Source organism: Cynocephalus volans, chromosome 10 (genome assembly GCF_027409185.1).
Source record: "Cynocephalus volans isolate mCynVol1 chromosome 10, mCynVol1.pri, whole genome shotgun sequence".
Classification (NCBI taxonomy): domain Eukaryota; kingdom Metazoa; phylum Chordata; class Mammalia; order Dermoptera; family Cynocephalidae; genus Cynocephalus; species Cynocephalus volans.
This window is the reverse complement of record NC_084469.1, coordinates 35,613,359-35,856,008: the sequence shown is the minus strand read 5'-3', so window position 1 is coordinate 35,856,008 and position 242,650 is coordinate 35,613,359. Positions and strand designations below refer to the sequence as shown.

The 242,650-nt window shown below is 40.7% G+C and overlaps 2 protein-coding genes, 1 long non-coding RNA gene and 1 other non-coding gene across 17 annotated transcripts in view; 2 read left to right on the top strand and 2 right to left on the bottom strand.

Annotated features, from left to right (window-relative positions):
• LOC134388630 (uncharacterized) overlaps window positions 1-7,043 on the top strand; it is a 26,608-nt gene extending 19,565 nt beyond the window's left edge. The window contains exon 3 of the long non-coding RNA XR_010024640.1: window positions 3,778-7,043. This is a non-coding gene — a long non-coding RNA (uncharacterized LOC134388630). The remainder of the gene's footprint in view (window positions 1-3,777) is intronic.
• A 17,474-nt stretch (window positions 7,044-24,517) lies between these two features.
• On the top strand, window positions 24,518-170,419 carry MYH10 (myosin heavy chain 10). Of its 9 annotated transcripts, none has more exons than XM_063111206.1 (44): window positions 24,518-24,905; window positions 31,138-31,227; window positions 31,387-31,762; window positions 47,382-47,538; window positions 57,507-57,534; window positions 67,784-67,886; window positions 68,515-68,544; window positions 74,464-74,556; window positions 89,851-89,914; window positions 91,736-91,834; window positions 93,622-93,765; window positions 94,014-94,109; window positions 95,350-95,468; window positions 96,321-96,473; window positions 99,718-99,891; window positions 113,370-113,543; window positions 113,788-113,902; window positions 118,357-118,419; window positions 127,739-127,932; window positions 128,025-128,146; window positions 129,753-129,822; window positions 129,912-130,072; window positions 133,406-133,514; window positions 133,620-133,751; window positions 135,292-135,498; window positions 138,615-138,752; window positions 139,235-139,358; window positions 140,764-140,935; window positions 142,222-142,434; window positions 145,587-145,731; window positions 147,341-147,547; window positions 150,008-150,112; window positions 151,258-151,410; window positions 151,953-152,201; window positions 152,502-152,714; window positions 154,485-154,697; window positions 156,368-156,529; window positions 160,246-160,374; window positions 163,161-163,249; window positions 164,054-164,177; window positions 164,260-164,468; window positions 166,297-166,405; window positions 167,680-167,852; window positions 168,754-170,419. In XM_063111206.1, the coding sequence occupies exons 3-44, from the start codon at window positions 31,418-31,420 to the stop codon at window positions 168,896-168,898; spliced, it is 6,024 nt and encodes a 2,007-aa protein (XP_062967276.1). In that variant the 5' UTR covers window positions 24,518-24,905; window positions 31,138-31,227; window positions 31,387-31,417; the 3' UTR covers window positions 168,899-170,419. The 9 variants fall into 9 exon arrangements, with proteins under 9 accessions (XP_062967276.1, XP_062967271.1, XP_062967279.1 ...); XM_063111205.1 differs by lacking the exon at window positions 24,518-24,905 and adding an exon at window positions 25,042-25,172; XM_063111207.1 differs by lacking the exon at window positions 24,518-24,905 and adding an exon at window positions 25,863-25,879.
• Window positions 36,898-37,003, bottom strand: LOC134389787 (U6 spliceosomal RNA). Its single transcript, XR_010024761.1, has one exon. It is a non-coding gene; the product is annotated as a U6 spliceosomal RNA (small nuclear RNA).
• A 6,152-nt stretch (window positions 170,420-176,571) lies between the features above and the next one.
• Window positions 176,572-210,290, bottom strand: NDEL1 (nudE neurodevelopment protein 1 like 1). Of its 6 annotated transcripts, none has more exons than XM_063111790.1 (11): window positions 210,139-210,290; window positions 199,211-199,308; window positions 197,577-197,730; window positions 196,276-196,424; window positions 194,123-194,259; window positions 191,235-191,408; window positions 188,742-188,833; window positions 184,452-184,603; window positions 181,421-181,455; window positions 178,970-179,063; window positions 176,572-177,815 (listed from the first exon to the last, which is right to left on the bottom strand). In XM_063111790.1, the coding sequence occupies exons 2-11, from the start codon at window positions 199,294-199,296 to the stop codon at window positions 177,722-177,724; spliced, it is 1,167 nt and encodes a 388-aa protein (XP_062967860.1). In that variant the 5' UTR covers window positions 199,297-199,308; window positions 210,139-210,290; the 3' UTR covers window positions 176,572-177,721. The 6 variants fall into 6 exon arrangements, with proteins under 6 accessions (XP_062967860.1, XP_062967861.1, XP_062967862.1 ...); XM_063111791.1 differs by having other exon boundaries at window positions 178,970-179,051; XM_063111792.1 differs by having other exon boundaries at window positions 178,970-179,024.
• Window positions 210,291-242,650: the final 32,360 nt, after the last annotated feature.

The window sequence follows — 242,650 nt, the reverse complement described above, 5'->3', positions numbered from 1 at the left end:
TGGGGACAATAATGCAAGGGTTATTTGCATTATTTGAAATAATGCAAAAAGTTCATGGAGAAATAGAATTGAAAGATAATACAAATCTTTCCATGAACTTTTCGAAGTGCCTTCGTATTGTCTACTGCAGTACCTACCTATGTAAATTGCCTCAAACAGCACCTAGTAAGGCCATATAAGTACAACATAAGGGCTATCATTAATGCTTCTTTTTTCCTCTTGAATTTATTTGGTGGTTTTCCTAAGAAGGCTAGTTGCTCTCAGACCCTATTTTAGAAACAGTCCCTCCATCAGGAATTGCCCGATTTGGCAAGAACCACCAAAACACCAGGGAGGAACCCAGACTAAGAAATGGTTGGAACCTGGGCCTCAAAGCCTGATTTGGGGTCTCTTTGAAGCATTCTAATGAAGAGGAATAAATACTGCCAGGTTTTCCTAGGCCAGTTTCTGGAAGCCTCTCCCTGAAAGACAGGCATCAAAGTAATGGGTGATCATGTCTCAGCTGTTTCAGGATGACTAGTCCTGTAAAGCTCAGCCTCTGCAAAGTTATTCTTAACTCGCTTGTCTCGAAGCAGACGGCAATAGCTCCATTTCTGTTTGATGCTCAGCCCACGGAGGGAGCGAACCCAGGCTCGGGGCCAGCTGGCATGGTTCCTGGCCAACAACTTTTCCACGAAGGAAGCTTGATGGGGACCCAGACTGCCCCATCAGGGGGTCTGACAAAGTGTGTGTTTGGTTTTTGATTTTCAATGAGACAGTCAGAGGCTGGAGCTAAGGCTGTCACCTGATCAGAGGGAGAGGAGATCTTTCACCATCCCTGAGCCTCAAGGCCAGAGTGGCCACTGGCAGGGCCATTCTTGGGTCTCTAAGACTCTTCTCAGCCCCTCAGAGCATTTTAAAGCTCTCTTCTCCAGAGGATGCAAGAAACCAAAATTGTGACCATTGCAAGTGGGGAACTGGGGAGGGTGACCTGCAGAAGAAGGATGGAGAAACCTGTGATCGTATTTCAGGTCTTTTTAGGACAACTTTAATTTCATTCTCTTTCTTCTAATGGCTTGAAAACCATTCCAAAATGCACCATACAGCTACTGTCTCGCTCACCTTATCTCTTTTTTCCTTATCAGTTCAATTCAAAATGACAAACATTTATAGACTATTTTCTAATGAGCAGAATAGGTACTGACCCAGGGCACTGGACCAGACAGACAAGACTTGAATTCCAGTCCTGTCATTCAAAAGCTCTAAGTCAGTAAGTTCACAAGTGTCTCTACTGCAAAGCCAAAGGTGATAAGATTGCAGCAGAGCTTGGAAGCACTAGACATTCGTGCTGTAGGTAGGTGATGGAGGCTTCCTGCAGGAGGTGGCACTTGAGCTGGGCCTTGAAAGACGATGTTATGAGTTAAATGGTGTCCCCCCAGAGGGATTTGTTCAAGTCCTAACCTCCAATACCTGTGAATATGACCTTATTTGGAAATAGGGTCTTTGCAGATGCAGTCAGGTTAAAATGAGGGTCATACTGGATTAGGGTGGGCCCTAAGCCGGTGACTGGTTGCCCTTTTACCTAGAGGGAAATTTGGACATGGACACACACAGATGCAGGTAGACTGCCACATGACAACAGAGGCAGAGATTGGAGTGATATGTCTACAAGCCTAGGAATGCCGTAGATTGCTGGCAGCCACCAGAAACTAGGAAGACGCACGGAAGCCTCCTCCCCTGAGCCTTCACAGAGTGCATGACCTTTCCGACACCTGATTTCAAACTTCCAGCCTCCAGAACTGACAGAGAATGAATTTCTGTTGGTTTAAGTCCCCTGGTTTCTGGTAATTTGTTATGGCAGCCCTAGGAAGCTAATACAGATGGCTATTACTTTGAGATGGAGGAGGCAGGTCTATGCAGACAGCTATTGGGAGCAAACGTAACAACTTTTAAAAGCATATGGTGTCTTTGGGGAGTAATTAGTAATTTGATGTGACTGGAGCAAAAGAGGTGGAATGGAAGACGGAGCCAAGTATACTGGGCAACAATGATGGATATGTAGGCTAAGACCTTCAGTGCCAGGCTAAGGAGTTTGGTCTTTATCCTGTACGAGGTGGGAAGCCACAAATGTTTTCACCGGGGGTCTGAACGGTGCCTGGGATGACTTTGAGTTTCTTTTTTGTCCCTCTCACAGGTTTTGGTCCCAGTAACATTGGATGGTGCTGGGCTTAGTACCACGGGATGGGTGACTCACAGGTAGGACAGGGCCTGCTCTGTCCTTGCGTCCCCCGTACATAGCACAATGTAGCTATCATGTTGTATTATTCAGTACCTTACCTGTGAGTGAAAGAAACATCATTTTGCTTAAGCAACCAGGAAATTCATTGGCTTACAAAACATGGGGGAGAATAAGAGGGTGCACTCATTTCCTAACGCAAAATGACTACAAGCCCGTGTGGCTTAAAACAACAGAAACTCATTTTCTCACAGTTCTGGAGGGTTGAGGTCTGAAATCAAGGTGTCAGCAGGGTTGGTTCCTTCTGGAGGCTTTCGGGGAGATCCCATTCCATGCCTTTCTCTCAGCTTTGGTGTTGCCAGCAATCCTGGGCATTCTTTGGCTTTTAAACGTATCACTGCCGTCTCTGCCTCACATGACGTTCTCCCTGTGTGCCTGTCTCCATGTCTTTTTTTCTCTTCTTTTAAAGACACCCATCATATTGGATTAGGACCCACTGTAATCAAGTACAACTTCATCTTAGCTTGATTTCATCTGCAAAGACCCTATGTCCAAATACAGTCATATTCACAGGTAACAGGACTTCAATATATCTTTTGAGGGGACACAATTCAACACACAACAGAAGGATAGAGTGGCTTCAGGTATGCCTGGCTTCGGGGGCTCAAGCAATGTCATCAGAGCTTTATCTCTTTAATGTTCAGACAGACCGTCTGCCTGATGGCTGCTAGCAGCCCAAGGATGAAAGTATATGGTGATGGTGCATGTGGGGTCGGGCACGGAAGTGGCAGTCAATAGCTCTTTTGTTTCATGCTCGTGGGGACCAAGAGAGAAAGTGAATCAGGAAAGATGAGAGCAAGACATGACTGGTGAGGAAGGGCAAAACAGAGACAGTCTGGACAAGGAGCAGAGACGGGGTGGGGGCAGTGCTGGTGGAGTGGAGCTCTCGTGGGCCCTGGACACCTTGTGTCCTTGTTGGGACAGTTCTCATTAAAGGGTCCAGTAAAGAGCAGGTACCCTACACCAGGCTTAAGGAAAAGTGTATGTAGAGCTTGGTATCTCCTGCCAGGACATGCAGGGCAGGACCTGTTGTTTTCCCTATCCAACTTCCATTCCTCACTCCTTTGGTGACAGCCCCATCCTCTTCCTTTAGGATTATCCCACCACCACCAGCTCCAGCTCCCAGGGTCTCTGGCTGCAGGAGAGTCTATCCTCTTGGCCAAGTGATTGGCTCAGGGAAAGGCCTCCTGTGTGTCTAGTGAGTCCTATTTCCTAGACTTTTTCTGGAACTATTGGGAAAGAGAAGCACTTTTTCCACGGGGAGGTTGCTTAACTGGGAGGATGTAAGTGAGAGGCTGCGAGGGACCATCTGTGCTATCACATGGGAGAGACTGCCTCTGAAGGAAATCAAGACAGAAGAGAGAAGACTGAAAAACTGACAGAGAAAACCCGAGGTCCAGGGACATGGTTCTAGCAAATGTGTCCGGCCAGGCCTGAAACAGTGTCTTTCCAGGCAGTTTCCAGAACCCACATGGACTGATGGATTCTCTTTTCTGTTTCAGCTGGTGTGAGAAGGATTTCCCTCACCTACAGCAAGAGTCCAGATTCCACAGGGCTGCTGCTCAAAGGCACCTCAGCCTTCCATTGGGATGGAGCCCAGGCAGCAAAAGGTGGCCCTGGAGCCAAGCACCTCCAAGGAGTCAGAGTAGGAAGCTGTGGGGTTCTGTTTTCTCCTCTTCCCTCAAGTGTTTTGTTAAGAAAGAAGCAATGGCTGGATCAGTGGTCCCTTGAGTTGCTCTGGTCCTACCCAGCATACCTGGTATTCCCCCAAGTTGTGGCAGTGAGGACCATCCTGAACCTTCTCTGAATTTCTTGGCCTGCTATGGCTAATACTGAATTGTAAGTAGTCATATCAGCCACCTTTGCTAAAAATAGGCTTTATTTAATTCCATGTGGATACCTTGCATTTAGTGCTTCTTACTGTCACATCTCATTTGATCTTCTCAACAACCCTGTAAGAGAGGCTGATATCATAATTATTGTTATTTCCACCAACATACACATGAGAAAACTAAACCAGTGGCTTATAAGGGTATGTGAGTGTAGTGTGATTGCTGCTGAGCCATGATCACAAAGATTGATCCATTTATCTACCTATTTGTCCAATAAATATTTATTAAGGATCTACAAGAACCAGGATCTTTGCTAGTTTCAATAATGGGTTTTAAATAAGTAGATAAGATGTGAATCCTGCCTTCAAGGATTCCCTGAACTATGAGGAATGTTAAAGACATGTTTCCAAATTATAATGTCAACAAGGCAGGAAAGTGTAAGTTTTATGAGAGGGACAGATAAAATGCTTTGGAAATTCAGGAGAGAGAAATTATTTCTACCAGGGAGATTGACATTTGTGGACATCGTTGGAAAGCAAGTAGGATGTAGACATACAATGGATGATGTGAGGGGCAATCCAGGAGGAGGGAAAGCAGAACACAATCAAAATCATGGGGTCAAGGTGATCAGCCAAAAGCCAAGTTTGGGTGGAACATAAGACATGTGAGGGAAGGATAGGAGAACTTAGAAAGCTGGGTTCAGAGACAGATCTTGGAAGGCCTGTGGAGCTAAGCTAAAGAGGTTGAGCTGTATTCTGTTGATGAAGATGATTTTTTTAAGCAGGAGCCCCACATGGTTTCTTCATGAAAACTAATCTGAGCAGTGTAGAGGGTAGGGATCAGTTTTCTAGGTAACAAGTTATAAGGTCCTGAGTAGGGTAATATTCTGGTAATTTATTGCTGTATTAACATGTCACCTAAAATTTAATGGCTCAAAATAATGATTTTATTATATTCATATCTCACAATTTTGCTCATTAGGAATTTGGGTAGGGCTCAGCTGGGTGGTTCTTCTGTTCCATATAGCATTACCTGGAGTCATCCAGAGGTATTCAGCTGGTAGGCTGGGGAGATCTGGAGGGTCTGAGACAGCTTTCTTCACATCCTGGCTTCTTGAAAGAAATGACTGGAAGGCTAAGCTCAGTTGAGCCCTTCTCTCTTTCTCCATACAGTTTCATGGCCTCTTCAGCAATCCAAGGCTCTAAGATCAAGGGTTCTAAGAGAGGAAGTGGAAATTGCCAATCTCTTAAGTCCTGGGGCTGGAGACTGGCACAGCGTCACTTCCATCATATTTATTGGTTCAAGTCGTCACAGAGCCCCACCCAGATTTAAAGATTGAGACATACATTCACTTTTCAATGGGAGCAATGTCAAAAATTTGTGACCGTCTTTCATTCACCACAAGTAATAAAATGGGAATGGACAGAGAATGACAGGTAGAAGATAATTTATAAAGGGAGAAGTTACAGGACTTGGCCCCTGCGTGGAGTCATTCATTCATGAAATATTTATTGAGCATTTATTATGTGTTAAGCAATGCTGTAGACATTAAGGACACAGCGGTGAACAAAACAGATTAAAACCCCTACCCTGTGGAGCTCATATGCTAATGGATTTGAGAGTGAAAGATGGTGCTGAGGTTTCCAGGGTCTGTACATGGTATCATGGTGGTCCATTATCAGATATAGGGGGGTCAGGAGGCTAATTTGTATTCAGGTTTGATAGCATGATCAAGAAACTAAGTGCTCAATTCTCCTGGCACTTGGGCTGAAATCATAACCACAGTAACAGCCCTCTGACTCCAAGCTATTGAGGAAATCCAGGATTTTGCTTACAACCACAGACAGTGCCTGCAAGATTACAAAGAGAAAGACAGACACTTTAACGACCTCATAGATTTCCTGCTTTCCTCTGGCAGGAAAAGCATCTGGAATCATGCTAATCCACAGTTCACTGTCAATAACACTCCACTGACAAGAAGGGCTCTAATGTCGTTATTCACACTTGACACAGCTTAATTCCTGTGTGCATTTTTACTAGAGAACCTCTCCAATGGCCCCTATTTTAATGAAATGGAAGCTTCTGCCTTTAGGAAATGGTTTCTGGGCCTTTGGAAACTTAGAATAGTTTCATTTCAAAGTAGACTCAAATGCCCACAATACATTATTGAGCTTAAAATTAAAAAAGCAAGTTGCAGAGTAGTATGTATAACATAACATTTTTGGAAAAAGTAATTGTATGTATACATTCAATTGTATACATGTATGTATACATTCATACATTGTATATATACAATTGTATGTATATATAGCAAAAGATATAGAAGGATACTGTGTCAGTCAGGATGGGTAAGGTATGTCCCAGTAATAGACCTCAAAAATCCTGGTGTATGCCACGATAAAGGCTTACTTGTCATATACACTGATGCCCATCGTGTGCTGAGGGTACTCTGTTGTCTGCACTCTGGGATCCAACTTTCTGGAACATCTCATGACAGAAAAGAGAACACAGCAAATGAGAACTGTGTGCTGACCCTTAAAGAGTCTACTCAGAAGTGACTCCTAACAGTTTGTAGCAGATTGAATTATGTTCCCCCAAAACTCACTGAAGCTTGAATTGTATCCCCCAAGTTTTATGTATTAGAAACTAGGCCCCCACCATAACTGTTAAGAGGGTGGGAAATCCTATTACGGTAATTGAAAGATGGAGCCTCAAAGAGGTGATTAGATTGTGCGACCATGCCGTAGTGAATGGATTAAAACTGGTGGTCATGGGCATGGTTCTGAGGGCTTTAAAAGAAGAGAGGAGAGTCTCTCTCTCAACTCTCTCTGCTCTGCCATTTTACAAGGTGATACTCTGCCATCACTGAAGTCAACACCAAAGAAAGCTTTCACCAGATGTGTTCTCTGGACTTTGGACTTCCCAGCCTCTGAAAATATAAGCAATAAATTTTGTTTTCTTTATAAATCACCCAGTTTCAGGTATTTTGTTATAAGCAACAGAAATGGACTAATACACAGTTCATGGGTCAAGCAAGTCACAGGGCTAAGCCTGAAGTCGGTGGGGTGGAGAAGCAGATTCCCTCCACAGAGTAGCAGAGTGACTATGTGTGAGCTATAATATAAAATATTACCACAGATGTCTACTGAACAAACCATTTATAGTGATAACTTTTGTGGTGGGGTGGGGGAGTGAAGGAGATTTTACCTTTAACGTCACACACTTCTATATTATTTCAATGCCTTTCAAAAAGCATCTATTATTTTCGGGCCACCCCGTGGCTCACTTGGGAGACTGTGGTGCTGATAACACCAAGGCCACGGGTTCGGATCCCTATATTGGGATGGCCGGTTCGCTCACTTGGGAGAGCATGGTGCTGACAACACCAAGTCAAGGGTTAAGATCCCCTTACCAGTCATCTTTAAAAAAAAAAAAAAAGCATGTATTATTTTTGTAATGAATAATACCTTTTAGATCTTAATTACTTTTAAACTTTTTATTATGGAAAGTTTATGCAAAAGAATAGTATGATGAGCCCCATGGCATCTCTGTTGCTCAGCTTCCAACAATTCCTAATTCATGAACAATCTCGTTTCAACAATAATTCCACCCACTCCCCCTTCCAGATTATTTTGAATAAATCCCAGACATCATATTATTTTGTCTTAAATATTTCACTACGTATCTCTAGATAGGGACTTAAAAAGTAACCACAATAATTATATCACAACTAAAACTGGACGATTATTATTAATTAGCAATTAATAATTTCTTAAAATCATCTATTCAATCAGTGTTCAAATATTCCGAATTGTTTTTTATATATATGGTTTGTTTGAATCAAGTTGCATAAATGATCCATACACTATGTTTGCTGATAAGTGTTTTGTCCCTTGATTTTGATCTATAGGTCTCTCTTTCTCCTTTCCTTTTAAAGAGAAGCTTCCCCCTCATCAACTATTTGGTTATTTTGAGATGTAATCATACAGGAAAGGCAAAATAAACAGTTGATTTTTCTTTTGCCTCTATTTACCCCTTTCCAAAATCATGAAATTGTTTCCTCACCCTCTTCAAAGTTAACCAATGAATTCGCTTTTTTGTTTTTATCATTATGAACACATACATTTAAACATATTTAATATGTTTCAAGGGGCCGGCCCGTGGCTCACTCCGGAGAGTGCAGTGCTGATAACACCAAGGCCATGGGTTCAGATCCCATATAGGGATGGCCGGTTTGCTCACTGGGTGAGCGTGGTGCTGACAACACCAAGTCAAGAGTTAAGATCCCCTTACCGGTCATCTTTTAAAAAGAAAAAAAATAAATAAATAATAATAATATGTTTCAATTCATTGCTGTTATTATCATTATGATGCTCAAATTGTGCCTCCCACCTTTGGCCAGTGGGAGCCTCTTCAAGTTATCTCCAGAGTCCTTTAGTCACAACTTAGTAGTTTTTGATATTTTGTTTCCTTGCTTTCTCTTATGACAAAATGTTCCAAGCTCATTTTGTATATTTCCTGCCTCAGCCCTGGACTCAATCATTTCTCCAAGGGGCCAGTGATTTCCTTAGCAGGAAATAGCAATTGTAGACTGCAACTTGGAGACACTAGGGGTGCTCATTGCCCTGGGGTGCTCATTGTTTCTAGGCCATTTTAGTGGGCAGAGCTAGGGAATACTTTTTTTTTTTTAATGACCAAATGTTATCATTAATTTATACTAAAAGTTACAGTTCAAATTTAGTACTACGAAGTTTTTACTTAACCTCATCTATCTTGCATATATACCTCATATATCTCACACACTGAAAACTCTGGTTCTTGACAACATAACAGAATTACTCATGTGCTTTAACCTACAGTATACACATAGTGGTCTCAGAATAACACTACCACCAACAATATGATTACTGCAAATGGGTCAGGATTTCTTTCTTTTTTTCATCCCTTTTTTTCCCCGTGTTCTTAGATATATCCCACAAGAAATGTACGTTCAAGTTTCTATGCTTTAAAGTCACTTGGAATCGTTTTTCTTTGCGTGGTTATGCTTCAAATTGGATAAAAAGTTAGGTTCATTTTTTTCATTTGCTTTAGACTTTTAGTGATGACTGTTTTTTAACTTTAATTTTGTTAACAGCTATTTTCTTTCTTTCTTCTTCTTTTTTTTTTTTTGATGGCTGGCCTGTACGAGGATTCAAACCCTTGGTGTTATAATACCATGCTTTAACCAACTAAGCTAATCAGACAGCCCCCTTTTTTTGTTTGTTTTGTTTGTTGTTGTTATTGGCGGCTGACTGATAAGGAGATCTGACCTTGGTTTTTTTTTTTAAAAGATGACCCGTAAGGGGATCTTAACCCTTGACTTGGTGTTGTCAGCACCATGCTCACCAAAATGAGCTAACTGGCCATCCCTATATAGGATCCGAACCCGTGGCCTTGGTGTTATCAGCACCGCACTCTCCCAAGTGAGCCATGGGCTGGCCCTGACCTTGGTTTTGTTAGAACTGTGCTCTAACCAAGAGAGCTAACCAGCCAACCCTGAATTTTGTTACAGTTATTGAAAATATTTACATGGAACCATATTTATATGATTCCAAAACAAGGTATATGTAGTGGATTGAATTATGTCCCCCCCAAAATTCATTGAAGCTTGAATTGTGTCTCCCAAGTTTTATATATTAGAAACTTGGCCCCCACTGTGACTGTTAAAAGGGTGGGAAATCCTAGAATGGTAATTGAAAGGTGGAGCCTTGAAGAGGTGATTGGATTATAGGACCATGCAGTAATGAATGGATTAAAAATGGTGGTCAGGTGCATGGTTCTGAGGGCTTTAAAAAAAGAGGAGAGTCTCTCTCTCTCTCTCTCTCTCTCTCTGCTCTCTCTGCTTCCACTATCTTGCAATGTGAGACCCCTGGGTCACTGTCGCCAGCACCAGATGGACTTTGGACCTCCCAGCCTCAGAAACTGTAAGCAATAAATTTCATTTTCACTATAAATCACCTGGTTTCAAGTCTGTTGTTATAAGAAACAAAAACAGACTAATACAGTATATTCAGAGAAGTCCAGTTTCCATTCTTATCTCTACCCAATTCCCTCTTTTTCCCTATAATAACATTTTTAAAAAAAATTATGGCTTATCTTTTGTAAAAAAAAAAGAAAGACAAAAAACAAAAAATAGAGAGTACTTTAAAAAGTTAGTGGAAAAACAGTTAAAAGATAATACAAATCACTCCATGAACTTTTTGAAGTACCCTCATATACATACACACACACACACAAATCTCCTTTCTTAAATTCTGTACATACTTTTCTCCGCCTTGCTTTTTTTCATTGGCAATGGCTCCAGAATAGAACTTCCTTTGGAGTTTGGTCCCTGCTCTGTACCCCATGCTTTAGAAGGCCCAGCATGTCACTAACACAAACAACACACTTATTAAAAAGCCCACAGGTGCCTGGGACACTAGGCCACCAGCACTCAGCAGAGCCACGGTGAGACCATCCAGGCCCCAGGAAAACATTCCTCATCTCTTGCCCTATGGCCTTGAAATGACAGTCACTATGTCTAATGCCGTGAATGGGTGTGGCTGTGCTGCTGCCAGCATTGGAGATGGACACAGCTTTGAGGTGTGGGGAAGAATTGAGCAAAGAAAGTTCTCAAGGAAGAGAAAAGACAAAGAAACCACCTTGTCAAAGCCTTCCTCCCAGTACAGATGCAGTAGATTCTTGCGTAACAAAATACAGTTCCCCAGTAATGCAGTATATGCCTGTTTCTCTCCCACCTTGCCAAGAGAATGTAAAATTTATAGGTTTTGACCAATCTGATAGGTTAGAAATAGTATCTGTGTAGTTTTAATTTTTTATTCTTATTATGAGTAAGGTTGAGCATTCTCGTGTTTGTGAGCAGGACGATTTGCATTTGTTTTTTAATCATCTATTCATGTTTCTAGCCCATTTTTCTGTGGCGTTACTGGTTTTTTTCTTCCCTATTTTTAGAAGCTCCTCATGTACAGGGATATGGACCTTTTGTCTGTGAACACCTGGATTGTTCTCAGTTATAGACTCTGGATTAGGAAATTTGGTGAATTCAACAAAATACAAGACATGCCCTCAAAGGAGCTTTAAAAATTAAACAACCACAAGAAATATAAGTAACTTCATGAAACAACAAGAAAAGAGAAATCTTAAAGGAGTACAGAGTTAGCTGCCAAATATAATACGCCAGAAGTTTGGAGAAAGGGAATGATCAGGCTAAGGTGCCCAGAAGGTGTTAGTAAGGTGGAGTTGGATCTAAGTTGTATCTTGAGGAATAAATGGGAAACATATGGGAGAAAGGTGGACGTGGGAATCCCACCCCTGGTGGGGAGGGAGGGCCTTGAGGTCTAGGTCGAGGAGTAGGGTCTTCTTAGGTAGGCCATGGGAGGAGGAGCGAGACGTGCTAAGATACCAAATGAGAGAACAGAGAAAATGGCCCTGGCAATCAGAGAACCTTACACCAATGACTCCAAGACTTCCCGTCTACCACAAGATAGATGGTCACACACCCTCCTACCCACGCCCCAACACCATCTGGAGGAGAGAAGCAGCAGGGGTGGTAGGGAGCGGCCATATGAGAGACTATTTCATAAGGAGAATGAGCATTATCTGAAAGGACTATTTACATGATCCGATGAGACAAAGTTCCAATTGTGAGTTAGCTCCTCCCCCCCATCCCATGTGAGCAGGCCGGGGTCAGGGCTGAGGAAGAAACTTACATTTCTCCACGCATCTTACTGTATTTTGAGCTAAAGTTTTTGACCCTGTTATGTAATAGCGCAGCATAGGACAGAATGTCTATGTCTCCCCACCCCAAATTCACATGTTGAAATCCTGACCCCCCCCAATGTGATGGTATTAGGAGGTGTGGTCTTTGGAAGGTGATTAGGCCATTAGGGTGGAGCCCTCATCAAGGGGATTAGTGCCCTTATAAAAGGGACCCCAGAGAGCTCTCTAGACCTCTCTCTGCCATGTGAGGATATAAGGAGAAGTCGGCAGTCTATAACCCGGAAGAGGGCCCTCACCAGAACCAGACCAAGCTGTCACCATGATCTTGAACCTTCAGAACTGTGAGAAATAAATGTCTGGTGTTTAAACCATCCAGTCTCTGGCATTCTGTTCTAGCAGCCTAAACTAAGACAAATATGTATCTCGTAGGTCTGTTGGGAGGATGATATGAGATAATGCGTATAAGATGCTGAGCACCGTGCCTGGCACATGACAAGAACTAAACAAGTATTAGCTATTCTTATTAGGTGATCAAAAAATAGTTGCTGAGGGAGGGAATGAACAATTAAATCCAAGGATAATGACTGACCGATTGGCACTCGTCCTTGGTAGGAACAGTAAAAGCTGTGAGGGTCGGACATGCCCAGCGCCCCTTGCTATCCTGCTGAGAGCACGACCAGCCTGCTTGGACCCACACTTGCCCCAGCAGGAGCCGGCGCTGGTCTGGCACACAGATTCCTTGGCTGTGTTTCTTTGACAATTTTAACTGAGGAATTCAGCTTATTTGGGGTGAAATCCCTGGAAGTCCAAGTTCAGATCTTAGTCTGGGCAATGCAGCCACATTTTCCAATGAGTAATTCCCTCTGATATAGCTCCTGGCCAACGATCCTATCGGTTGCTGAGAGAATGTACCGTCATGCGTGGTAAATAGCAAGACCACTGCGTGGGGCCTGACTCATCTGTCAGAGAAGCGGTATTTTGAAACCTTGACCTCATTTGCAAACATGTGTTTGCACATACCTTTTGTTGGATGCAACTTTTCCGTTCCCAATTTAGCTCTTCCAAATTTTCCCTGAAATGAAAGATGTGACTATGAAGACAGATAAAGAAACTTTTAATAGATCTTGACTCCAGGTATGTTCTGGGGGAGCTCATCTGTCTCTGAGCCAACTTCCTATTGACGCAGGAGCCAGGACAAGGGAAACAGAGGAGGAAAGCACCAGAATTATAACAGCTGCCATTTACTGAGGGGTTACCTGTGTGCCAGGCACTGTGCTAACCACTTTATGTACAGTGCTTCCTTCTCCTGCATTGTGAACCTGACACAGAGGAAATGGAGACCCAGAGAGGTTAAGTGACTTGCTGAAGGTCATGAGCCGGGATGTGAACTCAGGCTGCCTGTTTCCAAAGCGTCTCTGTTTAACTACTGTGCTAGACACTATCTGGATATTACCTGTTTTATTGCATCAGCCAAGAGCCTCTGGCCCTCTGGGTGGGGACCTGGAGAAAGTTTTAGGCATTTTTACAGGCTGTCAGGCATTGCGGGGAAGGAAAGGTAACTGAAGGTCACTTTGGGGTAAGAGTGGGCAGCCCTCTATTTCAATCTCCCCCAGGTTTCTAGATCTAACTCCCCATCATCACAATGCCCTGTGCACACCCCCCCACACACGCTCTGTCTGAAGTGACCACAAGCCCCATGTGCCTGAGTTCCTTCCCATAACTCCCCAGCTCCCCACCAAAACACACCAGTATTTTCTGAGTTCTAGCGACCTTTGCTGAGACGCTCTATGATTTTTCCAGTGTGTTAACACAGTGCTCCACACGTAGTAGGTGCACCATGAAATTGCTGCAGCTGACAACCATGACACACAGAGAGCATGAAGGCAGAATGGGCATGTGACTTATGACTAAGTCCTTACTCTGCCCTGATTTGCAGTGTGATTTGGGGCCAGTCTCCAGCTAGGTGGCTTTGAGGGCCTCTTCCATCTGTAGAGGTCTAGATTCTCTGTCTCCCTCATGCCCATCTCAAGGGCAGCCTTGGGCTCCGGAGCCCCTTTATCAAAGCTGGGCTCCTGGGAAGGGCCCCTGTGTCTCCCGCCTACCAGTCGGCTTTCATATACCAAGTATGGGAAATGTTGTTATTATTAGTGGGCTCCCAACCATCAGGGTTTTCAATAGAAGGAAACTGGGAAATGTCCTTTCATGAGCACATTGAAGGGCAGAGCAGGAACCACTATTTCCTAACGTGCTGAAAACTGCACAACTGCAAAATTTTAAGCATGAAACTTGGGGGAATGATGTTCTTTGCCTGAGCCCCCCAGTGGTGTTTCCCTCACTGAGAACTTCACCTAGGCCAGAAGCAAAGGCGAGGCTCCCTGACACACTGCACCCAGCAGTTCCTCAGGATGGCTTCTCAGTCACCTGCAGCCAGACTTCTTCTAAGATAATTAGCTAACTCAACTAGAATATTTACGCTCTTATGCAGGTAGGATCCCAGAGAAAATCATCCTTTCAATCCCAGGTGACATGTATATCTATTTTATGGTGGCACTCCATCATTATGGTCCAAGACAGAAGAGTCATTCAAATGGTGGAAAGTTCAGGGTAGATATATGGGTAGTGCCCATGGGGAAGGGTTTCTGGGCCAATGGGGCCTTGCAATGCCTCCTGAGACCAATGATGGAAGTGGCCACGTCTTCTGCCAAGACACCAGAACCGTCCTCATGTAGACTGTTGTTCAGAGAGCCCAGCCATCATCCCAGAGTGCCTATAAGATGTCATTTGATCTGGAAGGGCTAATGTTTGCTGCACCATGGGGTCAAGAATCATGGAGGGATGTAGGGTATCAAGGACTTAGCCCAGTCCAATAACAAGTTCAATCTGGTGTTCCAGCATCTACCACAGATGCCTCAAAAATACCCTAAGATTTTTGGCAGCTGCACAGATCTGAAGACCACTTCTTGATTCTGTTCTGTGGTAGAAAAAAGTAAAGAAACAAATTGGCAAAGCTAATATGAGCCAGGAACAGGTTTTAGAAAGTAGGTGCTTGATTAAATACGTGATTAGTAAGCATGAGTCTACAATAATGATTCAATCAGTCAAACTTGACGGTGTGAAACAAATATTTTTTGAGAACCTGCAATGGATACAACTCCATACTAGGTGCCATGGGCATCCAAAGTCAAGTAAGGCACACTCTTCCCTTTAAGATGCTTGTGGTATAGAAGAAACATGCCTCTTTTACAAAGAACACGGACACCAGAGACGATATGATCCATTTTCTAAAAAAGGGACCAGGGCAGGAATTTAACCTGGGTCCATGAGCCTTCCCCACAAAGTCAACTATAACATTGTGTATGTGCACATGCATACGTGCATATGGGAAGGGAAAAGAGGGTCTGGAGTTTTCATGACATTCTCAAAGTGGTCAATGATTATGTTAAGTGAAATAAGCCAGGCGCAGAAAGACAAATACCACATGATCTCACTCATTTGTGAAATCTAGAATAGCTGATCTCATAAAATACAGAGTAGAACAGTGATAACCAGAGGCTGAGGAGGCTAAGGAAGAGGGGTTGATGGGGAGAGATTGATCAACAGGTACGTATTTACAGTTAGAGGGAAGGTAAAAGTTCTGGTGTTCTGTAGCACCATAGGGTAACTATAGTAAACGATATTATGGTATATATTTCAAAATAACTAGAAGAGGGAATTCTGAATGTTCTCACCAAAAAGAAATAATACATGTTTGAGTTGATGGATATGCTAAATATCATGACTTGATCGTTACACAATGTATACCTGTATCAAAACATCACACTGTACCCCATAAATATGTCCAATTATTATGTCAATTAAAAACAAAACAAAATAGTCAGTGGTTTTACCACCAACACTAAAACACTAAATTAAATTTTTGTTTTAGAAATTAAAAGAAGGAAAGGATCACATTTGGTTGGGCTGCCAAGTAGGATGGGGAGTAGAGGTGAAGAAAGACTTTCTGGTGGAAGAGGACTTTTTGGAAGATAAGCCTCCAAGAATGGGTAGAATTTTAAGAGGTGGAAACGTGGGGAAGACCCTGGCAAAGAAAGTACTGTGACCAAAATCTGAGTGATGGAAAAGCATGGGACATGTTTAAGGAACTAGGGTTAATCCAGTTTGCTGAATCATCCAGGAGAGGAGCGAGATGAGACTGCAGAGGCAGTCGGGGCACATTAAGGACCACAAGCTGAACCGGTATTTGCTATCGGTCAAATATTTGTTACAGACCTGCTCTGTGTCCCGCAGAAGTGTTTAGTTTAAGGCGAAAACATAAATAGGCAGGAAACAAACTAATTTTATGTACAACAGAAATTGAAAGAAATTTTGGCTAAAGAAGCTTCAGGGAGGAGGTGAACTTTGAGTTCAGTATTGATGGGTTGAAAGGACTCGGCCAGGTGAATTTGTGGAGAAAGGGCCTTCTAACGGGAAATAGTACAAGCAAAGGGGAGAAGATGGCCAGAAAGAAACAAAGAAGATGAGAAGACTGAGGAGAAATGATTACTGGGAGACACAGCTGAGTTGAAGGGCAGGAAAAATGAATTTGAGGAGGTAGGTTGACACCAGATTGTGAAGGACTGTGAAAATTAAGCTGAAGAATTTCTTAGTTTCTCCAGGGTCTCATTTTCTTTCCCTAGAATTCAACCCTCCCAGTAGAAGTCACATCCACAAAAGTAATTTTTCAACTTTATGTTATACAGAATGTCCAACATATGCAAAAGTAGAGAGACATGGCTATACTTATCACCCAACTTCAACAATTCATGGCCAAACTCCTTTTTGTACTATTTCTTGTACTATTTGAAGCAAATCCCAGACACCATATTCTTCCATCTATAAATATTTCACTGTATGTCTCTAAAAGAAAAGGACTCTTTATTTTTATATAACCACAATATCATCACCATACATTTAAAAATTAACAATAATGCTCTAACATCATCCAATATCTAGCTGGCATTCAACTTTCTTTTTGTTTCTTAAACAGTTTGTTGGATTGTTTGAACCAGGATCCAGAAACAGGTTCACACATGGCAATTGGTTGGTATTTTCTTTAAGTCTTTTTTAATTTACAGCGTGGCCCCGTTTCTTTGTTGTTTTCTTTCCTTGCAATCTATTTGTTGAAGAAACCAGGTTGTTTGTCCTGTGGTTTTCACATTGTGGGTTTTGCTGATTACATTCCTCTGCTGTGGTTTATCATGATCTTCTGTCTTCTGTATGTTCTGTAAATTGGTAATTATATTCAGAGTCTTTGATCAGATTCACATTTGGGCTCTTAAGAATAGCTAGATATTATCAAGAAGACTTTCTACGAACACAAGGCCAGGCCAGCCCTTTGCTTTCGCTGTCTTATTTAATCCTTAAAACCATCTCTTTGAGTCCATGCTATCATCATTGCTATTTTACAGATGAAAAAACTGAGGCCTTGAGAGGTCATGTTACTTGTTCAGGGCCACATAGTTGTAAGTGGTAGAGCCAATTTGATTGATTGCTGAGTCCAGACGTTTATCCATTGTACCATACATATTGCCTACTGTGGAAGGCCTGCGCGTAATCAAGGTAAATCATGAATATTGGGATTATCCCTCATTCCAATTCCTCTTGCTTAGATATGCACAGTAAAGGTTCCTAGGTGCATAGAGGTATCTGGACATCTGTCAGAGTGGACCTTCCTATGTAAGGGCTGTTTGTATGGTCTATTTGTGTATACAGCTTCTAATTAGCATTGTTCTTATATTTTTTCTTTGCTTCTTATAAGAACTTTGATAGCCTTAGATTGTTTCTTCTGTAGTTATGTATTCTTCATGTAGCATTTAAAACTCCAAGCCAGGAACAACACTTATTAATACATCTACAAAAAATAATTAATTTTTATATATTATATTAATATATCTATAGAAAATAATTCAAGATCACTATAAACTTGCTCTGAAAGGCTGTGTGTGTAAATATACATATATGCACATATATTATAATATAAACACATATATAGTAGTAATAAAGAGGAACACTTACAGATTGCTAATTTGTGCTAAGACCTTTACAAGAATTATCTCATTGTATTTAATCCTTATACCAACCCTATGGCAGTAGGTACAGTATTGTTATCCCTATTTTGCAGACAAGTAAACTGAGGTCAACAGGTTAAGGAACTTGCCCGGGATATTTTTAAAAAGAAAAGCCTTTGATAAAAATATCTTTTGAGAATATGAGTGATTTGGATTTTCAAACCAACCTCCAATGAGATGCCCACACACTTTTTTCCCCAAAGAATCACATCTATTTTCAGCACATCCAGGGCAATTTCTTGATTTTCTCTAACACCTGGTGTGTAGGACTGACAAGCCCTGGCTCCTTAGAGAAGAGGTGACAACAGTGCTGCGTCGTGTGACCACAGTCAGGCTCGATTTCAAACTCACGTCCTCTGCGCCAGCAAATGGCTGTCCACGTTCCCTCCAGACCTGATCTACCAGGGAACAGCAGAAACTCTGAGACCAACAACGCTGGTTTCATTTCTAACCATTGATCCATTGACTAGACTCCAGACTTCTTAGGCTATTTGACTCCAGTGACCTGTCTCTCTTTCCAGTAGTCATTACCACCAAGAGGATGACAAGCTGGATCCTCTGATACACTTTCCTATCGGTTGTTATTTGCCAACATCAGAACCAATTGTTAACCAAGCAACTGTTACCACTTTGCTAACTTTTTTTTGTTATTCTTTTCTCTTTTGTGTTACTGCTTCCTCTCAACTTCTCTTTTCACCTATTTCTCAAATATTGACTGAAGGAAACTACACGGGAAGCTTGGGAGCTCCCTGATGTATATAGCATTGGTGTTAGCATTTAGGACCCTTTAGGATCACTTCCCATCTTGTTTCGTGCAGCGTGTACTCCACGCTTTGTCCAAATTCTATTACTTCCCACCATTTCCTGGTATCACTTCTCCTTGCTTGTGCCCGAGTTTTGGTTCCTTGCATCCTTGGCCTTAAAGCCCACCATCTTCCACGGTTCCCATCCTGCTCACCTCTCAGGCTCAGCTGAAATGACACCTCTTCACCAAAGCTGGAAAGAATCTCCTCATCCATCTATAGATCCTTCCATCCACCCTTCCTTCCTTTCTTCTTTCCATACTTCCTTCCATCCCACCTGCCATCCATCCATCCATCCTGCCATCTTTCTATCCAATAAACATTTCTTGAGCATCTACTATGTATCGAGCACTGAGCTAATTCCTGGGGATACAAGCTGGCTCTGCCTGCCAGGAGTTTACAGTCTAGCACTGTGCTGTTCCCTATGGTCGCCCCCAGCCACATGTAGTTGTTGAGCACTTAAAATGTGGCTAGTCTAAATCACATGTGCTGTTAAGTCTAAAACACACATCAGATTTTCAACACTTAGCATGAAAAAAAGAATGTAAAACATCTATTAATGATTTTTAATTGATTACATGTTGGAATGTAATATTCTGTATATATTTGGTTAAATATAATTAAAACTAATATGAATGATTACTTTTTAATGTGGCTTCCATTGGTGGCTTGCATTCTATTTCTATTGGACAATACTGGTCTTAAAGGAGGATACAGGGATGATTCTTCTGGAAAAGTGTAAGGACTTTTTATAGGTGTTTTTATGAATGTACATACAGGGTACAGGGAGGGATTGTTTTTAGTCCAGGAAGCCATGAGGAAGAGGAAAGGAATCGATTTATAATGTGTCAAGCATTGTGTTAGGCTCTATAAATATCCTTATGCACTATGGTAGGCATTTTAATATCTTCATGCATTGGCTCGGCTCTTCAAATATCTCACTTAATCCTTGCAATGGAAATCACCACAATCTGACCACATCTTTCCAACTTGCCGGCCCCTCTTTAGCCCCAAGTCCCCATCATCCTCAGCTGTACTATTTGCTGTGGCAGTCTGTTGACTGGTTTCCCTCAACCCCCTTGAACCCATCCTCCACTTGAGGATGACCAGAATGATTGTCCTAAAACACAAATCTGGTCATGTCACTTCCCAAATTAAACTCTCCCACATCTCCCCATTGTCCTCTGGATAAAATCTAAATTCCACCTCATGACTTACTTGTATGATCTGGCCCCTGCCTACCTCCTCAGTTCCATATATCACCACGCCTCCACGCTGCTTGTCTTCACTCCAGCTACTCTGAACTTCTTTCTGGGCATGGAAAGCCCTATACTCTCTCTTCTGTGTGTTGCTTTCTATGAAAGAATTTTCTTCCCCTCTTTGTCTCGTTAAGGTCTTATTCTTCAGATTATATTTCTGGAACTTCTCCCTACCCCACCCCCCACCACGCTGGGTCAAGTATCCCTCTTGTCCTTGGACCTGGCTGGGCTTCCCATAATGTAGCACTTGTTATATTATATTGCATTCTCTTAACTTTTTTGGATCAGGCCTCTGTTCAGAGAACACGCTAAAAGCTGTAGATCTTTTCCCCAGGGGAAAAAAAAAACAAACCAGCACACAATAAATTTTGCGTACAATTTCAGAGGTTTTTTTTTTTTCCTGGCTGGCTGGTACAGGAATCAGACCCTGGACCTTGCCGTCATCTGTGCCACACTATAGCAAACTGTGCTAACCACCCAGCCCCAATTTCAGAGTTTTAGTAGAGCCCCCCAAACCCTTTAGGTTTCTATGGACTCCAGCTTTAAAATCCCTGCTTTATTACAATTTTCTGCCTATTTGTTGTTTATATTTCTGGTTATACTGTATGCTCCTTGAGGGTAGGGACTATGTCCATGTTATTATAGACATTTCCTCAGCACCTGGCACAATCCCTAGACACAAAAGACACTCAATAAGCATTTGTCACAGGTATGGCTTGCTCTTAGACATTAGGGGGCAAGGATCATCATGCCTTCATTTTTCTAAAACTGAATCTGACTTAGCCAGATCCTATTGATGGGAAATGTCAAATCAGAAATTTTTAGGAACTTCTTTCCATGGTTTTTTTCAGAACTCCAAAGCTTAATGGCCCAAGAAAATTCTGGAAGGGTTTTTCTTTCTCAGCTCATTGGAGTCTGTTTTTATCATTACTTCTTCTGTTTCAAGATACCACAGTCGAGCACTGATCTTTCACAATGGTCAGGTATTATTGCCCTGCGTGGCCTGTGAGTTGGCCATCACAGCAATCCATGCCCCAAGATCCTACCACGGCCAGGTATCATGTTCAAAGGGGGTCCCTCTCACAGACCCCCTAAACCTCCACTGCTTTGCTACTATAAGGGAAACAGTTCAATTCAAAATACCACTCTTCTTATTGCTCTGGAATGATCTGACATGAAACCCTCCAACAGCTATGACAGGGACTGAAAACTCAAATAAATGCCTAAAAAGACCAGGCAAATAACATCAATGAGTAATCAGGTCAGCTTTAAGAGACAACAGGGAGTGGTGGTGACTGAGGCATCCTGGAGAGCACACGCCTTGTCTAAAAATGAGCAGCAACTAATTATTGCTGAATTTCCAGATCTTCCAATTTTTCAAGGGAAGCGGGGAATCTGGATTTTCATATGATAGCTCTTTTTCCTTTATTTTTTATAAACAACTTTTTGCGATATATTTTGCATATTCATATAATTCACAGTGTGCAATTCAATGATTTTTTAGTAAATTTACCAAGTTGTGCAATCATCACCAAAAATCAGTTTAAGAACATTTTCACCAACCTAATTCAATTCCTCTTGTACATTTACTGTTAATTCCTGTGCTGTCCACATCCCAGGCAACTACCATTCTACTTTCTGTTTCCATAGCTTTGCCTTTCGTGGATATTTCATGTAAATAAGGTGATACAATATGTGGTCTTGTGTCTGGCTTCTTTCACTGGTCATAATGCTTTCAAAGTTCATTCATGTTGTTGCAGGTATCATAGTTTGTTCCTTTTTATTGCTGAATGGTATTCTATTGTAGGAATATTCCCCTTTTGATTATCCATTCACTAGCTGATGGACATTTAGGTTATTTCCATCTTTTGGCTGTTATGAATCATGCTGCTATGAACATTTGTGTGCAAGTGTTTGTGTCCACATATGTTTTTCTTTTTTTTTTTAGTAGATACCTAAGGGTAGAATTGTGGGATCATATGGTAAATTTATGGTTAGCTTTTTTTTTTACTGTGGTCGAAGACGCATGCTTAACTTTTTAAGAAACTACCAAACTATTTTCCAGAGTGGCTGCACCACTTTACATTCCTGCCACTAATGACCAAGGATTCCTGTTTCTCTCCATCCTAGCCAACTTTTGTTATTGTCCATCTTTTTGATTATAGTCATTCTGTGGGTGTGAAGTGAGATCTCCCTGTGGTTTTGATTTACATTTCCCTAATGGCTAATGATGTTGGATAGCTCTTTATTTTTAAATGTTGGAATTCATTCAAATAAGAAAATGCTGCATATCAGTCCTGTACAGACAGAACAAAACAATTTCACTGGCTGAAAACTGCCCTGAGGAAATGCGATTGGACTTCTGACCTAGAGTCTGTGAAACAATGGTCTGTGAACTTTCTCTTTTGGCCGTCAAAGCAGCCTAGACTGCCAGCAAAAATTACTATAGAGAGAGGGGGGGGGAAGGATTTCTCACTCTTTTGTAATAAACTTGTATACTAAAAAAAGAGATTATTTTAGATCTATTTATTCATAATGCCACATAATTTCAGTAAATCATCAAGTTACATATTCATTGAATGAGTCCTTTAGGTTACGTATTTGTATTGCCTTTTTAGTGATGAGGTTAGGTAATTTGTCAAAGGTTAAACACCTAGTAAGTAGCAGAATTGGATTCAAAGCCCCGTTCTAAATCCTGTGTTTTCCTTATCAAAATGGCAGTAAATTCCAGGATGGAGCTACATGGGGAGAGACTGGAGTCAGCAGAGCCTGCCTGCCTACGAGTGATAGAGACAAAGGGGGACTAGGTGTAGGGAGCAAGGGAGAAGGACCAAATAAGCTTCAAGACTGGATTTATTAACAAAGGGAAGTTGGGAAGCAAGAGACAGTTTGAGTGGTGGGATGAAGTGGAGATAGGAAGAAAATAGGTTTGGGACCCACTGCTTTTTCAGTTTCCCTCCCATCCAGGTAGAGGTATCTAGCAGACACTTGAAAATGGAGACCCTAAGTGCTGGAGAGATGCCAGAGCTAGAGATACATTTGGGGACATTCTCTTTATTATTGATTTCTCATCAAGACGAATGTCTTTGTGATGTTTAATTCTGATGAACTTCCTGCCCTGCGCTTTTGATGGTCCACTGAGTTTGTTTTAAAATTACGAGGAAGCTTTAAAAAGATGAGAAACTATGGACATGGTGGCTTCTGGGACTATTTGTGTGTGGATGATCTAAGCATGGAATACTGCATTCAGAAATGACTTCAGTGGCTGACAAAGCTGAGAATCAGGCCTTAGAGATGGAGTCTCTGGTCTTCTCTAAACACATTTAAAAATTCAAAAGAGGAATATCACTAACATTATTTTGTATAGTTAACTTATACTCCATGTGCAGACTGCATTAAGAACAGACCTCTTCATAGAGCCAAGTCACAGGACACCTGGACAAGGGGCAGCTACCCCAGTTGGCAAGTGGGGGTGAGGGACCAGACGCACCAGGACAAAGGACAGTACATAGCACAACATGAACTTCCCCAGGAAGGACTCTGCACTCAGCTGCCTTGAAGTCTTTGAATTCCTCAGACCTTTCCTTATCACTTCCTGCCTTGTTTTGTTTGTTCTATCCACTTTTTACCAGACTAGAAATTTCCAAGGCTTAGGCACTTACATCATATCACACGTGTTAAAATGCACCCATACCCAGTATTAAATAACTACATCTTGCTATACATTTTAAAAAAGGATTCTGATGATTTTCAGTTTTTGCAAGAATAAACATTTTGTTCTTGTAATTTAAACTTTATTATATTTATATATAATTATGTAAGAGTTCTGTTGCAGTTGACTAGGTTCTGCAGACATTTCACTCAACATTTATTAACTTTGATTTTTCCAGTTTCTTTTCCTTATTTTGGAGCCATTTCTTTTCAGGTCTCAAACATTTTCTAAGGTCATTGAAAAGCTCATAGGCCCTAGGGGATATGACAGCACTGCAGGAATCCAGTTTTATCGTCCTAAAACCCCCTCCCAGCCCCTCTCAAGTAGGGAGCTATTTGACGAGTGAATGAATGAGTGAGCGAACGAGGCGAATGAAGTCTTTTTCCCAAGTCTTTTTTCCATAGGCCGGCTCGATTATTCTCATTTTTCTGGAATCTCAGCCCTGGCTGGAGGCTGGGCAGGGAGGCCCCTCCCCTCGCTAACACCAAAACTGCGGCAGCAGAGGACGGTGTCCGGCGCCCCGCCGGCCCGGGCAGGATCAGCCCTGGGCCCTGGGTCGGGACAATGGCCTGAGCGCGGACCGCAGCCGGGGCCCCGCAGAGCCCCGGCGCTAGGGCGGAGCTGCGCCCCTCCCCCCGCAGCCCCTCCCCCACTGCAGGTGAGCTGCAGAGCCGTGGCCCCCACCCCCCACAACCCCGGGGTGACGTCAGGCCTGTGGACCGCGCTCCGGCCCCGCCCCTGCAGGCGGTGCCGGGGGCCCGCGACTCCGCGGTGGAAACCTGTCCCGCTGCGGGACACGCCGGCTGCGGCAAGCGGAGGAGGCAGCCAGACGCTCGAGTGGGCTGCAGCTGCGGCAGGACGCTAGGGGGAGGCGCGTGCAGTCGGAGCTCCGGGCTCCGGCCGCGGCACACCTGACCCACTGTCCGCAGGGGCAGGGCCAGCGTAGCGCGCCGGCCGCTGCAGGGTCCGCACCCGCTGCCTCGCGGGATCGCCGGGTGCCTCTCCAGCCTTAGCTGTCCATCTCCGCCCGAGCCAGCCAATCAGCCGTCACCGTTCTTGCCGCACCTCCCGGAATCTATGACGGGCGTGAGAGCCAGCCTATGAGATTGGGGCCTTGGCGGCCTGGGCTGGCAGCGGGAGCCAATGAGAGTCATTCCAGGTGGGTGGAGGGAGCCGGACTCGGGAAGGTAGCTTCGTTCGGGTTGCTAACGTCTTCCCTTGGAGATGGGCGCGCAAACGGACCAGTGGGTCTGGGGGCGGCGGTGATGGGCGTGGAGCTGGCCCAATGAGGGTGGGAGTGGGTGGGGCAAGCCGGAGCAGCAGTGCTAAAGGAGCCCGACGGAGGCAGCGGTGGGTTTGGGACTAAGGCGCCGTATCTGTGGTCGCGGCTGGGGACGTGCGCCGGCGCCACCATCTTCGGCTGAAGGTGAGAGGTGCGGCTGCCCGGGTCCGAGTGCGGCGGGGCGGGGGGGGGGGGAGGGGGGAGGAACGGCTTGTGGGGAGAGGGAAGCATCCCGGGCTCGGGGGACCGGGTATCTGTGGAGGGCAGGAATGGAGCCGAAGCGGGAACTGGGGGAGACAGAGGGGACTCCGGGCGGGAGGGTTTGTGCCGCGGGAATCTTAGATTCGTGCGAGCAGGTACCCAGGGTAGGGGGTGACAAGACCCCAGTGGGTGGAAATGGAGAGACCCTTGGAGGGGCTGGGAAGTGAGGTCCTTGAGAGTGAGACCCCTGCAGGGATCAGGACCTGGGTGTGCGAGAGGGCGACCCCTGGGGGGCTGGTGTTGGAGATCTGGGGGTGGGGATGTGCAGACCAGGTCCTTGGTGTGTGGGATCCCTGGGGTAGCGGGGTTTGGGGTCTAGTGCTCCGGTGAGGGTCCCAGGGTGTCCCGCGAGTCTGTCTGCCTCCCAGGAGGAGAGGGGATCCTGGGGTAAGCTGGAAAGCGAGTTCCTGGGAGGTGGGCTGGACAAGAAGGGCCCTGGGTGGGTTGCTGGGTGCGTTAGGCCTGGCCGGGCCCCCCGGACGCGCTAGAGGGGTTCGCCAGGGCTCGGGAGGCGGGCGGCGCGCGGCGGACCTGTGGGGTGGAAGGACGGGAGGGCAGAGGCTCTTCGCGGCCGGGGAAGCATGCGGCGGGTGAGGGGCCCGGGAGCCGGCGGCGGAGGGTCGGCCTCTGCTGGCACTGGGGAAGTAGGGCCGGTGGGGGTGGTCATACAGCGTGCTCTGTGGACCGCCAGGGCCGGGAGGGGGGACGCCCGGCGAGGCCCGGGCGGTTTGTGGGGGCGAGGCGGGAAACGCGGCGGGGGCGCGCTGCAGCAGGGCGGCCGGGGGAAGGGCGAGCCCTCGCCTCGGGCTCCCTTTATTGTGTAAGTGATCTGGGAATGGCTCGCCGCAGAGTCTCTTCCTTCCCTTCAGCAGTTGGGGTCACAGCCTGATCCCATAAAATCGGAATGGAATTGGGTCGGAGGGAAGTTGAAGCTGCGGAGTCCTGGTATTTGCGGGGGCTTTGTGGGCCTGTGGTGGGCGGATGCGGCCCGGGGACGCGGAGGCCCCCAGCCAGGCCTGCCTGGGAACTAGGGCCTTAGGAAGGAGGTTGGCGGCTCGGCGGGTCTGACCCGGGCTGGTGAGGTTTGGGTAACGTGGCCTCTGCCTACGACCGTTATCTCCGTTTCTTAGGGCCTCTGCAGCTCCCTTCAAGATCACTGCGGAGGATGGAGGGGGTGGGGTGGGCTGGGGTGGGGTAGGCGAAAGCAGGCGGGGTAGATCCAGACTGCAGATGAAACAAAGACTGCTGTTTTCACCGAATAATAAAATGTTAAATATAATAATTTGGCTTTACTGAGATTTTGTTTTTTAACATTGAAACTGAGGATTTTTTGAGTTTAGGTTTGGTAATTGTTGATAGTATCTCACTCTAGAAAACTTTATAATCTATTTATTGTTTCATCTCTTTCATCAGTCTGCCTTTATTAGTTATTCTTTTAGTCCCATGCTTTTGATGTTTAAGTATGCCCTGTCTGTCTCGGGTTCTGGAAAAGTGGCCATTTTATGCATCTCAAATTCAGTTCTTGCCGTCCTTATCTGGAGAAAGCATATGGTGTAATTGTGAGATATAGCACAAGCTTTTGCAGCAAAGGGATGTGACCTGTGAGAGCCTGGCTTTTTATTTGGGCTCCTTAGGGAAATCATTACAATGAAGACAGACTGGATAGAAGGTGCGATGGAGGAAATTTTGAAGTGCATGTTGTAGGGTGGAAGACTGTGCTTGAGCAGTTTATGTACTTTGTTATCACATATGAGGAATTAAAATAACTGGTGTTGGACACAACTTTTGGAAATATTTAGTATAATGTAAAGATAATTGGGAGATGGTCTGGCCATAACAACAATAGTGACCTTTTGCGTTTGGGTTTGTGTTTGTGGTTATATGGTTAAGCAGAATTTTGGTTAAGTTAATAGACTTGCACAGCCCTGTAATGTAAGTGACCTGAACGGTAGCGTTACACAAATTAGGACAGTTCTATTTTAGTTTATCTGTTTTAGAGGGATGCTTTATCATGGACAATTTATCCATCCTTTTTATGTGCCTTTCTATATGCAAGCTATTCATAAAATTGAATTGTTTACTTCTATCCACACATACAGTAGGTGCTGGGAGGCAGCTGAGAAGTTTGCTGGGTAGCATTTCATTGGAAGTAAAAAATGACCTGGTGGGGGATGGAGCCCCAGGTGTGTGTGTGTCTTAAACAAATGAGGGGGATGAGAACTTTGGCTCTGTAGGGGGCTAATTCATACACATATACATGATTTAATTTTAATTAGGCAGTTTTTTCAAATGACACTAAGAACCTTCAGATTATCTTTATGTCTGCTGCAAAGAGGTTCCTGTTTATTCCTTTTTTCCCTAGGTATAGGTATTATATAAAATATAAAGCCTTTGCCAGATTGTGCTAGTATGTTCATTGGCTAAGCCTATACCTGCTCTTTAAGTCATAATTGATAGGGTTTTATTTAGTAGAGAGGTAGTACATAGTGTACTACATGCCCTTCAAAATTTCCTCTCTCTCCTTCCATCATTCTAGCATGCCCTCTGAAGTTGAACTTTAGGTTTAATTCCAGCTCTGCTACTTGTTAGCTGTGTGACCTTGGGCTGGTTACTGGCTTTCTCTACCTCGGATTCCTTATCTGTAAAATGGAGATATTAATGATACCTACCTCATAGCGCTGTTGTGAGGATTGAGTTGATGTATGTAAACTGCTTAGAATAGTGCCTGGCTGTAATTAGTGATATATAGCAACAGTATTTGCTGATTTTAAAAATTGTATTATCTTTTCTTCAAGGCAAAGCATTTGGGAGTGGCACCCTGTTAAATACCAGTATTATCCAGATTGGGTACCAGGTGTACAGTGGAGTGAAAAATATATGACATATTTGGCCATCACAAGTGAAGAATTAGACCGAATAATACATCTCCACTGGCCTCATGGGCTCTATCAATTAAACAACAATAGGAGCACCTACTACCTGCTAAGCCCTCTGTTACAATGCAAGGTAGGGCAAAAAGAATGCCAGAAGAACAGTGCAAAATGTTAGGAGACGGAGAAGGGTTATTGCCAGATTGACCTGAAAAGAACTTATGAAAGGGTGGCATTTGGGTGAGGAGTTGAAGGAATAGTAGATTTTTGGTTGTGGAGAAGTTGAAGCTCACTATAAGAGTAGGTACCATTCACGTAATATTGATCAATAGGTATATATCCCCTATTATGTACGAGAGACTAGGCTAAGTGCTCAAGATGTAGCAAGGAACAGGCACCCATCCTCACAGTATCTAGTTGTAGAAAAACCTGAAAAAGTAAAAGTAATTTGTAATCCAACTACCCACTAAAGATTCAGTGAATATTTGTTCCATTTTTAAAAAATACATGTGTATGTAATTCTCTTTCACAAAATCAAAAGTGTACTGTAATTACACTTTTGTGATATACTATTTTTTCCTTGTATTAAATTACAAGCATTTCCCTACCCAGAAAATGTACCGATAAATTTAAAATGACCCGTTTTGATAAAATAATTTTAAAATATATAATCAACTTTTTCTAGACCTGCTCTAGAAATGACCTGTTAAGTTATTCTAATTTATAATCACTTACTAAATTTAAGCATCTAATTACTTGCCCAATGTAAAGTTAAAGAAATGTGTATGTGCCTACTGGCAGCAAGACAGTTTACTAAGTGCTCTATTGGATAACAATTTATACCTAGTAAGAATAATAAGAGTCGCTTATTATCATATATTGTTATGGTTGGATATTTTCTCTTTTAGTAGACTCTGTCCTTCTGAGAGGTGGAATGGGTGTCCTATTTCCTGTCCTCAAATTCACCTAGGATGATCTCCCTTCCTTCTTCTTACCAGAGCCCTGTTTAAGTTGGGAAGACAGAGGACTTGTTAATAGTCTTATTTGACCAGTTGCTAGAGGTAATGGGCTTTTGAAACTATTCTTCAGAATGTACGTGTGCCCATGAGTATTTTCTGTATTGCCCTCACCACACAGATGCGTAAGGTGGCAAGTGAAAGTTTAGTTATAAAACATGTCAGTAGTTTTGTTTGTAGAAGTTTTAATACCATTAATCACGTTTTGTGATTTTTTTAATCCAAGTCCATAACATTTAAAACATAAGCATATTCTATAAATCATGTTATGAATTAGTCTAGAACATTGGTTTTTAACCTCTTTTTCTATCCCAACATACCTGCTAGTAACAGTGGCTTACCATGGCAACCAGAGAACTGTGGAGCAGTCAGGTTGTCAAGTGTCTCCCAGGACCAGCATCATCAGCATCATCTGGTAACTTGTTAGAAATGCAAGTTCTCAGGCTCCACCCCAGACCTACTGAGTCAGAAACTCCAGGGATGGGACCCAGCAGTTTGTGTTTTAATGAACCTTTTAGGTGCTGGTGATGCATGCCAAAATTTGAGAACGCTACTCTAGAACATGGGTGTTATAATGCATTACATTGTAACAAATAATTTCTGAAGAATATTAGCTCTTTGATTCTGGTAAATTATTATTATTATTTTTAGAGGTTAAGGGGCTAGTATCTGTACCCACCATCAAAATGGATTTTTTAGGACACAGACTAAAGAAAGTTATGGGTGTTCTCCTTAGAATAACACACACATGCACACACTAAGTATACAGTGTTTTAATACCATATCAGTGATTTCATGGAGCTTGAAATTCAGCTGTGGACTCAAGAACCTCTAAACAACTTAGGACTAGTTCATGATTTCCCTTGCAGGCTGCAAAGGATGCCCTCCTTCTATCTATCCTCTTGCCTACAAAGAAACCAGGGTAGGGAGGGGGAGAAGTTGGGGGGAATTTGATAGAGCAAGAGTAGTTATTCAGTTGGCTTCTTGTGTTGATTTGGATGAAGTCATGGAAATCATGCCTATGAATTTTGAAATAACCGGAATTTGGAGAAATAGCAAAAATGTTTAAGATGATATTGGATTCCAAAAAGATACTATCAGGCAGGAATGATAAGTCACATCAGAAAAGTAAATGATGAATGTAAAATCCTTTCATTTGATCCAAAAAGCCAATTGCACAAGTATCGGAGGAGATGTAGCTTGGCAGCCACGTGTACAGAGCTTTTGCTGGTAGCTTCTTATGCTCCAATAGTAAATGAGTTCTAAATAAACCAGTTAGGACTTTAGATACATTAACTATAAAACTCACAGAATGAGTACTTTCCTCAATGTGGCCAAGGCTGTTAACAGTTTTTTTTTCTTCTGCACTGGTCAGACCATATCTGGAATATTATGTTTGCTTCTGGGACAAACTCTAAAGGGAAGACATAATCACATTCAAGTCTGTTCAGAGGCAAGAGGACAGGGTAGTAGAATGAATAAAGTGCTGATGAGGAGACAGGGGGAGTAGGAGCAGCTGCAGGATGGGAGTGGAGATCTGAATAGCTACCATCACATACTGGACACGCTGTAGGGTGAAGCCAAGTTACGCTTGTCTTATGCGGCCCCATTTAATCACATTAAGATCACTCAGAGCCATAGAGAAGCTGTGGGGGGACTGATTCGGGGTATTTGTAAGGAAGCATTTCGAGTCTGTTGTCTGAAAGTAGAATGGCAGGCATGTTTTATACCTGATTCTTTTACTCTTCTGGCAGTCCTCATGTGTGTTTGTAGCTGTATCCTGTGCGCACACTAATTCCAGTCTCACTCCATGGACCTTTCATTATGCATCTTTTCTTTTCTTTTTTTTCTTTCTCATTTCCCTTCTTAACTCCCTGTTTAATTTGTGGCGGTGGGTGAAAGAGATGAAGAGAAAAAAAGGTCAACCTGGAACTTTGCTTTTTTCTTCCACCTGTTTTTCAGCCCTGTGTAACTGAGGGCAGATCTTGAGTGGTCATCAGACAACCAGAGTCATAATTTGTGGTCATCCCTGAAATTTACCTTGGAAACTTGGTTAGTATGGCTGTGAAGAGGAATATGCTAACTCCTTAACTCAAAGTTTATGCTGTATGTTTACCAAAGGTTTTGTTTGAACTTTCTTAGAAAAGTAAAACTTGTAAATTATTTTGTATTTCTCAAACATCTGACTCTGCCCTCCTCTTCTTCTCTTAGAAGCGATTGTTCTTGGATCCTTCTGTTCACAATGGCGCAGAGAACTGGACTTGAGGATCCAGAGAGGTATCTCTTTGTGGACAGGGCTGTCATCTACAACCCTGCCACTCAAGCTGATTGGACGGCTAAAAAGCTAGTGTGGATTCCATCAGAACGCCATGGTTTTGAAGCAGCTAGTATCAAAGAAGAACGGGGAGATGAAGTTATGGTGGAGCTGGCAGAGAATGGAAAGAAAGCAATGGTCAACAAAGATGATATTCAGAAGATGAACCCACCTAAGTTTTCCAAGGTGGAGGATATGGCAGAATTGACATGCTTGAATGAAGCTTCTGTTTTACATAATCTGAAGGATCGCTACTATTCAGGACTTATCTATGTAAGTATTTCTTCTAAATAATCATGTGAAGTCTTAACTGGGAATTAATGTAAATCACACATCTCATTCTAATCAAATGAGAATGTAGAATATCCACATTATCCTTTTAACATTACTGTTTCTATTAAAGATAAAAAGAGTGTCTCTTACTTACTCAAGTCTTGTTTTACTTTAAATCTTAACATGCTAAGTTTAAATAATCCAATCTGCATTTAAATATAATAAATGGTATTTGAAGACTTACAGAGTGGCATTCTAGAGCATGATAAGGTGGGAGGGAGCATGTGGCAGAAAGACCAGGGAGTGTAATAGGAGTTGCATTAATAGGAGGATACAGATGACAAAATGGTAGAAATCAGGTGCATATCCAAGAATAAAAAGCGGAGGGGGCCACAAGCTTGGAAGTTTCAGTGAAGACCAAGAACAGCTTCACTGGGGAATGAAGGTGAAAGCTGAGGTTTTTAGGAGGAAGCAGTTCAGGGTGAGATTGAGGCTGGGGTTATCCTGTGGTTAGCAGCTGGCACATATGTTGCAGTTAGTGACTAAGAAGTTGTTATTGAAAATAACGACGGATAAGGTAGAGAGGAAAAATGCAAGCCAGATACTGAAAAAAATCTAGAATGACAGTAGGTTTGGGGGATAGTAGACAGAGGTGGAAATGATTTGAAGGAGTCGGCATAGATAGGACTTAGACTGAGAATGAAGAGAAGTGGAGAGAGAAGTTAGCCAAGTAATAGTCTGAGATTGGAAAAGGATGGTTGAGTTTTATGCAAGGAGTGTGCTACTGAAGCTCATAAATAATTCAAAACTTCAGTAAATCAGGACTTTTCCTCTTAGGAATTCATTTATTTAAGGACTATTTACTGAGCACTTACTGTGTTCTAGGTGCTGGGGATAGTGTGTTGAACAGGACAGGCCGAGTCCCTGCCTTCATGATAAGTCCTATAAGGAAATGAAACAGGGCTATGGGATGGAGTAAGTAGGAGAATGGCTTTCCACAGCGGGCCAGTGAAGAGCCCTTTGAGAAGGAGGCGTTTGAACTGGAATCTGGCTGATGGGAGGAGCTAGCCATGGGAAAAGCTGAGAAACGAACAGTTCATTAATGACCTTTGCCAGAGTAGTTTCAATCACGTGTGATGGTCTCCCTTATTTTTTTCCCCTATGAAGTAGGATACAAACTAATAGAGTAAGAGGAAGGAAGGTTGGGAAGGTGGTTTGAGGAGAATGGAAAAGGCTTGGAAAAAAGGAGAAGCCAGGTACCAGAAGACAACTGGAAAGCAGCATTGAGCATCCAGCTGAGAAGGAATGACCATGTGTAAGGCAACCTCACTTTTGTCTGGCTGTGTGATTTTGCCAGACTAGATTGCTCCAGGTCTGTGAGGGCAAGAGAATGTTGTCCCTCCATTGCTAGCCCAGCAAGAAGTAATTCAGTGGTTGTATCTGGAGTCCAGGCTCATAGAAATGGAAGTCTGAGCAAGAGGGGACTGATGGATCAAGGGCTGGAGGTTTTGATGGTGTTGAAGAACAGGGTTAATGGGAGTGAGGGAGTGAGAAAACTGGAAAATTAAGAGATTGTGGTCAGATTGAAATGTCAACACCTAAGATTTGAGAGATTGGATCAGTTTTGGGTGAGGCCCAGTGCAGCGAATTGTGAAGGACCAGAAGTGTAGCGGCACAACCAAACAGTTGTGCAGACCTGGAACGTGGGAAAGAGTGAGCTGTTTCTCAGCCAGAGTCTTCAGCTTCATTCCCTACATTGGACATTGTAGATAGCAGCAAGCAGGAGAGAGAAGGAGATAAATAGAAAAGAGACTGTGATTGTAAAAGAGAAGGAGTGAAAGAAAGGACTGTTTATTTTATTTGCAGCCATTCCCCATGATAATTCTGAGATTTTGCAGGTAACTTTTACTGAGTTTGTTTGATTTTTTCCAACTGAGCTCAGGTACAACCTGAGTGAATTTCTGAGTTCATTTTCAAAGCACATCATCCATGGTATTTACAGGAGAATCTGAGTTTTTCTCAGAGTATTAAGGTCACTACAGAGGTTGGAGTTTGGAAAGATCATATCTTCAATCAGTCAGGTGGAGAAAGGGTTCCTACCTAAGATTCTAGTCAGAGAGCACTTGACTCTGAAGAAGTCTTGTTAAGTAACAGAATAGGGCTGGGGAGAGCCACAGTTGCTAGCATTGTGATCGGTATGTACTGGGCTTTGGAGTTGGATAAGATGTAACATCGGTTTGTTGAAACAAGTTAGGTTGCTAACAGGTTATGTTATGTTCTTTCCTTATATTTTCCTTAGATTTATTCTGTCTGACCTCTAAACACTAAGTAAATTAAATGACCTGAGAGTCATTAGTTTTCATCTTCTTTCCTAATAAAACCATTCATAACTGTAAACATCTCCCTAATACTGTTTGCTTACCTCACGGGTTCCCATAAGTAGTATTTCTATTATTCAGTTCTAAATATTTTGTAATATCTATTATGATTTCTTCTTTAACCCATGAACCATGTGAAAGTGTACTTTTAAAATTTCCAAATGTTGGTTATTAAAAGTTGTCTTTTTATTATTGATTTTTAAGGTAATTACATCGCAAAGAATATTGTCCATGTAATATTGTTCCTTGTTTTTGTTGAAACTTGCTTTGTGTAGTATATTGTCAGTTTTTATGAGTGTTCTATGTGGATTTTCAAAGAATGGTTATACTGTTATTGTTGGGTGTAGGCTTCTATATATATGGCTGTGAGATTTAAGCTTTTTAACTATGTTCTTTAAATCTTCTAAGCCTTACTAATTTTTATCTGCTTGATCTATCAGTTACTGAGAGAAGTGTGTTAGAATCTTCCAGTGTGTTTTATCAACTAAGTATGCCTTGCTAAACAATATAGTTTAGTTTTGCCTGTTTTTGAATTTTTATATGAATGAATCTTATAGTATATAACCTTTTGGGTGTGTGTTTTCTTTCTCTCTCAGCATTATATTTTTAAGATAATTCAGTAGTTCTCAATGTGTGAGCTATGGACACTCCCTAGGGTTTCCCTAAGACCGTTTCAGGGGTTCTATGAGGTCAAAACTGTTTTCGTAATAATAGGAAAATGTTACTTGCCCTTTTCACTGTTGACGTTTGTACTCATTGTACAAAAGCAATGATGAATAAAATTCCTGACACCTTATCATGAATAAAGGCAGGGGCCCCAAACTGTACTAGTAATCACTTTATTCTTCACTGTCATTTATTGGCAGTTAAAAAACCCACTTTCACTCAAGAATGTCCTTGATAAAGCAGGAAAAAAGACTAATTTTGTTAAATCTCAACCTTGAGGACACATCTTTCTAATATTCTGCGTGATGAAATAGTATGTATGCGTAAGTCACTTCTGCATATCAACATATGATGGCTGCCTTGAGGAAAAGCATGTGTGTGGGGTTATTTGAGTTGGAAGCTAAACTTCTACTTTTTAATAGAATACCATTTTTATTTGATAGAATGACTGATAGCTATACCATGGTTACTGACAGAAGTATTTGTCAGACATTTTCTTGAAAATGAACAAAGTAAGCCTGTCACTTCATAGAAAACAACTGGCCATAATTGTTGCCAATGATGAAAATTGAGTTTTTACATGCAAATTAGAATTTTAGGAAACTTGTATCTACTACTTTGAATTTAACAACTTGTCAATACTTACAAACCTTTCCGATGTGATAGATGGTGATAAAAACGAAAGTGGTTTTTTTTGATGTTGTATAGTGAAATGTTATCATTTGGAGGACTTGCATAATTCAATGAGCTGATGTTTTTCAAAGGATGCATACGTGATGTTACAAAATCATGCATGGGTGATAGATTCATTCAGCATGCAGGATAAGCCAATGGATTTTGATGTAACAGACTATGAGAAGTTCACTGATAGGGTTTCAGACGCCACATTGCATCTAATCCTTAACAAATTATTACTTGTTAAGTTTTGGTAGTATCAAAGAAGAATATCACGATTATGTGAAAAGGCTGTAAAACTATTCCTCTCTTTTCCAGCTGAGTACCTGTGTAAAACTGATTTTTTTCACATGCTTTAACTAAAAACATATCACAATAGATTGAATGCAGAAACAGATGAAAAATGAGCCTTTTCTATTAAGCCGGACAATAAAAGTTTTGCACGCATATAAAACAGTATCACTCCTTTCACTTTTGTTTTGGAAAATAGAAAGTTATTTTTTGTAAGAAATGTTATTTATGTTAGCATGTAATATGTTTATTGTTTTAAAATGAATAAATACACATTTTAAAAGCTGTATGTGTATTATCTATCTATCTGTAGATATAGATATAAAACAAAAGGTCTTTGGAGTCCTTAATAATTTCTAAGAATATAGAAGGGCCCTGAAATAAAGAAGTTTGAGTCATTCATTCATTTTTGTTGGATTGTAGTATTCCATTGTAAGATTTTTGACCCAATATATTTATCCACCCAACTGTTTTTGTATGTTTGTTTTTTTTCCATTCTGGTACTATCATGAACATTGCCTCAGTGCATGGCCTTGTACATTTCCTGATGCACATAAGAATGCCTTTCTGTGAGGTGTATAACTGGGAGTGGAATTCCTGGGTGATAAAATAGGCATTTCTGTAACTCATATCTTCACCTTTTCTAGACAATGCCTGATTTAGTCTGAGTCCCAGCAGGAAACAGAAGGACCTCAAACTAGGTATTTGAGAGTTTAATAAAGGGAAGATTTACAAACATGTAGGTAGAGTTTATAAAACAAATGCAGTATCTCAGCATTAATGATGATTGAGAGCCCTCAATGCATCTTTTTGTTTTGTTTTGTTTTTTAGCAAGGATATGCATATTTATTTGTTCAAATAACAAATACATACACTGAATAACAGGTGAATAACAAAATCCTCTGTAGAAAGCAGGGCTTCAAATTTTCACAAACTGGAGATGTAAAACTTATTAAAATTTACTTATTTCATTTTATAATATGTACAATTATTTGAAATAGCTCTCTAAATTTAGTCTTTCAAAAGCATGCACATATCAAATTAATTTCAACAGAGGAAGATGAATAAACTTTTCAAAGGCAAATTAATTTCTAAGCAAATCAACAAGTCCATTTAATAAAAAGAAAAAATATGGAACACTTCACAAATTTGCCTGTCATAGTTGCGCAGGGGACATGCTAATCTTCTCTCTATCATTCCAATTTTAGTATATGTGCTGCCAAAGTGAGACCCTTAATACATCTTGATCTTTAAAGGAACAATAGGAAAGAGCTATTACCTTGACTCATAGAGGATGGCTGTATGGACAGGGCTACCTGATAGGAACTGTAGTCTTCTTTAGAGGGATGTCTGCAGCTTATGGCAATTGCAGAGCCTGGGGAATAAAAATCCTGATTTTCTTCTCCTGTCACCCTCAATTTTCTGTGATGTCTCCCTTTGGCCAAACTCATTTTGAAGCCAGAGGAGAAAGGAATTTGATGATACAGAGGCTCCTTCACTTATGAAGGGGTTTTGTCCCAATAAACCCATCATAAGTTTACAATATCTTGTCAAAAATTCATTTAATACACCTAACCTACCAAACATAGCTTAGCCTAACCTGCGTTAAAAATGCTAAGACTCTTATTTTAGCCTACAGTCGGGCAACATCCTCTAACACAAAGCCTATTTTATAATAAAGTGTTGAATATCTCATGTAATTTGTTGAATACTGTACTGAAAGTGGAAAAGCAGAATGGTTGTATGAGTACATGAAGTACACTTTCTACTGAACGCATATGGCTTTCATACCATCATAAAGTAAAAAAAAAATCATTGTCAAACCATCATAAGTCAGGGACTGTATGTACTTTTCTTAGGGTCAGCCTCAGTTCCATCTGGAATTTAATTTTGTTTGTGGTGTGAGGTAGGGACAAGATTTATTTATGTTTTCCAAATGGCTGTCTGGTTGACCCAGTGCCATCTACTGAAAGATAGTCCTTTCTCCACTGTTCTGAAGTGCCACCTTTCCATAAATCAGGTGTTAATATGTTCTTGATTCCCTATTCTGTTTCATGAGTCTATGTGTGTTTCTTTGGGCTAATATCACATTGTCTTAAGTATTACAGCTTTATAATATGTTTCGGTGTCCAGCATGGTTAAGTCCTCTCATTTTTGTTCTTTAGGACTCTTTTGTCTGTTAGGTCCTTTGTATTTGAATATAATTTTAGAATCTGCTTGTCAGGTTTTTTTCATGCACACACACACACACACACACACACACACACACACACACACAAAACCCTGTTGGAATTTTGATTGGGATTTTATTGCTTCTGTAGATCAATTTGGGGTAAAAATTGGATCCTTATAATATTTAATCTTTAATTCCTAGGTATATGATTTATTTAGTTCTTAATTTTTCTCAATATTGTTTTATAGTTTTCTTTGTAGAGGTCATGTACATCTTTTGTTAGATTTATTTCTTAGTATTTGATTTTTTTTGGATACTGTTTAAGTGGTGTTTTAAATTTTATCCTTGTAATACATATGGTATGTACATAGTATACACCTAATCATTACTATTATGTAGGAATACTATGTTTTTTACCATAAATTTTTGTATATTGACTTTATGTTCAGTGACCTTACTAAGTCTACTTAGTGGTTGTAATAGTTTAGCTGAAGATTCTTTTGGATTTTCTATGAACACACTCATGTTGTCTCCAAATAATGAGTTTTATTTTTTCCTTTCCAACTCTTGTGCATTTTAAAAATTTGCTTTATTGTACTGTCTAGGTCTTCACTACAGTGTTTCTTCAGTAGAAGTAGTAATTGGCGGCATCCTTATATCATTTTTGTTCTCAGAGGGAAAGCTTTCAACATTTCGCCATTATGATCATATTTGCTGTTTTTGTTTTTTTTAATATTCTTTATCAGATAAGGGAAGTTCCCTTCTATACCTAGTTCTTATCCTAAATAGATGATTTTTTAAAAAAAATTCTGACTGGCTGTTAATTTATCAAATGTTTTTCCATTATCTATTGAGATGATAGTGTGATTTTTCTTGTTATTTTGTAACTGTGAAGAATTATATATATTTTGAGTATTAAACTAACCTTGCAAGAACTAAGTATTACATGAGGGAACTTTTAAAAGCTCATGGAAAAATACAATTAAAAGATAATATGAATCTTTCCATGAACTTTTGAAGTACCCTTGTGTATATATTCCTAGAATCTGCTTGCTAATATTTTTTTTAGAATTTTTGCATCGACACTCATGAGTGAAATTAACTTACAGTTTTTCTTTCTTATAATATCCTTATCATATTTTGCTATCAAGGTTATGCTTGTTTTATAAAATGAATCAGGGAATGTTTATCTTTGTTCTCTGGAAGAGTTTGGATAGGATTAATGTTACGTCTTTTTAAAATAATGATAGTTTTCTTTGCAGGGAAGTTTTTCTGTAATAGATATAGAACTTTTCCACTTTTTAATGTCTTGTGTCAGTTTTGATAATTATATTTTTCTAGGAATTTGTCTGTTTTATATAAATTCCAAATTTATTGCCATAAGTTGTTCATACATAGTGCTCTCATATTTTCTGTAGGATTTGTAATGATGTTCTCTTTTATTCCTGGTGCTGATAATTTGTTCTATCCTTTTTTTTTAATGTCTCACCAGAGGTTTATTAATTTTATTAGTCTTTCCAAATAACAGACTGACTTCAGTTGTACTTTTGACTTTGTTGGTTCTCTCTATTCATTTTTTCCTTCCTACCTACCTATTTTTCACACACTTTTTTTCTACTTTACATTGGTTTACTTTGTTGTTCATTCCCTAACTTCTTGAGATGAATACTTAGATCACTGATTTTTTTCCAGCCAGTCACTTTCTAGTATGTGCTTTAAAAGCTATACATTTCATTCTAAGTACTGCTTTATCTGTATACTTCAAGTTTTAACATGTTGTACCTTTATTATCATTCAGTTCAAAATAATGAGTATGTTTCCTTTGGCTACATGGGTTATTTAGAAGTGAGTTGCTTAATTTCCAAACATAGGAAATTTTCAAGTTTATTTTGTTATTTCTAATATAATCCTCCCTTGGTCAGAGAACATACCCTGAATGATTTCAATCCTTTAGTATTTGTTAGACTTGCTTTATAGTTCATCATATGACCAATTTGGGTAAAAGGTCATTGTGCCCTTGAAGAACATGTGTATTCTGCAGTTACTGGATGCAGTGTTGTATATGTGCAGTGTTGTTCAATCTTATATGTCCTTACCTGTTTTTTTAAATCATCTTATTCTGTTAGTTACTGTGAAAATCTGTTTCTCTTTTTAGTTCCGTCAATTATTGCTGTATATGTGGTGAAGCTATGTTGTCATGAGTATACAGATGTAGAAATTTTTAATCTTTCTGGTTTATCATCATGAGATGGTCTTCATTTTTATTATTGTTTCTTACAAAGTTGATTTAGTCTATTTGTATTAGGGTTTGTTTTTTTTTTTGGATTTGTGTTTGCGTGGTTCATTGTTTTCCAAACTTAGTTTCAGCTTGTCTGTGCCTATAACGATACATCTCTTATAGACTGCTATAGTTCTTTTTGTTCTGAATCTGACAATATTTTTTAACTAGAATATTTATACATGTGTAGTATAATGACTGATACATTTCAGTTTAAATCTACCATCTGATTCATTGCTTTCTATTTGTCATACCTGTTCTGTTTTTTTGTGGGTTTTTTTATTTCTTTTTTTGGATTAGATAATTTTTGTAATTCTATCTTTTCACCCCTTGTTATACATTTTTGCTGTTCTGTTAGCTGTTCTTTTGGTGGCTACCTATTCTAACATGCATCCTTGACCTATTAAAGACTGATATGAAGTAGAACTCTTACCACTGTACGTAATGAGAGGGCCTGAGAACACTTGAACTCCATTTACTCTTCCCTCCCAATTTATGTACTATTGTTATTTATTCTAATTTTCTCTATATTTTAAAGCTAACAATACACATTGCTTTTTAATACAGTCAATATTTATCTAGTTTTATTCACTTACCCTTTCTATTGCTTCTCTCTATTTTTTGGCAGCTGGTTGGTTCAGGAATCTGAACGCTTGATCTTGATGTTACATCACCATGCTCTAACCAACTCCATCATTCTTTTAGAAAGAGTATCTTATTTGTCTGAAAGTGTCTATTTCTTATTTAGTTTTGAAGTTTTTGTGGTTTTGTTGGATTTGGAATTCAGAGCTGGCAGTTTTCTTTTAGCACTATGTAGGTACCATTGCATTGTTTTCTGCCTTCTGTCCTTTTCTGTTGATAATTCAGTTTATAGTTTTATTGTTGCTGCTTTGAAGGTAATCTATGCTGTGCTAGGTTGGCAAGACAAAGGGATTTAAGGACTCAGAGCCAAATCCTTACCACATTAGGGAGTTTATTTTCCAGTGAATCTGGAGGGGAGACCGAAAGATTAGTTCCTGCCCTCGTACAGACTAGTAGAGGTTTTATAGGGTTTGAATTAGGGGAAGGGGTTTGGTAGTTTTTCTGAGCACTTTGTAAAGCTCTGTGGTTTTCCTGGTCTTCACAAGGTTCTTTTTTATATAAGATCCAGGTTTTCTCAGAGAACACTTGCTTAAGAGAAAGGGAGGGGGTAGGGGGCAGGGTGAGGAAGCAGTTAACATGGTTGTGCTTATGCTAAACTGATTGTGAGGCCTAATATGCTGCCCCTCCCCCCTCCAGCTGTTTCTGAAATTTTCTTTTTTTCTTTGGTTTTCAGTATTTTACTATGATGTGCTTAGGTAAAGTTTTTTTGTTTTTGTTTTTGTTTTATATATATATATATATTCAGCTTGGAGTTGGTAGTTGTTTTGAATCTGTGGCTTGATGCCTTTTGTCAATTTTGGAAAATTCTTAGCTGTAACCTCTTCAGGTACGCTTCTGCTTCATTCTGTCTTTTCTCCCTCTTGGACTCAAATACCTCATATGTCAGATCTTTTCACTATGTCCCATATGGCTCTCACATTCCTCTACATTTTCATCCTTGTTTTCCCCCATGCTGCATTCTGGCTGTTTGCTTAGGATTATATGTCAGGTAGTGAATTCTTTCTTCAGCTGTGTCTAATTTGCCGATAAACGTATCTATTGAATTCTGAATTTAAATTATTGTTTTTTTCAGTTTTAGAATTTTTGTTTAGGTTTTCTTTTAATAGTTTCCAATTCTTTGCTAGAATTCTCAATCTTATCTTTTAATTACTTGGACATATTATCATCCAAGATAATAATACTCAAACAACTAAATGAAAATAGGCTCACAGGGATCCAGATATTATCTTGGAGTTTAGTCACAAGTTGTTGCCTTATATGCCTGGTTTTGTACACAAGAAGTTGTGAAGATAATTTGAGGCTGTAGATGGCATTAAGCTTATTCTAGAGTTTGCTTTGAGGAGGCAGTTAGGCTAAGGAGGGTTTGGTAGGAGGGTATGTAGTTCAATTAGGCATTGACATCCTTCCCAACTGTGTTTCAGGCGATGTGAGGGCTGGTCTATTTCTGATGTAGTCTTAACTCTTAGGTGTAGCCCTGAGGTTCCCAACTGAAAGCATGGGGTGTTTACCATCTTCTCCCCCGCTCCTGGTGGACCAGAACTCTTTAATTTTTCTTCTCTTAGATTTGTATACTGTTGAAAGTTCTGCTTAGCTTCTTCTCAGCAACAGTTTTGGGATGTGTAACTAATATTTGTCTAATATTTCTCATAAATATCTCATAAATAGTTAGCCTGTCAATTCAGGATCCAAACAAGGTTGATATGTTGTAATTGGTTGTTATGTCTCCTCTAATCTGTGTTTCCCCTCTTTCTTTTTTTATTTGAAGAAATGGTGTCAGATATATTGTAGAATTTCCCATGTTCTGGATTTTGTTGATTATATTCCTGTGGTGCTTCCTATAAACTGGTAGTTGGATCCAGAGTCTTATACAGATTCAGGTTCAGGAAATACCTAATGCCAAGTTGTCTCTCACTTTATGATGTTGAGATTGATCAGTGAGTCAGTAGCGAGTTCAGGTTAGGTTTTGCCAGCCCAGTCTGTGCATTAGGAGTGTCCTCATCGGCCGGTCATCTAAGGATTTTAGCAGCCAGTGATGAACACTGTTCAGATCCATTATTTCATCAGGGGCTGCAAAATGGTGAGTCTAATGCCATCAATTCTTCTGCATTTGTTAGCCTGGTGAATTCTTTCTTAACTCAATATGTATTTCCTCCACATACAAAATTTTCTTCCAAGTTTATTTATATATATATATATATATATATATATATATATATTTTTTTTTTTTTTTTTTTTTTTTTTTTTTACAGAGTTTTGGCCTTTTTTTCCCCAAAGGAGCAATAACAATTGATATTTTAGTTATCCTTCCTCTGACCTCCATATTCATCTGCCCTCTATGTATTATTATTTTTTATTTGTTTTACCTTTGCAACTTCTTTTCCTTTTATTATTTTTCTTTAAGAAGGATGCTATCCCAGAATAAATGCATCTACTCTTATCACTTGATTTCCTGAAGTATCCATTCTGCTCTTTATTTTCTCCACTATAGATTTTAACTTTATTATTTCAGATGATTCCTTCCAGTCTTTTCTGTTGTGATATGTAGAGTCCATGTTATACTCCATTCTGTTGCAGATATAAATCTATTCCCTAAAATTTTCTGTTAGCTTATTTTGTAGACAGTTTCCACATAGAATAATTTCTTTCTCTGAAGTCTCTGGATGATTATCTGTTCCTTATTACATAGGGTTTTGTTTTCATTTTTAATAACATGTGAATTTTATCTAGGTGTAGTGCTTGCAGATGGTACAGGTGAATTATGCTTTCCTCCCTTCCTTTCCTTTTGGGTGGTGGTCTGATTGCTTCTGAGAGCTGCAGTAGGGGTGTAGGGTTATGTGATGTTCCCAGTTCAATCCCCTGTTCCTATAGGAGACTGTTGTATCTGTGCTCCATTGCATTGGCATCTGCACCTGCTTCCATTTCACAGTTCTGTAATCCTTTGAACCCATGGAACAATGCATAGACACATCCCTGCTTTCTTAAACAGAGGCCTCGCACTTAAAGGACGAGTAAAATTCCCCAGTAGAAGACAGAAGAGGATGGGCATTCCAGGCAGAGTGGTAAACGTAGATAGAAGCCTAGGGGCATAAAGCAGCGTAACATGTTGGAAAAATTGAAAACTTTTTGTGTGTGCAAATATTTTTGTTTGTCTCTCTTAGGTAGAGTATACATAATGTTATTATGCAAACTATTCCTCAAGCCTTTGCAATTCTTCATTTTCCAATGGCTCTGGCAATCCAGTATTTCCAATTGCTTACTGGGCATAATCCTTCTTGGTTCACCTACCACACCACAATCTCAATATGTTAAGAGGAGATTCATTTTCTCCCAAATCAAATTATTTTTCCCTTCTGTCAATAACTGTTTCAGTCTCTAAAGCTTGAGAACCTTGCAGTCCACTTTGACTTAGGTCTTCAGTGGCTTTTCTGTATTGAGAGTTTCTGAGTACTAAGTCTCCATCCAGCTTTCTCCATGACTCATCCTTTCTCTGCTTCGTGTTGCCTCTTCTCTCATCTAAGCCCTGTTGTTGTGCCAGGACCATCGAGCAGTGTCTGCTTGTCTTCCTGCTTCTCACCTCTTGCCCCTTCAATCTATATTCCATTTGGCTGCCAGATTTATACGGTCTAAAATACATCTTTCCTCCAATCTCTCTTCTCGCCTGAGCCTCTAATACCTCATCACCTATACATGACAAAATCTAAACTGTTCGGTTTGGCTTTCTAGGTTCTTATCACTCACATTCCATGATACAAACTATTTTCAGCTAGACTGGACTTCTCACACTGCCTTGGATATATCCTGCCACCAGAAGAGTGTTTTGCACTTACTATTTTAGTAGGAATTCCTTTATCACTTCATTTGACCTGATAGTCTTTTAAAAGAACATCAAAGGCCATGTGATCTGGATTTTGTCCCTAGTTTTATAGTTTCTCACAAGATGGCATGATTTTCAGTGCCGAGGTTTCTTGTGTGTTCTGCCCGAGAGCTCTCTGTACTACTTATTACACCTGTTTGTCTTTCTCTTTTTAGTGCCTTTTATTGTGACTTGTTTGTTTAGTGTGTATCTATTGTCCTCCTACCTAGAGTGTATGTTTCTTGAAGGTGCTTAATGTCTTGTGTAGGTAGTCAAATACTTAACACAGTTTAATTTGAACTTTAAGGTCTGTAGCAAAATTATTTTAACCACATATTGCCTTCTTACTGTGTGCTTGGGCAAGACAAAAGTAGCAGGTATCAGTTCAGTGATCAGTTTATGCAGGAACCCAATATTTGAGCTAATTTTTTAGGTAGTTAGAAGTTAGCTCTTTAAGCACTTTAATAATATTTCCACTTAAGCATTTATTTTTGCTCCTCTTTAGCAAGCATGGGATACTGATGATTGTTCAACCTTTTGTTTTTTGATGACTTATTCATATTTGTGAGACTTACTCATCTTTGTAATCCTAGTCCTCAGAAAAGTGCCTAACACATGGTAGATACACATGTTGGAATTATTTCTGATTAAATATGTCATTGTTATGATCTGTTACTATGCTATACATGCTGTGGATATTAAGCAAATTTGCATATTTTAACTTTCTTGGAGTTTTTGTTGTTTTTCTTTTTTTGCCTTTTTAAAAATGAAGTGCAGAATTTGTGGCTTTGTGATAGACTATGACCTAATTTTTGAATGAAAAAAGTGAGGTGGTCTGTATAAAACTTCATTAGTATGTTGTTATGATTTGTTGTATATAAGTGAAACTCAATAAAAAAGTATGAGGTTGCTTCTTGGTTTTTTTCACCCTTAATCAAGTCTACTTTCATTGTCATTGCCTTTTTTTCATATGGGCTGCAGAGAGAGACTGGACTAGGTAGATGAGATACCTGATTGGGAAAAAGTGCAAGATGGTGGTCTGGGAAGCCAAGGTTGTCTGAAATTTGCACTGTGTGTACAAGAAAGCCAAGAGTTCAAAGGCCTGAGCAGTCCACAAGTAATTAATCTGGCTTCAGGCAAACGAGGGATAGATGTCCATCTAGTCTGCTCAGAAGTAAGGCATTAGCAAACAGCCCAAATCAGTGAACTTAGAGCAGGCGCTTTTTGTCTTTTGTCCCCTCCTAAACCTCTAATCTATGTAGGAAGCGCATTCCACCTCTGAGCCTGCAATTGTGAGTTGAGGAAAGATACAAGGAAAGCAGCTAGAGAGATGTTTCTGATCACTTGCATTTTTTTGGCAGTCTCTCGTTCTCTTTTTCTAGTGTTAGTAACTGCAGTGTTCAAAATAGAGTGGTCCCTAGCGGGCTTTCTGGTGGTAACTGCCAAGGGTGTCAGCCCTTATGAACACAGCTGTTAGTTTGAAGCCCCCTTAGTGTTCCCTTGGGAAGTTGGCCATGCAGCCAAACGCTTCCAATCCTCCAGCCTTTTTAGTGTTATCTTGCTTTTTAGACTTTTGTCTACCCAAATCACCTTAAATAAAAGGTCTGTTTCATAATGCAACTGAGCATCCTTTCCAGATGCCTTCAGTCCCTCACAGGGCTGGAGCATCTGGCAGCAGTCCTAACTGCTCTTGTTTTTCCACAGTTCCCAGAGTCAGTTCTGTAGAATTTTCTCAGAAATCATTCTATATAAATTTAAAAAGTCATAAGTGTTCATAGTGTGAATTCTGAATAATGACGAGTGTATTGATCAGGATAGGTTTGTATCTTCTAGACTAGTAGCTCTTAAAATGTTGAGGATCCCAAGGACCTTCTGTTTATGTGAGTTATATTTATTGATATTTACTGTATTAGAAATGAAAACAAAAATTTTGTGTTTATTAATTCATTTAAAAAAATAATAGTAAGCCCATAACAAGTTAACATATTTTTTTATGAAAAAAACGATATTTTCCAAAACAAAAAAAATTATAAGAATGGAAACTTTCACATTTTTGCAAATCTCTTAACATATCTTAACAAAAGATAGCTGGATTCTCATATCTGCTTCTGCATTTAATTTGGTGAAATATGTTGTTTTGGTTGAAGTACATGAAGGAAATCCAGCTTACACAGATATTTAGTTGGAAAAAGGAGTGTTTTCATAGCCTTTTCAGATAACTGTGGATATTCTTTTTTGATACTATACCCAAACTTGACAAATTGTATTTTCTTAATTAGTTGCAATGTGAAATCTGAAACTACATTAATGAGGTTTTCATACCTTGTACAAGTATACTTGTGAGAGAATGAATGTGAAAAGGCAAATGACATGTTTGAACCTTACAGTAGCCCTGTGAAGTCATGAAGCACACATTATTTTACAGATGAGGAAACTGAGTCCAGAGAGTGCCATTTACTGTGGGAGAACTACCTGTGGTTCACAGTAGGAAATTGCCTATTACAGGCTAGATTTAATTTTGGGGATAAAGTAATCATCCAAAGGATAAAGATCTGCTGTTTAAATGACTGTGGGTTCTGTCTCCTGATTGGACCCAGACAGATAAATGCAGGGTTTTTTTTTTCTATTTGTTTTTTTAACACTGTATTTTATTTTCATTTTAGACTTATTCTGGACTCTTCTGTGTAGTCATAAATCCTTACAAGAATCTTCCAATTTACTCTGAGAATATTATTGAAATGTACAGAGGGAAGAAACGTCATGAGATGCCTCCACACATCTATGCTATATCTGAGTCTGCTTACAGATGCATGCTTCAAGGTAATTGGAATATTCAGAATTTCTTAAATGTAATATAGTGTTTTTAAATGTCTCAATCTCATCTAAAAAAGGGTTTTAGTTTTCTTTTTTATAAAAAGATTTAAAATAAAAGTAAAAGGAAAAGTAATGTTATTTGTAGAAAAATTATGAGTTGTTAGGATTAGAGTAGACAATGTGGCCACTTACTGTAGGAAGCTCGTAAGTACAATACTTCATAATAATACTTCATATAAATTTTTATATTAAAAAGCATCTAATTTTTATGTTCATTTGATCCCCACCACAAGCCAGTACAACTAAAGCTCTATTACAATAGGTTTTAAAACCAACAGGAAGAATAATAGGAAAGATGGATGCTTCGTTGGGGAATAAAAGATTATAAAGTATTATTTGTGATTTAAGTGCATACTAAAGGAGACAACAAAAGTTTAAAAAGCATGTATTGAGGTGGTTGATTTTTATTGTGTTCTTTTGGATCAGAATGAAATATAAATTTGAAGAGTCATTCATTTGAACCATGGCTTTAGACATTTTTTGAAAGCCAGAATGTAGTGATCAAACCAGCTCCTTGATCTCTTATGTCCTTATTTTCCTTCTTTTCTTACTTATGCCACTAACTTCTATGGTGATGCTCTAGACTTTGTCATCTTTTAGAATTGCCTGATTTTTCATATAATTTTTCAGATATTATTACAGTATCCTTCCATAGTGGCAGTCCAATCAAAAACTCTCCTAAACGTGTTCTTTGCTTCCACGTGGATTCTCAGCCCACTAGTTGTTCTACTTCCCCTCTGTATATTAACAATACTCCTTCACTTTCTTCCTCAGTTTAAATTTCATGGTCTATTTTTTTCAACAGTCTTCTATCCACATCCTAAATCTCTTGTCCTATTTTTCTTTTGTTGTACCTCTTTGGCAAAATTCTCATGCTAAATTAATCAAAATATTTGTCTTTTTTAATACTCTTTCTTGGGTTGCTGATGCTTTCTGGAGTTGTATTCACACAACTGAACAGATCAATACTACTGTAATTTCATGACCATGAGCCCCGATTCTACTCTCAACATGACGTGCTAATCCTACCTTGTTTCTCTAGTGAGATGATCACCCCACTCTCCATAATGACTTCCAAATCTCTGCGTGGTTCAGGTCTCTGGGTTCCTATGTGTCTCTGTACTCCCCAGTTGATGGCTTGCTTCCCATTCTATAGAGAAATTGGAAGCCACCAGGGAGGAACTGCCCGGCTTCCTGAACCAGATTTACAAACCCTCCTTTCTTGTATCCACTCCTGTCAAAGGCCAGTCTTACCAATTCCTTCATCTCTGTTATCAATCACATCCTCTCAGCCTTGTCAGGAATCTCACAGTGTTGATTATTCTAGTTCTGACAGCATCTTCTACCTCTCTTTCTCCTAAGATAGCATTAAATATGTTAAAGTTTTCCCCATTACTTTAAAAAAGAAAGTTCTCTGTTCCATAGCCCTGCTCTTCGTAGCCAGATTTTTGAAACATTATCTCCAGGTAGGTGGGTAGAGAGGGTTAGTAGTGGGAGCTTGTAAAAACGCGTCTGTTTTCTCATGGGAATATGAGTAAGGATTCAGATGAGAATGAGGAAGGAGGAGAGATTAGAGATTTAAGATAGAAGTAGTATGATGTGGGCATCTAGGAGAGACATATATATATACGCATTGACACTGCGTATATATATATCAACTATTTAAAACAATAGAAATACAAGGAAAATGAACCATGGTAATAGAGAGAGCTTTAACATGCTTCTCTCAGAATTTGATGTACTAAGTAGGGATGAAAAGAATATAAGGAATGTGATTTAACACAATTTAGCAAGCTTATGTTGAAAAATGTATATATAATAGGACTGCCCATTACACAGAAAGCACATTTAGAAACTTGGTATAAATTAGATAGTAGGCCACCAATAAAAATCTTAGTTTTTGAAAGAACTAAGAAGTCATAGGCTATATTCTCTGACCACAGTGCAGTAAGACAAGATATGAACAATAAAAAGATTTCCAAGTGGATTAATTTTTGAGAGTGTGCTTAATGAGTTCTTACTATTTTTGCTATTAATCATTCATCTGTACAGTTTTTTTGTGAAAGAGGAAATCAAAACGTGTATCAGATTTTTCAGAAATTAACCACAATAAAATATCACATATAGAAAAATTTATGGTTGTTGCAAAAGCCACTTTATGAAATAATCATAGCTGTTAGTGCTTTTATTAGTAAATAAAAATTTTTAGATGAATTAAGGCTTCCACTCAGTAAGGTAGATAATAGACAACTTTATGATAATTTATTGAGCTGTGCATTGTCTTGTGAGCTTTTCTATGTTATTTCACAGTAAACTTCTTTAGAAGTACAACAATGAAATGAACCAAAACAAGAGGAAACATGTATACAGAGATTAATGGATTGGAACAAAGTACATTCTCTCATAGGACTGTTAAGTAAAACTAAGTGCTGGTTCCAGGAAAAGACAGTAAAATATATGTTTGGCAAGTGTGACCAAGAAAAGAGAACTACCAGAAATGATAAAAGTTATATAACACCATAAACAAAGACAGAATTGACTTGAAATAAGGTGGAAAATTTAATCAGAACGATGCCCATGGGAGAAATTAAAGAGATTGTCGAAGATCTATCTACCTTTATGTCTCAAAGACAAAAGGCCCAGACAATTTTAGAGGTAAAGTCTGACAAATCTTAAGGACCTAGGTAATTCCTTTGTTATCTAGTGGGTATAGACCATTAAACAATGTGAAATAATCTACGTACCATCAGGAATTTGTCAAAGAAACCTGAATGCTATTTTTTACTTTATATTAAAGTAATATATGAAGATACTTTTAAAACAAAAAAACAGTAAAGTAAGGCTCACATTATTGAAAAACAGGAAATACCTCTTCTGCCTAGCCTATTCTGGATTCTCTTTTTAGTGAAAGTCATGTTTTATCTGTTTCTTTTGTATATGTACATATTTATAAGTAACAAGCTTGTGCTATTCTTTCTCTCTCCCTCCCTCCCTTTCTCCCTACCTTTCTTTCTTTTTTCCCTTCTATTATTACCTATAGACTTCCTATTATGGAAAGAGTTTTTAACCTCAGTCTCTTCTCATCTTCCTGATAGAAATTAAATCAACACTTTTTTTTTTTTTTGCATTTTAGTATTCAATATTTAAATTATTTGTCCTGCAATCACATTTTATTTCTTATATAATTTTCTGTTTTCCCTGGGGCTACTAATTTTCCCATTTTGAGGACCAACGTAGTTTTGCAATTACCTACATTAATTTCACAGAACTTCAAGTCTTCTTTCTATACATAGAATGCGTCAGGGTCTTTGCCCTCTTGGAGACATACCTCTTGGAACCTGTTATCCTCCCCCAGTCTGTGCTTGCAGCTCTTTATTATTATTATTTTTTAATTGGATATTCATTTTATTTTAAATTCAAGACAACTATTTTAACTATAGAACGGAAAATGTTTTTGAGAGTCTAGAACACTTTCTTATTTAGAATATAGGAGAGTTAATATACTAAGTTGTTTTCCATTCTAGTTTATTTATTTATTTATTTATTATTGAAACATAATTGATTATACATATCTGTGAGGTACCACTTTGAATATCAATACCTGTGTGCAGTATGTGATGCTCAAATCGGGATAATTAGTATATTCAACATTATACAATGTAATCACTTTTTATGGCCCTTTACTAATTTCTCTCTAACCCTTCTCCCCTTCCTCCTTTCCCACCTCTGGTGGCCTCAGTTCTGTTCTCTCCTTTTGAAAGTTCAACAAATTATTGTGATTGTATTATCTTTCTTTCTTTTTTTATTTATTTGTTTATTTTTTTAGTTCCCACTTACGAGTGAGGACATATGGTATTTCCCTTTATGTACCTGGCTTATTTTACTCGACATGATTTTCTCTAAGTTCATCCATGTTGCCTTGCAGGTCTCCAGACTTGCCCTCATCCACACACTAGAAATTTTTTTTTTCTTTCCTTGGCTGTATTTCTTAATTAATGGATCTCATGCTGTTATTTTGGGTGGAGGATAAACTCTGGTAGCTTCCTTAGAAACACTAGAAACAACCAATTATTATATCAATAAGTAATGACTTAAAGAATGGCTCATCCATATAGCAAAATGCTAATCAGCCATGTTGAAGGATGTCTGACACCCTGAGTAATATTTTGAGTAAATAGGCATATATTCTATCCCTCCCTTTTGTTTTAAGAATTAGCATCTTAAGAATAGGATTGATATACATCAAGGTGTAACCCTCAAAAATGTAGATTGAAGGATTTTTTGGAAAAATTTTGAAACTAAGTCCAAGTTTCCTACATTAGGAGAAATAGAAGCAAGGAAAACAAGTCATCTCAAAAAGAAATGTCAAGGAAGACTTTAAAAAGTCAGAAAACATATAACACCAAATATGGCAATTATAACAATAAATGTAAATTCTTGTAACACCCTTGTATATAAGAGGGAGCCTAATACAATCATATTCCATTTATAAGAAAGACATCTCAAACAAAGTAGCAAAAAGTAAAAGTACAAGGATGGACAGATAGCCAATTGCATACAAAAAAGTAACGTCAGTCTAAAGTAGACTTCAAAGCAAAAAAGGGACAAAGAATATTTTATGTCAAGAAAAGGAATGTTTTATATGAATTTTAGTTGTCTTGTACATATGTATCGAATCTTCTAATTTGGAAATATAGACAGTAGGAAATATCACTCTCCATCCTGTGAAGCTGTAAGATGTAGTAAAACCCTCCTAATCACATTATTAGAGAACTGTTATCTCATTGGGGAAAAAAAAATAAAGATGGACGATATCACAATATAATGAGTGCTATGAAGAAAACTAAAAGGGTGAGGGCATACAGAGTGAAAGGATTAGGGAAGGGGTAAAACAGTGGTTTCATAGATTGACTAGCTTAAAAATGTACAAATATCAGTAGCTTTCTTATGTATTACCAATTATCCTTCACTATAGCCAAAAATAAATAAATGCTAGGAACAAACACTGTAATGTTGCCATTTCCAGAATGTCATATAATCCACAATTTAGTCTTTTGGGTGTGACTTCTTTCAACAGCCTAATGCATTTGAGATTCATTCAGTCCTTTTTAGTGCATGTTCCACAACCTGTTTGTTCATTCACCATTCGACGGCCTTTTAGATTGTTTTCAGTTTTTGACCATTAAGAGATTGTACACATTTGTATACAGGCTTTTGTATGAGTATAAGCTTTCATTTTACTGAGTCAATGCTAAGATTAGAATTGATGGGTCATATGGTAGATGTATGTTTGTTTATAAGAAATTACCAAACTGTTTTCCAAAGTGGCTGTGCCATTTTGCATATCTACCAGTAATGGATGAATTCCAGTTATTCCTAATCCTTGTTAGCATTTGGTATTGTCGGTTTTTATTAAATTGTCTCTCCAATAGGTGTGTAGCGGTATCTCATTATGGTTTTAAATTGCATTTCCCTAATGCATGTTTCAATGTGCTTATTTGGCACTTGTATGTTTTTGGCGAAGTGTCTAAATCTTTTGACCATTTTAAAAAAACTGAATAGTTCCTTTTCTTATTACTCAGTTTTGTGAGTCTTTGTCCTTTCTGGATGCAAGTTACAAGTCCTTCATTGGATATGTGATTTGCAATTTTTTTCTCTCAGCCTGTGTTCTAGTTTGAGTTAATTTTTATATGTGGTGCCAGGTATATATTGAGGTTTATCCTTTTGCATGTGCATATCCAATTGTTGCAGCACTGTTTGTTGAGAAGACTATTTCTCTATTGAATTGCTTTGGTACCTTTGTTAAAAGTCAACAAAGGTCTATTCCAGGACTCTCTTTCTTTGATCTATATGTCTGTCCTTTCACCAATATCACACTGACTTGATACAATAACTTTATAGTAAATCTTGAAATTAGGTAGTATGAGTCTTTTACCATTGTTCTTAAAAATTTGTTTTGTCTCTTTTAGTTCCTTTGTCTTTCCATATATATAAATTTTACAAATCAGCTTGTCAATTTTTATTAAAAAAAGTCCTGCTGACATTTTGATTGGATTACATTGAGTCTGTTGATCAGTTGTGACAGAGTTGACAACAATATTCAGTCTTCCAATTCATGAACATAATTTGTCTATTTATATAAGTCTTAGATTTCTTTCCTCAGTGTTTTGTAGTTTTCAGGATACAGATCTTGCACATACTTTATTAGATTTATACCTAAGTATGATCGTATACCTTAGTATAACTGAGCAATGCATGTGTTTTAGTTTTAAATGGAACTTATAAAATTTCAATTTTCCGTTTTTCACTATCAATATTTAGACATAGGATTTTAAAAATATATATTGACTTTTTTGCAACCTTGCTAAACTCACTTATTCTGGAAGTTGTTCGGTTTTTTTGTAGATTCTTTCTGTCTAGATAATTGTGTCCTCTACAAATAGAGATACTGCTATTTTCTCCTTCCCACTCTATGCTTTTTTCCCCCTTGCTTTGTGATGTTGGATAAGATTGGTGAGAACAGGCATCCTTGCCTTGTTCTTGATTTTAGAGGACTGCATTCAGTTTTTTACCATTAAAGCTCCCTTGTATTCCTAGTTTGCTGAGATTTTATTTTTTAATTATGAATGATGTTGAATTTTATCCAGTGCTTTTTCTTCATTTATTCAGATGATCATCGGGATTTTCTTCTTTAGTCTGTTGATATGGGGAATTAGATTGTTTACCTTTTGGATGCTGAGCCAGCTTATTCCCAGGATATGTACCACTTGCTCATTCTGTGTATCATCTTTTTTATATATTGCTGGATTTGATTTGCTAACATTTTGTCAAGAATTTTTGTACATTTGTTTAAGAGATATCTAAATATTGTTTTCTTTTATTGTAGTGTCTATTTTCCAGTTTTAATAGAGGGGTAAGTCTTGTCTCTTAGAATGGGTTGGGAAATATTTCTTCCTCTTCAATTTTCACTTGTGTGAAAATGGTGTTATTTCTTCCTTAAATATTTTGTAGAATTCACCAGTGAAGCTGTGTTTTCTTTGAGGGAAGGTTTTTAATTACAAATTCAATTTCTTTAATAGGTACAGGGTTATTCCAGTTACTGTTTCTTCTTGAGAGCTTTAGCAGTTGTGTCTTTTAAAGAAATTGTCCCTTTCATCTTAGATGTCAAATATTTCGGCATAAAGTGGTTCCTAATATTTTCTTATTATCCTTTTAATGTCTGTGGGATCTATAGTGATATTACCATTCTTATTCGAGATATTAGTAATTTGCGTCTTTTTCTCCTTTTTCTTGATGAGTTTGGCTAGAGGTTTTTATCAATATGATGGATCTGCTCAAGAAGCCAACATTTGGTTTCACTGATTTTTTTTCTTTCTTTTTTTTTTTGCTTTCCATTTCATTGATTTCTGTTGTTTATCTTTTCTTTCTACTTATTTTGGGTTTAATTTGCTCATTCCTAGTTTTTTTTTTTTTAAGGTAAGAGCTGAGATTATTGATTTTAAACTTTTCTCACTGTTGAAAAATATGATTTAATTCAACATAGATTTATTGAATGCCTCCTTATATGATTTTTGGAAGGTGCTTTGGAAAATACCAAGGTATCAAATGAGTCTTTGCTCTCTAGACAGCCAATTGCATTTTTAAAAGTAAAAAATGTTCCCCTTTAACATCACCATAAGGCTGTATCTGGTTACATTTACAGTTTTTTAGAGTACAAAGATCACTATAAACTGTTGTGCTCCAGTTGGAGGAGTGTTTAGCGAAACAGGAGCGGGGGGGAGTACTTATCACAGAGTTAGATAGACTCCTGGAGGTGGTCAAGCCCATTCCCCTTATCGTACTAATAAAGAAAGAGGTCCAAAGTTAGTACAAGATCAGACAGACAAATAACAAGAGTGGATGAGTCTGGCTAGAAGAGAGGGTTTTTTTTTGTTGTCGTTGACGGGTGGCGGTGACAAGAATTATGGGAGAATGAAGTATGGAGCAGGTTTGAAGGGTAGGTTGTTGTGTGTGGGTCTCCAATTCCAGATGATAATAGGATGTACAGATGCAGGAAGGAAGTCATCTGAATGAATTAGGAGGCGATTTAATTTGGTTTAATGTTTGTGTGTTTTTGTTTCTTAAATGTGTAAACCCGTTCAGAAAAGCCATAAAAAACTTGGTGTAGTGGAATTCTATAGAAATTGCTCAAACCAGGAGAGTTAGGGGTCTGAAGTTTCATATTGTAAGTGAATAATCAAAGACTTGGTAAAATCATGGTTTTATAGCAAGGAATAAATGCCTCATTTTTTAATATATAGTTTGTGGCAGAGCTGGAACTAGAACAAAAGGTTCCAGTCCCCACTATCTTGCCAGTGCCCAGCATGGTACCTAACATTAGATTTCTCTCAGCAGGTCTTCATTAGACTCTCAATGCTGGGAATAAAGAAATAAGACAGTCAGGTCTCAAGCAGTACATCCTAGTGGGTGGTCTATTGCCATATTGTTTGTCTAATTCCAAAATATGCCTAAAAGAAGGAAACATTGAGGAACCTGAGGGAGAGTGTCTGGGAAGTTTTCCCCAGAGGAGATAAAGCTGAACTGAGTACGAAAGATATAAGGAGGTATCCGAGTGACTGTGGATCTAGGGAAGAGCATGAGGGAAGAAAGGTTGTGGCGTGGCCTGAGACAGTAAATGAATAAAGGAGGCAGACATTGACCATGTACTGTGAATGTTGCCTGTGGCAGCCAGAAGGAAGGACAACACAGTGGCTATGAGCTACTCAGAAATAAATTAGACTTGAGGGAAGGGCAGTAATATGCTCTGTACAACTCAGTTTATACATAGAATGTGTGAATGGATTTATTTTAATAATATCATATAAATAGAGTATGATATAGTAGATGAACTATTTATTTCTCTTTCATGAAAGTTATTTATGTCTGAACCACTCTGAGATCCTCATTGGGCACCTGATGGTGTCCACCAGAGAAAAGCAAGTATGGCATAAGGGAAAACTAGTTTAGTGGTGAGCACACAGACAGGGCAGACGGGCCTGGGTTCTTGTCCCAGCATCTGTGCCCTTCATAGCTGTATGACTTGGGAGGAACATTTTCTCATCTGTAAAGTAGTGATAATAATGCTCTTATGTGACTAGAAATCATACATCCTACACTGGTAATTTTGTCCATGGGCTAGACGTAGGTTTGAATTTCACCTTTGCATTTGAAAAATTTAGCTGAATCCTTAAATTATTAATAACTTAAAAATCATATTAAATTTTATCATTGTACATTCTTTTGTTATATTTGGTATAGAGAACATTTTGACTTGAGACAGTGGTTAAACTTTATATAAATGTTTATCCTCCTTCAACCTTCTTGTCCACTCAGTGTTTGGTACTTGTTTTCTCCTTTAAGATCAAATTAATAATGATTCCTCTCTGGTTGTGAGCACTCTTGAAGCCATTCAGAAAGGCAGTGGTTTCAGAACCTAGCCAGGCATGAGAATCACCTGGGGAGCTTACTTAAAGATGGATTTCCAACCCCTACCTTCCTGAGAATGACTTAGCAAGGGTGGCACTCTGGGAAGTACATTTTTATAAAACTTCCCGGTTGAGTTTGATCTGCAGCAGGGTTTGAGAGTCAGGATTGATTAGGCACATAAAGTCATCTAGGCAAATGATGTGTGAAGTAAGCCTGGGTTATTGTTACTTGCCCCAGAGAATCTGTCATAATAATGGGAGATAATAAGTGAACTCGATTAGATTTAGTACTGTATAATAAGGTTGGAAAGGAATTAACTTGGCTTGAGAGGAGTAGAGTTACTAATATTTTATAGGCTATTACTGCAACTTTATTATATCAAATATTTTTAAACCAGGCAAATGGTCACTTTCTTTTTTTTTGTTTGTTTGTTTTGTTCTGTTTTATAGATCGTGAGGACCAGTCAATTCTTTGCACGTAAGTAAATTTTGAATGTTCAGACTTGGTTTTGATTCTTTTGGAAAATATAGCAATTACTTTTTGTATGGGGATGGGGAGGGAGTAGAGTAGTAATTTTTAAGAGTTTGATGTAAACCTTGCAGTTATTTTCAGACTAAGATTATATAAATTGCTTAAGTTTGGTGTTACTGTTTGGTTGTCAAATTGGGCTTTTCACACATTTTATAATGTTAATTAACTGTGAAACTTACATCTTTAGTTTGCATGTTCAAATGTAGGCCTACTGGACATTTCAGTAATTTATTCTTTTTACTAAATAAACATTTATTGATTATCATGTGCCTCGTGTACAATGTGCTAAGTACTAAAGATTTACAGCTGAATAAAACAATAGCCATGACAGGACATGTTTAGATTTGCACATTAAAAAGATCACTTTGATCACAGTGTGAAAAATGGACTGAATGAAACAGGAAGACCAGTAGGAGGCTGTTCAGTTATCTAGGCAAGAGATGGTGGTGACTTCTGGTAGAGAAGAGGGTAAGTTTAAATGGTGTTCAGTTTAGGAGACAGACTTACCAGGATTTCTTGATTTACATGCCCAAGAAAGACAATCTAAGAAAGGAGTTATTGATGAACTAAGGAAATCTGCTGACATGGAACATGGGAAGAGGAACAGATTTGGAGTGGAGGTTAATGAGTTTGTTTTAGAACACATTGCATTTGAGGTGCCTGTGGCTCCTCTAAGTGGAGCTGTGCGTTAGGCTCTTGGATGTGTGGATGTGGAGCTCAGGAGACAGAGATCCATGCTACAAATGCAGATCTGAGGAGTTGGCAGAGCACGCATGGTGACAGGAGCTATAGAAGAACGTGTTGAGAGAGAAGACAAAGTGTGGAATTCCAAGGAAAATCAACATTCAAAGGTCAGGCAGAGGAAGAAGAGCCACAAAGAAGGCTGAAGCAACCCACATAGAGACAAAAGGAGTCAGGAGGGTAGCCCAGGGCAGAGAGGTGGATCCTGGAAGAGGGAGTGGTCAGCCTACCAGGTCCATTGCGATTAGTGAGCCACACAAAAACAGGTGCATTGGGTTCAGCAAGAGAGAGCAGGAGGGTGGTGGGAGTGGGCCAAGTGGACTGGGGATGGGGAAGAGGTGATGGCCAGATGACAGCTGAGAAAGAAGGGGAGGGGAAAAGGTTTTTTAAAAAAAGTCAAAAAATGAAATGTAGATCTACTGCTTTCAAATAGTTTGAAAAAGTGAAAAGAGCAGTAGTTGAGTGGTGGTAAGAGATGGACAGAATTTTTGTTGTTATTGGTGGTGTTTTTCATGTGGGCAAGATTAAATGCTGATGTGATGACAGGGAGACAGTACTATGGGAGTGACTGGGGATGGGGACAGGAAGGAGAGAACTGAGATCCAGAGCACAGGTATTTGGGCGTCTGGGTACAGTGGGGTTGCAAGGCACGTGTGACTTTTCTACAGTGCCAGGTCCGAGAAGGCATATGAGTACCAGTGCGGGTAAGTAGGCGTGGGGAGCTGGGGATTGAGAAAGTTCTTATCTAATGATTTCTCTTTTCTAGGAATTAGAAATTTTGGTATCTAATAAGAAGGGGAAGGGGTGGCCAGATAGGAGGTTTTAGGAGAGTTAGTCTGCAGTGTTGTGTGGATTTTCTTCTAGCATTTAGCCCCAAGCAGTTATGTAAAGGAGTTATTTAGCATTTCCTAAGCAACAAACCAGCCTGTCTGTGGCTCAGAACAGCATGGTTCTGCAGGTTTCCCAGCAATTGGGTTGGACCCAGTTGGGCAGTTCTGCTGATCTGGGCCAGGCTCAGCAGCCTCATCTGGGGCTCAGTCCTGCATCTGTGGTCTGTTGTGGGTCAGCTAGCAACTGGCTGACTATTGGCGGGGGTGACTTGGTTTCTTCATATGTCCTCTCATTCTACAGCAGACTAGCCCTAGCTTTTAATGTGGTGGCAGGGTTCCAAGAGCAGCAAGCAGGCAGGCTCCAGTGTGTGAGCATTGTTCAGGCTTCTGCTTGTGTCACATTTGCTGTTGTCTCATTGCCAAGCAAGACCCAGACCAAGGCCAGAGTCAGTGTGGGAGACACTACAAAGTGAGGCATGAAGCAATTGGTGTCATACTGTAGTCCATCCACCATGAAGGTGTTGGAAATTCAGTCCAACAGAGGGTGGAGGACTCGTATATCTCCTCTTATATTGGGTGGTTTGGAAGCTTGGATGACCATTTTTGGTGAGGACTTTTGGGAATGTCTGAAAGCAAGAAACACTTAACGGAGGGGTGACTGCTATTTGATAGAATAAAATGTTAGTGGGTACTAATTTACTTTTGTTACCAAAAGGGACAATTATAGACACTAGCACTTGTAATTAGATGGTCAACAGCATTTTAGACTGAAGTTGGTCATCAATTAGTAGGCTTGGATCTATGAGGTAAGTCTTCTAGTAGCCAGGTTATCTCTTCTTGGGCATAAAATAGCAGTCATTGTTTTCTTCTGTTCTTTTATTAATTGTTAACGTCTTCCAGTGTTTTATTATGAATTTTTCAGATGTAAAGCAAAGTTGAAAGAATTTTGCAGGGAATGCCTACATATCCACCACCTAGATTCTACCATTAATCTTTTACTGTACTTACTTCATCATATCTATTGATCTGTTTATCCTTTTGTCCACTCATCAGTTCATCTTATTGTTTGTGTTGGGAGGAAAATTTTTCCTCTTCCGACTTGGTCCAGTGGTTGGGGGCCTGCAAATTAATTGACAATAGACAGGAGAAAAAAACATGGTTTATTTACACACACGTACTTAGTAACTTGCTAAGAAATAAAAGGTTTATATACTAACCTTAACAAAAGGGAGAGGGAGAGTGGTACAGTGGAGTTTAGGGCTTCAGTGGGAAAGTATGGAGGGTTCTTTTGGGCATTTTGATGCTGATGGACAGCTGGGTTCACACTACCCTGGTGCTAAGGGCCAATTTTTTCCCAGTCAGGGAAAATTACCTGGGAGGGGGCCAATGGCAGCTGTATATACAGGAAGCTCTGCTTAAGTTTAGATAAATGCTTCTTTCTGTGATTGCTTCAAATTTTTTTAAGTTTAATTTTCAAACCGCTGCAGTGGACTGTTAATCCCTTCATTTGATTTGATGCATTTCAAGTTAAATTGTAGACATTAGTACACACACCCCTAAATACAACATATATCATATATCAACATATATAGTATTGACTAAAGATCAGTATTTTCATCTTTCTTTTGAAGCAAAATTTACATATAATGAAATGCACAAATTTTAAACAAACACTTACTGAGCCATTTGTGTAACCTAAACCCCTATCAAGATTTGGAGAACAGGACCATCACCCCAGAAAGTTCCCTTCCCAACTTCCCAGCAAATACCTACCTCCACCTCTTTCAGCCTCACCATATTTTCTTAATTTTTAGATACTACTAATTGTGATTCTGTATTTAATAACAGCTTTTTATGTTCATACCTATTATAAAGTTACATTGTGACCTGAGAAATATGAAAATGTGAAACAATGTATCCTAGATTTTAGAAAGTATGTTATGTTCCATGGTGCCTTTGAGGATTCACCAAGTAAAGTATGCCAAGACTGTGCAACTCAGGTCTTCTTAAATTTAGTACACAGCCAAGCTAATTAAGTTTTCTGTATGAGAATAACTATTTGGTCAACTTTATATAGTAGTTATTTTATCTTAAGTACCTATGTTTCCACAGTATCACAAAGAGAAAGGACAATTAGAAGTAACATGGTTTGGTTTGGTTTTTTAAGTCAATTTGTAAGTGCTTTGAAGTGTCTCTTTAAGCTTTACTTTCTTAGTCACTCTCTAATTTACTTTTCCCCCAAGAGGATGAACCTCTAATTGACACTCTGGCCTCATCTGCCCGCAGTTCCCTAGCTAGCCTTTGTTTCTGCAGACTCAGCTGGGCAGTGTGAGCTCCCGCTCACAAGCCCCCTGCTTAGTCATTGTTCGTCATTGTTCATACGAGTATCGTAGTCTCCTCGCACTTGGTGAAGCCACTCAGGATGTGCTTTATCATGACAGAGCAGTCTTTCACACTTGCACTCCATGTAATTGGAAGTGAAATCTCATCGTAGTCTCCTCGCACTTGGTGAAGCCACTCAGGATGTGCTTTATCATGACAGAGCAGTCTTTCACACTTGCACTCCATGTAATTGGAAGTGAAATCTCGTTAAGAGTGTAATCTTCATGCTGACTTCTTAGAATTAAACACAAAACAGTCACCCTTGGTGAGAAAGGTACTCTGTTCTCTTAAGCCTCCTTTTTAAAGAATACTCTATTTACATTTTATGACTCTCTAACTGCTTTAAACAAGCTGGTTAACCCAAGTTTTTCTGCTTTTAAAGATATTTGAGTATAATGTAACAATTATAAAACAGTGGTTGCTTTACAGTGGCCTTCTTTCAAGATGTGACAGAAGATTTGGTTTTTTGTAAAGGAATTTTAGGTCATATGCAAAATACAGATGGTCCTGGGTTTATGGAGTATTAAATGCATTTTCAAATTATGAGGATTTACAGTGGGTTAATCTGGATGGAGCTCTAGCATAACCAATCTGGATTGAGAACAGTTGTTTCCTCCTAGGAGTAGCATACCTTAAAAGTGTTAAGGTAACAAGATCGATAGAATTGATTAAATAGCTAAGACAACAGTGTGGTATATTTGAAAAACCAGTGTGTGCTCATATAGAAGTCTGGTGTTTCTTGTCCCAGGGTCCGATAGCCTCACTAGAGCCCAGTTTGCTTTTCTATTGACTCTTTATTTTAGATGTCCTCAAGTTGTAAAACTTTGGGAATTATTAGATTGCTAGAACTGCATCTCACTCTTGGTGGTAACCGTCTTATGGGGAAAAAAAGAAGTATGCAAATCACTTGTGAATAGAAGTTTAAAATGTTCTAGGCAGACATGCAAGGAAAGGGAACTAACATCTTTGCACATGATATCTCCTATCTCCATGTTTCTTTACAGGACTCCTGTGATCCCCATTTACAAATCACATTATCCGAGACCTGATTCTAGCTAGTGTTAATGTAATAGAGGGAGACTTGAGCCCAAGCCTGTTTTGATCACAGCATCTCTGCTTTTCTAGGAAGCTGCTTTCTAAAGGAATAGAGTTTTGAAACTGTAGGGAATCGTCTACTGATGTTATATATACAGTCAGCCCCCCCACATCTGCGGGTTCTACAACCACAGATTGAACCAACTGCAGATGGAAAATATTTGAAAAGAAAAAAAACCCATAAAAAATAACCATACAACAATGATAGATAACACAGATAAAAAACACATTGTCAACTACTTACATAGCATTTTCATTGTATTAGGTATTATAAGTAACCTAGAGATGGTTTGAAGTATATGGGAGGATGTGCACAGGTTATACTTGTATGCAAATACTACGCCATTTTATATCAGGGACTTCAGCATCCACAGATTCTGGTATCCAAGGGGGTCTCAGAACCAATCCCCCACAGATACCAAGGGACAACTGTATGTATAGAAGGGGGTTAAAATGTATGTAGTATTTTTCAAATTGAGGTTATCTAAAGCAAGAACTTCAGGCAAAGGGTGTTTTTGAAGCTAGACTGAATTCAGTGTTACAAATAGAGAGAATAAAAACAAAACCAATAAAGACCTGGGAAAGGGATTTCTCATTGGGAACATTCCCCTGGTCCAGAAGGGATTCAGAGAAAGATCCCAGAATTGGTCCTGTATTAGTGATCTGCTTCACTGCTTCTTTACACTGTTTTTTGTTTTTGTTTGAGCTATAGACCTCTCTAGAAAATGCAGATACCTTCAGGATAGACACTCCTGATCCTTTATATCCGAATGTGCTTCAAAAGACACAGGGCACCCCCTGACCGGAAGGCTCCTTGTTTTGATCTTTTGTTAACTTTGTACTTCTCCCAATCTCTGTGAAGTGTTTCATCTCCAAGAGAGCAAGTGATGGGACCCCAGCCTTTCCCCATAACTGTGTGTCCTGTTGTGGACCAACAATAAGACAACCAGCCGCTTGAAGTGTAAAACTGCTTGATTGCTACATCTTTTTTTGTTGGTGGAAATGAGGTCAGATTCCCTTTGTCCTCCTCACGATTTGAAGTCTTGACCTATCGTTCACTTCTCTGAAGATTCTCCTAATTTATTTTTGAGAAGAGTCTGTGCTGAGCTTTCTTTTTGGTTCTCTTATCCCTTTACTTTTGTTCAAGCTACTTTTATTTCCTCTGCTTCCATCTGGAACAGATCTGTCATATCCTGTTGTGTTTTGTTTTTTCTTTTTTTCCAAGAATTATATTTCTTTGATCCTGCCACCTCCTCCATGTTAAAATCAGAGGGTTTTATACTACTGTTAATATGTTAGTCGTCATCATCATTGATCATTATCGATCATCATCACAGCTATTGCTACCACTGCTGCCACTTATTGAGAGCCTTTTGGCCAGGCACAATGCTAGCCTCTTTACATGCTAATCTCACCCTTATGAATTGACTTTATCTCATGCTAAATGAATATAAGCTCAGTCTCAGAGAGCTAAGTAACTTGCCCAAAGCCCCATAGTTAGGGAGGGGCAGAAGGATTTGAATCTAGGTAGGTCCTTTTGACTCCAGAGACCACATTCTTAACCACCATACTAATACTATAGATTCATAACAGAGTTTAGTAATTCAAAGTGTACTTGTATATAGTGGATGAACATTTGAGTGGACAATAATGGGTAATGGGTAACGTTTACTGAATATTAATTATGTGCTTTAGTTGGACTGTATTTTTTTCTTGAGCAATCCTGTGCATTAGGAGCTATTATTTCCATTTCATGATGGAGAATATAATACTCATAAGCTCCCCTCTTGGGAGCTCAGTGATAAGGTTTTGGAATACATCTATCTTTGGAGGCATATTTTCTATAGCAAAGTTACTTTAGACCTGAAATATGTAAAATGTACTAGAGTTCATAAGCAGTTGTGGGAGTACAGCTAAGTGTGACAGGCAGGGAAAAAATGCTTTCAGGACACACTGAAGCACTGAGAGGGGTTAGTGGGGAACTGCAGAGGCAAACTAAGCTGAGAAGTGCAGTCATGACTATTCAAAATAAGTTGTCAGCAGTCTAAATGAGAGGCTTGTTTCTTAGTATAAAACATTATCTGTTTGAAATCAGCAGCTGATAACATAAGCATTAAGTATTTCAAATAAAGTTAAGAATAAGCAGAGAAAACCACTCTCATAGCTATTAAGAAATTATACTTGAATAAGTCCAAATTCTTTACCGTGACCTCCAGGGTCCTCCTCATCCACCCCCTTCCCACTTCAGACTTACTCCCTGCCTTGGTCATTGTTTATATAGAGTCCCAGCAACTGGCTGGCAATTCCTGGAACATACCAAGCCCTTTTCTGCTTTGGGGCCTTTGCATTGTCTTTCCATCTGCCTGAACATTCCTTCCCCAGCTCTTCACTGGCTAGTTCTTGCTCATCTTTTAGGCTGCTTTTCCCTGACCATTGTATCCAAAGGGGGTTGTCCTTTCCGCTCTGCTGTTTCCTTTCAGTGCTTTTCTTACTGCTTTCAGGGCATTCCTCACATCCTATTAACATCTTATTTTTCTTGTTTATTTTATGTCTTTTCTCCTAAACTTGAGCTCCACAAGGACATGGACTTTATTCACAGCTATATCCCTAGCACTTAGAAGAATGCCCGACACACAGAAGTTGATTTGTAAATATTTGTTGAATGGATGAATGAATGAGTGAAAAATCATTACCTTATCTATATACCAGTGGCGGCCAGGTTGAAAATTCAGTGGTGATGAAAGGACAAATGACAGGAACAAAAATATAAAAATGAGCCTAGGAAGAAAAACTGTGAAGGACCTACATTTATTCATTTATTCAAAAGTAATTATCAAGCACCTACTGTGCTAAGTACTGATATCAAAGACGAATAAGGCAGACGTGGTCCTTGCTTGTTTTGAACTTAGAAAAATACAGAATTTACCTGAGAGACACAGGGATGAAGACATCATTTCTCCTAAAAATAGCATGTGTATTAATACTTTTTAACTCTAAATTCTGCCTGTTTTTTATTTGGGGACAGGGAGGTGGGGTAGGGATAGCTAAACAAAATAAACCTCAGAGACTATTTGATTTCTTTTTTTCTTTTCTTTTCTTTTTTTTTTTTTAAGAACAATGATGGATGTTCTGGATAGTCACATTTCAAAACTACTGCACTATGGTGCTGCTTTGGACTAAACCTTAAGTATGAGAAATAAGGAATGAGATAAAGATAACATTTCAAATTGCTGGTAAATAAATGGTCTTTGTTAAACATTTATTTTGGCACATGGGCCAACTGATTTGGGGGGAAAATTAAATTCTTATTACCTCAAAACATAAATTTTTTTCTCAGATTGATTAAAATTTAATTGTAAAAAGTGAAACCATTAAAGTTTTAGCAGAAAGTTCAGGTAGATTTAATAATATAGATAAGGGCCGACCTGTGGCTCACTTGGTGTGGTGTTGATAACACCAAAGCCACGGGTTCAGATCCCTATACAGGGATGGCCGGTTAGCTCACTTGGGAGAGCGTGGTGCTGACAACACCAAGTCAAGGGTTAAGATCCCCTTACCAGTCATCTTTAAAAAAAAAAAATACAGATGATATAAAAATGAGAATATTGATAGATATAATGTTGGTGCAGGGAAGGCCTTTTTAAGCATGAATAGCAGGCAGAAACCTTAAAATCAAAGTTTGGTAGATTTGAGTACCTAAGATTCAAAAACTTTTGGATGGCAAAACAAAGAAGGAAACTATTTTTAAAATAACACTAGAGGTGGTTAATAAGCTCAATATATAAAATATTTTTATAAACCAGTAAGTGGTATGTATCTAGAATCATTAAATCTCGGAACTAGAAAGGATCTAACCCAGTATCTACATTTTAAAGACTGAGGCCCAGAGAAAATAGTTTCTTTACTCAAGGCGGCATAACTGGTCAATAGGATTCCTTTGCCCACTGTCCCTGAGGTTGAGATTGTAGTTATCTGGTTGCAGAGAGTTAGGAAGATAATGAAACCAGTAATCCTGCTGAAAAATTTAAGTTGTGGACAGTTCAAATAGTACAATTCTAAGTACAATTGCAAGAAAGGGTCAGGGTTTGTTAGAAAAATTAAATTTTCAAGCCTTAGATGTAACAGACTTAATGGATTATTAGTTGGCAATGCATATAACATTTTTGAGTTTCTGGTATTTTTAAGAAGAATTAATCCAATTATATATTAAAATTATTATAGCCCAAATTGAGATTTTATTAATTGTAAAGGTACATTTGCTTTGATCATGTCTTAGGGAACCTTAAGTATTTGAGCAGAGAGGCCATAATTCAGACAGCACTGTGTGCCTAGCATCTTTTCTGAATTTCAAGCTTAGTACTGAGTAGAAATAAAGAGCAACTTTTGAAATTTGCCAGCTTTGTTTGTAAATATGAATCATAAAGTGATAACATTTGTCCCTGTTCACAACAGAATTCATAGTATTTATTCATTTTGACAACACATTATGTCCTGCCTATGTGTCAACACTATGCAAGGTTATGTGGATCAAAAAGAAGCAAACACATGTAAACACATGAGGCCATAGCCCTTGCCTTAAGGCAGCCCAGAATGCAAGGCCAGCAATCAGTGAGATGGTCTTTAGTCAGGTGCATGCAAGGAACAACCTTGGTGCAAAGAAGAGAATCATCCTTAGCTGGTTTGAAGGATGGTCTGAGAAGGCTTTCAGTGGCTTTGAAGATGAATCTCAGTAACCAGTGTGCATCCCAGAGTTGTTTCAGCTCTTTCAGATTAAACCTTCTTAATTTTTTTAGGAATTCTTTGTTCGCAGTGCTCAGTGTGTTTCTGTTGCTGAGGAGTTTCTTCATGAACATTTTCATAAATTTTATGTCTCTGGAGAAACCACCCCATGCCTACAGGGAAAAAGTGTTGTGAACATTTTTCTATGTCTTCTGACTGTCATTTACCAAGAAATATTTGGGTTTATTTAATACCGTTTTTCTGAAAATAACTTATTTCTAACTTTAGCTGCTAGTTTTTTTCCCTACTTATTTTCTTTTTATTTTTTACTACTTCTTGTTCCAATTCAATTTAGTTCCATCAATTGTAATTTTGGAATGTGTGTGCTATGCTTTCTTTAAAGCAGCCTATGCTAATCTTTCTTTCAGGGGTGAATCAGGTGCTGGGAAGACGGAAAATACTAAGAAAGTCATTCAGTACCTTGCCCATGTTGCTTCTTCACATAAAGGAAGAAAGGACCATAATATTCCTGTAAGTTTTTGCTTTGTTGTTGTTTTTTAAATCTAAGTTTTATTCTTTTATGATTTCAGAGTCAAAAATAAGGGAGCAAATCTGCTCAGTGCACTGCTCTAATTGGCAGCTTCCTTGTCTCCACCCCTCCCCGCCACTCTTTTTCATTCAAGAGGAGCAAAGATACAGGGAAATTGTTATTAAATAGGTATTCCAACAGAGAAAAACAGAATTATGTTTGTGGCTTGAAGCCTAATATCTTGCAAAGATTTGGTGAGAATTGTTAAAAATTCATGAACAGTGCTTGGTGAAGACTTTTTATTTTCCACCAAAAGAAGATCCTCTCATATTTTTAGTAGTTCTCCCTGAACTTGCAGCATAGCCTGTTGCTGTTGCCCACAGCAGCTTGATGGGAGGGTAGAGAAATATGGGAAGAATTGATGATAGAAAAGGAGTAAGAATATAAATGCCAGTTAACCTTAATTTTTATATCTGCAGAAGTGGTAGTTAACACAGCCTGAGAGAATGCCAACCAAACCAGCTTGCACGGTTCTAAACTGCACATTGGCTTGGCCCTCGGGATATGGCTTACTGCTAGGGAAAGACCCAAACTTGCTAACATTTGCATTTATCTGTTTGTAATGAACAGCAGGAATCGCCTAAACCAGTGAAACACCAGGCAAGTGCTTTTCTTTATGCTTCTTAGTCTTGAGTGTTTGCACTAATTTCTGTCTCTAGATTGAGTCTCTACTGGAAATAAATACCATTAGTTCTGAGTGAAATCTGTTATTAAAAAACATTTAATTTTGAAATTGTATTGCGTAGACCCTTGCTTTTTCATGAGAAGCAGCATGCTGTTTTGCTTTAAATTTGCTTTCTATATAAATTTTAATATTTATTTGCCCTTTTATCATGACATTGAATTGCATGTTTATGAAGCCCATACACTTATGGTTACATATGCCGACTACTAGGCAGAATTATTTTAATACTTCTTAAACATGTGGAAACTTAGCTTTGTGCTATACATTAAATTTTGGATTTGGGGCTGCAACTTTAAAAGTTGTGCCTTTGGGTTAACAAATTATTAGTTTTTATGGCATTGTATAGTTTATGCCTATAAGTTTTTAAACCTTAAGGCCTCATTGTATTTAATATATAAAACACAAGGATTTTCTTTATGCTGGGCAGGTAGTGGAGGAGTGTTATGCTTCCTCATTATCAGCTGCCTGCCTTTTAGCTCCACAGAGCACAGCAGAGAACAAACCATGCATCAGAGCATGACCTCCACTTCCTGCTGGCTGGGAGGAGAGGGAGGGCAGAACTGAATCAGATTCCTTGGACAGAGTGGGATGTCTGTACTTGGACTTAATCCTTTCCCTAGCATTGGACGGGTTTTGGTTTATCTGTCTTCTACAAGCATAGTGGTATAAAGCTAATATAAAGCAGGAAATAGTATTATCCAATTATAGAAATGATCTATTAATATAAAGAAACAATTACAAGTATCTAAAGGAATTGTCACAGATACTGAAATTGTTAAATATCTTTCTTAAAATTCGTAAGAAATCACCAGACACCAAAGCTGTGCTATACCTGTGAACGCCTGTGATGTTCTTTTGCTCCTTGAGCTGCAGACCAGGCCGGTGATACAAATTGGGAAGGTTAATGAAATAATCATTATCCTATAGGATATTTAAAGACTTCTTTGCCAGTTAAAGGAAGAAAATCTGGACCAGAAACCAGCTTTTCTTTGTGCTTTAGAGGTACATGCTAAATGTCCTTTTAATATGTCCTTGGGTCACTAGTAAAATAGCATTAAACAGCATACAGAATTAGGTTTTCTAAATCCTCTGTGGAATGCATAAATCATTATCGTTAACTTTTTGTTTCGATGTCATGTTAAACTACAGAGGGGATCCCTATTGTATGTGAGTAGCATGCCTACCCCTGGACGTTATTTTGGGTCAGACCAATCCCTGGGAAGCAAGTTTTCCAAAAGAAGACAGCAGCTTCTTTGGGTCTTGTTTCCCTGTCATTGCCAATTTGCATGTCTTGCCGCATGTATTCACTGTGCACAGAATCTTCAGTGCTGCTTTTCCCAATTTAACTTTAATGTAGTCAAGTCAAGTATTAGTTATGGTGATGTTTTTAGAACCATTAGAAGAATGCTAGTTCTCAGTTAATTGTTTTTCCCCAGCACACCTGAGGAACAGAAGATCTCAACAGCGTGGTAGGGATGGTTATACCTTGGAGAGGGACCTATCAAGAAATTTCTTCTCCCCTGTAGGGTTGCCCCTATCCATGACTTCAGCCCATTTTTGAGAATGACTGCTTTAAAGTTATAGTTGCAATGTGGGAAGTCTGTACTTTCCAAGGTCACTGTTTCTTTTGGCTGGTTTGATACCACTGGTTTGTGAATTTACATTAAACTTTAGAACATTTTCATCACCCCAAAAGAAGACCTGTAGCCATGAGCAGCCACCTCCCATTTTCCCCCAGTCCTTGGCAACCACTAATCTCCTTTCCATCTCTATGAATTTGCCTATTCTGGACATTTCATATGAAGGGAATCATATTGATTGTTCTTTCACTTGGCATAATGTTTTAAAGGTTCATCCACATTGTAGCATGTATAAGTACTCCATTCCTTGTTATGGCCAAATAATATTTCATTATACTAAATAAGTCACATTTTATTTATCCTTTCATCCATTGATGGACATTTGTGTTATTTCTTTTTCTTCTTTTTTTGGGGCAGCTAGCCAATATGGGGATCTGAACCCTTGACCTTGGTCTTACAATACTGTGCTCTAACCAACTTGGCTAACTGGCCAGCCAGCCCATTGCCACTTTTTTACCATTATAATTAATGCTGCTGTGAACATTCATGTATAAATTTTTGTGTGGCTATATGTTTTCATTTCTCTTGGTTGTATACCTACAAGTGGAATTGCTGGGTCACATGGTGACTCTATTTAACATTTTGAGGAGCTGCCAAACTGTTTTTTTTATAGAGGCTGCACCATCTTACATTCCCATCAGCAATATATGAGTTCTCTGTATCTGCGTCAGCACTTGGCATTGTCTCTCTTTTTATTATTGCTGTCCTGGTGGTGTGGTGTGGTTACTCTTTTATGCTTACCTTTAAAACTTAACCTTCATTTTGAAAATATGAGCAGAGATGAGAGAAGTCAGTTTTCACAACTGAAGTCACAATACTTAGAAAGTAAACTTTAAAAAAAAAAAAACTTTAAGTAAACATTTACCTACGAACTTTTGATGTGCTTTTATAACAAAAGTCTTATTTGGCTTTACCCCCTTACTATCCACCAGCCAACTGCAAGTACCATTTCAGTGATATCTTTCCTTATGATAGGTTGCTGTTAGAGACCCTTAAAATCTGGCACAGCGTTCGTTACCACTCCTAAGTGGTAATGAACTCAACCCAGTGCAGTTTCACAGAATATTTGAAAATGACTAATTTCTAAAACTTGACCATCCCCTAAGAATGATTCCTTGAAGTCAGCCCACCTTCCTCCCTGCCTTTCAAGTCATCTTCAGGATGACTTTGTATCCTTCATCAGCCTGGTCTAAACTGCCTTGAACCAGACAAAAAGGTGATCCATGGTGAGTAGTAAGTGCAGAAGTTAGAGCCTGCCAATAAGATTAGAGTCTGGTTTTCACTGTGTGATTGGTTGCGGCCTCCTGCTTTTAACCCACCCCTTGTGGTCAGTAAAACACCTGCAGCTCTGCCCTGCGAGGCTTGCAAGGTGCAGATGATCCCAGCCCGAGTCCCCTAGCTGGCTGAACTGGAGTTTTGACAGTTATATATCTTTTAAGCATTTCAAATTCATCCTATATTATGTAAAAAGTGTATGTTATACACTTTACAGTAAACACAAGGGTATAGTTTTCACCATGATTATTAAATCTTTAAAGTATTATCTATCTCTAAGTACTTAGAACTTTAAAAATAATTTCAATAGCTAATGCTGCCTTTTTTCCACATTCCCAAATAACACTTCTCATTGTCATATAAAATAGAAATAGAAGACATTGTCCATCCAATTCTAGTGGAAAGGTGAATAGTCACTGCCCGCTGATGGTTTATAAATGCCTTCATAATTTGAGAGATATTAGTACCATTTATCTTATGAAATTGTTCAACACAGAAATGAGTACATTTCATGGCTATTTCTCAATTTAAGACCATTTTTATATGTTTTATGATAGTAGCTTTGTGTCAAGATTTTGGGGATTCATTTATGAGTTTTTGAGATCTTTACTTGGTCTCGATGATGTCAGAAATCGATTAGGAGAAAAGTAATACCATGACTTCTAGTGTAGTAGAACCAACAGCGGGAACACAAAAGTGCCTGAGTCTACTTATACGGTGGTGACTACGAGGACCCTTAACCCAAATTTTATTGCTGCCTTTGGTTTCCCACCATCCCCTCCCCAAATACTGCTAGGGTGTTTTAGTACCTCCAGTTATACATTCATTCAGCAAACACTTATGGTGTATCATTTTGACCTAATAATGATTGAGCTAGGTGCGGGGGATACAGCCAGATTAGAAAGAAAAGACTCAGTAGATTGTGTACACACACACACATGGGAAAAGAAAAGAGGCAATAAAAACTTGACCTAAAGAATCCCTGTAGCCATGTCTAGGGAATATTAAAATGGGGTATGCCTAAGTAAGGCTTAACCTCCAAGTTAGGAAAACACTTTAAGAATAGATTATGAAAGTCTTTTTATTATGGTTTGGCAGAATGGTGTGTAACATTGAGGAATCCATATTCTAATGTCTTTGTCTAACAGCTGTTGAATATAAAGGCAATGCTTCACTTATCAGAACATCATTGTTTTCTGATGGTTTCTACATTCTGATCACACAGATTGAATTAGGTTAAAAAAAAAAAAAAAGGCCTGTAGAAGCCCAAACAATTGGTGCAAAACCCGAACACCAAGGGTTTTGCAAGATGCTAGTCGGAGATATACAGAGGGAAGTGACTGCTGACCTTGAAGGAAAAGGCAGTCTGTTCGATCACAGAATAACAACTAACTTTCTTGATGATGGCTCTCAGTCATCAGAATTGGTTCAGGATACCATGTTTAAGAAAGTTTGGAAGCATATAACATTTTAGAAAGATTACTTCAAAAATAGTCTAAAAAGTGTTTTGAAGTCAGTAAACTAGAAGATTTGCTATACAAGGAGAAAATTATCTAATGCCAAGAAAGTGAAGTGATACTGTGTAATGAAATTCACATAGCTTGGGATTCTTGACAGGATTGGTTCCTGACTGGTTTCAGTTGAACACAATTGTAGATTGTAATTAGGCCTGTGACAATCTGGACAATCCTTGTAAATGCTATAGAGTGGACGTATCCAGAGTATATCCCCTTCTTATGTAATGTGCCTCAGAAACACTTCCCCACCCCTTCAGCTGAGTGATGAAGTCCAAACCAGGGCCGGATGCCGAAACTGTATATTAACTGTATGGTGTATGTGAGGGCACTTCAGAAAGTTCATGGAAAGATTCATATTATCTTTCAATTCTATTTTTCCACCAGCTTTTTGAAGTACCCTCCTATTTGTTCCTGTTTTTGGATTTGATGGTGATACAATGCATCACATAACAAATGCCCACTAATTTAAAAGTCTTATGGAAGGTTCTTTGTATTTGTCTTTTTTGCTTAGAGAATCACATTTGCTAGCAGTTTTTGTTTATTTTCTTTAGGTCCAGAATTCTGTGGGTCTTTTTAAATATAGGGGTAAGATTTGTGCTTGGAAAAAGCAGATTTATTTAAGTATAAAATATAATTTTGAGATTACATTCCAGAAACACAACATCACTTTCTAGTGCTTTTCATGGCCAGAAATGGCATTATGCTTTGTCATACAGCTTCCTATTGTTTCGTGATTTAAAGCACATATTATTATTACTTAAATCTTTTGTTTGTAAAATATTTTATAGCCCAATTTATATAAAAAGACACTGACTGAAGCAAACATTATACTGAATACTCTGTACTCAGCCTTTTAAACCTGAGCAAGTCAGTAGCATCACCATCTTTACCATGCCCTGTAGGTTGAGGTTTGGACATTTCCCTCTCTATACCACTGAGATATTATGCAAAATTCCTTGAGAAAATGGAAAGTCTTATGCCAGTACAGTGATAATGATTAAATTAGCAGCCTTAAATCTTTCAAACAAGGCAGAATAAAAATGAACAAAAGTATAAATTTAATATGTTCTTAATTGAAGTGTCATGGCAAATTTCATTTCATGAAAAACCAGTTGGTTTGTCTTATTTTTGAAATTCTCTGCCTAATTTATGTGTCCTGTGCTTAAGTTTATCTTCTCTGTTTAGAATGTGTGACATTTTCTTCTCCTTGTGATCACTTTATAGATGCTAATTTTTTCCTTTAGCAGGGCCCATTTTCACAAGCAGGAATAGGAAGCCAATAAAGATTGCTGGGTGGTAGACAGGATGAAAGAACTGAGGATAAGAGGAGTGGAGTAAAGACATTGGATTAACATACATCTCCTTTTATTTATGTGTGTGTGTTATGTGTGATGTCTTTCAGGGAGAACTTGAACGGCAGCTTTTACAAGCAAATCCAATTCTGGAATCATTTGGAAATGCAAAGACTGTGAAAAATGATAACTCATCTCGTTTTGTAAGTTTAAAAGCACCAGAGATTTTTAATTCTACATTTCTAGTTAAATGATTAAACAAGTGAATTACTTTTCTTCCTAGATTTTAATGAGAGGCTAATGATGTAGTATAGAACAGACTTGTCCTATAGAAATATAATACAAGTCAGGTGTGATTTTATTTTATTTATTTATTTATTTTTATTGAATCATGATTGGCTATACATATTTTGGGGATTCAATGCTGGCATATGTTGATCAAGTCAATATTACTAGTATGTGTATTGTTACAAATTGTACTCATTCTTTATGCCTCTTGTCCAGTCTCTCCCTGTCCCCCATTTCCTCCCCCCTCCCACCACTGGTTACCCTAGATTTCTTCTCTCTTTCTGAAAAAGTAATGGTTACTCTGTTGATTTGTTGCCTAGATGATCTGTCCAATGCTGAGAGGTGTGTTCAGGTCCCCCAATATTATCATAGAGCAGATTCTTCTTCTGTCACTCTGGAATGGGCTTTGTAGAGAGAGACATCCTCTTTTTTTCTTTGGTTTCTGCTGGTGACTCTCCTTGTGTCAATGCACTCCAGTGGCTGATGGACCATCTGCGTGGTGATTGTGGCATCTAGCCACTTTCACAGCAGCTGTGGTTACTGTGGTGGCTGTGGTGGGCCACCAACGTGGAGGTGATGTTTTTGGCATGCTCCTTGTCACTGGTGGTATGCTTGGTTGTCAGGGGGATGGGGGGGATCCGGTCCCTGGCTGTATGCATCAGGACTCTGGGCAGGACCCAAGTGGCTGGCAGTGTGCCTGGTTGTGGGCGGTCGGGGGGTGGGGTGTCCGGTCCACAGATCCATGCCTCAGTTCCCCTGGTGGGCCCTGAGGCACACTGATGATATGCCTCGGCCAGAACTAATTTTTTGTCCTTTGCTTACTTCTAAAACTGGGGAACTTCCTGTGGGAACCAGTACTTGAGCTGTGTGGTTGAGCTGCTTTGCTGCTGTTTCCCAAGGGAAGGCTTTTTTGTGCAGCTCAGGGTTTAATGGTTAACCTCATGGGTACTTCTGGCTCTCCAGAGACCTGGTGCACCTGGGTTGTGTAGAAACTCTGATCTGGGCCAGAGATTTTTCATAAAACTGCACCCCATGCAATTCTGCATTCCCAACCAGTCTCCTCTCAGTGGCCCTGTGCTGATTGGGAGAAGGGATTGGCTGTCCTTGCTGTGCCCCAGTGTTCTCCCAGTGGGCCTGTCTCCCCCACTGCCCGTGCTCCAAACACTTCCCATGGGATGGCCATGCACTGGTCCCTTGCAATGACTCACCGGACTCTGAGTGGCTCCCTTTTTCAGTTGTTCTGGCTCCTTGCTCCTACGTGGGTCCACGAGAACGCTATTAGTGGTCTTGCTGTCCTGGGGGCCACCGAGGCCCTCTCCTCCCCTGCCACCTCCAAGCAACTCCATCCGAAGGGCACAGCTGCAGCTTCTGCCGGCTCCTACTCCAAGCACTCAACAGCTCCAGACTTAAAGCAGCCGCAGCCAGAAATGGTTGGCGCAGTTTTTTCTTTCTCTCATTGTGGCTTCTCCCACCTTCATGAACTCTGTAGGTCTCTCCTCCTCTTCCCCTGAGCTCCAGCGGCCCCACCTTGGCTGATGTTACATTTTTATAGTTGTAAATTGGTTGATTTGTGGGAGAGAGTGACACTGGAGACCGTCTATTCCGCCATCTTGACTGGAACCCCCAGCTGTGATTTTAAATTTTCTTGTAAAAAAGAAATAAAAGGATAATGTGAAAGTAATTTCAGTCACATTTTATGATATAGAAATGTATAACTATATATATTATTATATGTATACGTAATTATTGTATTAGTCTGTGTTGCTTACAACAAACTACACAGAACTGGTTGATTTATAAAGAAAACAAAATTTATGTGCTTTCATTTTCTGAGGCTGGGAAGTGCAAAGTCCATCTGGTGGTGGTGACAGCGACCCAGGGGTCTCACATTGCAAGATGGTGGGAGCAGAGAGAACAGAGAGAGAGAAAGAGAGGCTCTCCTCTATTAAAGCCCTCCGAACCTCTCCCCTGACCACCATTATTAATCCATTCACTACTGCACGGTCCTACAATCTAATCACCTTTTCGAGGCTCCACCTTTCAATGACCATTAATAGGATTTCCCACCCTCTTAACAGTCACAGTGGGGGCTAAGTTTCTAATACATAAAAGTTGAGGGACACAATTCAAGCTTCCGGGAGTTTTGAGGGGACATAATTCAATCTACTACAATTATGTAACCTCTGAGCATATTTCTTCATCCTTGATTTGAGGATATAATACCTATTGTGGGATTGGTGTGGAGATTAAATGATGTGCATGTTGAGTACTTAGCATAGCACTAGGCATAGTAAATACTCAACAAATGAAGTTGGTATTAGATGTAGTACATGGTCTTTTGCATGTGTTGCCATCTGTATGGGACATGGACTTCAGAATAATTTGTCACTACTGTCACTTCTCTTTAAAAATTATTCTTAGCTGTTCAACTGTTTTAATTCTTGAAAGCTTTACTTTCCCCCCAGTTTGACTAGCTATAACAGTTGCCTGAGTATATTAACCTCAGTAATAGCCAGACCAATATTTCTTCCAGGACACTGCCCCTCCCGACAGTGGCTGCTCACAGTCGACACCGTACTGGCAAATCCTCTCTAAACCTGTGTTCGACAAAATGGGCATTCCTTCAGTAAATCTTTTACCCTGGATTATAGTCATCAAATTTCAATAACCCTTTCCATAGTCAGATTAGCGAGGAACTTCAGCATTCAGTTATTTCTACTTAAGTTGTTGAAATTAATTCTACTATATTTTTCTTCTTCCTCTGAAGTATTGGTGAAAGTCAAGAAGGCTAGGATAAAAAAGGTTTCAATTCTAATGATTCCTTGATGGGTAATTTTGGGGACTCTAGTATCATTGTGGCATGCTTTTTAAACTGGGATTATAACGTCAGGGTCTGCGTGTTAATTTTCTGATGGCGTGGTTTCTGTGATGAATGAAGGGACTAGATTGAGGATCACAGGGGACACAGTAAACACAAAGGTAGCCAGAAAAGCCAGTTTTTTAGTTTGCTAGGGCTGCCAGAACAAAGTACCATAGGCTAGGTGGCTTAAACAACAGAAATTTATTTTCCAGCAATTCCGGAGGCTCACAGTCTGGGATCAAGGTGTTGGCAGGGTTGGTTTCTTCTGAGGCCCCTCTCCTCGGCTTGCGGATGATCGTCTTCTCCCTGCATCTTCACATGGTTGTCCCTCTGTGTGTCTGTGTCCTAATCTCTTTTTCTTCTAAGGACATCAGTTATATTGAAGTAGGGCTCACTCTAATGACATAATTTTAACTAACAATTATTTCTTTAAAGACCCTGTCCCCAAACATAGTCACATCCTGAGGTACTGGGGGTTACAACTTCAACATATGAATTTTGGGGGGGACACAGTTCAGCCCATAACAGCCTCAGAAGTAGTTTAAGTGGCTTTCCAAGTTATATAAGAAATAGGGATCTATTTGCTTGGAATATTATTTATTTATTGTAAGAAAAAATTTGAAGATTCAATCATCCCAAGTTCATTTAGTAATTATTTTAGCTTTTTATGTACAAAGTTTGGTAAAAAATATGCCTTTTTCAGTAGGAAGCATGCCTGTGACTTCTGGATTTATAAAAGATTTCAGGAAACTGAGCTTCTTTTAGAGTTTCTATCATTCCCCTGGAATATCCCCACTGAGCCTGAGCCACAATTAAATCCTCACTTCTTCCTACTGAAAAACCCTATGTTTAGTGGCTATATCATGGGACAGAAGAAACAGTTAGCTACCAGCTTTGGTATGTGAATCTCCATGAAGATTTTCAAGGACTTCTTCATGGAAAATCCTTTATTTTACCACGTAAATCAAGTTACCTTAAATCAAGAAATCTATTCTGATTTCCCCACCACCACACTCTCAATTCAGGTGAAACAGTTTTGTGCACAGTTGTATCATTTTTGCCTAGAAAAGATAAATCACCACTAAGCCATCATTTGTGTCCTTTGATAAAGAATGTAGTGATTCTTTTACTACATGGGAAGGATTTATCTACCTGCCAGGGTGTGTTTCCACTCATTACTTTTGTTTGGGACAGATATAAGTATAATTCTGTATTAGTTATCTATTGCTACATAACAAATGACCCTAAAACCTAGTGGCTTATTAACACATTTATCATCTCAGTTTCTGGGCGTCAGAAATTCAGAAGCAGTTTAGCTGGGGGGTTCTGGCTCAGGGTCTCTCCAAGGTTGTTGTTAGAGCTGCAGTCATCTGAAGGCCTGACGGAGACTGGAGGATCTTCCAAGATCACATAGGTAGCTTTTGGCAAGAGGCCTCGATTCCTCATCTCCTAGGCCTCTCTGTGCAGCTGCTTGAGTGTCCTCATGACATGGCAGCTGGCTTATCCCAGAGTGGGTGACCCAGGAGAGCAAGACAGAAGCTAAACAGGGTCTTTTTGACTCTGCCCTGGAAGTCACATATCATTCTTCTGTTGCATTCTATCGGCCAGGCAAACCAACCCTGACACTGTGTGGGAGGGGACTACAAAGGTGTGAACACCAGAGGTGGGATCATTGAGGCCATCTTGGAGGCTAGCTACCATGAATCCTTCGAGGGACTTCCGTAATGACATACGTATGGTTATAATCTGTAACTGGTATTACTCTAGATCAGTGGTTCTTGATTCCAGGGCTCCCCAGGGGCCTTTGGCAGTGTCTGGAGGCATTTTGATTGTTCAGCTGAGGGGATGGGTAGTGGTGTGCTCCTGGCATCTAGTGGGTGGAGGCCAGGGATGCTGCTAAACATCCTGCAATGCACAGGACAGCCCCAACAACGGAGATTTACCCAGCCGAAAATGTCAGTTATGTTGAGGTTAAGTAACCCTGCTTTAGATTGTTCCTTCAAATTATAGTCTGAACCAAGGTAATCACTTTCTGAAATTTATTTGCAAAGTAATACATGAGTCCCCTTAATGCTTGTTCTTTATACATCCTATTGCAAAAAGTTGATTTGAGTAATTCTGGTGGGAACCTGCTTTACATTCCACTGGTAGGATTTCTTAGATTGTTTTCTAGCCTCCTTGAAGCAGCTCATAGGAAAGGAGCAAAAATCAGACATCTTATCTAAATGCTCACCAAATCCTATTTCAGCTGAGGTATCACCTTCTAAAGTGCTTGTATTATATAATAACCTCGGTCTAATATATTAAGTACACTTGTTCTAATGTATTAAAAGCTGATCTTTTATAGGAAAAATATTTTTGATTAAGGCAGTGTTCTTAGAAATAGTTATTTGTTCAACCTAGAAACAAAGTTATCTTCAAATTGTTGACTTTGGGCTTTAATTCTTAGAAAACCAACCTTTATGATATGTATAACTTTTTTTATTAATAGTTTAATAGATGTCTACTATTATCATAAAGTGATAACTACACAATACTAAAACAAGTAGTTGATTTTAGTAGTTCCATAAAAAATAAGTAGTTCCATTGATTGAATAATGTTCAGTTAAATTATACCTTTAGTATTTCTCTATAGGTGTTGCCAACACTTTGGTTCTGGGTGGTTTTAAAGTAACCAGTGTTGACACATTTTTTGATTCAATTTTACGTAATTTTGATTTGTGATTTGCTTTGCAGTTCAATTAATTATTAAGCACCTGTTGTTTGCCAGACACTATGCTGCTTAATTGATATCTCTATTTAGATATCTAATAGATTTTTCAAATTTAGTGTATTCCAAATGGAAATTTTTCTTTTCCTTTAAACATTTATTCCTTTATGTCTTATGCCAAGAAATAGTACCGTCAAATTACCCATTTGCTTAAGCTTAAAACAAAATAAAAACAACAGCAAAAACCTAGGAAAACTAAATAACTAGGAATTGTTCTTAATTTGTCCATTTTCTCATGGCCATGTCCAGGCCAACAGTGAATCCAGTGGTTAAACTTTCAGAATGTGTTTCAAATCTGTCCACATTTCTCCTCCCTTTCCTAAATACCTAGTTTCAAACCCTATCTGAGTAGGTTTCCCATATTATTCTCTATCACCGTGTCTTTTTTATTTCCCTCATAGCACTTATCACAGTCTGCAGCTGATTACAGAGCTTATTTATGATCCCACCTATGAGCATGTAAGGTCTTTGACAGCAGTAGGGACTTTGCCTTGTTCTCCCCTGTGCCCTTAGTTCCTTTCATTGTGCCTCGCACATGTACATACATAGTAGGAGTGTTTATGGGATTCATTTAGTTAAAATGTGACTGCCTACTAAGTGCAAGATACTCTTCTAGACCCTGGGAATATATCAGTGGACCAAACTAAAGTCCCTACCCTTGCAGAGCTCACTTTCCCTTGGGTTTTAACTTTAACATCTTCAGTGATATGCCATGATGTACAGTTGAGCTCAGTGAAAGTATTGTACATGCTAGACCCTCTGAGATGTGCAAGCTCCACTTTTAGAAGTGTGGGTAGAAGATGTGGGGGAGCAGTGGCTGCGTGGACAGGACAGGCCTTAGGTGGGGATTGGTGTCAGACTGAAAGAGTAATGTGCTGTTACAAAACGAGTTGTGTGAAATTTCACGCAGTCATTATTGACAAGCCACATGCTTATGGTGAACATACTTGAAACTATAAACTCCATAAGCTTTAAGAATCCATTTGGTTCCACTTCTTTGATCTGATATAGACGGCTAATTTCCTGAAGAATATCTTTTCTCTCAAAGATACTAGCATATGGTTTGTATTAAAGGGGGATTCTTTAGAAGAACATTACCCTTATGAAAATAATCATTCACAGTTAGTCCAGTTCTCTGTTTATGGAGAAATAAAATGCATTCCAGATGGAGGAGATTTATGTAAAATGAATCTCTCATAATGAAACTTTAGAAACAGGGACTTCAATTTCAAAATGATTGTTTGAATCAGCAGATACATCTTCCCTCAGAAAGTTTTAGTAAGAATCACTTTCTCTATTTGGGCAAATCTCTTTTTCTTTTTTTTCTATTGCAAACGAATGTAAGCCAGTTTGGCAATTCCCAACTATTTTGAACCGTTGGCAGATAATAGTTCTCCAATAGTTAGAGCTGAGTAATGGCTCTAGGTATCCTCCCTACAATTGGCTACCAGATTACAGTGAAAGCAAGTCAGAATTCTGCACCCTTACATGTATTGATTAGCAAGCAGGCACTAAAAACAATTTTGTAAGTTGCATGCAGCTGGGCTCCGTCAGTCTAAGCACTCTGCCCAAACCTATCGCTGAAAGATTTACTGAGGCATATGTGACAATTTCAGAGGCAGAATATGGTCTATTCCAGACAAGCAGCATCTTCCAGATCAGTGGCTGTACACAACCACATTAGAGTCAAACCTTAGCGTTGCCAACAATGCAACCTCCTGGGCTTGTTAGAGTCTTGACACCTTGTTCACACCAGAGTGTGGAGGGTCTGTGTATTTCTAATCAGTCCATGTCTCTTACTGCTACTCATTTTACCCTAGTAATTTCTGGTATCTCTTATCCTAGCAAGGCCACTTAGTTCACATGAAAACTCATTCTACTAATAACAAAGCTTCTGGTAGTTTGGTGATTAAGATAGCTGAAGCATTTGAGGTAGCCATCTGGCCTTTGGATTAAATGCTAGCTAATTATTCTTAGAATGGGTTTTCTCATTTAGAGCAAGTAGCTGCTTCCAGAGTAGAGATTGAGACTAAACTAACACACATACATAGCACCCTATTTATGCTGAAGTATTTAAAAGTAATTTACAAACCATGTAACAACTTTAAATACCAAATTAGGAAGGAGAAAAGTGTTATCAAAGCATGAAACATTGACCCCATATTAATTTGCTAAATAATAATTAATCGTAGTTTAATTGCTACAGATAAGTAAATAAGTTAATTTTCTTATTTTCTTTATAGTATCAAAATTTCCAAGTTGTCCTGTTGCACCTTTTAAGTGAAATTATTCACATAGGAGAGAGAATTCTAGTTGCCTTTGCCGTTCAGAATTCCTGCAATGTGTAGTCTCAGTTTTCTGTGGATTGATACACGTGTATGGCATCAAAATGCATAACTCTGTAATTAATACATAATATACTTGTCATATTTTTGGCTTTTTCTTTCTTTTTCTTTTTATTGGTGATATTCTGGTTGAATACTCTAAGAACAATAATCTGACCTATGTGCCAATCAAATATGGAGTGAGCATTTTTAGCACAGATTTCTTCATATAATGTTTAAAATATAGAAGACTCACTTAAAACTCTCTACTTGTTTTCCACTTTAGTCTAGATTTGTGTTTCAATAGAAATGTTAGTTCTGAAAGAATATTTCTTACCTATGTGAGGAGAAAGCTTTTTAACTTAAAATTTTATTCCCTCCCCTTGCCTCACCCCCACAGAAGAAAGAAAAGTCGTCTTATCCGTCCAGGTAGTTGACTGGCTATCACTGAAATTGTGTCATATCGCATGGTCTGCTTCTTACCTAATTTGCCAGGATGTTCAACATTAAGGGGAGTGTTTAAATCCTAGATTACTTGGGGATATTTTTTATATTCAGTAAAGCATTTCTTTTTGATTACGAAATTTTACTTTATCATGTCAAATTGCCTGGCTGTATCTTGTAAAATATCAGAACGTGAATGTCATTTAGCTAAGAGAGTTGATAATTTTCAACTTTATAAGGTTTTTGTACTGTTAAAGTGTTTTCACAGTACAAGGGTACTTCAAAAAGTTCATGAAAAAATAGAATTAAAAGATAACATGAATCTTTTCATGAACTTTTTGAAGACCCTTGTAGAATCAGGTATAGAGCTTTCCCTTATAATCAGGAGTTATTACTTACTGTATATATTGTTTTGAGAGATACTGTTTTGGGAGGGTACGTAGAGAAGAAGCAGGAGACACCCAAATTCATCCTACACTGCATTCCTACACTTCAGGACTCTACAACCCCATCTCTTTCCTCATTGTATCTCCTTGCATTACTCTTTCCATGGCCCTTTTCATGTAGCGAAAAGGTATTTCCCTGGCACTCTGTAATGGCTAGAGCAACTGTGGGCCCCAGTTATGAAAAGGAAATTTGGCTAGGGAACTGATGACGAAATGAGACTATTGCTTGTTGGTGACTTTGCTTATTTATCCATGTGACCACATATCTAAATTATTTTGAAACCTTTCCATATAGGTTACCTGTTCAGGAGGCCCAAACCTTAATTTTCCTCTATTTTTCCTTTGAACCTTATGTCTTTTCCTATTTTATAATCTCCTATGAAGTAAGAGAAAAATAATATTATTAAATATAAAATGGATAATGTTTAAGTTTAGATTTCAAAGTTAGAGTTGAAAGTTGTCTGCATAATAACTTTTTTTCTTATTGCCCAAATAATTTCTTTTGTTTGATGAATTTTGAACTTCTAATTTATCTGTAAAGCAAAAGGAATAGGAAAGCGTATAAAGAGTTGAAAGCTTAAACATCATGATGACACATACTTAATAAAGAAGTTAAACAGACATGTTGATGAAAGCTAAAAATTTGTATTATTGGATATAATGAATTTTTTAAGTGAAGTATTTTCTTAAGAAAGAAATAAGTGCTACCATATGATTTTGATTAACCTTTCTGCAGTGTTAAAATTAGAAGTTTGAGAAAGTATTTGTTTGGGCAGTTATGTTGGCAATGTGTCCTTTGTAACTTTGGAACAATAACATTGTCTTTTCACTGCTGTCTCTTAAAATAGCAATTTTTTATTAAACCAATAAGGTATTATATAGATAACACAGCTGTTAAAAATTTATAAAGAATTTTAATGCCAGTATAACATCAGGACCCAATTTTAGTTTTCAGTTTTCTTTTTTGAACAGTTCTAACTAGTCGTAAGGACTGATAGTTTTTATTCTTCCTTAGGGGTCTTCCAAAAAACAAAGACAAAATTTACTTGTTTTTAAAGTAGAATAAAATGTATTATCTCTTGTAATTACCATATGGATTCACTGGACTATTTTATAAATCTAAGATACATTGTGGAATATTAGTGATCTTATTTTTCCTATATCTTGAAACATTTTGCTATTTTATCACCCTAGAAATTGGTTCATCATTATTCATCATTTATTCCTAACTATGCTAAATAAAGATTAAAATAATAAGAATAATAGAATTGCCTAGAAGGATGTTACAATAACTATTTGCTTATTTTATGTCCCAAAATATTGTATTATCTTTCCAGAAGGTACAAAGTAAGACTAAAGACATCATCTTTGTAGTCTACTTTTAGCTTTCTGTGAACACAGTTGAAAAATCAGAAGTTTTCATTTTCTACCCATAATGGCAAGGAAGTGAAAATTGACAAAGGAAAATATTGGACAAATCAGAAGATGAATGCAAAGAGGCAGATAACACTGTAGACTTTAAAGGTGGTGGTGAAATCAGCAAAATCTCTGATTGAATCTTCAGATGATAGCCTACAATTTTTTCAAATAATCATATATATTTCCAAAGACAGAAAGGAAACATAGCATCCAATTAGTTATTCACTAGGAAGGACTTCCTTATTCAATATCTTCCAACAAGAATTCTAGACCACCTATTTTGCTAAAAGAATGTGTGACAGTATTTTTTCATCTTATATGACATATACCAAAATGTATTACATGGTTCGTAAGTGGACAAATGCTGAAGGCAGGTGTGTATAATGAAAGTTATTAGAAGGAAATAGATGATGTAGAAATGAAAAAATTCATTGGATTGACCATTCTAATTGGTGCTTGTAAATCTAAAAATGAAAATGTTTTACAATGACAAACTCTCTTTAACAAAATAACAGCTGTCAAAGGTTTTTAAATATTCAAATATTGCATTCTGACAATGCAAGGCAACAGTATTTGAGAACCTATTGGCAGAAGAGAGAAAAGATGCCAATAGTTGCTACTTTGAATAACTGTTAGCCTAGAATGTTGTATGTTGTATCTCTTAAAAATATTGGACATAGTTTTCCTTACAACTTAGAAGGTGAAATCCGATTGCAGTGTTTCAAAGACTTTTACTACCACTACTCTTCGTAGTAGTTATACTTCAAGACAACTTAAAAATAAGCACAGAACCTCTCTTTAAATTACTATTGAGCTTGAAGTAACTGATATACTTGACCAACTGTAAGACTGCTCAGCTCAGATGGCACTATTTCTGTGAAGCCTTCTCTCCTTCCTCTGTGTTCTGTGGCACCTCTCAGCTCTGTGTGGAAGCACACATACCACATTATTCTCCAGGTGTTGAAAGAGTTCTGCTTAAGTTTGGGATGGGGAGGGGCGTTATTAGGTCAGCATCTCTCAAGGCCCTAATTATATTATTTGTGTAAAGTGGTTATTTGTTTAATGTAGTATTTATATGATGTCATATAAATAAATGTAGTATTTATATGGTGTAGTATTTCTATGAAGAGCCTGTCCCACAAAGAAGGAAAATTTTTCTCCCATTTAAGAAAAAATCCAAACAAAACTTTCTGTTCCACCCATAAAACAAAACTAACCAAACAAGCAAACAAATTGTCATTTTTATTATGTGACTTAATTAACAAGTGGTCTACAGAAGAAAAATACTAATTGCTCACTACTGATTGTCAAGCAGCCTTGGAATAATGGATTTATATAGTAGTCTCCAGTAGAATTTAAATCATTACCTCATTAAGTTTGGTGACATAAGACCAACATCTAGGCTGGAGGGCATTGCAGATGTTGGTGACTGATACTATCCTAACTGCCAGGGAAGTCCCAATTTCATGTACTCTGTTTTGTTGTCCACACACTCACTCACTCATATTCGTGAGACCCGTATCCAGAGTATTTGCAGTTTCACTGTTTGTTTTGATAGTGTATTATGTAGAGTGTGTGGCTTTTTGTACATGACTGCGTAAGAGTTGGTAAGAGTCTATTTGTCACAAAATGCCTTTGCTTCCTGCAGTAGTCATGCTTATAACTCCCACCGTTGAACACTTTGGGGTTTAGTGGCATTAGGAGTAGACCCTTAATGAAATGCACATTTGTTATATGATGGCATGGTACCTGGAGTGTATCAATCGTGCCATGCATTTCTTAGCACAGAGCAGGACTTTTAGATAACATGAAATAAAATATGTATATTCTGGTGGGGACAGAGGTAGAAGGACACTTGGAAATGATGAAGGAGAAGCAAGAGGACTGGTAAAGGAGTTCCTAAATATATACTTAAGACAGCACTTACTTGTGTAAACTGATGATGGTTTGTTCTTCCTCAAGAAGGAAATCAGTATTATTCACAGCGATTTCTCCCCCCAAGTTCTGCACATAAATTCTCTTTTCATCTTGTTTGCCTGGCTTGGTTTAGGTTTTTTTAAATGGGGAAATTGGATTAGTTCTCAATGAATGCTCACGATAGTTAGCAAAAATATAATGGATTATTGATTTTGAGAAATGATTTTTTTTTTCTTTTTCAAAAATCAATTATTGAAGTTTAATTTATATACAATAAAATGTAGTTCAAAAATTTCTGTGGTACCATCCCCAAACTGACTACTCATTTTTTCTACTTAAGGTAAATATTTACAAACTGAAAAAAATAATGTTTTGGAAAGGTGAGAGGGGCCCTAAGGTAGGAGGTAAAAGAATGGGCATACTGACACGTAAACAGAAGAATGTAAATCTAATAGTTTTCACTTTAATAAGGAAGGAACATATTTAATTTAGTATGTTTATAGTAAATATAAGGAATAGATGCTGAATTATATGTGTGTGTGTTTGTATGTATGTGTGTGTATGTATATATATATACTTTTTTTTTTTTTTTTTTTTTTTTGGTGGCTGGCCAGTATGGGGATCCAAACCTGTGATGTTATAAGGTTGCACTCTAATTGAATTATATTTTTTAAATTGGCATTTATCTTGGAGGCCCTACGATCTCTCCTGTGATTGTTTTTCAAATTTTTTGCACATGATGGAATTTACTGAAAAGTGTACATTCAAATGTATGTGGTGTAGCTAGCACCGTGATCTAGAGATAGAATACTTCCCTTACTCCAGAAAGCTTCTTTTTGCACTTATTTTACCCTGAAACCACTGATTTTTTTCTGTCCCTATAGTTTTGTTTTCACTGCAGTGTCAAGTAAATGGAATCATATGATATAGTAGTGTTTTACATCTAGCTTTTTTCACACAGCATAATGCTTTTTAGGTCCATCCGTGTTGTTGGGTGTATCACTGGTTCCTTTTCATTACTCAGTAGTATTCCACGGTATATATAGTATTCCATTGTATAAATATAACACAGTTTCTTTATCCATTCACCAGTTGGTAGACATTTAGGTTGTTTCCAGTTTGGGGCTAGTAAGAATAAAGTGGCTATGAACGTTCATGTGCAAGTCTTTGTAGACATGTGCTTTTATTTCTCTTGGGTAGCTACATAGGAGTGGGGTTGCTAGATCGTACAAGGTAACTCTGTGTTCAACTTTATAAGAAACTGGCTTACTGTTTTCTGGAGTGGCTATACCGTTTTGCATTCTCACGAGGATTGTATGACACTTCTACTTATTCTGTATCCTTGCTGGTCTTTCTTAAGTAGCTATTCTACTGGGTATGTTAGTGGTAGATCATTGTGGCTGTTTTAATTTGGATTTTCCTAATAACTAATGATATTGAGCATCTTTTCATGTGCTTATTGACCATTCATTTATCTTCTTTGATCAAATGTCTGTCTTACTGTTGAGTTGTAAGAGTTCTTTATGTATTCTGAGAAGAAGTCCTTTCTCATATGTGTGTTTGCACATATTCTCTACCAGTCTGTGGCTTCTGTTTTTATTTTCTGTATGGTGTCTTGAAGAACAGAGGTTTGGTAAAATCCAATTTATCAATTTTTTTATTTTATGGTTCATGCTTTTTACATTTTATCTAAGAAATCCTGTCTAACTTAAGGTCATAAGATTTTTTCCTGCTTTCTTTGAGAACTTTTACAGTCCTAAACTATATATTTAGGTCTATGATCTGTTTTGAGTTAATTTTTATATATGGTGGGAGTTAAGGTCTTATGTTCTTTATATTTTGCATATTTTTCAAGCACCATTTATTGTAAAGACTGTCCTTTTCCTATTAAATTACCTTGGCACCTTTATTGAAAATCACAGTTTCCCACACCAGCCAGCCAACCCCCCCCCAAAAAAAAAAAAAAAAAAAAATCAGTTGACCTTACATGCGTGGTCTATTTCTGGACCTTATTCTGTTCTGTTTATCTGTATCTCTACCCTTATACCCGTACCACACTATCCTAATAAATTTATAGCTCTTTGAAATTGAGTCGTGAATCCTCCAGCTCTGTGGTCCTATTTCTCAAAATTGTTGTAACTATTCTAGGTCCTTTCCATTTCCCAATAAATTTTAGAATCAGCTTATCAGTTTCTTCAAAGGAAGCTCTCTATTTGTGTGATGAATAATAGTAGCATGTTACTAGAATCAGTTCTTAGCAGTCCTAGAATAAACCATTCTTAATCATAGTTTGTTTCTTTGTTTTGCAAAGTGTTTAATTTGGCCTTTTCTATCTATATTTACAAGTAAGATTTAACCATATTTGCTTTTATTTTGCTTTCCCTTCTTTGTGCCCTCTTTACCAGTTTTGGTACTCAATGTTATGATAACTTTATAAGGTAAATTTTGAAACAATCACTATTTTCTCTTTTCCTAAAACCATTATATAGTAAGGTAATCAAATATTCCTTAGAAGTTCGTAAAACTGTTTCGTAAGATCAGTCCGGCCTTTTTAAAGAAGTAATTCTATTTCATTATTTTTTATGATTATGGTCTGTTCAAGTTTCTCTTGCCTTTTCTTGAGTGGATTTCTATTTTCCGAGGAAGTTATCTATATCATTCAGATTTTCAAATCTGTCAGTATAGGGCTGGATGTAGTGTTCCTATAAAGCTATTAAAATCTCTCATATCTCAGATTATTTAGAAGAGCTTTTTAAAAATTCTAAATGACTGGGGTTTTATTTTCCTTTTGCTAATAATTTCTAATTTTATTATATTGTAGTCCAGGAAGTTAGCCTGTCCTATTGCTTACTTCCTTGAAATTTGTTGAAGCTTTTCTTTCTTTCTATTTTAGGCAATATATAAGACCCATTTTTGTAACCAATTCATGGATGTTTGACAGGACGTATGTTGTCATATTATTTTATTGTAATGTCTGATCCTCTTGTGTTCTTATTTACTTTCAATTTTCTCTTTTTAATTTTTTTTAGGGCAAGTTTATTCGGATCAACTTTGATGTAACTGGCTATATTGTTGGGGCCAATATTGAAACATGTATCCTTTTTTATAAATTGCATGATCCAAAATAATGATTTAGTCTTCCTACAGCCTCGTGGCAACTCTCTGTGATATCACTCCCACTATCCAGAGACACTGTGACTTTTTCAGCTACTGAATATTAACTTCAAAGTGTGTTTTGTTGTTGATGTTGTGTTTTTAAAACCAGGCTATCACCTACTGATATGGCTGGGAAGTAGAGAGTCCTACACTGTGTGCGTGGCGTGGGACATTCAGATGAATGTTGCATGCAACTGCTCTTCTGCTCTTGTGGTGTTGGTGCATTTTCTACCATCTACTTCTGATATTAGCAGGACGAGCATGTACTCATTGAAAGAAGCCAGATAAAACTGCAGAGTTAAAATAGTTTCAGTTAGTGTTAGGTAGAATAAAGCTAGAGGAAAAAATAAGATGTAATATACATAGACTAGTCCTAAGAAATGTCACACGCATAGAATGACCTTAAGAAATGATGAGTATATATAAAACAAGTTTAATTAGTGATATAATAAAATAGAAATGATTCTAAGTGATAGTGTCAGTTAGAAAGGGATACAGATGACAATTCGCTGATACTTGTTAGAATAATCTCCAGTGATAAAAATATACCTGAGAGATAGATCAAAATTTTCCTGTTAATTAAAAATAGTATTTTATGTCTCTAATTATGCTCAGAGCCAGAAAAAAACAGACACACCTGAAAATGACAGGGGAATGAATCTACAGTTTATGTTTCCTCATATTAGTTTGTTATAGCATCATTCATATGCATGTATTTTTCATCAGACATGGAGGATGTATTTGGGATAGTCTGATTTAAAATTTAGGCTGTGTGGCACATACAGAATTAATTCATTTTGGTGGCCCCAGGGAAGGTTTACCTCAAAAGAGGCAATCATCTTCCAAAGCAGTGAGACAGATTCTATGAGAACCCAGTGTGACATTGATGCATTGACACTCCAGGTGCATCAAGACACTGTAGATAGAGGGTTCAAACCAGTCTCAGATCTGAGCCCCAAATACACCATCTGGCGAGCAGTAGTCTGAAATGCTGGAGCTGGTTGGGACTGAGCTGCTTGCCCTCTGGGAAGCCCAGGCAGGGTAGGGATCTGCAGGCTGTAGGTACTGGCCGCAGTGGTTCTTCAGGGCAGCGAAGGGAAGGCCAGTGGTTAATCTAATCATGGGTGTCTCAAGGCATTTGGAAAAGTTCTGTGAGGTGCTGAAATGTAACAGGCTAGCACCTAATATATGTGAGACTTTCCATAAAGGGGACTCTCATGGTAACATGGTGGCCAAGCTTATAAATTTTGGGTCAGACCAAGTTCCCCCACCCCCCCTTTTTTTTTCAGGGTGGTGTGGCCATAGACTCAGACCAAGTTTTGATTCCTAGCTCTACACCTACTTAGCTATGTTATTTTGACCAATTTCTCTGTGCCTTGGTTTCCTTATTTGTAAAATTGTGATAATAATTCTGGTGTTATAGGGCTTCTCCTGCCTTTAACAGCTGTACTTCATTTTTTAGTAGCTTCTTATAGTTCTGGTTCTGTGAATATAATCCAAGTTAGAGGTAGGGTGGGGTGCAGTGAGAGAAGTATCCTATAGTTTTTAAATCCCCTCCCAGTCCAGTGATTTCAGAATATTAGTGTGAGTAACTTAAATTGCGTATTTTTTCTTTTTTCACATATGAAACACAATAATTCACTGCAGAATAGTTGTTATATATAAATCAGAGAAAAAAAATGTTTTAGAAATTAAATGTGTAGACACTGAAAGAATACCCCCTTTTAAATAATTTAGTCCTTGACCATCTTTGCTCAGACCTTCTGGAAAAGTCTCGTGCTGTTCGTCAAGCAAAAGATGAGCGTACTTTTCACATCTTTTACCAGTTGTTATCTGGAGCGGGAGAACACCTAAAGTGTAAGTTACAAAGTTTTCTACTATTTTATATTCATTTGAATATCTTTTTTAATATTAAAATTTTTTGAAAGAGAACAGTTTTGGGAAACAGTGGTTTTATACACATATACCAGATTTCTAGCTGGTTAAATTGTGAAAATGAAAATGAAATTGAACTTACATGCCATGGGGTTAGTACTTTAAGTAGCAGGTACGTGGGTGTTGTTATATTATCTTTCGTGGTTTTTTTTTTTAATTTTCAATTAGAAGACAGATGATGCATATATGTACAGTTCTGTTTCAGCATTTATAAATATAAAAGTAAGAAAAAATAAATTTACTTAATTAAATATAGTAGAAAAAGTATTTTTATTCCTAGATTTACATCTGAATATGTATATTATGCTTCCAGTACTACTAGGAAGAGCCTATGGTGGATATTTATTTATTTATTTATTTATTGTCATGAATCACAAGAACTGAAAGCTTAGGGTTGGACAGGGTAAAAAGTAGAGTTCTGGTCTGGGTCAGAATTTTGCTGGGTCATATGTATATGAGAGAAGATGCACCACTTCTCAGTCTCTTCTGAGTCTCAAATTCAGTGTTGTTTCTATATGATTATTATGTATACAATCTAGATATTATAGTAGGCAAATATACAGTAACACTTTTCTCATTTGGGGTCTATGCTTTGGCTAATCACAGGCATCTGTGAAAACATCGAACCCAGAAATTAATTAGAGAAAGACCTGCAAGGGAAAAAATTAAGCAACAAATAAATACAATAATTGCCAATTAGGGACTAAAAAATTCAAGATTTTGCAATATATAATGCTGAAGAGAAGAAAACCCTCAGGGTTTCAGACTGGCCATAACTGCAATATGAATGAATCAAAAAAATATCATCCAAGTGTTAAAAGGAAATAGAAAAAGAAAACAGTCCCCAGTAGAAGTGTTAAGTGTGATTTAGATAAGAATTAGGAGATAGAGTGATTAGCAGAAATTCTCTGCAGGACAGCAGGAGAGCCAGTTACAAAGAAAGCTGGGGGCACATCTAAACATCTGTTATAGGGGTAAATAGCCCTATCTATTTTGATTGCTCCTAAGAAACCTTTTTCTGCTCTCAAGAGCGCATTTGTCGAAAGAAGTTCTCTTTCATTCATGATCCCTACATTACACGTAGTCAGTGGGGGTATCCATTGTAACATTCTGTCAGAGTATGACATGTTGCTCATCACTCTAAAGGCAAGTTAACCACTAAACAAAGTGGGTCGGCAAAAGCATTTCAGGGCTTTTGTGTGTCTTGGAACTTGCTTGGTTCATATCCTATACCTTCTACATCCATATCTTTATCTTATGTTCATGGTAGTTTTCATATTTACCCCATAATGTTTGTTTTAAACTATTTGCTAAGAAAAGAATGTAGAATATTGGTTTAAAAGCTTTCCTTCAAAAGATGGCTAAAATATTTAAATCTGAAAATGATAAAGTTTAGTTACATGGAAAGCTTATATCATTTGCCAGCTATCCAATTTTAAATATAATACTGTACCAACCACTGCCCCAAAAACTCATGTTGAGGTTTTTGTATTGTTTACATCATCATTTTCCTTTATTGTACAGATAATGGAAAATTGTGTATGTTTGTATATTTACATGAACATATAAAGAAAGAAAAAGCATGTGCTGCTGATGGGTTGGATGGTGAACCCCTGTTCTCCTGTGGTATCAGTACAGGTTGAATGTGGATGTGATTTAGTCTGTTTATGAATATTTATTAAATTTTATTTCACTATATTTCCTTTTAGCTGATTTGCTCCTTGAAGGATTTAATAACTACAGATTTCTCTCCAATGGCTATCTTCCTATTCCGGGACAGCAGGACAAAGATAACTTTCAGGAGACCATGGAAGCAATGCACATAATGGGCTTCTCTCATGAAGAAATTCTGTGTATGTTTGATTTCTCTAAGATTCTAATACTCACTTTCATAAGACATAAATTTGGGTTAAATAACCTAAGCTAGAACATGATTAGAAAACTAATGAGAACTGCTTGTAATTCTGTGAATTCCTGAGGCCTGCCTTACTGAAAAGTTTTTGTACAGCTAATTTTTAACAAAAAATAAATTAGAATTATGTCTCTGCCACCTTTTGGTACAATATTTTTATTAATTCTTTTTCTTTTTATCAATATGAAGCAATGCTGAAAGTAGTATCTTCAGTGCTACAGTTTGGAAATATTTCTTTCAAAAAGGAGAGAAATACTGATCAAGCTTCCATGCCAGAAAATACAGGTAAACTGATGAGTACTGTTTTTATTTCTGTTTTGTTGGTTTGTTGTGTTCTCCAAAAATGTGTTACAGTGCAAGCATAAAACCACCTCTGAAGCATTTCCCAAGGGACTCTCAAGAGTAGAGGCAACCTCACGTGCCTGCATAAGGACCCACCTGATTCTATAAATGAGGGGAGAAAATGGGGCGCAGGATGAAAAGTGGCAGCAGCTGCTCTGCCTTAGCATAGAGGAGGCATTAAGAGTTGGAGGGCGAACTGAGCTGCAGAGCACGCAGCTCCTCTGATGCAGCTGCTTCGTTCCAGCCAGTTTTACCTTGCTAGGAATATAGGCCCAGTGTTGCCGGATGTAATTGGTTTTTCAAAGAAAGCAGGAAATCTAGATTTTAATTGAAGTCTATCCATTTTTAAATGTCTAAAATGGATTTAAGTTTATACTGGTCAGGAACAAAAGTTTTTTTGTGAACCAACAAAATGTGTTTGCAAGCCTTGTCAACTGTTGATTTGCTTCCAGTGGGCTGGAGACAAAGAGAAATGAGGAATCTCTGTATCACCATTACCTAGAATGCTTGATTACCCGAATAAGTTATGTTGCCTCACAGGGGACAGCCACAATCCACTGTGGCTAATGAAGACTGACATAAAGTTGCATCATCTGCCCTTGACATAGTCCTTCTTTTTTGTAACCAATTTGAGGCCCATTAACAATTTAATTCTGTGTGTCTCGTCTGAGGGGCCTGCCTCTCCTGCTGCAGCGTGGTAACCATTTCCTGACCACACCGTGACACATCATTCTAGAGCTTTTGACTGCCAGGACCATGACATCTATTATTCAAAGTAGTTTGGTTGTCATGTGGCCTGTGTTCTCCATATGGCTTTCACATGGTGAAATATGACTTAAAATGGAGCAATTTAAAATTTAAAGTGAGGCATGTATTAGTATAGCTTGGTTCTGAAATCTTAAAATGACCCACAGATGGAAGAGGATCAGGTTACTGTTCTAAAAGGCAAGGTGGGCAAATGCTGACTAGTCGTCTCCTATAGCATAAAAATGAGTGTGTTAGTAATTTGAAAGAATGGAAGGTATTTTTCATCAGACCCAAAACTTGTCTAACTTTAAGACTTTTATTTAGTTTATTTCTTAACACAATTTAATGATTACTAAGATTTTTCAAGTGTTTATTGACGATACTGTGACTAGATCATAAATAGAAATGTAGTATTTAGGCATGTTTTACACTTCAGTTGCACAGAAACTCTGCCATCTTCTTGGAATGAACGTGATGGAGTTTACTCGGGCTATACTTACCCCACGGATCAAGGTTGGCCGAGACTATGTGCAGAAAGCCCAGACCAAAGAACAAGTAAGTTTAATATTATTTGTTATTACAGATTTGTTCGAATGATAAGCTGTGGTCATTTGATCTTCTGATTGACATGACACGTCACAAACTGAATCAATAAAAACTATATGGGCCTGGCCAGTTAGCTCATTTGGTTAGAGCACAGTGTTATAACATGAAGGTCAAGGGTTCAGATTCCCATATCAGCCAGCTACAAAAAAAAAAAAAAAAAAAAAAAAAAACCTCTATTATTTGGATGTTTCTTGGTACTAATTGAGTATTTTTTTTTTCCTATAGTATATTTACTTTTTCTTTTTTCAGAACAATTCAAAAGTTCATTTTTTTAAAAAAAGGTAAATTTGAAATATCATCTCCGGTTTTCTCCAGGTAGAGATATTATACAATAGACAAATCTGTATATTCAGGAGCCAGACCAGTAGAAGGGCCGCTGCTATCTCATCCCTGTGCTGGGTGGTACAACAATAAAAGTACAGGATTGCATTTATACATTTAATTGTGGGCTATTTTAAGAAATACATTACTAGCTTTGACTAAGAAGTTTGGAAGGTGATTGATGAGAAAGTGCCCACTAACTGAACTAACTCTACGCAAATAATACTGCTCAGAGCCCCAGGGACATGCAGAGGAGTTTGTTTTTACTGGGCATCTTCCCTAAATCAATTATCTCTAGTGTTCATTTAATTGTACTAATAATGCCCTCTATTTATGCTTAAAATTGAGACATGATTAAACAGTAAATGAAATTTCAGATTTTTTTGAGTACCGTATAACATTACTAAACTCCATATAACAGCTATTAATGCTTTGTTGAGATTGTTTCCAGAATAGGAGGTTGATGTTGTGTAATTACAGGCAGATTTTGCAGTAGAAGCACTAGCAAAAGCTACCTATGAGCGGCTCTTTCGCTGGCTCGTTCATCGCATCAATAAAGCTCTGGACAGGACCAAACGTCAGGGAGCATCTTTCATTGGAATCCTGGATATTGCTGGATTTGAAATTTTTGAGGTATTCCTCTCTTTATCCCTCCCTCCTGCTCTTCCTTCTTTTTGTTTATTCTTTTAACAAATAGTAAGGCTCACTATGTACCAGGTACGGGGTGAGGCCCCAGAGATATAACAGTAAATAAGCAAGCACAGTCCCTGCCATGCTAGTGGAGTCACGTAATAAATGGCAGATAACCACTAAATCCGTGAATTGTGAATGATGCAGTGAAAGGGTGCTGTGACAGGAAGAATGGGGGAGGCCTGTTCATGTCAGGCGTTCTTCAGTAGTGACAGGCAGATTTGAAGGATGAGAAGCTGCCAGCCTCAGTAAGTTTTCCTAGCACAATAGAGTAAATCCAGTGGTCCTATATGAGAGAGAACTTATCAAATGTGAGAAGCTGCTAGAAAGCCAGTGTGACTAGACATAGCTGACCAGAGGGAGAAAGGAGTTGGAAGCATGGAGTGTGATATAGGGCCAAAGTAGAAGTTGGGAGACTTTTGAGGAGGCCATCGTTGGAGCCCAGAGGTGGGAAGGTGGTGGCTTGGCTTGGGAATCAGGGAGTGGCAGCGTGAGAGGGACACGTGGAGAGATAATGTGATCCATGTTCTGCAGGTGTGACAACAGGATTTTGTGATACATTTTAGTGTGTTTTATTATTGATCTGACTAGATGTCTCCAAACACTTATTCGCCATCAACGTAGCAAAGTTTGTGGTCACACACCTGCTATGGTTTTGCAGAACATAGTTGATGAAATTTTGGTCTCCTAAAAATTTTTCCTTTTCTCTACTTTGGTAGACTATATAATAAGGTACACATATTAAATTAAACACTTCTTGAGATGGAGTGTGCTACTTTAGCCACTATTGTGTACTGAATTGTCTTGTTTTAAAATAAACCCCTTTAAAATTTTAAGTCTGTCCTCATAAAAACTGAACCATTACTGAGATAAGCAGTTTCATGCACTGAACTGCCACTCTTAAAGATTGCTTTAATATGTATTGATTTGTAAATAACTTGAGAAATCATAAAAAACTAGCTGGGTACAAATTGCATTAAAAAAATCTGTCACCTTCTATATAAACAATCAGAAATATAATGAAAGAAAAAAACCCTATTTCCAGCTGCAATGAAAACAGATGAAATACCTAAAATAAATTTTAAAAGAAACAGGAAAGATTTAGATGAAGACAACTTTATAATGGTACTATGAAAAACAGAAAAAGACTTGAACAAATAAAGAGACATTCCCTTCTTGATAGAGAAATTTAGCTTCATAAAGGTGTAAATCTTCCCCAAAGCCATCTATAAAATTGGACATACTTGTTTAAAATCTCTTAATAGGATTTTTAAGGGAAGAAGGAGACTAGGCAACCGTTTTCTAAAATTAATTTGAAAAATAAATTAATAAAAAATAAAGAGTAGACAGTAAAAAAATTCTGGAAAAGAAATGAGAATATTCAAATCCCCATACTGGCTAGCCATAAAAAAAAAAAAAAAAAAGATCTGAGAGTATTAAAATATATAAGACATACTACAAAGCTATAGAACTTCAATAAGAATAGTTTTATATGAATATACAGATAGTAGAAAAATGTATGTAGATACTAAAAGCACAAAGTTGTTTATAGTGAACATTATTTGTCATGAGAAAGAAAAGAATGGAAAAAGCCTAAATGTCCATCTGCCGTTAGGAGTTAGTCGATTAATTATGATATATCCATACAGTGGTATCCTAGGCATTCATTATAAAGAATGAGGTGGCTTTATATACTGATAGGGAAAGACTCCAACATACATTGTTAGGTTAAAAAAAGTCAAGGTTACGCACACATTTGTGAGTGCATGTAATATATCTGGAAGGATCACAAGAATAGGTGATACTGGTTGACTATAGGGAGAATGAGTAGGGGATTGAAGTGAGACTGACTTTTCAACGCAACTCTTTGTACATTTTTAAGTTTTATGCCATGCATTATCGATTTAAAATCAATTATTTGAAAATGTAGTTGGTAGTTTAAATATGGAAGACAAGTAGAAATTTAATTTTTAATAAAATACCATTACAAGTAGTAGCCCAAGATAAATAGAGCAATAAGATGTCATAATCCTAAGGCAAAGCACAATCCATTTATCCAAACATGGATAAGCACAATCAGGCGAGTCTGTAAATATTTATGTGGCTCGCCTTATGTGCTAGTTAGTAGGAATACAGTGTTAAGCAAGGCAAATGCTGCCCCTGCCCTCCTAGCATGACTTCATTCTAAAATATCAAATATAACAGCTCCATCTGGATGTGAAAATTGGAATGGCTTTTCCAGACTGTAAATCTGTTCCTTGGAGATTGAGTAAAACCTCTCTAATTGAAAGTCACTTTTTACAATGAAAAAGGTTATTTATGGGCACATGCTACTCATGTGAACAGTGTGGAGGCAGGAAAAAGGATAAGTACTTGCAGTGTTAGGATGATTACTTCAAGAATAAATAAATAAAATAATTTACACGTGATTTCATCCATCTGCCCATTCCTCCAGTCAACACCACAATAGAAACATGGACAGAGTTCACAGGAAAGGAACAGAACGGCTGTAACGCATGAAAAAATGCTCAAATGCATGTTATGAGAGCAGTGCAGTATCACTTTTGGTACTGGCAAAGCTCAAACATTTGGAAGAGCAGGGAATGCACAGAGAAGCAGTAGAGCCTTGCACTTGTCGGGCAGGGCTGAGCTCCCAACAGCAACTTTACTGTGAAGGATGGTTCTTTTCTTGCCTCCCTCTGGAGCCCACAGTTCAGTGAGGAGCAGGAAGGGACAGAACCAGGCGAATCCCCTCCCAGCTCACAGGCATGCTCGCTCACCTCACTTTGCCTCTGGCCTTCCCAAGTCTCTGTTTTTCTTCTTTTTTCTTCTCATTTATTTCTTCATTTCTATCCCTTAACCATTCATTAATAAGAACTGAGTTGTTCGCTTTGTAGAACATTCAATTAGCATGCTAAGTTCCTTATTTTCTCATTTTGGCAGTTCAGCAATGTGACATGGTGTATGTTGTTCTTCTGCTTTACGTTTCAAAAAGACTTAAGGTGTGTGACTGTGTGTGAGGGAGAGACAGAGGTTGAGACCTCTTTGTTTAGTTACTGTCGTTAGAATCAATAACGTAGTTGATAACCTAATTAATAATTTTGAATGAATTTTTTTGATAACTAGATAGCTAATTATTCCTATTTTCCCTTCCCCCTTTCCATGTTTGGAAAATTATTTTTTGTAGCTGAACTCTTTTGAACAACTTTGTATCAATTACACCAATGAGAAGCTGCAGCAGCTGTTCAACCACACCATGTTTATCCTAGAGCAAGAGGAGTACCAGCGTGAAGGCATCGAGTGGAACTTCATCGATTTTGGATTAGATCTGCAGCCATGCATTGACCTGATAGAGAGACCCGTAAGACATTTTGGCTTTGGCTTTCCGTTCCTATTCAAGCACCTTAAGTTTTTATCTTCAGTGTTAAAATAATTTTCTAATCTAAATTTTCTTGGAAGGTAATTAATAACCTGATAAAATAGTTACTTTAAGTAGCATTCCAGTAAACTCTTTCTTGAGCTCTCCTTTCTTGCAGTGTTATTCCTATCCCTGCATGTGTGGCTTATTGGACGGTGTCCTCTGGTCCTCACATACTGCAGACGCCCTGTGGTAGTGGCATTTGTGGAGCTCCACCTGGCACACTTCCTAGGTAATACAGGGACACTTCATTTAGCTGAGAACAAGACATGTCATGTAGATCCATTTTTCAAATAATTAAAGCTTACCCTTGTAAGTACAAAGATGATTTTATTTTGGCTAATTTTTTTTTTAATTTGAAGTTTCAGTTTTGGGGCCGTTCTTTTGGCAGATTTTTTTTTCTACTTATTTATTTTTAAAAAATTGGGGGGGCAGTTGGCGTGTATGGAGCACTATTTTTTTCTCTTTCACTTTCAGTAGTTTTATTTTTTTTATTTATTTATTTTTAATTTATAAAACATAATTGATTGTACATGTCTGTGGGTTCAGCATTGAATATCAGTACCTGTGTGCAATATGTGATGCTCAAATCGGGATAATTAGTATATTCAGCATTACACAAAGTAATCATTTTTTCTGGCCTTTTGCAAATTTCTCTTCCTCCCCTTTCCCACCTCTGGTAGCCTCAATTCTGTTGTCTCCTTTTGAAAGTTCAACACTCTGGGTAGTATGGACATTTTCACAATGTTAATTCTTCCAGTCCAAAAGCATGGAATGTCTTTCCATTTTTTTGTGTCCCCTTTAATTTCTTTCAACAATGATTTATAGTTCTCATCATAGAGATCTTTCACCTCCTTGGTTAAATTTATTCCTAGGTATTTAATTTTTTTAGTGACTATTGTAAATGGGCTAGCCTTCTTGATTTCTTTTTCTGCTACTTCATTGTTGAAGTGTAAAAATGCTATTGATTTTTGTGTTGGTTTTGTATTCTTTGTAGCTTTACTGAAATTGTTTATCAACTCTTAAGAGTTTTTTGGTAGAGTCTTTAGGTTTTTCTATATATAGGATTATGTCTTCTGCAGACAGGGACAATTTGACTTTGTCTTTTCCAATCTGGATGTCCTTTATTTCTTTCTCTTGCCTGATTGCTCTGGCTAGTACTTCCAGTACTTTGTTAAATAGGAGTAGTGAGTGTGGGCATCCTTGTCTTGTTCCCATTTTTAAGAGAAGAACTCAAAGCCTTTCCCCATGCAGGATGATACTGGCAGTGGGTTTGTCATATATGGCTTTTATTTTGTTGAGATACTTTCCTTCTATACCTAATTGGCTGAGAGTCTTTATCATGAAAGGATGTTGAATTTTGTCAGATGCTTTCTCTGCATCTATTGTTATAATCATATCATTTTTGTCCTTGATATTGTCGATGGGGTGTATCACATTTATTGACTTGTATATGTTGAACCATCCTTTTATCCCTGGGATGAATCCAACTTGATTGTGGTGTATAATTTTTTTGATGTGTTGCTGTATTTTATTTGCTAATATTTTGTTGAGGATTTTTGTGTTTATGTTCATCAAAGATGTTGACCTATAGTTTTCTTTTTTCGTTGTGTTATTGTCTGGTTTTGGTATTGGGTAATTGATGCTGTCCTCATAGAATGAATTTGGGAGAATGACTTCTGATTCAATTTTTTGGAATAGTTTGAAGAGAATTGGTATCAATTCCTTTTTAAAGGTTTAGTAGAATTCAGCAGTGAAGCCCTGCAGTCTTGGGCTTTTCTTTGCTGGGATACTGCTGATTAGTGCCTCATTCTTGTTGCTCCTTATTGGTCTGTTCAGGTTTTCTATGTCTTCTTAGTTCAGTACTGGTAGTTTGTATGTTTCCAGAAATTTATCCATTTTCTCCAGGTTTTCAAATTTGTTGGCGTATAGTTGTTTATAATGGTCTCTAATGATTCTTAGTATTTCTGTGGTACCAGTTGTAATGTCTTCTTTTTCATTTCTAATTTTTTTAATTTGGGTCTTTTCTCTTCTTTTTTTAGATAGCCTAGCTAATGGTTTGTCTATTTTGTTTATCTTCTTGAAAAACTGGCTGTTTTAAAAAAGACAGAATAACAAATGCTGGCGAAGATGTGGAGAAAGTGGAACCTTCTACACTGTTGGTGGGAATGTAAATTGGTGCAGTTATTATGGAAAACAGTATAGAGGTTCTTCAAACAACAACAAGTAGAACTGCTGTACAATACAGCAGTTCCACTGCTGGTTATATACCCAAAGGAATGGAAATCACCATGTAAAAGGGATACCTGCACTCCCATGTTTATCGTAGCTCTATTTTATTTTATTTTATTTTATTTTATTTTATTTTATTTTTTTTAATTTTATTTTGTCGATATACATTGTGGCTGATTATTGCTCCCCATCACCAAAACCTCCCTCCCTTCTCCCTCCCCCCCTCCCCCCCAACAATGTCCTTTCTGTTTGCTTGTCGTATCAACTTCAAATAATTGTGGTTGTTATATCTTCTTCCCCCCCCCCGTTTGTGTGTATGTGTGTGTGTGTGTGTGTGTGTGTGTGTGTGTGTGTGTGTCAGTGTGAATTTATATATTGATTTTTAGCTCCCACCAATAAGTGAGAACATGTGGTATTTCTCTTTCTGTGCCTGACTTGTTTCACTTAATATAATTCTCTCAAGGTCCATCCATGTTGTTGCAAATGGCAGTATTTCATTCGTTTTTATAGCTGAGTAGTATTCCATTGTGTAGATGTACCACATTTTCCGTATCCACTCATCCGATGATGGGCATTTGGGCTGGTTCCAACTCTTGGCTATTGTAAAGAGGGCTGCGATGAACATTGGGAAACAGGTATACCTTCGACTTGATGATTTCCATTCCTCTGGGTATATTCCCAACAGTGGGATAGCTGGGTCGTATGGTAGAACTATCTGCAATTTTTTGAGGAACCTCCATACCATTTTCCATAGAGGCTGCACCATTTTGCAGTCCCACCAACAATGTATGAGAGTTCCTTTTTCTCCGCAGCCTCGCCAACATTTATCGTTCAGAGTCTTTTGGATTTTAGCCATCCTAACTGGGGTTAGATGGTATCTCAATGTGGTTTTGATTTGCATTTCCCGGATGCTGAGTGATGTTGAGCATTTTTTCATATGTCGGTTGGCCATTTGTATATCTTCCTTAGAGAAATGTCTACTTAGCTCTTTTGCCCATTTTTTAATTGGGTTGCTTGTTTTCTTCTTGTACAGTTGTTTCAGTTCCTTATATATTCTGGATATTAATCCTTTGTCAGATATATATTTTGCAAATATTTTCTCCCACTCTGTTGATTGTCTTTTAACTCTTTTAATTGTTTCTTTTGCTGTGCAGAAGCTTTTTAGTTTGATATAATCCCATTTGTTTATTTTTCCTTTGGTTGCCTGTGCTTTTGGAGTCGTATTCATGAAGTCTGTGCCCAGTCCTATTTCCTGAAGTGTTTCTCCTATGTTTTCTTTAAGAAGTTTTATTGTTTCAGGGTGTATATTTAAATCCTTAATCCATTTTGAGTTGATTTTAGTATACGGCGAGAGGTATGGATCTAGTTTCATTCTCCTGCATATGGATATCCAGTTGTCCCAGCACCATTTGCTGAAGAGGCAGTCCCTTCGCCACTGAATAGGCTTGGTGCCTTTGTCAAAGATCAGCTGACAGTAAGTGTGTGGGTTGACTTCTGGATTCTATATTCTATTCCATTGGTCAGTGTGTCTGTTTTTTATGCCAGTACCATACTGTTTTGGTTATTATAGCTTTGCAGTATAGCTTAAAGTCAGGTAGTGTTATGCCTCCAGCTTTATTTTTTTTGCTCAGCATTGCTTTGGCTATGCGTGGTCTTTTATTGTTCCATATAAATGTCTGGATAGTTTTTTCCATTTCTGAGAAAAATGTCTTTGGAATTTTGATGGGGATTGCATTGAATTTGTATATCACTTTGGGTAGTATGGACATTTTCACTATGTTGATTCTTCCAATCCAAGAGCATGGGATATCTTTCCATCTTCTTGTATCCTCTCTAATTTCTCTCAGCAGTGGTTTGTAGTTCTCATTATATTTTTCACCTCCTTGGTTAACTCAATTCCTAAGTATTTTATTTTTTTGGTGGCTATTGTAAATGGGCAGGCTTTCTTGATTTCTCTTTCTGCATGTTCACTATTGGAGAAAAGAAATGCTACTGATTTTTGTGTGTTGATTTTGTATCCTGCTACTGTGCTGAAATCATTTATCAATTCCAGCAGTTTTTTTGTAGAGGTTTTAGGCTGTTCGATATATAGGATCATGTCATCTGCAAACAGGGACAGTTTGACTTCATCTTTTCCAATCTGAATGCCCTTTATTTCCTTCTCTTCTCTGATTGCTCTGGCTAGTACTTCCAACACTATGTTGAATAGGAGTGGTGAGAGTGGGCATCCTTGTCTAGTTCCTGTTCTTAAAGGAAAAGCTTTCAGCTTTTCCCCATTCAGGATGATATTGGCTGTGGGTTTGGCATATATGGCTTTAATTATGTTGAGATACTTTCCCTCTATACCTAACTTATAGAGGGTCTTTGTCATGAATGAGTGCTGAATTTTATCAAATGCTTTTTCAGCATCTATAGAGATGATCATATGGTCCTTGTGTTTGAGCTTATTAATATGGTGTATCACATTTATTGATTTGCGTAAGTTGAACCAACCTTGCATCCCTGGGATGAATCCCACTTGATCGTGATGAATAATTTTATGTATGTGTTGCTGTATTCTGTTTGCTAGTAATTTAGTGAGGATTTTTGCATCTATATTCATCAAGGATATTGGCCTGTAGTTTTCTTTTTTGGTTATATCTTTACCTGGTTTTGGTATCAGGATGATGTTTGCTTCATAGAATGAGTTTGGGAGATTTGCGTCCGTTTCAATCTTTTGGAATAGTTTGTAAAGAATCGGTGTCAATTCCTGTTTGAATGTTTGGTAAAATTCTGCTGTGAATCCATCTGGTCCTGGGCTTTTCTTTGTTGGGAGCCTTCTGATAACAGCTTCAATCTCCTTTATTGTTATTGGTCTGTTCAAATTTTCTACGTCTTCATGGTTCAGTTTTGGGAGCTTGTGTGTGTCCAGAAATTTATCCATTTCCTCCAGATTTTCAAATTTGTTGGCGTATAGTTGTTTATAGTAGTCTCGAATGATTCCTTGTATTTCAGATGAATCAGTTGTAATATCGCCTTTTTCATTTCTCATTTTTGTTATTTGAGTCTTCTCTCTTCTTTTTTTTGTTAGCCATGCTAATGGTTTGTCAGTTTTATTTATCATTTCAAAAAACCAACTTTTTGATTCGTTGATCTTTTGAATTGTTTTTTGGTTTTCAATTTCATTCAGTTCTGCTCTGATCTTAATGATTTCTTTCCGTCTGCTAACTTTAGGTTTGGATTGTTCTTGTTTTTCTAGTTCTTTAAGGTGAAGTGTTAGTTTGTTCACTTGCCATCTTTCTATTCTTCTGAAGTGAGCGTTTAATGCAATAAATTTCCCCCTCAATACTGCTTTTGCAGTATCCCACAGGTTTTGGTATGATGTATCATTGTTTTCATTAGTTTCAATAAATTTTTTGATTTCCTGCTTGATTTCTTCTTGGACCCATATGTCATTAAGTAGAATGCTGTTTAATTTCTATGTGTTTGTATAGTTTCCAGAGGTTGGTTTGTTATTAATTTCTAGTTTTAATTCATTGTGGTCTGAGAAGATACATGGGATAATTGCAATTTTTTTGAATTTATTGAGACTTGATTTGTGACTCATATGTAATCTATCCTGGAGAATGATCCATGTGCTGATGAGAAAAATGAATATTCTGAGGTTGTTGGATGGAATGTTCTGTAGATATCTGCCAATTCCAGTTGGTCTAGAGTCTTGTTTAGATCTTGTGTTTCTCTACTGATTCTTTGCCTAGATGATCTGTCTAATATTGACAGTGGGGTGTTCAGGTCCCCTGCTATTATGATATTAGTGTCTATTTCCTTCTGTAGGTCTAATAGAGTTTGTTTTATAAATCTGGCTGCTCCAACTTTGGGTGCGTACATATTTATGATTGTTATGTCTTCTTGATGGATCAGTCCTTTTATCATTATATAGTGTCCCTCATTGTCTCTTTTTATGGTTTTTAGCTTAAAGTCTATTTTGTCAGATATGAGAATAGCTACTCCAGCTCGTTTTTCTTTTCTGTTTGCATGGTAAATCTTTTTCCATCCTTTCACTCTTAGTCTGTGTGAATCTTTATGGGTGAGGTGGGTCTCTTGTAGGCAGCATATAGTTGGGTCCTGCTTTTTGATCCAGTCAGCCAGTCTGTGTCTTTTAATTGGGGAATTTAAGCCTTTTACATTAAGAGTTGTTATTGAAAAGTGTTGATTTATTCCTAGCATTTTATTGGTTGTTTGGTTGTCTTAGGTGTCTTTTGTTCCTTGCTTTCTGATTTACTGTTTGGTTTCTGTGTTTGTTGGTTCCTTAGGTTGTAGATAGTGCTTTTGTTAGCTTGTTTTGTCTTCATGAATGCCATTTTTATTATACTAGCGGGTTTTGATTTTTCTTGGGTTTTTATGGCAGTGGTAGTTATTTTTCAGGAACCAAACCCAGTACTCCCTTGAGGATTTCTTGTAAGGGTGGTCGTGTGGTAGTGAACTCCCGCAGTTTTTGTTTTTCTGAGAAATATACTATTTGCCCTTCATTTCGGAAGGATAGCCTTGCAGGGTGGAGTATTCTTGGCTGGCAATCTTTGTCTTTTAATATTTTAAATATATCATCCCATTCCTTTCTAGCTTTTAGGGTTTGTGATTAAAAGTCTGATGTTAGCCTGATTGGGGCTCCCTTATAGGTGATTTGACGCTTCTCTCTTGCAGCTTTTAAGATTCTCTCTTTGTCTCTGAGTTTTGCCAATTTGGCTATAACATGTCTTGGAGAAGGCCTTTTTGGGTTGAATATGTTTGGAGATCGTTGAGCTTCCTGAATCTGAAGATCTGTGATTTTTCCTATACCTGGGAAGTTTTCTGCCACTATTTTGTTGAATATGTTTTCAATGCAATCTCCGTTTTCCTCCCCTTCTGGAATTCCCATGACTCGGATATTTGAGCACTTAAGGTTGTCTGATATCTCTCTCAGATTTTCTTCAATGTCTTTGATTCTTTTTTCCTTTTTTTTGTCTGCTTGTGTTATTTCAAATAGCCCATCTTCAAGTTCAGAGGTTCTCTCTTCAACTTCGACAAGCCCGCTGGTTAAACTCTCTGTTGTGTTTTTTATTTCGCTGAATAACTTCTTCAGTTCAGCAAGTTCTGCTCCATTTTTTTTCAGGACATTGATTTCCTTGTACATTTCCTCTTTCAGGTCCTGTATACTTTTCCTCATTTCATCATGATGTCTAGCTTAGTATTCTTGTATCTCATTCAGTTTCCTTAGAATTATCACTCGAAATTCCTTGTCAGTCATTTCAAAGGCTTCTTGTTCTATAGGATCTAGAGTTTGAGATTTATTAACTTTTGGTGGTGTACTTTCTTGATTTTTGTTATTTCTGGTATCTTTTTTTTGGTGTTTATTCATTGTGGCAGGGGGTTTCACAGTCTACCGGTTTCAGACTATTGACTAACTAAGATGTTGCTGTGGTTGCCAATTTGGTATGGCTACCTCCATGACTGCTCAGTTGGCCTCTAGTGCCTTGTGTGTGTGGTTGCCTCGGGTCTTGGGCCTCTCCAGAGAGCCACCTCTCTGGTCAGCTTGGACTCGGTAGGCTGCTGGATCACGGGGCGGTACCGCAGGGTGTGTGGTCTCTGCTGAGCTTCCACTTCCCGTGCAGGACTTCTCCCTGTTCCATGCGCTCTGGCCCGGGCTGCTGGATCATGCGGTGGCAGCCCCACAGGGTGTATGATTTCTGTCAAGTCTCCACCTCCCTAGCCGGACGTCTCCCCACTCTGTGCACACTAGGCTGGGCTGCTGGATCTCACAGTGGCGGCCCCGCAGGGTGTGTGTTTTCTGCCAAGTCTCCGCCTCCCTAGCCGGACGTATCCCCGCTCTGTGCGCAGTGGGCTGGGCTGGGACGTGTCTTCTGCAACCCTCATCTATCAGCCAGGCCTTCAAGACCCTGCTCGGCACTGCCTCGCCCAGGAAGTTTACCAGGTTTCTGCTAGGCACAGACGACCGGTCGCTCTGGGTGCCTTTGTAGCACTGTGTAGATCTTTCTCGGGACTTATCACTTTCCTCCTGGTATTGCGGTTATTTGTGTACTTGTCTTATCTCCCACACCAGAGCGTGAGCTCCTCGGGGGAGGAGCCTGCAGCACACAGTTCACCTTTGAATCCCCCTGGCACGGACCGAGTCCAGTGCCCGCCCGCAGTCAGCTCTCCGGCAGGTTCAAGCGAACTTGGGAATGCTCCGACCACACTATTCCTAACCAGAAATCGGTTAGGCGTTTTTCCGAACTGGTGGCCACAGAGATGGTATCTGCCTCCCGGTAACAGGAAGTTTACCGGGGACCAGAGCCCAGGGTGCTGTGGAGTGACAGTTGGCCCAGCCCGTACTGCCTTACCCTCCCAACACTGGCCGGGGACGCCCCACGCCACCAGCCCCGCCAGAAAACCGCGGAGGGAGTGGGAGGAGAGGCCGGCCTGCAGGCCCCGGGAAGCCCCGCACCATGGCGAGCAAGTGGGAAGTCTCAGTGAGGAGCCAAGCCGGGCGAGGAGGACAGGCCTGTTCGAGCCGGGCCGTAGCCGCCACCACCTGAGAAAATGGAGGCAGCCCTGGGGCCGGTGAGTGGCCCGGTGGGTCAGGCGGAAGCCAGGCGGGTGTCTGCCCCCCCCCCCTCCGAGCAGGGCCAGGCCAGGGGTCACTCACAGGGCCAGGCCGGGCAGCTCCCTCTCTGCCTCCGCGCCGTCACCGTCCCCGTCCTCGGCCGCCGCCGCCTCGGGCTGCTCACTCAGTCCCGCGGTGCAGCTCAGGCGCTCCCAGGAATCTTCTTTTATGCCGGCCTGTAACCTCGAATCCTGAATAGGGCAGCTGGCCGCTGCAGCTAAGAAACAGTTCTTTTCCTGCTCCACGCTTCAAAGCTGTTGCCTGTAAACAAGGCAGCCTCTCCTGCCAAGGGCAAAGTGGCGGTCAGCCCCGACGACCAGCCACCGGTAGCGGTCCTCCCTTAAGAAACGGCAAGAGGAAGGTCCACAAGTTTCCTGGCTGCCTAAGGCCCAGTGGCCACCTTTTCAACCTCAGCTACTCAGCGCCAACCGCTGCAGCCACCGCCATCTTAGGTTCCGCCTTCACTGCCATTTTAGACAGCTCAATATTTCTGTGGCAGATGTATTTTCACTGGCAATCTTAGCATCACAAATTATTTTCTTGTTGGTTTAGTGTTATATAAAAATACATAGAACTATGTATAACTCACTCACTTTGGAAACTCTACTCCCTGTGATCTCAAACAAATACTGATTTGGCTGTGTATTTCCAGGCAGTTAGCTTTTGCTCAACAAGATTAGCTTTGCTTATTTTATGTTGCTGTCTACCAAAATATAGGAAAAATTAAAGCATAATTAAGCATTGTTATCTATAATTTACATAAAGTTCTAAAATTAGTTAAATAGGTGTGTTTCAACAGTATCTCCTCGGTATCTCCTACAAGGTACAGACGGCTTTGAGGCAGTTCTTTTTCTTGCTGTTTAGCCTCTGGTTGCTGCCTGTGTTCCAAATGTTTGAAGGTGTGGGAGGTCTAATTTCTAGAGACCTAGGATGGTGCAGTACCTGTGGTCAGGAAAACTGGTTGCAAATCGGGAAGAGGAAGAACCTAGAAGACATTTACCCCTATTGGAGACGTAGTTCTGGCACATTAGAAACTTGGATTTAAGGAAAACAACAGATAATTTTCATTTGGCTCATACATAAGAAATCATTTTACCTTTCAAGGCACCGTAGCTGTGTGTTCAGAGCAAAAATCTCTTATTCTCTGTGGTTGTAAGGATAGCTGCTTGTGTGTACCTTGTAGCAATCATTTAGAGGTAACATTCAAGACATGCTTGTAGTAACTTTCAGTTAACTTTCATTCATACCCAATCACATCAGTACATTTTGTTGCTGCTTGGTTGCAAAAAAAGAAAAAATTTGGGGGGAATTTATATAAGTAAGGGAATGGAATATTTCACGTAAGTGCTATTGATAATTATATGATATGCTATTTGAGATGCTTATTTATATGTATCCATATGACACTGGGAGTCCTACATTTTAAGAATATAGTGATTAGGTACGTGTACTTATATTTTAGGATGGAAGGGAATCCACGAAATTTGTTAGGTCAGTCTCAGTTTGTAGGAATAATTGTGCTGAACCTCTTCTAAATAGACAATTATCAACCCTATTTTTTTTTAAATGTTCTTAGAAGGTTTTTTAATCTAATGGTTTTGTGACCCTTAAATGAGTCTTACAAATATACATTTTTCTTAATGTTACTTAACTGCATTTCTTTTGCTTTATCCTGTGGGACAAAATACTTTATATATTATTTTTTTCATATCTTTTTTTTACTCTAACATAATTTTACTCTAAAAGTGAAAATGATAGAGGGAAAGTAATTAAATATTTCAACCTTACTGATTAACTCACAGTAAAAATAGGTGAGGCAGAAAGGGTTTCATGTTTATGTCCTAAACTATTTTGCAGATCTTAAGTGTAAATATTGTTGGGTTGAGATAAGGTCAAGATAGGAAGACTTTCTTAAATCCTCAGTTATGTCCTGAAAATGCAGTTTGGGGGACACCCTGGGTGTATGGAAGAGTATATATCATGGCCCTAGTCCTCAAGGACCTGATCTTGAAGCCAGAGAACAGAACAGGGCATCGTGGTTAGTTCTTTGGTTCTGTGGTACCAGCTATAAGTGATGCTCCATGAATCTGGAAAGGGTAAAGGCCACAGTAGGCTGACATTGCCACAGAAGGTTTCACCGATGTGGATGTTGTGAGGGAGTCAGAGGGCATTCCAGGGCTGAATTTTACAGATAGAAATTGCAGGTGAGCAACACATTGAGAGTGGTATTTTAGGAAAGTTATTTGCCCAGGCTGTTCAAAAAGTATTGGAATGGGATGGATATGACAGTCACAGTAACCAGCTATGCCTGGATACTTATGGGCGGTGAGTAGAATTAGTTAATTAATTCCTTCCTTCTTTCCCTCCCCACTCCCTGCCTCCTTTCTTCTGTACCCCTTTTCCTCCCTCCCTTCTCATGTTGGCACTTCTAGGCACTTTCTCTAAACCTTTAGAATGTCCCCCTTTTCTTCCCTGCCTGAGTAGTCCTAATTTAAAGGAGAGATAGCTCAGAAAGAGGGAAGGAATTCAAGATTTAATGCCAACTCACTCTTTGTCTCAACTTTAGGGTTATTCCACTTATAAGCAGAAATATAAAATCTGATGTTAAAAAGTAAAAACAAACTTTTTAAACCCTGCAAGAGTTTATGATGATATGAATTTAACTGTATAGCATGTGATATGGGACAATGATACCATTGATGGTCCTTTCAAAATAGAGAATGAAGACAGTATTTTCTGGAAAGGAAATACCTTAACAAATACTCTGCGGTGGTACCTCCTTGTCCTGGGCCAGTCTCACCTCATCTCTCACAAACCCAGCTGAGGGTGGGGTGGGCGCAGGCAAGCCTCTGAGTTGAAAAGCTTTTTACAAAACCCCTGACAATTATACAGAAACACAGGCTCGTAAATTTACAGCTTTTCAGAAATACCCAGTTAAAAGAAGTGATAATAGAGATCTTGACATTGAAGGATGGAGTAAAAAAATTAAGACACAATAATGATATTCATAAACTTACTGAGTCATTTAGTAAAAATTGAATTATATTTGGGATCCTATGTAAGAATTTCATAATATTTTCATTAAAAGGAATTTAAAATGTAAAAGATGGATGGTTCAGTTATCTTAACATTAGTATAGAACTTCCTTTTTCAGAGTTGTCAGATGGTTGGGGTGGATTGTTTTACCTGCCTCTCTGAGCCCTTGCTCCTCTATGATTCCCTGATCCTGCTTGCCTCTAATTATCATCTTAAAGAAGAGCTGCTCTGAAACCCCGAAAGTTCTTTTAGGTGGAGGAGCCATGGGGTGAGGGTCTAGGTTGCAGAAGGATTCAGCTTCCACCTGCTGGCATTCCCTTCACCTGTTATTTTTCTCTGACCATAGTGTTACATTGTTTCATTTATTTAACTCTAATCTGTAGTTATTTTTTAAAACAGTATTTGTGTATATAGCCAGCTCTTCCCCAGTAAATACAAAGGCCTTATGAGTTGAAGAAAACTGAGCCTAGAGTTTTATTCAAAAAGCTGGTTTCGTGCGTATGCCCTAGAATTGGTACAGGCTCAGTCTTGTGTCATGCTCACGTGCCATATTTACAGTGTGGCTCTAAATGATGACCCAGAAGCACTATATATAAAACTGACCATCACTATTTAAATATTTAGTTTCCATTTGTCACTTACCTGCCAAAAGGAAGTCATTCCAGAGAGTGGCAAGCTGTGGGGTTTTTTTTAATTGAGACATAATTCACATACCATAAAATTCATCCTTTTAAAGCTACCATTCAGAGGTAATTTTTTTTTTACAATTTTTTTACAATTCAGTGGTATTAGAATTTACAACGTTGTACAGCCGTCACCGGTATCTAATTCCAGAACATTTTTATTGCCCCCAAAAGAAACCGTGTACCTATTAGCAGTCATTCCCTATTCTCCTTCCCCCAACCCCTGGCTTCTGGTAATCTACTTTCCGTCTCCATGGGTTCATCTAAGCTTTTTTCAGTGAACTAATAATTGGGTCCCATAAAATAGGCCCTCAAATCTTTGTTAAAACAAAATGTTTAAAGCAATTGATGAACTATTTCATCACCTTCCATATACTCTACTTAATAATAGTTTTAAATATTTCACCAAGTGTGAAATGATACATTTTACTTAATCATCACTTACACAGAAACTTAAGTTGATTAGGACATAAAATGTCTGAAGCATTCCAATTAGTTGAGGTTCTATAATAATTTATCCAGCCAATCGTTGGAGTTTCATCTCTCTACCCCCTAGTTTCTTTCTGGCTTTATTTGCTTCTTTTGGGGGGCCATCTACTTGGAATTAGTTTACTTACAATTTACATATTTATAAGTTTACAAATTAAGTTATTCATTCATTTTCTTGTACTTAGCAGTTTGAGATCTCAGATCCTCAGCAAACTTGATATGGTTTGGACATTACTTTCTGTGCTAGCAATTCATTTTCCATAGATCTTCATAAAACTCTGTTTCTGAAGTTAAGCTGCTAAACCCAGTGGTCTGAAAGTGACCTGCAAACCTTGTCAGTTCTTTTTGCCTCTTATTATTAGGCTAACCCTCCTGGTGTACTGGCCCTTTTGGATGAAGAATGCTGGTTTCCTAAAGCCACAGATAAAACTTTTGTTGAAAAACTGGTTCAAGAGCAAGGTTCCCACTCCAAGTTTCAGAAACCTCGGCAGCTGAAAGACAAAGCTGATTTTTGCATTATACATTATGCAGGGAAGGTAAGAGTCCTTATGTTGAATAACTTGATTAAAATTGCTGTGTTTGAAATTCTGCTGTGTTTTATTAAGGCGCTGATAAATGATTATATACACTTAAATATATATTATGAATGCATTGCCTTTGAGACAATCCATTTTTTGGATTGTTCTGTGAAAGTTTCTGGTTAAGGCTTAAAATGTTTTTTGTTTTTGTGTTTGGTTTTGTGTGTCCCGTTTGGCCACACTTGGCTTTGATACGGGGTAGGTGGACTATAAGGCAGATGAGTGGCTGATGAAGAACATGGACCCTCTGAACGACAACGTGGCCACCCTTTTGCACCAGTCCTCAGACAGATTTGTGGCAGAGCTTTGGAAGGATGGTAAGAATGTGCTTATGTTTGTAATTAAGCTTGGCTGGACTCTTTATAATTCTGGTTTATATATGATTCTTTTACATGTGTGTGTGTATATATAGATATATATACTTTTTTTTTTTCTTTACTTTAAAATCTCTCTTTCCCTAGAGCAGGGCTGCCGTTATATTGGAATTTATCCACTTTAAGAATGCTTGAGTTAAGGGACAAATAACAAGACATCTGCCTTCTTGGTCAGATGCTGTGGGTAGTATGGAGACATTCTAGGCCCAAAGCCACAGAGAACTATGCATATGCCTCAGGCCACTGCAGTCCTAATCCCAGTTGTAATCCAAGGGCACTGGGACACAGACTTCAAGAAGCCCTCATGTGCTATTTTCCCCATGTAGTGTAGAGGTCCACTGAGCTGCAGCCTCCACCAGTGTCCTGCACCACCCACACGAGCGCACGCACATACACACGCACACACAAAGTAGCTGGGGAATAAACTCTCAAATATCCTGTGTACAGATCTGTTGCTTTTATCTCCATCAGTCCTCATTGTTCTTTTATTTATATGAACCTCAGGTGAAGATTTTGGTGATTTTATTGTAGACTAGAAGATTTTCCTAGTTCCAGAAAAACAAAATGTCTGTGTGTCTTTATGCAGAGTAGGAACCAGTACCTCCTCCCAGAGCTTAGTTCTCACTACTACATTCTTATCTTGGCCCTTTCCCGGTCCTCTTTGCTTGGCCTCAGGACACGGGGACCTTAGCCCTGGATCTGCCCTGCCTAGGACTTGACCTACAGGCCAGGTTCATTTGGTAATCAGGCTCATTTCAGCCTTCTCTCTGGCATCTCAATACCTTTTAATCTAGCTGTCTTCTCAGAGATAGGGGGAAAGAAACACAGAAAGGAGAAAAGAAGGGGGTTTGGGCAATTGAGGCAAAAGGAAACAGAGAGAAATGAACACAGAGAAAGTGAGTGGGGTGAAAGGTGACTATATAAAAGATCATCCACTCAAGAATGGCCATGGGCATCAGATCAAGTAAGAGTGAGGGGGCTGCAGGGGTCCTGGGAAGAAACTGCATGCCTGGGACTCTATAAAAGGGGGGATTTAGGGAAAAAGTTAGCATTCTAACAAGTAAAATGGAAGCTTTTCATCTTGTACATTTAAGTGAAAAAGTCTTCGACTGGCTACAGAGAGCACAGTGTCACTTCCAGTGACCTAGTCAGTGGAGAGATGCTGCTTGAGGGCTGGGAGGAGAAGTGGGGCCTCAGGTAGAATTTGCAGTGCCTTCCAAGATAAGCAACTCTTGACCCTGTTGCTAGGAAAGTTTACGATAAGATATGAGAAACTGGAAGTAGAGCGGGGAAAAAACCTTCTGAGCTCAGGTTGTCACAGGGTCCACAGTGCTGGAGAGACCAGCACTGGTGAGCTGGCAGTGCAGATGAGAAAGGGAAGAAGAGAGAGGACTAATGCTGCAGTCACTTCAGTTGTGACTTTGTAGGGACTATGTGGGTTACAAAGTCACACGCAGTTCAGCCCCCTCCTCCTGGCACTCTTTTTTTAAGGTCTTAGAACACAGCAAATATGTATGAATACAAACCATTGAGTGCCAAAGGTATCTGAGAGAAATGCCATGTGAGTGGTATGGAATGAGTTTTTAGGGAGGTACCTAGGGTGCTAAGGTAACATGTTATGGAGGAGGAGGCACCCTTCCTTATCCCAAAAGGATAATCATTTGTTGAATAAATAATGAAAGCTAACATTTACTGAGCACTTACTAAGCGCCAGGCAGTGTTTTCAGCACTCATATGTAAGCATTTACGGCCTGATTACAGGTGAGTAGATTAACATGCACTAACTCATCTAGGGATGGGTAGCATTTTTAGAGGTGACCCTGGCATAGGGGAAGAAGGTATAGAATGGTCAAAATATGAAAGCTCAGGCAGAGTGTTCCCTTTTGGCTTTAGAGTAGAGTTGCGGTGAAAAAGGAAAGTGAGCAGGAAACGAGGCAGGGGTGATAGGTTGAGTCTGGACTGGAGAGCCCTGATGGCCTGTCTCAAGTGGAATTTGGACTTTGGACTTCATTGTATAAAAGTATCAGTAGGTTTGTGAGCCAATCTGACACTGAAGTAGTAAAACAGGCAGTGGTTTGTCAGATAGATTGGGGTGAAAGAACCTGAAAGTGGGGAGTTTCACGTGAATTCACTGAGGATGGTAGCAGTGGGCGTGGAAGGAATGCCTGGGAAAAAAGAACAGAGGAAATGAGGAGTTTTACCTGTAGAAGCCTCAGAACTGGTTTTCCCTTCATTTTGAAGAGAAGCAGGCATGTGGGGAACACTGAGAGTATAACAAAGGAAATTAGGTCCTGGGTTTACATACTTGCTCCAACATTATGAACCCCCATTTGACTCTTATTTTTATATTCCCTTACCAAAAGTAGTGCTGTGGAAAACACCTGTGGAGCACTTGACCCGTTCATATAATACTGCATATGCAATTCTGTGCTTCCCACAGTAATAAATAGGTAAGAAAGATCTGGAAGCAGTGAAAGACATGTCTCCTGTCCTCCAAGAGAAATTGAGAAATCAGGATGTACACAGACACAGTAATAGTGCTGAGCTGGTCCTTATCTTGGCTCCTAGCTTCGTGGGCTTCCTCCTTCCCTTTTTCTCCTTAACTCCAAGTCTCACTGTCCCCAGGTACTGGAGAAGGCTTTGGCATCAGTGGTCAGGAGTTTTAGGAATGTGTGATTTGGTGGACAAGGGTGGAGGTGCGAGGCTGGAACGGTCCATACAAATTACAGATCATAGATGATGACATGTCTTACAGGTAGAACCATGTCTGCAGGTTCCTTACCTGCATTTTTGTGTTTATCATGTAGTAGATACAGAAGAGTTACTTATTTGGTGACAAAAATGCTTAGGAAACTCTCGTGGCCTTTCCGAGCTCCTTCAGCCCTGGCATGAGCCCTGATCACCTGCTCTTAGTTCACAGCTCTGACCTCACAGGCTGCGCTGTTTGCACAGCCCTGGTTGCAGCCCTTGCCTTTCTAAAGATGTCAGCTTGGGGGCATATTGGCCACTCTTGTCAAAATAGGCTAAGAGAAATCTTATCTACCCCAAGTTTGATTCGGTTCTGCTGGCTTCTGCTCTGGAATAATCCCACCTGCTTGCTTTCCTGGTAAAGCTACTATTAGCAAGAAGTCCTGTCGTCCATCAGCTTAGGTGGGAAGTTAGTTGAATCCGAGTGACAGCGAAGATCTCAGAAGTTGCTCACTATGGGGGGCGGGGAGAGTGCTATTTTTCAGGGTGAGGGGCAGCACCATGTTTGTCTGATTCTGAGGACCTCATGTTTCATACATGAAATCAGTGGCAGGCACAAAAGTTTGATGAGAGTTCCAGAGTAGAGGATTCCCCACTGCTCACTCTGGATGTAGAGATTCTTGGCATAAGGGAAGCTTTTTCTCTAGGTAAAGAAAATAGCCCTGGAAAAATTTGTAATTATTTTCCTCTTTTTATAGCCACTTAAGTGCAAAAGGAGAAAATGACAAGTTGACCATGAATGGATGACTATATGATATATGAATATAGTTTGCCTATGAAGGCGAAATGCCTTGGATAAAAAACATTTTGTGTTAAAATAGAGGTTGGGTTAGGGTTTTACAGAGCATTCTCAAGGCTAAGCAAGGAGAAATAAGATTTATTGGTGGCAGCCCTGCCCTAGAGATTCATTATGCCCTACTTTTTGCTGAGAGATGTTGTTTTGGGATCTCTCTACCAGCTGTGTAGGACTTCTTGCCACTCTTCAGGCTCATAAACAGAAAAAACTAAAGATTACATTTTCATGGAAAAGTGCCTACTGGAATATTTTGACGAGTAATGATACAATCAATAACTATCATCTTTCTTATGATTTGAAGTTATTTTAACAGTTTGCTACAACAGAATTTGAATTTTGTTTTCCTTAATGGTAGTTATCTACCTTTTAGCAATTTGTATTTGAAGTGAATTATATTTCCAAAATCTATATTGGAAGTAATTACACAGCAGTGTGAATTTTTGACAGTAAAAACCACTAATATTTGCATTTACCTTAATGCTCTTAACTGCAGTCTTGTCCTAATTTACTAATTGCAAAATATGTTTATGATAGACAACTCAACTAGTACCTTATTACTCTTAAATGTTATCCTGCATTTACATGGGGTAATCATTTAACATTGATAAGATATAATGCTCACACCTGGAGTTGGAAATATGCTCTTTTGATTCAGCTTAAATTTATTTCATAAACAACTTTGTCCAAATGTGCAAATTCTCTAAACAGTAATGTTTGCATGGGATCTGCCCACGACTAGCTACTTTTGTAGCACAATTTCAAAGTTTACTTGTGATGTCGAATGTCATTCACACTAACTGAAGTGTTTGTGTATTTGCTCTTCTGTCCTGTTTTTGCTGTTTCTCTGCTTTAGAGATTCAGAATATTCAGAGAGCTTCTTTCTATGACAGTGTTTCTGGTCTTCATGAGCCACCAGGTGAATGTATAAAGCCTGTAGGTCTTCCAAAACAGAAGGGTTTTAAGCCCCCAGGAAAAATTTGTGGGGGGGATGGGAGGGTAGCCGGGGAGGGCAGGGTAGACTGGGGAGGTTGGGGTTGGTTTCTGGGTTTCTGTTTTTGTTTTGCTCACAGGCCTGCATGAACCTTTCATTTCATGCTCAGTTTTATTATACTTCAAGGCAACTGTTTGAGTGCATAAACAATTCAATTGCTACTGCCTACACATTGCTTCTTATTTTATGCATAGCACTTACAGCACTGCATATTAAAAGGTATGTCACTACCTTTTCCAATAGTGCCATTTTGATACACAGTCCTCTAAGGGAATTGTTAGGAATTGATCTACTAAATGACATCTCTTTTGTGTTTGAGTCACCTTTAAATTCCTAACTCTAAAGAGGAGTTTTTAAAGTCGCTAACATTTTGTGAACAAATAATTACATATTTATCTCAGGTGTGTTGGTCTCATCATTATACTTTTTGTTTGGAATTTGTATGCATATATATCTGGCTACTTGGCCTTTTCTTTTGAACTGGAGACACTGAAACTATCTACAAGGCTTGATTTGTATAAGTCGAGAGTAAGATAGAGTAGAATGTTAGAATTTATACATTGAACCTGAAATTGAACTCCAAATATTTGGGCTTTGTGGTCTGAATCATTAGCCCTATTTTAAAATACAGCCTAACCATGGCTAGAAGGCCCCCAAAAGCCCAATTAACATCACCCAGCCTTCCAAGAGGTTAGTGAAATTGGCAAGTAGGAAAATTCAAAGATAAAGTTCAAATTCTTCTTTTAAAATTTTCTTTATGATTTTTGAAACATGATAATGCTGAGATCCACATTCATCTCAATTTATTTTTTAAAATGTTGAAGGACCATGCCTATTTTTATCCAACTTAAGATTCCTGCCATCAATTCTAGCTCACATATAAGGGGAAAGTAGATTATGCCACAGAAAGCATGAGTTAGAATGAAAATTCCACAGAACCCCAAAGGAAGGAGTCTTCAGACCAAGTCATCTTTGGCCTTGGAGAGAGTGAGCCGGGAGGTAGTTTTTAGCTTCTGGTCTGCCTAGGACTTGTGCTTTGTTGAAAGGTTAGTGCTTGATCTTTTAGACTTTCTCTCAAAGTAAAGTGTCCTCTTTAGATCAATCCCCTGTAATGCTTTTGGAGTTCTAATCTCTTCAGAGAATTTCAGACTGGGAGCTCTCTGAGAGCAGGGCCAGGGCCTGTTATTGGTCACTGTCATTTCCTCAGCACCTGACTGCAGAGGCACACCATAACTAAGTCATTGAGTAAGAGAATTGATGGATGGGTGGGTGGTGCTCCCACCCCCAGTTTTCAGATACAGCAGATGCAAATGCAGATGTTAAGTGAACCTAACACTCCCACCATGCCCTTTCCCTTACCCAAAGCACAGATCTCTTTCCTATGGGACCATAATCTTTGGGGTGTATAGACCAGGCATTTTTCTGAACCAGTAGCAGCTAGTACAGAGCCACTCTTAGATGACTTCATTCTAATGAATGAGCAAGGAGTAAGCCCATTCACCTCACCACGTTCTCATGTGGGCACTGAAAATGTTCCTAGCCTTGTCTCTCTGTGAGGTGTCCTTTGATTGAGTTATTTGGCTGAACTAAATGTCAAGGTCTCAATCTCTACTTCTTGGAGGCCCATCCATCTACTATGGCTAAATATGGTCTTTGAGGTTGTGTATATTAATTCTGCCATGAAATTTTTTTTCTCTTCAGTGTGTATTTATGGATACAAAAGACCCCAGGGAGAGGTAAGAGGTTTAAAAATGAAAACGTGGGACGCTAGTATTTCTAGAGATTTCTCGGAAGACAATGGATGAAGGGGTCTCTGGGGATCCAAATTATGATTGCGTATGACTTGCTGACATGTAGTGAGCATCTCTCTAGAGGAGATAACACAAAGCTGATACAGACCCTGTGCTTCTAAATACATTTGTAATGTTAGGAAAATAGCATATTGAAAAGCGTGCAGGCTTTTGAGGATAAAAATGAGACTGAGGTAGAGAGGTTTCAAAAAGCATCAAGGAACAAGTGCAGAAGAGAAAGGAACAGGAGAGAACAGGATTCCTACAGGCAGAATATGGAGGCATAAAAACTTCTACTATAAACTTAAGGACTGTTTTCTTCCAAATACATTTTGAAAGTCTGGACTTCTGAGATAAACCAGTAGTGGAGAGTACAAGCAGAACGAACCAGCAAAGAGAGATTGTATCCTCAAAGTTATAGGCAAAGCTTTTGGACCAAAAGAGGTCTGTGATAATAGAGACTGTGGTTGGCTTTATACCTAATCAAAACCATTCTGGAGGGACAGTTATGTATAATCTGCTCTACTACTAGTTTGTCCCTGCAGTTTCCTTCACAGGGTAGCACCCTTTGAACCTCCACGTGAGCTAGATTGCAGCTGACAGATCTGGAAGGGTACCACCAGAGAAAAAGTGAGAGAAAACGTGGGAAGTACTATGAAGCAAGTTTTAATTGTTGGTAGAGAAATTCCCCCACTGCTTTTAAATCGTTCATAGAAACAGCACTTGAAACTGGTAGCTGCAATTAACCTCAGTCTGGGATCAACAGGGAGAGAGAGGCTGGTTCCCACTCTGGGGGGGGCTCCCCCATCTTGTCACAAGCTCCCTTCATCCTCTCATATCCACTGGATTCTTACCCACCTTCTTGCTATAATTTAGGAGAGAAAGCTTTTACCTTAGTTATGCCTAAAACACAGAAATGAGGATGTTCTGACTTCAAAAACTTTGAACCATTTTTTTTGTTTGTTTGTTTGTTTTTTGTCCAATAAGACATTAAATGCAGCTCCATTCAAGTAACACGACAGATAAAATGGTAACCAGTTGGTCTCCTTAGAGATTAAATCTCTACCTTAAGTGCTGTTTTAGAGTCTGTAGTTTAGGTTTGACACTGTGTATGTGTTAGTTAAGTTGTCATCATTTTCAGTAGATGCAGGGTCTTTGTTGTGTCACAGCATGTTCTACTCCTCCATGTGTTTTTTACCTTGAGTCTTAACGATAGTTGGGCACTCAAGGAGAAGCAGCATCTGGGAACTGCACCTTGAGTTTCTGAGGTCATGTGGGAACAATGACACTTAGTTCTCAGGGTTGTTGTGGGTATTGCATGCAGCAGTTCGAACCTGCACCTGTCGTCTGGGAAGAGCCTGTGTGTGTGGCGTGCTAGGGTTGCTGTTGCTGGGGCTGCTGCGTCTGCGGCTGCTGTTGTAAATATGAACAATGGAGAAACTCAATAGAGGCAACTGTTTTCTTGGTTTTTATTTAATGCAAGTCCACCATTATTCATAGTGTCCCAAGGCCCAGCTGACAGGCAGTCGTGCTGTGCTGCCCAAGGTCAGCATGAGTTAGGGACAGGGGACCCGACAAGGGGAGAAGCAAGAGAAGCGAAGTAGCAGCCAGGGGAGAGGAGTTGGGGGGCTTCCTGTTTGCCCAAACACCTTGGGCCTCCAGAAGGGAGGAGAAACTATAGATGGGGGTGCTAAAGGAGACAGAATTCATGTTCAGCTTAGTACTTGTGCTTGGGATAAGGAAGATTGCTTTCTCCTCAAATCACACACTTCCAATCAATCTCTGGACTTCCTGAAATTTTTCTAAAAAGGTCCAAATACTCTAGAGCAATTAACAGATTGGTTCTAGCAGCCAGTTATGTAACCATTGTAAATTTATTACTGCGTAATAGGGATATTATGGAGACATACTATTTGATGTTAAGATTGTTTCTGAGAATTCATAGCAGTTAAATATGTTTCTGAATGTTTTTAACTATTAGTACATTTTCGTCAACATTAGAGTAGAATTCTGTTACTGAAATTGTTTCAATGCATACCGAGAGTCTGCTGCATGCCGTGCACAGAGCTGGGTACTGGAGCCTTTTTGGAAGGGGTACGTGATATGGCTTTTAGTTATCACCAGCTGGCTGCTAAAATTAATAAATAGATTTCTTCTCCCTTTTTTGGTTTCTAGCTTTGTTAACTGGAGTGAGTTTTTGAAGATCTAGTTTAAATACTTGAATTAAATTCAGTAGCACTAGTATTTTGGCACATGCACAGATTTGAAAAACAATGATCATCCGTACCTCCTGTCTCCTAGATTGTCCCTATTTGAGCACTCTGGCACTTGACAGTATCATTCCTTATCTGAAACCGTTGATGGCAGCTCTGTGATGAGGCATTGCATTTTCTCTCTTAAACGGTGAATATGCTCTTACAGATTTCAAGTCTGTGGAACTCATCTGATTTCTGATGAATAAGTTAGTATTCATGTAAAATACTTTTAATTCTTCTTAAGCTTCTGGGGAACTTGAAAGGACGAGTCAACACCAGTTGAGGATCCACCGGAGAGAGCTCGTTTATTAGGCAGCATACACACATATATATAGGGCTTTTAGGGAAGGCTGATTGGCTTAAAATACAATCCCTACTTAGCATACTGCATGGGGCTTGGGGTGAGCTGATTGGTGTGCGATTCCTGCCGGCGGGAAGGAGAATACAGAAGAGAAGGGCAACCAGCGCCATGATGGGGTGTGGCCGAGAAGGACTTATGTGATCAGGGTGTGATCCCTTGGGGCATTTGGGTTCTTACAGAACTAAATAATGAATTTAAATGCCACCAGCAACCCTAATCAGGCTTTCCTGACATCTCAGATGAAAGAGTTTGCAACGGAAGGTAAACAAAGCCAGTCTTCATGCTGGAAACAAGGCTGCAGGACACTTTCAGGGTTAGGAACCACGTTAGGTCCTCAGAGGAGCAGCACTGCTCATTGCAAGGAGCTGCTAGGGTCTTGTCTTCATGTTTTCTGCTTTTCTCTGCTTCCTGCTCTAGCCATTTCAACAAGAAAATACTCTTTTTAAAATAGAGATATTTCTGGGTCTCAATTTTTGAGTGAAATCATACTCAAAGCATACTCAGTGTAGCCCAAAACATTTAATTAATTTCTCAAAGTGTTTCTCTTTTACCCACAAGATAATTTTGCTCATTGGTGGAATCTAACCCTGAGTTTAAAATTTTGAATTAAAAAATTCCTGAAAGTGTAAGGCATTGTTTTAAAAATCTGAATATTTAGCTTTACAATACCCTTATTAAAATTAAATTTGAAGATCAGGTTCATTATGATTATATATTTTGGTTACCGTATTTAAAAAACAAAACTTGGCACTGCAGTGTTAGACACTGAGAGCATGTTGTCTTTAAGAACAGCCCTTGTTGCAGGCTAAAATACTGAGAAACTACTGACTGCAGCCCTGCAAAGTAAACATGGTACTCTTTCCCTTTTGTTGTGGTAGGGATCTGTTCTCTTGGTAAACATTGTCTTCATTCAGGGGATACTTATTAAATAGCTACTGCACCATGCTCTGGCCAGCACTGTGGCAGGAGAAGGCCGTAGAAATTGTCTGGGTGGATGTGCGGGGGGGCCAGAAAGACCATAGGAACAGCTCTTAGGGCCCCGTGTGTGTGAGATGCTGGAGAAATGTCCCCTGGGGAAGCTCAGTCCAGGGGAGAAGATGCACAGCACTGTGTGGCAGTGTCATCCCAGGGAATCTGTCCTAGGATAGGGAGTGGCCTATTTAGCCTTGGAGACAGGGTGGAGCCTAAGAAGATTCCCTGAGGTAGGTAGCTAAAGGAATAGAGATTAAAAAATGTAGAAGAGTTCACCAAGATGACTGGAGGGGGTGGCGTTCCAGGGAGAGAGAAAGGGATGGAGTGTGAAGTCTTTGTGTCTTTGGGAAAATGCAGCTGGTTTGTACAGTTGTAGTTCAGGGATATGTGGGAAGGTGGCAAGAGAGGTGCCTTTACTGAGCACTTGAATGTTTCCTGGGCACCTCACAACTAAGTGAAGCATGTCTCCATAGCTCCATTTCACAGAGGAGGGAGGATCCTGAGGTGTGGAGAAGTTGGGTAACACCCCAAGAGCATGCAGCTCACGAGTGGCAGGTGTTTCTGACTCTGGCTCCTTGTTCATTACTGGGCTGCTATTTGGACCACATCTGACAGGCTGTGGGAGAAAGTCAAGGATTTTAATTCTTAGTTTTGTCTTTTAGAGATGGCTATTAGTCATTACACTGGGAAAGAAAGTATAAATGGAGAGAAGCGTGTGGCAGCAGTCTAGTGGGTGAAATGGGGGGCAGGCTGGGAGAAAACTAGGTAAGAAGGAAGAGCCCAAACTAAGGCAGCGGAGAGGAGGAGATGGATCAAAGACACTTGGATGTTTGGCTTGACTGGTTTGGGTGAGCAGCTGGGTGTGAGAGAGGAATAGAGGACACTCCTGGTTTCTCGCTGGAGTAATGAGTGGTCACATTTGGTTAGGGAACCCAGCAGGAGGGGAAGGGTGGAGGGTGGGGTAGAGAACTTGCTGGGGTTTAAGGTATTGGCCTCTGTCCCTCCCACTTCTGGCCACTCTCCTGGTCCTCATCTGTCTCCTCCTCCTCTGCCAAGCTCCTTGGGGCTTGGTCCCAGGCACCCATCTCTTTCTGCTCTCCCTTTAGTAGCTCATCCAGTCCATAACTTTAAATACTGACTCTAAGTCATCAACTCCCAAATTCACCTTTCTAGTTCAGTCCTCTCTTAGCAGCAGACTGGAATATTCCACCTCTCCACTTGACATCTCACTTCTCACTTTAGTGTCTCAGAGGCATCCCATACTTACTCAGAGTTTGGGTCCTGTCTTCCCAGCTACAAAACTCACCTCTTTCCCCATTTTACCCATCCACAATCTTAGCCACCAGCCCCTCAGTTGCTCAAGCCAGAATCCTAGGAGTTATTCTGGAAAAGGCCCTCTGTCTTACTTTCCATACTGAGTTAATCATAAAAGCAAGTTGATCCTCCCACCAAAATACGTCTTGAATCTTCCTTCTCTATCCATCTCTTCTATAATCTCACTAGGTCAAGCCACCATCATCTCTGAGCCGGGACCACTGCAGTGGTCGACTCGCTGGTTTCCCCACTTCCACTTATGCCCAGCCCCTTCCCCAAGCCACCCTACACCTGGCAGCCTGTGGGGTGTCATAACCTCCTTACTCACCGGCCTGCCTTCACTTCTCCCTGCCGTGGTCTTTCACATGTGCTGGTGCCCTGACTGGGATGTGCTTCCCCCCACTGGCTCATTCTTAATCTTTGGGTGTTAAATGGCATTTCCCCAGAGTGATCTCTAACCGTTCACAGCATCCTATTCTTTTCTTACAATGCATTTCTCGTGATTTGTGATTGCAAATGCATTTAGTGTTTACTGCCTTTATTCACTAGCATATACGTATCAAGCATGTTAGTGCCAGACATCATGCTAGGGGTGGGGACGCAATGTTGAGTAAGAGCAGACATGACAGGCATTTAACAAGAGATAGTAGAAGGCAGAAGCACTTCTATGACATCTGGCTGGAGAGTAGAATACATGTGTTTGGCATTTGATGCTGGGTGGTGAGGTATATCTAGTTAGAGTCATAAGTGAGATCACCCAAGATGAGATTGTAACTTGAGACAAGCAGAGGGCCAATGTCTATATTTGTATCTTGCTTTATTCTAGAAGGATTTTAGGTGGATTGGATTTGGGTCCTCAGCAAGTGGCACAATGCACAGGAAAAGCAGGAGAGAAGTCATCAAAGAACACAAACCTGAAGTAGCTAGCAGTAGACGGGGTGCAGGACAAGGTGGGCTTCATAACAAAGCCGGTTTTAAAGAGCTGCTGTGATGGCAACAGGTAAACGTACCAGTCAAATAAAACAATCAGCAGCCAGCATCTGTTGGCTTAGCAGTTGGCTGGTCGTTGCCTAAGTATACTGGGCAGGAGAGGAGGGGGATGACGAGAAGCCATCGGCTGCAGATGGGGAGATTAGTGGGAGAGGATGAGGAGAGGCAGGTGTGTGGGCTGTGACGGGACAGAAAGAGAAGTGGGTGAATGCAGGGCCAAGGCAAGTTCACTGTTTTATGAGCTATGCAGAGATGGGGTTTGGTGCATTTTCTGCTGGGGCAAGTGAAGAGGGAGAGGTTAAAGGCACAGGAAAGAATGGTGGTCTCTGAGGTAGATAGTGGATGGACTCCAGTGCTCATGCACAAGGAATAGCTTTGACCTGAAACCTTGAGGAGTCTGGTGACTTCTGTTGGGAGCAATTGTAGTACAGTGTGCGTACAGAGGCCTGGAAATCAAATAGCTTTTACCCACCCTTCTGCCAACTTCCATCAAAGACTGCATAACTTGAGCAGTTGCCTTGCCTCCCTGGGTCATGATTTCCTCTTCTGTAAAAACCTCATTGGAAATCAAGAATTGAGTGAGATCTCGAACACAAGGGACTTCACACAGTGCCAGGTCCCCATGTGCTTTTGTCATGGGAACAAATTCAAGATATGAGGTGGGGTTGAGGGGGGCATTAATAAGGGAATTTTAACTGAAATTCAGATTATTTTAAAAATATTTCAGTAATGTATTTCCTTCATTTAACATTTTTTTCAATGAGAGCATATGCACATTATGCACCAAATGTTTTGCTGGTGGCTGGTGTGCTGTTTATGATCTCAACCTTAGAAGTATTAGGTCTGTGTGGATAATGCAAAAATATCAGCTGTTTTAATAATAGGGAATGTCTGAGAAGTTAATTATACACATAGGAAGCTTGGGTATTTACTCTTTTCAGAAGAGTCCTTCCTATTTTGGATTCTTGCCCTTTAGTACGTGTTATTCATGCTTTGAGGAGAGAACTGAAGTTAACACACTGAAAATCTGAACTGATGTAATCTAATTTTCCTGCATTTGTTCCTGAAACTTGAATGACTCTTCTTACTGAAAATCTGATGACTAATAAGAGAGAACTCTAGTCCCTATTCCCTGAACATATTCATGAAGTGAATTTGTACAATCACACACATACTTTTATGTATATTTTATGAGCCATTTCCTATTTTGAGGCTTTTTGCAGTATCAGTTTGTGTATCAATAATGCCAGCCAATGATCTTTCATTTACCAAATAATAGTAAATGTAATAGGCAGAATGTCCCCAAAGACAGTGAACCCCTGCAGCTAGTGCAGTGGAGAGCATCTGCTGGTGTGTGGCAGTGTGGAGTGGTCAGAGCTGTAGAAGCGTGTGGCTGTGGGCTCCACAGCTTGTGCAGTGTCGCGTGTGCTGACTGCCTGACCTAATGGCCTCTCTTATCATCTGTCCCACAAAGCTTGTGCTGCTGCACTATCACTGTGTCTTTTCTTTCCCTGCTAAAGAGGTAGGTTTGACTTATTCCTTTTCTTTTTTATTCTCACCAGTGGACCGCATTGTGGGCCTGGATCAAGTCACTGGTATGACTGAGACAGCTTTTGGCTCTGCGTATAAAACCAAGAAGGGCATGTTTCGTACTGTTGGGCAGCTCTACAAAGAATCTCTCACCAAGCTGATGGCGACGCTCCGAAACACCAACCCGAACTTTGTTCGCTGCATCATTCCAAATCATGAAAAGCGGGTATGTGTTAAGGAAAACATATCCTAGTATTTAAAACTGATCTAGGTCAGGTTACAAAGATTAAACTGTAAAACTATTATTTGCTTAAACAGGCTGGAAAACTGGATCCACATCTAGTGCTAGATCAGCTTCGCTGTAATGGTGTCCTGGAAGGGATCAGAATCTGTCGTCAGGGGTTCCCCAACCGGATAGTTTTCCAGGAATTCAGACAGAGGTATTGCTAACTTTTACCTTTTTTTGCACATGTATCAAAAATTATCTTAATATGAATTAAAGTGGTGATATAACAGGGAAACATTTTCCCTTGTTCCCTTGATAGGGACAGTTTTCTCACATGGCAAAGGGATGATCCTCATTACCTTGATGATTGGTAGGAAGACAGAGTGCCTGCTTTATGAAAAGACAGTGTGTTAGGAACTGCTGCAAGTGCTGCAAAGAAATACTGCCCTCTTCAGTGCCCTGGGGCAGCTGTGAGACAGACACACTGTTTATCTGTTCAGACAGTTCTACATGGGATTCAAAAATAATTCTCTTGAGAACTTTTTTTAATAGATGAGTAATTAAGTAATGTACGTTCTTTTTAGGAAAATGTGAAAATACAGTAGAAGTAAAAAGTTAATAAAAATCATCCAGGAGTGATTCCTGAAAACATTTTGGGATATTTCTTTCCATCTTTTTTCAATGAATGTGTATATGTATATATTTTTTCTAATATGTGTGTGTATGCACAGGCACAATTACAGTCCTCTAACTAAAATAGAGAAGGGAATAGGATAGATTAGAAAAGGATTAAGAAAAAAAAAAAAGGGAAAAAGTCAATCAATGTACAGTAGAAGTGGATACAAACATATGATGGGAAATAGTTATTTTAAAATTTTATTTAGTGATTTTCTTTAATGGTTAATTTAGTTTGCTTTTTTCATTCTTTCTTCTGGAAATTAGATTTCAAAGTAAGAGAGGATTTGTTGTCCCATGAGCTATATAGGACTGCCAGGTCAAAGAATGGCCTATTTGCCCTTTCTCCTTCTGTTTCAGATGTAACCAACCTGCGAAGCTATTCCAATCAATTTGTGTCTTGAGGACGACCATTAATATGGCCCCATTGTATAATAAACAGTGTGGTAGATTTTCGCTTTTTGCTGATGAGAGGAAAGGGAGGTATAATTGGCATCCAGGATTCAAAGTTGATTGATGTAGCCAGTATTTATCCTTTACTACAGCCAGTGTCTTTTTGTTGAAAAATTTTCCGATTGAGGTATAACCTATATACAGTGCACACATTTTAAGTGTACAGCACCATGAACATATGTACGTATGTACACCTAGACCAACACCATTTTGAATGTCACCCTGATATTTTCTAATGTTCTTAATAGAAGCCTGTGAACATTCTTTGAAGAACATTCTGTGAAGGTTCTTCCAGCCTTTTCTGTTATCTAATTAGTGCCTACAGTTGATAGTGACTTAAAATACAAAGAGCTAGATTTTCTTTGCATCTTAAGGATGTGAACATTTTGTAGGAACAAGGAAAATCGGAAAGTTTTTAAAACGTCATGCTTTTGATTCCTTTCTGCCACAACCTCCTAAGTCTAGTCTCTGACCCGAAAGAGTTAACCTTGTTTTCACTTTGCTCCTTATTGTAAGAAATAGAAAACTAGATCTTTAGAAAACCTCAGATTATCATCTGCTCGTTTCTTTACTCTTAATCTAACATGTATTACCTATCATTGTATTGCCTTTTAGAGAGAATAGAACTCACAGTTAGTGGATACACATGTTCACAAATTTCTACAAAAGACTTTTGGAATCTTTTCTTACAGATATGAGATCCTAACTCCAAATGCTATTCCTAAAGGTTTTATGGATGGCAAGCAAGCCTGTGAACGAATGGTAAGCTTTTCTTGAGTATTTTTCTGGTTTGTAGACTATAAATATAATCTTTCCAGTAGCAAAAAATAAACAGACTCTTTCTCTCATAGATCCGGGCTTTAGAATTGGACCCAAACTTGTATAGAATTGGACAGAGCAAGATATTTTTCAGAGCTGGAGTTTTGGCACATTTAGAGGAAGAAAGAGATTTAAAAATCACCGATATCATTATCTTCTTCCAAGCTGTTTGCAGAGGTTACCTAGCCAGAAAGTAAGTGGGTACTCATGAACACCCGGTAAGGATGTTTGTGCCAGGGAAGCAAGAGGGCATGAGAAATGTGGTAGAAGAGGCTTGAGAAATGGGCACTGGTCAGGTATGAGAAGTGCGGGGGATATGACAGCAAGGTGGATCTGTGTTTTCAAGGCCACCTGGCTGCCATGGGCACAGTCCATTGAGGGAGGGGCAAGAGGAGTTAGGTGGGCCCATTGTGCGGGCTGTTGTAGTGATTTGTCTGAAAGATGATGGTGCCTGGGCCCAAGACAGTGGTGGTGGAGACTGAGGGAAAGTTGTTGGATTTTAGATAGAATTCAAAGAACTTAGACCTGTTTTGGATTAAGCACATAATACTAGTGTTTTCTTGACTTCTTCCTACTGAAGACAACCTTTGGGAGTGAGAGGAGATGAGAGAGGAGAATAGCTCACCATCCAGACAGTTTTGAAAAACAGAATATGAACACCTGCCCTGGAGGTTAACGTTGTGCAGCGACGTCCTCCCAGTGTGGGTTGGGAAGCAGCTCTGGTTCACAGGCAGCCCGTTTGCCCAGGCACTGAAGAGGATGGAAGCAGCGCTTGTGTTCCTTTGCCTATAAAATAGAATGCTGAGTAAAAAGGGTGGCGTGGAAAGTTCAAGAGAGATGGATGATATCCTCAGTGATTGATGCTAAGAAACATTTGGTGAGAAGTAGCAAAAGACTTGGGTTTTTATGTATTAATTCTTAGAGCATGTTTAAATAATAAAGTGGACCTGTTTATAGCAAAGGCCATCCTCACAGTGTCCACTGGACTATAGAATGCCTAACGTAGTGTAAAGAGTGAGCCCCAGCTGGTGCCTTTCTAGCTCAGGCTTTACACCTCTCAGAGACATACTGCACTGTCAAAAGTGTAGGAGATGAAGTAGTTAAATATACTTTGTGCAGCCTTTTCACTGACTTTGGTCTAAACCTTGCTTGCAAAAATTTCAGGATAGAAAATTTCAAACAAAGATATTACACTCACATCATCCCATCTTAAAACTAACAAATCTGTATAATCTTACATGTGAGTCAGGATGCCTATATCGTTTGCAGCCACTGTCCCTAAATATTTTAGTCACGCTATGTATATGGTAGAACAGAACTTAAAATTAGGATACATCAATAAAAGAAAACAGCCTATCCAAAAGAACCAGACTATAATGTGAAAAAAAGGCAGAATAGTACTTACAGTAGTCAAAAAGGTAGATATTTACATGGAAGGCCATGAACTTGAGGCTGAAGTACCTCAACCTCCATCTGAGGACATTGGGATAAGTTTAAAAAGAGGGAAAGAACAGAGTGATTTTAAACACTTTTGAAAACATGTTGAACAGTGCCTGACACACAGTAGGTACTCTTAATCAAGGAAAGCCAGCTGCCTCATTCAGTGCCTGGCATGATCCTGACTCACCATTCTAACAGTTTTCTCTCCCAGAGGACCAAGGAAGTAACTAGGGCAGTGGTTTTTAATAAGAAGATTGGATGAATTTTTATGGTATTCCTGAAGGCAACTGCAAGAATTGGAAAGTGGATGCTTTATATTTCAAAAGGCATTTTTGAAACTGTTGTATTTATAGTAGAAACTCTTGGAATTAAGACTTGGCCAGACCTTTTTAGCTGGTAGGGATAAGAAGGTAGAAGGCTTTGTTGGGAGCAAGAACAAAAGCAGCTAAAAAGCAGTGGGCGCAAGGAAAATTCTAAGAAGCAGGGAGGAGTGAATTGGCAATATGAAAGTGCTGGGATTCCTGAAAGGAACTGTGATAGGCAGGTCAGCAGAAAACTGAAAGTTGTTATTTGTGCTCTAAAACAGGACCTGTCGGGTCGTTTCTTAAGACCCTTCCACGTGCATCCTGATCCAGCTGTTTGCTGGAGTAAATGAATAATTCTACAATATTTCACCATCTTTTCTCTTTCCCAGGAGAATCCTGTAGATACTCCTGTAAAAGGACTCAAGAAGGGGCCAGTTGTAAAAGGGGGCAGTTGTAAAAGGACTCAAGAAGGGGCCAGTTGTTCATTCATTCACTCAGCCAACATATTTTGAGGAGGCCTTGAGTATATCAGTCACTTGATTGTATGCTGAGACCACAAAAATAACCAGGCCATATTCCCTGCTCCTAATGAGTTCAGAACCTAGTTGCGAAGGTAGTTGTGTAAGTAGGTCGTTGGAGTGGAGCATAAGTGCTATGAGAGAGGGATGAGGGAGACTCTGAGATCGTTCTGGTGCTCTGAAAACCAGGGAATGAAAATGTTTGAGTAGTGGGTAGTCCACAGAAGGTGTGCAGTAGAGAAGGCAAAATGGATTTGGCCGATGAAAAAGCTGCTAAATAGCAAGTCTAGGGAGTCTTTTATCAATATCTAAAATGCAGCCTAGTAGTGGGATAGGGTAGGAACCAGACTGCTGGAGTCAGGGAGTAAGGTAGCAGGGGCATTTGCCTGTTGATCCTGAAAGTTTGATAATGAGGAGAAAAAGATAAATTGTGTATCAGAAGGAATGGCAGAGTAATGAACTTTGTTTGGGTCTGGGGGTTGTTTTGGCAGGAGAGGGAGTAAAGGTTCATAAGAAGAGCTATGTTCCTGAAGGAGAGTGAGAAATTGAAAATACCAGAGTAGAGGTAAATAGGAAGTGGGTCTTAGACCACGCCGAGGGAGGGAGAAGGCAGCGTGATGTAGTGGGAAAGGCACAGATGTGGATGTGATGGGGAGACTAGCGTTCCACAGTTCACGCATCATCCCCACGTCCTATAGAAAGGCTCTCGAGTGTGAATGAGAGAAATTAGCACAATGATCCTCACGTTCATTGGAGCTTCAGTATGCCGGGCTGTGTTGTGGCAAAGCACAGGGGAGGAGGAGAAAATTACTGTGGAGAGGAGAAAGAATGTTCTTCTGTGACAGCAGAAGGAAAACGGGAGAGTAGCTAATAAAGGAGCAATAAAGAGCACCAGCAGGGGGAAGATGAGGGGCCTTCTGTCCCATGCTCTTTGCTGCCTCGGGAAAACAGGTGTGTTTATAGCCACGAGTGCGCACACACAGGTGTGTGCTCATGTGGGCACATGGCCGCAGCAGAACGTGCAGGGCAGCGTCTGTGACAAAGGTGCAGGAATCAGGGATGTGTGCGTGAGGCCAGCTGCACAGGCCATGAGCGGCACAGACCCGAGTGGCATTCCCACTGCCTCCTGCACTCCCCCGAGGACTGATTTGATGTTCCCAGTCCCTGTCCTAGCCGAAAGGAATGTTGGCCATTAGAAAGTCTTCCTGTGACAACTAAAACACCTTTTTATCTACATAGTAAGTTTTTCTCACTGTTCTTCAGGGCCTTTGCCAAGAAGCAGCAACAACTAAGTGCCTTAAAGGTCTTGCAGCGGAACTGTGCCGCCTATCTGAAATTACGGCACTGGCAGTGGTGGCGAGTCTTCACAAAGGTGGACTTTACTTATGTCTTTCTAAATGCCTTTCTAGATAGCAGAGTTTGGTCAGACAGTGCTCATAGGAAAGATGTGATGATAAACTATTTAATCTTCCTATAGGTGAAGCCTCTCCTACAAGTTACTCGCCAGGAGGAAGAACTTCAGGCCAAAGATGAAGAGCTGTTGAAGGTGAAAGAGAAGCAGACCAAGGTGGAAGGGGAGCTGGAGGAGATGGAGCGGAAGCACCAGCAGGTGTGTGCTGACTTCGTGAACTCGCACGCCCCGGCATCAGCAGGAGATCCTCCACTGATAGCCTCTCACACGTTCACTCAGGAATAGTTATTTTATGTGAGGCATGTCCACTCTTTTCAAAGCATACACACCTTGAGAAGAGAGTAAACATACATTATGCCTTGTATTTTAGATTCATGTAAATTAAAATCAACCCTACCTTTGCATCTTTGCCTGTGTCATTCTTTGGCATGCAGATGGTCGAGTTTGCTACTGAGCTTACCTGTTTGAGATGAGGCTTACAGTACTGTTAACTTACCATGTCTGCTTATGAGGGGAACTAGAACAGAATAAAAGGATGAGATGGTTGAGCACAAGGACACCACCTGCCTCTTTCCTAGTGACAGTGGTCTTGAATCAGTGTCCCTCTTCCAGGCAGGTATTGTTCATGGACAAAGCAGAGGCTCAGGAAATGTTTGTGGATGACAGTAATAGAACTATAGTGTTAAAGGCCAAAAATATTAATGGTAAAGGCCAAGAATATCACTTGATATCAGACAGGCTTTGGTAGTAACCGTGAACTTTATAACCTTTAAATATTTTCCCTCTCTTATTTATCTGGCCCTCTATAACTTACCTTAATAAAAGAACTATAATTCTTAAAATAGTATGAATTTAGTATGTATTATCCAGGATAACTTGGAAGTAGGAACAACCAAAAATGTTTGCATCTAGTTTATTTTGCTGTAGCCAAAAACATACTTGAAAGTTTGCCAGTGATGTCACACAGTAGTCCCTCCTTACCCGCAGTTTCACTATACACAATTTTAGTTACCCACACTCAGCTGTGGTCTGAAAATATTAAATGGGAAATTCCAGAAATAAACAATTCGTAAGTTTTAAATCATGCACTGTTCTGAGTAGCATGATGACATCTTGTGCTGTCCTGCTCTGTCCACCCAGGACATGGGTCACCCGTTATCCAGTGCATCCTCACTATATACAAGACCTGCCCTTTTGTCACTCAGTAGCTGTCACAGTTATCAGATCGTCTACAACAGTATGACATGGCTTTGTTCAAGTAACCTTTATTTTACTTAATAATGGCCCCAAAGCGAAAGAGTTGTTCCTAGTTTATAAATTAAACTTTATTATAGGTATGTGTGTTTAGGAAAAGACATGGCATATAAAGGGTTCAGTATTATCTGTGGTTTCAGGCCTCCACTGAGAGTCTTGGACTCTATGCCCCACGGATAAGGGAGGGACTACTGTATATTTTTAACTCCTAGTTTCTTTGGCGACCTGCATCGATCACTGAAATCACAATGAATATATCTTGTGTATCCACTGGAGGCAAGCCATAATACAATCACGTGTTGCTTAACAACAGGGCCATGTCCTGAGAAATGCACTGTTAGGTGATTTCATTATTGCGTAAACATCATAGTATGTTCTTACACAAACCTTGATGGTATAGCCACTGTCCCATATGCTGTCTGTCATTGACTGAAACATCATTATGCAGTGCATGACTGTACTGTACACTTTATTGTGATCGCAGCTTTTAGAAGAGAAGAACATCCTTGCAGAACAATTACAAGCTGAGACTGAGCTCTTTGCTGAAGCAGAAGAGATGAGAGCAAGACTAGCTGCTAAAAAGCAAGAATTAGAAGAGATTCTACATGACTTGGAGTCTAGGGTTGAAGAAGAAGAAGAAAGAAACCAGATCCTCCAAAATGAAAAGAAAAAAATGCAAGCACACATTCAGGTATCTGTAATAGTTTTATTTCCAATTATGTTTTGGATTTTCAAGTGGATCTGTTGAATAAACTGAAGATATGTGTTCAGATTCTTGTGTCCATTTTGAAGCAAAAGGATTCTAGGTTACGCTTATGTATCCTCAGAAAGATGACCATGATTTAAAGCACATGTGTGATAGAGTTTCTTCCAACAGGTTTGTTAATTTTGAATAGGAATCCTTTTTATTTACTGATGTGGCATCTTGCAGTATGCAAAGAGATTCAAAGTCAGAAACTTCCCAGGGTCTGGAGCATTCTGTTGAGGACCTAACTTGTTCTTTATGTTGTCATTAATAATTCTTTTGCTCATTCCGTTCATTAGATAGGCATCTACTAAGTGGTTCAGTTCATAAGAAATAGTCAGCACTGATGTAGGAGGTGGCCAAGTATCAGAATTTCAAAAATTTAGCTCTTCCCTGATATTTTCTTTTTGAAATATAAGCTATACTCATGTGAAGCACAACTAACTGTATACGTGGTTGAATGCACAAACAAATGATAGTTATTCTGTCCGTACCCTACAACACACCCACCTTTTTCTCCTCTCTCCCATCACCACGCTATCTAATATGCTTTGAGTGTCAGCGTGTCTGTATCTGCCACCATTGCTTCATAGATCCAGTACCAAACTCTTTCTCCCATGATCTCCCTTAATATATTTCTCACCCCATAGCTTACCATTCAGACATTAGAACCACAAAAGATATACATTACTTCCTTAGTAAACACCCCATCCAATAAATCATCCAGACACTTGCATTTCTTCCATTCTCCAACACAAAAAGCTTTCAAATATCCCATAATAGGTTACTAGAATATCACAAAAGCTATAAAAAGTGCATACTCTTTAATCCAGCAATTCTAATTCTAAGAACTTTATTAAAAGATAAGTCAATGGAAGCCATCTAATTATTTAGCAATAGGGGATTGTTAAACTATAGTAATACTCTACAGTTAAAAATAAAAAGAATTTATTTTCATGGGTATTCATATTAGTAAAGATAGTTGCAAAAAGTGTGTATACATAAGATTCAATTAAAATAATTATATAACAAATTTATATGTATGATTTTGTCTGTGAACATCCAGAAGATCTAGAATAATCTTCCAACAACAGTGAGTTATCCTTGATGGTATTATCAAAGGTTTTGATTTTCTTCTTTCTTTGTTTAATAGCATTTGCTGCTTTCAATAATATTTTACCCATGTAGGGGAAGGATACTCAAATTCATCTCCAGTCTCCCAGTCTGTTTTTTTAACTCTAAATTTCAACAATTTCACATGAAATGCTTGCATTTCTTCACTCTATTTAGAAAACAAATATGTAGGAACAGGGTTTGTTTTTCGTTTTGTCTTGCTTTTTCAAGACTTTTATCTTCACAATCTTACTCTTTTAAGCTTCTAGTTTTTTGCACTGTTATCTTAATTATCTCCTTTTGTGACATGGAAAATCATTCAAACACATTCTAAAAATATTCATGGTATTATTAAATTATTAAGTATTGATTTTTGTCTCTTTTGGAATATGAGAGATTCTATAATTAACTGCATGGCCTTGGAAAAACCCAACCTTGTTGGTCTCTTTTGGGAAGTTTCTGATCTGCCTCCTTTTTAACCAGAACTACTAGAGTTAATTTTTGGTTTTGTTTTGTTTTTAAGATTAATTTCTTGATTTCAATAGTAATGAATGATTATTGTAGAAAACCTAGAGAATACAAAGTCATACTTTGTAGAGTTTCCTCCCAACTATCATCCCCATAACCTATATTATTTTTTGTTGCATTAATCTAAACGGATATATATGGACTCATTTATTAATTAAAATTATACTGAATATACTGTCATGTTACCTGCTTTTGTCACCTTATGCATGTGCAGTGTAGGGAAACAATTTGCAAAATCCACATTGTGGGAAACTGTAGGACAAATGATTCTTTAACAAATAAATGGTGAGGGGAGAGGGAGAGAAAAGAGAAAGAAGTATAGGGGAACCTAGAGATTAAAGGAGTCTTAAGAGATATATCAGTCAACCACAGTGTGTGACACTTCTTTGGATTTTGATTCAAACAGATGTATTTTTTAAAATAGTCTTTATCTTTTAGAGATACAGCCTGAAGGTTTTATAGATGAAATATGATGTCTGGGATTTGCAGAAATATAATCGAGGGGGAAATGGAGAAGGTGGAGGTATAGATAAAATAAGATTGACCACGAGATGATGCTTGTTAAGGTTGGGGTGATGCATATGTGTGGGGCCCATTATACTCTCTGTGTCTTTATATTGCGAGGGTTTCATTCTAAAATAAGCCGTGAGTAAAGTTTTTAGCAAAAGTTACTCTTGAAAGTTTCCTAAATTGGCTATACATTGATGTACAGCCCTGCTCGGTAACATATGTTTATCATATACAGTAATGTTGGGTGTGAAATAAAGATAAGCATGTTATACTGAAAATAAGTGGAGACACTAGACTCCCACCCCATTTGGTGACATGCTCAATGTTGTGAAAGGCGCACTTAAACTGAGACAGCACAAATTATTGTTTTCATGTTCTCTTTCTCTTCTCTTTGGCTGAACTTGTATAGTTGAATTCAGCTAAATTAAATATGCATTTGATGTAGTCCTACTATATTATTTGTATCACCCTGTGTGGCTGGTTATTATTACAAAATATGAATTTTAATTACTATATGTTTTTCCAGTTTACAAATGTACCAAACATTTAATTACAAAGACCTTTTTGAAGCATGTTCATAGCTCTTCAGTAACACTTTACTGTATGTCTTTTTATGTAAATCACATCTGTGACAGTTTCCTGAAATTGCTGGTTTAAAAGAAATGCCCATTTTCAAAGCTTGCTGTACTTTGCCATGTTGGCTTCCAGAAGGATTGACCCAGCGTGTGCTTTAACCTGTAGTGGATATAAATGTCTGTTTCACATAACTGCATTCCCTATTTTTTAAAATATCCTTGCCATTTTGAAAATTGAAAATTAGTGTCTCATTGTAATGCATTCCTGTGCCCTGTTAATGTGCGGTCGAATCTGATGGAGAAAGTGGGGAGACTGACTGTGTTCTTCTTCCCAAGGACCTGGAAGAGCAGCTGGATGAGGAAGAAGGGGCTCGGCAGAAGCTACAGCTGGAAAAGGTGACAGCAGAGGCTAAAATCAAGAAGATGGAAGAGGAGATTCTGCTTCTCGAGGACCAAAATTCCAAATTTATCAAAGTAAGGGGCTGTTTCCATTACAAAGTTGATTTTAGAATTCAGAAAATATTCATGTTGATATGCTCACTGAAAGTGGCTTCAAACAGGAAATTCTCAAGAGGATTTTAAGTTTATTTACTTAATTTTTTCAGTAAGTCTCTACTATATAGATGTCTAAATCCACCGAATATCTTTGCAGGCATTTAGACTTTTAACTTGTGCATGTTTTGCACATGGGTCACTCACCGATGACGGGTTGACTTATAGCCATCTGTGCAGGTGTTACTGCAGCCAACACTGTTGTGGGACCCTGAATTCCAGGCTCAGGGGGAGGCACCTACAGGAGTGGGCCTTCCTGCCTTTCTGGAATATACAATCCACGGGGGGAGGCAGTGCCAATATTACTCATTTGCTCTCTTGTCAAAGAGAGTTAACTTATCAGTAATAACAAATGTAAGTTGTTTTGAATGTCTTTTCTGAAGCAGTCATTTTTTTCTACTCAGGAAAAGAAACTCATGGAAGATCGCATTGCTGAGTGTTCCTCTCAGCTGGCTGAAGAGGAAGAAAAGGCAAAAAACTTGGCCAAAATCAGGAATAAGCAAGAAGTGATGATCTCAGATCTAGAAGGTTAGTGTTAAGGGCTAGAGAAATTTAGGACTGGGACATGTGAGTGTTTAGATTTTACGTTAATTAGAACATGCAATAATAGAAAGTGTACATGGTGATTAAGAAATAAGAGCCTTCAGTTTGGGTTCAGTTATTAAAATTAGTTTCTTATAAGTTATATTGCCTAGTCACTTAATATTTATGATGGAATGGCGTTAAAATGACTACTTTTTTAGGTTTGGTACTGTGGTAAAAGATACTGCCCTTTGGTTGACATGGTTGGGATCTAAATTAAGTTTGAATCCTACAGACCATTGAACTTTCTGTGTATTTGATCTGAAAACTGCATTAAAGTGCCTAGGTTTCACCTCACACAGGGACTGGCCACTGACATAAAAACCAGCAGGGACAGAGGAGAAAACTGCTGAGGGTAACAGCATCTCACTCCAATTACAAAAGTAACGTCAGGAAATCCTAGAACATTAGGATTTCTGTAAAAGAAATAAGAAAAGAGGGTAGAAGTTGGAAAGAGCATATAAAGCCTTTCCTCGGCCTAGTATCTAGAGACTGGTGTCCTTAGCAGGGGAATCTTCTGTGAGTTCTGTGCAGGTGTCCACAAGGGTGTGCCCACTCTCTTTCTTAATCCATGCTTTTATGATGGGGATAAAATGGAGCTGGTTTTTTAAAAAAATTACGGTTTTGTTTGTTTTAGTATAGACAAAAGAGGGAATGTCAGCATGAAGTCATTTTCATAAACTATTTTTACTAGAATATGGTTCTTCTGCCCAAAATCAGCTGTGCCTGTTTTTTCCTCACCTGTGTGATTAGCCTGTGAACTGGTCTCATCCTCTCAGCAGATCGGTCCCTGCTGGGGACACGGAGGCACACAGGTTGCATGGCTGTGAGGAAGGCATTTGAATGGAACGGATCACTAGCATTAATTAAGAGATCACTACAGAATTTTAGAGGGGAGGTAGGAAGAGGTGCATAGCCCTTTCTGCCTCCTCCTCTGTCTTTTCTGCCCCAGCGCCTGGGGATGGCAGTCTTTTTGTTTCAAACCAGAGATTTCTGCTGAAAGGGGAAGGAGGACAGGCCGTTACAGACATGCCTCACACCTGCTGAGCCACTCTCCAGACCTGGCTTAGCTACGGGTGTGACATGAGGGGATCCAGAGCACTCCAGCTCATTTCTTATGAAAGACATCCTTAGACTTTACCCAGTTTCTTCCTTAAAATTCTATCCTCACACTAACTTATCTCACCTTCAGTTTGATCTTGGTGGGTTTCAAATGACTGAGCAATTGACACAGTGTTATCAAGGCAATGACATGCTTTTGAATAAAGTGGCTTATTTTCAACTTGGATCAGGTTAAACTTTGAGTTTTTTACATGGGGTGTTGATGAACTTCTTATATCTTGCCTTAAAGAACGTTTAAAGAAGGAAGAGAAGACTCGGCAGGAACTGGAAAAGGCCAAAAGAAAACTTGATGGTGAAACGACTGACCTGCAGGACCAGATTGCTGAGCTCCAGGCGCAGATTGATGAGCTCAAGATCCAGTTGGCCAAGAAGGAGGAGGAGCTGCAGGGCGCGCTGGCCAGGTCTGCGGCACTGTGCGGCCCTGCCTTGAACATGTTGCTGCGGGGTTTAGTGTCAGCAGAATTTCTCACATCTGAAAGCACACTGAAACACTGGGGAAGGGAGACGTGGTTTACTTGCTGTTGTGTATGACATAAGAAGGTGAAAAACCTAGGAGTACATAACTGTGGCAGGGCTACAAGAAAATCTCGTTATCATTCTTCTTATTTATACTTTAGTCACATCAGGAAGTCTTTGGAAATTCACACTAGAACAGATTATTTCACCATATCAAATGTTTTCTTTTATGTACATTATAGATGAATTTCAGTATGTTTTGGAACTTTAGAGGAAATCACTTTTCTCTAAATGATATTCTCCCACAGATATGTACAGTCAATTATGTTTCAATAAAATAAAGAAAAAGGAATAGAAACAATATTCCCTCACTTATAGCATAATTTGATACTCAGTTCCAAACCATTCAGTTTTAGAAAGCAAATCATATTTAGTGAATATATTTATATCTAATATTTCATTTATTTATAAAGAATAACTATTTGGCTACATGGTCATAGTACTTGGAGTTGAATTTACAATGTATTTTAATCAAGAAAATCTTATAGCAAAAAATTTTCTCTGGCCCTTGTCACTATTAGTCTTACTCTGGCCAGATCAGCCACTTTTTCACTTAGGAAGATGAGAGCTATCATGTCTGTCAGCTTCCCTGTCCCTCACCTCAAACATCCCAACTATTCCCTATCAGAAAAATCTACCACCATTTCAAACCACACAAATAAGGTAAAAGATGCAATACTAGAAAGAGGAGAGTGTGACATCTCTTTCTTCTACTGTGTTCCACGAATGTCTCTGAATCTGTAGATTCACTACGGGCTGGGTGCCAACTTGGTAGACTAGACTGCTACCTGGAGCAGTGTTCTAACTACAACAATATTTTACTTCAGAGAAAATATTTTTACATTCTAAAAATATAAATATAAATATTGTGGAAGTGAGATTTTCCTACCTTTTAATGGAGAATTATAGCCCTTTGGAAAGGGGGCTGGGCTGGATGGATGCTAATTCTGCCTTTGCCACTAGTAGCTTTGAGGCCTTCAGCAAGTCATTCACCTGAGGCCCTTGCACCTGCACCAGCAGGCCCTGAGTGACTGCTCCGGCCTCAGACCCCAGGAAGAAGGGATGTGTAACTAGCGTCTCTCATGGCAAGGTACTCAGGGTCTGGTTCACCTGAGAAACAGTCCCTCCTGTACCCTCTCTGAGTGCTTCTCGTGCCTGGATGTTTTAACAGAGGTGACGACGAAACTCTCCATAAGAACAACGCACTCAAAGTTGTGCGAGAACTACAAGCCCAAATTGCTGAACTTCAGGAAGACTTTGAGTCTGAGAAGGCTTCGCGGAACAAGGCAGAAAAGCAGAAGAGGGACTTGAGTGAAGAACTGGAAGCTCTGAAAACAGAGCTGGAGGATACTCTGGACACCACAGCGGCTCAGCAAGAACTCCGGTGAGTGTGGGGAAGGGGACAGCTCACGTGGTGTCTGCCGGCCTCCCACCAAGGTCTCGCAGAAGCACTTTGCATGCACTTGCTGTCTCTGGGAGATGGCCTGTTTTTCTTTAAGACGTCATTCTCAGTACCCTCTCTCCCTCCTGGCAATGACGGTGTGTGGAATGGTGATGAAGTAGCAACGGTTAGAAACAAATCAGCCTATAGGTAGAAATGCCTGTGCGGGGGTGGGTGGATGGTCCAATAGACAAAAACACAGAGTGATCTGTAACTAGAAAAGCCATAGTCAATGACAGACATCTAGGGAAAGACAGAGGGACAGCTACACACAGAGAGGGTTGGAAAGAGATTTATAGATACAGAAAGCCCAGAGGGAGTGATGGGATAAACAAATATAGAGGAGACGCATGGGAGGTCAGGCATCTGCTGGCAGTGCCAATCGGTATGAACAGTGGTAGGCAAACAGATGAGAAGGGAGGTATGCATTCACAAAGACGAAAGGAAGGTGAGTACAGGTTCTCAGACAAGGTATGTACCAGGCAGAGACACAGTATCAAATGAGCCAGCAGCTGGTGCAGACGCAAAGAAAGTGACAAGCATAGGTGAACATAGCGAGAAGGTTTGCAGGTAGAAACCTGTAGCATATCAGCCCAGAGCAAGTCACAGGAGATATGTAGTAGTGAGCAGATGAACAGCCCATGCAGGGGGCTGGCCTATGACTCCCACTGGCATGTATATATTGTTCTCACATTAGCCACGGAAGCTGTGCAGAGAAGTTGTGGGATGTTCTGGCTTGCTGTCTTGACCTCTTCCTAACCATCAGCTCCTTCCTCCAGACTCAAACTGCCAGTTGTCTGAGGCCAGCCCAGGAATCCGAGCTGTAAGCGACCCCTCGCTGCCTTAGCTGGTAGACTTAGCTGCTGCACGTGCACACCAACACATGCACGTGCACACACACCCCTGCCGGCTGCTGCAGGCTGTGAGTGCTAAGGCCTGGAATAAAGTAAGATGAACAGAAGGAATGATTTATGAAGACAGGTGTAGTCAGAGAGGTAGGAAATGACCCTGAGCAACCAGGAGAAAAATGTGCTGTGGTGAAAGCCAGGGCTGCTCCTTGAAGGACGAAGATGGGACCATCCGGGTCCTCCCAGTAGCCAGAAAACTGGAAGTGGAAAGAATGAGATCACATTCTCTGAGATGAGAACAGCCCATCTCAGTAGAGCAGTGAGACTGAGGTCAGCCAGATCATGGGTGTTGGGAGTACTGAGCGGTGAAGAAGCACACATGGTGAGCCCCGTCATATTTGTCCAGTGTTTGGACAATGTTGAAATCTCCACTCTCAGCTGGGCTTTTGACTGCAGTAGAAAAAAAGGCTCTGGTCATTTTTCCCATTCAACTCTTGCAAAAAAAAAGAGTACAAAGGTATAAATGATATGTGCACATTTATTAAAACCATGCAGATGCTCAACCATAGCACTCACTGACTTTGTTTTGTGAAGAATTCAGATGGCCTGCAGCTCAAATGCACTCCACTCTTGCTGTAGACTGTTAGAGAGCTCAGGCCACCCCTGCCATCCTCTGGTTCTTCTCTGAATTGTGTATCACATGTCTAGTATAAAAGTAACAGTACTCAGCAAATCTGATACTCTTCTGTGGACTCATTGGCATTTTAACTCTCTTTAAGACTTATGATAAAAGACTAGAGGAAACTGGGTTGTTTAGATTGGAGGAGAGAAGGTGATGGGTTCGTTTGACTATTGGATTCAAGTAGGGACTGAGAACAAAACTATTCACCCAAAAGATAATGAGCTGGTGGCGGGAGAGATTTTGTTGAAGTTGGTTAAATGAAAGTACTGACCACAAGAGATTTTGTTGAAGTTGGTTAAATGAAAGTACTGACCACTAGGATTAACTGAAATAATCTTGATGGAAGACTTACAGAGGACAGGGCCAGACCAGTGTGCCTTTGACCTCTAGCTGAGCCAGTGGAACTTGGCTAAGCTAGGCTGGACCACAAAGAATCTTCAGTGATCCCTTCTGTCTGGGCTACATGCGGCCACAGAGCTGGCAGCCGCTGGGGCCCTTTGCTCTTGGCACAGCGATAGCCCTCTGGATATCAGTACTCCACTGGTGAAGAGGGAAAATGTGCTATGCAGAAATCAGTGTGTGAGTCACCACTCTAACTGGTTACATGTTTTAAAGTATGGAGCAAGTTTGCAGTGATGCCGAAGCACAGCTAATTAAACTATTAATATCAGTCTCAGCAAGAATGGTATTTACCTTGCTGGTTTCAGTCTTTATTGAGCTGTGTGCTTAAATGTGATGCTTAGACCGACAGATGTAAAGTGACTTGTCATGGAGGATGAATTCTCTTCTAGTTCATGAAATAACTTCAGTTATTCAAGTTAACTCTATTTGTTATAGCCAGTTATAAAAATATTAGAAAGCCCTGTAAAGATATTTAATTTTAATGTGAACTTCATACCCCAGGTGCAGGTTAGATAAAACCTGTTTGTCCCAGAAAATTCAAATTCTGTGGTCTCATACCTGCTGTGTTCTCATGTCAAACACCAGAGACCCTTTCTGAACCAAGAATACAAATCTGCCTTCTAATTTTCCTTTCCCTCCAAAAGATAATATCCTTAAGCCATTTCCTGATAGAGTTTTGGCGTATGTTAGTTAATTGCAGCTGCTTCACATGAACGATAGAAAGAGTCTTGCTTTTGTTATGGTGCAGTGTCCTGATTAATTTGGTCTTTACCACTCCCTAGCTTTTGAAAGCCTTATCAGGATTTACCTTTTCCCGGTTTTATTGGAGTCTGCTGGGGCTGTAGCAAGCAGTTTGGCATCTTGTGTTAACCAGTTCCTGACCTACAGTGAAACCAGATGCCCAGAACAATTTGAAGACCCTCAGGGATATCACACTGTGTCTCGATTGTAAGCCAGATATGGAATGGCAGTTGCACTGGTTCCAGAAGGATTTCTGATATCACAATAATGGACGTGCCAGCCTACTGGAAAATAGCACATCAAATATTTATCAAAGGAATTGATGTAATGTTTAAAACAAAAATAGCACTTAAAAAAAATGTTTTTCATTTAATCAGCCAACTAATTCTGATCTTTTTTTCTTAAAAAATATGTTTGTCTAGTACAAAACGTGAACAAGAAGTGGCAGAGCTAAAGAAGGCTCTGGAGGAAGAAACTAAGAACCATGAAGCTCAAATCCAGGACATGAGACAGAGACATGCAACAGCCCTGGAGGAGCTCTCTGAGCAACTGGAACAGGCTAAAAGGGTAAGGGAAACCCTGCTGCGTGTCCATGTTATGGAGAACGTCGCCATCAGATGGACTTCTGTCCTGCTTGGCTGTTCCATTCAGTCATGTATTGGTTAATTCCTAGCCCTTGTACAACATTGTGGTGGGTTGCTGGAGAACCAATTGCTCATAATTTAGTAGCTTCTTTCTAAAAACACACGGCTTACTTACAGAGAGTGTGTGTCCTTCATTTGTTTTTTTATTTTCTAATAACTAGATGGATCCAACTACCATCTCAAATCACATATTCCTACCCAGTGTCTCCTTTCACTAATAGCATCACTCTCCCAATGGCTTAGCCCAAAAACTTGGACTGGTTTTAAAGTCATTCTCTTACTCATCTATTGCCACTAAGTCATAAGTCCTATTGATATTCCTTTTCATTTTATTTATTTATTTATTTCTGGCTATGCTCTAACCAACGGAGTAACCAGCCAGCCTGATAACTCCCTTTCAGATGTTGCTGATATTCATCCGTCTCTTCTTGTCCCTGCCTCCCTCTGATGCCATCTCAGCCACCATACACATTGTCGCCATTCATTTCATGGTTCCCTCTTCTGCATCTCATACATAGGCTTTCCATTCTGCTAAAACTTAATTTCATTTACCCTCTGCCTCAGACTACCCCCTGTGCAGACTTCGTCCTCCTCATTTCCCAAAGTCATCTTTCCTTCGTGCCTTTGCTTTTGCTCTGGTTTCCTATCTTCCTCTTCCCTGCCCAGGGACGTGCCACCTTTCTGGTTATAGGATGACAATGTTAACATTCACTGAACGTTTACATTAGTATGTGTCCGTCGCTGTGCTAAGTACTCTACGTGAATTGCCTGTTTTAATCTTTATCACAACCCTATGGGGTAGTCTCTATTCTCATTTAAAAGGATAAGGATACTGAGGCCCAGCAGCATTAGGTACTTAAGCTAGGGTCGCACAGCTAGTAAGTGGAAAGGCAGACTTGAAGCCAGGCAGTCTGGCCCCATAGCCTCATGTAACCACCCCACTACACCCATCTCACTATACCATCTTGTGCCTGAAATGTCCTATTGTGACCCCCCCCTGCACCAAGAGTCTTTACTCATGTTAGTAAGCCTAAAAAAATTTTAAACTAACATCATTTGTTTTATGCAAAGGACATCATGAATAAATGATCACCCTTTCGACAGGACACACTCAGTTTGTCTCCCCAACCTGTGTTGACAAGGATAATTACATACTGTAGTGAGCCCCTACTACCCCAAGCAATGTGTAGGGGTGTGTTCATTATGTAGAAATCTTGACACAGAGGGCTGACCCCGTGGCGCACTTGGGAGGGTGCGGCCCTGGGAGCGCAGCAGCGCTCCCGCCGCGGGTTCGGATCCTACATAGGGATGGCCGGCGAGGTGCGGCCGGTCACAAAAAAGACAAAAAAAAAAAAAAAAAAAAAAAAGAAATCTTGACACAGAGAACAACAGATGTTTTCATTCATTCACTCAACAAATGTTAATTGCAGACTCACCATGTGTCAGACACAATTCTGCAGTTATAAAACGTGGTGCTCTTTATGGAGTGTTGTAAAAGCTCTAGGAAATTATTTTTCCCTTCCCTCTCCTAGTTCAAAGCAAATCTGGAGAAGAACAAGCAGGGTCTGGAGACAGATAACAAGGAGCTGGCCTGTGAGGTGAAGGTGCTGCAGCAGGTCAAGGCCGAGTCTGAGCACAAGAGGAAGAAGCTCGATGCCCAGGTCCAGGAGCTCCATGCCAAGGTCTCAGAAGGTGACAGACTCAGGGTGGAGCTGGCCGAGAAAGCAAACAAACTACAAGTAAGCACTGTGGCGTGTCCATAGTTTTCTCATTTTATCCCTCTGTGGCCATAAGAGACACGTGGCTGATGTGCTATTAAATACCTGAAAATTGCCATCACAAGTAAATACATCAAATCTTTTGTGTCCTTAGTGTATATTACTTTGATGAAGTTAAATTTATTTTAAGAATAAGACGGCATGAATTGGCCTTAAAGCTAATAATCAGTTCTACTTTGAATAGCGGTTAGTTCTTCAAATGGTTTTAGGCACAACTTCAATTTCTCCATTAGTGTAGTAAATATGAGAATAGGAACAATTGGCCAAAAAAAAAAATTATACCTAATATTGGTGAAGATTTGAGAAAATTGGATTTTTTGTACATTGCTGGTCGAAGAGTAATTAGTACAACTTTATCTAGAGGATAGTTTGGCAATTTTGTATCATGAGGCTTAAAACTATGAATACCCTTAATACCCAATAAATCCATGTCTAGTAACTTATCCTAGGGAAAAAATAAGGATGTACACACAGATTCATCTTTAATAGTGTTCATTGCAGAAGTATGTATAAGAAGCATATAATTGGAAATAATTTTAATGTCTAATAATAGACTTCTGTGCAACCAGCAAAAACAATGTAGTAGATGAGTATTAATAAGAAAAGATGTACATTATGTATTGCTGCATTGAAAAGAAATTCCAGAACTGTGTTGTTTCAGAGGCCCAAGACCACCCCACAGTTCAGTGATTCACTAGGAGGACTCATAGGATTCAACATACAGTCCTACTGACGGCAATGATTTATTACAGTGAAAAGATATAAAGCAAAATCAGTAAAGGGAAAGGGTGCCTGGGGCGAGGTCCTAAGGAGACCAGGCATGCGCTTCCAGGAGCTCTCTCCAGTGCAGTCACACAGGATATGTGTAATTCCCCCAGCAATGAATCCTGAATGTATGTATGATGTGTTGTCTTCCAAGAAGTTCATTAGAGACTCAGCGTCTAGCTTTTTATTGGGGATGGTCACGTAAGCCTGGCACACACCAAAATTTCAGGCTCCCAGAAGGAAAGCAGGAGGTGTTCAGCATAAACCACATCGTTTGCACAAATAGTTTAGGCACAGTGAGCCACTCTTACCGCTTCAGGAATGGTGGTAGCCCTCTTAAAATCTAAGTTCCCACACCCCAGTCAAGGGGCAGGCAGCACTGCAAGCAGGCCTTTCTCAGGAAAGTGGTCTTAGGACTGCCGTGCTGAACTCCTGTCTGCACAAGTAGGTACTGAAATATTTTGTGTGTCTGTGCTCTCACAAATAATGGAAAGATACTCCTAAAAGGGAACATCTTAGAAACAACATTATGAACTCTGTACGGTGGGGAGGTGAGGTGAGTAACATTTATTAGGCCCCTGTGCTGCATCAGGATATGGTAGGCTCCTATGTATGTTGTTCACCCATTCAATCCTCACATCGACCCCATTTGCTAGGTGAAGAATCTGAGGCTCAAAAAAGGTAAGGGTCTTGCCTCCCTCTGGTGACTTACCTGGCAGTTTACAGAGCTAGACCTGAAGGCAGGAGGTCTCACTTGATTCCAGAGCTCTTCCCCACCACACTGGCCCAAGACTGATGAAATGTGAGCTCTCTGAAGGATGTTGCTAAAGAGTAGGATTAGAAACGTCATTAGCTTCTGCTGTATGCATAGACGTGTCCTCTGTGCACTTTCCCTTTGCTGATGTGACCAGAGGCCAAATAAGAACAAAGGGCCCCCACTAACCCTCCATGTCTTTCTAATACCACTATCCTCCTCACAAAAAACTGTAAAACACCGTATGCCATGGGGATTTTTTGGAAAATATTTTAGAACTATTATTAATCGAGGAGGAAAAAGAAAAAAAATTACCACATTATTCATGAAATAATGACCATAAGAAATAGCTAAATATTTATTATGAATGTATAATACCAGATTTTTAAATACTTAAAGAACTTTGGACTGAATACTGGAATTGAAACTTCTTTGAGTCTCTTTAATAAAGTTCTCAGGTTATGTAAGAATCTGAGCTATGCTTGCCCCCAAAGCATACAGTTAATGCATCTTAGGATGAAAAAGGATCAAACTAAAACACCTGCTTCTTACAGCCTCTTCACATGAGACAGTAGTCACTCTTTCAAAGGATTTGATATAATTGTTGTCTCTTCATGATGAAAATAGAACAAGATATTAAACCACAGTTAGGGGAACCCCCCGCAGCCAACTGCCATGGACTTTGTCATTATCACTCTCCTGTCCTTTCAGTAGGTAGAGACTGTACTAAGGTGTCCGTGGAGGCAGGTATCTGGGCACTGTTTGGAGGCGATAGACTGTTGGTGGTGAAAGTCTTCCTTAACTGAGCTTGGCACTTCCAAGTTCACCCCCACCCCAAATGCTGTTGTTCTAGTTGTGTTCGGTTTAAGAACTGTGATTCAATCTTTTACTCCTCCTTGCAGAATGAGTTGGATAATGTGTCAACCCTTCTGGAAGAAGCAGAAAAGAAGGGTATTAAATTTGCCAAGGATGCAGCTAGTCTTGAGTCTCAACTACAGGATACACAGGTATTCCAGGGGGAGCAAGGGGTTTTTAAAAATAATTAATATTTCTATATTATATAAGCTGGCATAATACAAAGTCCAGAATTACCTTCTATAGCACTTCATACTAATTCTGTTGTACTTGCATTTGGAACCATCTCACACTGCAACTGCTCAGGAAATCCCCACTGAAGTTCTGGGTCTGGATGCAGAGCCCTCGGTCCCTGTGTCTGGCAGGTGTGTGGGTGGCCTGGGAGGCAGCTCTAGCTGACACTCATGAGTGCCGCTGGGGCTGTGGTTTACCCAGGTGGTGCTCTAGTTGCACACAATGTCTTGCTGGCCATTTTAGATAAGATTGTTTTATTATGGTTGAAATCTCACTATGCTGACCTAAGAGAAATAGTCCATTTTGTAGAAGAGTGAGCTGAAGCTTGCCTGTCCTACTTTTAAGACTTGTATTGAATCATCTGTTAGGGATGTTTTTAAGTTGGATACAAGTTAGTTGAAAATAATGTGGCACTTTTTTCTTAGAGTTTTACATCTTATTTTTATTAAATATGCAGACATTTATGTCTTTTTATTTGCTAGATGCTTGGCTAAGTGCTAGGGATATGGGGGTAAAAATCTCAAACAGAAAGTGGAATAATTAGGCAGCTGGGGACAAGTTCGGTGGAACGGGGCAAGAGCCAGGGCACAGAAAGCTGGAGAGATGCCTTGGAAATTTTCCAGGTCTGAAAGTAACAGGAAAGACATGTTGCCACTTGCGTTTTAGAAAAGTTAATCTAGCAGAAAATATAAAAGACAAATAATCGAGGGGGTGCCCAAGACTAGAGGTCATCCTAGTAAGAAATGCCACGTGCCTGAACTAAGGCAGGGGCAGGGGAGTGGAGAGGAAGGGATTCTGCAAGCGACTGACAAGACATGAGGGTGTGGGAAGGCAAGGCCCACAGGCTACTGTTCCTCAGGAGTGAGTTTGAAGCAAAGAATATGTGAAGAGCTTTTACAAAATTATCACGTGTGTTTTTAAATCAATTTGTGTTGATTAATGTCACTGGCTGTTTCTCATAAACTGAGGCTCCCTCTTCTTTAAAACATGAATTTTTCAATAGAAGTGTTTTTGTTTTGGTGATTAATATAAATTAAGTATGGACCTTTTAAAAAATAAACAGGAGCTCCTTCAGGAGGAGACACGCCAAAAACTGAACCTGAGCAGTCGGATTCGGCAGCTGGAAGAGGAGAAGAACAGTCTTCAAGAGCAGCAGGAGGAGGAGGAGGAGGCCAGGAAGAACCTGGAGAAGCAGGTGTTGGTGCTGCAGTCCCAGGTGTGTGTCCTTTTTAGGAAGCTGCGCTGGCCTAGATGGGTGCGTTTAGCAGCTAATGTCACTGCTATGCTGGACCGTTTCAACTCAATTTAGGACAGTTAATTAGGTTATACTAAATTAAACCCATTAAATGTGTTTTCTTTGACCCAGCCCAAGGCTGGTATACTATGCTGGTTATAGGTGGAAGCCTTTAAAATAAAGACATAGGACAGTGTTAACTATGTAAGGTTTCAATCCAGTCATTATGCTATAGATTTTAGCTAAGAAATTAAGTTATAGTCTCAGATCCATTTGTTTTAAAATCATATAGTATTGATTTATAACATTTTTTCATCTCACAAAACATTGAATACAAAATTTTTTTCTTTATTCTTCAAATGCAGAAACCAATTGAATTCTTTTATAAATATGTATATATATTTAGGGGGGATTTTTTTATTTTCTTTTTTGGTGGCTGGCTGGTGCAGGGATCTGAACCCTTGACCTTGGTTACAAGAGTTCGTTAATATTAATCATTTTGTTTTTCCTTATACAAACCCTAGTTGGCTGATACCAAGAAGAAGGTAGATGACGACTTGGGGACAATTGAAAGTTTGGAAGAAGCCAAAAAGAAGCTTTTGAAAGATGTGGAGGCATTAAGCCAGCGCCTGGAGGAGAAGGCCTTGGCCTATGACAAGCTGGAGAAGACCAAGAACCGCCTGCAGCAGGAGCTCGATGACCTAACGGTGGACCTGGATCACCAGCGCCAGATTGTCTCCAACTTGGAGAAGAAGCAGAAGAAGTTCGATCAGGTGGGTTGTCTGCGTTTCATGTAGCAAACCCAAGGCCTGGGACCTCCTGGCAGAGCTCTCGCTTTTGTTGTTTGGGTTTAAAATATTTTCTTATCTAAAGGCAATTAAAAGTAATACTTATCTATATCAAAATTGGGAAAAGCAAAAAGTGTATGTATGTGTGTGTGTGTGTGTATATATATATATATATAAACACCCATAATCTAGTAATAGCATTTTTAGCAATGTCAGACATATAGTGACTGAGAAGAGTTTATATTTGCTGTGTTTATTGTTTTTAACATTTCCTGATGCCAATAGCTGTTAGCAGAAGAGAAGAACATCTCTGCTCGCTATGCAGAGGAGCGGGACCGGGCTGAAGCAGAGGCCAGAGAAAAAGAAACCAAAGCCCTGTCCCTGTCCCGGGCCCTGGAGGAAGCCCTGGAGGCCAAGGAAGAATTTGAGAGGCAGAACAAGCAGCTCCGAGCAGACATGGAAGACCTGATGAGCTCCAAAGATGATGTGGGGAAGAATGTAAGTCGCCCATGGGCTCCACGTTTTGGCACAGGAGATTATCCCTGGGGCCTGAAACCTTCGAAAAGGGAACAGGCAGCTCCTTATAAGTGCCTAAGGACCTGGGCATGCAGAGCCCAACAGATACAAAGTCAGTCTAGGGGTGTCTTGGCCTGTGTGTGTGTGAATAAGGGATTAAAATCTTCTGAGACCAGCCGGCAGGTTTTCTGCAGTCTCTCCTCTGTTATCTGTGCCAAGATGGACTTGGAGTTCTTGTAGCAGCACTGTTTATTCTTGTCACTTTCACTGGCCCTCACTGCCCCAGCCTGCATCCTGGCAGGGGGACGTTTCAACAAGAGATCTCATTGTTTTCCAGTCATGAGTAGTTATCAAACATGAGCACCACGAGATCCCCTTAGATCAAGGTTAGTGGGAACTGCAGCTCGCTGTGACCTGGGTCTTCCCAGCGAGGCCCCATTGTTTTCTTTGAAGGCTTCAGTTGTCTTGGGAGTTTCTTCACGATTTGGAAAATTCTGTGGCACTGTTTCTCTTGCCACTGCGTACATCTTCCACAAGAGCTGCCATGATTTTATTTACCCTGTATCCCTCCCTTAGTATATGACGCATTGAGGATAACAAAACAAACCCAGGCCTGATTTGCCAAGATGAGGTTCTGGGCCTGGCTCTTCTACCAGCTGCCATTCTGACCATAGGAAGCCACTTAAACATTCTAAGCCTGAGTTTCTTATCTGGCAAATGGACATTACACTTGCCCTATTTCATGAATTACTACTGCCTTTGCTTTGAAAAGCCTGAAGTCCTCTATAAAGGTGAGGTCTCATTTTCAGGGGATATGGGCCATCCTGCCACATCATAAATTAGGGGAGATTGTTCTACGTTCCTGCTGGGTTTCCTACAATCTGATGCCCAGGGAGCCCAGCCTATGGACAAGAAGAGGGCACCTAGAGGAGAAATGACCACGATTACATAGTAAAATGTGGAGAGAGAACTCTACACATAGAGTTCATCTGTATTTGTTCTCTCTAGAATAATCAACATGTTCATTCCACAAACATGTCTTTTGTGCTTACTGAGTACCAGATAGTGCTTAGAAAACGGGTCTTCCTCCTGTCATAAGTCCTCTTCTCCCTTTGAGAACTGACATGGTCATGGACCCCACAGGGGACATATACCAGCACCTAGGTCTACCTGGAAAGGATCATGAGGATCAAATGGGACAGGAAGTGGAAGTACTTAGCTTGGCATAGAAAATTGAGTAAATATCTGTGGTGGGGACCTTTTTCCAGAGAAAGATTAGTCCTCTTTTTAGCTGCACCCTGCTTCTGAGGCCTAACCCACCCTAATATTCAAGTTTTCAGACATGCACTTTATAGGAATTTTCTTTTCTACAGCAAGAAGATGTGTGCTGTGGTACCTGTTACACACATAGCAGGCAGATGGTCAGTCAACAGGTTCTTCAGGCACTGCTCTATTTTTATTCTTTGGCTTACTGAAAGTCTCTCAGCTTAAAGGTCACCAGGGGATGGTGATGGGACACACATATGAATAAAGAAATCAGCACTGTAGTTTTAAATTGCATATTGTGGAATGAGGAAAAGCAGCAGCCTTAGAGGGAACAGAAAGGATGTGTGTGCAAGTGTCCGGAGGCTGGCCCAGGGTGACCACAGTGGCCAGCAGGCCATGTGTAGGCCTATAAAACAGAAGGACTGCTGTCCTTAACTTGTGCCTCTGCCAAGGGCCAACTCTTTCCTGATGCTTCCTGTGGTTTAGGTTCATGAACTCGAAAAATCCAAACGTGCCCTAGAGCAGCAAGTGGAAGAAATGAGGACCCAGCTGGAGGAGCTAGAAGACGAACTCCAGGCTACAGAAGATGCCAAGCTTCGTCTGGAGGTCAACATGCAGGCCATGAAGGCCCAGTTTGAGAGGGACTTGCAAACCAGAGATGAGCAGAATGAAGAGAAGAAGCGGCTGCTGATTAAACAGGTAGGTCAAAGGCAGCGTGGCCTCCAGAACAAGGACATGCACATTCTCAAAGCCCAGTTCTGCATCAATATCTTATCCATTCATATTAGAATACTTTAGCTGGAGGAAAATTAATGTATATGGTTGAGAATTCTTTAAATTTTTGTTTTTTTTAGCTGGTTTAGATTTTCTATTTTATTCTTATTTTTTTCATGCTTTCTTTTCATTGTGTTCATTAGAAGTGAGTTACTAAGTCCAGTCCACATTCAAGAGGAGATTAGACTCTAATTCTTGAAGGGGGAAATATCAAAGAATTTGTTGATATATCTTCAAAGCATTGCACTTATAAATATCACATAAATGGACATCCGCAAGGAGCCTCTTGTTACCCTGTGTTGAGGTATAGGCCCAGGTCTCTGCAGAATGAAGCAAGCAAGCGATGGACACCTGTGTTACATAGGAGTCATTGCCCCTGCTTCTCTGCTCCCACCCCGACCCCCTATGAACGCAGCAGCAAGAAAGGCCTTGATTCTCCCTTTGGAGAGGACCGGTTGAGCCATCCCCTCACCTAGGCTTCTTTGCATCTTGTCATTCCCCCAGAACATGTCCCTTCCCAGGAAGGGGGGTGCTGCTTCCATACCACACAAGCCACAACTCTGTTCATGGAGAATAGGAGCATCGTGAAGGCAGGAACCTCTCTGTGCTCATCTCTGGGTCCTCAACTACTAGAACACTACGTAGGACACAGCGGCCCTTGATAGCTCCTTCCTGAATGAATGGATGGAGCAGGAAAGGTTGGGAAGACCATGTCAGGGCAGTGACAGGCTGTCCCAGTGATCTTATGAGCTGACAAAAGTTAGAGCTCAACAGCTTTAGATCAGGTCCTTTTTATCTCATCGTTGGTGATTTAGGAATTAGGCTAAAGAAGTAAAGAGCACCTTTTTCTTAGCATCCCTCACACAGCGGTATGAGTAAACAATATTGTCCCATCCCCATCCTACGGCTCAGAAGCTTAGAGGGAAGAAAGTCCCAGACTGAGTGAGACACTGCCAGGGGGTGTCAGTGGGCCCAGGTTGTGTCTACCTCAGTCACCAGCTGACATTTGTCCCATGCTCTTCATCCTCACTCATCCATCAGTCTTCTCCAAAGCTGGCCTTTATTTTGTCACCCCTCCATTGGTCTTTGACTGCCTCCCTCTTTCCTGTGGTATCAAATGTAGTTTCTACCTGGGTCTGAAGCCCTGTAACCTGGCCATGCCCCACCTCTGCACACGGGATTCCCCGTACTGCCAAGTACCCTCCTCTACACCGGGCGGGCCTGGCTCCCGGTGGCTCTGGGAGACAGTGTGGGTCTGTACCAGCCCTTTACTTCTTAAATCGTCATCTCATTGTCTCACATCTTTTCAGCCTTTGTGCCACCTAGACCATGACACAGAGACAGGGACTCTGCCTTCATGTGTGCCCTCGTAGCAGTCAGTGCGAATTGTTTATACCAGAGTGGTGTTTAAAGATCCCTATGAGTGAAATTCAGCTACCGTGGTTTTCTGTTAAAAACTGCTCAGTAACAGAGAGCCCCTCTACAAAGTGACAGAAGGTTCTGCTCACTCACCCAAGGAACCAGAGCCCTCACGTGAAGACCGGCTCGTGAGAGGGTACTTGGATTTAACTGCATAACCAAATGCTGTCTGTTAGGTGCGGGAGCTTGAGGCAGAGCTGGAGGATGAGAGAAAACAGCGGGCACTTGCTGTGGCTTCAAAGAAGAAAATGGAAATAGACCTGAAGGACCTTGAAGCTCAAATTGAGGCTGCCAACAAAGCTAGGGACGAAGTAATCAAGCAGCTTCGCAAACTTCAGGTACGTACAACCAGCCAGCCAAGTCTTTGGCCTGTGTCATGTGGCCCTACTGAGATCAAGCACTAGACGACCCACAAAGCTTTCGCCCAAAGTCAAAGTGGAAAGCTGGGGAAGAAAGCACTGTGCAGCACCTAACCTGTCACCTTGCCACCAAGCTTGGTGCTGAGCCATCGCCATTCCGGGGGCACAGTGCAGACATCACCCTTGGCTGTGGGTGGGGCGGCAGGCCATAAAGACGGTACATGTGTATCTGCTGTGTCTGCAGGATGTGCCTGAACCCATTTAGTGAGACAGAGCTGGGGTGGAGTCACCAGGTGGAGCATCCTTGCTAGAGCATGCTTGTGTGGCCCCGAACAGCCTCCACTGAGGCTCAGCCAAACACCCACCCTACAGGTCGCCTCGAGAGGAAAGTTGTGTAGACTTTCCTCCTTTAATGCCGTGAGCTATGGTCATCTTTTCAGTCTGTTTTAAGCATCACTTTTGCTACCCAGATGACGTGCCAGTTTTCACTACTACAATGACAAAAACTGGCCTCTCTAATTCACGTATGGGCAGGCATGTAGTGGACTCTCACGTATACTACTGATAAGAGCGTAAACAGGCACAACAGCTTGGAGGGGGGAGTTTGTCAATTATAACAAAAACTTTAGAAAATTTCTTTCTTTGGCCTTGGTAATTCCACATCTTGACAAGTTATTCTAACAAAATATAAAGACAAGAAGAAATTTTTATATACAAAGATCTAAGCTGAAGTATTATTTATTGTAACAAACATGGAAACACCCTAAACATGGAACACCGGCCATTTAAGTGATGGGGATGGAATGACAGCAGGACTTAAATGAATAAAGGTAATTTAGCCTCTGACTATACACACATGTGTACAGATGTTTATATACAGATATGGAGACAGACATACTTTTAAATAAGCAAGCACAGAAGGAAAAGTTATCTCTGGATAACAGGTTTATGAGTAACTTATTTGCTTCCTTACATTTTTTTAAGCAAAATACAGAGGTTTTTATTTTGACTCACTAATAACAAAGCTTACTAAGCTAACTAACTATAAAGAATATAAATTACTTTACTATGATTTATTTACCAGCATTATTGAAGTATAATTCACATACTATACAATTCATCTATTTAAAGTGTTTTCAGTGTTTTTTAGTTTCTTGATAGGGTTATGCAACTACCACCACTGTCTAATTTTGGTTCTCCCTAAAAGAAACCCTATACCGATGAGCTGTCACTCCCCGTTGCCCCTATCTCTGCCACATCCAGCACTAATCAACTACTAATCTACTGTCTGTCTATAGATCTGCCTGTGCTGGACATTTCATATAAATGAAATCATGTAGTATTTGGCCTCTTGTGACTGGCTTCTTTCACTAGCATAATGTTTTCAAAGTTCATCCGTGTTGTCGCATGAATAAGTACTTCCTTCCTTTTTATTACTTAATAATATTCCATTGTATGGATATACACAAGGGGTCTTCAAGAAGTTCATGGGAAGATTCATATTATCTTTTAATTCTGTTTTTCCACGAACTTCTTGAAGTCCCTTTGTGTAACATATTTTATTCATCCATTCATCAATTGATGGACATTGGATTGTTTCCACTTTTTGGCTATTATGAATAATGCTGCTGTGAACATTCACGTCCACTTGTGTGGACATATGCTTTCGATTTTCTTGGGTAGAATTACCAGGTATTGCTAGGTAACGCTGTGTTTAACTTTGAGGAACTGACAAGCTGTTTCTACAGTGACTGCACCATTTTATAATCCCACCAGCTACATATGAGGGTGGCAACTTCTCCGCATCCCTGTCAACACTTGTTATTGTGCATCTTTTGATCATAGCTATCTCAGTGGGTGTGAAGTAGTATCTCACTGTGGTTTTCATTTACACATTTCCCTAACAATTAATTATGTTGAGCATCTTTTTATGTGCTAATTGGCCATTACCTTGTTTGGAAAAAATATCTTTTAGTCCTCTGACCATCTTTTCAATTGAGTTGTCTTTTAATTATTGAGTTGAAACAGTTCTGTATATATTCTAGATATAAGTTCCTTATGAGATAAATGATTTCCAATTATTTCCTTCCATTCTGTAGGTTGTTTGTTCATTTACTGGGTAGAATTGTTTGCATCACAAGTTTCTAATTTTGATGAAGTCTAGTTTATTTTTTCTTTTGTTTCTTTTTTATTGTTGTTATCCCTGTTATCCCATCTGTGAAACTGCTGCCTAATCCAAAGTCAGGAAGATTTACTCCTAAGCTTTCTTCTAAGAGTTTTATACTTTTAGCTCTTTCAGGCTTTTCATCCATGTTGAGTTCATTTTTCTTGTATGGTTTGAGGTACAGATACAACTTCATTCTTTTGGATGTGGATATGCAGTTGGCCTAATATTGTTTGTTGAAAAGATTATTTATTATCTCATTCAATTGTCTTGGCACTCTTGTTGAAAATCAGTTGATCACAGATTTATGCGTTTTATTTTTTGGACCCTCAGTTCTATTCCATTGATCTGTATGTCTGTCCTTATTACAGTACTGTGTAGTCTTCATTATTGTAGCTTTGTTTTGAAATTGAGAGTGTGACTTATCCAACTTTGTTCTTTTTCAAGATTGTTTTGGCTATTCTGGATTCCTTGCAATTCAATATAAATTTTAGGATCAGCTTATCTATTTCTGCCACACACACACAAAAAAAGCCAGCTTGGATTTTGATAATTATGTGTTGACTCTGTAGATCAATTTGAGGAGTACTGCCATCTTAACAATATTAAGTCTTCCAGTCCACAAACATGAATATCTTTCTATTTATTTAGATCTTTAATTTTCTCAATAATGTTTTCTAGTTTTTGATGTACAAGTCTTTTAGTTCTTTTGTTACGGGTTATACCCAAGTATTTTATTCTTTTTGATGCTATTATAAATGTAATTGCTTTCTTAATTTTGAAAGTTCATAGGGTGTAGAAATAAAATTGATTTTTGTATATCGATCTTATATCCTATAACCTTGCTGAACTAATTTATTAGTTATAATGGTTTTCTAGTAGATTCCTTAAGATTTTCTATATACATGATCATATTGTTTGCAAATTGAGCTTGTTTTACTTCTTCGTTTCTTTTATTTCTTTGTCTTGCCTAATTACCTGGGCTAGAATCTCCAATTACAGTGTTAAATAGAAGTGGTGAGATCAAACATCCTTGTCTTGTTACTGATCTTTTAGTGAGAAAGTACCTAGTCTTTGATCATTAAGTATGATATTAGCTGTCAGTTTTTCATTGATGCCCTTCAACAGGGTTAAGAAAGTCTTCTATTTATAGTTTGTTGAGTATTTTTAAAACGGTGATCGATTATGTCAAATACTTCTGCATTTATTGAGATGATCTTATGGTTATATGGTTATATTAATTTTTGGTTGTCAAACCAGCCATGCATTCCTCAGATAAATCCCACATAGTCATGGTGTATAATCCTTATTACATATTGTCAGATTCAGTCTGCCACTATTTTGTAAATTTTAAATTTTGTATCTATATTCATAAAGGATATTGGTCTATAGTTTTCTTGTGATATCTTTGTCACTGTCATATCCTTTTGTATTTACAATGAATGTGTATTACTTTTATAATCTGGGAAAAATATGTTTAAAAACTAAGAATGAAAACTAATCACAAAACCTTCTTCTTATTTAATTTTAGGCTCAAATGAAGGATTATCAACGTGAATTAGAAGAAGCTCGTGCATCCCGAGATGAGATTTTTGCTCAATCCAAAGAGAGTGAAAAGAAATTGAAGAGTCTGGAAGCAGAAATCCTTCAATTGCAGGAGGTTTGTTTGTTTACTTATTCATCCATTTGTTCAAGAAGTGTTTGCCTTTGAAATTTCTCCAGGATCAGATAAATAAACTTTAATATCTTCGTAGCCCAGTGTAATTTCACATCCATTTTTATTATGGTATTGGACCATTTCATTGCTTCAGTTAAGCAAACATGAAGTGGTCACACTTTGACATTACAAAGGAGCCAACTAGTAACTTTTCAAGTCATCTGCTAGGCTTTATTCCCATGTAAGAAAAGGCAGTGATATTTGTTCTTTATGTTGGTAGGCATAAGGATCATTTAACCTTGATACAAGATTCCCTTGTTTTATACAGAAGCAGTATTCATGTGGTACTTAAAAGGAGAGAAATGTATTTCATTGAATTCCTAAGGGAATCATCTTGTAATAAATTATTTTTCATTTATCTCTTCTGTAAGTTCTCATGGGGATAGGGGCTAATGCAGTATTGCATATAGTATGGAATTATATCAGTGCAAGGGACACTTGAATATGTACAAATGTATATCCTTCTGTATAAATGAAGGATGATCAAAACTTATTCAAACTTGGAAAGATAACTTATGTTGAAATATTAGTTAATATGGGAAAAACTCCCAGTATAAACACTTAGAAATCCTGGATAAAAAATTACTAAAGGCAGTAAAGAAAGGGGCTCCCTAGGTGTCAGGAATAAAAAAGGAACTGAAAATGTGCTCAGTAAACGCTGAGCAGAGCCTGAGCTACCCTGAGTGCCAGCATTCGGCTTCAGCCCCTCTTTGTTTTCTATTTCATTGTTTTTTGCTTTTGTCTTTATTTCCTTTTGATTTTTTTCTTTTTCTGACTTTTTGAGTTGGACAATTAGCTCACCAATTTTCAAGGTTCTTGTTTATGTTCATAAAAGATGATAAATTCCCCTCTAAACTATGTTTTCACTTCATCCTATGAATTTTGATATGAGTGATTTTGTTGCCATTTCATTCTAAGTTTTTCTAATTTCTATTATGGTTTCTTCTTTATTCCATGAATAATTTAAAAGTGTAGTTTAAATTTCCAAATGTATGGCATTTATTTTTAGTTGATTTCTAGTTTTTATCACATTGCAGTCAGAGAATGTTGAGAATAGTCTAGGGCCTAGAACATGGTCAGTATTGACAGATGTTCCCTGTGTGCTTGAAAAGATTCATCAGTGAAGTAGAATGTTGAAGCTCTGTGTATCCATCATGCAGTTGATCAGTGATATCCCCAAATACTCCTTCCCAAAAGTGATAGGGCTCTTAGATCTTGCCCCTTGGAGACCTCCCAGGCCATTACCTAAGTGTGCAAGAGCACTCCCTGCACCCAGCACTCTCCGTTATTTCTGAAAGCGTTTATTTCAGACCTTCAGGCAAGGGATCACGCTGCATTAGGGAGAAGAGACTGAGCCGGAAAGCTGGCCCTGCCCTTCCCTCCATTTCTCTGATGCTTTTCCTTCCTTCAAGCACCTCTGTTCATCTGGTCTACAGTCCCCAAGGTCCTTTCCGTTCTCCCAAGGGTCTTTTCAACCTGCTGAAAGCACACCCAGCCAGTAGACAGGAGCTCAGTGGGTACCTCTAGGGCCCAAGAGGACTGAACACCAGAGGCCGATGGCTGTCTGTAATCATCGGCCTTAGGTCAGGCCCAGAGATTTCTGCCCGTGGCCATCTCATCTTGGACAACTGCCCCCTTTCCCTTCCTGACTCCCACCTGCCCCCTATGCTAGAACACAAGCCTTTTGGAGGACCTACTTCCTGTGTGCTAACATCTGAGGCACGTGCACATGCCAGAGCGTGCAGGTGAGCTCCTGTGCAGCCCTCTCCTCTGACATCTTCAAGATGTGCTCTTGCCAAATGTAGTATCTTTTGCAAGGGGCAGCTGGTGGGAAGAGCCCTAGATGGGGACAGCCCTGACTTTCTGCTGCTGACCAACCTTGGGACCTCAGGCCAGTCTCTTCATCCATGTGGGCCTCAGGTTCCTCATCCATAAAAGAAGGGAGATGCCCCTTTCATATCCTAAAGTTACGATCTCAGTCTTTACCCAGTTGGGTTGAGAAACGCACCCTTAACTCCTTTCTGTGACAAGTCATTCTTCCAAGGAAATATATGGAAAAGCAGCCATCAGGCAGTTCTTCCTCCCATGGGTGCCAGCACAGCATCAGCCTTATTGCCCTGCCCAGTCCTCTGAGAGCCCCTGTGGAGCCTGAGCAGCCAGGGCACCCATCCCCTTCAACAAGGAGGCCCTGCTAGCTGCAGAAGCCAGTGCTCCAAACACCTGAGCCCCTGCGGCCGCACTCACCCTGCCTCTCCCCAGAGCTGTGGTCCTTGTTGCAGCACACGTCTGCCTCGATAGTCACTGGTCTCTCTAGCTAGTGTGTGTGACCTCCAAATGTGTATGTGAAAGATGCTTCATGATTCTTTAGGGGTTAGGGTTTGCGTAAAGTTTGTGCTCAGTTTATATTGAAAAACACCAGCTTTCCGAGGAGAGCAAGAACATAGCCGCCTCTTCCTTTGGAAGTGACAGCAGAGTGGACTAGGACTTCCTTCCCTCTGTGCACATTTTTGTTTAAGGATGCTGACACCTCACATCACCTGGCTGGCTTGCCCCCAGATTTTCTTCTGCAAGCCCGCCAGCTTAAGTTCTCAAATCTAAGTTGCAATTTGAGATCCACGTAAAGAGTGACTGGGGCAAGATCACAGCAGCTCCAGGCATTGTCAGATTTCACAGGCAAGGAAACTGTTAACAGCCAGAGCTTAATTAAATCCCAGTCTCAACTTTTTCAGGAACTGGCTTCATCTGAGCGAGCCCGCCGGCACGCTGAGCAGGAGAGAGATGAGCTGGCTGATGAGATCGCCAACAGCGCCTCTGGCAAGTGAGTCTCCTGGCAGCAGCAGGTGGGAGGGGGAGGCTGTCCTCTCCAGTCAGGCAGCCTGTGGTTCTCCGCCCTGGGGACAGCCACTGCTGAGAGGATTGGGTGTGTCCTAGGCATCTAGGAGTCAGTTGGTTTGCTCATTCATTCAAGGTCTGGAAAGATGAGCACAAGATGCTGAGCCTGGACTGCTTCAGCCACTGGCCATCACATCTCCGTAGGCTGGCCCTCCTGATGGCCTTGCAGCCTTGGTTAGGTGCGGGCAGACCCAGTTTCCCTACAAGCTGGCAGTGCAAGGCTTACCTTCCTAATTCACTGGGTCTGGCAAGCAGGTTCCTTAGATGTGAGCTGTCTCAGAATTCATTTTTCATTAAACATCATTATCTTTTTTTCACAACTAAGTTGATTTCACCACTTAATCACCGTGCTGAGAATTTTTTGACCACATCATGATAAGGCATTGAAACTGTATTCTCAGTGCACTGGAAAACAAAGAATTTAGGCAAGGGACTGCTGGGATCTCGTGTGCATTTTAAGAGTTGGCTCTGGCTGCTGTCTGTGGAGAGACGCAGAGGCGGCAACAGGGAGGTCCGCTGCAAGGCTACCAGGGTGGCAGGCATAGGTGGGGTGTTTGGAAGTGTAATCAGTGGGAGTCATTGATGGGTTGGGGGATGGCTGCAGGGGAAGGAGAAGAGTCAGGAGTGACACTTAGGTTTCTAGCAGCAGGGTGGGTGAAGGAGCTTCCCTGACTTTCCCCAGGCCATGTTGACCTGGTATCAAGCCAAACCTCCTCCTCACCCTGGCCAGGTCCGCACTGCTGGATGAGAAGCGTCGTCTGGAAGCACGAATTGCACAGCTGGAGGAGGAGCTGGAAGAGGAGCAGAGCAACATGGAGCTGCTCAACGATCGCTTCCGCAAGACCACTCTCCAGGTGGCCTACACAGCTGCCTGTCACCTGGGAAGGACCATGCTGCCCCTTTGCACAAGTGACTAAAGCCTTCTCTCCTCTCCAGGTGGACACGCTGAATGCAGAGCTAGCGGCTGAGCGCAGCGCTGCCCAGAAGAGTGACAATGCACGCCAGCAGCTGGAGCGACAGAACAAGGAGCTGAAGGCAAAGCTACAGGAACTAGAGGGTGCTGTCAAGTCCAAGTTCAAGGCAACTATCTCGGCCCTAGAGGCCAAGATTGGGCAGCTGGAGGAGCAGCTCGAGCAGGAAGCCAAGTAAGAGGTTTTTGCTGTCACAAACCAAAACTTACTGTACATCTGCTACAGGCCAGGCTCCAGGCTGTCTGAGAGTCAGAGACAAAACAGACATGCTTCCACCCTTGGGGAGCTCCCAGTGTATGGTGTATTAGTCCATTTCTGTTGCTTATAACAAAATACCTGTAACTGGGTAATTTATAAGAAAATAGAATTTACTGCTTACAGTTTCAGAGGTTGGTTAGTCCAAATTGCAGGGAACACATCTGGTGAAGGTCTTGGTGGTGGCAACAGTGACCCAGGAGTCTCAAATGGCAGAAAATGGTGGAGCACAGAGGGAGAAACCCTCACATGCTCTCTTTTAAAGCCCTCAGAACCATGCCCCAAACACCATTATTAATCTATTCACTACAGCACGGTTCTACCATCTAATCACCTCTTCAAGGCCCCACTTTTCAATTACCATAATAGGATTTCCCACCCTCAACAGTTAACAGTGGGAATTAAGCCTCTAATATATGAACTTTGGAGGACACAATTCAGTCAATCCACAGCACATGGGAAGAGATGACAAGATCACATATCACCAGAGTGGGGGATAGAGGGTGGTGTGAGCTATTAGAGAAGTGCTGAGAGCATTCGGAGGCTGAGAGGACAGATGGCCCTGTGAACTGTCAGGGAAGGCTGGGCTTGCCTGTCTCAGCCCCTCCTGGACTCAGCTGAGGGTTCATCACACAGCCCCATGATTTCCTAGGCCCTATACACTTACCTCTCTACCCAAAGTCATTTCCCAAGTTGGTGTTATCAGGTGAAATGCTACAATTTGCTGGTAGAGAAGAAATGCATTATGACAAAAATAAAAGCTTTTCTTCTCTCGTAGGAAAGGATTGCTTAAGTTTCATTTTGTCATATTAAAACATTCTGAAATTTATAAGGAATTGCACCGTACAGCTTTTGGCAGGAATTTACCCATCTCTAAGAATCACAGACTGCCAGAGCTGGAGCAGACGTTCAAACTCACCTTCTTGTTGGGGAGCTTGGGGCCCAGAAATGCAGGCCGTGCCCAGAGCTCAGCATTCTCCCCAGCCCAGCAGCCCAGGTCTTCCCACTGCACTCTGGGGACTCCACTGGGCTAAAATAAAACGATTAAGAGTTTGTTTGGTTTTAGTTGGAATTAACGTAACTCGCCTTTCAGCTGACTCCACCACCATCTATTTTTGCATAACATTTGTTAAGGAACAAAAGAACTTCTGTGTTTTCAGTAGAGTCCTCCAAATAAGTTACTTCTCCTTCCTGTGGGACAATGTGTAGTCCTATCTAGACACACGGTGATTTGTTTGACTTCTAACCAAAGACTGAGCGTGTGGGGTTTGTGTAGTTTTTTCCACTGGTAGCTGCTAGAGCCCCTTGCATCATACTATGTACGTAGTCAGTAAATTCTGAAGTGAAACAATCACAATAAGTTGGGGTTTTTGTTTTTGTCTTCCAGGCTAAGAGTTTACATGATTAGACTAACCAACTAAGGTTTTTGTCTTCAAAAAGTCTGTGCTCAGTGTGACTGACCAATAGCTTATATGCTTGCTATTCAGCAGATCATTGAATAAAGTGGTTAATCCCTATCAGAATTGAGGGATATATTAAGGGCAATTCCTATTTTGGCCAGAAAAGAATTTCAGGGCTGTATTAATGATATGTATTAATAATATCATGATATTATTCTGGGCAGAGAGGTCCAAAAAGGCACCCCAACATGTGTCATCTTCTAAAAAAAAAAGACTTTTAAAAGACATTTTTCCCCATACAAAATATTTTTTCAGGACTTTCAAAACTACTGTGATCACTTTCCTAGGGAACGAGCAGCTGCCAACAAACTAGTCCGTCGTACTGAGAAGAAGCTGAAAGAAATCTTCATGCAGGTTGAAGATGAACGCCGACACGCAGATCAGTATAAGGAACAGGTACATGAAGAAAGCAGGGCGAGATGAGTGTCTTTCACCCTGGAAATGCTTCAGCAAAGGGACGGATGGAAAATGAGCCAGGTGGTACATGTTGGCTAGCAAAACTAAGAAAATGCTACTTGAAACTCTTAATTCTAATGTTTCAACTAACATGTGCTGGTTCATGGGTGCCAGGGACACAACAGTGCTGCCAGTGCATGAGCACACAGGAGGGTGGGCGGGGGCACGTCGGGATGACTGAAGTGCGTGGCCTGAGCTGCACTGTCTTGTCGCATCTGCTTCCTGCACAACAGTATGTGCTCCATGAATGCAGAGACGCCTGCCTGTTTCGCTATGATCTCCCTGATGCCTAACAGTTCCTGGGCACAGGTGGCAATCATGACATGTTGGCTGGATGGAGGGGTGGATGCAGGAGATGTTGAATAGAAAGTGAAGAGAAAATAAATCTACTGCACACAGGCCCCGAGTGGTCTCCATTGTGTGCATCTGGCATCCTTTTCTGTGTATCAAGGGAAGGTTTCATAGGCTCTGAACTGTGCACAGGAGTTGTGCCTCCCTCTGGCTCTCCCCTCTGCTGCTAAGACTTGCTGCCACAGACACTGAGCAGAAGGTAGACAGAGCTGAGGATTTCACTGCCTTTAGCCCAAACCCTACCCTTTGTTTCCCCTACTCGACCCAACCCCAGGGCCTAACAACACTGAGGGCAGTTCTGGGTGGGCGGGAGCATGACCCACAGAGCGCTGGCCAGGAGTGAAGGATCCCCCCAGGATGCTTTGAGTTCTTAGGTCAGGTCTTCCAGAGTGATTCTGTGCTTGAATCTAAGGATGACACCTGAAACACCCATTCTGGAAAGGAGGTATAAAAATGCAGTGTACAGCCTCCTGAGGCTGGGTTGTCCACACTGTCAGCTATTCTGTATGTCGCATTTCACAATCTCATAGGTCTCTTGTGGGAAGATATTAAGCTCTGTCATTCTTTTGCAGAAAATTCACAGGTAAAAATGGGATTTTAAAGTTTTTTAAAATTTCTTGTAGCATAGTTTGCTCTGTAAATACTGGCTTTGCTGAGAGTGATTTGCCAATTAAAAAGCCTAAGACTGGCCCCCATCGTGTGTGTACATAAGTGCACGCAGGTGTGTGTGTCTGTGCTGGTGTGTACGTGTGTGCGTATGCCCACAGGGTGATGACAGAGAGCTGTGCTGACACTCAGGGAGCAGAGAGGCTGACACTGGTTTCACCAGTTTAGTTTGTCTTGGTTCATGTAACTTCCCCAAGATGGAGAAGGCCAATGCCCGGATGAAGCAGCTCAAACGCCAGCTGGAGGAGGCAGAAGAAGAAGCCACACGTGCCAACGCGTCTCGGCGTAAACTGCAGCGGGAACTGGATGACGCCACTGAGGCCAACGAGGGCCTGAGCCGTGAGGTCAGCACCCTGAAGAACCGGCTAAGGTGAGTGAGCACCAGGACGCCCAGCGTGCAGACGCCACTCCTGCGCGGGCGCGGCTGGTCTGAAGACGTTCACTGAGAGCCCTGAACAGCACCCAGTCTTCCTCTCGACTCACGTCACTCAAGTCTTCTGACCCTTATGGTAGTCCTTGGGGAGAATAAAAGGAACAGGTCCACTCGTTTTCTTTGCCATTCTCTAGTGGACTCTATCAGTAACTCTGCACAAGGCTGGAGAGCCAGGTCAAGTGTCCATGCATGTCCAGATGTACATTAATGAGGAGAGGGCTCAGTATCCTTCTCCTCTCCATACTGGATCCAACGTGCTCCAATGAAAGGACAGAACACTGGAGAGCTAGGGCTCAACTCTCTGCCTGGAAGAGCAACAGGTTAGCCGAGGTGTTGGCACACAGTGGCCAGTGGGCAGATTTGGTTCATGCCCTGCTTTTGTACAGGCAGGAAGCTAAGAATGGTTTTTACATTTTTAAAGGGTTGTAAAAAAATACAAAAAGAAAAAATATGCAACAGAAACCTTATGTGGCCTGCAAAGCCTAAATAAAATACTTGCTGTCTGGTCCTCTACAGAAAAAGATTGCTGGCAGAGTTTGGCCTTAATCCATCTTCCTTCCCATTCTGTCACAGTCTTAAGTTGAAGCAAGCACCCCCCAGTTCTCTGAGGCCCTCGTCCCGCATACAGTGTGTGCGGGCTGGGGTGATGGCTGCAGGCCAGGCGTGGGAGAGGTGGAAAGCACAGGGTCTCTCCCAGTTGCACCCACCTACTGTGGGGGTGGGTGTGCTAAGGACAGGGTGGGGGTGGAAGATTCAGTGTCATTAGGTGGTTGAGCAACTGGACAACGACGTGCTCTCGTGCATTCACCCACAGGCCTCTGCTTTCTGTTTTCTCCAGGCGGGGTGGCCCCATCAGCTTTGCTTCAAGCCGATCTGGCCGGCGCCAGCTGCACATTGAGGGGGCTTCCCTGGAGCTGTCAGATGACGATACAGAAAGTAAGACCAGTGATGTCAATGAGACGCAGCCGCCCCCCTCAGAGTAGAGTCATGGGAAGCCAGAGGCGGCGAGACAGTGGGACACGTGGGGACTCTCCCAGCGCCAGCCTGCCCTGGGGCCTCCTGCAGATTTAGGAAACTGGCAAACTACAGGATTCCTTATGGAAAGATCAGCTGTGTCTTAAGGCTTCCGGCCTACGCACACTGTATCCTGCTTCAGATTTAGGTACAACTGCTCCCTTTTTCTATATATACATACACAAAACACACACATATTAAACAAACTGTCTCATTGCATCTATTTTCCATGTATTCATCAAGAGACCATTTTATAATACATGTTAAGAAGAGAACCCTTTTTGAAACAATCTCCTGACCCTCCGCTGCCAGGCGCTGGGCTAGTTGGGCGGCGGTGGTGGTTGCTCAGTCGCTCTGCATGCTCTCTGTCTACAGACAGGTAACTTAGTTCTGTGTTCGTGTGGCCCCGACTCCTCGGCCACATTGAGTCTCTTAGAACATTGTGGAACCTAAACTGCACTTGTGTCTCTCATTTCCTTCGAATAATGATCAACACTATTTCAGCGAGTAAACTGTGAAAGGGACTTTGGAAAGATTAGGAGGGTGGGTTGGGCTGGAGGAAGTGGCACCCATTTGGGGCTGCCATGCCCATCTCCCAAGGGGTGGCTCTGCCCCTCGAGGTGGTGGTGTCCCTGCATCTACTCACGTGAGCTGTCCTTGGCCAGGGCTGGTCTGTGCCTGGAAAGGGTAGTGGCCATGACGCAGCTAAGGCCGCAGGTGGCAGCCAGCACACTGACTTCTGGATGACGGTCTCCAAACCAGCTGGCTTCGCCAATGCCCTGCTCACTCAGGAGCAAGCAGCTGTGGGCCCCTGAGCAGGAGTTGATGGAAGGCCCTCCGTCACCAGCCAGCCTCTCATGCTGCAAATTCAGCCACTGCTTTGAGCCCAAAATGAGAATATTGGTTTTGTGTCCAAGGTTTGTTCTAAGTATGTCTGTGAGGTTTACAGAACCTCAAGAACAGATGCCATCTGCCTGAATGTTGACATGCCAGTGGGTGTGAATCCTTTTTCATTTTTCCCTCTCCCTTCCCTTTGGACAGTGTCACAGTGAACATTTAGCATCCTGTCTTTGGTTGATAGTTGAGCAAACTGACATTACAGAAAGTGCCTTAGACACTACAGTACTAAGACAATGTTAAATATCTTATTTGCCTCTATAACAATTTAATGTATTAAGTTTTGACTGTGCTTCATATCATGTACCTCTCTGGTCAAAGTGGTATTATAAACATTCAGTGACAATGAATCAGTGTTAATTATAAATCCTTGATCCTCTGCAACGTGCTTGAAAACACAAACCTTTTGGGTTAAAAGCTTTAACATCTGTTAGGAAGAATTTGTCATGTGGGTTTGGAATCTTTGATTTTCCCCCTTTATGAATTGTACTGGCTGTTGACCACCAGACACCTGACTGCAAATATCTTTTCTTGTATTCCCATATTTCTAGATAATGATTTTTGTAAGACAATAAATTTATTCATTATAGATATTTACGCCTGCTCTATTTACTTGGAGAAAAAAGCACCCATTGAGAATAAACAGACCTCAATAAACAAGAATAATCATGTGAACATGGAATCTGTTTTCTCACCTTCTGTTCTTGATCTGACCGGAGGGTGGCTAGCTACACAGACTTAAAACCATGACACCGGACCCACTTTTTCTGAGGGAGGGATTACTTTGGGCAGTCCTGGCTCCGAGTCCCGTTCTCACCGGTGGCCTCACAGTGTGTAGATGCACTGGGGAGGAAAAGGCCACCTGAAGGCAGGGGCTAGAGACCCAGCTATCAAGGAAGCAATTTAGGAGTATTTTGGTTGCCAAACCATGAAGCTCATTACTAGACAAGAGCATCTTAAGAGGTCTAAGAAGTTTCAGGCACACTGAAAATGCTTTAGGGAGTGAGTGATGAAACCCAAGGAAAGGGCCGCCTCCAGTGTGGCCAACTAGGGTTGAGAGAAGTCCCAGGGGAGCACAGAGTCACGTGGGGAATAGTGGTTTCTTATTCTATCATATTCTTAGGCTGGTTCTGGTAGTAAGAGGCATATGTCTAGGCTTCTTGGCAGCAGTGGGGACGTGAAAAACAGGCAAAAGTGCTCCCTTTCTCCCTGGGAGGAAGGTGCGCTGCAGTTATTGTTTCAGCTGGGTTCTTGCCCCTGCATCCCATACCCTAGTCCAGGAGCTTACAGAATTCAGAGGCTTTTTTTTTTTTTTCCCCAAAAAGTAAGAATTCTTCCCTACTGGCTGCTTTAACTGGTGTTCGTGTCACAGTTTCCCAACTACTCAGCCTACAAGGAGAAACATAATAATCTACATGGACTGATTCCAGTTCCCAATTCCACAAAGAAGCTATCTAGAAAGAACTTTTCTCCACTAAACAAGCTACCACTTCGTAGTCTAAGGAAAGGTAGTTTATACAACCTTTGTTGGGCATTTACAGCTCAAGGAAGACAGTTTATGGCAGCTGGGCTTTGAGTGTGTCAAAGGAGCCAGCAGGAGTGTGGCTCATCATGAGGAGGAATTCAGGCAAGACGTAGGGAAAGCTTGTGCTCTTGCTGAGATGAGTTTCAGACTAAATGAGGCTATGCTGGAGTTTAGCTCAGAGCTGCCATACAGACTTTAAAAATGCTCTATCCTTGTCATGTTACAGGCACACCCACTTGTAGCCTGCTGGCCTGAGGGTATACTTCCAAACCCCTGACATCAGAAAGACGCTAGGACTTACCACATTTTCTCCTGTCTTCAGCTGAGACAAATTATGGGCCATAAGGCCAAGTTGTTCTAGCTATAGCCCTCCCTATTGCTCTAGGTATGTCTGATCCAGAAGCCAGTATTGCTGAGGGACAGACACGTCAAGACTGGGGAAGAGAAGAGCTCACCTGCCCCACCCTCACCCCCTCAAAAAACCACAAAAGCCAGAACAGGCCATAGGTTGGAATCTTTAGACTAAAGTGAGGATGACTCCTCTCCCCCTAATACCAGGCAGCTCTGTGCAAGAAAGCACTTCTGCCTGCCCACCTTTCTGGGGCAGCATCTGTACCAAGAGCTTTCCCAGATTCTGAGTGTTTGTTAAATGCTGTCCTGTGCCAGCCGTCAGGACCAGACAGGGCAGTCCACTTCATTGTGTAGCCACCTGTTATTTGGGAATCTAGCAAATCATGTGAAGTGTCTCATTCTTGTCAGAAATCTAACATGAAACTATCAAAACGGGCACAGGTGCAACACAATGCTGGTTTTCAAGGATGATGTTAACTATAATCACATACCTATGTACTGTATGCGGAAAGTGTGGCCATGTCCCTCGGCCGCTACTGAAACTAGAAAGCAGTGGGCTTCGTTCCAGCTGCCTGTATGTCAGGAAGCCTTACTCAAGACGTAACGTGATATAATCAGACTATTAAACACGAGCTCTGACCGAAACATCCCGCTGCCTCCTCCAAAGCGCCATACCACATCAATTCTAAGAGGCCGTGTCTTCACATAGGTAAAATCTCTTGCATCTCACAATCACTGTCAGTAGGTGGCAGTTGTGACACGCTTGTCACTCGTTGCCTGACTCCTGGTAAGATCAATAAACCCAGCATCAAAACTTGCAGAATGGGTGTCAGTAACTTAGAAGAAAATTCTGGAGTCGACAGTGGAATATGCTTTTCAGGAATGCTGCCCACCAACGCTCACCACAGCACAGAAGACAACATCGTTTCGGAAAACATGGACAAAGGACAACTCGGGGGCAGGGGGCTGGCAATTTAGCTCATCTGGGAGAACATGATAATAGTAACACCAAGGTGAAGGGTTTGGATTCGTAACAGGCCAGCTGCCAATAAAAAGAGAGGTTCAGAACATCAGACACACAATGTGAAGTTTTAGGAATATCTCTCACATTTTCCGTTTTGTATATGAATGAATGATGTGTGATATGATCGAAGTACATCTAAAGAAGTCTTAAATGCTCTTTCAATAATTATAAAAATTCTAAAAAAGCATTTTCATAGATCTAATTGGCATTTTTCTTAAGAGTTCACAAAATAAAGGTGTGTGTCTTGTAACTGCTGGTGTTTGAGATTCTATTATAATACTCTCCTCGAGAGGTCGGTGTTGTGGGGAGCCTGGGAATCCACTTTAATATTTCCTCGAGTGTGACTCAGCCAGTCCTCAGGCAGGTCAGGGAGCCGCTTCCTTGTGCTACCGCTCGAAAATCTTGGAACTTCCCCGCACAGGTCTTCAGGCCAACATGGGCAATGAAAGAAAATCAGTGTCATTACTTCAAACAATTTTTTTTTTTTAATGAATTTGGGCAACTTCACAGAAAAATTTGGAACCCACAAATAGTAAACTATTTGTATCCTTTCAATGTCACTTCTGATTTTTTTTAAATAAAGCTGCAAATAGCATGTTCATCTGTTTTGTTTCTTCCCATGGGTCATTTCCGGTCTCGTGTATTAGCACAGCTGCACACTTACGGGGCTCTGTGGTATCCTCAGATGTCTGTATTATTGTTATTGAAGTTTACTTTATTTGTTCTTACTACCATGGTGTATTGTCCCCAAGTGGAAAGAATTCTTATAGCTTATCACATTGTTAGTTGATTCAAGACTTATAGAGAATAATATACCAGTAATGTAAAAATGTACCTATTTCCCTAAATTCTAGGTGACAGGGGGTTAATTTGCTGATTTTTTTTTTTTTCTAGTTAAAACAATCACTTTTGTGAACCAAAAAAAGTGTTTCTTAGCTCCATCATCCACTGAAGGGAACAGCAGCATTCTGAGCCTAACCCAGACATCACTCCTGTGACTGTGTGTTCAAGCACATGCCAGGAAACCTACTGCCCAGGCCTCCACCTGCAAATCACGGTCCAGGCACTATCTCCAAATTTGAGTGGAGGCAGCAGTCAGACATGACACCTGACTAGAAAACACCCCACAAGTAAGAAAGTTAAATTTCTATTCGGTGTTCATTATTTTTCCCTTATAGAAGGCTTCCAGAAGAGCTGATAGGAAACACTAACAGAATTCCTGTGGCTGCGGACAGACATCAGGATAAAGCGTGACCCCAAATTATAACCACGCACAGCACAGACCACACTTGGTCCCCCAACATCTGCTCTATTCTGTTTTCAAATTTCTCTTCACATGCACTGTCTTATAAAGGAAGTCTGTTATGTTAATATTTGCTTGATTATTTTCCTTAAAATTCAAAAAGGGCTACTGTATTTCCACATATCATACTTTTAATAGGCATGGGACCCCTTTCAGATATGATGCTTTAAGTCATAGGAAAATGATTTACAGAGATGAATCTTCTCCCCTCCACCCCCCACCCTGGCCTCCCCTATCATTTTAGGAATGAATCTGTTTTTTAAGGCCAAGCTTATTTTTCAATTTGTTTTAACCTTCGGGGAAAATACATAGAGAAAAACAATCCATGAAGTAAAACCTGGAATATAGGGAAGGATTATTTTAGCATCTTCTGGGTGAACAGTGAAATCAGCTGGCTGCCGGGACCCATCCCACTTTCTGGCCTGTTCCCACCAGCACCCGAGATGGTTATTCTCAGCTTTAGTGAGAGAAATGGGGAGATCTGGCTATAGGGTGCTCCCTAAAGCTGTGGCTCCACCTCAGGCACCTCTCTTTCCCAGAGGTGACAACACACCCCAGCAAGCGCAGGATTTGGAGAGACAGAGGGCTGGAGGAGTTGATTCCTCCTGCTGCAAGGGCTGTGCTGGCCCCACAGCTCATTTCCAACCTTCAAAATCTGCTCACTGCTGAGGCAGAGAAGAAACTGTGAGAGTCAAGGCCAGTGAGGTCTCGAGTTCGGAAAGGCAAAGCGGAAGGACACTGGGCTCGCTTCCAGTCCTGGCTCTGCCGGGAGCTAGCTATGTGAGCTCAAGCAAGTCAACTCCTGGGCCCACTGTTCCTTCTGTAAACTACGGTAAAGCAGCTTATTCTGCTCTCAAGGTCACTTCTGTGTGGTTGTCATCTGCCTCACTTGTAACTCCAGATCCCAGCTTTGGCTCTGAGCTCTTAACTGAGTGAGGGGTATAGTTTCTGGACACTCTGGGATGAAAGAAATGGAAGTGCTGGCTCCTCTCATCCAAGAAGATGTTTTGGGAGTAAGTGGGTGAGAAAACCTCTGGAGGCATGAGGCTGTCCTTCACCTCCTGGTATAGCTGAGGTGTCAATGAGAGCTCGCCAAAATCAGGCAACCAGCAGCCCTGGGAAGAGAATGTACTCAGAGGCAAGCCTTAGGTAGACAGGCCATCATAAGCAGTAACACTCATGCCAGGTAACAAAGACTCTATTTGGGCAAGTACAAAGTAACATCTAGAGCCACATAATTCAAACAGAAAGTTGAAATTGAGGTCCAAGGAGTCAACCAGTTTCCTCGTGGGGTCATATGCCAAGGGCTGCTACAGTCATAAAACAGAAAAATAAGTGTTGTGGGGGCCAGGGGCCTCCTCCTGAAGGGGCTGGGAATAAGCCTGGAAGTGCTGCCCTTTCAGGGACCTTGCCTGTGTTCTCCTGGACCCAAACCAGTGGTGACATCCAGTGAATGACAAGTGGGACCCTGCGTCCAGGACCTCTCCCCCCACTATCAACTGACCAGCAATGGACAGAACAGTTCTGGATGAGATAAGCCCAGAGGTATTCAGCTGCAAAGGAACTGAGAAATTATTGGGGAGCCAGGGACAAGGATTCAGGGCTCCAAACCTCATCTTTGCTTTAACCAGAATAATTCTCGTTTTAGATTTGGGGTACCTGCATAAACAAAGAGGTCTGCTAAATGTTGAAATATCTGCTCTAACCCAATCTTCCCAGTGATGGTGGGAAAGCAGCTGGGAGTTGCTGCACACCAGTGAGAGACCTGAGAGTTTTCTTTTCAGCTACACTGCAGCACAACTGGGCACAGCACACACACCAACCACTGCATGTGTCTCTCCGGTTGATTCAGGACAAAATCTCCAGGAACAACCAGCAGATATTCCTGCCCATATACTGACAGAAGAAATGTTTGAAAATGTATCCTACTTAGTGTTTCTTATTCACTTAGGAATTTGACTCACTTAATTTTCATTTGTAGTTTTAAAACTCTAAAGTATACTGTTTATGCTGTTATAAGCAGTGTTCAGAATCTGATGCGCTCATACAGACCCCCACTTCACACATTCCTCAACGTGTCACTTTGTCTTGCTACCAAATATCTCACTTGCAAGCGTCAACCAGAGAGATGAGAGAAACCCAGACCTAAGTAACCTCTAATCCCAGAATGACATTTGTCACGAAAGGCAGCACAGCTGGAGGATCACCTCCTGGATCCGTCCCAGTTACTCCAGGACCTAACAGGCTTCCTCCCTCAATGTCCTCGTCTGTCCTCAGATTTTCACATGGGACTTGGGCCATTCTCAGGCTACTTCTGGAAATCACAGCTAAGACTGGAAACCAGCACCAAGAACTGGCATAAGCACGCCCTCTCAGTGCACGGACATCTTCTGAGGCCACCTGAAATCTTCTTTGTCCCATTCCACAGCTGTTGTCCATGTGCACGTTCCAAGTCAGAGCAGAAGTGGCCTTTGAACCTGGCTCTGTGTGCTCCAGCTCTTCTCTCATGGGATGGCAGGAACCCAATAAAAGAACCTCAATCCTTTTTTTCTGTGAAATTTATTGTTTCCACATTAAAAGATTTTTTTGGAGGGGATGTATTTTGTTTCTTTTTAAACCACATGATGATCCTATACACTGCCCAGAGTAGGACACCATCATAAGTCATTAACATGCCATATGAGTTCTGAATAAATAAAAGCTACAAAGCCCAAGTTATATACAAATATCTTAGGCAATCATGTTTACAAACCTATGTACAATAAAACAAATGTAAACAGTAAATGCAGCATGAGAGTAATCAAAGGGTGCACAGGGACAACCACTTTTGGTCAGTCTGCCCCCCAGGAGCTGGCATTGGCCCGTCCCAGGAATCAGGCCACTCAACCCTTCCTAACACAACTGAACAGGCCCTCAGAAGAGAAAACAAAAACACTCTGAAGATGTCATTTAACTGAAGGACTGAAAAGCTGGCAAGGAGGTGGCCCCTCCTCCCCCAAGTCTGAGGCACATGGAGGAGGAGACGGCACAGAGGCTCAGCCCTGTGTGTGCCCAGGCCCCGAGGCTCCTGCCAGTGGGGCTCGGACGGGCGTTTTGCTGCTTTGCGAGGCAAGTCTATGGAATGCTAACTGCTTAAGTAAAATCAGAAGGTGCAGAAAATGTTCCCTAATTCAGTGACCTTCCTGACTCTTTGCCAGAAACAGGTCCAAACTGTGAGGAGTGGCGTGGGGGACACATGATCATGAGCACTAAAGATGCTTGGGTGGGAGCTCAGGAGGAGGGCACACATCGACCTGATTTGGGGGAGAACTTCTAGAAACTGTGCAATGTCTTAAACACAACTAAATCCTATGGGTACAGCAGAGTGTGGGCTATGAGGCAGGTGTGATGAATGGGTACTTCTGCATCCAGTGACCAAGTAATACATGTATGTATCACCTTGTGACCCACAAAAGTGCAATCATGTGAAACCAACGGCACTACGGCGAGAAGAGAAAATAGCCAGTATTGATATCGCGCAGAGTCCTGGGGCTGGGCAGGGCTCGGCAGCTGCCACTGCATGCAGCCCGCCCTCTGCCCGCCCAGGGGAGGCAGACGGAGGGGCACGGGGCTGGGCCCAGGCACCGAGGGGTGAGGCGTGGGTGTCCTGGGTCATTGGAGGAGGGCAGGAGCCCCCACCTGGAGGCCGGGACTCACACACTGAGAGGCAGCATACCCGGTGCTGACGACGGGCGCGAGGAGCCCAGGCCAGGAGGAGGAGGAGCTGGGTCAAAGCCGTTTACTGCCCTGTGGGGGTGACCAGAGCAGAGAAGGGAGGGAAGGGGGAAGAGAAAGAGAAACTATCATTTACAATCACTCTACACACAAGGAATTCATCTGCTTTCTAAAACTATTCCTCTTCCTGGCCCACAGTAGGGTCCTGATGGCCCATGGGAAGTATACGTGTGTTGGTTAGAAAGCATCAGTTGGTTAAAGATGAGAATTCAGCAGTCCTGGGTACCAAGACCACGTACCCTTCCTGACAACTTGATCACACTGGCCACTGTGGCCATAGTCCTGATTTTTTCCCCGCAGAGCAAATCTAAATGTCTGGCAATAGGGAACTAGTTAAATAAATAATAGTAAAACCAAATAATGAAGTATTTATACAACCACTAAAAATACATTCCACAGAGTTTTTTAATAGCATGGGAAAATACTCAGAATATAATTAAAGCTAATTAGAAAAAGAAGCAGGTTATCAAACTGTATATGTTCAGTGATGTCAAAAATGAAGGAAAATAAGTAAACAGTAAATATTCTAGATTCTAGACTATAACCTCTTATATAGACGGACATTAATATCTATGTAGCTAAATCTAGAGTGTGTGGGTATGTGTGTGTATATGTATGTACATGTGTATATACGTGTGTATGTATATATACACACATGCACTCATATATACACACACATATACACGCACACATATATGTATATAAAATCATACATATCATAGAAGGAAAATTTAACAAGTTACTTTTCTTCCCTCTGGGTTGAGGGTAAATTTTACTTGCTACTTTATACTTTTTTATTTTCCAAATCTCCTATGATGTATCTGAATAGGGGGAGAAGAATAACTTCATGAGAATTGTTTGGCAGCAAAGCCAGGTGGGTAGGCTTTTCTCTGCAGATGCATGCGCAGGCAGCCCAGCCCAGCACAAAAGCCTGCAGCCCGGACCCACACCCAGCTCCAGCCATGCAGAGCTCCCAGCCCCACCCACAAGGCAGCACAGCACAGGAAGCAGCAGAGCAGAGTGCGAGGCCGGGAACCTCTCTCAGGAGGCCACTTCAGCCTTTCCATCCTGAAAACTTCCCAGCAAAATCTGTCCCACTGACAATTTGGGAGATGCAGCCAACTATAGGGCTGCGCTGTACCACAGTGCCCACCACTGCCCCTCACCTACTCATCAGAGGGGTCCAGGGAGTCGAATACAGACTCATGGAGAGAGGTTCTCCTAAGAAAGAAAGTGCAGACACATTCCCTGCAAAGACAACTGTTTCACACATTGAAGAGGTGAGTATAATCTCACAAGAAAATGGGCATGCAGTCTTGACACAGAACCGCTAAGAAACAGAGTTCACGTCTAAAGAAACTGAGCTCAGAATACATGTGGGAACTTCAAAAAGTTCATGGAAAGATTCATATTATCTTTCAATGCTATTTTTCTGTGAACTTTGTGAAGTACCCTCATATATTTGGAGTTTGAAATCAAGCGACACACACAGAGACCAAGAGCAGCGGTGGGAGGCTCTGACAAATGTAATTTCTCCCTTTTGCACGTTGTCCGACTTCATTGATGGGAAGCTTGGGTTTTCTCATTTCCTCTGGGGGCTGTGGGAGGTCTGGTTTTTGAGCTTCATCCCACTCAAAAACTTTAAATCATCCCTCCCCGTTCTCTCTAGGCTACATGCCTGTGCCTCTTCTGGGACCAGGGGCCACATTCTACTTGCCACTGCAGCCCTCATATAACAACCCTGTCTGTCATTTGTCTGGCCAGTCCCAGAGTCTCCAATGCCTGCTTCTCCTAGAAACCTCTGGGAGAACCAGGTAGGCCTCAAAACAGCTTGAGCTTTCAACACATGAACCTCAGATTCCCAGCCTCACCCACCACGGCGGCAGGGCAAGCTGTACTGCAGACAGCCCCCAAAGCTCAGCAGAAAGGGAGCACTGTTGGTGGCCAAGAAGAATCTGGCACCTGGTCCACAGGGGCGTCCAAGAGCAGCAGGCATGAGGATGGTTCCACTTGCAGGTTTGGGGCCGGGATTCTGGCATTTTCAAGTTAGATGGACCTTTAAAGAACATCAAGTTCACCTCCACTGTTACAGTGCTAAAGAAACCAAAGCAGGAGAAGGTCCAGTCATTAACCCGAGCTCACAGTGAGCCCACAATGGGGAAGTTGGGCCCATAACCTGTCCCCAGATGCCCAGGCCACTGTCCTTTCTCAGCCTGCTCCCGGTCAGAGACCACGTGGCAGCCCTGAGAGAGCAACCACTTCAGTGCCCACGATGCAGGTCAACCTTAGTGGGAAAAATAAGCAGTGCAATCCAGAATACAAAGGGGGGACTAAAACTAGATAAACACTTTCTCTGTGGATGGAAATGAAACTCCTGATCTGAAGGTAAGTGGACCAGACAGAGAATGACAACCCGCCAGGGTCTCACCTACCCCTCTCTTCTGAGTCAAGAAGTGGGAAGTTAAAGACCAGAGGGAGAAGAAGGCTGCCCCTGCAGGCGGGATTATGGGTCTGGTGAGGTCCCTCAGGGGACCTACAAAATTGTGCAAGGGAGAAGGTTTCCAAGAGTAGAAATACCTCTACACACACCACATCTGGTTTCAGGGAGCAGTGAAAGGGCTAAAGGGAGACGTCCCAGTGGACATCGGGACTCAATGGAGAGAGCGCGGGCAGGGATGGAGGCACAGAGCTGTGGACCATCTATGTAACAAAGGCTCCAGAAGCCATGAAATTTCATGATCTGACCACCAACATCTAGTTTAGGAGTCTGACAAATAAGAGAATGCAGCTAAGACAAGGTACTAAGATCAGCTGTAAAATGGCCAGGAAGAAGTGAATAAGGGAAAGAACCACTGCACATTTAGGAGAGAGTCAGGAGGACAACAAATCTAATGCAGCAGAGACAAAGGATGGAAACTCTGGATCTGTCACAGCAGCAGAGACAGCCATACCTGAGAGGGCAGTAGAGAAAAAATGAGGGTGGGCAAGAGCTAATTCAGAGGAGCAGGCAGGCACACTCCAGACCCTGAGTCTCCCTATTTCGAAGGATAAATGGAAGCTCAGAACAGCTCCAGCAGCTCCAGTCCCCAGCGCAGGCTTTGCAAATTGAAAAGCAGCTCTGAAAGGTGGATCTTACACGCACGTCCCCATCTAGCATTCCAATTTAGTTTGGGAACACGGGGTGAGAGCAGAGGCAAGGGAGTCCCTCTGCAGCAAGGCTTCATCATCATTCTGGAGAATGCAGAAGCAACAGGACCACAGGAAGAACCCCAGTCCCACGAAGACAGTTGCATGTGATCCTAGGGCCAGACAGTGACCCTCCACCCCACCCCCAGACTCAGACATCATCACCGCAGCACCCGTATCAGGAGTGCTATCAGGCGTGCTACTCACAGCTGCCCCAGGACCACTGCAACTAATTTCTTTTTGTTTCGCACAGCTGAATAATGGTATACAGTCAAGTCAAACAGGATCTTGAAAGTGCATTCATGGGCTGTAAGTTGGTTAAAGCTGAATCAGCCCCATGCAATTAGTAAAACTAGTTTGTTTATGTGTCTTCCACCACACACCGTGATTAAGAAAGAATGAAAAAGAGCACAGCAAACAAATTCAGTTACCCATGAACAACGTGGGAAATATGACTTTTTCTTGCCTAATAAAAAAAAAAGGAAAAACATTAAACAGTAATACAAATACTATTTTCACACACCATGCCCTAAAATTAGTTCATGCCCACCTACACACAGCCCAAAAGAAATCAGATTGGCTTATTAAAATAGGTCAAGTGATACATAAGAAACTAAATAAAAGTTATGGACAAAAAAGAATGCTTTTGAAAGAATTCAAGTGACTATACTACACACGAGATTTGTATCCTTTTAGATGGGCGATATAAAGAGCTATTATTGGTTGGAAGAGACAGAGCAACACTGAGAAGTAGACACAGTGACCCACGCTTTAGGGACTGGCAGACTAGATAAGATCCTGAATCCAAGAAGCCCTCAAATACCCAGAATTTATAAAATACTTTTGAATCCCATAAAGCAATACCTAGTTAAGGTATATTGTTTTACATGGTAAGTCTGCATTGCATCTGAAGGTTGTGAGGAGGGTGGGAAGGCGGGGTGAGCACATGTACACCACACACATGCACACACACACAAACCTCCTGTAGTCTCCAGTAGCACTAGTAAGTTATACTGACAGCACTACACACAGACTCCTCAGCAGTGACAGGTAGGACAGGCAAGCTCTAAAGCCAAAGGCTTTTTAAAATGGGGAGCTTTTTCTCACGCTGAAACTACAAGTCACACTTCTATAAAAACTGCCTTTTTTTAACCTGCCAAATTTAATAGTGGATCTGGGAATTAGGATATTCCCCCGCCCCCTTCCTTTGGTAGCAGGCACATACCATCTTAGTTTTTCTCTAGTCAATAAGTCAGCAGGAGGAAAGACCAAAGGTAAAAAGCCAGGCAGGCCAGAAGGAAGCCAGAATCAAAGCAAAGCAGCAAGAAGTGAAAACACAGCAAAACCCACCAAAGAGTCATCCTCGGAAATATGGCAACTAGACAAAGACAACTCAAGCAGTAGCAGGTTAATACTTCAGTGTGCATGTACAAGCCACTTATCATGTAAGCTAAACACCTGAACAAAGGCCAGCCCACAAAAGCATCCTTAATTCTTAATAGAAACAAAACAATATAAAATTTGTACAATGTAAAACCAAGTATCATCTATAACTGTTTTTATCAGGAAGCACATTTCCAGGTTCAGGTTGGGAAATAAAGCCTACACCTGCATCCAGGATGGTCCTCAGGGGACAGGGGTTCAGTCAGACAGCCCAAGGCCCACTCCTGGGTTCAGCTTACACTGAATTTTCTACCTCTCCCTAAGAGCAGTTCATCTCTGGGCCACCCCTGGCCTGGTGCTCTGTGGCAGGAGGCAAGTGAACGGCAGGAGCAGTGAGCTGAGCGGACCACGTTATCCCTCCCTCACAGTGACTGTCCTTAAGGACTTTCCACACCGCAAAGGCACTGGCCCAACCAATCCATTTATGGTTTGTGCCTGTTCTCACGTCATAAGGTACCTGAGGCCCACCAAGAAATGTGATTCCAGAGACAGACTAATAACTACTCTATTGGAGGTCATTACAAGATGCAGAAAAAAATAACTAGACACTGTTTCCAACACTCATGAAGACGACCCCTACACTTTCTCCATATCGTTTAGGGGAAGTGGCTACCATAGTGTAAAAACATCTGTCCATTCCATTTACCATTACAGTATAAAAACAGGGGCACTCCAAGTTTGCCTGAAACTCCTAAGCCTGAGGAAAATTAATTTTATACTTACCCCACCTGAGGAACCCCATGGTTAGAATAAAGTTCTGATTTATATATTGATATTTTAGAATATGCTTTTAATAGAACATTCTTAATGAAATGTGTATACTTCTGGGTAGTATTCTCTTAAGGGACAGAGATAAACCAGAACACTCCACTACAAGGATGGACAATAAGACCCTTTCTAGAGCAGTCTGTGCACCAAATCAGGTCCTCCATAAATGTGCTGTAATTACTGAGGACAACAGAAAACACAAGCTCCTTTAAGAAACTGTGAAAATATCTAGAATTGTATCAGCATGACTTCACAGAAAAACAAGAAAGAACTGCCTCTATGGCTCAAAGCAGAGCGGTGACAAGGGATCATGGGCACCTCAGTTGCTGTTCTAGTAACAACCGCCTTAGGTAACATGGACAGCATCCCCAGACCACAGGTCCTAACCAGTTACCTATATTAAGGCATACCCATTATAAGAGTATAATCATGCAGTATTTAAAAAAAAAAAAAAAAAAATTGAGGTAGAACAATATACTGACATGGAAAGATACTGGCAATAAATGTCATCATAGGGATGCTGCAAAGCAATATTTAAAATATAATCCCATGAGTGTGATGCGACAAGCTTATAGCAGATACATAAAAATATAATTTTACTTGTGTCAGAATAACTGCAAGGAATGCAAAAATAGTGTGAGAGCAGAAAACATTTATGTTTTACTTCATATACTTGCATACCAACTGAAATTTTTTTGCATTAAGGATGTATCACTGCTTCAATCTTAAGGCAATTTTTTAAAAAATTTCAATTCCCAAAAAACATCTTCACTTCATACAAAAGTTGTATCTCCTAAACCATATCTGATCCAGTGTCTAAATACTTCAGGCCTTTACATTTTTCTCCAATATTCAGACAGAAGGTTTGTTATAGAGTTTGCATATACATAATCACAGTGTTCTCTTCTACCCTTAAAAAAATATTTGCTAAGGAAGTCTACTAGCCTGTGAGCAACTTGAAAACAGCAACCATATCACAGGTATCTTGACCCTCCAGAGCCTCGCACTGCTGCCTTTCAAGAGTCTGCTTCCAAGGACAGAAGCTTCAGACTCAGGGTTCCCAGGGCAACAGACTCCACAGGGACTAGAAGACTATAATAACAGGTTTCATGTCCCCTAAGATTTGAAAGATAACAGGCATCAGGTAGGTTTATAAAACTGAGTTTATCTTTTCAAGGTTTCAGTAAGCTCACTTAATAGTCTGAAACTTAACTGCTCAAAAAATCATCACCCGAAATGTCCAGGACTTACCCTTTGTCGAAGAAAGATGTATGCCCTGATCGAGAGAATTTTGTGCCGTTGCTATTCATCACCCCACAGTTAACATTCCCTGAAATATAGGATTTTCGTGATGCTTGGTCCTTTGCAAAATTCCTGCAAGCTGCTAATTTGGATTCTAAAGCCTACAAAAGGAAAAGAATTATTTGGTTGTCAAAACAGTAGTTGCACATAGAAATGGTTTGAAATGCAAATTTTCATTTCAAGCATCAAACCTCTCTCAGTTGATATTGGTGGTTAGTTAAGCCATAATCAATCACCGTTCCAATAGAAGGAGGGGATGTTTATGCTGACTCACTTTCCAATGAGCTCAGAATTTTTTATTTATTCCTCTTGTACTACAACTAAGAAAAATGTGGCACACGAAGGTACAGACAGATCCCAGGTCTCCTCACCCCATCCACTGTTTGTTTCTAAATTGCAGACCATTTGCTCGTTGGTGTTGGGGGAGTGGGGGGTGGGTGTGGATATCTGGGTGTGAATGTTTTGGGAGAAAGTATAATAAAGAACCCAAAAACAATTGAGAATTTTTTTAATGCAGCCAATTCTTTCTCTAGGTTCTTCAGTTTAGTTTTTTCTACAGCATCACAATGGAGAAGAGTATTTATAACACCTCATGTGAAATTAAAAGCTACTGTATTTCTGAGAGCACACTATAAAATGTTTAACTGATATCCTTTTTATAATTAAATAGTTCACTTGCAAATGACACTGGCCCTTTGGCATTTACCTCTAAATCAGGTAACCTTACTTTGCATCTGTCACAACACCTGGCAAGGGTCAGGCTCTACCAGCAAACAGATGACATGAAGAGAACAGAACATGAAGATTCTCATCTGCACACACACAGATGTCATCAACTCCCACTTCCCATTAACATTTCAACCAAATCAAACGACAAGAATGAAAATACAATCCATGGCAGAAAAAAAAAAAAAAAAGACAAAAATACAGTCCATTCCTATTATCCATGACACTAAAGGATTAGGAATGCATAAATTATATTCACAGGTAACATATACTTCACGCTTCGAAAATCCATACAGACCTCCTTCCCTCATAATTTCAATAGGAGCTGCTAAGAAACAGCAACAAAAACAGACTGAAACTTCTTTCTCTTCTTTCCTATGTCAAAAGTACAGTGAGCTAGTAAATTAACAACAGAAAGAAGGGAGGTTATGACCTTGTAGGACAAGCTCTGAATAAACATGATTCAATTACTTGTTAAATATACACATATGCAGTAGAAACTGAGAACCATTAATTCCCTGTATTCAAGACACTCGTTCATTCATTCCAATGTCTGCATCTATCCCGTAGCAGGCACAAGTAATGTTTGAGCATCAGTAAGACATCCAAGTGCAAGTACTGGGTCTTTTCAGGTGAAAAGAGAGGTCTAGAAATTAAGATTTGAAAGATATCCACACAGAGTGGTAGCTAAAACCATGGTTGTAAATAATAAGATCAGAAAATCAAGGACAGAACTCTGAGTAAAACCAACACTGAAAGGGTGGGCAGATAAATACTCAGCAGATGACTAAAAGGAGCAGCCGTAAGACATCAGAGAAGCAGATCAGCAATACAGAATGCTAACAATAAATGAAAATACACTTTCAAAAAGCTTCGCTGTAAAGGGAAGAGACAAGGCGATGGCTAAAGAAATATGTAAGGTAAAAGGAAAAAATAGCTGCTTTTATTTTTGCTTTTTAAGATTAAAAAACTATGTAATATGTAATACATAAATATTACATATAAAGTATATACATCTATAATGAGTAATACATAAATGGTACATATAAATATTATAACACACACACAAGGGTCTTCAAATAGTTCGTGGAAATATTTGCGTTAACTTTAAATTCCATTTTTCCACAAACTCTTTCAAGTACCCTCTAATATATAAAAAGGCTGAAGATATAGGAGAAATAACGATAAGAAGTTTAGAAGGAATAAGATCCAAAGCACAGACGGACAAAATGAGCCATGGGCAGGAAAATGACACTTTATCGCTGGGACAGAAGGAAGAATGGCTACAGACAGAGGTAGTGGCAGAAGGGTAATAACAGAGGTGACAGAGGAAATCAAAGAAGTCTAAATCAGATGACCCTGAAGTTCCCTGTAAGGGGACATAAGAGCAGAGAAGGAGTTTCCAGTTCAAGTCAGTGGACAACATAGTGTAAAGACATATAAAATGAAATATCCATAAAAGCTCGCAGGGGCTGGCAGATAACAGCAGACCAAAAGTTTTGGTGACATCTTAGAAGACGGACTGTGAGCTGAATGCACAGACTCCAAGTTAAACTTTCATGCACCACTTCCAAATAAATTACTTAGAGTACTAAAGCAAAACAAGGAACAAGGAAAGACAACAACGTGGGGGGGAGGAAAAGGCAGAACAAACCCAAGAGTGTAATGAAGAGAAACTGAAGGGCGCTGGCAGCGCAGCAGGCCTAGAAGCACATGGGGGCATTCGGTGAAGAGTGTGAATACGATGCTGGAAGACACAGACACACAGCAAGGAAAGGGTGTGTTTCTTCCACCCACGAGAAAGAAAGGTAATTAGAAACGCCAGGAGAAAGAACAGCGTGTACAAGTTAGCTATGACAAATACGGAAAAACCTGACATGATTTTGAGCAAATGACAGTCAAAGAACAAACTGCCTGAACCACTCATCTGTTGAGTGGTTCAAATATAAAGACCTGAGGGTTCAGCACCTCCTCTGTGGTAACACAGAAAATAATACGTACACGGGCTTCATATCACAAAAGCTGTTTGACTAATTTTCGATTTTCAGAACCAACCAATAGAGATTCACAACCAAAAGAGAACTCAAGGAGGGACATCAGGGCAGGAGGAGCGGGGAGAGAACAGGGAGTTGAAACATAGTCTAATAAATTCAGAAACAGAGGTTTAAGAAAGTTAAAGTATAGAATAACCAACAGAAGGACAAAAAATAAAAATAAAACACTGGAAGGAGTTCAGTTAAATTCTCCATATTTTTGCTTAAAGTTGATTAAATCAAGACATAGAAAAATAAGCACATCGCTTCGAGTTATAGAGGTATATACCATAACCCTTACAACAAATAGAATTTAAAAATGGTTATCTTGGGAGTGAGGAAAGATTACTCTACATATCGTGGGAATGATTTGTGCACATTACTTTTTATAGTAACATTAAAATGAGGATTTAGAGTTGATCTGATGGGTAGAAAATAACCCATTTTATGAGCCAGAAAGGGCAAACATTGGACCTTGCGTCCCGGCCTTCCATATCCTCTTTAGATAAAATATAATGCAATTTCTACTTTTTTCAGAAAGTGTCACACACAAAAAAATAAGTGAAGGGGCAATTGGATAGTGGGAAGCTGCAAGGGTTGATTATTCAAAAGGAGAGGTTAAGAGTCACAGAGGGAAACAGGAACGGGAGCTAATGCTAGAAATGCTCACTGTACAGTGGCATAAATGCACATGGTTTTATAATCATTTCCAGTAATCTAACTGCTTGGCTGATTCAGACTGCAGTTCTCCCTTATGGCCAAAGAGACCATGAGGTCAACAGCAAACAGAGTAAGTGATCTGTGGGATCATGGATGAGTAGCAAGGAAATTGAAAGCAAGAGATTACTCATAAAAAAAAAAAAAAAAAAAAAAACAGACAACTACTCTTGATAAGGTCAAAGAGATGGTATTTTACAGAATAAAAAACTGAATAAGCAGAAAAGCAAGTTTAATATTTCAAAAGCCAAACTGTTCTAGAATAGAAGGTTAGAGCTAGGAGAAGGCACTGAAGTTGAGGTGGCCCAGAAACAGAGGGACAAGTAAGACTAAGAGTCAAAAGTAATGCCACAAGCCAAATGGTAATGTCTCACAAAATGCAAGCTGAGGGAATGACCAGGAGAATGGTAGACGGCAGCAAAGGACAGGCTCAGGGGGTGGGCGAGACATGCAGCAGGCCGACAGGAAGTGTTTTAGACCAGGACAGCAATGTCATGCTGGAGAATCAGCAGTGGGCTGGGGAAGAACACCCAAGCAACCTCAGAGCTCAGTGCACAGGCCCTGCGCAGAGGTGCCGGCGAGTCCAGCCCTGGCCACGTGCATCCGGACTATCTCTGCTAGTCACTGGACGCTTTGGCTTCTCAGCTTCATTACAGCCTTCACCACAGGAAGGTATTCTTTTTTTCTTCTCTCATTTCAAATTAAGAAATAATCCAATACCCTGGCAGTAGAAACACCTAGTGACAAATAATTGGACACTTACCCCTACTTTCCGTAACAGATCCCCCACGATGTTGAGTGCTGATATCCTAGCAGAAGGAGTTAGTGGACTGGTACCAAAACCATTTGGTATAGCTAGAGAAAAATAAGGTGAGTGATTACATGTATAGTTCTCTTTACATTGGGATTTTGTTGTTGACATTACAAAGTAAAATACACTCAATGCAAAATCAACATACTATTTCCAACTATGGATAAGTATACAGTGGAAATAACACAAATAGGTTTAACCATTCTCTGATGGATGTTTAGATTATATCCAATTTTTCATCATTACAAATAATGCTACAAGACATATATCCTTAAACATCTAGACAAGTATTTCTGGAGAAAAAATTCCTAAAAACAGAACTGCCAGGTCATACCAAACTGTTCTGAAATACATATGCCCATTTTCTTCACCTCTATAGATATTGCCAAAATGGTCTCTAAAAAAGCTGTGCCAATATCAGTAATCTGTATGGTGGTGCCCTCAATAATATGAAATATTATCTCTCTCCTTTTTTGCCAATTTGACACTCATGTTGTTTTAATTTTTATTTCCATAATAACTGGTCATTGATTCTCCTTTTCTGGAAATCATATGTTTATTCTTTGCACTTTTTTTCTACTGGGTTGTCTTTCCTTTAATAACTTTGCAAGGGCTCTTACACATTATGGTAGTCACCCTTTCTCTTACATTTGCTGTATCTCTCAGTGTGACATTCACCTTGTAAACTTTGTGTTTTGGGGGCAACCTTGGCTTTTTCCATCTCATTATCATTAAAATGTTTCTCCTACCATTTTTCTAATTTTTTTTTTCATTTAAATCATTTAATTCACCTGGAAGTTATAGTTGTCTATGACATAAGGTACATATCTAAATTTTTTTCCTCCAAATGGATAGTAGCCAATTGTCCTAATACCATTTAGTGAAAAACCATCTTATCTAAAATGGCACTATAATCATATACTGAATTCCCTAAATATTTGAATATATTTCAGTTACACTGGATTAGCAGTCTATTCCACCAGAAGTATGCTACTATATTATAGTGTTAAAATATATTTTGGTGTCTCAAAAGGCAAAGGCCCTTATTATTGGACTATTGCAAACTTTTCTTGGCTATTCTTGTATATTTACTGTTCCAGAATAACTTTAACATTGTTAAATTTATCATCTTGTTAATTCCAAAAATCCTGTTAGGATTTTTCTTAGAAAAATTGAAATTATACATTGATTTGGGGAGAATGGATGTTTTAACAACATTAAGTCTTCTCGTCCAGAATCACAGTATTTCTCATCATGTTTATTCACATCATCTTTCACACTCCTCAGCAAAGGTTTTCGGCCAGGCCTACTTATTTTTAAGAGATGATAATGGCATAATGATTAAGCGCTCTCGAGCTGAACGCGAAACCGCTGCATACAAATTAAATTCTGCCATTTGGTAACCATGTGACCCTGGGTTAGTCACCCATATGTAAAAGGGGGCAAATAGCACTTATCTCATAAAGTTGTTGTGAAGTTTAAATTAGTCAATATACTTTTTAAATGTCTAGCACATGGTAAGTACTCAATATGATCTGCCAGCTGCAAAAACTAAACAAATCTGAATTGACAGCTTTAGGATTCCATTCTAAGGTTCTCTCTAGTGGCTACTAGTGGTTTTCCTGCTTATCTGGATTAAAATAACACATTGGCTGACGGTAAAAAGAATATTCTCCATGTTCTACTCAGTTACTCTGGATGTCACTTTTGAAAATGGCAGATGCTGAAGCATGTAACAGAATGGGCATGTCCATCCAAGCCAGCCTTACATGAGTCTGAATGGTAACTTGACGATTCTCTGTATATTCTGTGTATAAAGACCTCATGATATGGTAAGTGACAAAAGCAAGAAATCAAACTGGTTTTAAATATGATCCCAAAATTTGTGTGTGGCAACTTGTGTGTACACAAATACACCCATGACAGATAAAAACCCAAAAATGTTAATGGTAGTTGCCTTTAAATGGTAAGGTTACAGATGGTTTTTATTTTTATTTTCTTCTCTGTGTTTTTAAAATTGTAGATGACTTTTCTTTTTTTCTTTTCTACGTTTTTAAAATTATCTATATAAATATATATAACTGCTATACTCAAAAATAAACTCTCCTTAAAAACCTTTAACTTTTTATAATCTCAATTTATTAAGTTAAATTAAGTTTATTGTCTTAAATGCAGCCATCATCTCATTGTTTTCTATGTATGAGTGGCCTAGGAAAACAATCCTTTCTTCTGTTTCACATAACACTACGAGGGGTCTTCAAAAAGTTCACAGAAAGTTTGAATTATCTAATTCCACTTTTACATAAATTTTTTGAAGTACTCTCATAGATTTAACCAACTTTCAAACTGAAATTGCTGTTTAAATCTTAGCAATCGCTGCTTTGTCAACAAACCCTTCTAAATTGATAATCTAACATAGCCTCAGAAAGAAAAGACATTACAAACCTTTCGGTGAAGGAAAACTGTTTTCCGTTCCTTTGCCAACAGGAGTAGCTGGCAAAGAGAGTGAGGCTTGGACAGCAGAATCCATCTTTTCACAGTCTAGAGTTGGAGAACTAGGAGCTGACTTTCTGGTTACTTCCTGTTGTCTTTCCCGAACTGCTAGCTCTTGCCTTAAGTCTGGAAAATGTCACAAACAAAGGCAAAGTAACATCTGAAATGTCATAAAGACATTCTTTCTAAATCACTATTTCTCAAAAATAAATTTTCTACAAGTATATAATAACTTTCATTTCTAGGTGAATAGAAATGATAACTCTATTGTTTAAATGACCTTTTAGAATTTTAAAATGCTGTAACCTAAAAGAACAGCCACCTATGCCCATATGCAGGAAATAGGGCAGCATCCAAAGTATAATTCATAGTGAACTTATATGACACAAAAACAGATATTCTTTACCAACTCATTTGCTTTCACTTTGAAATAATGTAGTTTTGCGATTATTGTTAAAAATCAATGAAGTGCATTTTTGTCATTTCAAATGAGTTAGTATTTTTTATTAATTATCACTATGAAATACCTTGCTTTAAAAAAAGTATTCAGAACAGTTTAAAATTTTTTCTTACTTTCAAATATTGAATTTTTAACTCAAAGTTAAGTTTTATTTTCTACTTATTCAACTAACCTATAGAATATCTGGTTATGTTAAAAAAAAAGATACAAAGTTACCCCACTTCTGGGTATATATCTAAAAGAATTCAAAACAGGATATCAAAGAGATACTTGCACACCCATGTACATAGCAGCATTATTCACAACAGCCAAAAGAGGAGGCAATCCAAATGTCCATCCACAATGAATAGATAAAGAAAACAGATACATACAATGTAACATTCAGCCCTAAAAAAGAGGGAAATCCTGTCACAAGCTACAACACGGACAAACCTTGAAGACATTATGCTAAGTGAAATAAGCCAGTCATGAAAAGACAAATACTGTATGATTGCACTTATATCTAAAGTATCTAAAGTAGTAGAAGTCACAAGAACAAAAAGCAGAACTGTGGTTATCAGGGGCTGAGGGAAGAGAGAAATAGGGAACTGCTGTTCAATGGGTTTCATTTCAGTTTGCAAGATGAAGAAGCTCTAGAGATCTGTTACACACAGTGTGCATATATTTAACACTACTGAATCGGACACTTAAAACTGGTTAAGATGTTAAATTTTATGTTGTGTGTTTTTTACCACAATTATAAATAAATAAATAAGATGCAAAGTTAATATTTTATATATTATTTAAATTATGAGAAGCCCTTACATGAATATACCATCCCCCCTGGGGGAAAAACAAAAAGAAAAAGGCATGAAAAAACAATCTTTAAATGAGTCAATAAACACTGAACAAAAAGTTTCACAAGTAGTAATCAAAGAACTACAAATTAAAAATGAGATAGCAATTATCAACTCTGAAATGGAATGATTTTTAAATAATTTTTAAATGTATTTCTATTATTAACAAGGTGGGTAAAGAGTGTGACAAGGACACTCTCAGTCACTGCCAGAGGGAGTGGAAAAGTGCCAACTTATGCCAAAAGTAATTGAGCAGTATGTATTATACCATTAAAACATTCATGTCCTTTGCTACTTCTAAGCATCTCTCCTAAGGAAACCATCAAAGATAACTCCTAAATATTATGTATGAGGATTCTGGTCACAGAACTATTTACAGCAAAAAAATTAACCACTAATAATAAACTCATTAAATAAAATATAGCTATACAATAAAATATTTTAACATTCTTAAAAACCTGTTTTAAAAGATTTTTTAATGGCATGAATTATATTCACTATATTAAGTAGTGAAAAAAAGGAAAAAAGAAAATGTGTGTGTATGTATAGTCATAAAAAAGACTGGAAATAAATTCACCAAACTGTTAGTGGGTTCTCTCCAGATAAAGTGATTAACAGTGACTTTTATTTTATTCTTTATATTCTACATTCTAAAATGCATAAGAAAAAAGGGGCAGGGAGGAAAAATTTTAAAGGAAAGTATATATTAACTATACGTATAATATGTGAACAGCAATATGTACACATACATAGTGTCAGGTGCACAACATGAGATTATTCAGGTAGAAGCAATAAGCAAAAAAGGAGCAAGCCAAGCAGTACATGCACAGTGGTAGTCGTTACCACTTTGGAAAACAGAACAGGGTTTGAATCCCAGCTGACAAACTAGATTACCTAGTATAGAAACAAAGACAGCAAGGAAAAAAAAGAAACAATAAACAGAATAACTGGTTGAACTTTCAGAAGGCGAGAACAGACCTGTACTTATTAGAGGAGGAGAAAGGAGAGCGAGAGGAAGATTAGAGAGAAATTGGTTAATGGACACAAAGAATGAGTACATTTTGTAATGACGAATATGCCAACTATCCTGACATGATCATCACCTATTGTACACAAATCTGTACCCACAAATATGTATAATTATGTTTCAATAAAAAAAGAAAATTAGAGATTACCTCAGACAAAACTCATACTCTCTGTGCCTCAGTTTTCTCATCTATACAATGGAGATAGTAATGCCTACCTCTTAGCATTGATAATATAGGTATCAAATAAAAAGATTAAAAGCACTTCTTAGCTCTGTGCTTCAAGAAGTATATTAAAAGCGCAGCTTAAAAAAAAAGTTGATCCTTAAGCGCACTCTGGTTAAGGGGCAGTAAGGTAATAGATAAATATCCTTGTTTGGATTTCTTTTGGGTTTTTTTTTTCGGTGGCTGGCAGTACAGGGATAGAACCCCAGACCCTGGTGTTATTAGCACCACATTCTAACCAACTGAGCTAACTGGCGAGCACTGGACAAATATTCTTTAAGTTAGAAATTTTACCTCTTGCTTCATCCTTTAACCTCTGTACAGACACCAACAAAGATTCTTTTTCATCAAGTTCACTTTCTAAAAATGCATTTCGTTCAATGGCCTGATTTAGCCTTTGTTCAAAGTCTTCCAGTGAAACTATTGTTGCCCTAAAAAAAAAAAAAAAGACATTAGAGTCCATGAATTAAATAAATAAAATGTGCAAATAGCTACTACAAAAAAAAAAACTGTATCTCGTGACATTTTCTCACCTAGCCAGCCTGTGGCTCAGTTCAAAGAGGATGATCTCACCCCCACCCCCACACCCACCCCACGACCTCCGCTGGCATTTAGTGTCTCTACTATCATTTGGGCCATTCACTACACAGTATTCTCTTAAATTCCCATCTAAATTCCTTAAAGTTTCTTAAAGAAAGGCCATTTGCTACACTATTTATATCTCCATTGGATTTTAAACATAATACAAACAAGTTTACACATTTTCAGGAAGAAAACTTTACAATCACTTTAAAATATGTAAGAATTAACTAAAATTGTTTTAGAACCTTAGTCCCAGGTCCCAGTCCATTTATTTCTTGCCAACACTTTTCTTCGTCCTGCATTTTTCAGTCATTCATTCAACAAATATTAGCATGCACTTACTCTGTGCCCCTCTGACCATGTGCAGTCCACTACAGAAATAAAATTCTCTAACCTCAAGTTAGAACTCTCTCTTTTTTTTTTTTTTGGTTACCAGTAAGGGGATCGCAACCCTTGGCTTGGTGTCATCCGCACCACGCTCAACCAGTGAGCACACCGGCCATTCCTATACAGGATCCAAACCCATGGCGGGAGCACCACTGCGCTCCCAGCGCCGCACTCTCCCGAGTGAGCCACCGGGTCGGCCCTCAAGTTAGAACTCTCAATGCCACGTTCAATCTTATCAATTCCTGTCAACTGCCGAAATGTCTCTCAATTTCCTCTTCAATCTTCTGCCCCAACCTTCTCCAATCTTCTGCCTTAATTCTTTATCCATCTCCTGGATTACTCCTAAATGGTCTTCACATCTCCTCCCTGCTTCTCATTCCTCAATATTATCTTCTCAGATCAAAATCTGGTACTAATACTTAGTTTAAAAAAGTCTTAAAGAACTCCCCATTGCCTATAGTGACTTTCAAACATAGCACACACAGTTCTTCACAACCTGGCCCCAGACACCTTCCAGTCTTATCTCATTCAGCCACACTGTCACACACACATCAAAGTAAAATATTAATACCTCAAGCACTTTCCTGCTTCCCTGCCTTTGCATCTGTCTCTTCACCTGGTTAACGTCTCTTCCTCCTCGTAGACTCAGCTCCAATATCTGCAAAGACTTCCCCAGTTCCCCCAGGTGCTCTGGGTGCTCCCATCTCTATGTCCTAGAACAGCTTGTACTCTCCTTTTATTAGAGCATTTATCATAGTGAATGTTCGTATCTGTCACCCCCAAGGGCAGTGACTAGCTTAACTCTGTATCCTCAACCCTAGCATCATGTCAGTAACATAGGAGTCACTCCATAAGTATTAAGGAAAGAAATACCAGGCAATAATTGTAACATAATAACTGTTTAATGTAGTAATTGTAACATAAGGAATTAAGTTTGGAATGGTTAAGAAACAACTAATTACAGATGCTTGAAAAGCTCGACAACAGTAATAGCAGCCCACTGTAGATTGTTTATGAAAACAGTAATGAAAGCAATATTTTGAGAAAATTTGTCAGTATTAAAACAGAAGAGAATGAAAAGGAATAAAAATAGACAGACAGATCAGTTAGGAGAAAACTGCAGAATCCAGGAATAAGATGAGAGGGCTACAGAAAACATGGCAGTATTGAGAACACAAAGGGGAGATGGAGAAACACATGAGACATGTTTTCAGGAAAAAGCACTAGGACCAACAACAGTACATGAAAGAAGAAGGAAAAAGGAAAAAATTGAAAGAGAAAAGCTTGGAAGGGCATTATCGGGCGAGATAAAGATTTTTGGTTCCTTTCCATCCAATGAGTCACAGGTGACATGAAATACCAAAAGGCAATGTTCAGTGACTAAGATCTAGATGATAGGTTAAGCCTAATGATATAGATTTTAATCACCGACTGCCAACCGTGGTTAGTCTGACAAAATGCACATCATTCATAGTTACCGTTTTGCTCGCTCCAGGTCATCATTGGCCTGCTCCAGCTCTCTCACGTACTTATGCAGCTGCTCCTTAATGGCCCGAGTCTGACTTAAATCATCTTCTAGTACTGAGACCTGCTTGTAGCTCTGTGCATACTGATGTTCTAGTTTCTCCTGAAGGCATGGGTTATAGAGAGGAAAATGTGTCATCAATATACAGCCTTCTGTAACAAAGGATGTAACCTAAGTTAAAGGAGGGAAAATAGTCCAAAGAATTCACCCACAATCTGAATTGTGGGGTGAGTTCCCTTTCTCCTTTTTATAATACTTAAAAAACAACTAAATGACATATTCACTTTAAGTGCCTTCACTCACAAAATTCAGACAGTCAACCATTCTCCTCTAAGAAATCTAATAAGGATCCCTTAAAAAAACAGTAAAATAATGAAACCCTTGCCTCAAAATTTCCAAATGTGATGGCAGAAACTCTGGGTTCTAAGGCTGGATGCAGCCCAGGGTAAGCACACAGAAGTAGACAGCCACTCAGAGTTCAAATTGCCTAGACCTTACATACCCTTCCTGACCTTTCCCAAACCCACCTGCTCTCCAGACATGAAAATACCCATAAGTATTTGGCTAAGGCAGGTGGTGAAGAACAGAGAAACAGGTTAATGCTTTTACTCTTGAAAATTCCCTTTAAGAAGGGAAAAAAATTTTTGACAGTTTTTGACAGTTTTTTTATTGAAAGATAATTGATTATATATTTGTGGGGTACAGAATAAAATATCAATACATGTGGACAATACGTAATCAATCTTTGTGACCCTTAGTTTCTTGCCAACTGTCCCCTCCCCCTTTCCCACCTCTAATAACCACAGTTCTATTCTTTTTTTTCTTTTTTTTTTGCAAGTTTAATGTATTATTGTGATTCTTTCTTTCTTTTGAAGGGAAAATTTTAACCCAAACTAAACTCCAAAAAACCTGAAGAGGCTATTAACAACAATGAAATAAATGCATATAATTATAATCAGGCAGCTTTTGAAAATATAATCAAGACAGCTTTCGAAAACTATAGGAACCACAACACAATATAGCTAGGAACATTATAGCCAGAAAAGTGACAGCTAAGAAGTTTCTAAAGTAAACTCCTAAACTCTAAACCACCTTTCCTTAGTTCCATAAAAGAAAATATTTTATTCAAAAGTTCACTTTAAGACTCTTTTTTATATTTGTAATCTGCTACTCTTAAGCACCACCTAAAAAAATACACTTCTCATTTTAATAAAACCCAGCACATTAGATACCAGCTTCTACTGCTACAATTACCTTTAGTGCCTCCACTTCATATTTCAGTCTTTGGTTATCAGCCTGCAAGTCTCTGTTTCTCTGTTCAGCCTGTACTAATTGTGCCTCCAACTCTGCTTCTAATTCTCTGCTTCCTTCCTGGAATTCAACTAGCTCATCCCGAGCTTCCTGGAAGCTAATCAGAAATAAAGTGGGAAAGACGAGTTATAGTAGGAACCACAAGGATTATCTTGCAGATGATTGTATATTGATTCAACAATTTTTACCTGAATGCTAATGCTCTCATTAAATATACTAAACAATAAAGACAATTTGTTTTGCATCTTTTATTCTATATACTCAGAGTTTAATGAAAATGAGTTCTAAACTCCAAAAGGACTCACAAATCAGTGATTACAGTTATTTATGAAAGTCTGTGTGGTTCAATACCATTAGCTTCATCCTCCGTAGAACTTAGATGGGGGGGGGGTATCTTTATTTTCACTAAAGGAACTTAAATTTGGCATTTCCTTCGATTGTGTTCAATAGAAATCACAGATATTCTTACATCACAATAGAGTTGTTGCAGATATCTGTAAATATCATCTATTCTCACCACTATTTCAAAATTAGGTAGTTATTACACTCACCCCTAGCTCTTTTTTATTTAATGCACTAATAAAGAAGTACATACTCGTATTACTATACCACAAATTAGTTTAATATTTAGATAACTTTTTTCAATATAACTGGTTTCCTTTGTAATTCTATTATTTAATTATACACATTTAAAAACATTATTCTGAGAAGAGTTCCATAGGATCCCCCAGCCTATTAAGATTAAGAACCCACGCCACAGGTACACACCTTCACAATGGCACAACAGAATAGCTGGTTTCAGTGAAAACAATGAAATAGTAATAAAAGGTTTGATAAGGCTTAGGAAACTCGGTTAACCAAAGTAGGAAAGTGTATAAATATTTTAGAAAGATTTCATTTTTTAAAAAAAGGAAATTTAAGGGCCAGTCCCATGGCGCACTCGGGAGAGTGCGGCGCTGGGAACGTAGCAGCGCTCCCCTGGGTGAGCGCAGTGCGGCCGGGCACAAAAAAGACAAAAAAAAAAAAAAGGAAATTTAAGACAAGTTTTGGTGCTTAAAAGGACAAAAAGCTTGTCCAGTTAAGTTTTCCCAACTAAGTAAAATAATTGAAACTTTATAAAATGCTCCATACCCCTGAAGCTCTTCCTCCTCCCTCAAAACTTTGCTGGTTCCAGACACTGATTCAAATGCTTGCCTGAAGAGAATTACAGTCTGCTATATGGAGCCCTAGAAAGCTCATCAGAATCCCCAAACAACCAAACTGATGAGGCGGAATCAGTGCACACAGAGCAGGCCAAAGATGGCCAAGTCTAGCAATAAGCATGAAAGGAGGCAAACTATCAGAAGAAATAACAGATGACACAGTGTTCCTACTAGTTTAATAATTTGAATATAAAGATGTATGGCATTTTCACAGTATTTAAATACAGGCCTAATGTTGTGACTATTTCTAGAATCTCAATCCAAAATCTGAAATCCTAAATTTAGCTGTTTAAAAAAAAAAAAAAAAAAAAAGCACAGGCTAGAAATGTTGTTTCCAAATGCCCTCCCTGTTTTCAGTAAGTTTTTCAACATTACCTTTGTTTATACTTCAAGCAAAGTTCCTTCCAATAAGCAGTTTCCTCCTTTAAACTTGAAAAATCTGGTATATCTTCACCATCCATGATCAAGAAAGCCTGTGAAATTTTACAGACAAACTGTTACAAATAGAGAACGTAGGAATCTAAGTCAAAGTATAAAATCTGGAACAACACTAAATCTGCAGCATTCTGGAGAGTTAAACATGGAAGATTCTAAGAGTGGTTTACTCTTTCATATAAGTCAGGCACATAAACTGCTTCATTGCCCTATTCTCAGGGACCACCAATATTGTGGATGAGGTCATGAGGGGAGACAAGATCAACAAAGTCTTTGGTACGAAGCCACATGAGGCACTCTGGTTGCGGCACTAGGTTGTGGGTGACTTGGCCCCACAGTATCATCCTGCACACAGAGTTCTAGCAATTGGTTTATGGCCAGTTGGTTTTCTGGGAATCAGGTGACAGAAACAAGCACATTGTCAGAGATGCTGCTATTGCATGCCCTCCCTCGGACAACTGCTTCAAAACACCTACTTGGAACGTTTTATGGCAGGTGACCCTACTAGGAGATCAGGCACCACATTTCAAATACTGTTATCACATTTCTAAAAACTTCCTGTTAATTATCTAAGTCCAAAGTTTCCTCCAAAGCCAACTGTTGGGGAAAATATAGGAAAATGGTCAGGACGCCTCAGATGTTCAGAATCTTGCTGAACACTTAATGTAAATATGCACGTGAACCCAGGTGCTCTTTGGTTGCTGTCTAATGTAATTGTGCATGTGCACCCAGGTGTCCTGGGTTATGGACTTAAGTATAAAGGATGAGTGGCTCTGATCCATACCACCCCCCGACCCCTGGGATGCCCCCAGGGTGGGTGGGGGGCCATGGGGAGGCCGCTACTGCTGCTGGAGGCTGTTGCTGCACGCTGTTGCTGCCAGAGCCCCCAGGACCCTCCAAGAGGCCACTGCCACTGCCTGACCTGTGAGCTGCTGGACCTGTAAGCTACTGCTGCCATTGCTGAGGACTGAGCTCATGTCATCTGCCGATGGCTCCCAGGATCCTTCTCAGTTACCTAGCGTGGACCTGCGTGTGAGGGATCTGGTGACCCAGCCTGGCATGTAAGGGGTCTTGTGACCCAGTCTGTACAATGGGTTTGAAGGGTCTGAGCCCTAGCCCTGACACAATACAAATGGAAACTTAGCATAACTAAAATAATGAAACATTTTGGCTTTAGTTATGATTTTCCTTACTTGACAACAGGCATAGTCGTGTAGCTTTGTAATTAGCGTAGTTATGGCAGGATTCCAGGCAGGTAAAAGAGCCGGGCAATTTGAGTAGTCATTGCAGGATGCCAAGCAGGTAAAGAAGCAGAAAGCCCCTTGGGACAGGGAGGAAATGTGGCTACCCTTGGGTATGTGGTGCCCAGTGGCCGCTTTCCAGTTGAACAGGGTCTGGCTGTTGTTCCCTGTACTGCGAGTCAACATGGACTAGAAACCCCATGAAGCATCACAGTTTCAAGACTTGCAGCAGAAAGCAGACAGGTTGGAAGTGTGGATACATGCCCTGGAGGCTGAACTACAGCAATGGATCATCCTTGCTTCCGACACCGAAGACATATGATGAACACGATGGTGAGCTGGGGGAGACTATGCGTCTCCTGGCATGACCTGCTCATCAAAAAGTGAAGCATGAGCAGCCTATGGGACAGGGCGGACTGGTAGACAACCCACAGGTGACCCAATTCACTACCTATGTCCCATATACACAGGTCAAATTGGTTGGCTTGGGGAAACAAAGTGGCAGAAACAGGGAGAGCCCCCAGCTGCTACAGCTATGGGGCCTAGTGGTGGATGGTGTAAAGTGCTTTGGAAACAATGTGGTAAACTCATGTCACATTTGCCCAAAGGCAAATGCCTCACCAGGTACCACTTAAACCCGAGAAGGTGGATGGCATAATGTGCTTTGGGGAAGATGTAGTAAACACATGTTGCATTTGTCTGAAGGCAAATGGCTCGAAGGGTGCCGCTTAAACCCAATGGCTCAACAGGTGCCGTATAAACCCGAGAAAAGAGTGCCATATGCAGATGGACAGATGACCCGAGGATGGATGCCCCTGCAGAATTTCAAGTATGTTTTCACCTGATGAGAAGGCGGAAAAGTTAGTCTCCTTTACCAGTCGCCTGTCTCTGTAGCAGCGGTAACAGAATAGCCACAGATATGCACAGGGGTAGGGCAGACACTCCTTGATGGACTGAGTGAATACAGTTGTTCAAACTGTGTGGGTGAATGCTGCAGAACTGCCTGAGACTGAGTGAATAGCCGGTGTAAGCAGAGCTGATAAAAGTGATTCAAGAGCCAGGATGGGGCAGCTAGATGCTAATAGCCAAGACAATGAGAAAAGGCCCTGTGGGCATTTCAGAAGTTTGGGAGCGCGCCCCTCCCATCATAGACCCATAGGCCTAAGAGAACTGAGTTTCTCTGGAGGACAGACCTGGGGCACCACTGCCCTCGGGAAACTGCTCCCTGCATCCCAGCCACTCTAGCTGGAGCAGATCTGGCTCAGGCGGTCCCAAGTGTGATTAGTTCAGCAGCTCCAGAGAGCATAAAGTCGAAAACCTTGGTGACACTCACATTGTGTTAAGTTTGCAGGCCAGCAGAACGTGAGAGCAGTGGAGGTGTGGCAGCCTCCACCCAGATTCCAGAGGATGTATGGAAAAGCCTGGGGACTCAGGCAGAGACCTGCTTCAGGGGTGGAGCCACTGCAGAGGTCACCTACTGGGAAATGTCTAGTGCAGCTGGGACAGCAGGGCTGCCTCCAGGAGCCCAGAACTGTGGGGCTGCTGGCCTGGAAAAGCTGCAGGCACGAGGGCAGCTCAATGGGCTGTACCTGGCAGAGCTGTAGGAACACAGCTGCCCAATGCTTTGGGGATCCAGATGCCCCAGTATGCTTAATATTTGCCCTGTTTGGGTTTCAGATTTGGGGGCCTGTTTTTCCTGTCTATTCCTCCCTTTTGGAATGGGAATGTGTACCCAGTGTCTGTCCCACTGTATCTTGGAAGTAAATTTGTTTTAGATTTTTGCAGGTACACAGCTGAAAGGAGTTTTGCCTTTAGTCTCAGATGAGACTTTGGACTTTGGACTTTTGAGTTGGTGCTGGAATAAGCTAAAGACTTTTGAGACTGTTGGGATGCAATCTGTAATATGTGAATGCAAGGGTCAGTTATCATCACTAAGGGAACACAATGGAAGATTCTGAACGTGAAGATTGTACAGCGAGGGATCCTGCAAGGGTGGATTGCTGGGGAAAATGGTCAGGGCCCCTCAGATGTTCAGAATCTTGCTGAACACTTGATGTAAATATGCACATGCACCCAGGTGCTCCTTGATTATCGTCTAATGTAATTGCACACATGCACCCAGGTGTCCTGGGTTATGGACTTAAGTATAAAGGATGAGTGGCTCTGATCCACACCACCCCCCTATCCCTGGGATGCCCCCCGGGGGGCATGGGGAGGCCGCTACTGGAGGCTGTTGCTGCAAGCTGTTGCTGCCAGGGCCCCCGGGACCCTCCAAGAGGCCACTGCCACCACCAGACCTGTGAGCTGCTGGACCGGTAAGCTGCTGCTGCCACTGCTGAGGACTGAGCTTGTGTCATCTGCTGAAGGCTCCTGGGATCTTTCTCCAATTACCTAGCATGGACCTGCGTGTGAGGGGTCTGGTGACCCAGCCTGTACAATAGGTTTTAAGGGTCTGAGCCCTAGCCCTGACAATACAAATGGAAACTTAGTATAACTAAAATAATGAAACATTTTGGCTTTAGTTATGACTATCTTTACTTGAAAACTGGCATAGTCTTATAGCTTTACATGCACTAATCTCCAACTTCAATGATTTTTCATCTTAGTTCTTCTCCCAAGGCATTTGGTTGGGGGGGGGGGGGGTCTTTTTAGTTAACCTTTCATTTGGACTAGCTACCTAAAACTCCCAAGTGATTGTCAGGCCAGATGGAATACCAAAGGCTTCAGGCCCATTCTAGATTCATGCCTATCATTTCCTGCCACCCCCTCCCCCAAGCATCCTACTTTATATTCCTGCAATACTGTTCAAAACTGTCTTAACACACCATGAGCATGCATGGATGTTTTCTCTATCTGGAAGGGCTCTCCCTTCCTTGCATTTGGAAAGCTCCTTTTATCCTTAAAGTCTAGCTGTCACCTTTTCCAGAAAGCCTTTCCTGCTCTCACCTGGTTAGCATTAAAATCTCCTGTGCTCTTGGCTACTGCTATCCCCCACAAGTGCTTTCACTTAACACGTAGCAATGTGTTTGCTTACACCTTTGCACCCCCTACTATGCTGTGTATTAGTCTTATTTTTGTCACAGCACAATGCCTGCACAATAGTAGATACTCAATATTTACTGAATTAAACCATAATTGATTCAACTAATCCATACTAGGCAGCAAGGACTCGAGACCAACTTTAAAAATAAATTAAAAACCTGGAGATGTAGAGAATTTGGAGTTCACCTAGCACGATCCACTCGTGAAGGTTTAGGAAAAACCCAGTCACAAACAAGAATAAATATAGTGTTCCAATTTCAGGGTGGGGATACCAAAGACGTATAAGAGTGGTTTTTAATGAAATAAAACTCAAATGTAACTGTATACACTTAGTTTAATTCCTTTGAGGACTACTGCAAATTTCTTTTTCAATCAACTCTTTCCTGACCACACCATCTATTATTACCCTGACATCTGTTAGTCAGTCTTCCAATTATCTTAAATTACCAATCATCTTGAAAGTTCTTTGAAAGAAATGGATCCTTGACATACTTTGCATCCCTTCACGGCACCATGCATAACACCTTGCTCAGAGAAAGTGCTTAATCTTACAAACATTTACTGAACATCTACTATGTCAGACATTGTTAAGCACTGGATAAATACTTATTGATGAAAGACACCCTCCTCCAATCCGACTAGCACACTTTTACTAGCACACTTTTGTCTGCATTATTCCACCCTTGGAGATACCTTTAGAGCATGACAGCACTTTAAAACGTAAACCCCACAGGGCTTGCTTGGAGTCCTGTTGAGGCTGTGTTCTAGGGTTCCAACTCCACCATTAAATTACTTAACACAAACTGCTTAATCTCTTGGGAGGGTCTGAGTTTTTTCACCTAAGGAGGGTTTGAACTATACTGGATGACTTATAATGTTTCTTCAAATATGTTTGCTATTTAGTAAATAATACTGATTATTTTTATAACCCTATCCCTTCATCAAAGTTCCCAATACCCACTCCACTTTCCCAGATGTAGGGATAATCTTATTTGTAACTGTGTGAATGAGGTGTGTGAATGAGGATGGGGCCATCCAGCAGCAAGAGGTATCTGTATTTCAAAAGAAGATCCAAAGCACCTACAGGCACTGTCACGTGGTATCAATAACTCCTTAGAGTTGCTGCCTGAGTCTCTTTGAGGGGAGGGACGTATTTCATATTAACAACTCAGATGAAGGTAGAATTACAGGACATACGAGAAAAGCATCTAGGGATGAGCAACAATCCCTGTGTCCCTTGAATGCTCTACATAAGGTCTTTCCCCACAATGCCCGAAAAGTTGTGATTACATTTGAAATCTATAAATCCAGCCCTAAAGAGGCTGATTATAAACTCATGCACACTGGTCTTCAGTAGATGCTACCATTTGAACACCTACATATCATTGTGCAGCTCAAATATTCAGTTTCTGATATACAATCCAATAAATTATGGTTTTGCAAAATGTTATGAAGACCAGGGGTGACACAAGAAGCAAGGTTCTGCTGCTACTCTACCTTAAATAAGAAACATTTGAAGAGGAAAGGGGTTAAGTCTTTCCAGCTAGCTCCTTGAGGGCAGGACCTGTGTCTTATTTATAAACCCCTCTTCGATAAATATCTTAATTGACTTATAATCTTTCTTTCATTATTTCCTCTTTACTTTCAAAGTACCACTTTCCTTTATTAGCATCTAAATTCCTATTTTAAGAGTGGAGTAAGTAAAATAGTTTGTGTGTAGTTTATTTCTACCTCACAATGCACCACCATGTATTAAACCAAGATTATAAAACCAAGCATTCTCAGTTGTACAAAATTAGCAGTCTGATGCATGCCAAACCACACTCAGTCACTTGTATGGGCTCCACATCAAAGAACAGGGAGCTGATGGGACCCAATGGGGAGAACCTTGGAAATACCACTGCACACTAGCTACCTCAAATAATCATCATCCAGTCCTTCAGTCTTAAATATAAATGGACAACCAAAAACCACCAGACAAATGAGAAAACGCAGTAGCATTAATAAGAAAATCCTAGGATCTACTGATCTGAGAGGAAACAGATAATTCAGGAAAATGAGAGAAATTTTTTCTCATACAAGAACTCAGGAGGGTTACCTCCCACACACTTCCTGAGACAGTTACAAAATAAGGGAGAAAATCATGACCTGGACAACAGAGGATGCACGAAATAGTGGCTCCAGCCCAGGACCGTGATGAAGAGAAGTCCCAGGATGAAGCCTTGTCCATCAGGCCCAGACAGCAACTCAGAAACATGGATGGCTCCAAGAAAAATGAGGAATCCATAGAATGGACAGCATGACTGAGACACTGCATAAATCTGAGGCTGTGGTGAAGGCACATACTCTTTATCAATAAGAAAAAGTACAACTGAAAACCTCAGGGGAAAAAAATCAGTGGAAGTCTTAATCCTTATATAAATTTTTTTTTAAATTAATGATTTCAGGCCGACCCCGTGGCGCACTCAGGAGAGTACGGCGCTGGGAGTGCAGCAGTGCTCCCGCCGCGGGTTTGGATCCTATATAGGGGTGGCCAGTGCGCTCACTGGCTGAGCACGGTGCGGCCGGTCACAAAAAAAGACAAAAAAGTAAAATAAAATAAATTAATGATTTCAAGTCTAAAATTTTTCATGTACTTACTTTATATTACTTTAAGCACATGGGATAGGTTCTATAACATTATAGCCATCAATATTCCTATTTTTGACCTTAAATTTGCCATAAATTTCACGTGTTACTCCCCTGTAAGTTTCCAGGATTTGGTGAATAAGTTTGTATTCTCTTTTCTGCCCTTTCTGATTTTGTAAACTTTGATGATAATACCTCTCAGCCTTGATCTTCCCAAAGTGAATATAGTCTTTTTAGCCTACAATCATTTAGCAACCATTTCAGTCCTTTAAATATTTTGTTGTCATGCCTGTTGTCATATATGCCCCTAGATTACCGACATGCCTTTCTGGAGCTGAGTGACTTTGTGCTACTTCAGCACTGGACATTTTATTCACTGGTAGAATAATTTATCTTCTGGGTTTTCAGTACTCTCTCTGTTACTATGCAGCATTTGATGATATTGCTGATAGTGTGGTCCACAGGCTAGTGTCCTTATGGAAATTCCTAATGACTGTTAGATGCCTTCCTTGACATCTAACATTTATTTGGATATATTTGAATGTGGAGTCAATCCTTCTACAAATAGAGTTAGGATTTTTTTTTTTTTTAAATCTATAAATGTTATTCAAATGCCCACTTTGAAACTTTTCTGTGTATAGGCTGTTTTTTGTTGTTTTGACCCATTTATACAGTATCAGAGGACCTATGGGCAGTTATTGCTTCGAAGCACCGTCAGCTAAGTAGTGATCTCTGAGGAACAGCACTGTTTACACCTTTGGGTGCACTGAGAAATATCCATTTGTCTCTGACTTTCAGATCTTGAACAGGGACATATTCTTAATATCACTACCAGCTTTTCCATTAGTGTCCCCAATGACTAGGTTTTAAATAGCCTTTTGCAGGAAACTTCTTTGGAATCTAATTCTATTTCTTGCATCCTCTCTGTCCAACTACTTTCTTCAATGTCAAATAACTCCAGCAAAATTATTTTAATGTTTTTACTTCCCACACACTTCATTTTCTTGTTGAACCTTATGTGAACTGAATGTTGACCACAATTTTTCTAATCACCAGGCTACTTTCACAACTTGCTTACTGACCCTTCAAATAGTATTATAACCTGGGCCAGAAATGTTTTACTAAAATAACCATTCTCTTTCCCAGAAAAAAAAAAAAAAAGAAAAACATTTAACCAAGAATAAGTCATAGGAGCAGCACAGCAGTGGAGAAAAGCCCAGACCCTGAAACCGAACTGCCGGGGTTTGAAAGTAGACTCCTCTACTCACTAGTTGGGTAAACTTGGCAAGTTACTTAACTACTCAGTGCCCCATTTCCTCACCTGTAAAATGGAGATAATCATCAAAATGAGATTGTTACACAGATTAAGTGAATTAATATTTGTGAAGTACTTAGAAAAGAGGCTGGCAGATAGTAAATACAGCATAAATGTTCATTAAATTATAAAAAAATTGGTAGTTCAATAGTGGACTTTTGAAGTATGACCATGAAGTAAACAGGTTTCAGAAATTTAAAACATACAAGTGATTCCTTAAAGTGAACAATTTCAGGAAGCTATATGCATATTCCAGTGATACCACCATTACTGAAAACATTTCTAAAACTCTTTCGGAATAGCCTTGAAGAGCCAGATTAAGAACTAAGCAAAAAGTTCTTACTTTGTGGTCACAATCATTTCTATCCCTTCCTACCTGTTATGATCCAGCTTTATCACTCTAATTTTATTTAGCAGACTTCCCTCTTTAAAAACCAGATTCTTTGTAAATAACAGAAATTTGCTACCACTGCAGATATTTAAAAGACTGTTTCAGGGGCTGTAAGGACAGTTTGTTCAGTTTGCTTCAGGTTACACTGGGAGGATGTGTTCACTGTGTTATTTGAAACTTTGTAACTGGAGATATTAAGGCTATAGAAAGTCAGCCAACATGCAAAAATATACCGCTAAAAAAAATGTTCTAATGGTACATCTACAATTTTCTGAAACTGGAATGAAAGCAGATAATTATGTATTCTCTATTCCTCCCCCGCTCATCCTCCCTTAATACTAGGTCTCGTACGAATGGAATATGAGTCTCAAAAGTATAACTTTTACATCAGGTATTATCATACAGTCTACGACCTTCAGATACCTAGCAACTGACAACTCACTAAGGTTTAAAACAGCCAGTCCAAAATGCCTTACTTACAAGGAAACTGCTCTTTGTACAATGGTAAGAACACCTATTTTATATGATATTACCTTCTTGTTAACAGTAGAATGGACTAATGAGGCTGGAAGAGTTCTTTCAGAACTCACTGTAGGTAAAACATGTTTTTTACTGAAATTCTATTTCTTCCAAAGGTGATACTAACTTTTCACAGTCTGTCATAAATATGGGCTCTCTTTTGGTCCTGACAATCGAACTTCTCTTTCTGCCTTATGGAGTGCTTGCAAACTTACATCAGAAGTGATTTTAAGAATTAGTAACCAAATTTATCTCAGCTTGATTTAAAATGAAAATAAAAATAAGTTTTGCAGATGTCATGAAAGAAAGATGTAAGTTTTTACTGAGGTTTCTACTTAATAAAAGTGCTCCTTATTGTATTTAATTTAAAAGGTCAGAACAGAACAATAGCTTCAGAAAATTTAGCAATTTCTATTTGGATCCATCACCATCTAACCAGAGCTAGCCAAGGGTTTTCTTTGTTCCTTATGCACTCCGATTTTAAATAACAATGATTTTAATAATAATTCAGAAGAGATAACTCAGTTTCCCTTTACTTCTCTTCAACCCATGACTTAATGTCACATTTTGCCCACCAGCTTCATGATTTCGCAAAGCCATTACCCCATAAGTGCATTAAGAGCAATACAATTTTTCAGACAAAATAATTAACCAGTAACCCTTGAACAAGCTTCAGAGTAAGATTTTTTTTCATAACTGAGCAGCAGTTCTTATGTTAGGTCAATATGCTCAAAAAGAATTGAATAAGTCATCTGTTAGCTTCCGGTATATATTCGGCAAGTCAAGTTTTCTGCCTTGCTTTCTAGCTGAGAGGGGTATTAACAATCCCACGAAAAGAAACCAGAACTTAGAGCTTAGAAATGTAAATTCTGATCCGAGCTAAGCCACACACCAAGTATAAATCACTTAATTACCCTGCACCCTTCCCCCGGCTCAATTTCCTCATTCGTCAAATGTCGATAACAGAACCAGTCACCACCAGAGGGTGACGAGGTGCAAAAGAGATAGCGAGAGTGTCCTGAAAGGTACAAAGGCGCTACAGACACGGAATGCAATCATCAGTACTCAAAGAACCCTCACTTCCTTGGCAAGACGTAAAGGGCTCCTTCGTGGCTTACCAGCAAAAACAGAGGCGAGCACAAGCAACCCGACCCCGCTGGTGACACTTTCCTAACTCCAAGGGGCGCGGGGGGGGGGAAGTGTTAGTGATTAGCAGTTCCGGAAGGGAAGTCACGGGGATGCCAATCCAAACTCAATGCGGTCAGCTCCTGCCCTCGCCCCCGGCGGGAGAGAGGCGCCGAGAGATCAAAACCCAGCCCGGCTCAAACAACCCTCGCAGCTGAAGGGGTTTGGGGAAGTGTAGAGGGGGAGGACTGGGCGCGCCGCTGCCACCTCCGACTGAGCCACTCCTCGCGCCACCAGCGCCCGGCCCACGGTGCCACGTCCCGGCCTCCGACCCCGCCATCCCTCACCCCACCCCAGGACGGGGACACATCCTCCGGAGGCCGCCGGGCTCTCTCCCCTGCACGCGCCCCTGGTGGGCCACATCTTGGACCAGGGTGGGGAGGGGACAGTTAGAGCGGTTGGAACACTTGCCCCCGGACTGCAAATCCCAGAACCGTCCCCGGCCCGGCTCGCCCCGGTAGGGCCTCAGACACAGCCCCAGGGCCGGGCAGGCACCCCAAGGGCAGGCCTCGGCCCCCTCGGGAGCGGCCCCGCACAGCAGGCTCACCTCCAGTGTGTCAAAAGCGCATGTTCGCCGCTGCTCGACCGACGTCTCTGCTCGGCTGGCCTGGCCAGGCCCGCCCAGCCGCTCAGCTCCGCTCCCCTCAGCAGCCCTGAGCTCCACTCCGTGCAGCTCCACGCCCGGCTCCTCCCCGACACGTCAGGGGCTGCCAGGGTGTCCGAGGCCATTCTGTGACGCACGGGGGCGGAGTTCGGAGCATGCGCGGGAGCGCGGGGCGGGGCGGGGGCGGGGCCGGCCTTCCAGGGGGCGGTCCGAGCCCGGCGCGATGACGTCAGCATGGCGTTGTCCTTCTGCGCCGGCGCCGTCGGCCCCGCGACGGGTGGGTTGAAGTCCTTTGAGGCTCTTCGTAACTGTGCCGCGGTGGGTGAGAAGTTACCTCCAGGTTTTCAGCCCCTAGTTCCCTTCAAGTGTCCATGTTTCAGTGTTTCCGTTTATAAAATGAGCTCATATTTCACCTCCGAGTCCACCGCCGACCACTCAGCAGAATATTACTCTGTTCCTTCTTCATCACCTTCTCATGAAGCCCAATGCTGTTTCTACAGCACTTCATTAGCTGAACTTTTATTACACCTGTTCCTGTCTTCCTCTAGCAGAATTTAAGTCCCATGAGAGCTAGAACCTCTTATTCCTTGCTTATCCCAACAGACAGCTTGCTTCCGGGAAGAGTGGGCGCTGAAATATTGGATGAATGGATAGATGCGTTGGTGGCACCAAGGGGATTGCATATTTTGATATATATCTGAGCATATATTTATATATACATGTGTTCGTGTTTTTCTCACCCTGCGACCCCCAAGAAGTAGAGTCCACCATATATGAGGATGCTTCAAAAAGTTCATGGGAAAATGTAATTAAAAGATAATATGAATCTTTCCATCAGCTTTTTGAAGTTCCCTCGCGTCTGTGTGTGTGTGTGTACACTCAAACACACACACACACACACACACACACACACACACACACACACACACACACACACACACACACACACACACACACACACTGGGAGACTTGGAGAGAAATGCAGGCTGGAAGGGGTACTCGCTCAAAAAGGAGAGAAATAGGAATGGGCAACTGCTCAGGGAGTAGAAACTTAAAGAAAATAACAACTGTTTTATAAACAATTGTAGGAACTTTTGCTGTGTAATGTACAATGTAATTCTAATTCCAATGCCTATAGGATTGGATTTGTGGGTTTTCTGAACACAAGAATAACATGCAAGACACCTCAAGGTGAGAGCAAGGTGAGCCTAGGAGGTCCAGTTATACGAAGGGAGACCAACATAAAAAGAAACAATGCATGATGGAGTGTAAGAATTACCCAAATCAATGAAGATCAGAGAAGGAACTAATGGGTTTGTGGGAAGGACAGCACCTTAAGCTAGACTCTGAAGGATATGGAGTTGAAAAAAATGATAATAAGAGTAGTTCACTTTTGTTGTGCAATCTGTATGTACTGGAATTAGTGCTGAACACCTGGTCTGCATGATTTCATCTTCACAATAACCCCCATGAGATAGTTACTGTTGTCCTCATTTTACAAATAAGGAAACAGACTCAGCCAGATGAAGTTGTCCAAAGCCATTCAACTAGAAAGAGGTGATCAAGATTCAAACCCACCCAATCTGGATTGTCTAACTCCAGAAACCACACTATTAACCACTACTGTACTGCCACTCAGGAAGGGAGAGTATTAATAATAACTACCATTTATTGAGCTAGAGCACTGTGCTAAGTGCTTTACATACATTACCTCCCTCAATCCTCACAACCAGCCTGTGAAGCTAGAATTATTACCTCTATTTTACATATTGTAAACTGAGACCCAGAGGAGCTAGGGTTTAAACCCAAGCAGGTCTTACTCCAAGGCCAATGGCCTGGGACATCTCGGAAGCTTGTTCAGGCTCTGGGGTTCTGCTTCTCTGGCTGAAGCTGTACTCCAGCTGATGAGATCACAGGCAGGGAGGTGTTTAATGAAGGCTTTCCTGTGCCTTCATTAAACACCTGGTGCCAAAGCAGAACAGTCCCACCCCAAGAGGAAAAAATAAATAAAGGCGGTAGCTCTTGTCCCTGCTTCCTAGCTGAGGTGCTGGGAAACGCACTGAGTCACCTAATGGCAGGCCGGGCCCCGTCATCTTCCAGGCCGCTGCCCCTCCCACACAGCCTGGACCCAGAACTGGTGTTTGTCAGGACTGGTGTGTTGGCTTCGTCTTCATGGATGGGCTTCAGGATTCTCAGAGGTGTCAAAGGCCCTGCCCTGATCTCCTTCCTCCTCCTTGGTTGAGCTTTCACTGTGGGAGATGGCCCTGGAGCTGGGCAGGGCAAGTAACAGTTGGCAGCCTTTGCCCCCGTGTCCAATATGCCAAATCCAGGAAAACAAAGAGGAAAGGAAGATGGAAGTCAGCCTCAAAAGGGAACAGAAGTTATAAAATCAGCCTTGTGAAGGTAGAAAAGGTCAGTGGAGGCTGCCCCACTCTTCTGCCTTCATAAACCATTAGGAAGGGGTTTGCTAAGGCCGGGGTCCCAGTACAAGGTCGTTCTTGGATTGAGCCAAAGGGGTCAATGTCACGGTCCCTGAGGGAATACATGCATCCCAACATCTTCCCTGCCACAGACTCTAAGATGCAAAAAACAGGCCAGGTTCTACCACTGGGAGGGGTGGAGGTTGACCAGCTACCACAGGAGTCATCTGAGTAGGAGCCCAAACTCTAGCTGGGGAGGATGCTGGTCTTTGGCCACATCATACACTCACAAAAGGTGATGCAGTACACACAGGCCTGTTATAAAAATTCTGAGGAGATGGGGCATATTCAGCTCACTACTGAATCAGGTGAGTGAGACACCTCAAAATCAAAGACTTGATTCAGTCTAATCTCTTTATATTCCTTTGGAATTTTTTGCTAAGCTTTAAGGGCATAGATCAAGCTGGGCAGGGGACACCCAATGGCTGGCTGGTTGCTAATGGTCTGCTGGATGTGTCCACCAGGTGTCCCACCTCCACCTCCAGCTCTACCTGCCTAAATCCTGGACAGATCTTCCTTTTGCCCCAACTGAAATTTCCAAAACGATTTTCATGTTTCTGCCAGTGATTCTCCTAGTCACTGAAGCACAAAGCCCTTGTGCAATTACCCTTAATTAGCCCCTCCCCAGCTTGCATTTCACTCATGTGGTTACCAAAGCCCAATGACTTTCCATTCATAAGCCTTCTCAAATAAAGCCGTTCATTTCCCAGTACTTTTCCCACAGTCCAAATTATCCTATTTCTCTCTCCCTCCCTCCCCAAACTTCTTTCCCTCAAATTTCTTCTTGTTCCAGCCCAGTGGTCCACATATAGCCATCAGAATAATCTTTCTAAAATCCCACTGTGAACAGAGCACCCCTGGTTCCAAAACTTGTTTTAGCATCTTGTTACCTGTGAGATAAAGTACAAGCTACATAGTCTGTCATTCATGGCCCTCCCAGAGCAACTCCAACCCACTTCTACAGTCTTCATCTTACAGTTCACCCATCTGGATCTAAACAGACCCTCCACTGCGTCCCCAAAATGGACAGTTCCCATCTTCTCTGGACCTGTCGTATTGACTCCCACTGCTCTATGCATTACACCTGCTCCCTAGGCTTGACCAACCTGCCTTCCCCTCTGCCTTTTAAAGTCTCACTCATATGCTGCCTCCTCCAGGAAGCCTTCCCTGATACCCAAAGCCCCAAAATGAGCACTCCTTCCTCTGAGCTCAAGTAGAGCCCCACACAGTTCACAGGAGACTTACTAAACACAACCTTTTGGTCACAGAGGTGTCCAATCTCCCCCAAGGAAACTCACTGAGTACAAGGACAATGTTGGTTGTCCTAATATCTCCCCAGTAACAGACACTTAGCAAATACTCATTTAATATGCTTCAATGAAAGTGAAAGAATGAATCAATGGTTTGGTGGCTATAATTTCAAATGCAAGACTGACAGAACTCTCTGGAAAATGGCCCAAATCCTGAAAAAAAAAATCACCATAAACAGAGGAGATTTTCACTGGTACAAAAGGCTGAATTTAAGTGATGCTAGGTTACAAAGGAACTGTGATTCAGGCCATAGGCAATTACGCCTTTTCTCTAGACCAAATCTTAATCCCAATCTACAGCATCTACAATCTCCAACACATCATCTTTTGCTTTTGTATTTAAAATAATAATAATAATAATAATAGTTTGTTTTTTTGGTTTTGGGGGGGTTGTTGTTGTTGACAAATATTTATTTATTTATTTATTTATTTGATGGCTGGCCAGTACAGGGATCTGAACCCATGACTTTGGTATTATAAGGCTGTGCCCTAACCAACTGAGCTAACTCACCAGCCCCCTGTAGTTTATTTTAATAGCCTTCTGTGAGAAGTGGTTTTAGAGAGAGAGGAAAGTCTTTCATTCATCAGCTGTGAGTTTGGTGCTTGCTATGTGCTAGGCACTGTTCTAAGCCTTGGGGATTCAACCATAACTTTAAAAAAAGCACCTCCCACCTCCACCCCTAATATAATTAGCTTATATTCTAATGGAGAAGACAGACAATAAGCAAATAGACAAGTTTATTTCCATCAGGTCATGACAAGTACTATAAAGAAAAATAAGTCCACCATGTGAGGATGCCATCCTGGAAGCAGAGAACAAGCCCTCACCAGGCACCAATCTGCTGTGCCTTGATCTGGGACTTCCCAGTCTCCAGAACTGTGAGAAATAAATTGCTATTGCTTATTTAAAAAAAAAGAAAGAAAAAGAACCAGGGCAAATGACAAAGTGTGGCAGGGGCTGCTACCTGAGTGAAAACAGGGCTTAACATTCATGTGGTTCTTTTCTTCATGAAGTTGTCAAGGCCCTTAAAATAAAGGACTACTATGTAAAGTTCAATGGAGATGTAAAATTAAATGAACGTAATGTATGTGCAGAGGCCTGTTTGATTCAAAACTGCCCACTTCTGGTTGGTCCCTCACCCTTGGCACAGATAGCGAGAAACAGCCCAGCCTGGGTTATTCCTATACCACCTGGATGGGAAAGAAAGTTCCATTTGTTGTCTTCATTGCATCCTCAGTAACGCGTTGAGCAAATGGTGCTCACCAACTACCCAAAGCAGCTCAAGCTCCCAAACCCCAGCTCTTCCATCAGAACTTGCCTCTCAATTTCAAACTCCAGGAGTGAAGATGAATTTGCTATGCCGCGTTTTAGGTTCCAATCCCCCTTCCTGTTCTGCCCCTTTCCACTGTGTCTGTCTGAGAGCGTAGCCTGCTTCTGGCCCTTGGAACCTATGCCAGGAGGATGCTCCACCCTCTACAGACCACCAGGTGTAGCTTGCTGAAAGGGTCTCTTGGAGGTGAGATAAATGAGGACCATTTAGGTTGGGGCTGCAACAGGCCTTCCTAGCAAGGTCCTTCCCTGGTTGCTGGTACCTGGAAGGAAAGAGCCCTCATCCTTATCCAGGGGGATAAACTGAGGTCTCAAAAGTCTCTGCCCAGTCCTTCTTGCCTGTTGATGGAAACTGATATCCTGCCATGCTCCCACAAATCTCTTGGAGCTTGTCCTAATTTCTTCCCCCATAGCCTACCTGAATTGTGGACTTCCAATCTGGAATCTTATGGCTTTTCTGGCTTCAGAGCCTCCACTCCCCCAAGCTTAATCTTCATTGTCAGCTCTGGCTCCCACCCCAGCCCTTTGATGATCACAAACCACACCCTAGAGTGACAGCTGCCTCCCCAGAAAAGGATGCATAACACTGTTGATTGCTAATTTGGTTAACACCTGGCAACCCAAAGGGCTGCGGACCTCACACCTACATAAACAGTGTGACTGTCCCTGGAGAAAACTGATATCTGCTCATAAACCTTTACATAGACAAGGTGGTACCAGGTTTACCTGCTCCCAAACCAAACTAATGAAATAACAGGACTGAAAAGAAATGGTGTGTTTCTTACCAGCCTGAGCTGATTGCATCAGACAGTGTCAGCCAAATTCCCATTACCAGGTAAGTCAATGAGTCAGAGTTACCAGGACTAAAAGATCATGTATTCAACCATACAACATATATTTATTGAGTGCTTGGCACTGTCCTAGGCCCCAGGGATAGAGCAATTAACAAAAGAAGCTAAGTTCCTTCCTTCCTGGAGGTTTTCTAATGAAAGAAAAGAAGGGACATAGAAGGGAAACAAAATATACAAACATGAGTATGTCAGACAGTAATAAGTACTAAGGAGAAAAAAATAGCAAGAAGCTTTCAATATTTTACATTTAGGGTGACATTTAGGACAGCAGCCATGACTTACTTATCTCTGACCCCAATGCCTAGCATGTAGTAGGCACTTAACCTTTGTTGAGTAAAAGCTTTTCAGTGAATGTTTTTAAGTTCGAAGTCATTTTCTCTCTTCTCTCCTGCTCTTTCTTGCTACTTTTTCTTTCTTCCACCCAAGCACTTTTCTAGAACTCTAATAAAGAAACCCCTTCCATTAAAAAATGAACAAGAAGAAGCAATTGACAAAATTTTAAAATACTGACAAACATATGAATCATATTCCACCTTGGTTCTAATCAAACACATTCAAAGTAGAGCAAAGAAGAGATTTCATCTTTCATCCAACACATTTATGAGATTTAAAACATTAGACTTCAAGACGCAGACAAGAACAGCGAGCAACTCTCACGTGGTACTGAGGCGGTGCCATTTGGTATGAATTTTCCTGGTAGGCAGTTTAGCAGCGTGTATCAAAAACTTAAAAATGTGCAAACCCTGTGATCCAGCACTCCGTTTCTAGGAATTTACCTGAAGGGAAGTGTTAAGCATGTGTGCAAATATTTATCCAGCAGGATGTTCATCAAAGCATTGTTCAGAAAGAAATTAGGAACAATATAGACTCAAGGATTGATGAAATGGAATTACGTGATAGCCACACAATGTAATAGTATGCAATTGGTAACAATAACGTTACAGAAGAATATTAACAATGAAAATGTTCACAATATGCAGTTAAATGAATAAGGCAGTTAACAGTATGTATACTATGATCCCATTTTTGTAAAATAGAGAAACATACATACATCACATATTAGGAAAAAAGTCCGGAAATACAGACACCAAAATGATGTTAGCAATGGTCATCTCTGGGAGATGAGATCACTGGCTAATCTCTCTTTTTTTTCTCTCTCTCTTCCTCTCTCATCTGTTCTTCCTTCTTTTTTTTTTCTTTTTCTTTTTGTTTCTTTTCTGTATTTTTAACAAAAGCATATTAAATGTATAACTTTTTAGCTTTTTTTTTTTTTTTGTCCTTTTTGTGACTGGTAAGGGGATCGCAACCCTTGGCTTGTTGTGCCCGCGCGCTCAACCAGTGAGCGCACCAGCCATCCCTATATAGGATCTGAACCCGCGGCGGGAGCGCTGCGCTCCCAAGCGCTGCACTCTCCCGAGTGTGCCACGGGGCCGGCCCAACTTTTTAGTTTTAAAAAATAAGAATACATCTATACATAACAAAGCAAGATAATTTTCTCAAAACTCTTTGCAAATGATCTAAACTATTTCCTAAGTCTATGGATATAAGACCTTTTAAAAAATCCAGCCTTTTAGCCAAGTGACTCCAGGAGATAAAAGAGTGACCTACCTGGGCACTCATGTTAGTAAAGCTTCAATGGGAGAGTTCCCAGTTCTGCAGCACAGATCAAAAGAATTCATTCCTTTGGTTGTGACTCCCTAATTAGCCCAATCTAATGTTACATATAATTCCCTCCTGTAAACATACATGCTGGTTCTACAGATGTAAAGTTTCTACCCTACAATCTTTTCATCTTCATATCTTCTAAACACCTGTTAACTGACAACATAATGATATTTGGAAATTTGAACAGTAGAATTACCTCGGATGTCAACAATAGTTATTCTGACGTGAAAGGATTTCTTTTCTAGGGACCACTTGTCTGGTGACCATAAATAAAAGGGGCACGATACCCCAACCATTTATAATTATAACCTAATATGGTAAAATGACAGTCTATGAGATCTCAAAGGAGATTTAACACTAATTTTTGTCAATTCCTATATGACACAAGTCTTTGAAAATTACAAGGGGGATTTGTGGCCTTTACATGGAAAACATTTTCAGCTCAAAATTAGGAGATTGGGCTTTATTCAGGAATGCCCATACCACAAACACTATTTTTTACTCATAGATGCTTAATTGCAGAAATGAAACATCCCAGGTTTCATGTTAATCATAGTAGAAATACCCCTCCTAGAAAAAGAAAACAAGTGTCCCTTTGGAGGGGAGCAGGCCAGGCAGAAGACAAGATGTTCCCATAAGTGCTGGGGGCAGGATAAGGGTGGGCAGAGGAGCCTTTTCTCCAAGCATGTTGCTGTTTCAACCATTTTCTAAAGATCATGTGTGAACAGCATGGTTATTAAAGCCCTGATAAAAAGATATTGGAGGAAGCAGAGTGAAAGCAAGAGGCCCAGACACATAGAGAAGTTGGTCAAAGGCTGGCAAGATCTGCCCTCCACCCCCAGCCAAAGGCACGGGCCCCACCCTTTTCAGCATCCCCCACCCAGGTGTGAGAACCCAGCCATGCACGTTACATCCTCCCACCGCCTTTGGAATTCCGGTGTTTATTCATCTTAGCCAAATCAGCCCCATCACAGTTGATTTTGCTCGAGTTACTTCCCTTCTCTGAGCCTCAGTTTCTTCATCTGTAAAATGAGCAGGTTGAACCAGATAACACTATTGACAGGGCCCATGAGTCAGGACCCATCGTGGCATGTAGCCAAGCACACTCCTAGTGAGGCTGAGAGTCCTGACTCTCTTTGGCTGGTCCTCCTCCTAGATGGGTGAAGGTAGGTAACCAAGGACAGTCTCATTCCTGCCAATGTTTCTTTCTATGCCCCAGGGAATCGCTGAATTTGCAGAATGAACCACTTTAAGGGCTTCTAATGTCTGATGTATTCATTTCCTGTGGCTGCTGTAACAAATTACCACAAGCTTGGTGGCTTAAAACAACACAAATTTATTCTCTTACAGTTCTGGAGGCCAGAAGTCCCAAATGAGACTTATAGAGCTAAAATTGAAGTGTCAGCAGGGCTGGTTCCTTCTGAAGGCTCCAGGGGAGAATCATTTCTTTGCCTCTTCCAGCTTCTAAAGGCCACGTTCGTTCCTTGGCTTATGGCCGCATCTCTGCAACAGCTGCTTCTGTCATTACATTGCTTTCTCTGACTTTGATCCTCCTGCCTCCTTCATATTTTGGGCCAATTACATTGGGCCAAATCCAGATAATGCAGAATTATCTCCCCATCACAATATCCTTAATCACACCTGCAAAGTTCCTTTGCCATATAAGGTAACATACTCACAGGTTCTGGGGATTAGGGTGTGGACTTCTCTAGGGGTCTATTATTCTGCCTACCACTTCCAAAATTCCAACTTTACCACCTGTACAATATTTGCTACTTCTGCATATCATCTTTGATTTTTTCTTTGAATTGACTCACTTTTTAAAAGATGAACTTAAGTCCTGTATTAGACTCACCCTTAACAGTCATATGTATGAAATCATGGAATTGGTCTACAGCCATTCCACCCTGAACAAGCCCGATCTGGTCGGAAATCACGGAATTTATTGCTAGTCCTATTTTTCCTAATATTCCATAAAATAAATACCTAACTATTAAAATTTCAAATGTTCATCTCTTACCACCTAACATCACTTTATGTGCCACCAATAGTACACAGACCATCCTTTGGAGAATAAAAATAGAATCCAGCCTCCTGATTTCACAGAAAAGGGAAATTTGCCGAATAATGCACACCAGCAAGCAGTAAAACTTCAGCTACGCCCACAACTTCTTCCGCCCATCCCCATGCTCATTAATCACAACTTGAAAGTACGTCAGCTTTTTCTTAATAGCATCCCTAACATTGATGACTCATGTCATCTAGAGCTTAGTTCCCCTTCTGTTACCCTCACGGATATTTTATATTTGGAAAACGGGGTTTCCTATTCCTTCCCCTGTTGACCAGAATTCATGCATCTGATTCATCTGTGTTGAACAGTAGCCTGTTTACTTGACCCACATCTGGACGGCATCCAGGTCCTACAGAAGAATAGTTGAAATGTTAGGTCAGCAGCCAGTGGTGACTTTGGACTGTGCCCCTTGGCATCTGTCCCAGCTGCACATTGAACTTTGAAACCACTTCTGAGAAGACAGAGTTGCTTTCCATACACAGAGTATGGGATGATGTAATTAACCCTCTTTCTTATGTAACAGTTGGAATACAATAAAAATAGCTATCATTTATTGGATACTTGGTATGGGACAAGCCCTGTGATAAGTGCTTCACAAACATCTATTCATAACAAACCCATGAAGTAGTTATTAGTGTTGCCACTTTACAGATGAGGAAACCCAGTCTCAGAGAGGTTAAGCAACTTGTCCAAGAATCACACAGCTAGTGTTACAAAGTCAGTATTCACAGAACCTCAAAGATACGAGAGAACTTGGAAGCCATCTGCCAAATGAGAAAACCAAAGAGGTTGAGCAACCTGTCTAAGGACATAATACAGTTAGTAGCAGACTCAGGGACAGAATTCAGATGCACTCTCGGACCAGTCCCTTTCTTCAGATTTTCTCTCTTTTAAGCTATTATTTCTCGGATGATTTCTTCAGATGGCCGCCTGTTTGCTTCTCTCATCTTCCCATATATCGCTCCTTCCTTGGTGCTTTGCCTCTCGTCATTTTCACTGTAATGGAAAACTGCGGAGGAATCTGATGAGGGTCCCAGAATGACCCTTCTCCGTCTCTCTCTCTGACCCAGGAAAAGTGCTAAAACATCTCTATGAGTTGTACTCATTAACTTGAAATGACTTAGTAATTATTAACTTAGTAATAATTTATCCTGAGAAGCATTATAGCTTACCTTTATCCTTTCCCCAAAAGAGAAATTCTTTAGCAGTTACACAGTGGAAACAAGATTAGATGGGGTCATGATCAAAAGAGAAACTCGTTAATGAAAATTTTAACCCAATAAGAAAATAAATGTGCATCAATAAGGGATTGTCTAAACACATGATTGTATATATATATATATATATATATATATATATATACATACAAGTATAACAATATGACAGTCACTAAAATGATGTCATGGGACAATGTACAATGCTTTGAGAACAAATTATGATTTACTAAGTTGAAAGCATGAATACAAAACCAAATGACTACTTTTATTTTTATAAATATACACTCATTTTTTAAAAAGAATGGATAGACAAGTGATGGCTATCTCTAAGTGATTTACATTTCTTTTCTGTGTTTATATGTATTTTCCAAATTTTCTACAGGGAACCCTTATTACTTTTGTAATCCAAGGGAAGAAAATCATCAAAACCTTTAGACGCAGTTATTAAGAATCGCTATTTTCTGAAGCCTGTGCTCGGAGACTTATATACAAGAAAATAAGGGGTTGACCCTAAACCTCTTTACAGAGCAGGCCACAGATTAATAATTTAACAATTATCCTACACAGTAGAAAAATGAGCAATGGACATAAATGGGTGGTTCACAGGAGAAATACAAATGGCCAATAAAACCTAAGAAGATCCTCAACCATATCATTAATAACTTCTAAAAATGTAAATTAAAATGACTATGAGGTTATCACTTTTTACTTAACAGATTAGCAAAATTCAAAACAAACGATAATGCCCAGTGCTGGTAAAAGTGTAAGAAAGCTGATTGTCCCCTGCAATGCTGGGAGTGAAAAACGCGATACCCCATCTCGATTGCCACAATGGATTGAACATGTACAAGGGCACTTCAAAAAGTTCATGGAAAAAATAGAATTAAATGATAACACGAATCTTTTCATGAACTTTTTGAAGATTCTTTGTATCTTCACTTCCTCCTGAAACTGCACAACAAAGAACAAGAATTTTTAAAGGTATAAACCCATAAGGACAGAGTTCAGGGAAGGGGACAACAGTGGACAAGATGTCAACAGCATCTTGGAAGCTGAGAAGCAGACTGGTGAGTGGCAGCTGATGCCGTGGATCACAGAAGGATGAAAACTAAATGCCAATCGGCAGCAAGCAGCATCGTGCCTCTGAACTCCAGAAAGGCTCAGGAACTGGAGGTGCCAGCTACTTCAGAAAGCAGGGTGGGGTGGGGCTAAAAACAGGAAGATCTGTTGAAAGCATGGTGTGTTTACAAAGCATTTAGATGCTGTCTTCACAGGCCAGGCCATTGACAAGCCAAGGCATTTATCTCTCTCCCATCCCAGCAGGAGAAGGGGGGTTGTTGTCCAGAGAAACTAAACCAGAGAAGCTCCAGACTTGGGGAGACTAGGCACAACAGAGGGCAGAGTTAAGTCAGTACACTATAAGGGGAAGGAGGATTTGGGGAGGGGGGATTCTTAGAAGGCTGCATATTAAATGATGAGACCTTTCCCCTGAGATGGCCTCTCAGAATGCAGCAGTCTGGCCTGTATCCCCCAGGTAGGAGATCAGAGAGTTCTTCCGGGGTTCCCCCACTTGATCACCCTACACGAAGCCCAGCAGCCAACAAGCCCCCCACCCCACCCCAATTCGCTTCTAGTTACCTGATCATAAAAATGAACTTTCAACAAGGAATTACCAAACATTTGAGGAAGTCTCCAATATGAAAGAGATAAGAAGATAACACAAGAAGTTCAGGAGCAATAGATTCAATGCAGGGAGCAGACGTAAGCTGGGGGGAAAAAACTTTAATAAATGTCTTCAGAGAAATAAACAAGGACATTACATCATGAAACAAGAACATGAGGGTTGAAATAAAAATATTCAGTTGAAGGGTATGACCATAAAATTGAGAAAACCTTCCAAAGAGGATAACAAAAGATAGATGTCCCAAATAGATTAAAAGCAAGAAAATGAGAGGATAAACGCAAAAGTCCAACATCCAAATGATAAGAGTTCCAGAAAGAACAGAGAAAATGAAAAAAGAAGAAATTTGTTCAGATCCCTGTACTGGCCAGTCACCAGAAAGAAAAAAGAAAAGGAAGAAATTATTCAAATAAAAAATTCAGATAAATTCAAAATTGAATAACATGAGTACCCTTGAAAGAGTCTCCTGAGTGTGCAGGATAACGAATGAAAAAACACCCACAAATGAAATTTCAGAATCCCAGGGATAGCAAGATACTCCTAAAAACTTGCACAGACATAAAATCAGGTAATGTACAAAGGACCAAGAATCAGAATAGCATAAGATGTCACAACAATAAACTAGAAGTTTGAAGACAATGAAGCATTGCCTTTAAAATTGAGGGGAAAATTATTTCTAACCCAATATTCAAAATCAAGCCAGACTCTTAAATAGGTATAAGGAGAGAATAAAGGCCTTTTTTCAGACAGTCAAAATCTCAAAAAATTTACCTCGTATGTATTGGAAGATGTATGTCACCAAAATAAGGAAGTAAATGAAGAAGAAGATGTGAGATTTGCACAAAAGAACAAATACAATATGATTCCCCTTATGTTACAATAGTCAAAAATAGATTCAAAATGCCATTAAACCCCCATCAACAGAAGATTTCTGGTATATCCATACAGTGGAATACTAGGCAGCTGTTAAGAAGGACAAGATAAATATGTGTGGATTAATATGAGATGACACTCGAGATATTACGTGAAAAAAGGTTACAGGACAGTAAGTAGAATTTGACATAAAAAACATTTTGTTCAAAAGTCTCAGAGTCTCTATGTCAAAGTGTTCATATTCAGGGACAGAATTATGTAGAGATTTTCAGTTTCTCTATATTGCTTGAATTTTTATTAACTATCATATTAACAGGAAAAACTATGCCTAGTTCCTTTTAGGAAATGAAATAAAAGTAACCCCAAACCCTGAAAAATACAATCTTACAGTTTACGAAACACCTTCCCTATAATTCCTGCTTAAGTACCACAAAAATCCAATAAAACAGATGTTTTGCCATTTTGTAGACTAGAAAACAGGTTCAGAGGGAAGCAATTTGCACATAAGCAATTAAGCTGAGCAGCCAGGACGTCATCGCAAGCCCCTGACTTGGTCAGCTCATCATGGTTTCAGTGCATCACACCATGTCTCTGTCAGCTCCACGTTAACCTGTCTGAACCCAAAGAGCTCCCTCTTCAACCCAGAAACATGCTACCTGGGCGGCCCAGGACAAAACAAAGTAAAGCGATCAGAATTTTAGGGGGATGTTGGTAGATGATGTGGTTTCAGAAGTCACCAAAGCAAATCTTTTGTGTCACCCTCCCCACCACAGTGACATAACCAATATCACAAACTGACCTCAGCCTTTGACAATCCCCCCACCACATGGGCAGAGAGTGTCCTCAGACTACCAGGAGCCCCCGCTCTGGCGTCTCCCTGGTGTCATATGTGGCCCAGGGCTTCTCTAAGCAGCACCCACACCCCCAACTCCCCACCATCCCGGTGTACCTGGTCCTGCGTCCCAGGCCTGGGCTGATCAGATCCACGGTGGCAAGTGGGGGCCCGTGCTGAAGCGGCTGAAACAAAGTAGAAGTCAACAGGAAGAGTGAGAATCACTGTCTGACACAAGAGACGCAAGAACGGGAAGTGGGTTGGAGCCAGGAAGGCTGGGGCCTGCCGTCTAGGAGTGAGGCAACCCTTGGTCTTGTCGCTCAGCTGAGTTGAGCAAGACTTCGGTGCTCGAGAAAGAAAAGAAACACGAGTCCTAACGCCTCGGCGAGGCTTTCACGGTTCCCCATTTCCACTGCCTGCGTGTCAGCCATGGGCTTCCAGACAAATGCTCTGTCTTCTCGCCCACCTTCCTGCCTCTGTCCCTAACTAAGGGGAGGAGATGAGCAGATGTCAACATCCCTTGTATCTCCATGGGGCCCAGCATGTAATGTCCCACGTAAGAAAATGAACTTAAAGTCATAAGCCTCCACCTGCCACATTTCACTGTGAGAACTTGAGCAAGTTGCTTTGCATCTCTGAATCTCATCTTCCCCATCTGTAACATGAAGGTGACACTAGTACTGACCTCATAGCGTTATTTAGGGCTTAAATGAGATAATGTGTATAATCAGCCCCGTACAAGTCCAATTAGCCCCTTTAGCTGTTAGTGCTTGTCCCTTTTCTGCCTTTCCGAGTCTGGCCCACTCCCTAAGTTTTTATCAGATCAGACCACACTGGTCTCAAGAGTCACCCTGAATACCTCTTGCCTCCACCTTGGCTACAGGTCTCATGTGTCAATTAGTCTTACCATATAGAAGAAGCACCATTAACAATGGTGCTTCTTCACAAGAACTGCTACTGAAGGCCTTCATTGATAATTCCTTTCCCACGGTGATATCTTATCTCCCCAAGGTCACCCAGTAAAGGTAGAGGCTACATGGATATGTTTCTGTATCCCCAGGAGCACCCAGCAGAGGACAAGAAACTAGTCCACAAAAATCTGTGGACCTCAGAGATGCTGTGGAAACATCACTCATATTTAAGGCACATAGTTAAACTCAGGTACCTGAGCTGAGGAATCCATAGCAGTGGGATTGAGGTTTTGCAAGCTGTGGCAAAGCCTTGCATGAGGGCAGGGGCAGGGTGAACCTTGACTCTTCCTAGCTCTTCTCGCAAGATGTGAAATGGGGGAGTGTGCTGAAAGCCGCAGCTCGACCTGCCTGGGGATCCTGCTCCCACCCACCCTATCCACCTCCAGAAGGAAGCTTGCCTAGCCTATGGTACACCTAAATCCCCCTCAAAAACAGCCCTTAGGTTTGCTGCCAGCTGATAAAGACCCCTGCCCTTCTCTTGGCTCTCTGTCCTCACCTCCCTAACCCCCTTCTTCTCAGATGGTGGATTTCCTGATAGGAGATGGCAACTTCTTAAGGATTGCCCCCCACCTCTTGCTCTCTCAAATTTATCACCCCACCAGAGCTGCCCCCCTAATTCCATGCTTCTCTTAGTGTACCCAGGCTTTGCTGAGATTTACTATGTGCTAGGCACTGTGCTAAGAGTTTTATGCACAATATCCTGCTTTAAACCTCAAATAATTCTGACGTAGAGGTTGTTTACTATTCCCATTTTTTTACAGATGAGGAAATTGAGACCCAAAGAAGTACCACAACTTTCCCAAAGTCACAGAGTAAGTGGGCTCATGTTCTAACTTGTATCTCAGACATTTCTGTGAAGTTGTGTTTCCTCGAGGAAGCTGTAAACTCTTTGAGGGAAGAGCCTGGATTGGCTTTCTCACCTCCTGTGTTGCACAGAGACAGGGCCTTGCACAGTCAGCATGTTCTAAATTTTGGAACTACTGAGCATGAGTCACCACCAGGGAGCTTGTTAACAGTGAAGAATCTCAGGCCCCACCCCAGTCCAACTGAATCAGAATTCGCATTTTCACAAAAGAACCAGGTCACTGGTTTGCTCATCGAAGTCTGAGACCTCGCTGGTCTAAACTGAATTGAATGGATGATGCTATACAGGCACCCACAAGCAAGGCAAGCATAGGGAAACAAAACAAACAAAAAAAGCCCACAGGCTCTTGATCTTGGGGACTGCCCTTCCTGAGGAAGACCAGAGCCAAAAAGTTAGGGCTGGGAGGGTCCCCATGACACACTCAGTTTTTACGTCCTAGGTGCTCAAGCAAAATCTTGACCTTGGGAGTCTGGATAGCAATGGGATGTCTTTGGAGCGCCACCTGCTGGCCTTGATTAGGTATGCAGCACGCGTTCCTGCTCCAGCCATCCCCTTCCAGAGCAGCTCAGGGGTCTGAGCCTTCTGCGGGGCTTCTTTTGGTTCATTCTAGCCTGGTTTATTTCTGCTCCTTCAGCATTCACCATTCACCAGTCGCCATTACTGTCACTGGTTCAGATAACTCCTTAGTCTCTAAATGACAATAATGGAGCACCCCATGTTTGCTTAAGCCCCTTGACCTTCTCAATTCAGTTCAACGCATCAGGAATTTCTTGAGCTTCCAGTGAGTGCTAAGCATGAAGACTTCAATAGAACTTTCTTCTCACTAGCATCAAAGCAAGCAGTCAGTAAACAAACCAGGCCCTTGGTGTTCCGACTAAGGGTGAAGGCATGAAGATTTAAAATTGGTCCCTAGAAGAAAGTATTTGCAACATTCACACGGACGTATTTCTATTTACCTATTTTTATATCCATCTAAAATCAATAAGAAAAGCAAAGCAACCAAATAGAAAATGGCAAAAAATACATATAAGTTCATAGCAGAAGAAATGAAAATAGTTAAGATATTTTTAAGAAATTTACTTATTTTATACATTTCTTGCCTTCTAAAATAATCAGATTTTTTAAATTACTCCACTTCCCCCTTTGCTTTTTAATTATACATGCTTTTATTATTCTTTTAATAGTTACCTTAGAGATTACATTAATCTTTAAATTATTAGTCTACTGTAATTCATACTTTCACCACTCCCCAAATAATGCAAAATCTTTGAACAATTTAACTACATTTATTCCACTCTTGCCTTTTAGCTATTATTGACAGGCAATTTTCATATATTTTTAAAATCTTAAGACATTAGTGTTCTGTATGGCCAACATTCTTATATTCTCCCCACATACTCATCACTTTTCACTCACTCATTCCTGCATTTCTGTGCTTCCATTGTGATCATTTTCTTTCTGCCTGAAGAACTTCCTTTTGTATTTCTTTCAGTACAGCTCTCTTGGCAATGAATTTTCTCTTTCATTTGTAAAACTCTTTATTTCAACTTCATTTTTGAAGAATACTTTTCTCTGTAGAAATTTCTACATTGGCAGCTATTTTCTTTCAGCCCCTTAAAGATTACAACATGAATCCTTGACTTACATTGCTCCTGATTTCTATCATTTATCTTCAAAGTGAGCTGTCAGGATTATTATTGCTCCTCTAATGGTAATGAATCTTTTTTTTTTCCTCAGCTAATTTTTAAGAATTCTCTTTGTCTTTGGTTTCAGAAGTGTTACTACTATGCTCCTAGGTGTGGATTTTTTGTATTTTGTTTGAGATTTGTAGAGTTTCTTGAATCTGTGGTTTAATGTCTTTCATTAATATTACAAAATTCATAGTCAGTAACTCCTCAACTATTTCCCCTTTTTATAAAATTAAAACATAATTGATTATACATATTTCTTGGGTACAGAATTGAATATCAATACTTATGTACAATATGTGATGATCAAATCAGGATAATTAGCATATTCATCATTGCAAAACATAATCATTCTTTGTGTCCATTAACCAATTTCTCACTAACTCTTCTCCCCCTCCCCCTTTCCCACCTCTATTAATCACATTTCTTTTCTCTCCTTCTGAAAGTTCAATGTATTATTGTGATTGCTCTTTCTTTCTTTATTAGCTCCCATTTATAAGTGAGGATATACAGTATTTCTGTTTCTGTGCCTGACATATTTCACTTAACATAATTTTCTCCAAGCTCATCCATGTTGCTGAAAATGGCACAATTTCATTCTTTTTTTATGGCTGAGTGGTATTCCATTGTGTATACATACCACATTTTCCTTATCCTGTCTTCCATCAATGGACATTTAGGTTGGTTCCATCTCTTGGCTGTTATAAACAGAGCTGCAATAAACACGGGAGTGCAGGTATCCCTTTGACATGATGACTCCCATTTCTTTGGGTATACACCCAGTAGTGGGTTGCTGGATCATATGGTAGTTCCATCTGTAGTTGTTTTAGAAACCTCCATGCCGTTTTCCATAATGGCTGTACTAATTTACAGTCCCACCAACAGTGTAGAAGTGTTCCCCTTTCTCCACATCCTTGCCAGCATTTGGTATTCTCTGTCTTTTTTATAATAGCCAGCCTAACTTGGGTGAGATGATATCTCAGTGTCGTTTTGATTTGCATTTCCCTGATGATTTGTGATGTTGAGCATTTTTTCATGTACCCATTCCTCAACTATTACTTCTGACCCAGTCACTCATTCTCCTCTGCTTAAGTGACTCCAATTAAACGTATTTAGACCTTTACACCACATTCCATATGCTATTATTCTCTTTTCTGTATTTTCCATCTTTTTCCCACTCCATGCTTCAGACTGAATATTTTCTACCCACCTATCTTCTAGTTTACTAATCCTGTCTTCTGTTGTCTCTAATCTGCTGTTAAACATATCTATAGAATTCTATTCTGTTTCAGTAATTAGGTTTTTTAGTTCTAGAATTTCCATTTCATTCTTTTTAAAAATAGTTTCTAAGTTCTCCTCTACTTTCTTTACTGTATTTGAATCCATGTATGATAATACCAGTATCTTGTTCTACTTTGGATCTGCTTCTGTTACCTGCTTTTTCTCTTGATTTTTGTTTACTTGGTGGTCTCCTCGAATATATGCTAATTTTTGTTAAGTTTTGTCTCCTGGCATATATGCTAATTTTTGTTGGATGCTGGGTAGAGTGAAAAACTATAGAGGCTCTGGATGATGTTATTCTCCAAAAAAGATGTAAAAAAATTTTTTTCCAGGCAGAGTAGTGTCAAACCATTTGATCCAATCAGGAACAGAAATGTTCCTGGCTTTCTGTAGGCTGCTCTATTTCTGGGATGCCTTTATTCCTAGGTCATAATTCTTCAGGGGTTTCACTGAAACTGTAGGGTGTTTACCAGATCCTTCTTATCAGATTCTGAACTCCAATTTTTGAGTCCCCAACACCAAGAGAAAGCGAAAGCTATGCTTAGCTTAACAGCAGCTTCTTACTTTGTTTCTGCACTATGCACCACCACCCCCCACCCCCACCCCAGCATGATTTGGAAAATTCTGCGGGGAGAAAGCTACATGCTATGTGGGCCTCACTTCTCTTGTGCCCTTTTCCCCAGGATATTTGTTCCTTAAATTCTGTTTGCCTTGAACACCAACTTCTAAGCCCTGTGATATTGCCAAAGCTTTAGACCACCATTTTCTGCTCAGCCTCCCAAGCAAATCAGCAAATTCCCTGAGGCTAAAAAGCAGTGGAGAAGATCCCCCTCACCTCCAAGTGTTTTCTTTCTCTACAGGATTCTGGTTACTTAAGTTTTACAAATGTTGACTGCTTTCTGATGCCTTAGAACAGCTCTGTGTGTGTGTGTGTGTGTGTGTGTGTGTGTGTGTGTGTGTGTGTGTGTGTCTAATTCTTACATTATTCTCTAAAAGAATCCTAGTCTGATAAAATTCACTCTGTCATGTCCAGAGCAAAAGTCAACTAATGTACATTTTCTAAAATGATAACCCTGACCATTCTGTGGAAAACAGACCATGGGGGGCAGGGTGAGGGGAGGAGAGTAGAAGTGGAAAGGGAAATTAAAAGGCTATTGCAGAATTCCAGACAAGCTGCTAATGGCATCTTGAGCCAGGATATTGACAGTGATGACAGAAGGAAGTGGAAGATTTTAAGATCTTTTTCTTTTGGTAAAGATAAAGTTATAATAATTTCTATGCTAGGTGGGTAGGAGTGACAAAAAGCAATCTCATATGCGGCTGGAGGGACTCTAAACTGGTACAATCTTTCTGAAAGGAAAATTGACAATATTTATCACATCTTTAAAATGGTATTATCCTTTGACCCATTAATTCCATTTCTTATAACTTATTTTAGGGAAATAAGATTTTCCTGTAAAAACACATATTGCAGAAATTTTTTGTGATAAGGAAAATTGGGAACAATCTAAATATCAATCAACAGGAGATGAATTAAATAAATTACCACATCCATTAAAAATGAGGGTGTAAAAGAATGGTTATTGGGATCACAAGATAACAACTGAAAAAAATCAGGTCCTAAAAGAATTTATACAATGTGATCCCACTATCTTAAAAATAATTATGTATTATATGCATAAACATGCATAATATATAATTATTTTTAACATAACTATATATTATATGACTATATATTATATATATCTAACATGTATATGCTGAAAGAATAAATACAAAAATATTAATAGTCGTTTTCTGCAGAAGTGGTTGACAGCTTGTGCTTTTCTTTTGTGTTTGTGTGCTTTGATGAATTTTCCACATATTTTTTCAACAGAAGTGCTATTTTTATCAGCAGGGAAAAATGTCATTTGGTTTCCCACTGCTGACTCTGTCCCTGACCCTGGACTTACCTGTCTCAAGAATTGAGGCCTCTGAGCTGTCAGGGAGGATTCGAGTTCTGGGATGAAGAGCGAAGCCTCAGTAAATCCTCCTTCAAAGGCAGCCGTCACTTCAAGCTCTGCTTGTCCCGCGGCCACCGCCACCCCCGGCGGTGGGAGAGGTCTCCCTTCCACACACCGCGCCCCTGGGGACAAACCTTCCCGCTTTCTTCTTTACCTTCCCTCCCCCACCTGTCCCGAAGATCTCTGCACCTGGGGTGGGTTGGTCACTTCACAGGACGTGCATTTGACGACTGTGACAGGGAATCCGAGGGCAGGCGAGCGGCAGGAGCGCAGCCCCACGCGGTGCACCGGGCTGGGCGGAGGCTCGGGCGCGGCTCGGGCCCTTCCTGCTCGCCCGGTACCCTTCCCGTCTGGTCTCTGCCACCGCCCTCGGGTCACGTCCTTCCTGGCTAGTCTCATCCTCGGGTCCAAGCTGTTTTCCTCAGGATTCTTTCCTCTGATCCCACTTCTGTGGCTGCCCTTTCAAAGGGATATCTGGTCAACCCAGGCTCAGCCACAGAACGGCCTGAAGCCGCCTTTCTCGGCTCTGGGATCCCAAGCCTCTGTCGCTCCCGGGGCTGTCAGCCTTCATCCAAATGTGCCCAGGGAGCGTGTGCCAAAGCCCAGCACGACGACTTCAGGTGGTACCCAAGTGAGCCTTTTTTATTTTTTAGCAGCTTTACCGAGATATAATTCATATACCATACAATTTAGCCATTTGACAGATACATATTCACAAGATTATGCGACCTTCACTGCTATCTAATTTTAGAACATTTTCATCACCCCAAAAAGAAACTCCGCACCTATTAGCAGTCACTCCCATTCTCCCCTCCCTCAAGCTCCTGGCAACCCCTAATCTATTTTCTGTCTCTATAGATTTGGCTGTTCAGCACATTTCATATAAATGGAATCATACGATATGTGATCTTTACTACTCCAAGTGAACCTTTTTATGTATTAATTTTACTATTTATTTAAGATAAAATTAGAGCACCAAACCTGAAATCACAGGTTTGATGTTCTAAGTATATTTGTACGGTATGGATGCTTATATTTAAGGTACTTTTAAGGTGCAGATGCTTGTTGAAGGTATTTTGAAGGTGTGGATACTTAGGATGGGGCTGGAGTAGTTATTTAAGGTTCACATGTGGCTCAACTTTTAAAAAATCAAATAAACAATTGTACATGTGGTACTTAGACATGGGAACCATTACAAAGACTGACCCCTTCCTTAGGTTCTCCCCAGGATTCCCTTTCTCCTCCAAAAGCCCCAGCTTCCCTCAGGAGTCCCTGCCTGTCCCGCAGCCCGTCTTCGCTCTTGTCCCCATACTCACCTGCTGGAGCACCTGCCCAGGGCCATGCTTTTTCGTGGACGCTGTTGGCGCACAGAGGCTAAAGTACAGCTCTGATCCAGTTATGGGTTCGTTCTCCTGTCTGCAGCCAGCCCGACGCTTCTCAGTCCATTATGACTTTGAGGACGGAATTTTGGTGTGGATTCCAAAGGAGTTTAGAATAGAAAATAGAATAGCTGTGTTGCCCAAACTCCCCCTATACCCGACCTCTGGCCCAGCACACGCGAGCTAGGTTTGAGAAGACAGATTTATTCATTTGGCAAACATTTATTGTGGAGCTCCTGGAACACCAAGCCCCTGAGCTAGAGGGTCGACAGAAATGAGTTACATAGGGTCTTCTCCCTCAAGGCCTTAAAAGATGGAGAGGAGATACCAGGCGGAGGGGATGGGGTAGAGTGGCCTTCCAGCCAGTACACAAAAAACAGCATGAAAACAAATCAGAGGCCCAGAAGCCCGAGGCCTTCAAGGAACCTGAATGAAAGCCAGTGTTGTGTCCACGCTGTGTGGGCAGAACGGTCGAGGGGAAGGGGCTCCCTGGAGCAAGTCTGGGGAAGGCAGTGAGGGCCTCAAGTGCTCACGGAGTATCCTGAGAGCAATGGGGAGCCATGGAAGTATTCAGAGGGAGGGAGGGATGGGGTGAGACCTCTGACCACTGCATACTGTTGTGCAGGTTGGGCTACAGAGGCTGAGGGCCGAGTGGGGCGAGTTGGGAGTGAAATCCACCTAGCTGTGGGCCCTGACCCGAAGGAGGGTGCCTTTTTGCAATTTACCTCTTAGAGGGAGGGGCCTCTCTGTCTTCCGTTCAAAGGCCCAAGGTGTACCCTGTGCTACCAGCAGCCCTGGGCTATGTAATAATAGGGAGATCCCATGGAGGTGGAACAAAGGGTAAAGGTCATAGAGAGATTTCAGAGGCTTGGGCAGTCTTGGGGTGAGGCGCTGAGCCCAGGGAATTGACAGGGTGCACGTGGACTGAAAACCCAAAGCAGACCCTTGCGGTGCCTGGAACAAGCCAGGCCACAACTGCAAGTGGACAGGGAGATACTTGGGGCTGCACCAGCCCAAGGTCCTCCCCTGGTCTCAAAGTGGGGACTGTGGCCTCACCCAGGAGGCCCCAGTGGCTGGATGAGCTGGCAGGATGGGACTGGGCAGGGAGGTAGGCAGGGCATCTTGCAGGATCACTACAGCCACCAATCTCCCCTTATGGCCTCTGTGCAGGCTTCCCTGTGGACCAAGCCAACCTCCAGTCCACACTTTTGGGGTCCTTCTGCCGTCACTGGGTAGATGCCCTCAGTATGCTGAGGAATGGAAGCAGGCGGGAGGAGGGTCAAAGGTCAAGCGCATGCACACACTTAGGACTGGGAGGATCCCCCACCTCCTGGCCCTTGGACATCCCTAATTGCAATCACTGTGAGCATGCACAGTGGCACAGGGAGCCAGCCTCCACTGGCCGACTGGGTATTCAGGGCTTCCTGTCTCCAAATGGCACAAAGCCCACAGTGTCCCTTATCCAGGCCCTGGTCAGCAATCTAGGCATGCCTGCAAGAGCATGTTCAGCTGGCGAACATTGACATCAGGTTTCTCTGCATGTATGCAGTGATATGAAAGATCACGAGCCTCTGCCCTAGCAAAGGCTGGCCTTAACCTGTAAACTCACGATCTCCCTCTCTCCCTTCCCTTCCCTACCTCCTCTTCTCTCCACTGCCTCTGGGCTGGGCCTGCAGTTTCTGACTCCACGTTTGCTCCCCAGCCTCCATCCGCCTCTGTCTTCAATATTTGGGTGATTCACTTTTTCTCTTATTGAAATTTTGGTCCTGGTACAAGGTTCCAAGTGGCATGAGTGACCCCATCCTATTTGGGTCACCCCTGCCTGGTGCCCCCACCCATCCCCTCAGAGGGTGGAGGGAAAGTGAGGCAGAGAGCCGCAGAATGCCCCTGCTGTTGGACAACCAGTCTCTGCAGCAGAGCCAGGAGCTGCAGGGACTTCCCTGGAGGTCCTGATGCAGAGAATGCTGGGGACAGTGAAGATGGTGGGGACAGAGGAGCAGATTACTCTGGAGGTTCCTGGGGCCCTTTGGGCCTCTGAAAGAGCCACCTTAGCTCCCGTCCTCCTCCACCCAGCCTGGAAGAAGGACCACATCTTCAGGCTACCCGAGACCCTAGCCATCTCCGAGGCCAGAGGCTCTCGCACAGATTGCCCCTTCATGTTATTTACCTGGGGAGGCTGCTACAAACTCAGATTCCAGAAACCCAGACTCTGTGTGTGCTGATAATGGAGAAAGTGCCGAGATGTATTGTCAAGTAAAACAAGCAGGATATGGAATCGTACAGTTGGTGCACTACCTTTAGGTACTAAAAGGGGGAATATAAATCCATATTTGTATTTGCTTGTGTAGACAAAAATAAATAAGATGCGCAAAACTAACCTCTAATGACAGTGGCTACCTTTTTTAACTTGTGGTAAAATACATATAACATAAAATTTACCGTTTTAACCATTCTTGGTGTATGGTTTAAGAGTGTTGAGTATATTCACATTGCTGTGCAAACATCACCACGGTTCACCTCTAGGACTCTTCTCATCTTCCAAAACTGAAACTCGGTCCTCTGCCGCCAGTCCCCGGCAACCACCATTCCACCGTCTGTCTCTATGAACTTGACTGCTCTGGGGACCTTATGTTAAGTGGAATCACACGGTATTTGCCATTTTATGTCTGGCTTACTTCACTTAGCACAGTGTCCTCAAGGTTCGTCCATGTTGTAGCAGGTGTCAGAATCTCCTTCCTCTTTAAGGCTGAGTGACATTCCACTGTGTGTAAGCACATTTGTTTATCCATTCATTCATCAATGGACACTTGTGTTGCTTCTGCATTTTTAGCTACTGTGAATAATGCTGCTAGGAACATGGGTGTACAAATATGTGTTTGAGTCCCTGCTTTCAATCTGGGGGGACACATACCCAGAGGTGGAATTGCTGGATCATATGCTAATTCTAAGATTAATTTTTTGAGGAATCGCCATACTGTTTTCCACAGAAGCTGCACCATTTTATATTCCCTCCAGCAGGGCACACAAGTTCCAGTTTCTCCACATCCTCACCAACACTTGTTATTTCCTGTTTTGCTTTTTTTTAAGGGGTGGTTATCTTTTGAAGGAATGCATAGGAAATGGGCAGATGGGGGACAGGCATGGAGATAATCTTCACTGGAGGTCTTTTAATACTTTCTCACTTTTGAATCATCTGAATGTATTGCTTATTCAAGAAATTAAATTGTTTTTCCAACATTTATTGTGAAAATTTCCAAACATACGGCAAAGTTGAAAGAATTTTACAATGAGAATCCATACCTCCCCCACCTTGATTCCAACATCAGCGCACTCTGTTCTCGCATTATCACATATCTGCCCATCTAGTTACCCAATTCTTAAAAATAAATATTTTTATTTTTAATTTTAATTTTTACAAATAATCATGGCTGGCTTTCTCCCACAACCCGCTAAGTCCTGATCAGAGCCTGAAATTTTGTTTTTTAACCAATTGTCTGGTGATTCTGGCATTTGGGAACTTCAGTCCCGGTCCAGCTATTCATTCCATGCAAAAACCATACCTGCGGTTAGGCAGCAGGCAGCCAGGCCTGCTGGGATTCTTCCCTTGTCTGGAACCCCCCCTACCCTAACAAAAAGGTCTCTCCAAGGAAGATCTTATCTCATTGGGACCAAAATGGGCTCCAGACCCATCCCCATCCTGGCAACCTCTCCCCCTAGATGCACTTCCATGCCTCAGCCCCATCACCCCCAGCGTGGCCCCAGAACCAGACACAACCCTCCAGCGTGGTCTGCCCAAAGAAGAGACCCCTGGTCCACCCCTCCCTGAACTGGGAACTATCCTTCCACGATTCTGTCTGCATTCATCCTTTCTGCTGAGAAGGGCAGGACTCTCTAAAGTGAGCAGGTGGTATGTGCAACAGGCATGTTATTCACTAAGCCAGCACCAGACTGGCCAGGCCCCTTGAATTAGGAAGTTCTCTCGTCCTCTTACTTCTCTCTAGCCTTCTCTTTTTGCCAGAATAGTGATGATGGTGATGATGATGGGGAGCACTAACAGAGCCTTACCACATTCCAGGCACGTTATTTGCTTGCATTTGCTTTATCCTCTCATCAGTCCTATAGAGTAGGTGCTATTATCATTTTTTACAGATGAAGCAACTGAGGCACAGAGGGATAAGTAATTTACCCAAAGGTACAAGACATTTTCTCTTTAGTCACCACCACCTGTACACACACATAGAGCACTCATGAACATTCACACGCTGGACTTAATTTCCCAGAGCGCTCCACTACCAAATCCTATAGTGTAGATCCCCCTGGCTAATATACCTGTGCTCTCAGCATTTCCTGATCGCTAATTCCCTCTGCTTACTGAAACTTAACAGTCCTCTGTCCCACTGTCTCAGGAACTTTCCAGATGGCTAGAGTGAACCTGACAAATACATTTGATCTGTCTCTAGGCTGATGCATTTACCCCCTAAGGTAAGTGAGTGTGTGTGTGTGTGTGTGTGTGTACACATGTATATGTGTATACAATACTTAAAGTGGAATCCTTATTTTAGAACACAAAACCATGACAGACTATGGTAATAAATATTTATATATTAAAGGTAATCTTCAAAGTCAAACTTTACGGCAGGGCCAGTGGAAAAGATTTTTGAGCCTTAGGAACTTCATGTCACCCCATAAGTCACATCACATAAATCTGAGTCTAAGGATGGCCTGGCCTGGCTCAGTCCCCTCCCTGAGGGACACGTGGGGGATTGATACTGAGATATTTGGGGCTCCTTTTCAGGCCCCTCTGGAGAGCCATGCACAGAGTCATGAGTCACACTGCTGAAGGGGCTAAGAACTCTGCAATGGGCCCCTGGAGGTGCTGATAGGAGGAGAGAGGGTTGTGGAGTCCTCTGGGACTAGAGTTGCCAGGTGAAATACAGAATTCTCAGTTAAATTTGAGTTTCAGGTAGACAACAAATAATTTTTTAGCATAAGAATGTCCTAAATATTGCACTGGATATACTTACAATAAAAAGCATTTGTTCCATATTGGCCAGCAGCAAAAAAATAAAATAAAAATTAAATTAACAAAAATATATATATTTTTAAAAACCCTATTTATTATTTATCTTAAATCCAAACTTACCTGCACTTACTGCATTTTTATTTGCTAAATCTGGGACTGCCTGGGACTCCTAGGGAAAGAACAGGAGAGACTGTCATGACAGCTGGTACCCAGCCATCTCTGTGTCCCTGGGTGAGGCAGCTGGGGGCACTGCCCTGACTGTTCTCCCCACCAGCCTCAAGGCGGCCACAGAGCAAGGGCCATGGTTGATCAGACAGATGAGGGGTCATCCTGGGTCATCCTATGGGGTCACACACGCTTGGCTCTGCCTTAGATCTAGTAATCTACTTTTTTCAGAAGAAATCAGTTTCTTGGGGACCTCCTGAGAGGAATGGAAGGGAATTTCCCCAAATGGTTTCCAGTTTCCCATGTGTTGCTCCTCCCTTATTCTTGATTTTTTTTTTTCTGATCACAAAAGAAACACACATTCAGAGTGAAAATCCACATTATCACAGGAATATAAAACTTAGAAAGTCCCTCCATAGATTACTACTATTAACAGCTTGATGTGTCTTCTTCCCAGTTTTTCTCTATAAATATTATCATGTATTGTTATCACTCCCATAAATAGAATCGTATTATGCAAAGTGTTCTGGGACTTGCTCCTACTTCACATGGTGTCAGGGACTCCTTTCAGTGCATGTGTGTGTTCCTACTTCTTTGGTTTTACTCTGCCTTTTTCTTTATACCAGTGATGGTTGGTCTTGTGACGCTCTGAGCCCTCTGAGTGTTCGATGAATGACAAATGCACATAAGTATGTCACACAAATATTAGTGAATGACTTTGGGTGTCATAGCCTCCTTGTGGTTGATCTACTGACCCCTTCACCCTGTGTAGGGGATCAGCATGGGGATGTGGGGAGAAGGTAGGGATCACTGAAATGGATCCAGGAGGATGGGAGACTGTTTAAACATTCCTGCTGTTGGATGGCAAGACCCTTGTCTGGAGAGCCTGTCAAAGGGCTCCTAGGCCACTGCCTCCATTGTGAGACCCTCTGACTCTCTGAGTGCCCACCCCTGAGCCCCTCTCCTTGCATCCTCATCAAGATCACCTGACTCCAGCAGCCGCCAAACCCCTGGGCAATGCCAAGAGCCTCAAACGGGTTGGGCGACATTCACTTCCCGGCGCTGTCCTCCCGACCTGCTCAGTCATTAGGAAATGCCTCGGCGGTGGCTGTCACAGTGACAGCAGCAGGAGGAGACAGTGCTGCCTCCCCAGCACCCCAGGGTCGCTCAGATCTGCTCTGTGGAGGCCCCAAGTGGAAAGGCGGATGCTCCACTCTCTGATTCCAGCCAAAGTGAGTCTGGGGGCCTGGATGGGGGTGGGGAAGGAGCTTGGCAATGTTTCTGGACTGAAGCTGGAGTGATGCAGGGGTGTGGGAGACAGAGAGAGAGAAAGAGAGAGAGAGAGAGGGAGAAAGGGAGGAAGGGAGGGAGGGGGAGAGAGAGAGAGAGACGGGGGAGGGAGAGAGAGAGAGAGAGAGAGAGAATGTGTGCATGTGTGGTGCCTGTGGGTGGGGAAGTAGACTTAGCTTATACTGGGGCTCCAGGAGGGAATACCAGGTGTCTGAAAGTGTGACTCTGTCTCACAGGCTCACCATCCTGAGTGGGGGTGGTTTCCCTGGGCTGGTGACACCAGCCCCCTGCCCCCCAGCCCTGGGCTGCTGCTGTGGGGAGGCTGGGCTCTGGGGCTACGTGACACCAGCTCCCCTGGGCCAGCCTTGTCTTCCCCTGACTCACAGGTGGCCAGAGGGGCAGCCCTGTTTAGGGCCACTCTGAGGAGGGAAGTTTGCATAGCCACTTTCCCACTGGTGTTTCTTCATCTACACCTCTCCCCATAGTCTGGAATGCCCTGCACGGAGACACATCCGAGCCCCCAACAGACGTGGGGGCTCACAGCGTGGGCTGGGTAGCCAGGCTCGCCTGGGCTCTATACCAGCAACGTGACTATGAACAAGATACTTAACGTAAGCCCTGAGCCGCATTCCCTATCTGTAAAATGGAGATAATACCTACCTCCCAGAGTTGTCGTCAGGATGAAATGAGGAAGGGATGCAAAATGCCAAGCACATAATTAGTATTCAATAAATGGCCGCTGGTATAATTATTTATTATGAGCTCGACACTGGTCCCACCTAGTAAGACTTTCCAGCCCTCCTCTCCCCCCAGTTTCCCAAGGCACTGATGGGGATGCGTTGGCATACAGTGCCTTGCAGTGTTACTTAACTAGTTTGTGCCCAAACTAGAGCACGTTCCTTGCATTTCTTCTGCGCCCTCTCCTGCACCCCAGCACCCAAGACAGAGCCAGGCCCATCAGCGGAGCTCAGGGATGGAGAATGGAATGGAATTAAGAGAAAGGGAGAGACGCAAGGAGGGAGGGGTCAGAAAAAGACTGAGAAAGGGAGGCGGGAAGAAGGTGGGGAAGGAGGTGGCATTGTCCAGGCATGAGTGGCACGGCTCTCCTGAAGCACACAACGGAGACAGGACTGCCCAGAGAGGCCACCAGTGGGGGCCCGGGAGTCTTTTGCACTCCCTAGATCCTTTTTATTTTTCCTCAAAATCAGGTAAGTAGAGTCCCCCCACCTCCCCATCTCATCCCGAGGAGGATATTGTTTCCCAACTAGGCTAATGTTCACCACCCAGTCTATCAACTGACTCTAAAACCTCGGCTTCTGCCCCCTCTCTCTTCCTGGATCTGCTCACCTATAAAACTGGGAAGTTCCACTAAACGATCTCTAAAGTCCTTTCTTCCCTCTAATATTCTCTTATTTGCCCTTATTCCCCTGCCTACTCACTTATCCAAGCATCTGAAGCTATTGATCATCAAGCCTCCTTTTTTAAAAAAATTCATTTCTAAGAAAACTTATAAATGTCCACTAGGCTCTAAAACTCTGTGAAGGACTTTCTTGATCTCTGCTTATCCCCGATACATAAGCTCAGTAAATATCTGTGGGATAACTGAATAGATGGATGACAGAACGGCCACTGTACACCTGTGTGCGGTTATGAAATGCAGGAAAACATGTTAGTAGTTGGTTGACCCAAGAAAATCACGGTCATCCCGATAGCAGCCCCTGTTTAGACATTTGCAAGTGTATCATGAAATGAAAACTACTGAAAAATACTAGGATCACCATCTTCATTTTTATCTGTTGCCCGTCACTTACCTAATCTACTATCATCTTGCTCAGTTATTCTAATTTGAGGTGAGCTGCCTCTGTCTAGGGGGTGTGATTTTTTAGTTATCCACATAATCCGAAATATCCGGTGACAAGAGGGAAGAGGGGAAGGCAGACACTACAGCTGCCTCCAGAGCCATGACAAGGGTCCCCAAGCCCCCTTCGGGAGAAAAGACTCGTCCAGCCTCAACTATGACAGTTACCATTTTCTGTGCACTTACTGTGTGCCAGACTCTTTGGCCGCAGTAGCTCACTTAATACCCCCAACAACCCCGAGAGGAAGGTAATACTATCATTATAACCTCCTCTTACAGGTGGGAAACTGAGGCTCAGAGAGGTTAAATAACTTGGCCCAGGTTATACAGACAATATTGAGTATATCAAGGACTTGAACCAGCTCCAGAGTCTGAGCACTTGACCCCACTCCTCCCAGCCCAGGGACCACACTGGCCACTTCAGAGACCAAAGCTGGAAACCCCTGCAAAGGTTTTAAGGCTGCCTCCAGGATCCCAGCTCTCCTATCCCCACCTCCACATAGTTTTGCTTTTTTCTTAGTTATGGGACATTTTCAACCTGGCAAAATGGATTTAGAACCAAGACAAGAGAGGTGAGAAATTCCAAAAGTCTTGTGATCTTTGTAGTTTGTCCTTCCTGTTAACTAACCTTGTCCCCATTGTGTCACCTCATAGGTCTGGGGGCTGCCACACAGCTCTATTCTGTCAGTGTGTCCGGGGGCCTTTTGTCTCTGTCACTGATAGAAAATGTACCAACAACAGGTGATCACAGTTCCTTCTGAAGAGGCTGTTCTAGATGAGTGTAGGCTACACAGTTGTGATCCTGGGGACTTTAGATGAGGGCATGTGGACTTTACCACATACTCAAGTGTGTGTTTCCCTTCAGTCATCGTGCTGGGAAGCCATGTACTTAATCCAACAATTCTGCTGAGAACATCTTCGGGGCCTCTCCTTTGCTCTCAGATACTGTTTAAAATCCACCTTATTACATTATAGTGACTCTGTATCTATGACTACAAACAATACCATGCCATTTGATCATTCATTTACTTCCTCACCAGACTTGGCTCCCAATGACTTTTGACCATTTCCAAAATATCGGACATATCCTATAAGGATGAAAATTTGCCTGCACCAAGGTTAATCAGAAGCATCTCTCACTGCCTTAGGCAGCCCTATCGAAGAATTTGAAGGATGTGTGGGCTGTGGTGGGAGGAGGAATGAGCCCACAGCCCCTTGACGTGACTACACGGAGGGCCAGCAGGCATTTGGATGTGTGAGTTCTGAGCTTTATTTTTAAGACAGTCAGTGCTTTGTAGCCACACTTAGCACAGTGGAATGTAGTCCAATGGCTGGATCAGCCAACCCCAGCTGAGGAGAGAGGTTGAGGAGTTGCAGAGGCATTTCTGGAAAATGGCCACTGTGGGTGCAGGCCCCAACTGGAGACGGGACTGAGGCTAGGCATGCATCTTCTTAGCCACCTGCCTCCCCTGGGAACTGGGTGGTCCTGTCTTGGCTTCCGGCACTGAACTAGGAAGAGGTAAGGTGGTGATGTCACCATGTGTGCATGCCTCGGCTGAGGCGAGGCATCAGGTCCTCTGGTACTGTTCATCACACTCCACATGCCTCCTTCTAGATCCACC

Excerpts from the sequence above, each read along its gene's own strand:
- MYH10 (XM_063111201.1), top strand. The coding sequence starts at position 24,847 with ATGAGATTGGGGCCTTGGCGGCCTGGGCTGGCAGCGGGAGCCAATGAG. Across the intron at positions 130,073-133,405 it reads AGAGGTTACCTAGCCAGAAA|GGCCTTTGCCAAGAAGCAGC; the intron begins GTAAGTGGGTAC and ends ACTGTTCTTCAG. Across the intron at positions 138,753-139,234 it reads AAAATTCCAAATTTATCAAA|GAAAAGAAACTCATGGAAGA; the intron begins GTAAGGGGCTGT and ends TTTTCTACTCAG.
- NDEL1 (XM_063111790.1), bottom strand. The coding sequence starts at position 199,296 with ATGGATGGTGAAGATATACCAGATTTTTCAAGTTTAAAGGAGGAAACT. Across the intron at positions 196,425-197,576 it reads ATGAAGTGGAGGCACTAAAG|GAGAAACTAGAACATCAGTA; the intron begins GTAATTGTAGCA and ends CCATGCCTTCAG. Across the intron at positions 177,816-178,969 it reads TGGACCCCTCTGATGAGTAG|GGCAGTAAACGGCTTTGACC; the intron begins GTGAGGGGCAGT and ends TCACCCCCACAG.